This window comes from Ciconia boyciana, chromosome 11 (genome assembly GCF_034638445.1).
Source record: "Ciconia boyciana chromosome 11, ASM3463844v1, whole genome shotgun sequence".
Classification (NCBI taxonomy): Eukaryota; Metazoa; Chordata; class Aves; order Ciconiiformes; family Ciconiidae; genus Ciconia; species Ciconia boyciana.
The window spans coordinates 12663424-12951781 of NC_132944.1; the positions used below are offsets into that span (position 1 = coordinate 12663424).

General features: G+C 40.5%; 1 protein-coding gene across 1 annotated transcript; it reads left to right on the forward strand.

Moving 5' to 3' along the window:
- Window positions 1–84390: 84390 nt before the first annotated feature.
- PDZRN3 (PDZ domain containing ring finger 3) lies at window positions 84391–231369 on the forward strand. Its single transcript, XM_072875762.1, has 10 exons — window positions 84391–85355; window positions 91594–91680; window positions 92835–92942; window positions 214234–214487; window positions 216977–217064; window positions 224739–224837; window positions 225730–225792; window positions 226675–226776; window positions 227857–227973; window positions 228927–231369. The coding sequence occupies exons 1-10, from the start codon at window positions 84639–84641 to the stop codon at window positions 230475–230477; spliced, it is 3186 nt and encodes a 1061-aa protein (XP_072731863.1). The 5' UTR covers window positions 84391–84638; the 3' UTR covers window positions 230478–231369.
- The last annotated feature ends 56989 nt before the right edge of the window (window positions 231370–288358 follow it).

The window sequence follows — 288358 nt, forward strand, 5'->3', positions numbered from 1 at the left end:
ATTGTAACAAATGTACCAAAATAAATCATTATTTCATAAATAAGGTGAAAGTGCTAAATAAACATTATTAACTTGCAATTTACAACTATTTTTAAAAGCCCTTATAAAAAGAGCACATATTTAATGAACATCAGGATTGCATTACTAAATCTCAGTAACACCAGAACAAAATATGCCTAAAGAATGAACAGGAACATCAATGAAAATATGTATCCATATGCTTTCAACCCAAAAATATGAACTACAGAACTCAACGACCATATTCAAAACACTGTGAAACACAGGTCTTTTGAAGATTTTTCTATCACTAACTGGCAGGTTGAACAGCTGCTAATTTTAGCAGCATTTGTTCTACTTTGTTTACAATTCTGTTGCTTTTAATGCGATTCCATGCATTCAGCAATAGAGCAGCAGTGAATATTAGCTATACACTGCACTGCTCTATCAGGCATTTAGCAGTACAAAGGCTTGGCTTTATGCTGTATTTGAGCTTTCCATAGTCTGGCTTCCACACAGAGCCTAGCACAGGTTTAGCATTATTTTAATCTACCCTAACTGGGTCTTTCTTAATTCTGGTTCAGAGCAAGGTTGCCACAAAGCCAGCAAGGTACAATCACTTATTTTGTTTCCAACAACGCACTCCCACAAGCGAGAGGAAATACTGCTCTGAAAATCTCTATATACTGCATATACTGTATGGGGGCACCTGAACCTGCCCCTTACATGCCAGTGAAGTGGTATTATATCCCTGAAGTCTAGTGAAAAGTGAGGATAGTAGTTATTTGCACTCTGATATAGTGGAAGCCATTAAAAAAATGACAATTGCTACACTTAGCAGAAAATGCAGCAAAATGCCTTGGTAAATTTAGCTACTGCAAGTGGTAAGAGTGCAGATTTTACTGCTGTTCCCTACCTGCAACTCTGCAAACACGTTGCAAATAGCAATACATTAAGCCTGGCAACATGCCTTTGAAGTGCTGGCCCTGCTGTAGAGGGTCAGGAGCTTGCTAGGGACACCATGGAGATGCTTCCTGCTGGGAAGGAAACACTGATCAATTTTGGGTTGCTGCTGTGAGTCAGCAACTTCTGTCAAAATCAGCCCAGGATCAATATCCCTGGACATAAACCTCACGCTCGTTCAGCTCTTTAGAAGCAAAGAATGACGACATATATATGGGGCAAAATTTTCTCTGCCTAATACTATGGATGATCACAAGATCATCCACTTCAGTAAGGCAAAACATTACCTTTATAAACTATATAACTATATATAACTCTATAAATAGTACCATTAACTTTAAAACTGTAGCATAACGCAAAAGCCATTTTATGTCCTTAAGTGCATTAAAAACAACAGTAAATAACTCTTGCAGAGGGGTTCGAAACATGTACTCTAGGATTAGAGCACTGAAAGGACTAATTCTAAGAGTGGAGAGCATCACTACTTAAAATATCAGTCTTTGGAGTTAACAGCCCACAAGCCAAATCATGCCCTTGGCCAAGCAAGTTAACTGCAGTGGGAGCACTCTACATGCTTTTTATGGCAAAAAGTTAGCTCCAAAGAAAGACAAATTCAAGTCGTTGTCACTGATGTTGAGCCAAAAAAGCTTTCTGACTTTAGCATTCTTCTCTGTAAGGTCAGTGGTGACCGCAGTACCTTTATTATTGTTCATAGTTCATTTTATTTGAATAATACATGAATACAATCCAAGAAGCTAATTAAAGACATAAACCTTCTCTTGTATTGGATTAAGGGTTGTCATTTTTTTCTTTCCTGTAGGAGTATAATTTTTTACAGCTTGAAGTGAAGTTACATATTTTCACAAGACAATGCAGAATGAAAGAGGGAAACAAAGAAATACATGCTTTACCAAAAGCCAATAAAAAGGAGACAGATTAGCTTTCAATCACACTGAAACAGGTCAAAGTAGTAAATCTAACTTTGCAGAGCTATAAAGGAAAGATCCATCTTTGTCTCTGTGGTTTAAATAAAAGTTTTACAAGAAACTCAATAATATGAAAGAGAAAGGAGGATTTATAAAAATCTTTTTGCAGAAGTAAATAATTGAAACAAGCCACAGACCTCAGAAATTATTGTACATGAAAAAACCCTGCTAAATTTAGCACAGTATGCAGAACGTCACAGAATGCCAACACTTCAGAAAGCCAGCTTACATAAAGATGAAGCCATTTCGGAAGCTTCACTGTTACAAAAATTAGCCAAAATTTTACCGACTTCAGCACCTTCATGCCTATGCACACATCCAAAGCAAGGGTAATATGGTGTAGCATGTTTCCTAAACATAAGACTGAGCCCAATGCCTCCCTACAAATTCTCTCTCCCTTGCCTGCTTTGGAGCATTACTGACTGCAGCACGCGCTGTTGTAACCCATTTAATTAAACCCCACTCTCCCTCCTTCACAACAGGCCCACAACAGAACGGATTTGCTGAGAAAGATCAAGCCACGCTCGGAAGTGAAAACCTTTTCTAGGAGAAGCCCCCAGCACGCATCCTGAAGAACAAAGTTTCTAAGAAAATAACTGTGGCATAGATTATAAAGCAAATTTCCGTCAGCTGTAACTCAGGTGGTCATTTTCTTCTGCAACAGCGGTGCAGAGAGGTTCATCTCTGGCCCTGCTACAGAAGCAATTTCCATAAAAGCCTTTCAAAAAGGTATTCTCACCTTAAACCCAAACTGTTCAACATTCAGAAACTCAATGCAAGACAAAAAAAAAAAAAAATCTCTATCAGGAGCTCACTTAGCCCGCTCGCTCGTGCACTCGGGAGTTAAATGAGTTCACAGAAGGAATTATCCTCCCTGGACAGCCTGGTGGAGGCTTTGAAGTTGGGAAAGCAACCAGTTTCTTAGCACCAGCTGGACTTCTTTTAGCTAGCAAATTTACTGTTAATTCAGTAGTTCAAGACATCAGCAAGAGCTTCCTATTTCTTGCTTTCCCTCTGGCACATCACGATTTTTTTTCCACTTTCGTGCTAAAGGTCTGGAGTTTGTTACTGTGCCCACACCAGGCATGTGGGGAGGCTTACTAGGCGAGAGTCAGAGGTTTTATGGAGCCTTCTGGACTGGTTTTAAGGGATCAAATGGTCTCCTTTAATCCCAAATTTTTACCTACATTTTATCATTGCCAGTTCTATCTCTGCACACCCCTAATTTTCTAGCAGGATGAAGAGTACATGCATTCCTCAGCTGCGAGTGACTAGCAAATCGCTCCAGCTTCTGCTGTTGCAGCTTTATTCTCCCACCTTGATTAACTGACTCTTATTTCCTCAAAGCTGCTTAGTGCGGTATCTGATTCCCCAGAATCCTAAATTGCTGCTCAGAAATGAATGCAGATTATTTGGCCTGTCTACTTATCAGCTTTGGAATGCTAATCTAAGGTGATGACTACCTCACATTTTTGTTTTGTCTTAGCCAAGACTGTAATTTCAAATATTACCTGATTATATTCCTCCCCTGATGAGTTCAAAATAAACAAAAGGGAGTAACTAAGATGCAGGCTTTAATTGCAAGAGTGGGGGGGAAAAAAAAGGCTCTGCAGAAATTTCATGCAGCAAAATCAGCAACAAATGTCATTGTCATGAAATAAGTTGTCATGTTGTAGAGTGGGTGCAAATGAGAACGAGTATGTTCCACAACAAGAAAGTGCTTGCACACTGGCTGTGAGATCTGGAACTTGTTATGAAGAATTGAAACACACACACACAAAACCAGCAATCATGACTGAAACACTGGCTACTCACAGAAGAGCAAACAGGTAAAGGGGGTAGGGAAATGTCAGTTTAAAGAGGGCAAAGACTGAAGCCCTTTGGGTCTAAATCACCAGGGAAAAATACTAAGATTGGATATTGTTAAAGCCCGCTTTAGAACCCCAATTTCATTTTAAAATGCACATTCATTTCCAAACTGATGTTTAGTGATAGGTTTAATTTTATCCAGGACTTCTGTTACTATGGAAGACTAATCTCCCAGTTAGAGAAAATAATATTTTAATAATAATACTTGTTTACTTTAAGCTTGATAGCAAACTTATTTCAAATACTGTTACTGAATCAAAAGTGGGTGATGGATGCTATTTTAGACGCTAGAAAGATATTCTAGATCAAGAGATACACAGACTAACTGGAGTGCAATGAGGTTAACTGGAGATTTGCAAAGCATGACATGAAGGAAGTTTAAAAACATTAAGGGTTGTGTACCCTAAAGAGAAGACGACTCATGGGGGGGGACCTCAAAGTCTTCATATATGTAGAGCAGAATATAATCTTTTTTCCATACCTGTCACAGATAAGACAAGTTACTCAGTTTTCTTGACTAATTACAAGAAGAAAGATTCAGGGTAAACTTCAAGAAAACCTTTCTAATGGCAGGGATGAGGAGGCAGAATTGATTAGCTGAGTGTCTCTCTACCGTTGGAGATCTTTCAGAACACACTGAATAAATATCTGTCAGGATTAATATATAGTTGATCCTGCCTTGAGGCTGATGGATGAGTTACATGACCTCTCTAACATCCTTCCAGATTATCTTACCATGATTCTGTTACGCAGCTGCTCACAAAATCAGGAACTGGATTTCAAAACTAAAAACGCTGTTTCCAAGATTCTTTAGGAACTCACGACTGGTACAAGATAAATATCCTTTTCAGGTACCACAGAGCTATTGGTTTCCCTGCTGTTGCAATCACCATATTTAAGCAGCTGGGAACATACACAGAATTGGGGGTAATTTCCATTATTCTGTTTGGAAGCCAGTTCTGAAGGGCAGTAGATTAACTGCATTGCAATTGTGCTAAGGACCATTTCAGCAAAGATACACCTGTTAAAAGCACCCTTGAAATGCAGACATCTTTAAATCTTTTAAGTTGTCCACTTGAAAGACTTAATTTTTGCAGAGGTGATATAGGTTTAACTAACATAGCTTGATACCCAACCTGGGAGATATTGGGGAAACAAATAAAGAGTTTAAATACCATTTTGGAGAATTTAAATGCACCTCCAAGTCATTTACTGGCAAGGCTCCCAAATCACTCTTGCTTAATATAGAGTCATAGAATATCTCGACTTGGAAGGGACCCATAAGGACCAATTAACTTACTGGCTGAGTAAGTTAATTCTCACCTTTAATGCAGCCAGAAGTCTCCCATGAACCAGATTACTGAAAAATGGAATCTTCGGCCTTTCTGAGATCTAGTTTATAGCAATAAGAAGATTTAAGATCTTTTAAATAAAGTCATTTGCCCAAGAAAAGTATTTTAGAAAATGCTGGCAATGACTTTAAAGAATCTATCCTCCTAATGACTCATCCTGTGTATACACTGACCACCTGTGCTTCCAAACATCTGCAATCTGAACTCTCTTAATAAATCTTTCAGACACTGGGAAGAGATGGGTTTTAGAGTTTCCTAAATCAATGGCCTCTGTGACTCTTAATATATTCCATTTTGGACACCCTCAAGATGATCGAGTTTTGTTTGTTAACTGGGGCTAAAATCAACTTACATTATGATAGACCATGAGAGCACTTCAGGTACAGCCAAATCAAAGCAGTCCTCCGGCTCCAGGGGTGTATACAGCACCACATGAGATTTCCATATCTTGTGTAGCATGCAGTTACCTCTCCATTATCTCTGCCCTCAAGCAAAAAGATAACAGAGCTGAAACTGTCTACAAGCTTTCAAAGCTCATGATTGAAGACCAGAAGATGAAAAGCTGCCTGCACCATGCCCCGCACACTCCTGCTACAGGTTAGGATTAGGTCCCATCTCTGAGCCCATGAACTGAGTTCCTTTTACTTGGCATCGCTCAGTTTCCATGTGAACCTATTTACAACACAATCTGTTTTGATCACACAGGTCATTCATCTAGATCCCATGCAAATTAAATTAAAGCCTCAGCTTTCAGCAAAGCAATCCTTGTTTGTGTTGCAAGACATGTATTTTGATCTCATCGTAGCCCAAGCCTTAAATTCTAATGCCACTTTGCCACGAGTGGTACCTGGTGTTGCTCACCTGTTTACAGCTAACTCCTGAAGTACACTCTTCAGCATCAGAGAAGACAACTGTTTGACTTTTTTGTCCTGGTCGCTACTCCCCAAATCATGTGAAAAACAGAGAGAGGAGAAGATCCCCTGTGCCTTGCAACTTTTTAGGCATACCTCTGGAAAAAGAGGTCGAGAGACGCACACAGAGCACCAGGTCAGGCAGCTGCAGCAAGAGCAGCAGCGAAGGACTGCAGCACAACAGAGATGGGCAAACAAGCAGAGCATTTCCATCACCTCTGCAAAAGACTCTTCTAGAAACCAAGGAAACTTCTGAATTTGAAAGCACATTTCCAGAGGAAAACAAACCTAAAGACTTTTCCCTTCCCTGACACAGTAAGGAACAAAAAGCAGATTTGTCAAAAAACAAAACAAAACAACAACAGAACACCCACCACCCAACAACCACCAAACAACAAAAACCCACACACCAAAAAAATACCCAACCAAAACAAAATCAAAACCACACACAAAAACACAACAAACAGGAGGAAACTTTGTTTATTGGGGATACTCACATTAGGACTCCACACCTATATCTTTTACTCTCCCCATGTCAACAGTCTGTGTTGGTGAGGAATAACTGCCACAAATTATTAAAAAAAACCAACCTGGCTTTTCACAATTATTTGGGCTTTGCAATAATGAATTTTTTTTCTCACCCAGTAAAACAAGGTGTCAGCAGCTTGTACGAGAATCAGCTGAAGTGACAATGGCAAAAGTTCATGCTAAAAGGCTCAGTTCTTACCTCGTTATGAGAAACTGCACAATGAAAAGCATTGGCCAGTGTTGTACAGTAACAGTGATAGCAGTAGATAAAAATCCTCTCCCAAATCCTAGTTTTACACCCTATTTTACCCTGCATTCCTCAACAGAAGGGAACGGTCACGTAAGCTGCTTTCCAGAGCAGCTTGTTGACTAACAGCTGGTTGAGGATGAGGTAATGCTGGGTAGCAGCTTTACAATTTCACCTCGCTGCTGCAGGTTTCATCTTAGTTACAAATCCCTTTCAGAAAGGGAATGAAGGAGGTTTTTACCTCTGCTAGTTCATTTAACTCGCTAAGCTACTGTGCTTTGTATTTTCCATCCTTTCCCTCCAAAAAGGAAAAAAAAAAAGTCATGAAAAGTCAATACATTAAACCATTCAACTACTTCAGAAGCATAATACAAACTCACACATCCAAAGTTTTGTTCTAGTTAGGATTTTCAGAGTAACACAGCACTGTATTATGCAGCTCATGGACTGAAACGGTGCTTTTGAAGCTGCTCTAGCTTATCAGTTAAATATGCATTGATTTTTTAATTTATTTTTTAAAGAGATGTATTATTAATTAGGCAACAGAACAGAGCAGCTTCCCTGGAATTATTCCAGTCTATGACTGAAAAACATATGCAGGATGCCATCCAGAATAAAACCCCTTAGTAACTCAAGGGGAGGATTTCACACAGCAAGCTCAATGGCTAGCCCGCATGAAAAGTATATTAGGACACAACCTCTTCTCTTTCCAGTTTATGCTGGGCACAGCAGAGTAATTCAGTGAATGGATTAGGGATAGGTGACACTCTACTTAATCCCTAAAAGTTAACAGAAGCACGAGGACCGCTTGCAAGATTGCCCAAGCAAATTCTATCCCCTTCTCTTCTCATATCCAAAACACAGATTTCCCTTGACAGGCTCATGTCCTGCAGTGAAGATGCCAGAAGAACTAGCAAATCCCATCCATCATCACCATGCTAGTTCAACAGCAGAGTGATGTTCCTACTTGAAATATCAAATCCATGATCCAATTTGAGATGCTGGACAGACAAAGAACAACTTACATAAATTTAATGACTTGATTATAAATTTGCTCACACTTACCTTGTAGGTCCAGCTCTGATCCTGCTGTCCAAGTGCCTACGTGCACTGCAGAGCTGGAAATCAGGAGCACTCAGCTCAGTAGAGGCAGGGAGTATTTAACGGTGCTTTCTTATTCATAGAGCCAAAGACAGTCCCCTTCATAGAGCCACAAAGACAGTGGCTTGTGCTTGCTGACATTGCAACAGAGATGGATGCAGAGGTAACCCAGTCCAGACCTGTAAACGAATGATAGGGAGGGCAATTAGTATAGCAGCCAACAACGAAGTACTTCACCCTTCTTTAGAGTGTTATATTACATCGGTGTTTACATTTAAACACCTCTGTAAAATTGAATATTCACTTACTTTTTGCACAAGTATAAATGAGAATGCAAGTTTAATGAAGCATGAGCCATAGATTGCTTGATAGAGCACAAAGCAGAAGCCTGTTAAAAAATTGCCTCTTGCCTGTTTGCACAAGCCAGCTGGCAGGCCAGATTCAGCTAAGAAGTTGTGACAGTGCAACCCAAACACACACCTACAACCCCACCTCAGGGTATCTCTGTACGGCTGTTGCTCATGATACTATAACAACTAGTTATTAATAGCATTTATTTTGAAAGGTGCCCTCTGTATGCGACCTCATGCTCATACACAAATCAAGTAAGCACAGCTTGAGCAGTTACTGTGCACCAGCTGCCTACATGCACAGTCTTAGACTACTGCAAACACAAGGAAACACAACTTAGCCTCACCGGCAATGAAAGACCATCAGCTCATGTGGACTATAGGCACACTGTCAGAGACCACAAGCCCACTGCAGTTAAACTGTGCTAAGTCCGAGTGTCAACTGTTCCCATTGACAATCTTACTTCCTCCCATCCCCAAAAAGAAGAATTAAAAATCCCCTGAAACTTCTCACATTCAGCAAAGGACCTTGCCAGCAGAACCATAGTACGAGGCATCTGCTTCCCTGCGGTTCACAGCCTGCAGAGAAAACCAGGGTGCCCACCTACCCACCGTGCCTCCTAGCTACTGGGCAAACAACTGCAAGTTTTCAGCATCACCAAACCTAGTCCCACCTGAAGTGCTGAGAAAACAGCGGCAGGGCACATGGACTTGTTCAGCACCTTATTGCAGAAAGGCAGTGCAGCAGAACAGCGTCTGCCCTCAAACCTGTCTGATGTGACCTTGTACAACTTCCCTTTCATATTAATGCATTTAAAAAAAATAAATCACATTCTTTATATTGACCTTCTGTATAACATAGGGCAGATTGGACTTCCCATAATTAATCTTGGAATTAGAGCTGAGCTTTCAGAAAAGTATCTGATCTTCATTTGGACATTGTAAGCCACGGAAAATCCACCAAAGCCTGCAATCAGCTGTTCCCTTGCTTCGTTCTCTGCAGATTTGTTTGACATTTTTTGACATTCAGCCTCTGGGCCTTGTACTAGTGAGACTGAAAAACCTGCTATTACCAAAACTTGATCATTTTTGTGGGTACAGTTTAATTCTCCTGAACTTCAGGAGCTCTGCCCCGTTACACAATCTGTGAAGAGATGTCAGTCCAAGCCCCTCCAAAGACCAAGTGAGTCCACATAAAGTCTCAGGTGCCTGAACTTAGGATGATACTGGTCAAATTATCCCTTAGGCTTCTCTTTATAGAGGTGAGCTCTTAAAACCTATCTATTGGTATTCTACAGAACTAGGGATTTTACCACCCAGTTTACGTACCACCACATCAGATGCCTGTGATGCAGAGCAGGGTGTGCTCCAGATAAACGTTTCCATGTGCAGACCTCAAACTTGTGTTTCCATCTGACCATCCCACACACAATCCAGATGCACAGATGTGCTCCACAAATGCATTCGGCTATCATGTCTCTTTTTGACAGGTGTTGGAAGTAATTCAGTAAAGTTGCATTAATGCAACTTTAAAGCAAAAGGACTCCAGGCTAAATTAAAAAAAAAAAAAATCCAGAGGGAAGTATACACAAGCTGACATGGCTCTTATGTAGGGCCGGTCATTTTTGCCTTCCTCCTCTTCCTTTTTACTTTTCTGTTCCAGAGGGACTCAGGCATTAGGCTGAGTGTTGAACTGTCAGTTCAGATTTTCAGCCTTAAGAGATGAATTTCCCTTATGACTCGAGTCATGCCCGTACTAACCTTTTGCAATTGTGTATGTGTAGTTAATCATATGCAGCTACACTGAACCTGATTGTTAAAAGGCTGAGTAAATATAACTACACCCTCGTTATCTTGTTTAAAGGTAGAAAGATTAATTTGAATTCTAACTGGAAATACTGATTCAATGAATAAGCCTGAAATGTAGCGGGTTTCAATTACACTAAGAAATTGGTCTTTTGAATTTCCAAATTATGCAAGGCAAAGCAAGTTCAATTTAATCTATACATGGGGATATATTTGCCATCTTCATAACGCTGGATGTCAGTGGGCAACAGCTAAGAGGCAAGTGAAAAAAATGTAATGTTGGCTGTTGGTGCCCTCCAGGGGCCAGGCCGAGTATAGCTTTCAGGCAAAACACCTAACTTCTGAGCATTCAAGCAAATACAATAAATATTGCATATTATTACCCTGCTTTAAAAGAGCGCAAGTGCCATTATTCATGCTACCCTCAGAGGACAGTTTCTCTTCGCAGCCCCACAGACACCAGGATGCTTGATCAAACAGGAGCAATGCAAGGGAGGTATGTATTTATATTTGACTATTTCCACTTTCCCTGCCTAGATTCCTAAGAAAACAAGGTTTATATTCGATCACGTTGTGCACCTGTCTGTCCTCTTCCATTAGCGTAGAAGCCTTTGCCTGGGTTCCAGTAAACCTGGGGGACAAGTAGAGGTGGCAAATATACTACATGCTGATAGCATTCCTGAAAGTAGGCATCGAGAAACGAAAGCAACTAAACTTGATGCCCCACATGCTGGGAGGCTGAAGCACCAACTCAGTCCTTACACCCGCTACAGACTGAACCATAGGGTAAAAAAATCCAAAGAAAACTCAACCTTGTAACTTCTGTCCACAGCATAAGTTACTACTTATGTCGCTTTTTGTCTGCAGCTTGCTCCAGCTTTACATCAAACTACTGATATTCTCCAGTAGGCTTTACACCCTCTGGAAGAAGACAGAAAGCATCCTTTTGCCCTCACAGATTGCAGATTAGTTCCTTGGTGTAGGAACTATTAATTCCTATTTTCCCTTGCCATTCCATACCACAGCTGCCGCAAAGCTAGATGTCAGAGGCGGCAAGGAAGAAGCAGGACCATCAGAGTACGGGTGGGAACAGTCCACATTAGCCTAGAAGATAAACTGTGCGTCCTATGCGTAACACCTCCAGCAGAGAGCTCTCTGATCCAGGATTTTTGTGGATTAGTGGAACTCTTCACTGCCTCCCAGTGCACACGACTCCATAACTGCAAACAGCGTGGCTGAGAGGTGGATTATCAGGGCATAGTTATGTTAGAATTTCTGCTACTTAACATTCACATACATTATGAACATATGCTGCCAAAATAGGGTTTGCATTATTGTCCAGTCTCACCTACAAGAGTAGTTACACTTTATAGATACTTTTCTGCAAAATTAGAACTCAAAGGTTTTGGTATATAAAGGTGTCCACATCATAGTAAAAACACATCTCCCTCCTTACCCTCACAGCATAAATTATCCAATAAAAGTCTTAGTTGTGGAATGCTCCTCTTTCATTGAAGTGGGTATGGCAGAACTACTTTGTTTCAGGGGGTGAATTTTCAGTACCTGCTAATAGTTTTCAGCCCACTATGCTTAAATATTTAAATGAAAAGATTAAATTTTCTTACAGGCATAAGTAGGCAGGACTGCACTGGATTCTGTGAATGCCTAGCAGGGCACGACATGCTCAGCTCTGAGCCCTGTGCTTTCTTCTCCATAAAGTCCAGCATCAAGCTCCAGGCCCAGATGCTGCTGATCTAATACACCAACACAATATTTGGAGATCATGAGACTTCAAGAACTAAAGCTGCTGAGGGATGCTCTACAATGCCAGGTGCACAAGTCAGCTTCCGACTAGAACTGCTGAAAGAGTTACCTTCTCCCTCCCCCTTTCCCTGCACAAAGCTCTCTGGTCATGTCAAGAATAGAGACTTTAAAGACAAGGAGAATCCAAAACGTCTTTGACATAATTAATATCAGATAATTGTTCCGAGTCTTCTTTCATCTGCCAATTACAAGTGGAAATTGAGTCTGGGGAGCTACTGCAGATCATCTTTATGCAATTACGATTTATGATGAACTACCCAGCTCCAGCAGCACTCCCCAAGCTACAGCACAACGATTCTAAATGGAAGTCCTGTAGCAGCAATGACATAACGTCAATTCCCAGTATTTAACATGCCTACAAGCTAGAACATACACTCCTGATTTGCTGCTGTATTTGACCACATAGCTCATGGATGAAAAATTACTTCAGAAATCAGAATGGCAGGTAATTAGCAACACATGCTGTCTTCCATTACTTTGTTTTGTTCTCTTTAAATCATTTCCCATCCATGCTCTTTATCACTGTTTTCAAGGTTTATTTGTAGGCAGCTTCAAACTTGAAAAGCAGCTTGGCTTCCGGCAACACTACTACGCTGTTTTTGCAACCTGACATGTTTGGGGTTCAGACTGAGCATAGTTCAGGCCGAGCGTAGTTCAGACCAAATAGCTAATAATCTGACAATGAGCAGTCAAAAATCTAACTAGCTTCACTGAGCTACGTACCAGTTCACCCTCAGCAGAAATACAGCTCCATCTTCTTACCTCCCAGACATATCGTAAGACATCAGCCTCTTATTAAGAGACGAACATCAGTTAATACACATGCCAAGACACCAAAGCACCCGAGCTGTGGCCCATGGGGGACCTCAGACCTAGAGCTGCACGTGCTGCTCTCTGCGAAGGTAACAAAGAGAAGAACTATACTCTGAGCCTGCCTCATCTGAGCCATTGTGCTGGTTTGGGCTGGGATAGAGTTAATTTTCTTCACAGTAGCTAGTATGGGGCTATGTTTTGGATTTGTGCTGAAAACAGTGTTGATAACACAGGAATGTTTTAATTGTTGCTCAGTAATGTTTACGCTAGCCAAGGACTTCTCAGCTCCCCATGCTCTGCCAGGTGCACAAGAAGCTGGGAGGGGGCACAGCCAAGATGGCTGATCCAAACTGGCCAAAGGGCTATTCCACACCATATGGCGTCATGCTCAGCATATACAGCTGGGGAAGAAGAAGGAAGGGGGGGACGTTCGGAGTGATGGCGTTTGTCTTCCCAAGTAACTGTTACACATGATGGAGCCCTGCTTTCCTGGAGATGGCTGAACACCTGCATGCCCACGGGAAGGAGTGAGGGAATTCCTTGCTTTGCTTGCATGGCTTTTGCTTTACCCATTAAACTGTCTTTATCTCAGCCCACGAGTTTTCTTGCTTTTACTCTTCCGATTCTCTCCCTCATCCCACTGTGGGGGAGCAAGCGAGCGGCTAGGTGGGGCTTAGTTGCCAGCTGGGGTTAAACCACAACAGCCATTTTCATTTAGTCCAGACTGATTAACATGGGGATTCTGGAAGAACAATCTCCGTTATATTTCACGCTCTTCACTTGCTGAAGCATGAAAGAAAACTGAGCATGTTTATTTTGATCACCTGCAGACCAGCACAAGAGGCAGCTCAGCGGGTTTGCCAGCACTGGACACTGTTGAGAAACGCACCCTCTCTCCAGCACCTGCAGGTGGCACGGTCTTCTTGCATATTTCTAATCTATGCTCTATAATCACATTGCAGGGAAAAAGAACTTTCTCAGTGAAAAGAGGTTTCGAAGACTATGTACTGATTTACGATTTATTTTGTTCAAAACCATCAATTTAAACAATTGCTTTATTTTCCAGAGTCTGTGCTGGATTAGATTTAGAAAACATTGACAAGAAAAGATTAATGCTGGAGAACACAAAATGAGTTAAAGGAGATTGACAGTGAAATACACACCCAGCACTGTGCTCAGAACTGCAGAATATGAAGACTCATGAAAAGCACGACTCCTATTGATCGCAACAGTAGCAAACATCTTCAAATAATGAAGCAGTTCCCATCTTTGGAATTAAAGTTCAGCTAGGATTTTTAGCTAGATAGCATTTCACTGCAAAGTTTTTGCAGAGTGACTAAACTTTTAACTCATAATGAGGTATTTTACCTCCACTGCCAGGTTGTCAAGCAGTGCAGGTGTAGAGTCACTCATGTGCCACCCCTCCAGGTGGAAGAAGTTGAAAATTAGTATTTCAGGTGGCTTAAATTGTGTGTGTTCAACTTTAAATACCTTTTAAAATGAGGTGTCCACCTTCAAGAAATCAGAACTTGTATCATGTCTTTCTGCAGGCACCGGTCACTTCAGAAAGTTCGGTCCAACATGCAGCAAGGTCTCCAACATCAGCGTGCTGACAGCATTACGGACTTCCTCACACTAAGCCATTCAACTTGCCCTTAACTTCATACACATTGACATGACGTTTAGCAGCCCTCCATTTTGTGTCTTTAGCCTGACTGTGTTGTACATGCATAAATACAGAACAAAAGAGAACGGAGAACTTTTCTCAGTAACAATCCTGAAAAGCTACAGCTCAGCTATGAGGGATTTCCACTGGCAGTTAAGTTCACCAGCAGCTTTTTCAAGGCACAGTACAACTCCTGGAACATCCATGTCCAGTGGCAGATTTTTGCGGCAAGTTACACAGGTTTGCTTGAGGGAATTACCAGAGAACATGTTCCAGTGCACTTCTTGAGGCAGAGACTGCTCCATAGGCTTCCCCACAAATATATTACACAGCTCCTGGGGAGATGTCTCCCACATGAATCCTTAGGGGCTCATGACAAACATGATCTCCAGGAAAAGAGTGACAGTGACCCAACCAGGAAAAAAAAAAAAAGCAGCATCTTTTTTGAGGTCAGGTCTTCAGACTGTAGAGCTGCAGGGACACGTCAGCCAGTACAGCTAACAGGGATGGGCAACGGGACAGGGCAGAGGTAGGACCACCGACCTCAGTCCCAGCACCCTCGTAATGATGTGCCTTGGACTCCTCAGTGCTCACAGCATCCCCTTTCCCAGCCCTATAGCCACTATCAGATATAGGATCTCACGGTCTTTACGTTGAAGCTACCAGGACATTGATTCCAGCAGGAAAATATGCATCGATATATTTACACTTGGTTCAGCTGCCAAACTGCCTCAAAATGGGAAAGAAATTTTGAGGCCTAACCACTAAAATTAATGGCTTTGTAGCAAACCTGCAATACCTTGGCCAGAGAACTGAGTGATTCATGACATGTGACAACATTTCAGTAATCATAACTGCTTTTGAAAATAAAACTATAGCTAATCAGGGTGGTCTTGTTTCCCTTAAATACATTAAAAAGTCATTACCTCAAGAACTCATCACATCAACACAGCACTTCTTAAAGGGCCAGCATTAGACAACACTGAAGGGCTTTCGAGATGCTGATACTCTGTCCTTCAGTGGTTTCCTTAATGGCCCAATTCTTTCATTCAACAGCTAGAAACATTAAGCTTCTAGTTGCTCTGTTCAAAGCTTCTTGCTGCCCTTCACTGGCACACAGTCTTGCTGAGCTTGGGAAGGAAATCAGACTACTCATATGTATCAGCACATTTTCTCCCCTGGGCCTAAATTTAAAGCAGACAACATGTTTCAGAAATATTAATTTACATGAGATATTTTAAGTGTAGCATAGGAGTTTCCCAGAGTTTTCCTTCTCATGCTTCTAGCTTCATTAATCAACTCAGCCCTGTCAAAATATATTATAGGAAGATGTCTGTAGCCACTGTGGTCTAAGGCATAACCATACCTCAGAGATGAATATTTACAAGCCAATGTCTCCTCTTTAACAAGGACACAAGAAACCAAACTGCCTGGCAGTTGCACAAGGCTGCAGTTAACTCCTCCCTCACCGGGAGGATTCTTGCACTAAAAAGGGAGCAAAACAGGAGAAGAGCAGCACACAAGCTGGGAAAAGTCAGCACTGTGAAGTGCAAGGAAAACAGCAGACCTAGAAAAGAGCACATTTCAGGTGGGAGAAGTCTGGAGGAAAAGCCATGGCTTGCACAGGAGCTACGAGGGAGCCAGTCTAGCTCAAGTGCTCTGGAGTTGCCTGATACAGGTCAGCAATGAAGGAAGAGAAAAGCTCCTCTCCACCTTTACCAAGCTTTCTCTAACTTCTTACTACATTACATGTCATGCTTTTGAGAGACTGCCATCAAACAGCAAAACCCCGCTGTGGTAGCACTGTTCACATCCCTCCCTACTGCTCGAGACAAGAAGACGGTTCCCACACTGAAGAGCTGTATGACAAAAGTTTGCTGTCACAGAGCCACAGGGAGGAAATAACAGAATAACAGAAATAACAGCAACAATGCCGAGAAGCTCTTAAGATCAGCAATATTTGAGCCAGAATAACACAGTTGTCGCTGTCAGAACAGAGCACCCATAGCAGCATGTCACAGCAAGCTGTAAACACAAGCCAGAAATCCTCTCCCAAACTTCACGCTCCTCCAGAGCCCTGAGACCCACGACGTGTCACCCATGCCCAGCTGCTCTCATCTGGGATGCCATCAACACTGGGCACTGCCCTCTGCAAGCCTCCCTCCAGCCCTCCTCCTCTGCTTGCTCATGCCTGTGGCACACCTGAGCTCTAATCATCTTGACAATCTTAGTCTCACTGATTAGGCTGAAAATAGGCATGACTGTCTTCTCATTAGCTGTATGCAGAGCGTAGCTAACAGGCAAAAGTCTTGCGGCATTTCAGTTCGAAAAGGCGTCTTGGTACCTTATTTCCTTCTTGTTTACACCTCCCATGTTTACGCTGACGTTGGCCACCAGAAATTGCAGCACAGTGTTTTCCTGTTTATAACATCCTCTGTTTCTGCTACAGCAGCAGCAGGATCCCAGCTCAACGCTCAATCTTTAAGTGACAGAATAGCTTGTGTGGTCACGCTAAGGCACATAAAAATTGCTAAATGCAGCCAAAGGCTTCTTCAGATCTGGACAGAAGTATCTTTCCAATTTCAATACACTTGGCATGCTCTAATCTTTGCATGCCACAGCCCTCGCTTCTCAGCCAAGAGTAGAGAAGTGGAAGCAGTTTTTGCACTGCTTCTTCGCAACAATCAAATCTGAGAAATACCAGCTGTATTGGGTTTGCACAGCAAGGTTTTGGTAGCTGGGGGGCTACAGGGATGGCTTCTGTGAGAAGCTGCTAGAAGCTTCCCCCATGTCCGATGGGGCCAGCGCCAGCCGGCTCCAAGACGCTGGCCAAGGCCAAGCCCATCAGCAACGGTGGTCGCGCCTCTGGGATAACAACTTTAAGAAGGGGGGAAAACCTGCGCAACTGCAACCAGAGAGGGGAGTGAGAATATGTGGGAGGAACAGCTCTGCAGACACCAAGGCCAGTGAAGAAGGAGGGGAGGAGGTGCTCCAGGTGCCGGAGCAGAGATTCCCCTACAGCCCGTGGTGAGGCAGGCTGTTCCCTCAGCCCATGGAGGTCCACGGTGGAGCAGACATCCACTGCAGCCCATGGAGGTCCACGGTGGAGCAGACATCCACTGCAGCCCGTGGAGGACCCCACGCCAGAGCAGTTGGATGCCTGAAGGAGGCTGTGACCCCGTGGGAAGCCTGTGCTGGAGCAGGCTCCCGGCAGGACCTGTGGCCCCGTGGAGAGAGGAGCCCAGGCTGGAGCAGGTTTGCTGGCAGGGCTTGTGACCCCGCGGAAGGGACCCATGCTGGAGCAGTCTGTTCCTGAAGGACTGCACCCCGTGGAAGGGACCCACGCTGGAGCAGTTCATGAAGAACTGCAGCCCGTGGGAAGGACTGGCGCTGGAGCAGCTCGTGGAGGACTGTCTCCATGGGAGGGACCCCGCGCTGGAGCAGGGGAGGAGTGCGAGGAGTCCTGCCCTGAGGAGGAAGGAGCGGCAGAGACAAGGAGTGATGAACTGACCGCAACCCCCATTCCTCATCCCCTGTGCTGCTGGGGGGAGGAGGTGGAGAAATGGGAGTGAAGTTGAGCCTGGGAAGAAGGGAGGGGTGGGGGGAAGGTGTTTGAAGATTTGTTTTTATTTGCCATGACCCTACTCTGATTTGATTGGTAATAAATTAAGGTAATTTCCCCAAGTCCAGCCTGTTCTGCCTGTGACAGTAATTGGCGAGTGATCTCTCCCTGTCCTTATCTCGACCCATGAGCATTTTGTTATATTTTCTCTCCCCTGTCCAGCTGAGGAGGGCAGCGATAGAGCGGCTTTGGTGGGCACCTGGCCTCCAGCCAGGGTCAACCCACCACAGTCCCAATACACCAGCAAACCAAAGAATAAGTTTTCCTCCACTGATGGATACACCCTCTCTAGATTTTCAGATGTAGTTGTTCAGATTTCTCCCAAATAAGACATACACAGTGTTAGTAAGAGCTCTGCATGTCATTCCAAGAAAACCACTTGAGCGTGTTGGATAAAGAGCTTGCATCAGCCTAGTAACATTTTCACCAACCTTTATCATCTCCGGATTTACAAGTGAAAATGATAACCTATATGCTCTTAAGCTTTAGAAAAAAAACTAAGGCTGCGGTCCACACTTCTGTCATTCTCTCGCACTCTTCTACAGAAGATACTCCAGTTAAATACTTGCACTTCCATAACCCTTTTGGTCCTAAACCCAGGCACTGCCTCCAAGAAATGAATCATTCCTTGCTGAATTCTGCTCCCTCCCAACAGGCTACAGTTCAAGTTCACACATAAATTCACCTTACCCAGTGACACCAGTTATTGTAACAGACAATACACTCCAATACTGCTCCTTGCAAACACAATTCCAGACCTGTGAACCGAGACCTGACCCGTTCCCTTAATCAATTGCAATAACATTGATCAAAACTCTCCTCAAGGAGCAAGAGCCCCCGGGGCCCTCCGGCTCCAGACCCACCACCCAGAGAGATTATTGCTCCCTCCCTCGGCAGGGTCTTCTGCAGCCGTGCAGAAAATGCATGGCAAGGGTACGCAGGGAGAGAAGGGGACACAGCAAGAGATGAGAGAAGCCTGCAGATTTGGTGTCAAGTATTTGTGTTGCATGGGGCCAGGGGGGCTGGGGGGAGAAGGGCTGTTTGGGGTATTGCACACCCCAGCATGCCTAATCCTCCATGAGGGGGATTAGAGGGGTCATGGGACTGAGATAGGCTGGGACAGGGTGAGAAAGCGCTTTGGTCCGAAACAAACTATTCAGTACTTCCCTGTTGCATGATCTATAGCCATACAATTTGATTTTCCAGAAAAATCACAGCAAGTTACAGCTCCTCCCTTTGCTCTCCAGTTATCTAGGGTCCACATCTGTGGCAGGAGATCTTTCAGGAGCGGACGTGAGACCTTCCTGTCCGTACCGCTCGTGGTCTCCAAGCGAGCCAGCTGTGAGCAGCCCTGAGCGCTGCAGTGGAGCAGAGGAGCCACATTTAGTAGTGCTAAGATAGTGCTAAAACTATATTAAATAACTCCCCCCTTCTTCTGGACCAGTCCTTTCTATTTACATCACCATCCACCTGGGTACCATGAAGTACTACTACAAAGCTGATAATTATGTTTTTACAGAGATTAGATGTTAAATGTTTTCTGATTGCATTTAGGGCTCAAACACTCCAGTTCAGCATAGAAAGAAAATTATTCCTATTTTCCTCAGAGAGAAACAGTAGTTTCCATTGAATAGAAAAGGTATTTCCCCCCAAAAAATTGCATTGGCTGAAGACCAGGAACGGCCAGGTTTCAGGCCTGAACCAATAAGAGATTCTCAACTCTAAACTCAGAAATTTCCCCTTTAAATACCTCTGAAAGAAAGGAAAGAGCTCCTATTAGTATTACTCCTAGAGCTGAAAGACCTTCACATATCAAATCCTGGCATTATTCAGTTACTCTGTGCTGAAAGAGCAATTTCAGAGTACTTGTGGAGGTGGGTATTTAAACATTAATGAGTAAGCTTCTCTCTTGCTCCCAGATCTGCGAGTATATATTCTGCACGACTAGAATCAAAGCTAGGCTTACAGAAGAATTAATACTTGAAGCCCTTTGAGGACTTTTTCTTTTTCCTCTTAAAACAAAGACACTGCTCATTCTCACACCAGCATCTACATACCATCCCAAGGCAGCCTGCTCCCACAGTACCCACAGCACGCAAAAGCCTTGTACTCACCCAGCCACAAGGACAAGAATGAGACCAGCATCCAGAAAAAAAAAAAAATCCTGCCATATCAGAGACAGAAAGAAGTATCAAACTTTCACAGTGCTCTCCACCAGGACGCAGAACCCTCAGAGCTCAGTCTTGTTGCCACCCAGCCCCAGGAAGCCCCGGGTGGGGGCCAGGCCAGCTCCTCATCATCCCCTGCAGCTGCGGGAGCCCCAGTGCCTGCTGGTGATCCGTTCATCTGTGCCCCCATCGCACCTGCGCTCCTGGGGCACGGCCCCCACGCCAGACGGACCGATGATGCACCACCCATCGCGTCTCCCTTGGGGGAGTATCTATGGAACCCCCGTGTCCCCCAGGAGCTTGGCACACAGATACGGTGGGCATGTAGCACCGGCGTTTCGGCTCTTCTAAGGCATCGTGACAGATCAGAACTTTCTATTCTCTGACAAATGTTAACATTTGAAGTTTTTTCCCCAACTCAGAATCAATTGCTGAAATACTGTATTCTTAACGTGTTAAAGTGTTTAGGATTTTAAGCACTCTAACTTTTTTCTTTGTACCAGGAAGAATATGTAGTACTTGAGTGACACAACAACAAAAAGGTTTAAAAAGTCCATCACTTGCAAAGACTTGCCTACACAGATTTGCAAAGTACAAGTGTTCACTTAGATTGGTAAACACACTAAAACTTGGTAAGTGCCACTCACGTAATTTAAACAGTGCAACAAAATGCTCAGCTGTAACTCAATGTGCACTGAGCATAGCTCAACGCACGCCACTACTTCTGAAGCAAAAAACTCCAAATACCCATTCTGTCTCATGCTACAGCAGTTTCCCATTCTTGCTGCTCCCACCCAGTACTCCCATTTTCAGTTGCTGCAGGAGAAATCATTTGCAAGGCAGGCTGTGATGCTGATCAGTTATTTCTAAGAATCAGTCTGGAATCTTGGCATTCTCCATCTCCTCTCAGGACAGAAGACATCTCATGAACGTTATTTATTCCCTCTTAAACAATTTTCTTTAAATCCTTCCAGGTTTCCTTCAGTAAATGGGAGACTGTAATGCACGTGGAAAAAATAAGATAAGAATCTGCAAGAATCAAACTTTTTTTAGTGCTGCTAGTTTAGAACAAAAATGTATAAAGCATACAATGTAATTCATATCAGATGGAATTTGTGCTGACTTTTAAAAAAAGACCACTAAAGTGGCACTGAGTCCTTCCCTTACATTTCCTGATCTGCTTTTCAGTCACCTATAGACAATAGTTCGTTTGTGAGAAACACAAGTACAGTAATACTATATACAGTATTATTAAAATTATGTAATTTGCAGACAATATCAGCATGAGCGGGGTCAGTTCTCATCTGAAAAGTAGTACTGAATGAAGTCTTTAAGAAGACACGCTTTTTTCGAGGACAAAATAATTAAGCAGCAGGAACTGTTTCTGTTTGTCTGGGAATCTCTTCCTTTGGAAATACTGTGACCACTGCAAACTGGTTTTACACTGGTGCCCACTTCCTGACCTAAATCTAAGTGAAGGTCCCAGGTGGTACTCGAAATGCTCTTCCCTTCCTCAACTTATGAAAACAAAAGGAACAGAGACGTTGAAAGCAGCCCACTGAAACCATCCAACCACGTTTGCTAATGGACCACTTTCTAGCTTTCAGCAAGGGAATGCTATTACATTCCTTAATCCACCTGCAAATCGATGATGATTTTAACTTGCTTTCAGCAACAAGAGATGTGTGTGTGGACTGTGCTATCTGACGAGCCAGCCACCCATACGTGATTGATCAGCATCCTACCTCGGATGTGTCAGAACCACAGTAATATGACAAATTCTCTCCGTCATGCTTCAGCTTTTGCTGGTTGTTAACACGAAACAGGTGTAAAGCAAAGGAATAAAAAATACCAGCCGTCATGGCAGATATTGGAGACGAGGACTGTGAACAAAGGGCTAACAGAAAGGATCCCTAGAGACCGGCCTTCAGCAGAAAAGACTGTCTGAAATGCCCTCCCCTGTCTTCAGGCAGACAGTCAATCACAGGATAATTCCCTCCAATTGTTTCACATTAAACTCTTAGTTATACTTAGAGCTGTGTTTCATTAGTCTTTAACGAGTTACAAGAAAACTGCCCAGGATAAACTTTGGTACCCACCTGGTATCAGAGTAGGATATGTACTTTTCAAAGTGCTAGGTTACTGCCTTCATTTTTAGGCTCCTGATTAGCTTTTGAAAACTTGATCTGCAGAGAGACCAACCAAAACCAGAGCTTTGTTTTAGGGTATGTACCACCGATCCAGTTCATACCATCTACGCAGACCAGTAAGACAGAGAAAGTATTGTCTCCACTTGAGCTGGCAATCAAAACTCAAGAATTTTAACTGACTGTCTCACTACCGCAACCAGAAAATGTTGCTGAGGTACCTTTTGCTGACAGTCAGCTCTGGAATTTCCAATGCCCTCTGAATTAGTAGAATCTGAGAATTATAACCGCCTCTCCCATAAATCTTGCTCAGTGAATTAAAGTCCACCAAGGCTGATAGGAGCCCTTCCTTCACTGAGTTTGGGAACAAATACTCTGTGAGTTCTCTGAAACCTACTGAAGTCTATCATACACTTGATCCTGCCTTTAGTTTTCCTTTTTCATGCCTGATCCATGACCTGTGCTCTGTTCTGAACACGAGAGCTTATCTGCAGCCACATCTTTCCCAATTTGGGTCTCTGGCCTTTGTGTAAAATGTTTTCAAATACAGTCCACATGTTTTTTAATATGCTGAACTTGAATTTCATTTTATGGAACCCAAGCAACTGTGTTTGGTAATTTCTTTTCCCTTACATCTATCCATCCAATTTTTTTTTTTAATACCAGCCATGTACTTACTGTACTTTAATTTTGTGATGTGGCCTCGCTTCAAGTTTTGACATTTTGCTGAAAAGTTTCAACAGCAATTAGCCAAAACACGATGATGTTTTGGTTTTCAGTTTAATCCATACCAGAGCATAGACCAAAGCAGTTTCCTTCCAGTGAACACAGACTTTCTAATTACACTCACTAATCACAGGAGCAGTAAGAGCTTTTTCGGTGGAGGAGTGCCTCTCTGAGTTCATGCTCTAGCCTAATGAACATGATTTGATGCTCCTTCATGCTAAGTGACAGTTTCCACATCAGCAGCTGGGCGCGAGGCAGGGCTCTGCGAGAAGCCTTGGCTCCGGTTTACAGTCCTCACCAACTCCTCCTCCACTGCTTTTAGACTCCTCTGTTTCCTCTAGAATCAGCTTTGATGATCTCCCAACACTTTCTGATTTAACCTTTTGCTACTTTTAAAAAATATGCTGACTGTAACCAATTGAATTAACTTACCCAGAGTTAGGCAGCACTGTTTCCAGCGGTTATGGCACAAGACTGGGAGACCAGAAACTGAGACCAGTGCTGTAGGGCTCCATCTCAAATCTCATAGCTGAAGAAAAAGTAGGATATTTAACCCTACCCTTAACCGGTTTTGAGTTAACTCTGGGTCCTGAGCCATTCCAGCCCTCCTAGTGCGGCGAGAGAGTGTACCTCTCTTCGTTCGCTCCTCGTGCCCCTCCAAACTGGAATGTCGATGTTGTCCCTAGGGGACAGTTGCTCTTAGTGGACTAAGGGAATCCAGATCTGTATCACTAAGCACTTTTACATCCCAAGTATGTCATACGTTCAAAGTTTCCCACAGCAAAATTGATCTGTGTTGTTGCTCCAGAAACAACTGCATTAATGCACAGGTGATAAGGGGGTTCATACCTGCATCTCGAGGTGTGCTGGAACATCTGCTATTTAAAACATCAACCAGGACCCATAGCAGTATTTTGTATAAAGAGATATATATGGACAAACAATTTTGACTACATATTTGGAGAAAAAATAATTTGAATACAGAAAAAAAATCCCAAAGTTTCCATAGAGAAAAAGAAATATTATGAAGCCTATTGGATTATTTATCCCATAACATTATTAGAATTTTCACAAACATTATCACCACAGCAGCAAGTAATCACTTGGCATTATTTAGCTCAACATAAAATTGTATCAAATGTTATCAGTAAAAGTAAAACAATACAACTTAGCTGCTTTAACATCTGGAATAAATATTTCCAGAGTATGACATTTTTCTTGTCTATCTTGTAAGCTAATAGACCATTAAATACTAAATATTAGAGAGCAGGGAAATGTATCTCACACATATACACACCGATAGCACCCATGAAGAAGGATGCTTGTTTCACGCTGACTGCGACGCTGATTGCAATGTGAGTACATGGCACAAGCTAGCACCCTAAAAATAGCCGTAGTGACTATCGTAACACCATTTTGTCTCCTAAGTCACTTAAGAGCTTATTAAAATTTTACCCCAGTTCCAAACTTGTATGAATCATACAAATGTTCTGAGCTAAAACCAAATTGTACATCTCAAATCTCTTTTACAACTTCCTGTCAAAAACCATCTTTCCCAACAAGTAGGAAATGAAGGAGAGATAAATGTTTAAAACAGCATAAAATGCACTGCAGGGAAGCACGCAAAAGCATTGCCATTACCAAGCAGATAGCTCGGGCTTGCTCTCTAACTCAATACCATTATCACAAAAGGCCTCTAAGTTTAAAAATCCGTGCAGCTGCAATCTGACTCCTAAACACAGGAAATACTGTTTCTGTAACGCTGTTCGTATTCTCCCATTTTGTGAATACTGCATCTGTACTGGACATGCACAAATACTCTAGTCGCAACTGCAGCTATCCACACAAACCCTAGAGCAGGCCAGATTTCCAGGAGCGGGGACACCAGCCCAGCCGAGCCCCTGCAGGGTCCGTTCATTGTGTTTCTCACGTGGGGGGAAGACCAGCAGGAGACGGCAGCCCGCAGTGCCAGCATTGTGTCACCCAGGGATGGCGGAGCTTGCAAATACCCTGACGAGACAGTTTTCCAGATGCTCTGTGCTATCAGCCAGCAGCAGGAGTGATGCCCGGGCCAAATACGTAATACAAGGCAATGTGAACCATGACAACAGCAAGATAAGGCGATGAGAGAGAGTAAGCTCACTTGTTTAGCTGACAGTGATAGAAATCAAGAGCAATTCCATACAATTACAGAACTTCTCTCCCCTCTACATTTACACACAAAGGGTAACTAACTACCTTTAAAAATAAGCAGGCCTGATATGGCTTGCATCCCCCAGGTTGCAGCAAGTTTACCCATGCCAACATTGTCCAGAAAGCATCCCTAAGAGATATGAGTCTGTAAATGATGGATAATGAGGTGGGCTAACGTTTGTCTCTTTCAAAAAGATTGAAAGTAGGAAAAGGATGAATCTGGAATTCTGGCTCTGTAACGTAATCACCCATCTGAAAATGAGGATGCAGACAGATACAGATATATATATACACACACATATACACTTTTTAACCAGTTATGAAGTGTAAGGGCTAGCTCAGCTCTCACTGAAGCCAAGAATTATCCTAAGGTGACTACAACAGGATGTATGGACCACATGTTGCAGCAGCAAAGCTCCTCGAGGGCATGGCAGGGACTGGAAAGTTCTGCTAGAGAAACTTTCACCCGTGAAATGCAATTCCTGATGCCCTTTATATCCAAGAGAGCATGTTTTGCTGGCTTGGATTAGCTGGCAGGGAAGAGCTGAATTAAAAGCAAAGAATGCAGGATAAATACTTGTTACCAGAAAAGCACTAGCTGATTGCATCCCGGTTCCAGGATTTTATTCACCAGTCTCACCATCTGGCTGCTCAAACTATTCCAGCATCTCTGGGTATCATTGTCATAATACTGTGTAACCATTAAAAAACTTAAGAACGCAAGGCACAAGGTAAGTGCTGCCTGCATATGAGGAGACCGACTTTAAGTGGATGTGATACAGGAATTACAAGTCATAAGCATGTCTTTTAACCATAATACAGACCAAGTGGCTCCCTTCATGTACTTAATGTTGCTATAGAGTCAGCAGCTGCTTAATAGTTAAATTCTTCAGATTATTTCATAAATCCCAATTTTTATGCTTTTACAGTATGCCTCACAAAACTGAATTACCAAAAAAACAGCAGAATAAGGGAAACGGCCCTGAAAATATAAAAAAAATAAAATCCATGACTTGAAATCCTGTTCCTTACTCACCTAAAATATTTTTAATTGACTTTCCATACTTGCCATAAAATTAAATCTCCCGCAATTTATACACAGCTGTTAATAAAAAATAAGCATCGGTTGTATTTGTGCTACTAGACAGCATTTGTTGCGGATCATTCGGAACTTGGCCACCTCTAAGAAAATGAAAGGTCTAGGCATAGTCTCACTGATGTCCACACAAGATTTATTCCAGACTTTAAGATGAGTATGTCAGGATGTTTCACAGATGCAACTGTCGACTGTAGTGGCACTTTACCGTATATGTCTATGTAGATGAAGCACATGACAGCAGATTTAAAGAACTTATTCAGAAAATTCCACAGGGTTTATCAAAATTCAAATACTACCTTTTTTTTATTTTTACTTTTGGGGGAGCAAAGATTTGGGATGAAATCTGAAGGTTTCTGGCTTCTTTTCCCTTTTCTGAAAAGCAAGAACATTTTGTAAAAGACAAATAATAGCTAAAAACTTTCTTTAATGGAAAAAAAATCTTTTTCTTCAACAGGCATGCCAATAGAGAAGTTTTGTTCAAGATGAATAGGTACATTTTAGATTCCACTCCAACGGTTTTGGATTTTGATGTATCCTGACTACCTCAGTTATTTGCTACTGTAAGCACAGCAAATTATCTGCTATCATCTAGCTGAAGCTATTAGACTGCAGTTAATAATTTACTGCTCAACTCATCTTTATTCTGAACATGCAAATTATTAATTGATTACAGGTTTTCTGTAGTGCCCTGTGCAAATGACAGCTCTTGTCATTCATTACTGCCTCCTTTTGCACCTGCCTGTCAATCAGCTCTTCTTGGTGATGCCAAAATAACATTTCAGTCTTGTGCTGTTTGTGGAGTGATGGAGCTCAAATGAAAGCACAAGTGGAGGAGCCCACACAACAGCTACGTAGCCTTTCAGGCGTGTGATGCTGGCATTTGGGATGCATGATGTTCACTGGGGTTTTGGTACTTTTGGAAGACACTTTGAAAAGCGCTTAACACAACACACTGCTCCTGTGCAGGACGAATACTGTAAGCAAGAAGTCAGAAACTAGAACAAATCTCAAGCACTTTGCACTCTCATATTTGCAGGTACATAAAGTAAAAAGGATGGTTGGATCTATGGAGATACAGCATTAAATATGATGCTTTTCACGTACACTAGGCACAGAGCCACGTCCTTCTTTTTGAGACCTGACTCTTGCTGACTCAAGGGTACCTTGGGAGGCTCACACACGCAATGCAGGGCCACGCTTTACAAAGTACAGCTATCGTGTCAGCTTGTTACGTGAATCTGGAGTACTTTATTCACAAGATCCCGTACACCAAGTATTTCCATGTCTGTGCACAGAAGGCAATGGGTGCCATTTGGCTGCCCGGACTGTCAGATCTCTACGGCAAGTATTTTCTGTTGTAACCCCTACCCTGTGTAGCAAATAAAGCTAAGATCTTTATAAAAGATATTTTATAAAGGTCTTTATAAAAAAGGACCAGCGAAATGTCTCAATAGATTCATTTTAAAAGGTCACTTAAAATAAATCTGTTTGTATACAAAAAACATATTGCTGATAGAGAAAAAAAGAAGAAGAAAAAGAAAATATCGATAAAATACAGTGCCACTGAAATAAAATACAGTGCCCTGAAGATTTGGAAAGAAATGGAGCAGTAGCAGGTGCCTCCTCTGGCAAGGTAGATAATGACATACAAGTCCAGATGAGCTTCAAGAGTAGATCTAAAGCAGCTTTACCCGTTTTTCCACCAGGCACTGAGAACGGGTTACTAATAGTTTCCTGCTATCTGCTAAAACAACAATTGCTTAGGTCATGGTAAAAAGCCAGGATATCTGGCTGTATTTATTCTATTACAAGCGATGTTTTTAATCTTGTAAGAAATCATGTGATAGCTTTATCTCTAGCTTTAAAAAGACCTACCTCCAGGTTGCTGTGCTTGGAGTGACTGTGTTAGAGGAGGTGAAGCAGGAAAAGCCTGGCTAATTTCAGAGTTCTGCCGACACGATAGTACCAACACATCCCAGCTCGGGCTCAGCAGGAAAGATCATTTATACTAGTACTTACTGCAACATGATGAAGACACAGGAAACACACAGCATTTGCATTCTGTTCTAAAATCACAAATCGACCCCCCCAAAAGAATGACCAGAAATGAGAAAACGTGTTTGTTTTTTTGTTTTAAGATAATGAATTTGTTTTTTTCTGGTTTTTTTCCACGACACATTTGCATTACGTCTTAAGTATTCTTCCTTCCACCCTGAAGATTAGAAAAGTAAAATTTTCCCTTGCTGAGTCTCATACAATATCTTCATCCCAGAAAAAGATACTTTAGGAAAACACAGCAAGGCTCAGATACTCAAAAGGTATTAGAATGACTAATTGCCCTTGATTTCAATGTGCATGAAAGGCTGAAATATTTTTGAGACCTGAAGGCCAAATATGAGACTCGCTAAATGTACCCATTTGCAAAAACATCTGTAAGTTACCCTTCTTCCCAGCTATCGGTGGTACTTGCTTCAGCTCTCGAACCTCAGTTTAAGGTAGCAATGTATCATCATTTTTTTTCGGAGTGCTCTTCACTTCTGACAAGCAGAAGAGAGGTTGTTCTTTATGCTGACTGCCTCCTGATCTTCTCCTCCTGCAGCTCTGAATCTTTTCCATCCCACCTCCCTGATTTTAGCAAGGAAAGGAGATGGGGAGAAAGAGATGCTCACATCTGTGTAGAGTCACATCTGTAGCCAGCCCTCCTGTATTTAATCCTCTGATTTGGCTGTAGGGAAGAAGCAGGTCTTGATTGCACAGAGCTTTGAAGTTTAATGGTGATTGGAACATGTGCTGAAAGACAGTGTCACTACCACATTTATATCAAAAGTTGATTATCTATTGAAAGGAAGTCTGTTTATATGTTTACTTCCACTTCTGTTAATATACGGGGAAAGGAGAGGGAAATTAGCATATGAAAATGCCAGATGTGACTAATAGCTATCAAAGTAAGATACGGCTGGGCTCAGATCAAAGGGGTCTGCTAATTTGGAATAAGTCTGATATTGTCTTTTCTGTCTTAGAGTTACTTTAGGCCCTCATGGTAAAAAGATTTATTGGGAACCAGAAAAACACATCTGAGTTTCTTATTTTACAGATTTTACATTCATATGATGATATTGTTTCTTTTGCACAGTTGCAGGATAGCACCAAAAGAACAACATAAATTCTCTCTGGTACCTTTCAGTCCATGTTCAAAGACGTGAAGTATTTGGCATAGAAGATTTATGCGCCAAGGTGATACTCTAACAAATTATGTCAAGACATCTGAAAGTCATCATTTCTGTGCACATGCATGCATTTTAAAAGAAAATCTACAAGAGGATCAAAAACAAGATTAAACCACATCTGTTTGGGTTTAAACTACATTGTCTGCAGAGTTCAAAGTTGTTTCCTTTCGTCTAAAAAAACTTACCCAGCTGTTTTTTATCTTAAATTCCTACCACTATCAAAGAAGTGTTTTCATTGGCCAACCAATGTTATTTCTAGAAGTTGAGCTAGTTAGGAATGGAGCTAAGTAAGAAAATATGCTTTATTCATCAAAGGTCTACCCTCTGTGACTTGACTTGGCACACTGAGAAAATTAATAGAGAGGTTTCATCAGGTTCTAATGGGAGCAGTGTATCTACTGTATGTCATCATGCCATAAATTAGGTCCTCAATCTTTTTACGCAAGTAATTGACTACAACTGACGCCGATAAGGAAAACATGAGACAGAATGAATTGGAAGAGGCACAAATTATATAATAAATAAATAAATACGGCACAAATTCAATATGTGGGAAAGAGAAATGTTTTGAAAACTGTCATCAATCAGTAAACATTCTGCACAAATGCAGGTGTTGTGCAGTAGTGTTGTAATAGCAGGACTTGTTCAGCTACCACTGACAAATGTACACACACATGTACATGTGTATGTATATGTATACATGCACACACACAATAACATTAGACCATGAACTCCTGTTGTTCAACGTTAAGCAAAAAGAATAATAGGTGGAACCACAAGACTGCCTCCATCATGACAGTTTGGTGTTAAAATATGAAAGAAATATGAAGTTAAACTAAAAGCATATGACGTGACAGCTGCACACCGAGCAATGAATGTCACTTTTCTATACACCCTCTGCCTTTCTGAATGGCTTCAAGTAGCACATGAAGGTCTGTTTCACACACCAGAGCCCCAGTTTCACTCCAGTGGGAACTGGCTGAAGCCTCTCATGAACTAAGCTACATCCTAACTCCTAGAGGCAAAGTTCCCTACATCCTAAGGCCAGTTTGGATTCACAAACCAAGCAGCAAAACACTTAGCTTAGCCAAGCTGTTCTCAGAGCTGCCCTCTCTCCCTCTCAACACACACAGCATGGGAAGGGAACTGGCATCGATGGCCCTTTCGACCAGGAGCCCAGGGCAGGAGAAGCTGCAAAAGCTTGGGCCGTTCAAGCAGGCAGAAGGGTATGGAGGTGGAGATGTGAGGGTCCCACTCTGGAGTTTGGTACCTAACCCCCCCTAGAAGTTTTCTTCACTTTGAAGATCTGGCCCTATTCTTTCTGAAGTCAGGAATATAACTTGCTTTTATTATGCAGCAAACAGGAAAATTGAGCAGTTGTGGACTCTACAGCTGGTCTACTAATGTCACAATCTTTTCAATATGTTCATTATTCAGTTGTCACAGATTCATACATTTGATAGCTCTCAATCTGCAGATCATTCATATCACGGCCTAACAGCTGGCATTTCATGCCATAACACTGTAACTATGAACCCGTAATGTATAGAACATATGGGGCTAACTTTGCTTACCAACCGAGTACATATTGCGTGCTCCACAGTCAAATGTAATTTTACACATTTCCAATTTACATTTAACATTGTGTGGGATAAACCAATAAATCACTTGGCCTGGAAAAAGGAACAATACCAGCTAATTTATGTAACTAATCAGAAGCACATCATTTTTGTTGTGTTTGTTTTCACTGGAATCTTGAACTTGAAAATATTTTGGGTGGTCTTTGTTCTAAATTTGTTCCCCTCCTCTTTCCAAAATCTAGTGTTTCAGAGTAACCTCTATTTGTCTTATCAGTTCCACACAAATGGAAAAAAACAGTGATTCAATCTGTAGACATATGTTTAGAGACCACTCATAGAAGGCTGGCTCTCTGCATACAGCTCAGGAGGAAAAACTGTAACTGGATTCTCCAAAGGGAGAAAGTTCAAGAATGGAAATAAATCAAGATGAAGAACAATAAGAAAATATGCTGTCAATTTATTCAAACACCTTCTGGCATACAGCAAGAAAAATAGCCCCAGTGCCCCCATCATTACTTAATGCAATTCTCTTTTTCCAGGTCACGGTAATACATGTTCCAACCACCATCTGAAAATTAAATACAAAGCTGGCCAGAAACACAATCCATACAGCTCCAAGGGGCTGTGTTCAACAGTGCCCAAGTGCCTTAGAAATTTAAGTCAAATTTTCAAAGTCCCAAAGCAACATTTAGGCCCAATTTCAGTGTTCAAGTCTCATGCCTTTAAATATCCTTTTGCATTTGGCTTAGGCCAGCAAGTGCATTCAGCTGTAGTTACACAAACTTCTTCATTTTTTGTAGGAGAACCATGCCTCTCCATAGCAGATCATCCGATGAGCAATGGCAACTAGGCCTAGGAACGGCAACGCAGCAAAAACCAATCATTTCAAAAATACGCTGCCATTGCCTGTCACTGATGCTCCAGAGCCCCCCAGAGGAGGTGACCTGAGGACAGAGAGCGAGCAGCAAATATCCCAGCTCTACCCGCTGCACGTAACAACTCCCTTCAGTGCTATTTCAGGGTATTTCTTTCCCCTTCCCAGACTAATACACCCTTCATAATTTCAAAGATTGATAGATGCAGACTGGGGGTTTTGAGGTTTTTGGATGAATAACAGCAGTAAGGGCCATCCAAGTGATTTGAATTTCAAATTCGTGGAGGAGCTGGAGGGCAGCCCTTGGCGGATGGCTGGTCATAACTGCCTGTGCAGCAAATATTACAGTGTATTCACTTTCTAACTGCATCTTACTCAGTGGCGGACAAGTCTTATTTAGCAAAACAGATTACAGCGATCTGCACCTTCACTGCAGTCCTTGAAAATTTCTGTGTGAAAAGAACAAATGTTTTGCTTGGAAAAAAATTGTGTGTAGATATTGTGTAAATATGGAGTAAGTATTTATAAGGATTGTATCTGAGTCACATAAACATGCTCAGAGACATATAACTTCCTAGGAGCTTTTCACAGCACTGATGCCATGAGAGAGAGACACACACACTACGCCAGCGATGCTCTCTCACTGACCAGTTCCCTCGTGATATGACTGAACCTCGATAGCCAAAAGCAATAGACCTCTCCAGTTGCGGACAGACAGTCTTCCTGAGATTGTTGCTAGTGGGTAGAGATCAGAGTACTCCCCTGTGCTTGGGCAATTCATGTCAGAGATATCATCAAATAGTCAGCTTAGGATAAACATTTAGTCCCCTCAGTCCCACAGTCCTCCTAACACTCCCACAAAGTCATTAAGTGCCTATTTTCAAGCATCAGAATACCAGAAAATATGAACATTTAAACCCCAACAAGATTATAGTGTTGACATCACATTGGCTTTGCTAATATTGCTTCATATTATGTAAACTTTGAAGGCTATAGTTATGGGAAGGCATTGCAGCCTTCCTTTCCAAAGTGGTGAAAAATGTAGCCGAGCCCTTTTTAAACTACAAGGATGAACCATCTGTTGTCTTTTACAACGCACACCCCAGAGCCAGCTTCATGCTCACTTACAGAGCACTTCAGGGAGGAGGTGCAGTACGTAATGGCTCTGCTTCGCTAATTGAGCTCTGCACTGCCTTCCTCAATGGCAACGGCTGGCCTTACACAAGCAGCTTTAATAACACAGTGCTCTGGAGGGAAAAACAGACTCAGACAAAATCCTTTCATTTAATCACTCCAAAACAGAGTAAATATTTCAAAAGAACATAATGATATAAAAGCAAACATGAGAGGCAAAATCCTGATGTTCTGAAAACAATTTTAGAGATGTTTTCTGTCCAAAGAAACCCTTTTAAATATTGTCAGACCTCCAGAATGTTCTTATTAGTCCTACTACCACAGGACCTGTGAGCTCTGGTCAAGTGCTTTGACCTACTGTACAAAGACACGAAGACACAGCCCACCCTGAGGCAGTTTGCAATTAAAACAAGACGAGAGACAAACTGGGGATACAGGCAAGCCAGCGGGGCATTCAAGGCAACCACGATCGTCCAGCCAAGCTGTGCCTCAGTGTAGTCTTTAGATTTTTGATGCGTATCAAACAACCATAGGGAGTTTTACAGAAGTTTTGAAGGAAAATACACACTTTGTGAATGTGCAAGAGCAGTTCCTCCCGTAAGCATGAAGAAAAATGCAAGTGTGAATCTAGTCAGCATGGGACGGAGATGGGCATCGTGGGCCATCCGCATTTGGGAGTCAGCCTTTCGGTAATCACAGTGAAATGACCAACTGGACAGGCTACGGCAGGCCTCGGTAGCACCTTGTAAGCAAAGCAAAGATGTTTATAGGTGATATGACAGAGAAAGGGATGTCAGTGAATGGATGTCAATAGAAGGACAAGACAGAGAGTGGTGCAGGTACCAGAGTGTCAGGAAAATTTAAACAAAATGTGATATTATGAAAATAAGCTGCTGAGAGTGCTGTTTCATTTCAGGTTTGTAAATTAATAAATAGCTTATTTTGTCTCAAAAGGGAGGGTCCTGCTGTCACTTCTCTTCTTCTCTTCCTCCCCATGTCCAGCCACCGTGGACCAACCATTGCTAGTCATCTAAAACAGTAGAAAAGATGGAACCAATTCATTGTGCAATCAGACCAGGTCTGAAGCTGACACAGAGCGGGAAGGTTAGGGGAGGAATTGAAGAGAGGTCTGAATGGAAGAGGACTCTTCTCAGGAAGAAAGGCAGCATCACCCTTTGAGTTATAGCAAGGAGAAGTCTGGAAAGATAGCAGTGCAACACAAAGATAACCACTCCACCCTCTTCCCTATTTCACACACTGTTCTCATCTCGCTTGTAGTCTTAAGGACTAATTAATGCTGCACTAGCTCTGCTCATCCCAGAAGCCTGATGTTAACAGAAGATATCAAATGAATTGCTGTTCTTCAAATGGAAAAGAGATGTTTTAGTGGGTTGAATTTTCATTGTGTGGGTGTAAAGAAAATATGCTTATTTTCTTTTTTATATACCAGGAAACATATGGAAGCTGGATTATATTTGTCCCAGCCTGCCAGTATTTTAAATTTATAGAACCCAAATCCTTTGGGGAATGTCATAAATTTACATACACTCTCAAGTGCTAATACTTGCATAGGGATCTTTAGATCAGTGGATCCGTGTGCAAAAGCACATATGTACAACCACCTCTTTAGAAGCCTCGCACGTATGGAAGCCAATGCAGGGTAACGCTTCTCATGTCAGCGTTACTCAGGCCAGCATGAAATCAGAAACTCCTTACTTCACACCATCACGGTTCCTCAGAGGACGTGTCCTTCAAGGATCTATCAGCACTAACAGTACAAAGTTCTTCAGTTTATCAACATACATCACCTAGGATGCAACAAGAATGCTTTCCAGGCTGTATTATCTATTAAGGCCCAAACATTTATCAGTTGGTCTTTTTATCTGATGGTAAAATTTAGCCCTAAGAAATATCAGCCACTGCCCAGTCTGCCCGAGAACAACAGAGCAGTTTATCTCAATAGTGCATGTAAATTGATGAAAATTTCCCACTTTAGTTTACATTTTCATTATAACTGTTTTGCTTTATTCAGTGACTTCCCGATGCAAGCCAAACTGATTTATATGTGGAACTAGATTCTGTGTATCAGCAATATCCCCTGATAGGGTTCTTCAACAGAAACTTTTGCAAGGTATGCCTATTCCTATCACATAAAGGCTTAAAACTAATATTTTTCCTCACAAGTTAACACCAAAAGTCTGCGCACGCTGACGTGCTGCAGGACACAAGACTTAAGAAAGGGAATGGCTGATCTGGGGAACTTCAGGAGCACCGAAGCCCATGAGAGCAGGCGGAGCAGCTCGCCGGGGCGCGGGTGCTGGCAGGATCCCCGCGTGTCCCTGCGTGCCATCCGTGGGGTCTGGCACGGCCGCAGGACTTGAACCCGTCCGCGCCCTGCGCGGCTGCAGCAGGAGGTGGCACTGTTGGATCCGCCATCGCCTTCAGCCTCCACAAACAGCAGCTGCCAGCAGAAATGCAGCCTTAATAATGACAAATTACACATCCGCTGCTCAATTAGTCATCATTCATGTTGTGAGCCCGTCCTCCGTCAGGTGGCTACAGTCAAAATCCCTCGTACTAAACTAGCCGTTTTGTTAACATTAAAAAAAAAAACAAAACCAACCTCTCGCACAGTAGTGGGGAGATGGGGACCCACAGGCTCATGTCACGCACATGTCCTGGGCAGAGTCACTGACATCGGGTCCTCTGCTTCTCTGGGCTCAGGTTTTTCAGAACAAAGCGGATGAACTGCAGGACAGCAACCCCAGACCGTGCCCGACAGGACCACTTCAGCCTGTGGTCGCATCACAGCAAACGCGAGAGGCAGTAGTGTTGTCCGAGGTGTCAGACAGCAACTGATCCTGCAAATGCTGAGCACCAAGCAAAAGGCGGATGGGCTCCAAGTTATGAAGAAGTTTAGTCACAGTAAAAGCACTGCAGCCTCTCAAAGGCCTAGAGGCTCAGACTCAGCTCAAGAAAGTCTTTACTGCACCACGAGGCACAGACAGACACATATGTCCTCTGCCCATACCCCAATTTAGCCAGACGGAGGCCAGCTCTAGCCTGGGAAGCCTTGACCACACTGAAAGGTGCCTCAGCCCAGGTAATTAGCCCTGCATAGGGGGAAGATGCATTATTGTGGCCACAACTATCTAGCTACCCCAACTGCTTCATGATGTGCATGAAGCCAATGTAGGGATCTGTCTAGCCAGATGCCTTTGCCTGGGGTGAAGGGTGCGACGTCTTAGGCTGCCAGACTCAGGAACGCCTTTTGAAAATGAGATGCACGTTCTTAAGTCAATTAAGCCTTATAACTGCAAATGGAGCCATGTCTAGGTATTCTTGAAAACCTCAGCCATAGTATGAGCCCAGAGACCTCACCATCTGGCATAATCAGTCCCAAAATCAACACTGGATTCAGGGTTTGCACAGAAGCACTAGCATTTTCTCTTCTACTGTAGGACACCACGTCCAGGTGGTGAACTTCTGCTTCATGTCACATCTGGAAAACCAAATCACTGAGGACCAGCTTGTAAGCGCTCGCTCACCCACTCGTATTTACCCCAGTGGAAATACCGGAGGAAGTATCTGCTACTCAGTGAGAGTAAGAGGCAAACAATCTGGCTCAGAAAGGAAACATAACACCAGCTGATTCAGAGCTTTTTAGCATATGAATGTGTAAATTTGCTGTGACAGGTGGGATGTTTCAACGACTTTCAATAGAAAGCCAACTGCTACTCAGTTATCATTAGAAATTTCTCACTGAAATGCCAATGACTGGTGCCCCATGCTGGGTAACGGAGCTCCAAATTAGTTTTTAAAAAGAGAGAGTGAGAGCAACTAAAAACAATATCCCTGCTGGGTGATTTCCTGATCGGAGCACAACTAGCAAAATATTTGTTCATGCAAACGTTTCCTGCCATGAGCAGCTTAACAATATCAATGTGTTTCATGCAGGAAAATAAACAACAAATAATGAAAAGCACATGAGGCAAATAGAAATATTTGGAATCATCCTAATTACAGAAATCTTTACTTTATGGAAAGAGCCAAGGAGTCCAGCAGCCCAGCACTGACCTCAGTCTGTAACAGAGCCAGGGCAGGAAGAGTCTTAGGAAGAGATTTCCAAGACAGCTTAGCTCTTTGTCAGATATTCGAGGGTATTCAGTATGCAGCAAGTCTTTCAGCGGCAGCTGCTGGATGCTGAGCCTCGGTAGCAGAGCTCGGGTGAGCTCTTCCCATGGACGCTGATCCACGCTCCCTCCCCACCCGAACTGCACACCCACATCAGCTCCCCTGCTGCCTCAGCAGGGATGAGGCAACCGGGCAGGAGGGGAGCTCAGGCTGCCGGCCACCATGCAGTCGGGTCTCTCCTGGCTTTAGCAAGCTGGCTCTGCAAACCGGAGCGCAGCTACCAAAGCCCACGTGTAGACGTAACTTCAGCATTTCTCGGCTGATGCAAGGTAGCTTGCACACAGAGCCGTCCTGCCCCCAGTGTAACCCTCTGTCTGCAGGGCACTCTACTGCATGATTTGCAAGGAAGAGTGGCAAAGGATAATTTCACTAGATGGGTCTCCTGGAAATATTAAGAAGACAGGGGATGCATTTTAGGGACTTGCTAAGACTTTTTGGTGGCTCCTGTCCAACAGCCAGCACACAGGAAAGAACCTGTATATTTTTACTCTCCTGGAATAATATAGAGAAAAGTTCCCATCTGTCTCCTCCAGCTCTGTTCCTCTTCCAAGAAGAATAACAACAGATCACCACCTGATTTTGCCCAGCCACAAAAAGAGACAAAATGGTCCAGCAGTCCTTTCAGCAGCAGTTCAGGCCAGGATTTAAATCCTCAGCGGGTCACATACATACCTCCTGCAACATCCCTCTCCACCTCAGTCCCCTCACCGTTACCTACTTCAATCAGTGTTTCAGTTGTGCTTCAATTTGTTTTTACTAAAATAAACACAGAGGTGCTCAGAAACGACAATAACAAAATGACCCAACTGCAGGCAGATACATACTAATGTCTAGGAGACTTGCAACACCACAAGCTAGAAGAGGGCTTTTTTTCCTTCTTCACCAGGCAGAACCTATATTCCAGGGACAGATGGGATTTTTCTTAAAACTAGAAAAACACTGTTTGCTATGACCCAACAGAGTCATGCTCACTAAAGCAACTGCCATGCTCTAAATATACTAAATGCTACACCAAGTGAAACCAAACAAATGAATTCAAAAAGATTAACAACTCTAAAGCTAAAAGACATGCAGCCTTTTATGTTTTTCTCTCCAGGATATCTGGGACATTTGTTGTGAACACAAGTATACTGCACATGATTACAATTTATTGAATTAAACCCAGAATAGTTTCTGTTGTATAAAGTAGCACTTTCTTCCCTTATCTAATGCAGATGAAATTTTGAACTTCAATGCCCATCTGCAATACCGTGTTCCATTACAAATATATTGAGCAAATTAAACTTAGTTCATCTGGAATGGTATTTTTTCTAGTTTGGTTTTTGAGGTTAAGAGCAGGGCTTCAGGCAGCTGCTGCAATCAGTCTGTAAGTTAAATGTTGGTTTCATGGTGGCTGATGACCTAACAGAAACAGCAAATGTTGAACACTAGGGGAAAATAGCAGAATCCTGTTTAATCATCTTACATTTCCTCTTTTTTTTTTTTTTGTCTAAAAAAGTTACTTTTCTAAAAAGGGATTAAAAACTTCAGCCATTTTGCTGCAAGAGCCTTTGGTTCCAACCTACAAAAAGACACAGTGGGGGGATTAATTTTGCTTAACAATCAACTTGAAAAGTTTCCTTTAAGCAAGACACACTGCGTTGAGCTTTAAAGTTCAGATGTTAGCTCCAGTTTGAATCTAACAAGAGTTTCAAGGAGCACATTCGCACCTAGGCTTTGCCGTAGAAGAGGATTTACGGCAGTGGATCTTTAGCCACAAATCCCTGTGCGTACCACGGCCCATAAGCAAAATCACAACGAATGTACACAGGCTACCAACATGCACCAAAGCTGCTATTGATGTTTATATGACTCCCGATGCCGTACTTGCAGGCTAATGGCTCAGCACATGACAGCACATTAATTTGCAGGGGAGCACGTGCTAGCGTGGACAGGGCTGCGGAGCCCAAGGGCATTCAACAGCCAGCACAGAGGATGCTGCTGCATATCTGCTCCAGAGGTGTGCTCATCTGAAACCTATCAGGGTTTGGATACAGCCTGCGCTCACATCAACACATTGAACATTAGACGTTAGCATTTCAGAGAGGCCTTGCAAGGTCTGTTCTTCTTCTTGCTTGGTCCTGCTCACCCAAAGACCTCCAAAATGTATCAGCTATCAAAAACATGACTTCAAAGCAGAAGAAAAAACAGAAAGCAAACATCTAAAAGCCCAAATGGAGGCAGACAACTACACCCAGTGCTCCAGGAAGTTTCACTTTACAATACGCGAAGTCTGTGGAGGTGATGACATTAACACTCACAGCAGAATTTCACTCCCAGTACTGCTAAGAAGCAGCTGAGAAGCTCACAGCTCTGCTCCAAGGTGCCTCTTGAAGTCTCCTGTATTTCTTTGCACTTCCCTGACAACAGCTCTCTGTGGCTCTCTCACAACACTGCGTATTGTGAAATCAGAGTTATTAGCTACATTAGCCAAGGCAGGGTGCAAAATAACCCTGAGCCCTCTTTCTTACATCTTGGAAAACTACTTGACTCAGCTTTATTTCCTTACCACGAGTATAGAAAAAATAGGCACTGAAAGAGTTTACAAACCCTTTTCATGTGGAGAGGAGGAACGTGAGTTCCCTTTAATCTTTCATAGCTTGTGTGTGTTAACGGCATGCTTAAAGAGTGCCAGCTGATTTGAATTTTGCAAGGGATATGCAGGGACCACCAAAGTCAAAGAAGGCCTGTCCTTATGATGAGAGAGTGGCTGCAGGAGCCAGGGCAGAGGTGACTGTGGGGAATGTAGATCTAGAAAGAGACATTGTGCTGAGATCATCACACGAGCGGGATGGTCTCTTCTGCAGACTGAAGTCCCCATGCTCAAGTTGGGTCTACCCTAGACCAGGGAAAGGCAGACTTCCCTGTTCACCTCTGCTCATTCCACATCTCCAACTTGCCAGGAAGGAGAACGGCTTTCTCACTTAAGCACAGGCATCCTTCCAGGGAGTGTAGTCTTCACTGCAATGATGGGGATCAACTTTAGTTTATGATGGGTGGCTTACTGTGAAGGTAAATGATGAATTATTATGTAAGACAGAAGACAGATTAATGATGGGAAAAAAACACAGGTGAAGGGAACAACCAACAGATTATGTCCCACGAGCACTAGGGCTGCTGCTATTACAGGGTGACTAGATCTAGATTTTAGTCACTGGTTTACCACCTCCCTGAGTTGAAGTACCCATATGACTGAAACATTTTCTAAGTGCTTTCCAGAGTTTAACATTATTCTAAACATCTACAAGCCTCCTTGCAAGGACAGGTTTGAAACAAATATTTGCACAATGAGCAGTACTTGAAATATAGTGCGGCACATACTGTTGTGCCATAAAACACACGCCTTGGGTGTGTTGTGGAGCATGATGCAAAGAGCCTTCTGCCTTCAACTACCTGAATACAGGGCTCCAATCTTTCAGCTGTGACTTGCCACAGACAAACTGACTGTGTTCAGGAGGATTTTATTGAGCAGTATTGATGTGAATTTCATCACGTTATAGTTCTCCACGTTTGGGTTGAAAAATTGGCAATACCTCCAAGAAAAGTATTAAAGAAGGCTAGGGAAGCAAGCAATGTCTCCTGTGAAATCTGCCAAGTAATGTGAGATGGAGATGGTGAGAAGTTTTCCAGCAGGACATTCTTCAAGGAGGAAATTTGGTTTCCTTGAATCCAAAATGTTTGCAGAAATGTGTCAGTTTCAGTGACACCATGTTTTGAAAAAAGCTGGAACAGGGCTTAGGTTGAGATTGAACATGAGATTGACTTCCTTCGAGTGGAACTTTTCTGTTTTGAAATGTGTTTTTTCAATCCTTTTAATCTTATGTTACACAATATAAACAGGAAAATCAATTTCAGACCAAAATTATATTAAACCAAAAAGTTTCTGTTGTCTTAAAATAATTCTTCCCCCCCGCAAAAGCTCATGCCACAAGAATCCAAAACTGTGTTACATCCTCATTTTGGAATAGAAAGTGATTTGAAATCACAGTAAACTCCAGTGAAATGGAACCCTCTCTTCCAGCACAGCTTTGTGTCTCTCCGTTAAATTCAAAACACAAATGTACGGTGGAGAACAGGCCAGCTGTTCTGAAATACTTTAAAAACTGTAGATTTATAGATATGATATCTATATGAGAATGCTAGAGGGTTAATTATAGAAGATACTCTAAAACTACAGCTAACAGCAGTGTTAGCCTAGAGGTCTGAAAGGATCTTGAGACATTTCTGCTCCTGTTCTGCTCCTCATGCTCTGTTGGTTCTGACCCCGGAGAACTGGTGAGCACCAGCCGTGCTTGCAAACAAATGGATGTGTCCTTGCAATTACCCAGTGACTCCCAGATTTCAAAGCCAGAAGGGATCATATAGACTCAACACGTGTGTAACACAGTACCAGCCTTCATTCTTTTAACACTTGTGTCCCATTACCCAGGTTGCCAAGTCTCATGAATTTTTGGCAAGTGGTAGATTTTGGCCAGGGCGAGAGCTGCTCTCCCAATCACACGAGAACCTCCAACTTTCTCAGAAATTTTAGCCAGGCTAAGGGAAACTTCAGCCAACCTTTCTGACAAGCTGTTTATCCTAGTGTCTGCTTCCCAGGATCGAAGCAATTGCAACGTCCCTAAAAGCAGGCAATGCGCTCTTCACTCCCATCAGTAACCCAACACCAGTCTGACAAGGAAGGAGGGGGAATGGAGATGGAGAAAGATCAGCAGATAAATAAGATCAGATTTCAAGCACAGGGAGTAGCTCCTCTGGACTCCCCTCCACCCCCAACTCCCTGTTTCCTTCTTCTCTCCATCCTGGCTGGTTTGAAAAAGTAAGAAGGGAGCTGAGCTGCATGCAGCTGTATGTTCCTGTGCTGACCTGGGGAGAGAGACTCTAGCCCAAGAGCATCCCAGAATGAGCAGAGCTGATGCTACAGGGACAGGGTGGATGGTGATGAAGTCTACAGTGGAAATGCAGAACTGATGGAAACGGAGAAAGCAGAGAGAACACACGTGATTTTAAGGAGTCATCGTCAAACAGGCCAATTTGGGGATAAAAAGTACCCACCTAAACAGACCAAATAATTTTTCTTGCTACATCTGAGGGAATAGACAGCACTGCCTCATACTCACACTGGAAAGGACAGGAACATGGGCAAGAAGATTTTTTTAAAGTCATCCAGAAAAGAGACCCCCAAACTTTCTCTTTAAATTTGCATAATTGAGGGTGGAAGAGAGAGGTGTGATCCCTCTCCCAGTTTCAATCTAGTCACGTTAAAACTATTGCATTCTGACACAGGTTTACCAAACAGCCTACATCAAAATCAGTTTGCACAGGAGGAATCAGAGACACCAGAGTGGCTGCTGAATGTAAACTGGGTTATCCACACACAGTCCCTTTGTGAAATGAGACGGTCAAACAGACAAGAGAGATGCCTCCTCATGCAGAAATACCACCCAGTCTGCAGCTCCTGTTGAGCAGCTCTACCTGAAAAGCTGAGCCTGAGCAAAGCCCCAGGCTGGGAACATGATCCAAACAGAAATGCTTTAATGAACCAGTTCCTAATAGCAAGACAACACGTCTTCCCTGGATTCAGCTCAGCTCCCCTGCTAAACGAGAACCTGGGAGACGATGGGTTAGACGGCTGAATACAAACTGGAAGACCTTTTCTAAGGTGTTTCAGGGCCGATGAAGCATTCTGCAGATACCTGAAAAACAACATATGTTTTCCTAATCTGAACTACCAGTAGTAAAAGAGATGGATGAAAAATCATGAGGGCAAGCTGTACAAAGCAGCCAAGAAACTGAAGGGCCTTTAGATTTGGAGGGTGAGCAAGACTATATGAAATAAAAGCAGCAACTGAGCTGAAATGGCTATCATAGCTAATCACATCCGTTCTTCTTCCCTAATAATTTACAGCTGAATAGAAGACTCCATGGAAGTACTGGATAAGCAAGTATTTTGTGCAGTGCCCACTTTTAACAACTGCCTGGGAGTGATTATTTATGTGTGAGTGCCAAAGAATTTGACATGACGGATTAGAAACTAAAACCAAATTCTGCTCTCAAGGAAATCATATTGGATTTCAATGGAGCAACTGTGCATTTACATTATTTTTTCACAGGCACCGACCTTTGACATTTGGTCCTTTTAGAAGAGCTCAAGGTAGGAAAATGGGGTGGGGGAATCAACTGAAATCTTAAATGATCAACAAATGAAAGAGTGGAAAAGCTCCACATTCTGCTATCCAAGCTGTTTTATGTCTGTTGGAAGAAACTTCCCCCACCAAGCCCAGCTTCTACTTATTTGGAGATCCTGATGTTCATCCAAGACCCTGTTTAGCTATCAAGAAATAAGCTTCAAAGAAAATTAGCCCTTTTTAAGTGGTTTTTTTTTTCCTCCCAGTAGCTTTCATGGCATTTTCACTTCCTTCAGCTTTTCGGATTTCAAACTTAAGCAAGCGTGAAATCTTTGCTCTGTTGGAGCCAAGGCAAAATTCCCACTTATTTGGATCATCCCATAATTTCATGCTATATATTTTGCCCAAGCTTTACTGCAATCAAAGCTTCTTTGTTCCTCCAGTTAACAGTAGACTGTTTCCAGATTCTGGCATTCTTAATATGAAGATAAAGAGCTACAAAATTGGAGTAATACTGGAAAGGAAGGTACTGCTTGAGCAGAGGAGTCCTCCTCTCTTTGAGTGGAGGACTAAGAGAAGGAAAAGTGATATAGGTGCAAGAGCCAAACATTTACAGCCCTACAACGCAGGTGCACAGTGCCCATACTGCAGTGGGGGCAGTTTGCTCAGAAAGATCCCAACAGCAAGGAACTGCCATCAGCTCACTCTGCTGATGCAGGCATGTATGAGCCGACACCCTAGATTATGATAAAAGCTGAAAGAGCTAAAAAGCAGCATAAAATATTTTTTAAAATATAAAACAATAATTAACAGAAAACATTCCCCATTTGGTGACCCACCCAATGAAATGGTGAAATAAGCAAAATGGCAGGTGGGGAAAGCTGGACAAGGAGAAACACAGCATTTTGCTCAGACTGCAGGAGTGTGACAAGGTGAGGGTATCTCACAAACTCTTCAGTTCCTCATACTGATTTGCCTTCACAGGGAGCTAAGAAATCTTCCAGCAGACAAGAGATGCAGGCCAGGCACCAAAAGAAGCCCGTTAATTTGCTTATTCCACAAAGGGCTTTGGGATCACGGCTAAATTTGAAGGGTTTCTTCTTGGAAACATGGGAGAGCCTGCATGGCCTTTTCGGTTACTCGGGGAATGTCTAGTCTCTCTGCTTCTGCATACAGAACCACAATCCTGCCTGCTGTATAATTAAAATTAGTCCCTTTGTTCTGAGAAATGGAAAAGCTTAAATTAAAGACTCCAAGAAAGTATCAAAACATTTATATAGAGTATAACATCAACAATGTTTTCTCATCTACAAATAATATACTAGTTAAAGATAAACCTCAGATATGACTCTGCATGTACTCTCTGTGTTTGCTACATCATTAAGCTAAAAACTCAACCGTTAGCTAACAGCATAATGAAAAAAGAAAACAGGCTGTGCAGACTGGTTGCTAGTTAAAGATAAGTCTGCACCTCTTATCCTGACTCCAATAAAGATTCCTTTAATTCAGGAAGATTTAGACTACCAAGATGTTTAGGGTGATAAATAGGATTTCTTCCTTCGTTTTCCGTCTTAGTATTTGCAGAGTATTTTAGCAGGAACTGTAGCCCTAACTCCACCTGCCATTTTCTAGCATGAACCCAAACTCTGTATGCATACACACACAACAGAGAAACACTGATCACATGGAAAACTTTAACATTGCTCTTTCTTTCTAAATTTTTAAGCATTTAGTTGTGAGGTTGGAATACACTCTTAATGGGGCTGTTTGGATGGGATTAATGATAGTGAGCACTCAGGGAGCCTAGAAAAAAGATACTTACTATTTAATATTAGCATTCCAGTTGATCTTTAAGTTAAGTCTACCTATGAAGACATTCCCATCAGGTTTCTATAACTCCTAATATAGCACTACCTTTTTCAACAACTCTCAGTTCTAGAGATCAAAAATCCTCATTGTTTTCACTCGAGTGATGCGGGACCTCAGGACCATGCTGCAGCAATACAGTGCTTTCTTATCGTCACATTCAGGGGAGAGTAGCCTCTCTGAGGTCCTTGTATTTCCTCCCCCTTACTCCCAATGCATTCAGACAACAAAGGGAAGATTTCAGCAACAGCAGCAGGAAGGGCATGCCAAATGGGCACTGCCCAACCTGAACACTGCGTGGAGTGAGCAGCAGTCAGAACTAAGGAGCAGAAGATCGCCAGGGCTGTAAAGTAGCAGGTTTTGAGGGGCAATTTCCTAGTATTTAAGGAGTAAAATGCGCCAAGGGATGGGAAGGTGAAGAGGGTAAATGGAAGGAGGAGTATGGCTCCATTTCATTTAGGTGCCCAAGAGAGACTAGTCTCCACTCCTGTATAGTCAGGGGAAAGTTGAGCATCTTCAGAAAGCAGATCAGGGCAGGAGATCTGAATCACCGTCTAGAGAAAACTCCCTTCTAGCTGTTTTTTGGGGTACCTAAATTAGACAGTGTGTATTACCCACTCCTAAAACAGCAGATGCACCCTTGAACAAGGGAAAATTCGACAAAGCTTGTGATTGAGAGCCACAGCCTAATTCCCAGTTTGCTCATGGGGTAGCAGAGACCCCATACAATGAGCTCGTAGCAAAGCAATGGGTAAGTCCTGTGAGAACATAGCATCACCTGAATTATGTTGGTCATGTCTAGACACAACTGCTTACATTCCACATCATCAAATAATTCTTAATAAGAAGTTGACTAAGTAACGGACCCAGATCTGGCACCTGAATTCACATAAAATAATCACTGACTCCAGAACTCACCTCTTGATTTCAGTTAGAACAAGGCTCAGTCCAACAGGACAAGGCTGGCAGGGTCCGGTCCGATATGGTTTCAATTACTTATTTAAAGTCAAGCATATTCTCATGACCAAAGTACATTTTAATAAATATATTCCCTTAAATGCCCAGTAAGGCTCATGGTAATCTACTTAAGCATTATTTTCTGGAAGGTTTAAGATTCCTGTAAGCTGAATTACATGTGGAAAGTTACATTAATGTGTCTTCACATAAACTGAAAGTTTATTGTTTTATTATTATAGAAAAACCATAAAAAGATTTGTCTGAAGCTATTGGCTATTGTGCTACACATCTGGTGGAATGTTAGTTATTACAATAACTCCTTCAGCGCCCTCAAATGAAGCCTTAGGCTAAAAATGAAAATAAGTAATACGATAATACCGTAAAAAGATGTTATGGAATCATACAGAAATACTGAGCCAAATCCAGCTGTCAAGGGAAAAAATCCTGGCTGAGTTTTCAAAATAGCATTAAGTTAGGCAGGAAAAAGGTGAAAAACCTCATGACCAAGCCACATCCTCAGCCAAATCCGGGGTGCTGTTGTAGCATGCTGGCAAGACGAGCAGTGCTAGAGCCAACTGCAGGAGGATCCTTGGCTAGTCCGAGGTTGACACTGTTGTTTCTATTCCCAAAGCTAATTAAAGGCTTCCCAGAAATATTGGCTAAGTTTAATTTTGTGCTGGTCACAGATCAGACCTGGGGACAGTGGGAGCAAGAAGCAGAGACAGTAAAGAGCCAGCAGGAATCGAAGGAGGGCAAGAGCACCTCCAAACAAGCAGCAAACAAAACATACAGTTGTCCAGTTTTTAAAAGATTTTTCCATTGATGATAAAAGTCGAAATCGATGGGCAAGAGCACCTGAGAAGTGGGAAGTGTCAGGAGGTTGTGAGTAAAGAGGCTGCGTGGAGGCAATGGGCTTTTGAGGAGAACAGAAGCAGTGCTGAGGCTGCTCAGCAATATAGGCAACATTCAGACCAAATTCTGGAGTGGGAGGTGGGTACAGAGGGCTTCAGGGAAGGGATCACAAAATCTGGCTGACAGTGCGGTTTTCCTGGGGAAGGTGAAAGGGGTAAGACAGGCTGCGACAGGTCAGTGAGATTTGAAGTAGGTGGACGGGCTGGGGATGTAGATAAAGAAAGGCATTGGGGAGGAATGGATGGGTGCTAAAGGCTGGGAAGAAGACCATGAAGAGTCAGAGGTGTTTCAGCAAGGCTGGAGCGTGAGCACGGGGAGGACGTGCCTATCCAGTTTGCTCTTTCTTTCCATCCTCCCGTTCTCTCCCCCCACCATCCCCCTGATGTAGCAACAGCTCTTCCCACTGCCCAGGAACCGCTGCTGTCCTGGGGCCCTGCAACCGTCTCCCAGCAGCGGGAAGGGCTGTGTAGCAGGACAGCAGAGGCAGTGACACAGATTTAAGTCTGCAACAGCTGATCCTCATCTCCTCAAGCAAAGGCAAAGTATGCAGTCTGTCATCCCTCTGTCTGCTGCCTTAATCTCTTGTAACCTCTGTTGGAGGCAACATCCATTTTCTGGTGGAAAAGAAATGTAGACAAGACCATACCAGTTGCCTAAAAAAAGGTGGCATAACTGGAAGCAGTCTTGAACGCTTTTACTTCTGCAAGTGGACCAGACTGGTTCCAGCAACCAATGTCTATATTTATATTTATTGCTCTCCTGATCCAGAGCATATTTACCACGAGAGCTAATGGAGCAATATTTCTTCTCCTATCAGCACTGGCTGCTGCAGAGTCTGGGTCCTGCGGCAGAGCGGTGTCGTGCTGCTACTCAGCTTTCCTCACCCTCATCTGAAGCAACATTGCTGTTACATCCAACCCTGAGTTTGCCTCCTCTGAGAAACTACTCTGTGTGCAATATATTTGGGGTTATGGCAGAGAATGAACCAAAAATAGTTCACAGAGACAAAATTCTTCATATATATTAATCTTGTTGCTATATCTAAATCTTGAAGCTCTTTTGTATTACCTACCTGAATATTCATCTTCTCCAGACATTTGATTTTTCATGCCGGTGGCACATTGCATCTGTATCTAATAATGTTACTGATAATTGTTGTTATGAAAGAGACTTTTTTTTTCTGGATCAACCACAGTAATATTGTTGGCTTATCAAAATGACACATACTAATTTAATTAATAATGATATTAGGTAGAGGAAATAAAATTTATAGTCTTATTCTGGAAACTGTTGAATAAACAGCTAATCAGTTAAAAAGCACACTTTAGAAATGTGCTCTGTCTAGCCTAGACTTATCTCTCAAAAAAAATCAGGAAAAGTGGTTAGGGATAAATAAGCTAACCAGAAACATCTGCCTTTAATATTCCATTTTGACGTCAGTGAATCTTTATTGGCCTCCGAAAATAGTCTAAGGTTTTGTGAAACAAGCAGCAAACAAAACATACAGTTGTCCAGTTTTTAAAAGATTTTTCCATTGATGATAAAAGTAGAAATCATCACTATTTCACTTTAAAAATGTGGTTTTACTGCACTCATAGCAAAAAGGACAATGCATGACCTCAAGGCTTATCCTGTTTCACATAATCTGAATGCTGCTTGCAACTTTCATTAAACCTACTCACAGCCTTTACAGCATAAATATTATTTTTGCTTTGGCTGTTTAGCTGCATCCAGCAGAGCACCGGCAGCCTCTAGCCCCTCTACAGACAGGCGACTCTCTAGCTCACCTACAAGCCAGAATCCCTCCCTAACTTGGAGATATGGCCTTGTAAAGCTTTTTTTTTGTGAAGAAAGAAGCAAAAGCCAGCAATGCTGCTGCTGTGAAATTTGTACGGAGCAATCACATTAGGCAGTCCTGCAGCCTTGGCAGCATTTTTGCTCAACTGACTTGGTCTTCGGAACAAATTGCACAGGGCAAAACCTGATCCAAAGCCTTCCTACCACTCAAGTCCAGCAAAGCTTCACACCAATTGAAGACGACTCCCACATCATACAGCTGGGACTCCAAGCTGGCTCCAGAATAGTCTGGCACAAACTGCCAGTATGTACTTGAGACAGAAAAGCCACAGGCAGGCCAAAGACTCTGTGGTTATACAGATCCAGCCAGTCCAACTCCCTGTGCAAGCTGCATACCACTCCTGTGACTAATGGTCTGGAGCTGGGGCAGAAGAGGAGGGCTACACGGTTAGTATTTCCTTCAGGCTTTCTCTAACACCTCTGCAAAAGAAAGCCTTTGTACATCAGTTAGGTAGGATAAACTTCACACAGCAGTGAGATTTGCCCTATTTCAGGGAAACTTAAAGCACCTAAGACAGACAGAAAGAAGCCACTCTGATTATGCTTTTCACTTCTGTATAAACATTTCCTTTTGAAAACCTCGTCGTATCATTTCAAGCACATTTTAAATGGATTCAGAAAAATTCCCCCTCCCCTACACACAAAGCAGAAAGCAGAATACATTTTTGCAAGCCACGACACAAAGTTTAATGACATTCCAAGCCTGATGCACATCTAGGAGTGATGATGTGGCAACAACAGCCCAGCAACAACTGAAAGTGATGTGAAGAAATGTAACTGCTCTCTAAACAAAACCCCTTTGATCCATTTCCCCTTGGACAGAAGCGTGATGGTGTTGTTCTCCTTGGGAATTATGAAATCACTTTCTAAAACTCAGGTTTTTTGTAAACACAGAAAGTGTATCTCCAAAATCATGCAAAGGAAACCTTGCTTGAAAATACATGGATTTTCATAACTCTTTCATTCTGTAAATACTAATAACTGTGGTAAGTCAATCAAGCCTTTTTTTCATGAGACTGTAACAACCCAAATCTTCTGTGATAAATATTTCTCATCATTCAATTTCATGAATGTAAATGATAAAGAAACAGGTTAAGATAATGGGATTTGAAGGGACCCTTTCCCGCAGCCAGCGCAGTTGGCTGATAGCAGTCTTAGCTGTAGTTCAGTCTGCTGGAACAAAGAGGACTCCGCTGTTGACAGATACTCGCATTGAGCTGACAATCAGTTTTGAACTCATACGCATGACCAAACTGTGAAGTGGCCCTCATATCAATATTTAAATAGACACTTCTACATCACCCCACAGTTTCTCTCTTCTTTTACCCACATACTAACCCTTCTCTGTCAAATCTCTTTACTACTGTAGTTATTTCTTTACTTTCTCAATCAATCATGCTGTCGAGCACTCAGGGATCAGAGCTATGCCTTCACCATGGACTTCTAATTTGGATGCTCAGCTTGAGAGATGCCAGCCACCTGCATCTGCTGTAGCATCAACTCACACTGTGCCTCAGTTTCTTTTCCTTAACAACAATATTTGCTGGAAGCAAATATTTGACACCAACAATTGTGCCTTTCATTTTCAAAGACAAAAGACAAAGATATTCCCTCAAGTTCTTTTCTCCCTTATATTAAAGTTTCTCAGATTTGAAATCACCCTTTCTTAGGGCTTGTGGCATGTGCTGAGCAGGGGTTCAGTGGGATTCCAGCAGACCCCCCAGAGCAGAGCTCTCCTTGAAATCAAATTTTATGTCCCTGTTTACAGCTGCCACTCTAACATGGCTTGGATGTCAGACACAGATATTTAGAATCACTTCTGGCCCAGAAGAGAAGAGACCCAAGAGGTTTTCTGACAAGTCTTCAACATTTCAATTGTGTCTGTGTTTGTCTGGGAGCAAAGCTCCCTCCCCAACCCACTGAACATATTTGTGATGTCTTGTCCTCAGGAAGACAATGGTGGGTGTGAGAGGCTTTGTTTGCCAGGTGGTTCCCATATTCAGAACCAAACCGCAATGTCAGATGGAGCAGCAGGGATTGGCAACAGGAAAGGCAAGACGTGCACTAAAACTAACCCTGCTAACCTCACACCGGCCCATGAGGACACAGAGTTATCAGCACATTGCCCTGTGAGTTCTGCACAGCCTTCAGTCCACGTGCTCAGACTTAACTGAGAAATGGATAAAAGCTAAAAATACCGGGTTTTGCAAAGAGCCTGGGATTTCTGCCCAGCAGACCTTGTGTATGGATGAAGATAAAATCTGTAACCAGTTGTGTCAGCCCTGAACTGACCATCCTCACCAAGTACAGTGAGCAGAAACTACAAAAACAGTTGCTGTGATACTTATAAGGTCCTTTGTTCCAGAATGCTGGGTTGCCCACGCTCCTCGATGTCGTGGTTTAACCACAGCTGGCAACTAAGCCCCATGCAGCCGCTCGCTCACTCCCTCCCTCCTGGTGGGATGGGGGAGGGAATCGGAAGAGTAAAAGTGAGAAAACTCACGGGCTGAGATAAAGACAGTTTAACGGGTAAAGCAAAAGCCACGCACACAAGCAAAGCAAAACAAGGAATCCATTCCCTCCTTCCCATGGGCAGGCAGGTGTTCAGCCATCTCCAGGAAAGCAGGGCTCCATCACGCGTAACGGTTCCTTGGGCAGACAAACGCCATCACTCTGAACGTCCCCCCCTTCCTCCTTCTCCCCCCAGCTTTACATGCTGAGCATGACGCCATATGGTGTGGGATATCCCTGTGGTCAGCTGGGGTCAGCTGTCCCAGCCGTGTCCCCTCCCAACTCCTTGTGCACCCCCAGCCTCCTCGCTGGTGGGGTGGGGTGAGGAGCAGAAAAGGCCTTGACTGTGTGTAAGCACTGCTCAGCAATAACAAAAACATCCCTGTGTTATCAACACTGTTTCCAGCACAAATCCAAAACATAGCCCCGTGCTACCTACTGTGAAGAAAATTAACTCTATCCCAGCCCAAACCAGCACACTCAAGCAGCTTAGAGCCTCGCTCTAACTTCTCCTCAGCTCTCCCATTTGCTTTTTGAGCAGTGCCAGCCCTGGCCATCCATTTATACTAAGTCCTTGAGCAACAAATTACATGAATGACCTTTCTTTCTTACAGTCTAATTTATCTGTTATTTACTGCACCTTTTCTAACAACTTCTCTATGAAAACCACACCATAAATATAGCCTAGATCTGCCAGCAAGCCTCCTGCTACTTTAATAACCCATCAGTACTTATTATATATAGCATAACACATAATGAAATCCAATGGCACATTAAAAATAATTGGCAACCACGCATACCCTTATCTTTCACCTTCTTATACTGGAAACCTTCCCATTTCACACATCTTATACTTCCCGAGACCAATGCTTCCCTTCCCCTAACTGGAGTTTTATTGCTTTGTCCAGAAAGAAATAGATAATTCCCTTAACAAATCAGTTACGTGTTTGTTTAAAGCCTACAAGGTCTATGAATCTCCTTTATCTCACTTCGTCTTTTATCTCCCTCAGTCTTTCCTAATGAAAAACATAATAATCATTGCCTTTCAGATGACCTAGTATGTGAAGTCAGGAACACATTACTTATTTTATGAACCTGAAGATTAAAGGGCCACCGTAGCTTAGGTTACATTCTCCAGTTGGGAATGCGTACCCTTCTCCAATTCATTAAGAGTTAATTCCATATTTCAACTCTTCTTATTGATGAAAAACATTTATAAAAATTCCACATACAAACAGTTGAGTCAGACAATATAAATCCTCTGCTTTGGAGTTTCTTCTTTCCTGTGGAATATTCCATATCTTTTCTACCATCCAGACATTACCTGGGTTATAGTCTTCTTGATTTTTTTAATTTAAATTCTTTCAAAGGAAATGGTGATCCTTTTGAACTGACAGTCTGTTTAGGTTTTGATCATTGCTGAGTATCCTGTGCAAGAGTTCAAATAGCTTAGTTCTCACGAAAGTCAAGGGGAGCAACAGCATGAATCAGGGCACCAATGTGCAGATTGCACCACAAAGAACAGAATTTACCCCTCAAAGTTTCTTTAGATTTTTCAGATAAGCAGAGGCTGTAAGACAGTGATAGGGTGTGATTAAAGAAACTTTAAAATGTATATGAAAAAGCAGAAGTGCCCAAGAATAATTTCTGAGAATTAAGATGATTCCCCAAAGTGCTGCGCAAAGGTCTGTGATGATAAAAGGATCAAAGGACAAATGGCTAAAGTGGTGAGAAGTGTAATTTTAGCTACACTACACTAATGTGCGCTTTTATCCTTGAAAAAAGAGCATCTGCAATTATCAACACTGTGGGACAGGTATATAGGAATACACATTCCGAGCACTACTATTACTGATAGCAAATCATTTTATGGAGACTGGGTTTAATTAGCTGATTCTGTAACTGGTCAAAATTTCACTAATTCAAAGAAGCTTCTCCTGTTTAAAACAGTAAAGACTCTGATCAGCTACTCTATTTATCAAATTGTCTTTAAATCATAAGTGCATATATATATATTCCTACAAACAGACACTCTAATTAAAAACAAGTTGGCATGCTGTTTTTTCCTCTGCAGGCCTCTACATTCATTTCAAAAGAAGCTGGATATGATTTTGTCTTCATTTTAAACATGTCTAAAAAACACGAAACAATTTACTTGGTGTAACTGCCTGTAGCTATAGAAGAAAAGGACGCTTTTAGATGCACACACCTATTACCAGATCCAAAGGTGATGTGATATCAGCTTCTTTCAGGTTCCGAAGACAGACATCATTACAGTCTGGCAGAACCATCCCCTGAATAGCTGAGGAGAAAGCTCATAGGGGGGCAAGTAGTTAGGGAAGAGAAGAGGAGAAGAAAGGAAGGAGGGAAGAAATCTGTATTTTTAGATCTCAGCAGTTGGTTTTTTTTCAGGTTGCATTCCCTGCATGGATTTGCTGCATTCTTTTTATGCAAGTATTTCTGCAGTCTGTAAACTCAGACCAGGAAATTTATAAATTAAGTTCTTGGTGTTCTAACTTCTAGTTAGGCTCTGCCTGCCTCTTCATCCTATGAACCTGAGCATAGCTCCTGGCATTTTTCTGTCCTGACACTGACAAACTTGTATCTAGAGATCTCAATTACAGCTCTCATCTTGATGGATTTTCTGTCTTCTAGCCCCAGTCATGGAACTGCTGTGATTGTGCCAGGACTCTTACCACTTTTGGGAAAGTATACTCCTAGCCCTCCTGGTGGTGGGAAAAAGCTTGAAAACATTAAAAAAAAAAAGACTGAAAACTAGAAGGCAAACATACACATGAGGGCTTTAGGAATTCATTGTACATTACATTACTGCAGCAGTAGTAATATCTTTCTCTATCTTCATAGTCCTCTACACACTATAGTTATGCCACTACCTAAAATGTTATCCTATCATCTCTGTACCCAAGGGTCTAGAAGAAGAAAGAAGGTGCTGCACAAACACAGAACAAGCATGATATGAGACAAAAAGAATTTCAGTCTAGGAATTAACTCTTTTCTTCCACCCTTTGTTTATTTTTTTTAGATTGGGATTTTTTTAGATTATGCACTGCTTTTCGCATATGAATGTAGGTACCTGAGGCCTCTTTTCGCTCAGTATGTTTAGAAGCTCTTCTAACAAAAATATCAATACATATGAAAATTATTGGAGAAAATATTGAGGCAAATGTTTATACTTCACAAGCGCTGGGAATAATTGGTGAAATATGCTTATTCTGCATGAGTGGCCAAGTACTTAATTCTGATGCAAAGCTGCTGAGAACTTGTAAACTGGTGTGGATTTTGTGTTAGCAGTGAAAGATACCTTCATACCACAGTACTGAATAACAGAAGCTGAGACTCTGTGTCTGTTTTCTACTGTGGTTAAATAATGTCCATTTTATACTATCATGTAGTCTCAAAGAGAGAAGAAATAGCAATAAGAACTCCAATCCAAAAGATTTTAGGCAGGACACTCATGGTTAGAATTTTGGTATGTGCTGTTCCAGGAATAAATAAGCATATTTTAGTAATGTTAAATCCTTAATTATAATATCTAGGAATTTAAAACCATGAAGCTTAAAAGCTGGGCTTTGAAAACTTAGAGAAACTGAATCTTCTAAAACGTTGTCTGGCACCACAGGTAACCCTTTCATTCTTTCTCTTTTTTATTTTTTCTTGAACTAGGTAGTACCTTCCATCATTAAACTAAAGAATTTCTGACTGAATCATCTAAAGCATAACATTGATGAGACACAGTTAACCTGTACTCGTCTGCTGCAGAGCGGAGGAATAAAAGCTTTCTGGTATGTAAGTTCAAAGAAATGGACCTTTTACCAGATTTGAACAGTTGTCTTGGGAATGCAGATTTATGAAAATTGATACCCTGTCTTTGTCTACTGGAACAATGTGCCTTTCTTCTCCACATTTGCCCCCTGTCTATTCTACTGAGTCAGAACTTCTTCAGAAAACTTTTTTTAATTAATAGAGGATACCCTTGCAGCCACAAGGTTATAAGATGTCTCTGACAAACCTCTCTTTGGATACAGTCAAAGAGGAAGATACTTAGACTTCACATTCAATTTAAAGTAGAGGTCAGAGTTCAAAAGTGTAGTTTGCCCTTGTCATGTTCTATTTGGAATTCAAATAGTCAGAAAAACAAAAGGCAAAATGACACATCCCCATCACTGGTATTCTCCAGTCTGTTCCAAAACAGGCGCAAGGGTAAAAGAAAGGACATTTCTAATGGTATTTATTGAGATACACTATATATAAGCTCTGCATTGCAAAATGCACAAAATAATCTGACTAAAAGAGTGTAGGAATATACAGCTACTGACTATGACTGACTTCAAAGTGACTACACTCACTGGGGATAGACTTAAATAAGTTTATTCTTATTCTTCCTTAAACTGCCTTTATAGAAACAAAATAACTTCAAATCAGAATTTAGGGAAGATGATAGATTTTTAAATGCCCTTATACTAACTGTTGCTGTATATGAAATTTTCTTGCCATTGCCATTTAGTCTGTTTGATTATTCTCTGGGAGGAAATAATAACAACTTCACTGATTTCTGCCATTTTCCTGAAATAAAACAGTGAAAATGAGAAAAGAAGCAGATCATATACATTACCAAAAAAGTGAAATGTTTTAGGATGATAGATTTTTTCCAAATCATACAAGTTTCACTTAAAATAATAGCTTTTGGGAAGCACTCCAAAAACCTCCTTATAATGTACTGGCTGCATCCCACCTTTGTCTCTGAATAAAGTCAGAAAAAAAGATGAGTTACAGAATGCATCAGCAGCAGCTACAGAAGCCAAAAAAGCAGCTGAGAAAATACAAAATAGACAAACCTCACTCCTTTTTAAGTATTCTTACCATATGGAAGCTTCTGTTTACACAAGTGCAAGACTCCTTTGATGATAATATTTTTCTATGAAAATATAAGGACTACATGAAATCTGTAAGGACTTACCATTCATTCATTTGTTCTTCACATAGTCATGTACCTTTAGATCTATTTTTTATTATACTCTTACTCAGAGCTCCTGTAGGTAAATTTTTTTTTCTAACTATGCCAACTTCTGCTAAGCATTTTCCTAAATTCTGCAATTCTAGCCATAGAAGCTCCTTGTAACCTCTCCTGTCTCACAGTTTGAAGTCTAAAGTTTTAAACATGTTCCAGCCTGTGTTTTAGTTCATTCCCACATCTGTCTCAAGCCTACACATTGCACCCACCACCTCGCCACTTGATTGCCTTGCAAAGCACTAACCATATATCTGCAGATCTCATGCAGTCTCCAGTTCTGTCTCTTCTCTGTATACAGTATGCTCTGATATTATTGTTGGTTGATGACTTGATTGATTAGGTTTGTTTGAGTAAGACTATGCAACCATAAGGGTTGTCCATGTAAATAGTGAGAAGGATGGTATGGAGAGGTAACACTTTTCACTAAGCTGATACCTTTGAAACAGATAACGATGAGGAAGACAAGGCCAGGTTATTTGTTTCAAAGGCTGATACTTTTGAAAACAGATAACAATGAGGAAGACAAGGCCAGGTTATTTGTTTCTATTTCTTCTGTCTCAGTTGTGTCTATGCTAGAATCAGGGAATGAGCTTGAAGAATACATAGACCCAACCTAGCTAATCCCAGTGGTCACCTAGCAGGCAAGTGGCAAAGTTGGGAATATATCCAAGTCCTGGGTCCCAGGCTTATTTTTTTAGGGTCACTAGTCCCTTCTCTAAGCACAATATTTGCCTAGTCGGCACGTTTTGAACAGCAAGAGATTCTTTTCACTATGGATTGCTGCACAGCATACCAGCTGTGGATGGACATGGCCATGCACCAAGCATCCTTCAATGCAAAAAGAACCAGAAAAATGGTCATATTTTTTCTCCATTTATCTTCATTAGATGTTTAATTATAACTGGCCTTCAGGGGGGCTTCCCTGGTTCCAGCAGAAGGTTTGACTGCAGACAAGTATAGGCAAACTTACGTTAGTGTTGATACACAGCTAGGCCATGTAATATGACGACACAACAGAGCGGACTTTGATGTGTATCAGCTCTCTGAGCCTACCCACAGATCCACAGCATGTCTGTACTGAAATTCTCACCATCCTGCCTTCGACGCTGCTGCGACCCATGGAAATTATATTAACTGTTAGGTACTTTACCTATGAAATCATATCTTTGGTGTCTATAAAGAGATACCCTAAGGTATGAATTAAATAGAAGACATGCTAGTAGTCTTATCAGATTATTGTAAATATTCCTTCATACCTAATAATCTTCCTATCTTTCCTAGACTCATTTAAAACAACTTTAAAATGCAAATATTATTCTCAATACACAGAACTTTCCAGGACTTCTTTGTGTTTCAGTGCTTAGAAAATAAAAAAATGTAAAAAGCTTTGGCCCTGCAAAACTAATTGTGACCTCTGCCTGATAACATACTCCAGTTCTTAAACTGCATTTAATTTCAGACATTTATAGGCCTTGTCATCTTCATTTCCCAGTGCTGTATTACCGAGCTCCTCTTCAAAAAAACCCAAACAATCATAACATATATAGTGAGATATGCTGCTGGCTTATGCTGAAAAAAAATTCTACTGACAAAAAGTCAGCCTCTCTCTAGACCAATCTGTGAGATGACTAATGATATATTGGACAAATACAAGATTTTTAACATAAAGAACCCTGAAAAGTGCTTGCTGCTTCTCTATTGTAATCAGATTCCAGGCGGTGATACTGCTCAGAGGCATGTTGTACTGTTAGTGTCAGGAAGATGGATGAAAACCTGAAGTTCATCACAACAGTCAGACAGGACCAGAGAAAAATGTCGCTTTCCTGACATCAAAGAATCAATAAGCAGCACTTATGTTTTAAGTTCAGAGCGATAAAAGTAGATAGACAGCATTTTAATGTTTGTTTCCCTTTTTATAGCATATTTCTAATGTGGGGTTGGTTGTTGGGGTTTTTTTGTGCCAGACAAAGCAAGTCGGAGATATTTTCTCACAGCATAAGCTAATGTTCTCAATCTGTTTTTCCTTTCTAGGGTCTGCGTAGACAAATTCCACAGCAACATCTGATGATAAGATCAGACAGTAGTAGCAGAGTCATGTTTAAATCATATTTACAATATGTCCCCTCTGGGCCAACCGAAGAGCAATCTTTCTTAGAACAATACATATTGGCAATTTTTTTGCTCCATTTGGAGATAATTTTAGCTCTTCAGTGTCATGCAAATACGCAGGGCTTTACTCAGATAAAACTGCTATCAATGCACTGGGAGCTCTGCCAGGAAAAGAGCAAACAAGTCTCCTAAGAGGAGTTCAGCTTGAGAAAGGCTTCAGGATTTACTCTCCTGGGCGTAAAGCGGTGCATTTTATCTGGGTTTAAAAGACAATGAAAATGTGTTTTTAAAAGGAAAAAAGAAAAGGCACCAAAATAATTAGTTTCTGAAGTCTAAATTTACTTTAGACCCACCAAAATTTACATACATTTACATGTAAAATGAAGCATTATTCAGCTCTGCTGTCTGGCAGCCCCACATGGAGCCCGGACCCTCAGCCGCCCCCTCCCCATGGCCCAGGGGCCTTCCTCCCTCTCCTTCCCCCAGGTGGGGAAGCCAACAGGCTGGCCCAGACGGACTCTGCTTCTTCTAGGTGGTGTGGCCTGGGGGGAAAGGACAACTGCCCAAATCTCTACCCTCTCCTTAAAAAAGGTTTTGGTTCATAGGAGGAGGAATCTACATACGCTTCTTAACCCTTGACCAACAAAATGAAGTACGTCTGGACACCAAACACCAAGCTCTTTGCTGCAAGACAGAGCAGAATTAGAGGTATTAATGGTATTGCAAATCAGTAACTGGATATGGGTCTAGACAATGAGACCATCTGCCACTACATCAAGTAGGCTTAATGTATTCATGTTATAAATGCTCCTGCTTTCTGGTACGCACTGCACGACCAAAGTTAGGAAAATCTTCTGCCTCGGAAAGACACTATATCATTGCCAACTGGCGGGTTTCCTTTCCTGCAAAGCAAGTGACACTTTGCACTGTTGGAGGAAGGATATTGGACAAGATGGTCCATAAAGCAAAGAAAGAAATTGGTGCAGCAAAAAGTTCGAAAGGAAGGAGGGGGAAACGTTTGCTATGGAAATAATGAGAAGAATTGGTAACCTGGTCTTGAAACATTTCAGACTGCAAATGCACACACGCCGTGCACCGAATTGGAGAAGGTTCTTCACTGACCCTGTTAAAGTGTTCTTAAGCTTCCCTCTGAGATCGAACAGTTGCCCAGCTCTGCCCAGGACCCACTAGACACAGTGATCTCTGCATACAAGCACCACAACAACTTCTTAAATACACCACAGCTTGAGGGGTCTTGACAGAGGAAAGTGATGTAAATATGAGATTATATTATCCAGTATTGTTATTATAATTTTATGGTCCTGTCTGTATACAGTGTCTTAAAACTTTGTAAGCTCTTTTCTGGTTTGGCTTTTACTGCCTTTAAGCATCTTGGTAAATGTATAATCCCTCTTCTTTAGCTTCTTTTTCTATCTCTTTACTTGAAGACCTGGGATGCAATGAATCAAAGAAGGGATATTTATACCCATACTGTGAGAATGTTTACAATGTACAGAAAATTCTGTCTGTGGTTTGGTCTTTGTATATTTTCAGAATAAATGACAGTTTTCCAAACGTACTATATTACTGTTGAGTCCACAGAGTCTGTATTTATGTAACTAAAATGCTTTTATTTAGACTTTTGCAACATGCCAGAATTAAAAATATTTTAATGAATGAATCAAAGTAGTACAGCAAAGAAATCTGTAACGTATTACCATTTCAAAATAAAGATTTCTGTGAAAAGCCTCTCAGATACAAAGAATCTGTTTGTGTTACAAAAAGTAATTTTGTTATTTTTATGCCCATTGTTTTAATAACAGAACTTTGATCTTGAAAATATTTTAGCGTGAAACATGAATATGGTAATAGCCAAAGTTTCCATTTAGCTGCTGCTTCATGTTCCAAGAATATTGGGTTCCATTACATGTAGTATTTAATAATTTACATATGGGCTCCAGGCGACCTCCTCGAGGTCTTGGTGCAGACGCTGTTTAAGTTTTCCAAAATTTTACTCAGGTATGTGCATTTTCAAATGCAAGAATATCAATAGCATCACTAAGGGCCTGACTTAATTTTTCCAATGCCATGATCTGGTTTGAAGAACCTGAATGTTATGGGAGAATGTTCCAATCAATCATGCAGACATTAAGCACTCCATGACTTCCCCACATTTTACTTGCAGAGTTCCTTAACAGAGCTAGGAAGACATTACATTACTCAAGCATCTTGTATTAAATTCAGTCCTCTATAAAGTTTTGGAAACAAAGGAAGCAGCTACTAATACTCCATTTCCTTAATCCCCTTCAAAGGAATTTGCCTTTCTGAAATACTTCAGAAATTATAGCTAAAATCTGTTTTATTCTAACACATTTGCCTCCTCAGGCTTACTTACAAGTGTGGGTATGTATGAATGAGTGAGGCAACATCCCACCCTCCCACTCACAAATGTCATTGGGGAAAAAAAATGGAGGATTCTGTAAATTTGTCTGGCACTTCCAGATGTCAAGCAGCTCCGTCTGACCACATATGGATCAACTCTACCATGCACCTGTAATGACTGCAGTGCCTCTGGGACTGCCAAGCTGTGATGTATGCATGGGTAAACGGATACTGATGGATTTATCGAGCATGTGCAAATCGTCTCCGTAGCACACACATAATTCTAACATTTACAGAAGCATCAGTTCTGGTATATGTTCACTACCGAAATGAACCAGAGATGTTTCTGGGATTCTGCATCCGCTCCTGGGGTGCGAGCTAGTCAGGTCAGGGAGATGGTGGATCAAGTTTTGAGAAGAGATTCATCACAGAGAAGTTAAAGACCGGCTGCTGGCAGCACTGAGGGTATTCTGAGCATCCTGGTGGCAACCAAATTTGCTTTAAAAGCAGTTGTATAAACACAGCTACATCAGGACCAGATAGCATCCGCCTGAGAGGGAGACTGATGTCAGGTAGAATGGTACCCTGGGCTGATATTTATTCTTCATTAAGCAATGTTTCTGATAAGCTGAAGCCTTCATCCCATCCCAAATCAAGTTATGTGTGCATTCTTTGAGCTTGCACACCTTTCCAGGATCCTTGAGGTGAATGAATAAATCTTACAAATGGTTATATGCCTCTAATGACACCTCTTGAAGGGAAGCTGAACATAATAAATTCTAGTTAATCTTGATGGATGGGTTGGAAGTAAGGCATGCAAGAGATAGCTAGCAAAAGCACTAGTATTAGACATTTCCATTATCATTAAACATGCCACCCTGCCCTTGAAAGCTAATTAACGTCAACACCTCAGAAAAAATACTGGAAAATCTCCAGCATCAGATGTGACCTTGCGGTATAACGGTCGATGGCAACTGCAGAAGTCAGTGAGTCCTCTGAGCATGTTCTTTAATCTTTGGTTATGAGATGAGCACCATTAACATTTCGGAGGACTCCAAAATTAGGAAGCTACTTTCTTCTCTCCCACTCCCCATCAGTAAAGAGGACATACACTTGGATTTAACATGTGTCTGAAAACAATGATATATTTATTTCCCAATTATAAGTAATGTGCAGTCTGCCACTACAAGAGGTCCATACGTGCAGCACACTCTGGCCAAGTCAGCAGACCTGACAATTGGGACCCCAAACGCAGGAAGCACAATGACAGAACCTGCCCATCCATCCTTTGAATTCAGTGATTCTAACAAGGAGATACTGCACTCGGAGCCATGCTGGCTTAGCATGGCCCAAAGTAAACAATGTGATTATAATCCGGTTACTGATACTGGAGAAGTCTGAATCATCTCCTTTCAGATGTTATGTCCAAGTAAGCTTAATCATACTGACAACGTAGGAAAGTTTGTATTGCTACTGAAGTGAAATAGTCTTCTGCAGAGCACAGGACATTTGCATCTACTACATATCTGGAATATTTCAGTGCAGCTACTTTCACATTTAAAATACCATGTCTGGGGCACACGCTGCAATGCAGCCTTGCACTCCTCCTCCTCCTCCTCCTCCCCGCCGCGGAAGCGGGGGCATTGCCGCATCTCCTGCACGCTGCTGAAACCCTCGGGGCTCCTCGCACAACCGGGGCTTCGGCTGCAGTGGTCCAGCTGAGGATCTGGCGTGGGGATGCAGGTATAAGTGCTGGCGAGCCGTGGCCTGGCCGGGCTGCGGCAGCGCTCCCCGTTCAGGGAGGAAAACCATCTGGATTTCACAGTTCACAACTGGGGCAGGCATTCCAGGGCAGCCAGGCTCCCACTGACTTTCACTTTGTTTTCTTTAAAACAGACTGCGTTGCTGTCAGCTTTCCTACGACTTTCTCCCGCTTTAATTTACATCCCATGCAAACTCCGCAAACATTTTCCACTGGAATAAGCCAGGGACAGAGTTCTTCCCCTGCAGCATTTGGGGAAAACTGATGAAGTTATGCAAAGAGGTTTGGATTATTTCTAGCCTGAACTTTTTTGTTTTCTGATTTAAAGAAAATAATTTATTTTAATTTTCAGGTTTCATATAGGCTAAAACTATTGTTACCAAGCAACAAAGAAGGATAAAATTGTAAGCTTTTTTAAACTACTGCTATGTTTTTCAGATCTCAGTTAGGCTTATGGTATTAGACATAGCTCAAGAGGAAATTACCAGAACATCTATAATCATTGGCTCATTGGTATATTAAATACCAGGATGCAAACTGTCCTGACTATATAGTTTAGCACACATCTGTGTCCACATACATTTGATTTTCTGATGTGAGGAAAGTTCTCTAAGAATTTAGTAAGTTACTTCTGCAGATCAATTCCATTAGTGTCTTACTGTTTTTAAAAGGAACGTCCTTAAATAACCCTGTAATTCTAGCTTTTCTCTAGCATTAGTAGCTTGGGAAAAGGGTGACAGCTTTCTGTGACTTGAGTGGTCACAGCAGTATGGCATACATATTTGTCTCAGATTAACGAAGAAGAAAAAAAGCCACAAGAATATTTTAATGCAGTAAAGTGTCACATAGCCAACATAAAATGTAATAAACTTCCACACATCATTTGATGTTCTTTGCAACTGTATGATCTATCTCAGTATTTACCTATTGCATGGGTTTTTGAAAGGGAAAATTTCTGAGCGTAATGACTTTGTCCACTTTAATACAACCAGGTTCCACTTAACAGAAAATTGATTTTTACTCAACCATTTAACTGACTCCGTTTAAGATAAACTGCATGGTGAGATGGATCTGTGCACTATCATGGCCAGTCTTTATCCTAGTACCAGTGCTTCTCGTGAGCAATATGCTTTAAAAGCACGCTGCTTGTGTATATTTCCTCAGTGGATATAGCCTTGCTATGACTTTATCTAAAGGTAGATTGTGAGACTAAAGAAAATAATACAATTAATTGTTTCTAAATATCCAGAACACAATCACATGCAGACCTCATCCTTACTGAGTCCTTGCAAGTGAATTTGACCCTTGTGGCTGTTCCCCTTCTGACACAGCAGCGGGTATAAATTGTTTTCTTGGGTACCCTGAAGGGAAACCAGAATGTCACCATTCTTTTCTGTGCCACTGCTGTCTAGTGTCATGATTTCAGTGAAGTAGCCAGAGACTTCCACCAGCAGATGAGGAACAGAATTCCTCCAGGGAACCCTGAGATGGGCAGGACACTGACTTTTCAATTTCTGGGCTGTTTGACAGTTTCTGGGTTTTTTTCTGCTTACAAATGGAGTTAAATAACAAAATGTCAGTGTTTTCAGAGAAAAAAAAAATCATGAAAATATGTTTTGGTTTCAGATGTTGTGTTTCAGTTTTTATTTTTTAAAAATCCTGAATTTTCTAAACTTTCAAAAGAATTTCTCATAAGAACAAGCAATCTTGTCCTCAAATTTCTTTTTAAAATATCTAAATATTTTATTTGGAAAATTACATTACTGAAACATTCTTTTTTTGTCCCTGAAATGAAAGTGTATCAACTTCATTTTGGCTGAAACACCATTTCAAATAGGTGAGAGGGATGTCTTCTTGAAATAAATAATTTTTTCAAGTCAGGTTCGCATTAAGGTTTAACCCATAAGCATGAACTTGTGTTATCCCAGACACCTTCAGAGTAATTCTGAGTCAAAAAAAAGTTTCAAATTACTGAAAAAGACTTGAAAGGATAAAAAAATGTTATTCCAAGACAGATTTTTAAGCATCGGACAGGGAATTCAAAAAATGACTGGAAAATCAAATTGATCTTTTATGCTATCTCTAATCATCATGGTCACTAAACACCAGCTCAGAAACTTGCCACCAGACTCAGCTGAAGGCACTGTTGTTTGAAAGATCAGGCACACGTCCCACCACAATTTTCTGTCTTTCTTATGAGTAAATAAAGCAACTTCCACAATATATTTAAAGATAAATACGCAGATCTTCTCTCCACCCAATTTGAAACTCTTTCAATTACGCTCTGGAGAATTTTACAACAAATCAGATTTAAACATTATGAAAATGTGGCAAGTAGGACTCCAGGGATTCCTCTAAAACTCTGCAATGAATAAGATATGTAATGCGAGGTTTTGTAATTCCAAAGTGAAGGTTTATGAGTTCAAATGGCAATGTTTCCAAGAATAGAAGGGAGGGAAGTTCTGTAGGATGTAATAATGTTTAGTAGACTACATGATACAGCGAAAAAATACACAAATTTGGAGCACATAATTCATTCTTTGTGTCACTGAAGAACCCCTTAAGAATCCCACAAAATCTTTAAAAAAATGGCTTGAGCGCCAGAAAACTAAATCAGTTGGTCTAATAATAGATGGAAAATTACTTTGCCGTAAAAGATTTTGCCACTCCAAACAAATAACTTATTTGGACAATGATACAACATTCAACTCAATTATAAATAACTCCCTACCACACCGCAAACAGTTCAGGAAGGAATACATGTGTATTTACACACAGCTTGTATCTGACCACTGGACAAGATAACCAGAATACATGTGGTTTCTAAGTTTCACAGATCACAGGATATCTCCATGAGTGCACTTAGAAGTAGCAATTAGATGGACTGTTACCTTTGATAAATTACAATGCATTTGTTTCCTTTGGTGAAAGAAGGAGCTGAACTGCATTACAAACACCTAAGCACAGTTGGTGCATTCATTAGCAATCACAAGCAGGTCCGGCTGAAAATTATTTCTTGAAAGAGTTTTAACTAAAAGTTTCTACTGAATTAATTAAGAGGTGTCTATTATGGCTTGCTATCCAGTTCTATCAACAAAATGGTTTCTGAGTCCAAATCAAACTATTCTGCACTTGTCACATAAAATTCTTATTTGCTAGTATTAAGAACAAGACTTATTGTGTGAAGTCCTGCCCTGCTTAGGCCGTATGCTAAAAGCCCTAGGATTTCACAAGTAGAATGGTTCCTTGGGTCTTTGGTGGCAAGCATTACACAGGACTAATCACTTGCAGACTTCTGCACTGATTCTGAAATAACATAATTTGTGCACTGTGAACTGTTCTAACTTACTTTTCTTTATCCTCCTACCTGCCTCCCACTTTTCAATCCACGTAAAATACATCAGCTAAGGGCAACCCCCATCAAACTAACGCTATTATTTCCTGGGAACTGTATTTTTTTCCATTAAAAAAATTAGTCATACAGGTTTTTTCCTTAGGGCAAGTCTAGCCAGTTAATTATTAAGTAACTAAATTGCTTAACTAGTTAGAGGAACCCTGACCCATCACCAGTCATCATTTGCTTTCCAATGTATTCATGGTTAACAAGCAGCGAGAAGATACGGCCACCTGCTACCTGCGAGGGCAAGTAGCCCTGCACAGCTCATTTCCAAAGTGATGGTAGAGGATGGGGCTGTGCTGCAGTTCACCTAGCCCCGGTCCTACCGCCTGCTGCTAACAAGACAGCAGGATCTGCAATGTTCTGCAGCCTGCTCTCCACCACCCTGAAGGTATTTCCAGATGGGAGTCTGACTGGGAGTAGCAGGAACTCCTCTACCGCTTTTGGAGAAGTCCTAGCACTGAAACCTTTCCGGTGTTGTGGCAGCAGCATAAATGATCGTAAAGCTGTACTGCTGTAGGCAAGAAAAACAGAGCTATATGGAGATGCAGGTCCTTCACACGGACGGTTCGGACTTCTGCGGATTTTGTAAGATGCCTGCTGAGGTTGGGATAGAAGCCTATTCTGGGCAAGGAAGGCCTTGTTGTTTACACAAGGATGCCAAACAGCTCCCTAAGGAAGGATCTAAACGTAAACTCATTTATGTGAAATGTGAAAACTAACTGTGAACTCACATAGTTGCCATCACCCTGTGGCAGTACAGAACAGTTTGTCTCCTTATTTAGGGATCCCAATGTTGTCTGCAACCTGGATCTTTCTCAGCTGTATGTTCACAATGAATAAATTAAAAAGTCAATACATGCAAACAGCAAACTAAACTGGACTAAATCAACCTTGAACAAGAAATGCACAGTGACTGCTGCAGAATATATTGTGCTTCGTAAAGGCCAGGGACATTCAAATATTGTCAGTAGCACAAAAAGGTGCTGCTTTCCTTGGCTTGTGCACAGCAGGAGAGAAACGAACTTTGACGTCTCATTTCAGCTCATCACAGAACAAAGACAACAAAGGTGCTCCATATGCCGGCACGGGTTATCCATGCAACAACTACTTAGTCTAGTGAGGACAAGGGCGTCCCTCTCTATGAACCCTAAGTTTGGTTTATATAAAGTCTGATGTTTTCTTTCATAAGACTACTGTTTCCAGAGACTAGTTTATTCTTGTTAGGATTAAGTAGATAGCAAGAATGACATGCTGCAGTGTATGTTGACAGCCAATTAAAGTAAAACGGATCATGGCCTGATACTGATAATAGAGATTCTACAGAATATTGTTCAGATTCCCAGACAATAAATCTTATAAGTAATGTCTGGGATATTGTTCCAGTCCAATAGTATCTCTCAAACATTTATACAATGGTATATTTATACAGCTAGCTTTATTTGGAGCAACGGTGTCTCTAGATTGATTCAAGGAACTCAAAAGTTGAGCCTTGAAGCCTGTCTTATTATGGTTCCTCTCTAATTAATCACTACTGAAAACAAATAAGCAAATCACCAAAAAAAAAAAAAAAGACTGCAAAAACAGAGTATAAATTGGTACTAGTAATTTTTAAAGTCAACAGTAATTCTTCATAAAGATTTTGTATGAGTCTGCAGATACTACTTACAGCCAAGGATCCACCCCAACCTCTCATTTTAAGAAGCACTGCATTACAGGTACGACAGTTTGTAATTTTTCAGTCTCCATCTATTAACTCTGTTTTCTTCTGCCTTTCTCTTATGTGTTCTTGCTTTACAAGCATATACTTTTTATAGTATGAACTTTTCTTATAACTTCTATACATATATTCTTACTAATACAGAAACATTTCTATGTATTACTGTTACCCAGAATGACCACCCAAGTCCTGTTCTAGAGATACAGTATGCAACTACGGTATAAGAGATTAAATTAACCTCCATGTTCGCTCATGTGCTACTGTTGCTGAAAATAGTAAAGGCAGTTTTTAGTGCTAGTTCCTGAAACTGGGTGTTTCTGAGCACAGGTTGCAGAAGGTACCAAGAAAAGTGCTGTCTACACTGCCATTTCTGCCTTTAATGTTTTTTGCCTACATTTTCTCAATAAGGTTAGGATGGTGATAAATGGCTAAAGTACAAGACTAGACATGACCAATTTTGGGATTAACTAAACTGTTCCACTCAACTGCCATATGATTCTAGAAAAGGCATTTTAATCACCTTGTGCAAAAATCTGCTTTCTAGTTAAAAGCTGGGCATTGAACTTGAAATCTGTGAGGGCTGAGCCCCAAAATCTGCTGCTCATTTTAAAAACAGAGAATAATAATTACGCTTTTCTATATTTTTCATTATTTTTAATTTCTTAGAAGAAAATATAAAATATTTTCATATGAAATATGAAACTAATAGTTATATCTTAAAATTTCAGACATGCCTCTGTTATAAGTTTGAATAGGCCTGTCAGCTGTAGAAGGACCTGCTGCGGCTGAAAAGAAATGCCTGTGATGTCTTTTGATGTGTTCCGAGCCATTGATGTCTTTTCCAATACAATATTTTTTCATCCTAAAAATGACTTAAGGAAACTCTTGCAATTCAAGGTTATAGAAAAAAATGCTGACTTATTTGCCTTGCTTTTTATCCAAGCACAACTGCAATACCATATGCTGCATACGCTGAAGCTGACTCATCTTCTAAGCAGACATCTATGTTGTTGAATGAACCAAGCACCTGTTTGTTTGCCTTTTGCAAGGGCAGTTCACAAATTGTGTAACTCTGCTAGTGAAGAGGGTCTTATTTTCAGGACAGATAAAGTGAACATATTGGTGGCTGGAAGCAAAGTTAAATAACATAGCAAATCGAGCACTCTACCTGAACCAATGGCACGACAAACCCACAGGCAACAACAAAGAGTCTGCCAAGGAGCTTGATTTTATCAGTGGGTTCCCAGGTAAAAGAAACACTCCAAATGGTCATGAAAGCATTTCTACAATCCATGTCTTAGAGTACAACAAAATTCTTACTAATACGTAATTTGGATTTACAAAATGTCCTATATTTTGGATGTTTTGACTGATAAAGAGGTAGCAGGGGTTTCTCCTCAGAAGCAGCTAGCAGACACTTGGATAGGCAATAACATCAGTGTATTTATGCCTATATGACTCAGCCCTAATGTAAGCTGAACTTCATATAATACTCCTCAGAATACCGATAAACATAACTTGTTACAGTCAAAAGCAAAAGCAGAGGAAGTACAGTGGAAGAGGGTCAAGAGCAGCAGTAGCTTTCCACTAACACCAGTAAGAGTAGCAAGAGTTTTCATTTGCTCCATCTTGGTCAGAGTCAATAACATTTCCTTTGTTTATGTCTTCATCATTTAAAAAACTTGTGAATCCTAAAATGTGCCTTCTGTATAGCAGAGCAAGAACATGTTACTGTATTTATATGCATTTCCATCTAAAACCTGCAATGAGTACCAATGATCAGATTTCCCTCTCCCGCCCCAGAATTGTTGAAATTGAGCTAGAAAATAGACAGTTCACTAGTTATCTGAAGAGAAACCTGCCACCACCCTGCTAATTTTGGTGGTAGATTATTGCTTGAGCACTGTTGTCCGACATTGAGCACTGATGTATCCAGGCCTTTGGAAATCACGAATGAATTTCAATTGGGTACTCATAGAGCAACTTCTGCTGCACAGTGTGATGTCATACTAATGTGTATTTGCCTAGAAATCCAACACAGAGCTTAGTCTCAGTCTAATGTAGAATTTACTAGCGGCATAAAATGCTCCTAATAGAGAATATATTGAATACATGAGATATTGTGATGCCTTTAACTCTCATAGTTCAAATGTTTTATGAAAAGCGGCCATTCAGCAGATACCAGAGTGCTGAATGCTCTGTCCATAGACAACTTTATCTAGTTTCACATCTGTGTAGTCCAAATCTAAGCAACATTTTTGAGTAAAGTAGAAGTATTCTAGCAGGAAGAGCTTCTTATATCTGATAAGAGACAGTTCCTTTCAGTGTTGCATTAAGACCGTATTGAGATCTACCTGGAACATTTTTATGATATCCACTAGCTCTATAAAAATGGTACAAGTTGATTTCTACCAATTATATTCACAGAGAAATGGATTTGAAGAACCTGCAATACTTTCCAGAAATGTTTGTCCTCAAAAGACAAGCTTTGCAAATTGCACCACGGGTTTTGCCTGCCTTGCTAAAGCAACTGTGCATTACAGAGATTTTATCAGTTTAATTAGAGGCCTGATTCTGCATAATGATTCTTGTGCTTCCTAAAGTCATAGGTTTCAAATAAGCAGGTGGTGAGCTTTGTGACGGCAATGTTACAATTCAGGATTGGACCCATAATGAAACAATTAGCATTTAAACAAACAGCACAAAACTTGTGCGTATTAGGTCTTGTCAGTCTTTCTTTGGGTCACGTTGTTTAGAAACAGCGTACAGGGAAGAAAAGAGAAAAGAACCGTTGGTGAAGTAAATGCAAACTGCTTCATTAGGCAGGTAAGATTTGCGTGACTGTACATCCACATAACCTAAATTCCTCATGCCGTAGACAGCTGGCATAGATATCTCTTCTTTAGCACACAGGTATACTGAAAAGTAATTCAGGTAATCTGTTCAAACGTTATGTAGAATATTAAGAGGCTGATCCAAAGCCTATCAATGACAGTGGAAAACCAAAGTGTCATATGCTATGTATTCTGAGTAGCCTGAATTGTAATACTAGAAGTACCTTATTTCCTTTGGAGAAGCCACAGACAACCCCAAAAGACCATAAGAAACCAAATCCTTAAGAAGCACTCTGGAGCAGCAATTTTTGGTGAAGAAGAACACTGAACACTTATTTTCCTCCAAAAATCAGAGCAGTCACTTTATTCATATGTGGAAACACAACCTCCCCACTATGTTTAATGTCACAAAAATGCTAACTGCTCATGGGGGAAATATTAGATCAATGCTAAAAAACAGCTGGGAAAGACCAGGGGAAACATTGCACAAGATCTGCAAGCACTTTGTGGAATATTTAGTTGGCACTTTTCTGGAGTGTTTGTGATCATTTTGTGATATTTCTGAAGGCATGCTGGGAAAATGTTATGGGAAAATAACGGTCAAGTAGTAGAGCCATATGAAAAAAATCAACAACAAATAATAATGAAAGAAGCTAATTTATCCCCCAGATAAATCAATGCTAAAGCAGAATTACACTGGTGTGTAAGAGTATTTTTTGCTAGGAAAGTGCAAGGCTAAGTTGTATGTTATTTCTATAATCAGTTCCCTTCATTGCTACTCCCACCAAGCTGCTAGCTTCCAGCAGCAGATGAGAGAGGCATCAATGTGTCCACACATTTCAAGAAACCTGCCAGTCTCCTACCTTTCTCCCTCTCTGCCTATCATTAACTTCATTTAGCTTTTGTGAATTTTCAAGAACACATGCACTATTTTAATGAAAACAGCTTGCATTCTGTTGTGCAGAATTGAGCAGCACTTAAGTAATTTATATTCACTAAAGTTGTAGTTCTTTCCTCCGATCTTATCACTTGTGATATATTTCTTCTTCATGGTTATTTCAAGTAGGATTATACCCCTCTCTCCCCTTGTCCTGCCCCATGTGGGACAGCCTTTCCAACTGAAGGGGAGAAGCAGCTTCCCCTACACAGCACCTGCCTCCACTCCTCTCCACTATTTTAAAGTTTTCTCCACAGGTTCACCGCTTTCAAATGTATGTAGACCATATCTTGCAGCCTCCCCTGCTCTACTTTTTTCCAGGTCACTTTGGTGTTGCCCTCCTGTGCAGAAACCTCAGTGTTTGAGAACAGACATAATCTTTGTCCTTGTGACAGACTACTCCAGAGACCAAGAACTTCTGCAAAATGCCACCAACAGCGTGCAGACACAGTTTGAGCATTAACATTTACCAGTCAAGGCCCCAGAAGGGTGTATATTCCAGTAAGAAGCCAACCCCTTGAGCAATATAAAAGGCCTGCCAAGGACAGCCAAGTAAAACCAGATGCCGTGGGTTGGGAAGATACAGAATGGTAGTCACACTGGTAGACAGTGTGAGATGAGAAAATAAGAGGAGGACAAGGAAATGAGTGAGGAAATGAAAGATGACACAAAAGAAGAGCAACGGGAAGAGAACTGACATGGGCAGTATGAAAAAAAGCATACAACAGGCAGGCTGTATAGGAAAGTACAGGAAGGCAGGCACCAGTGCAAAAAAGAGAAAAAAGGGTTTTATCCATATATGCCCAAATTACTGCTAGCTGTAACACTGTTGCCTACATCACAGGTAACTTAGCAGTTGGGATCTGTTAGACAAGAATGAATGATCTCCAAATGTTTGGAAAAATATGAAAGTATGAATCATCGTATTTGACTATATTAAAAAAATAAACCTATGACCTTACTATTATTACCTACAGTTTTACCCTTACTTTTGCCATTGGCCAGAATGGTGCCGTCCTATTTCAGTCTGTTTGTCTTCAATAAATTCCTGATAATTGCATATGTGCTAACTTTACACAGTAGAGGTCAATACTGTACTTTTATATGATAACTGAGGCCAATACTAAGGGAATGGCAAATGTACAACTTAAACAAATTTCAGCAACTTGAAAGAGCTTGCATGCCTTCTGAAATAATTCCTTACATCAGTTCAGTACACTAACCTTTGCCTTTAGAATCGCTATAGTCAGATAAATCATTTAACTGTACCATCAAGGCTGTTATCTTTGGCTTTTTCCATTACTTTCTATCTTGTTATTCAATGACTTAAATCAGTCACTAGAGCCTACTTCATCAAGCTTCAATAATCCATAAAAAAACTATTTATACCATGATTTTTTCATTATTTTTCACCTGTCAGCCCAGTTTTCTTCACAAACTTTACTGAATTTCTTTTTATATTGGGGAGGGGAAATCAATTTCACAGTTGCTAATGAAAAAAGTATTGGAAGGCATAAAGCTATTGCAGAATAAAAACCACATCTTTAGGCAATACCTGACTTCAGAACCAAATAAATCAGTCTCCAGAGACAGGGCTAAAGGGACAGGCTTTGGAGCTTGAGTTACTTGGGGTTGTAGCAGTACATACCTGCTCTGACTGCATATAGCCAGAAACACAGTGCAGGGCAACCAGTGCCTTATATAAACACGTCTCTCAGAGCCTGGTCTTCCCACAGTGTCTCTTAGCTACAGTTCTGATGATCAAACAGACTGGGTAGGAAAAGCACCTTCCATGCCCAATATACATCTGTTTAAGCAGCAAATGTCAATAAGGTCCCTGAAGCAAATTTTTGAATATGCAGGATGCTGGGTGCAGTCACAGTCATAGCTTGCAAATGGTAAGAAGGTTTTGCATTGGCCTTAAGTACCATAGGTGAAGTCTCCCTGACGTTATGGCACAAGGTCCTTTTACAAAGAGCAGTTATTTTAACTGGAGTATGGAAAAATATTGTTGTAGTTTTTATAAATGCTGCCTAATGGAAAATGAATTAGCAGACCATGAAGAGTAGGTATGGGAGCAATCTCATAATGTCCTCATTGTTATAAAGCAATGTACAAACATACAGTGTAAGCCATTATATTGAAAACAATCATCTCCCTACAATAGCCTGCAGCAGCAAACAGCTACAGAAAGGGGTTTGTTACCAATCATATAACACTCTGTACTAGTTACTAGTTAGATCTTCTCCTGATGTTTAGCAGGATTCTCTGCTTTGCAGTTTGGGAGAAAGCCTTGATCCTAAATAAAGTGCTAAGCTTTCAGCCTCCTAGTTTGGCTACACGGTGAAAAACATGAGCTGCAGTGAAGGAGAAGGGAGAAAAGAAGCAATACCTGTGAAACTGCTATTTAGACTATTTTAAAAATGTTATTCCCGTTGCAATGTCGATGGAAATTTTCAGAGAGAGATATAAAACTGGAGCAATTCAGATCAATTGTGGAGACAGCCATGTCAACACATTTTTTTGAAAAACTAGGGATATGAAATCAAAAGAATTCCTGCCTGCCTCCAAACTCTTTCCCTGGAGGAAGGCTTGGTCCAAAGGAGCCACACAGTGGACCTGGGAGACTGGCATGTTTAGATCATGGACTTCAGCTCTGTTTCTGATACATGGCTGTCCAGGCTATTGAAAGCTGTTAGTTATCTTACCCTACTTCAGGCCCTGCAAGTGTCTCTACTCCTTTATGTATACACTACGTTTGGGAACAAACTGTGTAGGACATTAACTACTAAAATTATGAAAAACAAGTGAGAAAGACTGACCTTAAACAGTGGAGTTTATGTCCTTGTGGGTTTCCCTGAAACTGCTTAACCCAGATATAAATACAGATGTCTGAGGACACAAACACATCACAGCTCCTACACGGGACCAGGTTTGTTCTCCATAGCAGTCTCCTCACCTCCTAGAGCATGTCAACCGCTCCCTCTGGAGCCTCCATTTGTTTCCTTCTATTTTCTGTATGATACTCACAGCACTTCCTAGGACAGAAATCTCCATCCCCCTCATTATTAAAGCTGCCAATCCTACTCACAGACGTATGCCCTGGAGAGGGAAAATTAGCCATATGCTGAATGTGGAGCACAGTCCTCATTTCAGACTTGACTTACTTGGGTATCCATGCCGGTCCTCTGCTCCAAACCATCCTCTCTTCTCTGAAAGCAGAAGTTTCAGCCTCATGAGTGAGGCCTCCTAGAAATCCAAACAAATAAGAAACCGTCTCCTTCATGCTCTTGGTGACTTGTCCTTTATATTATTAGACCTGACTGAAAAAATTCACAGCATTTTTATCGTGATGTCTTTGAAAATTGTGCTTGTTTGTTTTTAATTAAAATATAACATGAGCTATATTATTATCGTTCAATTATTAATTTTTCAGATAGCACATTTCCCTTTTGCTTTTATGTGGCATCCTGATTAACAAAACTTTTTATTTTTCAACACAAGTTATTTCAGAAATAAAAAATGTAAGTATCTATTTCAATGCAATTTTAAGAAAAAAATTGTACAGGAAACATGTAGAAATTGTAAAAAATTGTGGACAATATTTCCTCATAATGATCTGTTTCTAACTTTTTTACAGTGACAAGTTTGACATTTCAAGGAGTCTTCAGAAAATTCTGTTTTTATTTTTTCAGTCAGATCTAGTATTTATATGAAAAATTGTTTTGCCAAGAGGGTCATGTTCTGTCACTGACAAATGAAGCAGAGAGTGCCAAAATAAAAAGATACCACTTTTCTTCATTTTGGAACCTTTGTCAAAGTTCAGAAAATATCTTAGAAACACAAACTATACTTTTAAACTAAATATCTAAAATGTTAATGTAATTTCAGGGCATACTTAATATTGCAAAACCACAAGGAAAAAAAACCAAAAGGAGCTGGAAGCTGCCTAGATCAATACATTTAGAAAACAAAAATAAGGCTAAACCTGAAAGTTATGAGAGCTACACAAAATGTTTCTCAATAGAGCAAGATAGCTATGAATATCAATATTTAACAATGTAATTTGAATAGATCTGGCACAGCAGTAGGACTACACTCAAGTTCTGTGGTGTTCTGAGCACAAATACAGATTTTAAAAGCTCCTGACACTCCACGTCACTGCACAACTAGAAAGTTACATAAACCAGCCATAGTGGAGAGGCCTTGGGGGTCTCTGTACCTACCCAGCCATGACTCCTGAAGAATTTTAGAGCTCCCAAAGGACTCTGCTCATGCAAAGAGGAAGAGTCTTCTTACCTACGTCAAGTGTGGTTTTTTTATAAAGCAAAATAAAACAAAAACCTCCTCGTGTTTAAAACAGTACCTCTTAACAGCAAAACTGGGTTTGTTTAATAGCCAGGATGTACCTTCTTTCTTTATCTAAACTGAGTAATTGGTCTCCAGAGTACACACAACTCCCGTCACTTGCACCATTTTGAATTAAGAGTAAATGTTGACTCATGTTAATGACAAAAAGCAATGGCTCAAGCCAGTGTAAGCTTCTTAGCACATGACTTATTAATCCACTGACTGCCTAATTCAATGTGGACTAAATTCTTAAGATTTTTTGATCGTTAATAGCAATCAATACAGTGATGCAGCTAAACACATGTAGGTATTGCGCATTTGATTATAAGTGATATAAATTTTATATTTTGGCTCTAAATTAGAAATTTTAGGTCTGACTTCCTTTTCTGAAGTACTACAGTTAGTGTCTTCCCATTCCCACTAGCCAAATTTAGATCAATCTCAGGCCTATGTTATGTGAAACATATGAAACAACACAACACACGCCTCACATTCCTGAAGGTTATTTTTTCTTTAAAACAACTTAGGTTTCAGATTCCTGGAAAGTGAAGATTCACAGCTCCAGGGAAGTTCTTGCTTCCGCTACAATTCTTGCAATATGGAATCATCTCCACATGAAAAATCACCTGGGGATACTTCACATTTTCAAAATCTTAATTTGCATCAAGAGGTTTCCACACTGGCTTAACAGTTCCCTGATTCCAACACTTCCCTGGCAAGAACGTCACTGATTTAAGATTCTCTGAAATATAAACATCATGTTTTTGGATGGGATCTCTAGCTGTATGCACGCTTCTATTGTTCTGATGTGGGAAGTTTCCTACAGGCATCTTTAGTTTCTAACATCACACGTATAACCTGTCATCTTTCAAGCTCACTGTTTCTCCAAAATGTCACTGTGATGTTATTGCACACCTCTGTATAGGCTGGGATAAGCAGTCACAACACACCAAGCAGAACACTGATGTAGAATCCTCCCATATGAAATCTTTTAACACTTTGTCCTGGTTTCAGCTGGGATAGAGTTAATTTTCTTTACAGTAGCTGGTATAGTGCTGTGTTTTGGATTTAGGGTGAGAATAACATTGATAACACACTGATGTTCTAGTTGTTGCTTACACCAGTCAAGGACTTTTCAGCTTCCCATGCTCTGCCAGCTGCACAAGAAGCTGGGAGGGGGCACAGCCAAACTGGCCAAAGGGCTGTTCCATACCATAGGGCGTCATGCTCAGTATAGAAACTGGGGGGAGTTAGCCAGGAGGCAGCACATTGGTTGGTAAGCAGTTGCATCACTTGTTTTTTTCTTGGGTTTTGTTCCTCTCTCTCTCTTGTTGTTTTCCTTTTCATTACAATTTATTATTATTATTTTATTTCAATTATTAAACAGTTCTTATCTCAACCCACAAGTTTTCTTACTTTTGCTCTTCCGATTCTCTCCCCCATCCCACGGGGGGGAGGGTGAGCGAGCGGCTGGCTGGTGCTCAGTCGCCAACTGGGGCTCAACTGCAACCCACTTGAAGCATATAACTTTTCTGAGCTCTTGTTCAGCTCCCAAACAGAGATGAATGAAGAGCACAAATACTAAAGAGCGGTTCTCAACCTTTCCCATCAAAGTCCAGACCACAGCAAGATGTTTTTGACCTGCATACCCAGTTTGATGCTTATCCTAGCCTGATCATACAAAGATTATTTTAAAGGATTAAACTTACTATTACAGCATTTAAAATCACATACATTAATCATTATTAATTTTCTAAAACTGCACACAACTTTTCTCAAGTGGCACATTCCACACACTCACCATATTTGCTTCTTTTCACCAGGCAAATTTTGTCACGTCCCTACTTTAACTTCCCAAAGGCCTGTTACACCTCTCTACCCAGGGCTGCAGTTTATCCCGACACCCTTCCCAACAAGAAATAAGGAAGTAACTCTTTGAAATCTGTGCTTACTAAGTACTGGAACCTCCTTTTTAAAAACTTGTGTTTTAAAACAATATAAATTCCACAGAAAATACAAGAGCTCCGAAATGGGCTTGCTTAAGCCACCACCATTTTCCAAAAGATCTTGACTATCAAAAAAAAAAAAAAAAGTTAAAAGCTCAATTAGGATCAAATTAAAGGTCATCAAGCCCAGAATCCTGTCTCTAAGAGCAATCAGCTGGAGATACTCATCTTGCACAGATAAGGGTTTGTTTGCAGTGATTCGCTCCTAGCAATCAGTAATTTAAAAACTTCTAGAGACAGAGGTCAGTAGCAACACCTGGACTTATCATCCACAGATGCTATATGCCCTCCCTGAACCCACATATAGCTGTGGTCTCTACAACATCCTGCCATAACACTCATCAGGCAAAACAGCATTCTCCCAACCTTTTTTCCTCTTCTATCTTGGGGGTCTCCCGACCTAGTATTTAAGAATTTTTTACTTAACAGACTGGGCTTTCCGTAAGGCTTCTGGTTTTGAACTAAGACATATGTTTTAAAAGGGAATTTTTCCTTAGTGTATAAACCTGTAAACAGTGCTGGAAATACATAAGCAGGGCAACTGCCTACCTAAGAAATAGTGGATGATCCCAAAAGCCTGCTTGTCAAATACACCTTGTGCAAGTATTAAGAACTGTTTATTTTGGAAATGGTACAAAAGCATCCTAGATAAAGCAATGTTGCTGATGTGGAAAAAATGGGACATTCCACATTATTCACAGTTGTTCTGCCAGTATGAAAACTGAATTAATGTCCATTCCTGTTCTTGAAAACAGGAATATTGTTTCACATTTTAAGAGGAAAGGGTTGGACTTAAAGACTTTTGGAAATGCTTATATGTGAACACACAGTCACGGATAAATACAGCTTCACCTCTTTTTCATGGGGCCAGGCTGTCAGTTAAGGGCAATCCAAAGGCTCTCAGATTCGTCCGCTAAATACAGTCCCAAACACACCTACCCATGCAAAATGCCGCATGTATGAGTACTATCTGACAGGTCTGCAACATCCATGTGCATGGAAAATGGGGAAAAGACACTCAGCAATTTGTGTTCACTGAACACTCCCTATTCTCCGAGACGTAGACTGACCTCCACTATTACTGAATTCATCATACAAACTCCTACAGAATATGCTTCTAAATTATGGCTTGCATTTTATGTCCCACCCATTACCACTGAGTTAATTACAGTCTGGATTTAAACATTATCATTAGTTACAACATGTAAGATGTGTGAAAGGGAATTAGGCATATATAATGTCAGTTCTCTCTCTCTAAATTGTTTAAATAAGGGAGGAAAAGACAAAGAAATTATATAGCACAGAATGTGGTGTCTACATCATAATTTGATACCTACTGCACGTTTCTGTATTGCTGAGGCAATTCAAAGATGCAGCATTTATGGCCATAGGACTGGATACTGGGTGCTTTCTGGGATGTAGCCTCCACTAAAATTTGGAATCCTGCTGTGGTTTCAGGCAAGCAGTAGTCACTTCTGGGCCTCAGTCTTGTACTCAAATCACAGACTTACTCATAAAAAGCAACTGCTCACCAAAACTGGCTCCAATATCAAGTGAAGAATGGCTGAGGAAAAGCAGAATTCAATTTCTAGCACTCAGCTAAAGACTTACTGAATTACAATGGGCACTTCTATTATCCCACATTTCATTAAGCCCAGTCTTAAAACACAGCTAACCACACAGAGAAGTGTTCATAATAAAATGTATAATAAATAACTTCAAGACTCTCAGATATTGTAGTGGTGCATTAATGTAACTATTCAGACAAAGAGCACTCAACATGGCTGACTGATCAAATTTCCTCAAAAGCCCCAGAAAAAAGAGCATTACTTTATATTTATCTCTATGCATATTAACATAGGAATGTGTTCTTATAGCCAAAATTCTTCTGGACCTTACCTCTGAATTATTCATAAATAAAACATGAACTTTACTACGACTTTAGTTACGTGAAGAGATGAGGAGAAGGAAGCCAGTTATTAAATAGGCTCAAATGATGCCAGTCTTTCGAGTATGTGTCTGAAAACAGCTAGATTGCTGAGGCAGTGAAGTAGCTCTTAATCAACTACACAAAAATATGTATGGAACGTCAAGAAAGGATGCTCATGTGCTATCTTTTACTTCTTGCTTAAATGTTTCTTCTGAAAGAGAGGGATTTGATTCAGATTTTTGATGCAGCTTGTTCTGTTGCTAATATACAACTTACTTCTAAGCATCCATTTTAATATCGTTTCAACCTTCTACTTGTACATGTAAAACCTTGAAATCCTAGCTCAAGAATTTGCCAAGCCAGAATCTAACCTCTTGCAAAATACTTAATATAAATGTCATATAAAACATTATCATTACGAACCGTCTCTACTGTGGTTGATACGGACTATGCTCTACCACTACAAGACTGACATTTTATTTGGTCCACATTCACCAGCTCTTCTGTGTATCTTCTATTAATGCAAACTTATATTTCTACCAGCAGTAAAAATAAAGGATTGAGGCAAGTTTACTTGAATTTTAATGATAGGAGCTATGCAGATAGATAAAGATGTAAAACATACATAGTACATGAAAGGTCATAAAATGTCACAGAATACATAATCTTTCAAATTTATAACTCTGTACAGTGCTTCAGTGCTTGGCAATGAACAGAATGTTGAGAAGATCTTGACATTTTAGATACATTTTAAATATACTGCACATATTCTAAATACACTAAACATTTTAAATATGCCCAGGACCACTGTGAGTTTCAGTTTCCAAAAGGTTCCAACTCATGAACTAAGTGCATGAGGAAGACCGTGTTACATTGGACATGTCCTATTAACCTTAGGGGTTTTGTTAGAATCAAATAAGGCAGAAGAATGACACAGATGATTGCCACAGAGAGGGATTCGACTCTTTTTCTGCGTTACCTAACGGTTTCTACTTTTTTAAAGGCAAACTGATGTAAGAAAACTCAGGTTTCTTGCAAAGATCTCATAATCAAGTGTAAAATGATGCTAACCTTTATGAACAAAAGGCAGATGAAGACAAATAAGTACTTCCAATCAAATTGCATTTGATTTTCTGTGAGACTAGAAACTTCACAGCAGCAGAAAAAAACCCAGACTGAATGAAACCTGCTGCAAAAACCTTAGTTTTGCAGACCTTTAAGAGCTGGCATTGTGTCTGTGCTACATCCCAAAGTACAAACTGACATGCCCTCACCCTTCTTATGACAGGATAGCAAAGTTAAATGACAGAGCCCTAATGGTTCAGTAATGGTCCCATCCCAGTACACTACCTCTGATGTTCAGAGAACTGACTAAATAAAAAATGACCTTCCATAGCTGTGGCAATGTAATTTCAGCCCTGGTGGCAATGCACTGGAAACCAAACCTCTTTTCAGTTTCAAACCTCAGCCTTTGAAAATAACATTAAAGGCTCACGTTGAGAGACTGCTTTTTAAACATTTTTTTCAAGGGAGAACTGAAATGTAAGTGTCTCCAGACGGGAAAGCTCCATTTGTGCCTTCTCCTGTGGATAACGGCCGCAGGGAGAGGGGAACTTCAACTCCCTGTCAGCACTCCAAACTGTCATCTAAATGCAAGACTGCAGTGGCCTTCAAAAGTTTTAATTTATAAATAAGGTATCTATTCCTCCCTAAATGTCACATTAAAGTATATCACAGAATTCAGCACACCATCTGCCTAGCCATGACCCCAAATGAAAATGTTATTCAAGTTCTTGCCCATATTTTCCATCCAAATATTTGTATAGTTTCAAATAGCCTAAGGAACCTGGTGCTGACGTCTTTCTCATTGGAATCAATAAAAGCTCTGCCTCTGGCTTCAACGGGAACGGCCTCAAGCATCCTGTAGCAACATCTTTGAAATACTAAACCAAAACTGCTACAGCTATCGTTGAAGGAAGTAATGTATTTCTATTTCTATTTACAACCACCCTGAATGCACAAGGCACTTTATAAACTCATGTAAAGAAGGTCATAAGGCGGTGGTCACACAGGGCACTAATTTTAGAGCAGATCTCTTACAACAGCCTATTCAGTAATAGTTGCATTGATGGATTTCCCCATCAGACGAGGTCTGATACAGCAGCTACCGAAATGAACAGCGATGCTCAAGTCGCTCACTTGTACTATGTGCATCCCCAGACCATGTAATCTGAAGTTTTATTTAAGATAAAATGCCCATGGAAAAGAATAGATGCTGTGACTAGTAATGGCTATCCGAGCTTTTGTGACAAACTGCAAAATAATGGTGTCCTTCTGTGAAGTGTACCGAGATTACAGACGAAGCATGGAGAATCAGCAGAGCACGTGGCTGGTGGTCCAGGTCGTTGGAGGGAGGAAAGAGATGCAGCATTGCAGCAAGGGAAATGGTAAGAGAGACTGGTGAGAAGAGGAATCCTGAGGAGGCAGAGATAAGAAAGAGGAGGAAGAAGAAAAAGGCAGTGAAGCACAAGAAGAAAGTATGGGAATCACTACTATAGATCAAATAGAATAATCAGAAAGTCAGTAATATACATTGTATTAATTAAACTCTGTCACCATGGCCCTGGCCTGCACATGACCTTCAGATGGAGTTAACAGAAAAACTACATGCACAGTCCTGTATTACATCATTTCTTTATTTTTTTTAAAAGGAACAAATCTGTAAAAAATTCCTTAGCTAGGTATATAACCGTAAATATGTCTGCATCACATATCTAGGGTTATATACCTAGCTAACCAATTTTTTCAAGCCAATTTCAAGCCAAAAGCAACCTTAAGCTTTATTGAACATTAATAATTAGAATGAAATGAGCGCTACAGATGGAATTCATATTGGAAAAGTGAAAATCCTTAATACTAAAAACTACTTGCCTGAGACGGAATTGAGAACATAGTTCTGTAACCACTAGTCTGGTACCTTCTAAAGGTCACTAACAGACAAATAATCATCCCAGACGTTCAGAAAATCATTTTACCATGATATAATAGGCATATACTAAAGGTCATTTGAAACTGAAGTTTCCAGTTGGGCTTCTACTTTGCCATAAAGCAAAACACATTAAAAAAACAAGTGAGCTGGTATGTGCCTGTAGTGCCTGTGAGAATTCTGCTCCACCATCCGCAAGGAACAAAGCTGTTCTCTTTTATTGCTTTTTTCAGTACTTGAGTATCTGCCTTGTAAGAGAAATTGTTTTTGCCTAATGCTATGTCTGGTACTTCAGGTGCGGTCTAGCTAGCTTTTTATAGCATATTCTGGAGTGCTTTTAAATCATCTCCAGGCAGAAACAGATATCAAAAGTGGTAACCTTTTCTGATCTCCCTCACTTACAACCAAGTGGCATTGATGGGACATTAACAGGCTATGCAAACCCAGAAAAAACGTATCCCTTTGCCATAAGGATACGAGCAGCACTGGCAGACTGTTCTGTTTGCACTTCTTCTCACTGGCGGTGTACGGATGTCTCCCCAAAGAACGGAACAGCCAGTCCAATTTCCAAGCAGCTCGCCGAGGACCTGACCCTGGAGGGCAGCTCCATGCAGCGCCCTCGCCAAAAGCCCCGGACGTCGGCGCGTCCCCAGCCAACACGCCCCGACGCTCTGCTCTGAGCAAGCCGTCCCGTTTGTTACCAACTGTACGTTAACGTGACGATAGTTTACACTCCTCCTTCCTCGCCTTCTCTCACCAGAGCCTCTTCGCATCCCTCCGCGTCCCTGCCCGCCTCCTCTCCCCCTGCCCGCACCCACCTCCCGCCCGCCCCCGGCCCCTCACCTCCCCGCTCCCCTCCTCTCCCACTGCTTCCCCACGACCGTCCCCGTTCCCCTCCTACCCCTCCTCTCCCTCCTGCTCGCCCAAGCCCCCCCCCTGTCCCCCCCACCCCCGGCCGGAGAGCTCTCCCCTCCGCAGCGATCCCCTCAGGCACACCTCGCCCGCCGCCCGGCGCCCCGCGCCCCATCCCCGGGCTCCCGGTTACCTGCCACCGCTCGGGGGGACCGGCCGGAGCCCGCCCCGCCCCCGACCTCCTCTCCCCGCCACAAAGGCACCCTTGTCCCTCGCCGCGCCGCGGACCCGCGGGGGGACCCCCGGGGCGGCCCGGGTGGGCGGGGCGGGGCGGGGCGGGGCGGGCAGCGCGCGGCGGCGCTCTGCGCAGGCGGCGGCGGGGAGAGCGGCCCGCGGCGGCGGCGCGCGAGGAGGGCTGGGGCCGGCGGGGCCGGGGCCGGCGGCGGGGCCGGGCGGGACGGGACGGGACGGGACTCCCCGTGCGCGGCGGGGACGGAGCGGCCGCGGGGGCTCCCCGGCACCGCCGCGGGCTGAGCTTGGTGCCGGAGCTCCTCCTCGGGCGGCGGGGGTAGCTGGCTGGTAGTTAGTGTCTCGTGCCTCCCCCGTCCCGTCTCCGCGCCTCGGTCGCTTTGGCTGGGCTTTTTTTTTTTTTTCTTTTTTTTCCCTTTTCGCTTGTTTTTGGCAAAGCGGCAGGAGGATGGGGTTCGAGCTGGATCGCTTCAGCGGGGACGTGGATCCCGACTTCAAATGCAATCTGTGCAACAAAGTTTTGGAGGACCCGCTGACCACCCCCTGCGGCCACGTCTTCTGCGCCGGCTGCGTGCTGCCCTGGGTGGTGCAGCAGGGCAGCTGCCCCGTGAACTGCCAGCGCATCTCCACCAAGGAGCTCAACCACGTCCTGCCCCTGAAGAGCCTCATCCTCAAGCTGGACATCAAGTGCGACAACCACGCGCGGGGCTGCGAGGCGGTGGTGCCGCTGCAGCACCTGGGCGAGCACGCCGAGACCTGCGACTTCTCCCCGGCCAAGTGCCGCAACCGCGGCTGCCGCCAGGTGCTCAACTTGCGCGACGTGGAGGCGCACATGCGGGAGCGCTGCGAGGCGCGGCCCGCCGGCCTCTGCGAGCAGGGCTGCGGCTTGATGCTCACCCACGGCGAGCGGCGCGCCGGCGGACACGGCTGCCTGCGCGCCCTGCGCGCCCACGGCGCCGCGCTGCAGGCGCGGGCGGCGGCGCTGGAGAAGGCGCTGAAGAAGGAGGCGCTGCGCGCCGGCAAGCGGGAGCAGTCGCTGCTGTCGCGACTGGCGGCGGCGCAGCTGGAGCTGCAGGTGACGGCGCTGCGATACCAGAAGCGCTTCACGCAGTACAGCGCCCGCCTCGACGCCCTGGCCCGCGCCCGCGCCGCCTCCCCCGGCAAGGTAAGGGCGGGCGCGGCGGCGGCGGGCCCGCGCGGGAGAGGGCGCCCCACTCGCGGGGAGAGGGAGCCGGGGGCTCCCGGCCCCCGCGCTCCCCAGCGCGCCTCGGCAGCGGTGTCGGGCGGCGGGAAGGGCTCGGAGGGGCGGCGCGGCCGCTCGGGAGGCGGGAGACACGTCCCCGCGTGTGTCTCGGCGGGTTTCTGCGGAAGGAAGGGGGGGGGGGGGGGCACGGCGCCCTCAGCCCTGCGTGGGGGCTCCCCGCCCGGCCGTCCGCGCTGCGGTGTGCCTGCCGGGGGGGCGGCCGCTCTCTGTGGGCGGGAGTTGTCCTGAGGAGCCCGTCCGGCCCCCAAGCCCTTTGAAATACCTGAGCTTTGGCTTTTAATAGCCGTAATGCACCGGTTTCCGTATATATGTATGTTTTCTAACGTGACCATCGCTGGTATCTGGACCCCATATGGCAGGCAACTCGCGCGTCAAAATACCAGGGGCACGGTATTACTGATTCTTCTTGGTTCTCTCCCCGAAGAAACCTCTAAACAGCAAAATTGGAATTTCCAGAGCTGGAAATGGCATTAAACCGGCAGAAATCAACTCCCAGGAGTAACACAGAGCAGGGTGAATTGGAAGAGGCTGTTGTGACCCAATGCTTTCCAGACCCTTAGCTCACCTAGCGTCCCAGTATATGGCTTCCTCCAAAATGCAGTCTTTAGGATTCACTGTTGCGCAACTCGGACTCCCTGCCAGCTATTTCATGATCTGAAGCCATCATCTTTGTAATGTCCATGTCCACATACCAGACTTCTGCTGTATACTTGCATTTTTTTCCAGAGTCACACAGGGTTCTTTAAAAGCTCAATTTAGGAGCAGAAAAATTAACTTGACTTCAGCCCCTCAGATTTAGACCATTTATAAAATGACCGGAATCAAAAGCCAGAGCTACAACAATCCCTAAGTTTTAGTTGGAATGAGGCTCCCCAGTGAGGGAAGCCCTAGAAGCCAATTATCTTTTAAATGAAGACATTCAGAGTCCTCCCCGTGACCTGGAATGTGCTACCACAGACACAGCGGTATTAAACTGTTCAAAACTGTCAAACATCTGTATTCACACCTTTGGTAATGTTGAGGCTCTGAAAGCTGTGTAAAGGAAACCAAACTTCATGTTAGAGTCTTCTTTTTTCTTTTTTTTTTTCTTTCCTTTTTTGTTTTTAGAAATCCAGGGCAAAACAACCCATCATGTTTTGCTAACTCAAAACAGAAAGAATATTTTAATACTAAATGTACTGTTTTAACTTCTGGCAACAGTGCGTGTGGTGCTGGTTAAAATCTTAGTAAAACTATTAAAATAAAATGGGGGTTCCCATTCGTGTCAAGATTCAGGCCAGTTCTCTTCTGTCTCCTCCTTTTCCTACAGCAGCCCCCTGTCCTTTGCAATGGCATGCTGCAGAGCTTTCTGCTCCCACAGCTTAGCACACAGCTGCCTCTGCTCCCTCTTGCATCGCTGCGGATAGGAAAGCCCTCCATGCAGTCCTGCGGTTGGAAATCATCTCACTGAACCTCTACCTCCTCGACCCTGATCTGATCCAAACGGCACACCTTTATTCTCATACTACTCTCATTAACATACTTGATAATGTTAGTTTTGCATTATTCAGCTCTGTAAAACATAGTGAGCTGCTATTAGCATGAAAGGTGCTGCTTCAAGTAGTTGTAAATGTGCATGGTACATAGTTTCCAGCAATACTTTTTATCAAATTTATGGATACAGCTGGCTGAGACAACTGTGCTCGTTTTCAGCCGTATTACAAAAGGCTGTTATAGAGTTTTCTGAAGCAGCGCCTAATCTGAAGAAAGCTGGAAGGTGTCATGTCACCACAGACTTGTGGTCTAGCAGTCAATCAATTGCATGTCTTTCACAGTATTTTGGGCAGCTTTCCAATACTAACAGCTTTAGTCTGCCCAGCTCCCAAAGAAGTACAATCAGGAAACTTGCATCTTTGTGCACTAGAGAGTTTTTTAAAAGACCCATGGTAATCACCTAGTGCAGGGGATGCTTTACCAATTTTGGGCTGTGGCATGCTTCCAAATTTTTACTCTGGGGTTATTTTCTCAGAGATGCTAGCATGGACTGTGCAGTCCGCAATGCAGATTGTAACACTCAGCAGAGCATACGTACTTGCCTAAGGATTGGGTCCCTGAACACATGGATTACATGTATGGTAACGGGGAATAATTGATTTCAATTTCAGAAGCAATTGCATATTCAAAGCATGCAGCACCTTTGCTATCATTATTTAATTGCGATCATTATTCATGTAAGAGGTAATTGTTCAGTCTATGTTAAAACACAAGTAGGCCTAGCACTAACAAACTGGGTTCATAGGTTAGATGTGGCGATTGCAGAACTTACTGTAGGATGTTCTGCTCCTCAGTAGATGAAGAAAAAGGATCTTCTGACTTCCCTGCCTGATGGTTGCTTGTTGCTACAGATGTAGAACCAATCTAGAATGAATCAGATGACATATCCTCTAGTCAAAACAGAAGAAATGCCCACATAGGGTTCTGTTTAAATGCTTAGTTAAAGGGGAAGTACGACGTTGAGGGACATTAGCCCATCCCTGAAAGACCCAAATTCGTGGGCTTTTGGCTGGGGCAAACTTTTTCAGCAGCTTCGGAGACCCAGGTCTGGATTTGCCTTAGCATAGACTTCCTTTGTGATGCTGGATGAATCACAAAGCTTTCCTGTGCTTCGATCTCCCATTTCTGAAGTGAGTTTTATAACACTGCCATAACTATATTGAGAGAAAACATGGATAAAATACATATTTTATACACACTCTCATCTGTAAATATCTCACGATTTTGTAAGTCCCTTAAACAGATAGATGTGCCTTAAGTGACTCCAGTTGTGTTTTCCATGTGTATTCTTTGCCACTGAGGGAGCATTTTAATTTTACTGTGTATTTACTGGATGTCTGATCTGTGCTTATTCCAAAAGACAAATCTGAAGGTTTATTCAGAAAGTGACTATTTATTCCTTGGTGGGAAGAGGTGAGGCTTATTGTGGACGAGCTTGAGGAGGGAGTGGTAGGGAAGGTGGTGTGTCTCACTCAAAATTAGTATTTCCTTTGATCAGACATGTCAATCCTGAAACATCAAAGTCTAAATAATCAAGAAAAACCTTATACTATTCAAACAACGCTTAATCCTTGCTGAAACATACCACTGTTCACACCTATTGATAAGCTGATGTGGTTGTTCCTTTATGTACACAGCCATCAAAGTCCTTTGGGAAGAAATGAGTAAGGGAGAATCTGAAGCAGTTCATGGTGCTGGCTGCAGCCCGCGGTGGAAGCCCTTCTGCTGTCATGACAACCAAAGGCAGGGACGGACTTTCAGTAGATGTATCAGACGTACAGAAACCAGTTTATGATCTGGTATTTAGGACCTCTGGTTTAATACCTCTGTGGAGGTGGTAACACAAGTTTTAATGCCATAAAAGTCAGATGCAGACCTTTAAAACAAGATGATATTGTTTTCTCAGACTGTCCCCAAGCAGGATCCGCCGGGCTGGTCCTGGCAGCCCTTTCGCCAGTAAACTAGGAGCTGAAGTGCTTCCTGTAACGAAGACAGACCTTCTTAGCCACAGCACTACCAAAGAAATTAGAGTCTTCCAATATCTAAAGGGAAAGGCAGTCTATTAGCTCCACATTACTCAGCTGGGAAGTACGGTAATTTCAAGAATTACGTTTAAGAGTTCTGTTCAGCTGTGGGAATACAACATGCCAGTAACCATCACGTCTGCTGCCGAACCAGATGACGGGGCAGGGCTGGATGCTGGCCGCCGCATTTCCACAGTTACCTCACTGTTTAACGATTGTTTCGCTGGAATGCGAGACATGTTAGAGGGGAAAAGAAAGGCAGAGCCCTGGAAAAATCATTTGCATCGTGGCTTCCTTATGAAGCTAAGAAGGTTGTTAAAGAAATTTTTTAGACTTGAGACGTGAATCTGCAAAAGTAACCAAGTGCCAAAGCAACGCGCTGCTGCCTCCCTGGTGCCGGGGCAGTTCCGCACGGATGGTGAGATTAGTGCAATGCAGTGACGTGTGGGCTGTACTCTGTAACACAGCTCTGCTGCCACAGAGAAGATGGAGACAGCGTACTAATCCATCAGAACTGCCTGCAAAGTTTCTTTAAACCCCCCCGGACATTTTTCAGGAATACCTATGAAAAACTTAATTAGCTTTTTTTTCCCCCACAACTTTTGACTCATTCAAACCCATCTGCTTTAATACTTGTTCTGCTAGGTATAAAAGCATCAAATCATAGCCACCTAAGGCGGCTTTAATGAAAACATTCAACTTCAATTACTGAAAGTGTCTTGAGAGCAATGTCGTAATTGTTTCTTGATTGTTCTAATTGATTTGCCATCTTAAAAAGGCATAATAGGGAAAGTAAACAGTGGCGCTAGCATGTCCTTGTCTTTCAAATCCTGAATCGGTCCCTGAAAGTGGTCCCACAGGACTGGAAATTTGTTCCTTGAAATCCTGTCTGAGGTCTGGGTCTGAAGACTTGCAGGGAAATAGCCTTTACTTCATTTTTCCAGCCTCTTCTGGCTACCTGATTCTCACTGATGCCGAGTGTAGGCAAATTCAAATAAAATCAGTCAGAGCTTATTCACGTTTCTCTGTATCAGGTCCAAGTCTATTTATTATTCGACCTGCAGGAAAGATAATGATCGCGAACTGACAAGAAAATTGTAACCCAAATTTTCAGGTGCAAGCATGCGGTCAGTGGAGCTCTGCCAGTTTACACTGGCAGGGAATGGGGATTTGTTATCATCCCCAAATCTGTAGAAGTAATTCAGTAATCCAGGATTACTTTGACATTTTTTATGAGTTTAATAGACATTAATATTTGATTGACAACTTCAGATTGACATGTTAGAAGAAAAATGCACAAACTAAAAACATCTGCATTGAATTACAATGTAATTGTTGTAATTTTTGTCATTAATTGATTATGAAAACCAGACTTGTAAGATAACTTCCTCAAACTTTTTTGTGTTCGTAACTTTTTCACCCTTCGGATAAAACAAAGAAAAACATCTTGGAGGTAGCAAGGTTCATATATATCTGTAGATGCACAACATACCGATCCTATTCTGATTTCTAAAAACCAAAAAATCGTTATTCAAATAGCTTTTTGTAGTGTTCTGCTGTTGTCTGTTGTATAGTTTTGTAGTGTTGTGCTGTAAATTACAGCCACTTGATTGAGATTGAAGTTAGTAAGTTGTGAGGATGTAGTTGTCTTTAACAGTACATCTTACTTTTGTCTTAATGAAAGTTAATAGACCTAAGTAGCATCACTGTGTCATAAAAGACATTTTGTATGAGTTTGTATCTGTAGTGAGGAACAAGCTGGGGTAAGAGGACAGGATAACAGATCAAGTTTACACAGTCCCCCAAATACTACAGGTCCATCCAGTCTATCTTTGTTGTACATTTTTTGTCCAGTCAGAGAGCTGTTCACTGCAGAATTTCATATTTTAGGGAATTAACATAATGATTTCCAATGATGGAAGATTTCTGTTTTGCTAGTGTTAAAATTCCAAAGAAAAAAATGATTCATGGCAGGCCCTGTGAATAGCAATTGGCATCCTAGGCCTTTTGCAGAATTTGTAGCAGTTTTGTTTAATGCTGTTTTCTAAAACTCACCAGAGAATTTCTGTTGTATAACACTTCATGTTTGATACTATTTAAAACAATGTCATGTAGCTAGCACTAGACAGAAGCAACATAAAATTGCAGTCCTAAGATTCAGTCACCCTCAAGCATTGGAAAAGTCAAGAATTTGACTACTGGAAACATGGAGTATTTTACATAACACATCACATATGATTAGGTCAAGTAGTTGCAGGAACCAGTATTACATATAAATATCTTCTGTTGCTGTTAAGTGTCTCACTGTAGATCTCAATAAAAAATACACATAAATCTTACAGGGTGGGTTTCGCAGAGAAGCGCTGCTGGGGAACGGTGGGGTGGCTGGAGTGTGGAGGCTGGGAGCTGCTGACTTTGCTCCTGCAAAGTTGTTCTAAACAACAACTATAAACAAAGTTCTTCTCTAAATTACATGGGAGAAAAAAATAAGAAATCAACCCAACAAACCTGGATAGAAGTATTACCTACCCTACTTACCAATGCAGACAAATGTTTTGAATATGTTTATCTGTTCTTTGTAGGGTGAAGAAACTAAAGCACTGACTCTCGTCCTTCATCGTGACTCTGGCTCTCTTGGATTTAATATTATTGGTGGCCGACCGTGCGTGGTATGTTAATTGTTAAAATATGTTTGCCCTTTCCAGTTGGGAAAAGCATGTAGGTCAACACTTGGAGGAAGAATGCTGCTGACAAGCATTTGGTTCTCTTGGGATTCTTTCAGAGCAAATCTTATATTCAGATTTGTGTTGGATGTCTGTTAACCACACTGTCTTTTCTCTCACAACGTGTTTATTCTTGCACATCATCACAGCTAGCAACACTAATACTGGTGCAGTGTCACTCCCAAAATGGTGAAACCCATGGTATCTCTTTCTCAGACCATACTGCTTTGAAGATGTGGTATGAGTTCAGGGCCCACAGCTTTAGGCCCTTTACAGTTCATTAAGAAAATGTTATTTACTCTCCTTTCCACCAGAGAGTAAGCAGCCCTCTGTGCAGGTGAAGGGACGTAACTTAAACAACCTACTTTTGAATTCTATGATTTCAGCAGATGTTTCCTGCACCGTACACTCACTAATGTATTTTTTCTGGATGCTTGTTGGCTGGAGCTGCTGCATATGACTTTAATTAGATCAAGGAGTGGATTATACCTTGTCCTAGTAATTTAGAAAGTATTCAGAACTACTTCTTGGCTGCTCAGAAATCTGACATTAATCATGATTTATTCCTAGTAAATTCACTTGAAAGTTATTCTTTCTTTACAGTTAGAGTTTTTCAATTTTCTGAGACATTGTTCTGCACCGGTAGAAGCTTGTGACACAATACACAGGAATATGAAAATACCTTGTTAGATATAAGTTGTTTTTTATGGTTTTATTTTTAAGCCTCCAGAGGAAGAGCTGTGCAACTAAAAATAAAAATGCACTGTTGTCTTATGTTTGATATGCAAGCAAGCTGCTGTTTAGCTGGATTTTACATTAAGAATAATTGTAACGACAATTACTACTGAGCTGGCGTAAGTCAGAGAAAAATAATTATCATGCAACTAATGCACCTAATGGAAGCCCATTCCTGGTTGTTTCATCTTTCAAAACGGGAGTATCGGGTGTTCTCATTAGCACAAAGTAATTCCATATTAAGGCATCAATAAGAATATTTCTTTCAAATTACATGCACTGTTGTGACATGGGCAAGTTTTAGCTGAGGGCAAATTAGAGTTAGTTCAAGGTACAATAATATATTTTTCTTTTCATCCTTAAAGGACAATCAAGATGGTTCATCTAGCGAAGGAATTTTTGTATCAAAAATAGTTGATACAGGGCCTGCTGCTAAGGAAGGAGGGCTACAGATTCATGACAGGATTATTGAGGTATGTGAATACACTATCCAGTCTCTTCTGATAGCGTGAGTTCCATCTCAGGTCTTCAAATGGCATGATGTTTAGTGTGGGTTTAGGAGAAACGTACCGTGGTAAACACTGTCTAGAAGATGTGTCTGTTAAAATATGCTTGACTTGATTCAGTGCTGACCTTCATGGCTCTAGGTATAGTTCTTACCTAAATATAGAAACCAGATTATGGATGGTATGTGCAAGTCCTGACTTTCTGAGGAGCTAGCATCTATCTGGTATGCCATAGATATTTCTTTTTAAAGCTATTGGAAACTTGTAAGTTATTTAGTTAAAACCATATGTGAAATATCTGTGGTGCAAACCATGATTTTATTTTTCTTGGTTTCTAAAACCAAGTTTTGAACAGTTAGAAAAAATTATGCTCTGCAATTTCTGTATGGTTTATTATAAACCTGTCTAAGTAACTCCCTTAATGTTGTTTGTAAGTTCTTATATTACTCCGATTGCAGTCTGAATTTCTTCTCATTTTGCCAAAGTCTTGACCTCAATAAAAATTCCTTCCTGTGAAAGAGATGGTTGCTTGAAACGTTTCTCACAATTTGCAGTGAGCAAATTTCTTTTTTTTTTTGGGGGGGGAGAGGAAAAGGTCAGTTTTCATGAAACAAAATGCAGCTGATTGTGAGTCAGTTCCCATTGTTTAGCATTTTACACAGTTAAGAAAAAGTATTCTTCACTGTCTTATTTTTGTAGGCTGGAGAAGCTTTGAGAGTCTATTGTTCAGAAAGATAAGTGCGGTGTTTGTTGCCAAGGATATCATGGAACAGCCAGTTTCTCCAAGTAATGGAATTCCATTGCTCTTATGTTTTGCAAATGAGCAATAAACAGCTGTTAAGGATTTTCTGTTGGCAGGGGACAATGTGTATTTGCTATTTTCTGTACTGTTATGGTAAATTGTATTCACAATTTAGTAAGGATATAAAATATTAATTAAGTTTCTTCATATGGGAAAGAATGGAGCCACAGTAGCAGAACTATAAAAAGATAAGAAGCTGAGCTGTGAAATGATCCAGAGTTGCTTAAACTATATTTATATGATGTAATATAATTGCGAAAAGGTCTGGACAATTTTGTGAGAACTATGCAATTTTGTTTGAACTGAAAATTTTCCCATAAGCATGTATTTCCCCAAAGCATATTTGAAAAGCTGACATCCGTTTCTGAAGTAGTACATAGTCTCATAAACCAAACAACTGTATGAAAACCAAAACTTTGGAAAATCAAATACCCTAAAGTTAGGAAATGTCCTAGTCTCTCTATGCAGGCCCGGTTCAGTCTCCTTGAGTGTAAGCGTGTAACTCAGTCTGTAATTGCAGTCATACGGCATTTGGCTGTAGAAGTCCCCTCGCTCAGGGCACAGGGGACAAGGCAGCTAACCTCCAGGGGCTCTGCAGCATCTGCTCTCCGTTGCAAGGGACCTCCCTCCTTACTGCCTTTTTTTTCCCCACTTTTTTTTTACTCCCTCCTTACTGCTCCATCTCTCCGTAAGTTTAGCATTTGGCAATGTTAGCACAGGCCAGGCTAAGCAACTAAATACCATTATGCTGGACAAATACTAAGAACCTGAGAAGAACGCAGAGGAAGACAGGCTGGGTGAGCTTTCCTGCTGTACTTCTTGGCTGTGTCTCCTCCCTGAGTGGAGTTGTGCCTACATGAGCAGTGTTTGTGCAGGGTCTTTTCCACAGTTCAAATTACATTTTCACATAAGAGAAAACCCCAGAATAAAGACACTAGAGCAATTTGTTGTATTTATAACACACCAAGGGCAGCAGGAACCCGTGGGTTGACATGTGTTGACAACTCTTGTGTTGACCACAAACTCATTTTTATATTCACTCTTCTCACCTCTAAATATATACAAAATGCTGATGAAAATTTAGAACATTGTTTCCCGATAGTTGACTTTGGGTGCCTCCACATCAGCATCTGAGTATGGATGAGGAGTGTCCTCTTGAAGCCAGTCTCTGAATGGTGCCCAGCTAATGTGGTTTGATTCCCATTGTGGAGTAGTCTCCAAGTGGGCTAACGGGATTTTTTTTTTAGATAAAATTAATTAATTTAATGCACCCCAGCCACTACAGGCATCCAGTTCACAGAAGTAGACTTGACTGCTCTAATACAGACCCCTCAAAATACACGTAGTGTGGACACCAGCTCCTGAAAGCAACTGTTTCATTCTGTATTCTGTGCAATTTATATTTAGTGCACTATATCTAACCCTAGTCTGGGTTAAGGAAAAAAGGGGATACCTCCTGCACCGAGGCATCTAAGTGAGCTTTATCATACTAATATCCAATTATCTTAGATAATTGAAATATCCTGTAAATTATCTAGATGAAAATTAGGTAATGTCCAATGGTAGCGTCCTTCTTGAGGGAAATATTTTTATAACCTTTACACTGCCAAAGTTTCAATTTGGCAGTTTGGCTGAAAAATCATTTACAGATTTAGCTGTAACTGGCAGGACACAGCTGGAGGACTCAGATGAAACTTGGCGTAGAGAGTAGAGCATCCTAGCAGGTCACACGTGCTTTCAAAAGCATGAAAGATGGTAAAGAAAGATGGTAACTTAACTATCTAGAACTGAATTTAGCTATCTAGAGCTGCTTTGACTTGTTCATTCAATATTAAGGTTTTATGTATCACCAGCATGATTTTAAATATACTCTTTCACAAAGAACTCTTATTCTAATGTAAGCTGCTGAGCATAATGTATCCAAAATTAATTCCAGCATCCATCACAGAGAATTTACAATGAAGTAAAACATAAATTATTTGATTTTCTTTTGGAAAATGTTCCTTTGCTGTGGATCTTCTGGTGGATGCGTTCTGGAGCACATATAAAATAAGCGTGTCATTTCTCATTTTCAGAACTGTCACAACATTTCTAATTACTGAGCAGGGATTAGGCAGTGTAAAATATAGACAAGTACTGTTTGTAGCTGATAGCCCATGCATTGTTATGTTGATATTTGCTTGCAAATTCTACCCTGACAAACTGATACTGAGATAAACTGAATTATGTCAGAGATAATTTTTAAACATATTTTCCTTATGTAATTTGGATTTCCTGTTCTACATCTTTTAGGTTAAATGCAAATAATTTAATCAGGTTTAAGAATTGTCTTGAGTTTTCTGTAAAAGCAATATTTTGGCCCTTTGTATATCATTGACATAAGTGCTGCCACTGTAAAGTACATGTTGGTACTGCTAAATGACACACATCAAGATGAATGTTTCATGGTCTGTGCTACTCAGTCTTTAAAGCAGCATGTAACAGAAATACAGAGAAATATCCTTTTTCCCTTGTATTTTGTTTTACAGAATCTGTTAAATAATAATGATACTTAGTGCTTACACAGGCCTATGAAGATCATGTTATGGCTATTAACTGCTTAATAATTCCCCCTCACTGTTTAATAATATTATCCTTATTTTGCAAATGAGTAATTTGAGGTATACAGGGAAATAACTTCTAGAAGTTCTTGTCAAGTTAGGGTTAAAGACTTGGATTTTGGTCTATTTGTAACTGCTCTATGTAAACCAATGCTTCTTACCTATATCTGTTTTCAGATCTTTCACAATTACTTTAGAAGTGAGGAAGTAATGATACTATGAGCTTTTCTCCAAAAAACTCCATGTTTTTCATGCAGTTCTGTACTTATACATTCAAGGCAAGTAGCTGATTTAATGCAGTACTAGTGATTTACTGAATTATCATTAAGATGTTCCATAGCAAATTGCCATGTTAAAAACATCCTGAAGCTATTGATATTTATGCAAAGGAATTACTGTTCTCATAGATTTCATTTTTGTCAGGGTAACAAAATGGTCCTAATTTCCTCTCTTAACAGAAGTTGGTTCAAGTCCCAGCCATGAATGCCTCCTCTACGCAGCTGCTTGGCATTTCTTAAGACAGAATTAGATTTTCAGAGTTTTTATTTTTAAGCACATCAGCTCTGAAAGATTATAAATTAAATATGGCATTCTCTTCTCACTAATTAGTAAACGTATTTGTTTAGCTTCGTGACTGCTTAGAAGGATGCTTTTGAAACGCTGACTGCTTGCCACCTTAAAAAGTTTTAAGCACAATTAGGGTACTGTTGAGGTAGTATAAACTGTCACAGCTCCACTGAAACCTTGAGGATTTATGCCACCTGGGACTTGCCCAGTGTTTCATGCTGCTCACAGGAAGGATCATTAGTTTAGGAGTTGAGAACACATCTTAGTGCATTTGATTGATTTTCCCCAAAGCACACTCATTTGCTACAAATTATAGGCTGCTTTTCTATTACGTGGATTTCTTCACAGATTACATGTAAGAACAATGAAACTTCCTCGCAAATCTTCTTCTACTGTATACATACAAGGAAAATTTACAATTTGCTGTGGGTTCCCTGTTCGCCCTGTAGTATGTGTGCTGTTTGGGCAGAGCCACTTTCTGCTCGCATGAGGTGGCTAGGTGGCTTTCCGCAAAATTAATTTGGTAGCTGTGTTAACAACATAGCCTCTGAAAAGTCAAATCAGCACAGAGAAAGTACATCGCCCATGCAGGAACGAAGAGGAAGGATGCGCTGGCCGGCGGATGGCATACCTTTCCCTGTCAGTGACACATACATACTAAGAAAGATCCGCTGCTGAGGCAAGGGCAGCTTTACAATTGAGTGAATGAATAAATGAAGAAACATTTTATGTGGCCTGCTGGTGCGTGATGGGGTCTAGTTTTTCCACAAGACTGAGTCTCCGGGCTGAAAGGGTTCAGTGTGCTGCCAATCTGGTTTTCTTGTCAGAATGCAGTTGTCCCTGCCCTGTGCGCCCTGTTCCACTTATCACCGCTCACAGACAGCTCACAGAAGACTTCCACAAATAATCAGTGAATAAAATTATTAACTGAACATGGCCTTCAATTTCTCATTTGCTGGTGAGCACTTTTTAAAATTATGCCAGCTTTAGTAGGATAAACCTAAGCCTCTAGCTACTGGCAGGAAACCTACTGCAAGCACTAGCTGAACTCTGACAACCGTATAGGTTAAACAGAATTTTTTCATTGTCATGAATGGAAGAGTTCAGCTCTGCAAACAAGATTTACTGTGCGGCTACATGCACTTAGGAATTAATTTTCTAGGAAGAAAACATTTTCAGACAGTGACTTAAAATTGGCTGTTCAAGTTCCTGCCAGGACACGCAAGCACATTAGAGTATTTGTGGAGAGCGAACACAACGGGGCAGTGAGTGCAGCTATAGCAGAGTCAGCTTTTTTTAGAGTTTATGCTCCTAGAAAACTTTCCAAGCCCTTTGTCCCTATCTGTTAATGGTATCTTACAAAGCAGCATCATGCCTGTGCTAAAACATAGATCCCACAGCTCGGTCAAAAGGGAATAATAATAACCTTAAGAAGAAAATGTAAATGGAAACAGGCGGCTTTGGTTATCACTGCATTTTTTCCTCTCATAAATGTATTTGCCTGATTTCATACCAGCGCTACAGTCTAAGCTGCGGCAGGGAGGTGGGGAAGCACGGGGATGAGCCAGACAGCAAAAAGAGAACAAACCAAAGAGGTACAACAGGATTTTTACACTAAATACTGTACTATTGTCCTTCCCGTGAACCAAAAATAAAAATAAATTGGATGGGATGAAAATATAAGTGTCGCAAACAAAGCAAGCAATGTTGTTTCTAGTATTATGGATTTACAGTCTCTGCCTCTTGACTGATAAGTAGGCTGCAGAGCTCAAGTTATAAGCACGTTTCATGCTGCAACTTTTGAAAAGGTCCAGCATCAGTTCCTCTCAAATTTCCGCGCCATCTTATTCTTTCCACTTTTTAATAGAAGCCCACAGCATGTTGACCCTAAGCATAACATGGGCATTTTGAATCTGTGGAAGCTTAGAATATTGCTCTCAAGGGCATGCTGAATGAAAAAGAGGTAATTAAATTATCCAAAAAACCCTCTCTCAACTCAGGAATAGATCCCTTATGTGTAACACTTCCTAAATTAATGGGATTACGGTGTCTGTGTCCCTTCTCCCCCTGCACACAGCCCTCTACCCTGCACTTCCCTCTGCTCTTGCTTTCCTTGCTAACACTGTGTGCTTGAGAACAACCCGGTATCAGTCTTTAGCTAATGTAAAAATCTGTCCTGTAAAACCTTTAGTGCTCTTGAGAGGGGGGCATGACAACTGTGCACAAATCAGAGAAAATAATTGCCACTACTGGAATTAGGAGGAATACTGTTTTCCTTTGTAGGTGCTGCAGTTGTATTTGTGAAAGAGCTTTCCCTATAGCAGCACAAATCTTTAGCTCAACCCAGAAGACAAGTGCTGCTGGGGTATCCAAGTCACACCGGGGGCACACGGGGACCCCTCGTGCAGCTCTGCCCTGCTCACACTGAATTTGGGGGGGGCAACAGTTTAACTGTAGAATTTTGTCCGTGTTCCTCACATATGTGCAGAGTGGCTGCAGCCATTCCCATTTTACACAGACTACTTGTAAGTTAATTGGACCTAGGGGATAAACCTAGAGCCTGTTGCTGGAATCAGTCATGTTTGGAGGGTCTTCCAGTGGTGGGTCTTCTCCGAGCCCCAGGAGATGGCCCCTGCACCTACCTGCCAGCGGTTCCCAGAGCTGCTCAGCTTCCCACAATACCTGTTTCATCTGCGACTTTGCTGCTGCACTTTGGCACTTCCTCACTTCATCAGCATTTTGTCCTGACAGCCCCGTTCCCCTTTTCCCTCTGGAAATAACCTACAATCCCAATTCCTCTCGCATGCTACTCTCTACAGACAGCTGTACCCCATGGAGACCCTTTGACATCCCTACTACGGGGAAATCAGTGCGGAGGATGAAAGCTCTGCAGTTGGGGCGGGCTGGGATGTAGCATCCACAATCCCTGCAGAGGAATTAAATAATGTTGTTGATGTTTGTGTTGGAATTACCCAGTTAAAAGGGAAATTGCTCTTGAGAAAAAGGAGACGTGATTATGAGGAATACACTTTTCAGGACAGATTCTCTCGCATCAAACTTTTCAAGACTACAGGGCTGGAAAACATGGGGGAAAAATTCTACTGATAGAATAGCATTTTATAATGCTTTAAAAAGCAGTGAAAGTCACAGATTATATAGCATATGCCCTGCCTCAAAAAGTTTTTTCTCTTTGGCACGGTTATTAACTTGTTTGGTACCACAAGGAACAGGGCTTGGAAAGGAAATGCAAACTGCTTTGATAATTTCCAGGCCTGTCAAATCTCACATTAAGCAAGGGACTCGCTCAGTTGACTTGTGTAGTGCCTGATCACATAGCTCATGAAATACCTCATCCATTCTCCCTCAGCTGTGTTTACCATTTTCTGGTAAACCAGTCCATGCTAATTATCCTGATAAAACAGCTATCGGTCAGTGCCTAGCCTGCCCTTTGCCAGGCTGTTCAGTGCAGAAGCAAAGAGAGGTTGTTCCCTCCTTCGAACGGGGTGGTGGGACGGTTGTCCTGCAGTAGAGGACAAGCCTGGTGTGTCACCTCGTGGGCTACAGCAGCAGTCATGATGCTGCAGGTCAGCCCACGGCTGTGACACATGCCTTGAGGAGAAAACACAAACCACCTGAGAAATCTAGATTTTGGTGTTATGAATTATTACTCTTTCAAAGTAGTGAAAAATAGCTGTTTCATATTTTCTGTAGCTAAGCAGAGAGAAACGTGTCAGACTCCAACAGACAAATACTTTTTTAAAAAGGTGTGTACAGAACATATAACAATGGGACAATTTAATCTTCTTTTCACATGTGGTACAATTCCTTGCATTTTAAATCCTCTCCTGTTCAGTTTTCCACATTTGAAGCCAAACCATTATGATTAACTGTTAGATTTTATTTTTAGATTTTTGAACACGCTGAGTCTTTTTAGAGAAAACACACAATGTCCTATCAACTATTTTCACACATTTTGTTTGTATCATAATAATTGGGCAATCAGACACAATCATCCTTAATTTAGTACATACGCAGTACATTACCATGTCAATTGTACTAAAAGATATGCATAAAGTAAGTGCAAATTAACTGACAAAAAAAAGCAAGCTCAGACCATTGCTATTCAAAATGCACGAGTAAAATTTGCATAACTTTTCATTTGGAATTAAAAATGGAATTTGTCCAGCAAATGTGACAAGTACTGAATGTGTGCGGGTGACCAAATCTTCCTGGGGATCCTGAATCCTGATCGTGCAGCTCAAACCTGGTTTATTCTGGTAGTGGGATTTTTCTTCAGAACAAGAGCATTGGCATGCAGACCTGCTTGCCACGAGTGCCTTACTTCTGCTTTCTTCACAACAGTATGTTTCCTTTTTTCCACACACAAAATACAGAAACTGAACTGAAATCCTGGAATCTGTTCTAATAAGAAATATAATGCAGAATCACTTCTGATTCATGGTATTTGTAGCTTTTAAGTCAAATAAAGTCTTACTGCTTGACAGTAAAATACATTCCAATATGGGGGTTTGTTTTGTTTCTTTTTTCAAAATCGCTAAATGTTAGTTTTTGGTAAGACACGGAACATTACAAACAGGAAAACGTGGAAAATGAGGATAGTTGATTAGAAGTTGATCAAATTTACTATATCAAATTGTATAGCAGTAATGGCATTAGATTCGTATTTTCTCTCATACATAAGGCTTTTTCCTTTGCCTCATTAGTTTATTCTTTACACGATGAAAAATTGGAAGCCGTTCACAATTAACTGCAGTTCTGTGCTGTAAACACTAAGAGGTGACAACTTATCAGCATTGTGAAATTAATTCCAACATTGTTGACTGCTTCTGTACCTTATGCATGATTTTTTGATAAAGTTTAAAACGATATAACTTCACTATTTTATGTTCCACTACAAAGTGCAACTACAGGACTTGTAAAGTTTTTAGACTCTCATAAACACAAATGGTACTGGGCTGACAATAATAGTAGTTGAGAATTTTTTGCTTCAGCACTGGGGCTTTTAAATGACTGTAGTATTTAAGTTGTTGCTTTTAAGACTTCATTATGCATTTTAGTATCCAAAGTAAGTTAGTATTATGTTAGTTTTCTTATAATCATGTAGCATTTCTAAAAAGTTTCTATCTGTAAAGGGAATTTACCTTGGAAAGTAAATTTGGGGTTTAAAGACTGGGTGGGGGAGTAATACTTCAAAAAAGGAAAGCTGAGAATTTCTAATGACTGGAAGGAGGAGTGGTACAAACCAGCTATGTGGGTAGATCACTAGGTGGTAGAGACGCACATCCTATCCCTGGGTACGTGACTGGAGGCATTCCTTTTGTGAAGGGCTAGGTGATTATTGTGCTCTGGGCCATGCAATTCCCAAATAGCACGAGCATCTTATCTGCAACTTAAATTATGCATTAAAGGTCTAATGTGCCTCAGTTGCATGAGGCAGGTGGAAAAAAGTCAGAATCTGGAAAACAGTATCTTTTGATTGTGCAAGCCCCTTTTTAATAGTCTACTGAAGTCTGGTATTTAAATAATCTTTAAAAAATATCATTAATTTATATAGCATCTATTTTAGGACTTGACCTATGGATCTCAGGAGAAGTATACTCTACAGCAGGCTCTTCTTAACATACCCTTTCACACTGTCACACTTAGCATCCATAACCCCAGTATAGTATCCACAGCTTACTTATATGGGCCATTTACCATCAGTAAAGAATTCATCCTCTGTTTAAACTGGGATTAGATGACATATGAAGAGTCATGACTGTTCTCTTTTTAGCATAGTGAATTTTATCTGGAAGTACTTGCCTTTATTCTTTATTTTTTGCCACCATCCAAATAACTTTGAAGTGCACAAAAGCGTGCAACACTGAAAGCAAGTAAAAGCTTTGGTGATCAAGCTTGTTCCAGGAACCAATTTAATTTATGCACAGATTTACAAAGACATGAGCCACAGGTGCTCAGTCCTGTAAAATATCAGAAGGACATTGGTAATTTTGAAATCCCATCTTTAAGTTTAATGAATAGAATAAAAACATTAAATGTTTCACAGGATCACCAAATGGCTGAGGTTGGAGAGGACCTGTGGAGATCATCTACTCCAACGCACTTGCTCACAGCAGGGTCAACTAAAGCCTGTAGCCCAGGGCCACGTTTCTTCCTTGGGTGAATAAAAGCACATACACATTGTGCACGTGAATAGTCCTTTTGGGCCATGGGGTTCAGCAGGAATTTGAGCTGAAAAGTAGTACATATTATATATATATATATTTATTTATTTATATATATATATATGATTGATTGGATGAATATGAGAAAGAAACCAGCAACAGGAAGGGAGAGTGAAAATGTTTCCTGAATCATGGGGGGGGTAGAAAAAAGAACTTTTTAGTGCTATTTTTTCTTCTTCTCCTCTCTCAGTTCTACAGGCTTCCCAGCTCAGGCAGATTTAGTTTATTTCTTAAAAGGTCTTACTTATAAAGCAGACCTTTTTCTGGCTCTGGCCAGCTCTAATAAAAATTAGCAGTAACTTTAGCAGCTGCCATACCACATGACTGCTTGGAATTGCATAACTTCTTTTTCTTCCTAAAGAAACACACAAAGAGATCATCTGATCTCCACCCTTGCAATGTTCTCTGAAGTGTATTTCTCTAACTTGATTTCCAAACAAAAATCTTTTTCTTCTTTAACAATCCTCTCTTTTTAAGACCAAAATCTGACCATAAATAGCAACGGATTCTAGGTAGAGCTTTCGTGAGTTAAGTGAATAGGGTGATTATTTTTATTTTTGCTACTTCAAATTCTACTACTGTTTATCAATAAGAAGCCATGTCATGGACAAAAGATAATATTTAAGATAAAGAAATATTTTGTTGCTGAAATGGTGGGATTTTTAGGGCTTACAATATTTCTGAGAGTATGCTTTTGGATGGACATACATTGTGGTTTGACAAGGAGAAGGTCGTGGTGAGAAAGGAAAGACTCCTCTGGCCATACCACATGTAAACTGGGCATAGACTGTTAGCTCAGAGCAGGTCCCATTGAATTCACTGGAAATCCCAGAATATCTAACCTGATCTGCAAATACAGAGCGGTTGGAAGTTTAAATTATCCTTCCTGTGTGGCATGTGGAGATGCACCATTGTTTTCTGGCTAATTGTTTTTCCCTCTAGCAAAAAAGGAAATTGTTTTCTTCCCTAAATGCTGAGTCTGTGCAGTAGCATAATACTGCTGATACAAAGTACTACTTAGTGTAAAAGGCAAAGGTGGGATTGATCTGTAAGCAGATGGCATGTTGTTCTACATAAAGATGCAGTCTAACCTGTTGAATTAAATATGGCTAAGGGCATGGCTTAAACCAGAGCCACCAGGAACCCTGCACAAAACAGCCTGGCTGCTGGGCAGAGCAGCTGCTGGGCAGACACACCAGTGCAGTTATCTTACATTTTTACAATTACTGCTTTTACCACAGTTCTCACACAAACTTCTAAGCACTTATTCTTTTAAAGAAATATTTGATGAACTTATGTAGGTGTGTAAATCTGTACTATGTATGGAAGTTTATAATCATTTGCTGAAACCTAAGAACAAACAACCTCCTTTCTGTACAGTGCTTTTTTTCTGATGCAAATTTCTTGCAAAGAAAAAAATAATCTTTGTTTAATGAGGAGACCCCACTGACTGCATATTTATTTGTTTCTCCCTTGTAGTTCATTCAGAATCAAGACTAATATTCGTATATTGTAAGTCGTAAAGAAATCTCACGTCTACAGTTAGGAAGGATTCTTAAATCGTTCAGTGTTTTTGGAAAGAACTGTGTATCAAACTCTTTAAAGCTTAGTTCATTCCAAATCCAAACAAACAAAAGCCAGGTAATGATCGTGTCATAGAACATGAAAAGTTGCTAAAAATATTGAGGATGTTCACAGACAAGAAAGCCCTGGCAGCTGCACTTCTCAGGGGCACCCTCACTGGCTTGCACCAAGTTAGATTCCCTTCTTTACTTGAGTTGAGGCAGTTGTCGTAATCACAGGCTTGCAATAAAATTTGAATTTATGTAATTTTCACTTTTGCATTTTCCCATTTTCTCTGCTAGTAATACTTTCCTTTTCCTGCTAGTTTGTCAAGAACCCCTAGCTCTCATTTCAGAGTAAAAGTTTTGGCACCTTTCGTGCTGTAGACTGAAGAAAAGCTGGCTTCTCACAGCCTGCCTTTAGCAGTGGTAAGCGTCAAACAGTTTGGAACATAAAGCAGTGAACTGTCTTCAGATGCAGTTACAGTTCATAAGTGTCCTGCTAGCAACTCTTGTTTTAATTTAAAAGTTCACACAGCCAGCTCTCTGATTCCTTCCTGTATTTGAAGGAGCCAGTACATACCGATGCTTTTTTTTAAAAAAATATAACCTTTCATTGTTTTCCCTTCATTTTGGCCTCCCTCTTTCCTCTTAAAAGCTTTGTAGGCAAAGTTTTCTCTGCAGCAGGGGAATTGCTGCCTGTTTCTATTACAAACCTTTCTCTAGCAACTAGAACCTTTTCCTTCAGTTTTAGCCAGTTTTACCCCCTGCTGCTAATTAAAATGTTCTCTCTCTTTCTCTCCTTCTCTGTAAGTTTAGCAAAAAGCAAGTTTGTTTGCCCTCGTTGTGGATTTCTCATTGCAGAAGGCATTTGCAGACTTGCAGAGCAGCTGACTTTAGACACAAGTAATAAACACAGGAATGAGCAAGGGTGTCAAAGAGAGCAATAGATAATATATTAGCCTCTTGCCAGGTCTAGCAAATCTCCAAGCTTTATAGACTATTAAAGGCTACTTTCACTGGGCTGACACCGTGCATTTCAGTTTTCCCAGCTTGCCTTCCCCAGACACTCTGCTGTGGTTCTTTGTTAGACACCCAAACTCATTAGATTAACAAGAAACATTTTAGTCATGTATCTCAGGCAGAAATAGGGAGGAGTTAGGGGGTTGAGGAGATGCTGTGAAGTTTCTTTTGGGATGAAATGAATTTCATGCATAAACTGAGGAATCGGGGAAAGTAGCATGCCAGAGTCCTCCAGATTTGAGAGATGCACTGTTAGTCTCCTGCTTACTTTATGCTTGCTTTTGAATACCATGTTATAATTTGAATAGATTTATAGGACAAAAGAACCAAAACCCCACAGTCAGAACTAAGATGATACACTTGTCACTAACTCTGTCCCTTTTATCCTGAATGATAACTTACCCTAAAAATAATTTGCTTTCCATTGGTTTATTCCATAGCCTGAGGTTCTGTTCAGTATGAACAAGGATTGCAGAGTCTGGCCCTTGCAACCTGTTTGCGTCTGATTGCAACCATTTAATTCCCCTCCTTTAGAAAACCTTTGAAAAAAACCTAAGCCCAAAAGCTTTTAACTGCTTAGAAAGTGTTTTCCTGCAGTTTCAGGAAGAAATGCAATTATCATGGCTGCTTAATTAAAGTGAGTTGTCAATGAAGCGATAAACCATGGTAGAATTTACTTATCCTTGTAGAAGAATGCAAATTAAGGCTATAAATGGAGGTCTTGGGAAAGGTCTTGACCGCTTTTTGCCACCAGACTAATAATCACACTAAGTCATTCATATTCTCAGGCAATCAGATGATGTCCATCATCTTTTGCAAGGAAAAAAGGACTATGGAAATAAGTATATAAGCCAAACATGCTAAAAGAATAAATGTCTTTGTTTATATCTATCCTTGGTGTGTTAATCAATGAGTTGTTAACTGCAAACCACAACATTTCAAACCATGCAAGCCCTTTCTCAAAGGACATTGTCTTTGAGTAAGCAAGTAGCCAAGGGTAGTAAGACAGTATTTTAAAAGCTGCTAAAAATGGAAAGGCACAATCCTGACCTGAAGTAATGAGCATAGCGTCCAATTAATTTGATATCTGCTAGGGCAGAAATCTTATCTAGCTCAAGTCAGTGGTGAAGATTTCCCTAAGTGAGTTTATGAGAACTGATAGCCACATTTGTAAAATCTTTTCTAATCTAATGATAAACAGTAAATTTAGAACTATTTATTGTAACTATTACTGTAAGTTCCGTGCAAGCCTATAGTATGATCTGTAGGTGAGCAAGGAATCCCTAGGTATAAAGCTGCCCCTAATGAAAGCAGTTTTACCATAAGCTATTACAGGGCAGAAAAAGCCTGAACATGTAAAACATGTATGGTAATGCTTAAGTATGGAATTTGTTTTACTAAAGCCAAAGGGATTATTCATCTGCTTAAAGTTAAGTATATGCATTAGAATAAGAAAAAACAGGGGTCTTGGGTACTACTCATGAGTGTCAGAGTCGATAAGCATATGAAAATAATCCACAAACAGCGTATCCACTGACCTATGAAAGACACGAATTCATTTTACATTTCCTTTGAGTATGTAAAACCTTAAGTAGTCATTGAAGAGTCCAAACTGTGGTGTTTGACACCTGAGAATAATTTCATGGAAAACAATGACAGATTTTTAGTTCAGTCTCCCACTTCATAACAACCCAGTTGTTATAAACTGATAGACTTTTACTTTCTTCAATTTGTAATGTCCAGATTACTAGCTGCTTTTATTCTCCTCACAAACTAAATTTTTGACACGAGATAGTGAACCACCATATATTATGTTCTTGTTATGGATTACTAAATATTTTCTTTTTAAGAAAATGAAATGCAACATTAGCTTTCTGTTTGGAAGTGGGAAAATGTTGGGTTTTTTCCCCTTTTCAGAATATTCCCATTATTTTTGTTACAGTGCACTCATTGTCTATTCCTTATTTTAAATTTCAGTGTCTACCATTAATTGCAGAGTAGATGTACAGGCTTGGAACCTGGAATAATGACTTTGCAACTGAAACACAGTGATTTCTACCACTCCCTGTGATTTAGAGACACATCATACTTTGCATTATTGTCAAATGTCCAAGTTATTTAAAATTACTTTTCTTCTCCGAATGTAAATTTTTTTTTCTGTCATGATCTCACCAAATTTATTCTATAAAAGTTTATAGTTGAGCTCCACAGTTAAAAATTTCCTTTTGGTTGGATGTACAAATTCAACAAATTCTAGATCAAGGTCAGTTCTAAAGCTAGAGTTTATTATTGTTGTTGTTCTCTCCCAGCCATTACTTTGTCTATCATTTAAATAGCCCTTGGATTAAAGTATACTATTATATCAAAACATGTAGCATTTTAGGCATTAAGAGCACTAAGTGTATCTCTGAATCACAGATGGGCCTGATTTTTGTTTTGCTTTATCCCTTACTATGTCAGACAGAGGATTTCCTACTGTTGTTTGTGAAAAGAAAGCTGGGGCTGGAGTTTGAAAGGAAAGCATAAAACTGATTGCTTGATGGTTTAATGTTACAGACCACCTACTCTGAGAAGGCTGAGAGTTTGAGGCGAATTGAAAGTCTAAAGAAGGAAAAAGCTATAGACCAGCAACAAACAGATAGGTAAAACTTAGTGGAAAAGTAGAGGAACAATAAAATATTATTTCGTTTTGTTAGCAGTTTGGTACTTGGAATAACTTTACATGTAAGAAAATATAAAGCAAAAGAAGGAGCCACTTAAGGGAAAGATATTAGACAGACATTTAAGGACTTCCTAGACAGACCTAATATAATTTTATACACTTAAACACCTTGTTACAAAAGCTATGTGTACTCAGATGTTGTTTTACATAATCCCTTTATTGTACAGTTAAAAGGAGAAAATTATAAGTAGACGTATAAGGGAGGGAAAGAAAATAAAGCATGCGTATCTCCAGAAGAGGCTTTTTTAGAAAGGGAAGCACAAGGCAAGATTTTTTTTAGTTCTTTTGGGACCTCAACAAGCAATTTATCTAGAAGGTATTTTGGATAAAATCTGGAAGTCAGCAACAAAGAATAGATGGATCTTTCACTGCACTGCATACAATTTAAAAGATTTATTTCTAGTTCTCCCTGTAAGACTTGAAAACACACCTTCAATTTCAGTCTAGAAGTCGGGTGTCCACTAACAATAATAATAGTTATTTATAGGAAGTTCTATAATAGTATTAAACAAGTATGGAGAAATTAACAGAAATTGAACAAATTAATGCAAAGGGGTAAGAATTGGGATTTTTAAACTGAAGACATCAATGCAAACATGTAAGGAGATACGCTAATACACATAAAGACAAGTACTGAAAATAAGTCAGTGGTCAAGTACCTGATATAAGTGAACATTTTCGCGGGTACTACTGTTAGAGACAAATTAGTGAAAGGCAGCTGATGTGCTTTGAGAGGAATGAAGTTGAATTTAAAATTCACTTTTGGCTGAAATATTTACCGAACTTTATTTACAATCACCCTTAAATAAATTGGTTTACTTTGGGGCATTGTGCAGTACATTATATACATATCTGATTAATTCCTCTGTACAATCATCCTTTGAGTTAACTTTTTTGTTGTCTGTGGGGATTTTGAAAAGTAACAGAGGAATTTTATCAAAATAGGAGAATCTGATTGCAAAACTACAGATTGTTACGGACTACTGAATTCAAAGCAAAGCATTACCACAACTAGTTTAGGGCATTAGTTTAGTGCAAGTGAAAAACTTCAAAAGGTAAAGAAATGAAAAAGCTGTCAACTGAAGTTTAAGTTTACTCAGAATATTTCCGAGAGACAACGGCTACACATCACTGCTATTTGTCTGGCTGTTCAGCTTGCATGATGATAACATTGTGTAGGAATTACATAGAGGGGGCTAAAACCTTCTATTCCCAAACACATTTATCTTGGTCTCAGTCACTTGGGAATCCAACAGCACAAGTGCACAAGGCCAAGTAGGTACATCCTCATTTGTGTAAAAGCCAGTTCCTATGTGCTGCAAGTCAGCAAGAAGTGAAAGTCTTCTTGCTTTGGGAACCCGGAGAGGGATGTAATTTCTGGTTGTGATCTCTTCTTTTGGGGTAAGTCTGAATCGATCTATTGTTTCATGGGAGAACAGCTGCAGGGGATGCGAGAGAAGTTAGGAGGAGAAAGGAAAAGCTGATTCTTCTTCAAGATGGAACCGAAAGTTTTCTTGGTAAACAGATGTTCCTGTAGTGGCGGTTTTCTACCGATATAATCGGTTATTAGCCTGTAAAGGCTGATAGGTTCAATGAAGCAAAGTGATGCCTGATACATTTCAACAGGTGCCAGGGCAAGCTTTCTCACTTCACACACTTAAACCAAAGTAAGATTTCAGTTATAAATTTGAAATGGCCATTTTCCCCTATCAGTAAAAGAAGAATTTCACATTAGCAGCTGCCGCGAAGGCTGACACTAACTTTCCTTTCCAGGTGGGGAGTGTTATTGTTTCGAAGGCCCCTTTTAGAGACTTCTTTCACAGAGCCCTGGGATGTGGAAAGATACTGGAAGCTATTTTGAATCCTTGCAACAGGTGGTTAGAGTCAAACTGCAGTACATAAAAGTTGTAGTCTTTCCAAGATTTTCATTTTAGCTGCATGAATTATTTCTTATTTAGCTAGACAGGAGCTTCAGTAAGTTGCGCTCATAATTTTTATATGCTTTTTATAATAAGCAGTCAGGGCAAGTGTTACTTCTGTTCTTTCCACTTCAAAATGCATGTGAGAAAACAAACATCTAATCTAATAGGCAGTAGGAGCACAACAACCAGATGTCCTGTTTATGGTTTAAAGTATTTTTGTTCAAGCCCATAGACAAAGGTTCTTTCCACTTTAAAGATGTTCAACTTGCACTACGCAGTTAAAGGATTCCTAACAGTAGAGCTGGATGAACCATCATGTCATACAGCTAGGTACAGACTCTGTTATCAAGGTCTTACATGAACTTTCTTATATTCACACTGAATCAGTATCAATTTCTTTCATGGCCTGATGTGATACTGTATGATTTTCTAAGGTCTGCTCCCACGTCTGTTGTCTTTATTGTTCCTCTGGATGGGGCCAGATTTGGGCTCCAAGACCCAGTAAGACCACAACTATTGCCTAAAAACTGAACTAAGGATGCGTCTCGGCTCTGCAGTATCAGAATGATCTGAAGCATCTCCATTCCTATTTCTTAAGTATAACAAATAGGCATCAGAAATTGTCACATGTGAAGGTTTCATGGCTCTCTCTTGCAGTGTCCACTGTCAGTTCTGAAGCCCATACAGCCCAAGTCTGAAATCCTTATCAAAAAAGAGTTGTACTTATATAAGTAATAGTTCACATAGCAATGCCTTCACAGAATATTTTCAGCTCCTACAAATCTTCCCTGCTGCAGTCAGCATGGAGTCATACAGACACTATTTTTTCCAGTGGTAGGACATAGAAGGCCTAAGGAAAATGATAAAATACTGGTAATAACAAGAACCTACTAAAATTAATTTTGTGTTACTACTACCAGTACTAAATGGAGAAATTAGCTGAGTGGCATGGATGGAACAGAACAGACTTTAGCAACAGAAGGTAAATAACGCAGCGTTTTACATAAGCATCAAATATTTGACAGTTTTGCAACTGGCTAGTTATTTCCAACAACTGTTGCATTAGGATAAAGAGCATTTGCTCTTTCCATTTCTGGCTTTCTCACATCCTCAGAACAGCTCATGCCTGGAGGATGTGCTAAGAAACTGTGGCTTTGTATTAATTCCACTTGGGCATCTTGAGTTATTTACTTATTCAGCTATCACAGCAGAGCCCAAAGGTTTATTTAAGCAGCTCACCAGAAACAAAATGAGGCTGCCCATTAAGGTAGGGAAGCCCACTGAAGCCAGTATGAATATTTCACACATCGTAATCAGACAGGACGAATATTTTTTGTGGTCGCACTGGAGAGGGTAGACACCTTCTGCCCTACTTAACGTCTAACCCACAGCATAGAAGTTACATGAGATCCGAGGTATTATTACTCCAGTAGTGCCTGGGGACCCTCACAGAAATTGAATCCCCATTGACAATAGTGCCTGTCTCAAAAAATGTGCAGTATAAATACTGAAAAATGTACAGAAGGACAGAGTCAAGAGGGCTTGTATCATCATTGTCATCAGGGAACCGAGGCACAGAAGCTTAATTTACCCGACTTCATGGCTAAGCCAGGTGTCGAACCCCAGGCTTTTAGTCCATCGAGTTACTTAACCACACAGGCAGCCTGCTTGCCTGGAGGGCTGAATAACCCAGACAATTACAGTCCTCGGCTCCAGGCTGCTTTAGTGCTGCTCCTCTCTCTCATACGTACGGATGGAAGTTTGTGGTAGCTTCACAGTTCCTTTGTCTAGACTAAGATTTAGATAGATAATACTAAAAGTTTAATATGTGACACATTTTAAAGAGGGGTTGACAAGGCACTGCATATATTAATACATGCTGAACTAGCCAGGGGAAAGATTAGGGAAGCATCACTTTTAATGTGACCAATTTAGCCTATTTTAATGTATTACCATGCCTACACTAGATTTTTTTGGTCATGCTAGAACAGACTAGCTAACCAGTTCTAACAGAGTTGAAGTCAGTGGAGTTATGGCAGAAGCATAAAGTGATAGAAAAATGATCAGATAGAAAATTAGGCAAAATATTACTTCATTAATAACAAAATACTGTGGGATTTTACTAATCCTTAAAACATAAATCAGTTACCTTGAGACTAAGAAAATCATGAGGAGTCTGAGACAAAATAGGACTTTTCAGAACAGTCCTGAAAACAAATACTTAAATTGTTAAAATGCTTCTTAAGCCATAGCTGCACCTGCAGTTATATACTGTATAAACAAGCTATACGTACACTTCCATGATGAATAGGAAGCATCCATAATAGTGATAACAGCTGCTTAAAATTCCAATTTTGGAATTTTGTATTCAGCTACAGCTTGCTATATTTGACTATTTCTAACAGCAATTAATAATACTCCTTCCAAAAAAAGAGCAAAATGTGAATCAGTTTACAGATAGAGAAAGCATTTATTCTTTGTATACCTAAGACTCCCAGAGGGAGATTTGGGTGTTCAAGGAATGCAGGGTGGGGTGAACTGTGGCTTCCCTTCAGCCCATGATATTAGATTAGCCCCGAATTACTGTTTCTGCTGCCATTTTTAGTGATTTGGTATCAGCAGCTACGGACTCTTCTGAGATAAGACAAGGGCATGTGAGCTCTGAAGGGTTCTCATTCTGGTGCAGGACTATATCAGTCTGGCAGCTGTTGCTTTGATTGAAAAGGTATGCTGACAGTTCAGGGCAAGCTTCAACAAATGGCACCAGCTTCTGAAAAATGTACTTCTAACAGAACTGCCCCCAAAAGACTGTTTATTTAAGGATTTCAGTGTTGTTATGCCTGACATTTGTGTTGAAACCCGAGTTTTTACAATGTGAAATGAAATAACATTAAAATGTTTTCAGAAAATATATTTGGGGATGTATAATAAACACTAAACCATTACCCAGTAAGGATCTGTTGATATACGTAATCTATAGCACTGACACATTATTGCTGGTTTTAACCAAAGGTACTACAGTTACTGAGTATGTGTTACTTATACGGGAGAAGGTGGCTTGCAGAGGAGTGGTAAGATGATAGCTAAAACGCAGATGACTGAGACCTGAAGCTCATAACTCGCTCCCACATTCTGGGACGCTAATGCTGGTTCTGGAAAGCAGAAACCAGCTGAGAAGTTGAGACCCAGACCAGACACTCCTAACAAGTCTAGGAGCCATTAAATCAAAGTGTAACTCCGAGACCATCTCAGTGCTGTACATGTAATAGTGATTTTCAAACTCAGAAGCAACCATTATTTCAGATAAATTTTCCCATGGGCCATATTCTCCATTACCTTGTCCCTTGTGTGGTCATTTTATTTAATGTGGAAAGCATGTAAAACACTATTGTTCTCACTGATAGTGTTCCACACTCACTGTAATTTAAGTATGACTCTACAGGGTAGGAGGGAAAGAGACCCAGTGTAGCTAGAAATCTTGTGCAGAGAAAAGATTCTCATTGATTTCCTACCTTCTGCCCCTGGATACTCTGCTAACTTCACATTCTTGTCTCGCCACTAAAATCCCATGATTTACACTCATGCTGTTTTGCAACACAGGAAAAACATTGTTAAACAGTGTTTTGACTTGTGTCGCTAACTAGAAAACCTGGAGCTGACTCAGTGCTCCAGTCTGCCTACTCATAATAGCACTGCTGGAGCTAGACATCGTATCTTTAAAGATCTGTATATACAGCAAGTTTAAACTATAAGGACTTACTACCATGCCTTCATGATAGCAGGAAGTGCCATCCAAATCAGGGGCAGATAGCCACATCTTTCATCTACTTGATTTTGACTTTTTAAAAGTGATACATCTGCCATTTTTGCTTTCTGTCATGCTGGTTACAGGTAGCAACCTCCAGGCAGGTTTACCTGTTGCATGGCCTGCTGCTGGGAGAGCCTTGGGGCTGGCTCTGCCGCAACCTTCCAAAATCCCCAGGGGCAAACCCTACACTCTCAATCCTTACAGGTCCCCTCGCCTGCCCTGCAGGCAGGTCCCAGCCTGCAGCTATGCCATCTGCCTCTGCCATACCACCGTGGGCAGAGAGGGTGACCCAGGCTTCTTCATTACAGGGTGACAAAACCCATCGCCATCAACGGATGCAGAGGCCGTCTGCCGCAGGCAGGCTTTGCAGGCTGAGTTCAGGCTGGTTTCAGGGGGAGAAGGGATGGCTGCTGCAGGGTCGCAGAAGTAACCTGGGCGTGAGAGCATTCCCTGAAGCAGTCTTACCAAGCAGAGGGTTGGGATCTAGGCAGCTAAAGGTGTCTTTCTCCAAGCCACAAAGGCAATCAGAAATGGGGATGGAAACTAAACTAGTTCTGGAAATCCCCAGATACTTTCCTTTCTGATAAAAAAAGATATTTTCTGTTTTAAGTAATTTAATTACTATGGTAGTATCATTATATTCAGAACTTTCCAATTCATTTCACCTAAAACTATTAGGTAGTCATTGAATAGGCAGTTGAGGTAACAAATTCAGATTAAAGCTTTGGTTTTTATTTCCCCAGCATGCTGAGATCATCACTTCCAGGATGATTTTGGCTCAAGATACTTCCACATGGTACTTGGTGAATGCAGAGGGTGCATATGTGGGAAGTTACCACGGCTTTGCTGAGATACAGCTATTTGTTAAGTAACTTATGGTAACATAACTGGTTTTAATTATATCTCCAGATCCTAACTTCCAGTGAGGAGTTTTACAGTCTGGTGGTACTAGCCCCACCTTCAGTCCCTCAAGCATAGGCTTAGCAAAGACTGTGCCACTTGGGCTCCTGGGGCGTGAAAAGGGAAAAAGGGTAACTGTTCACAAGCTTGAAATAACGTGTTTCAACTTAGGGAGCTGACTTATGCCAGGTATAACTTTGTAGAGAACATGAATTATGAATACAAGGTTAAGATACATGGAAAAGATATGTTTGTGCTTTATGTTAGGAAGTATTAATTTACATATATACGATTGCAGGAGATTTACTGTAAAACTGATGCAATTATGTGGCTGAAATAACCTGTTAGTAATTAGGATTTTGAGTAGGGTAAGTATAGAAGAACACGAAAGTGGGACTTGATTAATACCAGAAAATCCCCAGAGCGTACCACATGTCCTTATATGCAGTGATTCACGCTGGAATCCACAGTGCCTGAAGGAAACTGCCTGTAGGTACTGCCACTGCAAGGGACAGGCACAGACTATCCTGTTTGCTCATCACAGGATCATTCCTTCGTTCCCTTCACACACGCTGTTCCCAAAGTCACTGGGGTAAGCTCAAAATCTCACAGCATAGATTTGAGTCTTACAAGTGTGACTAAAGATTTCTGTTTTCTAGGACAGTGTTTGAAATGGATGGAACAATCAGTTAAACATTTAGTTGCAGCCAAGTATAAGTGAATATGAATTAAGAGTTAGTGTGCCAGAATTAAATATTGTTTTATATTAAATCTACTGATGAATATTTGTATTCCATCTTCAAAGCAGTTTTTTCTGAAAAAAAAATGACATCACAAACTTAGTAGTCCCTGTTGTTGAAGCATGGCAAAAAGTCATGAGGTTGACTCAAGATCAGAAATGTTCTAAGAAGAATGGAGAATTTTTCTTTGAACTTACATTTCACGGTTTCAGGCCTTTCTCCTAGGGCTAAAAAATTTGTTATGAAAGCTGATGTTCCCACTTAAGACCATGATTCCTAGATGTGAGGCTTTAAAAGAAAAACATGAACCAGAAGGGGGCTGGTGAGTGTGCAAGCCTGAGCAAGTCTCATGGGGTAAGATCCAGAGTCTGCTTCGGTGAGTGGGAGATGGAGAGTTCATGCACCCGAGGCCTCCAGAGCCATTCACAAAGTCTACTCTGAGGGACCAGCTGAGCACCAGCTCCCACTGGTGCCTCCATGGAAGCAGCATGTAACGTTAGAGACTCCTGGACATGCATGGAGTTTACACATTAGGCAGCTCAGGGCCTGGATCAGTGCCCAGATAGATCTTGTCTTTGTACACAAAGCCTGCCTGATGGGCTCAGATGTTGGGGAGTTCGATAGGCAGAAACTGGCATTTTTCCATCAATGGTTTCATTGTCATCAGTAGTATAGATTTACCAAAAATATGGTGAAGAAACTTAAGATGTTTCTTTATCCAGAAAATGGAAGACAGGAGAGGGTCACCCATCCATGTGATGGCTCAGGTGAAGCTCCTGCTGACTACAGAGTGAGTGGTAGCTCCTTCCCTTGGAAACACGGGACTTTCACTGAAATACAAACGACAAGTCCAAAAGAAGATGAGGAAGGACTAATTCTGGTGCCTAACTACTAGGTGCATAGTCCATGAAAGAAGAGTTTTGTTTTCTGAATCTGCCCTTCATGTTTCTGTACCCCAGTTCCCTGACCTGAGTAACATCAGGCAGATCGCAGTTTGCCTGTGAGACTTGCATGTGTTTGGGGACTACTAGTACATCCACATTTGCATTCTTTACCCATAACATTGATCATGTTGGGACCCTAATCTTGGTGAGGTGTCTCAGATGTTTTAATAAATATAGTGAGCTTTCTTCCCCGCCCTAAGCATATAAATTGTTGTTGAGCCATCACTGCTTTGCTGCTGAGCGTCAATATGAACTGCTAAGCACAAAATATTGCCCACAGCTTGAAGACCTACAGAATATTCTTATGAAACTATCATTTTCAGAGATACAGTGGATAAAAACAAAGCTATATTGCTGGGGTTTTTTTTTTAAATATAATCAATTTTCAGTGCAAACATTCAAAGATATAATGAAAAGCTGCTGTAACAACAATTCTCTCCGCGTAACTGCTGTTACAGGGTTGAATATGCCATTTGTAAGGTTTAAATTGCTTTTGCAGTCAAGTGTTGTAATCCATTAGTGATAAGAAAAGGTATTTGTCTATCAGTTGTGGTTAACTACATTCCTTGTATTAGAAACAATTTAGTCTCTTACGTGAACCCAGTGCAGGAAATTGTTTAGAGAGAGTCTGGCTGCAGAGCTGGAAAAATAGAGCAGTTAGTGCTCCCTTCCCCCAGCAGCAATGTGATGTATAACTGAACACTGACAGCTAACAACTTAACCTTTGAGAGCATTGCACAGCACTACATACTTTTACTCAAGGGATTTCAATGGCTTCGCTCAATAGCTCCTTCTAAGTAAAGTTGTGTAAAAAAAGTCATGCTTTTCTTCCTGGGATTTTTCTCTTTAAACAGTGATGCTCCTTCTTTTGTCTGTTAAATCATGTTAATTGATTTTTTTTTTTTTAGATAATATCATTACTCTTACAACAAATAGATCCTACATCTCTGGACAAATGGAAGAAAACTAAGATTTGGTTCTTGTAAATGGGAATTGCAATTTCTCTGTAGAACTAAGCTATCAGATTTGCTACCAACCACATTGCTTTCCTTGGGTTTTGGAACAGTGCTTGCTAAATATTACCAGCTTTGCATGTTTGGCTAAACATTAGTAGTGAATCAGTACATTTCCTAGGGTTTCTTTTTCCTCTGTAAAGATGCTGACAAATGTTGCAACAGACCTTTAACATATGATCTTACACAGTAAAGCATGATGCATATTACATATCACAGACTCATCGAAATCAGAGATGGGAAAGACATACCAGATGGTAACATCAACCCCCATACTGGCACTGAACTGGTATACTAATAATCTTGGCCACTACCTGCTATCTGCCTTATTAACATCCCATAGCAGAATGCAGAATTATAAATTATTTTAGGATCCGTAATACACTGCACATGTACAAAGCAAAATTTTTTCTAAATATTTTAAAGTAATAATCCAAAAGCACTGCAACCATTAAGTCTTTCTGATTGTAATGCAGTCATCTCCTTATATGTTTATTATTACAATCAAGTTTCATTTTGTGAAGGAGTTGGTCTCAAAGGAAAGCAGGGTCAGCAGCCTCTTAGAGGCTGGTCTCAACCCATCCTGAAACGCCAAAGCAGCCTTCCTGTGGGATTTAAGAGCTGCGGCTGTTCCAGCAAATTCAAGATGTGTCTATAAAGCTTAGCACTAGACAAAAGCTGCAGTCAATGGATTGGACACCACCTGATATTGTACATAGGATCCCTGTGTTCTACTCTTTAAAATAATCCTTGCCAAGTATGAATTTTTTAGGTTTCCAGAGGCTCGCTGTTTGCTGGCAGTCTTTACTTTGTCCTGTAAAACACCTGAATTCCATTTTTGGCAGAGGAGTTGGAATATGAATATTGCAGAACAATCAGCTTTCCCACCTAATGTATTTGGCAGGAGGAGCTCTGAACTACAGGGAAGGCTGGCTAAACCCCCAGGGAAGGACAGTTTACAGTCTTAGGAAGGCAACCAGTGAAAGAGGAGACTCAAACTGCATTACATAGGGTTTACTTGTTTGTCAGGAGCGCTGCAGAACTGAAGCTACTGATTTCTGAAAAAAAGAGTATAGAGTCTGTGCCAGGACCATGCCTTCCTTACAAAGGCTAGGCATCTAGCCACACAGTGACAGCATATTCTTCACAGCAAATAATCGGATTAATACCAAATTCTTTCTTGTGGAAAGTGTTTGGAAATCGTACATCATCATTAACATGAATATTTCCTGCTATCCTGCTTGCAGTCTTCTTGCAGGGTGCTTGCAGCAGAGCCTGCAAGAAGGACCTAGGCATTTAGTGATGGTGGTGCTTGCAGCTGAGTGGGGGGGCACTAATGCCACAGCATCTGAGTGGGTCAGATTTCTCTTATGGTTTTAATCTGTGTTCATCTGACAGTGATTCTGACTTGTTTTCATTGAGCACAACCATATGTTCAGTTTTCAACAACACATGAAAAAGTAAGGGCACTGTTCACAAGCTGAAATGCCTCAACAGAGAGGGAAAGGATAATGCTGCATCTGCACCACCATTCGTTATTTATCTTCAAAGACTGGGATAGATTTACTGCATCTGTCAATCATCTCCAAGCACTTACTCCATTTTTTCCCCTCTTTGTAAATCACATCCATCAAATCTACTGCTGTCAAGCAGATAGTAAAAGATATCTCCCCCTTAAAGGGCCTCTCCAGCTGAAAGCAAAACAAGCACCTGATAATCCACTGGAAGCCCTGCGGGATATAAATATACCCGCAGTATATCAGGCCAGAATCGCCAGAGGGAATCTAAAGGTTGGAACACCAGGGTGCTCTGTCCAGCCAAGTCCGGTTCACATGAGCATCCCTTCTTGTATGTCTCAAGTTCTCCTCAAATGGGAGCAGTTTATCCAGTCTCTTAAAACTTAACACCCCACCCCCCAACATTTACTTTGCCTTCTTGCTTCAGGTAATGCAGTAAAATACTTATCCAGCATCTGCTCCATGTGCAGCTGAGGTTTCTGCTCTGGTTTCAGGCAGTGTCTGCCTCCACAGCCATAAAAGAAGGCAACACTGGAATAAACATAGCTTTATCCTTGCATAGAAGGTCCGAAATCTGTGGGACAGTCCTCACTGCCTGCTAAGCCTGATGCAAGTTCACAAGTATTTGACAATTTACATTCTACTTCTGATGACATTTTTTCTTGCATCCTGTTTCACACAGAAAGGGTGGCTGGACTTAGATACTTGGTGCTCACCTGACAGATAAATATCCTCCAAGCTGTAAATAGGAAGGCAGTTCAGGTTTTGGCCATAAAGTTGTATGAAATAGTAACTATAGGAGGGCAGACTTCAGGCTCCATGTTGTAAACACTGTCAGATGCAGAAAATAGTTTCTGGATTTTATACAAGGTATTAGACTATCAAGATGTGATTACAAGGCATACGTTTTTCTGGAAGCCTATTTATATGCAGCTGAACACTGCTTTTGATTCATGAAGCTCCTTTTTTATATGAAATGCAGTTTGGCAAGTTTTAGCACTTAGTTAACTAATTCCCACCAGAAATACTGAAAGCATGGTTTCCATTTATAGCAAAATGGATTAAGTTGATTTAGAAATACAGTATGTTGACAGTACTATTTAAAAGCATATGGACAATTTGCTCCTTTCTTCTTCATGACAAAAATGAGTGGTAACCATCAAATGCTGTGCATCAGAATGCTAGCCTCTCCTTTTTGTAAAGATCACTGTAATCTTTTCCAGTTGTAAAATTGAATCCAAAGTAGCCTGATTTATTGTTCTTTGCTATCCTCAAAAGGCACTGAGGCATCTACACAGCCCTTTCTAGGCAAAGTTAGTGTAAATCACTGCATGAAGTTTTATGGAACATGACTTTGATTGGTACAATAGTTCATAACACTAGATATTATTTAATTGCGCGTATTTGGCAATGATTTTCTATTAATTGCAAAAGTTTATGCTAGTATAACTCCAAGCTTCAAGAGATCTATGACAATATAAAACTAATGCAAAAGGAGAATAATTATGTTTTGTTTGTTATTAGCATGTGTCTTGTTGGAGCCTCTATAATTAAATATTCCATTTGTGCTTTATGGAAAGAAGTGTCTCTTGGAGACTTCTGCAGTAGAATAGAAACAATCCCAGCACAAAAGATGCATGTCTATACTTAAATATATGTGTACAAACACAGTGTGCCCTTACAGAGTGAAATAAAAGTATTAGTAATGAATGTAGAAGATAGACTTTGTCTTTAAATCCACATATAAGGCATGACTCAGTAAAATAGACAGCACAGTATTTCATGACTACCTAGGCCACATTTTCTGCTGCTCCTACTGATGTCAAGCAGTTTGACTCTGATTATCCCCACTGACTTTTATTAGGCTGGAAATAGATATATCTACTGAAGTCACAATAGAGGATTTGTTAACGATCCTAGGCAATAGCCTAGCCTATGAAAAGTCCTAATCACCCAGCAAGTGTAAAGATTCCTACTAGATGAAGGAATTGATCTTTTCCTTGAAATACTGGAAGAATAACTGAATGGCATCACCCAGCAAAGTAATGAGCCGTAAGGTAAAAACACATCACTCTTTCTCTGGCAAAGAAGATAATCAGTTATTCTTCGATTCTCCTCTGAGAATATTACAGCGACTCTTTGTAGTTCTAATACCAGAATTGTACCGTTGTCTCTGCCAGTGTCACCTGCTAATCCTGCAGGTCAGAGGTCTGTGAGCGAAGTGCAATACACCCCATGCACAGCTCCAACACAGAGAGAGTAACATTACAGGGAAAGCTGCCACTTTGGGCACAGTGGGCAGCAGGCATTTGTTGTGTTCATCCTCTTGGGCTGCCATCTTCCAAAGGATGCAGGCTGTAAAAAAGCTCAGGATTTTCATATAGGCACTGAAAAGAAGGTATCGGAGCAAGAAATGACGCTGTGTATCTTTCCCCTGAGACATTTAGATTTGTCTCAAATATCTGCACAATTTTGTATTCACAGAGCCCAAGAAAAATATATATACTGCGGGGTACAGGAGAGTAAAAGGAAGATGTGGGAAGATCCATGAGCAGATCCATGTAGCAAGTCCTGCCCTCAAGTGTAGGGAGGTCTTTCAAGTCCTGTGTGAACAGTAATAATTCTTATTTACAGTAAGTGCATTGAAGTGGAAAAATGCAAACCCTCTGACTTTCAACAAGCAGGGACTGAAATAATTTTCAGCTGAAGTCAGTGAAACTTTTTGTGCCTACTCGATCTGATATTCAACTCAACCTGCAGTCACTCTCTTTATCCATTTGCTGACTGCAGTATATTATAGTGAATGAATAACACCATGATATTTTCTTACAAATATGCTGGACTAATACCATGAATACTTTTGTTAATGATCCAGAACATTCACAGTCTGTTTTAATTATTTCTTCTCCTTTTTACATCTCAATTATTATCAAAATAAGCAGAAGTTACCAAAGTGTTAGGAATAAAGTTGAAGCATGAAAAAGCAGTATAATATTACAAAAAATTGTAAACAACAGCAGCAGTCTTTTCTGAGCAACTCTTTGCTCTCAGCAAGACCATCCAAAAAAAATTTGGTTCACAACAGTGTACTGATTCATGAAAATCACACTTGCATCTGAAATCTGTATTTGGCTAAGGTACCTACATCTTGAGAGTCACCAGGCAGGTGGTACCATGCTGTCAGACTTAACACACAGAAGGATTACAGAGCATTTCAGGAAAGTGATGTTTTAAGTGGAACAGTCCAATGTGGTTTTTGTTGATCCTCAGGTGTAGAGGATTTTAGAACTGTACTGACCAAAACCACAAACTTTTTATAGCTGCACCTCTGGTGGCGAGACCTAAGAATAAGTATTTGGGGGCAGAAGGAATATAACACAATAAAACATCCAAGTCTCTCTGTTACTATTGTTACACGCTGCAAATTATGGTAATATTTAATGAATATCAAAGTCTGGAAACACTGAATAGTTAAGCCAATAAAGAAAATACATCAGAAAACAAAATTAATCCAGACAGGTGTATGCCAAAATTATTCAAACCCTCCCTTGCTAACAAATATCAAATGAAGATAATTTACATTCCGCTTAAGCAAAGCCATCAGATGTTTCACTTCTAAGAAGTGGCCAGTTGGATAAATATCCCCAATACAAAAACACTGTGCATCCCAAATGCTCCATGGAAATACCACCTGCACAGCAATAAGCTTTCTAATGTTTACACTCCCTGCTCCTCATGGAAGACCATGACACAAGGCAAGTTTAGGTCTGTATTATTAAAGATTAGTCTGATTACTCTCAAGCTCCAGAGTCCCTCAAATACTTGAATGACTGTCTCTAGATAAGCCAGCTATTGACCGCCAGATATATTACATTAACTTTTAATATATATACACATACTAAAAATACATGTGTGTATATACATCTTGAACACAATTTTCAGAACAACGTTTTTATGATTTAGTATGCATCTATTTTGGGAAAGTACATCTGCAGACTTGAAATATCTTACCCTTCGGAGTTTTAAAAGATACATATAATCATGCCACATTTGAGAAAAAGTCCTTCCTATGCTGGGATCTTATTGCACTCAACTTTGTTATGGATACATCAGTGTCTCCAGGGCTAAGTGCACCAAAATAATGGTAATCCAATTGTGCTGAAATATTTAAGGGAGTTTGTTGCTGTAAGAACATTCCATTTGACTCAATCAAGACACACAGCCAGAATGTTTTCAGAAATAAAAGTTATGGCTTTTATCCAACTTCTGTGAAACTAAATTGCCAGGCTGTCATCTGTTTAAGTTGGGCTTGGATTGGACTCCACATTGCACTACCTGGTTCATGTAACAATTGTTTGTTAGTGTTAAATAAAAGGAGTTACCAATTGTAATAGCAATTACACAAGGTATATGGCTACATATAATACTAAGTTGGTTTACTCTGCCAGGTAGATATCAGAGAATGCCATATTTCAGTTTTACCTTTCATTAACTGCCCAACATACTGTGCTTTCAACCTAGCTCTTACCACCCATACCGTATTCCATCCTCCTCTTGGCTAAACATACTCCCCTATATGTATTATTTATTATTAATTCTGAAACATTTGAAACATGTAAACACAATTTGTATAATTTTATGCAAGTCATTTCAGGTTTTCAAAACTTTGAGATTTGGAGAAATTCTGATTACTTTAACTTTTCTAATATATGAAGCTCTCAGTCATATAATGCAAATCAGGACTTTGTCTCATTTTCAGTTACTCATGTGCATAGCTAATATATAGCCTAAATTTGAGAAAACAGCTATGAAGTTTCTAAACAGTATTGATGATGGTGATCACTGCAGCTGTCTCTCTTGGGACTTTGAGCATAGAAACCTTTCTCAGATGCTTTTTACAAGTCCACTTAGTTACTTGTGCCAATAAAGAATCATCTTGGGGGCACAGGTCTGGCCCTTGCAGCATACATACTTTAAGACTAGTTGCAGCATTCTTGCTGTATCAGAACGATGACCTTCAAAACTTATGTTTGAGGAAGGGGTTTGCTAAATCTCACAGGTAAACACACCAGTTTTAGCATGTGAGATGGTATTTATACTACTGTCGATATTTATTGATCATAGTAGCTTGTTAAAGTCCTGATACTTCACACCTTTTCTACCAGGGCATCATTTCACATGTTTGAGTAGTTCCCAAGAGCTTTTAGAAGAACCCAGTTCTGCTGCTTAGTTTATGCAGCCGCTGATTTTAATGGGACCACCGACATAAAATTAAGCATGGGAATCAGCATAACCTTGGGCTGTCATAAACCATATTTTGGCCTTGATAAAGACACTATTAGGTGTTGAAGTTGACTAATGTGCTAGGTGTTTGCACAAAACTAATCTGAAGGATGCAGACCCTGATTTGTGGTTTTGATGTCTCCCTGTAAATGTTCTTGCTTCCAATATCCATAAGGCTATAGAAGACTAACCCCTGTGACTTGCACAAGGTCAGAGAAGAGTTAGAAGAATGGAAACATGTTTTTATACAAAAGCCCTAAGCCCATGGCTTAAAAGGGTAGACCACACTCACATTGATATAGCAATGATATACAAGTGTACATTTTCAGCCTTTAACGATTAATCTCCTGATTTTTGGTTATTTCATTTTACAGAGGGTTTTTTTGTTTCCTTTTGGTTTTGGCCCAATGGCAAACTAAGAATAAAAAATGTACAGAAAACACACATTTACCCATTGCAATTGTTAAATCTTTCCGAAATGCCTGCCAGGTGCATATCTCGTGGGACCAGTTCTCTTCTGATAAAAAGAGACAGAGTTGCTTTGATTTCAGTGGAAGTCCATGGCTGATTTACACTAGGTGAAGATGTAGCCTACAATTCCATCCTGATGAGATCAGCATATTTTCTTTGTTAACAACTGATATTTCTAATGAGTAATCTGTATCAGTGGAAAAATGAATGGGGCAACTAGGATTTGATTAATGACTTCATAATAGGGATTAAAAGGGGAAAAGGGACCCTATTAGCAGAATTTTATAAAGTTATAATTGCAAACAGCAAGGGAAAATCTACATTAAAAACGCAAGTGAATAAAAAAATGCTAATCCTTTTGTCCTATGGCAATTAAGTGTTTTCTAAGTAGTGATACAAGGCACTTAAGGTGATTTGAACACTTCTACCATAGTTAATATTTGAGAACTATGTCCTGAAACTTTTCAGATGAAGTCCTGCTTTCAGTATTCACCTCTGCTAATTGAAATCGAGGAGAAATTGTGACCACATGGTCAATCTTACTCCTGAAGTCAGAGTGAAGAAACATGCTGACAGAAATCAGCTCAGAAATATTCAGTGAAATATTTCCAGATTTCCTAACCCAAGTCTGATGATCCACTTGAAGAAAAGATAATGCAAATTTTATAAACACAAACCAGCTGCTTTCTTTAAATCAGCATGATGTTTTCTTTCAGAAATGGGCCAGAAAGCTGAGCATACTAAAGAATGAATTTGCATTGTTAGTTTTGAAACAACTGTCATTTATCTGTGGTGAACTTACTTAAAAATCATTGCAGCTTAAGGCTTAAATTAAAGTCTTTTGAAATTACACTTTTAAAGCTCCATTAAATGGTACTGTGTGCTGTCCTGAATAGTGCATGTGTAGTTGTGTATGCTCTAACAAAAACCACTAATGCTGCCTTGACATGTCAATTATTTTCCTTTCAGTATCCAAACCATACAAAATAAGGCTGTTAGAAAATTTAACCATTATTATTAAGCATAACATGCTTTGTCAGCTTCCTCTTCTCATTTCTGGGGTACAGATTGCATAAGTGCATAATGCAAAAATGGACTTTTTCCACTGCTGGTGTGTCCCATCTTCTGCATCAGTTTGTTTTCCGAATTTTTTACTTAGATAGCCAGCTTCACAGCCCTGAAGATGCCTTCTAGTCCATCCTCCCGCTCACCAGTAGCAGGGAACTTCAAAGTACTATGCTGCTCTGCACAAGTAGAACTCCATCCAGCTTGCCATTCAAGTCTTGGCTTTTCCACTGCTGGCACTGGGTGACATTTTCTGATGCAAAATACTGTTTGTAATCAAAATCTGTATCTTATTTGACTTAAGGCAAATAGTCAAGTTGGCAATTGTTGTGCACTATTTTAGTCAGATTTGTAGGCATGCTCTAGTTCCTTGCATTTCCCTTCTGCTAGACACCATACATGTACTCTAGCCAAACCTCTTTCTGTGTTTGTATTGGTCCATGATAGGAGAAATGGAGTTATTCTAACCTTCTTTCAAAAGATTTAAAACCAAGATACATAGACTTGTTCAGGGTGATACAAGCAATCTATGGTAGACTTGGAAAGTAAGCCCAGATCTCTCAAATCCTATCCCATCACGGCAAGCTTATGAACATAGAGTATTCGCAATGTAGCTTGTTCTGAAAATAGAGTTTTCATTTGTATTTTGTGCATTCCTGTGATTTATAAGAGCTGTTGGCTGTCGTAACTGTTGTCATAAACAGTTGGCTCGGTCGGTATGAAAGTCCATTGACTACCCTCATGCAGAGGTCATGAGGAGCATGAATGAGACCAAAAATTTTACTCTGGGTTTGAGTGAACAAAGTGAAGTTCACTTGAAACCATCTGACTTTCACCAGATTGTTTGTTAGAACGATATTAAACAGCAAAATGCACAGTCTTAAAGAATACATGCTGAATCAGGGTTGCTCAAAAGAGTTTTAAGAACTGGAGAAATTTGTTTCACCATTAGATGGTTGAAATGTAGCTCCTTTTTCATACCAGTGGAAGAGCTTAACCCATCCTGTCTTTCCACCCTTTCCAGAAAATAGTTGAACAATTGATACTGTTTTATAGCAAAAATAAAATAAAAATGAGTAATTCTTAAAGCGTTTATTACTGCCTTTCTCCTCACCTCTAAGAGCTGTTGTAGTGAGTTATTTATGAGATGTTATTTTATGTTTCCTGACCTAAATGGCTACATAGTCTTAGTGTTACTACACTGTAATTTGTTACATGGTCACCGACTATATTTTAGTGGTATGAAAAGTGCCATCGGAATGTAGTAAAGCACAGCTGGCACTGGTTGAATGTAAGGAGTGAAAATAGAAGCAGTACTGGTATTTTTAATTATAAAGAAATTAATTTTCAGGCACTTAATAGGTGTAGCAAGCCTTGTTTTTCTCCTTGTGCAAACATCTGTCAATGCTTACTTAGTTTAATAACTCATTGAGGATTCTGAAAATATAGGTGATGTCGTTTCCAATTGTTTATCATTCAATTTTCAAAATTACCTTATCGAACAATATATAAGCTAAAATCTACCACAGTGTTTTAGAGGCAAACCCAGTGTGAGGCAACGTTTTACTATGGAAAACAATCAACACCTTGAATTGTTGGCCAAGACACAGGATGAATGATCCAAAATAGGTAGGGACATCAGTACAAAATTAATAAAAATATTGAGATTGACCACCAAGTTATGTTTATACATGCCAAATTTTTTCTCATCACATTATATTCAAACCAAAGAGTTTTCATAGGTGATCATTTTAAATATTGGGAAGTAGAGATTTACTACAACTGTACCCATTGCTATAGAGCAGAAAATATCCCTTAAGCACTAATATCACTAGTAAAAATGAAAAACTGATTTCAACAAGTCTTTGCTTTCATAGAACAGTATACAGCACTGGAAAGTATATACCTCATTAACAAACCACAGTCTGTTCTAATTTAGACACATGTAAATAGCACTGGAGTTGTTCCAGATTCATATCAGTGTAATTGATAGCAGAATTTGGATAGTATACATACACACATATATACACAAAAAGCTTTCCCCACACTACTGTATACAAGATTTTTAGAATAAGAAAAGCTCCTTTAAAAAAAAGGCAACTTGTATTTTGGAGTACAGATTTTTGTCAGAACAATCTTTTGCTTATTTGATCCTGAAATGTATTAACTTCTGTCATTCCAAATAATTGATTCTCCCTTGATTATCAGAGGTCAGATTTAGGTTTCTGGACTGTTTTTCTTGCAGTATTTTGTACCTTGTCTTGAAAAGTACTGTACGAGAAGACCAGCAGTGAGCAATTACAGTTTACTGTATTTCTGGCTGGATCATGGCGTAGGCTGGATATTTGGCTGATGTCTTTTACTCTCCATGCAACTATATTAATGTCTTTCATATGTTAAAAACCCTTTTCATCAGAACATCTCAGCCATTTGTAAAGGTGGCTGAGTGCTGTTGGCCATGTTTTTACAGATGGAGATCTATAGGTGCAGAGGGGTGATGCAAGGGGCAGAAGGCAGCACTAGAAACCAGTTTACTGGGTCTTATTTCTGCACTCCAACCACTGGATTCTACCATCTCCATATAGATTTAAAGGATTAGCTGTAAACTAAGTCAGTTTTACAGAATACATTCAAGTTGCACTGGCTATTTTTGCTATGTTCAGAAATGAGTAGCAACATCTAACAATGTAACGGCAGGGAAACCACAATAAAGCTCCTTGTGCATTCAGAATGGGGTTGTGCTGGTTGGATGCTCTGGGGAGTATTTGGCAATGCTGTCAGTAATTTTATCATCCACAAAGTGGTTCATCTGTAAACCAGTGGCAAAGGCCACATAATGGATCCCCTTGTTCAAGCAGAAGAGAGGAAGAGGATGATTTTAGCAGTTTCAAAGGGGCAGTTGGTAGACTGAAACCTCATGGAAATGCCTTAAGCAAATTATCACTCATTCTTCCACAGTAATCTCTGGCAACTTGAACAGCCCCTTGGGACTGTGGGCAGCTAGGCACAAATTAGAGCAAACCTGAATTGCTCCAAGTTTTTGTCAGGAGCTCAAATGGTTTTCTCAACCAAAGAATGTAAAAGGGCTGGTTTAACCTCCACCTCCAGGAGAAATCTTCAGCTTAACAGGCTGAAGAAGCAATGTCTACCAGAAAGACTTCGATAAGGACTCAACTGTAGGCCTTGAACCGTATCAAAGAAGTAAGCCTTTTCATCCACAATGAAATACAACCTTTCCCAATTCAGTTTTATGCCTCTTGCTTCCTTAGCAAAGGGGCTCTCTAGGATGCAAGCAACCTAACAGGCAAAGTGCCAAAACCCAGAAAGATCTAACCAGTAACAGACAGCAATTCTTGAACTAATACAACTAAAATGCCATTTTGATAGCAACTAAAATGCCATTTTGATAGCAACTAAAATGCCATTTTGATAGCAATGTAAAATACCCCATTAAAAATAAAAACACTACCGATAAAGCAGGGCAGTGATGGCAACACATCCTACCAATAGTTTGGTGATCACCAAGCAGAGCCAAGGCAGTGAGCCAGTCAAGCCAAGAAGTCCAAACAACTCAGGAACAGGTCTGGAGCCCCGTGCACCTCCATAACAGCTCAGGAAAGGACTGAAGGGCCAGGGCTGAGCTTAAGTGGACTTCTGGGCCTGTGGGTGGGGTGGGCAGAGACCCCAGGTGAGGCTGGTCAGGACCATCAAGGCCTCTGAGAGCCCTAGGCAGTCCCTCTTTTTCCCAGGGCAGGACAAAGATCTCCCTCTGTTGTTTAGGCAGGATGACTTTATGGTCCCAGAGCCATATTCTGCTCTCACGTGTATCGCAGTCTAAATCTGGAGTGAATTTGTTGTGGTTGTAAGACCCTTGAAGTGCCATATCTCTTCTCTGCTGTCAAGAAACAGCACGGCTTTATTTCCCTTGTTCTCCCTCTTTTTTATGCACTCCTTGAAGGTGCCAGTCTTTCTGCAAGTGGTCTGTGCCATCGATGGTATTCACGACCTGTGCAGAGTCCGTGTCACCAGGAGACTGGCAGTTCCCCCTTCAAGAAGCGAAGGACGGGAATAGCAGGGTTGCTGCAGGTCACTGCACCACCATGAAAGTTCACGCACCACCTGCTATAGCCCTGACAGGTTACACGTAATAAAATAATGTTACTTCAAAAACATGTGAGGTCTAGCTCAGCTACTCAGGCTCACCAGCAGGCAGCTCTGCCCCATTCCAGTGACAGTACGTGGCAACAGGAGGTCTGGTGTGACTGGTTATAACAGTTGCACAAGTTTTGCTTTTTACGTTGACTCCTCCTGCTGTTGTATCTTACCTCAGAACGACAGAGGCTTCATTTGTCGCTTGAGTAAGGTGGGGGACAGTCTGGCGTTGACCCATGACAGTAAGAGGCTCCGTCTTTATGCTGATTCGTATGTGCTTCATGCATTTTTCCCCTTCCCCCTTTGCCTGTCTGAAAGGACTACCAGCCCTGCTTTCTTCTTAAAAGGGTGATAAATAGGAGCTTTGTAGGCTTGTCCCGATTCCCTGTACAAATTTACAGGACAAGTAAGTTGCTGACTTGTCCTTAGTAGAGTAATTTGCTACCGTATAACCAGACAAAAATACATGCTTTCTCAACTAAGACTAACAAATATACCCAGAAGAGAAAATACGCATAAATGCTGAGGAGGGGGTGGTTTTGGTTTTCCTTCTCTTATTGTAAGCTCATTGGTAAAGCTCTGAAAACCAGTGCTGGCCACGCTGGCTGTGTAGCAGTTTGTAGTCCCGTACATATGTTCACTTACACTTTTCCTATTTTTGCTTATCATTCTGATCATAATAAGCCCTCTCCCTCTCCCCGTTCGCCCATTTCTTAAAGCTCTTCTCCAGCCAGGGCCAGATTTTGCTTGTCCTGCTTACATGAATGGCCCACTGATCTCCCGTCAGGCGAGGGCAGGCTGCAGAATGGGGTCCCTGTCATTAGCCCGCCCCAGAAGGCAGCTGCTGGGGCGGCCGGGTCCCTGCTTCTCCCCTTCTTTCCCTTCCCCCTGCCAGAGGCAGCCCTGTCTCCTGAGGTGCTGGGCTGCTGTAACAGGATCTCCCCGCTGCTCCCTGCTCTGGACTTTGTTTTTCTTGGCACACCGCTGGCTGAGACACTTTAAAACAGAAAGCAAGTCAAAGCACTTTTGGCTTACTTCCTCGCCTCTTCTCCCCCCTTTCCTTTCTTGAAACAGTTTATGAATAAAATAGCAATATTCTCTCTTAAAAGCGTTCGGCTACAATGTTAAAATTTGGATTGCGAGGACTCTTTTCAGTGTTCAGAAGTGGCAGATGTTTGCAACAGGCACAGCGGGAAAAACCCATCCCGGATTCCTACAGCGGGAAGTTAAGGTGCAGGCTCGATTTTTGGTAGAAATATGAATCCCCGTAGATCACTTGCTGCATATTTTAATGACATTTAAACATAACCAGATACAATTAATACTTGAGAAGTGGGGAGCTATTCTGAGCAGCAGGATCTGAAAGCGCTGTGTTCAACTGAAGACTTATTCACCATTCACTTAGAAATGGGCTGAAAACAGTCTGTAGGAAATGAACTAAAATAACATTTTGCCCAAATGGAATATTTTAATTCATGCTAATATGAAATGCTAAGAAAATATATGTATCTGTAAAGGATTCTTGTAAGCATAAAACAAACGGTACTTCCCATGCTTCTTTCTCAGCACGGCTGATACTTCTAGTAAATGTGCAGGAATTTTAATCTCTCGTGACTGTGTAGCACAGTGCTTCAGTCTATATGGGGGATGGAAAATTTACATGCACCTGGAAGCAAACATAAATCACAGTCAGCCCAAGCACTTTGCAGACTCCACAGCCTCCTCCAGCCAGCCATCTACACATTGCAACTCATTCCAGACATTTTCAAGACCAGAATATCTGCTGCATGTTTTTTACACAGCGGCACTGCACCGTTTACACTCACACAACAACTTCCAGGGAGTTACGCTGTTAGACTGTGTAAGCTGGCATAGTCATGGTTTGACCCAGTCTTCCATGATTTTACCCTACTTGAGGATCTGGTCCATGAAATAGGAAAGTGAGAGCAGCTGGGACTCAACAGAAAATCTGTCACATCTATAGAACAATAAAGAAACAGCATGTGATCCGAATACACTCAAGTTTGCAATTCTTCAGCATAGAAGCTCTGACATCAAGGGCTGTGGGACTGACACTGGCTGGGAATTCACCCCAGCATTTCCCTAAGCTCACACTAGCCATGTGAAGACAGTAACCCATTTCTTCTTCTTTTACCTTCCCTCTATGGCAAAAGGAGATCAACTGCAAGAGATACCATCTCAGAACAAGCCAGCACTGCGGTATCTTTGCAAAGGCATAAGGCAGGACATTCAAGGCTGTTTCTCCGCAGGAACTACAGCCTGAGAGCTCTGCTCATACGTACCTGGAGGCATGTGTGTGCAGTCAGGAGAACGCTGCATCCTTTGAGAGAACCAGGTGACTCTCGCCATAGAACTCTCATTTCTAGTACATAAATATCTTGCACAAAATATAAGTGTAGGTCTGAAACTTAGTATCATGTAAGAGTTTAGGGAGAAAGTAAAGCCACATTTTGTAAGTTCTTCTAGCAGAATAATAAAGAAAAAATCCATGTCTCTCTGTGTTATTGCAATGCCAGAGGTTTGTTTGGCAGGCTTTGCATTTAATCTTACCTACATTACTGCAGAAAATTAAAGACATCTGAGAAATCAGAAGGAATTCCAGATATACTGTATAAAATGTTGATACAATACTGCAGTTGTACAAATACCTACAGATAAATCTTATGCTTTGATGACTTCAGTAAGTATGTAGTATGATAGAGATATGTCGTATGATAGAGATACTAACCTGATACCACGTTACCCAAAAGAAACAAACAAAGAAGTAAAATGCAGTAGGAGGTACTAAAATGCTTAGTACTTTTGTATACCATCTCCCATATTGCAGCAGCACCCGCAGCGTGACTAAGTGCTACATATTTGACGTGTTTTGAATGACCATATATATTGTGGTTCAGAGCACAGTGCTGTTTCACAGCATGAAGGTATTGGGATGTGCCAGTGAGAACTCATGGTATATTTTATAACATTCTTACTACAGAGATACTCAAGCGTGAAAATTTTTTTGTCAGTGATGCTGAGAGATCTGCTGGCTCATGTTCTTTCCCTGTTTTTGCCTGGTTGTTCAGAAATCTTACAGGGAGGTAGAAAAGGGGAAGGAAAAAGGGAGGAATTAGATATGATTGTTGGTAGGATCATTGATCAGAGATCAATTCCAAAATACTGATATTTGCAGATATTGAGATTTCTTTTGCTAGAGACTGTTCAAAAGCGCCCTACTAGGATGGTTTAAGTAAGGCTAGTTCTAACAGTCCCTACTCATTGTGCCTACTCTTAAATAACAAAATACACCAGACAAAACTTGAAATTTATGGGAACACTGTCTTTAACAACAGTGAATTCTAAATATTACGTGCTGCATTTCACGTAACATGTAATTGTTGTTTAGCATAATATATTAAGTATTTAGGTAGTAAGAATACTTCCCTGGCTAGTTCTTTTGAAGAGATTCTTTTGCTGGAAAAGTATGCAATAGCTGATGATCCTAATTTCCATGTAAAGCAGATACATAGAAATTTAATAGCCAAGGGCCTAGATAGATTTTTCATCATCATTTAGATTTTCTTTTAGGTCACCTGCACAGATTTTACACAGCCCTGACGATTAAGGTAGCTATTGGTATAGTTGTGTTAGTCTAGTACACTAAACTAGTTTACTGAAACACAGTCAAAAATCATGTAAGCGCAGCAACCAGCAGCTGGCCTCTCAGCTGACGGTCGCAAAAGAGGAACAAAAGATTGTCCACAGAAACTGAATCAGTTTGGGGAAAAGTAATGGGTACTTCTTCTTTAGTGGGTCAGAGAACCAGTCCCAAGTGGTGAGGATCGGCTGCAGGGCACAGCTCGTGCTGGCTCGCTTCTGTTGACAGTTAATTTCAGTCATTGAGGTGATAAATTGGATTATCAGGAGGCAGAATCAGGAGTAGTCCAGGTGACAGAGCAGCTTGAGCACATAGTGAACCCAGCCCCTGCTCCGCAGCAGAGCACAGGCAGCAGCAGGGGACTGGTGAGGGACAGAGGTGACACACCGACATCTCGCCCCAGAGCAGGAGTGATGCTGGAGCAAGAGATGTAAAATGGGCAGCTGCTGCTGCCACTGCATCTCATTAGGACAATGCAGTTAGGAACAATCAAAATGTTGGAAGATGCTATATTTGGTAAGAAAACGCTGTATTTTAAACTCCTATTCTAAAAACCCATAAAACCTGGTGTGGGAGGTATTGCAAAATAGCCTCTCTATCATTTGTACAGTTTGAACTCAATATAGTGTTAATAAATGTAAACATTTGCCTTTTATTAGTAAGAAAATAATTTTAATGGTTTGTGCCTCTGCTTAATTGAATAAAATTGTTTTACATCTCTGGTATGTGTGCTTAGTGGATGGTACTTATTAAAGAAGTAAGTGTATGCCAGTGGATGGTAGTTATTAAAAAATCAGTGCAAGCCAAAAGCTGTCAGACAAGCTTACTGTTGAATAACGGGTGGCATAAACATTTGTGTTTAGCAGACAGAAGAGAATTAAGGCAAAAGCAATAATGTTAGACTAACATACAATATATGTTTCTTCTATAAAATTGGTCTTCAAGAACACAATATTGACTGTTGTTTAAGCACACATTTTCTCCAGCCTTTTCTGAGTGTCCAAGCTAGGACTGCCTAGGAGCAGCGCTCTCATACGTAATACTGTGCAATTCCTGTCATAAACAAGGGTAATGTGCCATGTGTGATGTGTACCCATACATGCCCTGGCGCGCACGGGTGTGCTAGAAAGCATTTTAACTGCTTACATAAACTGAGAGAGGACTTCACTCAGTGAAATCTTACCAGTGGCTGCAAACTACACAGTAAAGGTAATAGCTCAAAATGAAGCCCTGACAAAGAGAAACATTTTGAGGAACCCATTATTCCAGTATACTCCGGTGACTGTGCTGTCTTCTTTTTCTGCTCCTCTGAAATTCTCGGCAGCATCTCTTACCACTATTGCTAGCGTAGTGCAGTGAGGTACACCGTCCTCTGTAGCTGAAAGGAGGGAACCCACTCACTCCCAGATGTGAAGATACAGTACCTCTGGCTCAGAATATTATCAAATACCATGATGACAACTCATTTTATTGCTCCAATTGCTGTAGGAACACACAGATGTGAAACAGGAATCTGACTGCTCTGTATAATCTTGGCTACTTAACAAAGACGTGGGAGAGCTCGTAGGAGAATGGGGCACAGGAGAATACAATTGTGCACAAAAAACTGGAGGAGGGTCACACCCTGCACTGTCCTTTTGCCAATTTAGAAGACAATTACAGAGAAGAGGCTTTGCTCAAGCCACACACATTGAAAAAAGTGGAATTAGAGGGAAGTGATTAAGAGAAGGGTTAAGATGGGGAAGATGTAAATCCAGTCTCATGGGCTTTATTTAGAAATATCTGGCAAGCAAGACTTCCATAACAAGTCAAAAAGCACATTTGCATTTTGAAGTCATGACAAAATACATGTTATGCTCTGTAAGGTTACACTTCGCAGTTACAATTGTTTTTAATTAAGTTTGTACATTACATGTATACATACAGATGCACAAATGGATGGCCTAAGTTAACTGTTTGTTGCCTGCTTTCCAGGAAGGCCAAAAAGAACTGACATTACAACACTGGATATTTCACCACCAGAACTCCAATAACCACATGTTGGCCTCTCCTTTCATTTTGTCTCAGGACAATCTTACATCATGCACTACACTGTATACGAGACAAGGAAAGTCATTTAAGAACAACAGAAACTGTCCTTCATCTTAGGGCGATCACAGAGGCGATCAAAATTGCAGATCCTATTAGCATGTATTCAGACCCCTGTATAGAATGAGATCAATGAAAGTTAATGAAAGATTTTAGATAGCTAAAAGTAGAAGTAGGATGAGAAGTAACAAGTGCTTAACTTGTACCAAAGTAAGCATATATCTTGTGAATCCAAAAGATAGCTATTTTTTCAGGGCCAGGCAGTGTAAAGTTGCGAGATGTAGAAGATGAATAAAATTATTAGAGGCTCCAGTGATAGTTTTATATATTCACTTATCTTTCAGATATTTCCGAATTTGGCTTGCCTGTTTCCTTTCTCCACGTAGGCTGAGTGCAGGCTGATTGTCCTCTAATACCTCCCTCCTCCTTAGAGCCTCTGAAGAACAAGGAACAACTCCATATGTGATCTGTTCTTGGGGAGCATTTTCTGTTGAGGAATTCATTTCTGCATGCAAAGCTACGAGGCTTAACCAGCCCCAGTAGCATAAATATTTTCAGTTGGAGATAATCCTGAGCAGCAGTTGCATTATCGGAGCAGGGAGAGCCCACCTGCCTCCAGGTACCAGATGTTCTGAGTGGGCACAAGTTCCACTGAGCAATGGACCATCACGGGCTCGTTTTTGGGGGAGAAGTAGTGAACAGTAAAGGTGTATTGCGGCATGTCATAATTTACTTGCCTGTAGCTTCGTAGCAGCCATCATTGACATTTAGGATTGACTTTCTCACCTTTTTTTTAACACCGATAAAGCAGCCGCAGGAACAGAAACAAACATTTTTTGAGGAGAATGTTGCACCGTGGTTTGGTAGGTGCCTTTACCAGAGTGAACTATTCAGAAAGACCAGGATATGTTTTTATTAAGCCTAGCAATGTGGACTCCTGGACTTTAGTCATATAAAAGGAAAACAGTAGTTATTTAAAGAGCTGCTGAGAAGAGCCCCACTTTCTCGAGTAGGAAATTAAGCTAAATACTTCAAAATGGAAAACCTAAAATACAGTCAAACTGAAAAATTGTCCTCAGGTTAAAGTGAGCTACTTTGGCTTAGGTTTCTGAGCATTAATTCCTGCCAGCAATACTTAGAAAAAATATAAACTTAATTAGGACAGAAGGACTGGTGTGGGCATTGGCCTTATTTTTATAAATCCTTCAATGTTGCTCCATTTAACCCTGCCAATGAATCTTTTTCTTTGATCTTAAACTAACAGGATTAAAACCAACTTGTTAAAATTGAATCCTGAGGTCACAGTGAAGATTTGTTAAGGCAGAACTTTGTTAAAGCTGCTATGTTGTCTTTTGGAAAAACAAAAGCAGCTATTTATGGAGTTTATAATTCCAAAAAGCTTTTATTTCAGAGTTCCTTAATTATGATGGTACATATTAATTCTATTTTTACGGTTACATATTTTTTAGTTATAACAAAAAGCTATTTGTCATCCGTCATCCATTCAGGCTGGGGCTAGAAAGGGTTATGTTCTGTGAATGGGCTGTCCCCAGCGTGTTACAGCATCTTAGTGTTCAGGAGGACTGACAGCCCCTCCGGCATCTTTTCTGGAGCTCCTATACTGTTCTTAATGGAAATAAGTGAGAGTTTGAAAATAAATCTTCACAATCGTGATACTTCCTTGCATTTCATGCTTACTCGAAAGGTAAACATAAATTGCTTAACTGAGTTAATCCAGAAACAAATGGCAATATAACATATTTCTCTGCATGTGGAAATCCTACAGAAGAGGCACCTGAGATGATCTAGCAGGTGGGCTCAACTTTCTGTCCTTTGCTGCGTTCCAGTGCAGTCTATAATATTACTGGGAATCTCATATAATTATTGGGAATCTCACCCTGATTTTGTAATAAGGAGTAAGTTGCAAAGCACTGTATCATTTGATTCCAACATCTTTACAGAAATTTTATGTTTGAAGTGTTGGCGGCAATTTTGAGGTTACTCACATTAATAACAAACTCTATAACAACATTTACTGCTACACAGAATTTAATAGGTAAATTAAACATAGTAGTGGTTTCATTATTGAGCAGCAGCCTTACGTAACAATTTTATTTTTATTAGCAGAGGTGTTATATTGTAAAAAATGCCTATATTATGAACTACAAAAATACACTATAAACCTTAGCAAAGAGGCCAGTCAACCACGTGTAACTGCTGCATTCCAGAGTCAACATACTAACTTAGTCTCATGTCTAACATTTAGTATATAGCTTATGAGAGTAAGTCATGAGAGACATAAAGAGTATGTATTTATGTAGAAAATGTGAACATTATTCCTTTACAAGTAGTCATGGAATATATGTGCATGTAAGTAATGGTAAATGAGTAAAGCACAGCCATAAGATTAATTCATAGAGATTAATTCATGCAGATGAAATACTGTAGCAGTTCAGCACTGTGTTAGTAAAATGCTGAAGAATGTCATTTATGGGAAAGCCTTGAGAAGCTGTCATCATCTCATCAGTTTGCTGGAAAAAAATATGGTCAGATAAAAAAATGATGGGTTAGGTTTTTAGTTAATGTAAATCATTGCTTTTTGTGTTCAACAGAAAAAGAACACTAACACCAAAGGGTCTGTCCTATTCTTTCATTTTTATTTCATCTTCTTTTTGTTATAACTAAATTAAAAGAGATCTGTCATTTCTCACATTACTTAGTTGAATTTGTTTGAAAGCTGCTTGACTATTTACTTTCTTATTCCAATTAAAGATCTGTGGAGTTATGGGTACTGTTTATTTGCCTAGTCAATTGGCTAGATTTCTGATCTGCTTTATTATTATATACTAAATTCCTCTGAAGTCATATAATATTTACTTGTAGCCTTGCCTGGGTGCAAAAGAAAATATAAATTCACATCTTTGACTTATTGAAGACTAATCATATACCATAAACAATTCTGAACAGGCAAGATGTGGATCAGATTGCCTTCCCACATGATTTTGTGAGAACTAGTTAGAGATTTAAGTACAAAAAGTAGTAGTATTTTACCTTCTAATTGCATTAATGTGTTCTGCATACCTTCAGAACTCTTCATTACTGGTTATTTATATCATTAGTAAGTATATTAGTGGAATACCAAGTGATAAAAGCAGTTGACTGGTAGTGAGAAAATTTCCTTAGAAGTAAAAAAATATGCTATTTGTAATCAGGACAAGTTATAAATACTTCAAGTTGCACTTCGAAGAAGAAAAAAGATGCTAGTGTAGAAAATGAGGAGTGCATTTCATCAAGAAATATTTACATTGTGAAAGACATTTTCTACTAAGATGGAAAAGAATGCTGTCATCTTTTCACACTTTCAGAAGAATGGCCAATGTGTTGGTAAGAAGTTGGCTTAGTTCTCTGGACCATTTACAAATAACTATGAATAAGCAAGTTGTAAAATTTCCAAGCTCACATCAAAACGCCAGTAACAGTGCAGGGCACAGATTCCAAGGGAGTTTCCAGTGCCCCATGTCACAGAGCCAACCATTCATTGCAATGCAGAAAAGCACAGTGGCATTCAGAGGTTGCACTCTCATGTCTTGGAAAGGGCGTTGGGATTAAAACATCAGTGTACATACGTGTTCTGTTAAAACCCTAAGAAAGCGTATGCCCAAAATAACAAAAAGTACAGTAACCCTGAAGAGCTACCCTGAGCAGTTAGTTACCTGCAGTTTAGATCAGTGGTAGTGCTTTACCACTACATCTTAAAACGCTCTTGCAAAGCAGTAAGATGAAAGCATAAACTACAAGAAAAAATCATAGTAAGCAAGTTCTGTGAGGAGGATAATTGCAGGTTGTATCACTTCAAAATACATGTTTTTCTGATGTTCTGCATCAGATCTCACTGAAGACCCCCACAGTAGAAGATAGGCTGTGTAAGGACTAAGAAACCACAAATGGAAGGTGTGGAGACCATTATTGTGAAGTTCATTAAGCACATAATCACACATCTTGATTTGTGCTACTTACTCTGTACACTGTCCCACTGACTGAAGTAATAAGGAAGCAGAGAGAGGATTTCAAAGAATGGAAAGTTCAACAACCTGTTTTTCCTGTAGTTACTTTTAACTTCAAGTTTAGTAGCAAAAAGTGTTTGGATTACCTAGAGAATTGAAATATGAGAATAAGGTATCTTGGTTCTTGGTCATCATAAGAAATGGTGACACAAAGAACATGCTTACCTGCAAGGAAAAAAAGATTATCCAAAATTACATGTTTAAAGCAGAAAAACCCCAATTCATGTGGAGTGCAGATACAGAAGAGGAGACACAGTACAGAAAACCTTGGGGTACTTTTCAGACAATAAGGAATATCATCACGGCCATGGCCAAATTCCGTTTTAGATAAAAAAATAGACCTAAAATGATGCAAAGCTGAGCTCTGTAGCCCCTAATGAAGTTCCTTGCTGCCTAAGGAAATCCAGATCCCCAAGTTAGGCACCCATCTACCTTTTCAATACAGTAAGAAGAGATAAGCACCTAAACATTCAGAAGAGCTGAACCCTGATTGACACACTGCCTTCCAGCTCCTCGTGATTTCACCCTTTAATACACGAGCATGACTTCCGCTGCTGAGGTTAGAATTGTAAATATCACAGTTAACATTGAGTTTTTTAAAGTTTGAAGTGGAAAGTGTTGTTTCATGTTGAATATTAGCTTCTTCCTGAAAAGGCAATAATAAAAGTGTCAGATATTCCCCTATAATCTGTGTAGGCATGCCAGCTTTCCTTAGGGAACATAAAAGCTTGACTGAGGAGAAGAAAAGCTTTGAATATCAGACTACCCTTTTCCCCCCAGCTTTGTAGCATTACCCCAACTATAATAGAGATATAATCTATATTGTCCTAATGCTTTGTATAATTTGTGTTAAATAGTCACTTGAAGCTTGTCTGGAAACCATAAAACTCTAACGCCCATGTCCTTCATATATCAGTTTCTATTTCAAATGTATTTTCGGGTGCTCTTGCAGGCTTTTAAAATTACGCTGGCAGTTTCCCCTGAATTTCAGGGGGAAAAAAAATTCAGGCAGTTTTAATCTTCCCAGTATACTTCATGAAAGCAGTCACTGGGCCGTTTGAGGGATTAACCAACAGGAGCTTTAAACTACCCACTCGTGTAAGCAAGTGTCCCAGCCAGCTTCCAGCGAAGCATGAACGAGCGCAGCCGTTAATGGCAGCTGGCATTAAAGAGCACTCCTGCATCACATGCTGCTTTGGGCTTCAGGGGAAGGCCTTTGACATCAGAAAGAGCTGAAGTCTGACCTTGGCCCTTGCCACCTTGATTATCAGCGAGAGCAATTTGTTAAGGGTTATTGTGTGTGCAGCTCTGCATCAGTTGGGCAGTTAGGAATTTCTAAAGCAAACAGCAAGAAGCTACATAGTGTGCTACATACAAAGGGCTTTCACATTTAAATTCATGTATCGCCCGTTACACATGCAAATTGCATTAAAAGATTGCTAAATTGTACATTGAAAGGCTCAACAGGCAGGGCAGCTGTATATTCTTTCCTTTATTCCTACGATTACATACTGTCCCCCAAACCTCCCTTCATGCACGCAACTGACGGCGCTGGCTGGGACGAGCATCTCTGCAGTACTTTTGTGGTACCCTTATTGTTCAGCAGGTGTTTCACGTGGCTGACTTACTGACACGGTCTGAACTTCGCTTCAAGGACAGAATTGCTAATTTTGCCACTGTTGTCCCTTTTTGTGTCTTTTTCACAAATGTTAATTAATCTTCCCAATGGCAAAGTGAGATGATATTAAGAGGTAGGAACCTGAAGTACAGGGAAAAAAGTCATCCCATGGTGGGTGACAGGCCAGATTTGACAGGTCGTAAGCCTGATCTCTCAGGGTATTTAGAGTTACATCATCCCTTTGAATGCTTAGAGCAGAGACACTACTGTAGTGTGAGGTTGTGGGGTGGCAGCACTCCCGCAGATCAGCCAGATGAGGTGCCTCACGCTGGGCATTAACACATGGGGGAATGCTCAGCTTGTGGCCACTTGCAAAAAGCTCATTTTGAGTTATCTGAAGCACACCAGCACAGCAATGCTCAACTGTTTTAAAAAACTGACCATATTTCCCCCAAAAACTCTCCCATCATCATCCCCTGTCTTTCTGGTTTCTCATGCAGCATGTGTCCCTCCGGTTCCTTTCCCCTGCTGCTGGACCCCGTAGTTGACATCTCAGGTCCCAGCCAGTCCCAGGCTCGTGAGGGCACAGCTTGCCACTGCACATTGCAAACCCCGGGCTACGCCGTTGCCCTGTGGTTTTGGCCAGGCTGCTGCTTTCTTCTTCATCCTGTCACTTGTCTGCTGTCTCTAGGGCAGGAGAGGGAAGCTGGGAGCTCCTGGCTGCGGCAGCGCCGGTGCAGGGCACGCCAGCACCGCCGCGGGCTCTGGTGACCTTACCTGCCGAAGCAATGTGCCACCACAGCCTGCATGTGAAGCGAGAGGTCTGATGTCCTCATACCTACCGTGTGCAAAACAGCATATTTTCCCCTATATTCATTCTCAGAAACAGATGAGCAATTTTTTTGCTTGAAAATTTTTCCACAGAACTAAATGTGAAGCAGATATCCAGCACGGAGAATTTAAACCTCCTGGATAAAACTGCTGAAGTGTAGCTAACTGAAAAATGGTCTGAAAAGGTGCCAAAGATGACTAATTAGAGGTATTTTTACCAATCTCAACTAAAATATGTAATGTACAAAAAGGTGCTGTGAAATACTATTGTTTTGGAAACCTCCCTAGTTATTCCATATTATACGTAGAAAGGATGGAGCTTCTACTTAGCAGTGCATGTTCTGCAGCCAGGCATCAGCCAAAGCATAGGGAAGTTGATAAATGTTTCAAAGGGCTGTATTTCAATGATCCAGAAAGTGGTAGGGATGAAGTAAGATGGATATCAAACCCATTAATTACAGCAGTCAGCTGAGACTGGAGGGCAACCAGTAGCAGGATATATCCAGGCAAAAATGCGAATTCGGACATGACACAGAACAGGAAACCAACAGACTCTGATGCTGAAGCCAAGTGGAAACACAGGCAGAAGGAGGCAGAGAATCAGGCCCCACCACAGGGGCCACAGACTTCAGCGGGAGGGTAAGCAGCCGTCCGCTGCAGCTAGGTCTGGAACCTGCTCCCTGGGTGCCTCCGTAGGGCTTCTGCCCTGGGGGGCAGAGATCTGACTCATACAAAATTGAGATTCCCACAGGTAATTTGAGTAGCTGATAAAAATACACAGATCTGCAATAATTTTTTTGTTGTTTAATTCTGATTGTTTTTTAATTTGATACTGACAATTTTCATTTATGAACTGATGGAGTGAGGATTTTCGTTTAACAGGACAGGTTTCTTTAAATAATCTACTTACGACAGAAATGCATACTTCGGCATGAAAAAATAGTTCTGTTCCCCAGCGTCTCTGGAACACTACAGACTTGAAAGCAAAAGTTTTTGTTGTATAAGCAAAAAAAAGTGCATGTCAAAGCTGAATTTTCTTTATTGTTTTCCTTTAAAATATCAGCTAAACTTTCCAAGGGAATACATTTTTAAAATCCACATTGGTTGATTAGAAACAAATCAAACCAGATGCACTAACAGCCTTCATATGAAAATTCCCAAGCTAGACTAGATCATACTTTGGAACTGAAATTCTGTAGCGGCTTGAAACCTGGATATTGAGAAAATATGTTCTGTACTCTTGTCTCTAAGCATTACCCCTGAATAAACTCACAGATTTCATTGAGTTGGTTGCCCATCATAGGGTGCATTCTGTAATGTGTGGGCTACCGAATGAACTCTGGATGTGTTTTCAGCTTTAAGACTGGTAGCTCTATCAGATGTCACCCTTCCCTAGTTAAGATACTTACTGACAAACCACTCTCCAATTCTTGGAGAAAGGCATTCTGGATTTGCAGAGCTATTTGTGCAATACATTTGTTTATATATGTAAGGTTACTTACACAAAAGTACCTGCAAGGTCAGGACCTACATTTTCTCAAAGTAGCAAATATAAGCTGCATGTTAATACTGAAACCACTTTCATGACTTAATGTTATAGCGTATGATAGTATAGCTTCAGAAGAGGAATGCCATTTCAAGGGGGAATCTATAATGAATGAGATATATAATGAACAGAAATCACTGCAACAGCTGTAAATTTAGTATATGGTATCATTTGCTGTACTATCCTAGTCTCACTCTGTGCCAAAACCGAATTTTTCATAAACAGAGGCATTGAAATGGTTTGTTAGATACTTTATTTATTAATGCTGAACTGCGAGGCAATGCATTGACTCAGTTTGCGAGATCCCACCTAATTTATACACGTTTAAATGTGTGTAGGAGAACACTATCTTTGAGCAAGTAAATATGGTAGACAGGTCCTTAACTATACTGATTTATACCCGCGGAGAAATAATTTCTTTTTCTGACAAATAGCACCTCTAGAGACTGAATAGAAGCTGAAGTATTTAGCATTTTAAAATTTCAGAAAACATCTTGAAGAAACCACAGAGTTAAAAGGAAAAATCTTAGTTATTCAGCGTGCCTTTGCCCAACTCAGCCCCCATTGGAGTCCAGGAAAAGGCTTCTATGAATATCACTTTAGAGCCGTACAGCACTTGGCAAAAACTTTCAAAAGGGGTCTCCCCCAATATAAAAAATGAATTATTCAGCATTAAACAACATCACATTTTCTGATGTGTTGACTTTTAAAATAGTGTCCCCTTTCTATAAATTTCATTTGATTACAAACTCTTTTTTTAATTTTGTATTTCCTATTACAAATGCAGCTAACATAGATCTTCTACTTATAAATCGGAGTTAATTAAATTGGAGTATGCCAGTGAAAGCAATCTCTTTTTAAATACAGACTCTTTGGGTCCTGAAAATCCCTCTTACTAGGAATAACTGCTGTTACTTCAAAGCAACTAGTGAAAACCGAGTGCTCTTTCATTTTTTAATAAAGAGATTTTCTGGTCCAAGGGGGCACACCTGATATTGTTTGCATCCAAAGCAAGTGGTCTGTAATAAGTGGCCCAATGAAAGTTTAAGCCTGCTTTCAAGGGTCATTGGCTTTTCTGACTGTTACTTGATCTGTTTAGAACTGGCTAATTTGTTAATCAGAGCAAAGCTTCAAACTTACTGTGATCACCTCCTTAATGCTGTTTTCACACACTAATAATTAAAGGAAAAATTCTGTACAAAACTGTCATATGCTTTTCTAAAAAGACAAAATACATCAACATCTGGTGTAGAATTAAATCATGCTTCAGATGTGAGAAGTTTGTTCTGTTCATACAGGGATTTAAAACTTACTTTCTCTAATATTTTGCATCAAGGATTTTCCTTTTCCTCTTACATACGACCTATCAGTTTGAGTTGATTTTCATCTCTCACTGGTTTATGTCTACATGTTTTAGTGGGATTAATCCCTATTCATATGGTAAATAATGCAAAACAGACTTACCATCCTGTCTATATCCTAGAGCCGGTCAGTTTGGTTGCAGAAAGCATAGATCTCAAAATGATAGAGAATTTAAGGGTTTCTCTGCATGGAAAAGTCACCATGATATAATTTGAATCTGTTTTTTAAAAAAAAAAACATAGTTAATTGGTGCCAAACTCCCAACTTTCAAATTAAGCTTTCTCATTTAGTTCAGTTGAATCCTTTCCTAATAGCTTTACATTAAATAAAAATATTCCAATCTCCAATGAAAAGAGTGTCCACACAGGATTTTACTCTAGTTTTGCTAGAAGAGTTTAAGTTGAGCCAGGTCAATTTTCTCATATAAACTGCTTTCCCTATAACAATACGGACTCTGTGTGTAGGGAAAACAGAGTGAAAACAGCAGAATGTAAAATGCATGTCAGCTGGAAAATAAGTGACCTGCTTGGAAGAATATTTATGTGTTTTCTCCTGGCTTGGCTTGGGGAAGAAAACAGCTTGACAAAACATCAGCTGTGAGCAGGATGTTTCTACCATTGAAAATCCACATGGTCGTACTTGAGAGGCTTCTGGAAAAATGAAATGCCATAGTTTAGAATCTGGAGAGTTTACTGGAAAGGCATTTACCCTAACATCCGCCAGGCCGGGGCGTGTTTTGCCTGTTTGAACTGGTCACTTAGGAGTTATCATAATAATGTCTGCTTTTAGCTCTTTGGTGTGTATTTAGTTAGCTAGAGAAATGCACAGTGAAATCTTTCATTATAACCTTCATAGTTATACCCATTTGCTAATTTTTTTAGACCCAGTAGAATATTTTCTCTGAGTATTTGAAAAGGAAGATGTATTCACATCGGAGCTTGCTAAAGCACAAAGTCCTCCTCTTCCTGACTCTGTGTGTATATAAGCCACTGAAAAAAATGCAGTGAATTTCAAAATCATTGTAGTCTTTCCAGTCTGGAAGTCAGATAAATGACTGTAGGCCAGTCTCATTGCATGAAATAAAATATTTCTCTGGAACACCACAGTTAGTCTTTAACTGATTTACTATAGTTAAACAGTAACAGTGAGAGTGTTCATAGTACCAAGCCTGGTGGCAAAACCACCCATACAAACAAGCCATTCATGAGAGCAGGAGAGGCTGTGAATAGTCTGAGCGTTTTCTCAGCGTTGCAATGTGGGGCAAGGCTATCGAGGAAATCTCAATCCAGCTCTGCAGTCCAGCTGGACTAAATTCTAAAATGAAAGGTCTCGATACCAAGTAGGACCATTCGTGTTTTTTGAGCATTGCAGGGAAAAAGATCGGTCTCTGCATGAATGTCTGTGGTGCGGTGAAGTCACCTCAATGTCCTGGCAGCCTCTCTAGACAGCAGATGAAAAACATGAGAATACCCAGCAGTGGGGATAGTCAGCATTGCTGAACTGGGGAGTTAGGTGGTCTGCTATTAACGGGAGCTTCTCCTTCTTTGCTAGTTAGAGGAGGGAGCTGACAAAAAAAGATAATGAGGATTATTAAATCTGTTCAAGGTGGATGAGCTAATCTTCTTCCATCCCATCCATTTCATTTCCATCACACTGGCCATGATGAGCTAAAAAAAAAAAAAAGAAAAAAAAAGGCAAGCTACTGAATGCTTTGCTTAGCTACCACTTAGCAAAAACAATCTTCATGTCAGATGATCTATGAACTATTTATTAGATGGCTTCCGTTTACATGGCTTGGGGAATAGCATCTCATCCACTTAAGAAGCCCTTCCACCTTTCTCCATCTTTAAGCTGAGTATCTGGTAATCTGGTTTTGTTACTCTACCCTACTATTTTATAGGCAATGCTGCTAAACAGAATTTTACAGACTTCCAGAGAATATTTTGCATGTACATTTTCTAGCTCTTGAACCACTTATTATAATAAGAATTTATTTGAACATTTTGGGTGTCTCACGCAGTGTTTGTATTCTGTGTCATTTAAGTATCAGGCTGCCTGATTACTTAGGGAAATACTAATATCTGTTGAACACAATGGCCTTTCAAAATGTCTGCAATTTTGCAAGATTATTTGTGTCAACAGAAAAGAGGAAATTGAATGTGGCAATAGCTGAGAGGGTGCGGGGAGCAGCAGCGGCGGGGAGCTGTGTGCAGAGCAGCTCGATGGCTGTCCTCAGGCAAGGCCAGCTGATGGAACCGGGCAGGAGGGGACTACGGCATTATTTAACCACAGCACTGTAAAGGTATAGTTAAAAAAAATCACTACTGTGTATATCAGGACAGAAGAAGATGGTTCGGAGACAATTTGCGGAGCAGATGTTGTACTAAGTACGGCTCCACTTATTTATCATGTTATTGGATATTGCGACTGCCATAGCATGCAGCGTATGTTCCACAGGGTGACTGACTAGTATGTAAAAGGAGTAGGAGTCTGTGAGCAGTGCCGAGGTGTCCCCAGAGTGCTGTATATTCCAGATGTCATTCATCCCCTCTAGAGGCAAATACAAATGAAGGAACCTGCGTTGGTTACCTGGGCCAGGCAAAGAAACCCGAGGCGTCCAGCCAAAGGGCTGGCACCAGGAAGGGCTGATTCTTAGCGGTGGGCTCCTGCCCCTCCACAGCATGCTCTGGCCACCGAACGTCAGGTTTTGCAGAGAGCTTGTCCTTCAGCCAAACGGGTCCCCTGCGCAGGTGCCATCAGCTCTGGAGGAGGTCCCGCACTCCTCCTGCTGCTGTCCCCATAGGACAGCAGTAACGACGGAGGCTGAAATTTCTGTTCACCTACATCATGCATCTCGCTGTAAAGAAATACTCCTCTTTACAACAGTGATGATAGCACAAGGTAAATAACCTCCCTGGGCAGAAGGGAGAAAGCAATAGATATTTAATAAATAATGCAGTGCTATGCGTATAGAAAAGTCTCAGCTAGAACCCACTTGCTTTTAGGTTCTCATAAATACTCTCCAATGCTTTCCTTTTGGAGAGGCATTTTCCACAGCTGAAATCTGCTCAAAACAGGTGGTCAGGGTTGTTTTGGTGTTTGTTTGGGGGAGCTTTATAGCAGAATTACAGCTGCCATGTTCTAGTTTTCAACACATTCAGAAAATAGAAACAAGTAGTCTTCTTTGCTACAGACAGACACAATAAGCCAAGTTTTAAGGCTGCTTCAGTGTTTGTGGAGTTCTCACCAAGGGAAATTTTTTTTGTATGAGCAGTACGATTTTTCTGATTGCTTTTTGTGCTCAGATCGCAGCTTTGAAAGCTGTTGACACACATGCACGACAGACTTTGCCTTTTATTTTTTTTCTGCTCAATTGAAAGCAGCTTTTCTTTCCTTAGATTTATGATATCTTGTTTTCCTGAGTATTAAAATGCTTTGAGAAAAGACAGAAAAATATATTAATTTTCCACGGGCAATATATTTTAGTAGAAAATTGGTGAATGCTTATGTTAAACCTAAAAAATGCAAGCTGTTAGGACATGGAAATACAATATTAGCAAGCATGCCTTAAGAAGGATAGTTAGGCAAGAGAGACATGGGAACAGCCCCCAAACCTGAGCAAATTATCTGTAAAAGATTAGCCTTATGTATAAGCATATGCAGCAGGATGCATGCAAGATTCATTTATCATGACCTTTAATGAATCTATGTTATCATTTGGAACCAAGTCCAAACTGGATCTTCTGTCAGCTGCGTCTCCTGCAGCCACATCACCGGCACTTTCAGGAGGTGGCACACCGCAGCAGAAAGTTCAGGTCTTCATTCAGTTCAGGGCTTATTTGCAACGATGAAATGATTATTCCTAAAATTAGGAAATTCTTCTCAATTCAGGGCATGATTCTGGAGCCTGTTATCACAAACATAAGTTATACCAGCGCAGCAAAAATAGATATGCACATTTTGTGCAGTTTCTTGAGGAAAGGCCTGAGGATTTCTATACAATTTGCATTTTGCCCTTTGGCTTTCACATAATTAGGGACATCTCTAGATTTGTTTTTCAAATTGAGACCATTAGGGGAGCGACAGTGAATTCCTGTATGAGCCTACAGGGCTATGTTTGCCAAGGTGCAAGGCTTTTCCCAGCAAGGAAACAAAGACTTCATTTTAGTTAGCTTTATAATGAGCCATTTAGAAAAGATGGGAGAATGTGTTAACAAAGAATAAATATAACAGAAACAGAGATATTTAAATTTTATATCTGATAGAATTATCTTCTGGGGTTTTAAGGTTTTAAAACTTCAGATGTTCTTGGAGGGGAAGTCAAGTATTCATTTTAGGGACAAAAAAGTCAAGATGACTAGCATTGCACATATTTAATTTAGCTCCACCAATGTTTATAGGACTGAACACACAGTGTTTTACTGCAATAAGATGAGTATTTATTAACAATTCAAAATGATCTGTTCCAAAATGTACAGTGCACTCACAGTGATGTTTTACCACAGAAGTCCAGGTGTTTCCTGTCTAAGTTTGGAAAGGCTGCTAGCTTATGGTAGGTTTACTGAGCAATGCTTTTATAAGTTTAATGTGCAGCAAACTAACATTTTACTCTTTCTCATCCCTCAAAATGCAAATGGTTCAAATTTTTAAATGCTGGTATTGCCTGATCTGATGTGGAGAATGGACTTGAGAAAATCTATTTAATATGCACAAGGAACTGCCATTGTTCTTTATTCCAACATCTCTGCTGTAGTTCTCTGAAGTGTTTCACTAACATGGAATGGGAAAGTGAAGAACTCGGTAGAAATCGGTATTTTCTACATTGTGCCTCCACATGACATTTATGTTGATGGTAATTCCACAGGTGATTGCTGGTAGTGTTCTCACAAAGTTTGGTGCTTTGTTCTTTTTTGAACAGTCCAGCTGGGCGCATTGGACTGTTCAGTAGGTTGCATCTCAGCAAAGGGTTTCAAGACTATTAAGGCAACCTGCCTGAGCTGTAAAGTAGACCCCTTCCACACACCCAGAAAGAATTTTAGTTGTGATTGTACTTGCAGGAGATTGCAGTGACACACTTCGCCTTACCCAGAGAACTGTGAAATTGCAAAAGACCAATTCCTGATAGAAGAGATGAACAGAATAGGTCATGCCGGTACACTGCAGTCCTGCTACCGGCCCACCCCTGGGCCCCCTCTGCCCACCCACGCAGCTTTCCTTCCAGGAGAAACAGGGAAATAGGCACTCAGATAACACCCGTGCTGTCCTGCGGTTCAGCAGCGGGAGCAGCTATACTCCAGGAGCAGAAAAGCTCCCATGGCCAACCATTATCATAGAGCCATCATTAAATGGGCTAGAAACATCAGTGTTCTCAGTGATTGTAGTCTTCATAAAATTTTACTTACATCTGAAACCTGTCATTATAGAGCTTGAACTCCAGAGTATGTTGCGCCAACATTTCCGCATTACTAGCGTATGTGTCCAAGCCACTGAATACATACCCAGTGATAGGCAAGCTGACCTACTTTTCCATGACACGTTCCCCGGATGGAAAGCTTTACATTAGGATTGTAAGTGCTTGCCGTGTTTAGAAAGTATGCTCCTCTATCTGTTTTCACAGAGAGGAAATTACATTTCTGTTTGTTTACTGGAGATAGGCTACTAAATCTCTCAACCTGCAGATTTTCTGAGGAACTCAGAGCTGTGCTGCTGTCAACAGTTGTACTTTTGGTGATCACCACATCACAACAGGGAGAAGATTTCAAGACCATTCAGTTGCTTACAAAGTCCATTTCTTTTGAAAATCTAAGCTTGATGGTAGCTGTTTGCCTTCTCAAATAGCAAAATTGTTGTCACTTTCTCAAAAGGTCCAGATATAAGTGCTTCTCCGTGAAAAGTAACATGAAAATCACTTCCAAAGAGACACGACCAGCCAAGGGAAACCAATTAGTGCCAATTAAGCTGGCTCCCAGCTAAGCTAACTCAGTTCTGCAAGTCTTCATGAATGCTTTGGTGGAAGTCAGGAGACGCTTCCTTCTTCCACAGCTATGTCTTGTGACGGCGACTCTGGCTGTTCCAGCCAGTCCCTCGTAAGCCCTATGCCGAGCACAGCAGAGTCCTGTTTTCTCCCATCTGCTTCAAGAAACAACAAGCTACACGGTGCCCGTGAAGGTAAAGCTGAATTGTAAAAAACACTGTGTGAGTAGGAGGGAACAGAAATTTTGGACAAAGTTCTAAGCCAGGAAGTGAAGATATTATTAGAAAGCTCAATGTCTAAAAAAACCCAAGCCCGTCGCTCGGGAGCCATCTAGTGCTCGCCTGGTCTCCGCACGGCGAGAGTGACTGGCCGGGTGTCACCGCTTCAGCTCAGACCTGGCTAGAAACTACACAACTAAACCCAAAACTAAATAAAGGGACCCATCACGTGTCAAGTCAACTATCACAAGAGTTGGTGTCCGGTCCTGGAAGCCTATATGCATGTAAATGTTTTGGTTCTTCTGATTATTTGCATGTCAGTGCTCACAGAATTTGACCTTTATTTTGAATGGTAATTACTACATTGGCTATAGATATTAATCAAGAGAAGAGGGTGAAGAAATAGAATATGCGTTCTGCATTGGTTTGTGCAATGTTTAAATAGGTGGGGCCGGAGGTCGGGGTAGGGCACAGCTAATCCTATGAACTCCTTCCACACTTACTGCCATTCATTGTGTGCAAGGGATGTTCAGATTGGAAGATGTGCTCTGAGGATGGGAAGCAACATGTCTGAAGTTTGAACGTGCTGGAGTTTTCCTAACTTCCACCAGCCCTCACCTCTCACTACTTCTTTTTTGGTCTCACCTTATAAGCTTTAATCGGTTACTCTTTCTTCACTTGGGAATAGTGGATATCAGGAGCAGAATTATGTAAAGCATACTCCTCCTTTTGTCAATAACTTTATATTCAGTTTTTGTCCTAAAGAAGTCCCAGTAGGGTGTGACTTGTATTTATGTACTGTTACTGAAACAAGAAAAAGTCTTTCTAAATGTCTTTTAGCTGAAAGTTTAGGAAAAAGGAACAGAGCTTACGCAGGCTATCTTCAGAGATTCTTTTCAAAAAAATATATGCATTAAAAGGTGTTTGATACAGCTGCCGATTTTCACTCACAACACAATCATCTACCTTTGAGTTACAGACTTGAAGGTGATTATTACACTTTCTTTTCCAAAGTGACCATAAAATGCTGTTTAACATCTTCATACTGTTCCAGCCCAGCCCAGCCCCTCCAGAACTGTGGCTATAGTCCAGTCCCTGCTGTCCCGCCCACTGCTGCTGCACGAATTCCCCTTCGTGCTAACGCATCCTTAGATCCAGCTTGTATAATGTAGGGAAAGGTCCAGTGTGTCATTTTACACAAAGAACTGCAACTAGAAATCAGCTGGCCCTGGCGTGTGTGCGCTACAGATGCTCTTCCGAGCTCCAGACCAGGGCTGGAACTGCAGCACCTCTCTGTCTTACCCCTTTGTTGAACATGGCTCAGACTGAAACAGAGAAGGAAATCTTTGTGAAAGAAATACTGTTTTCAAAATGTGGTCTCTGATTCTGGATGCCAATAATGTCACTGTGAGCACACTACGTAGAACTAGGTGTGTTCTGCCATGTAGCCTGGGCTGATGACGTTAAAGAAAAAAAAGTTGGTCTGTGGCCAGAAAAGCCAATCAAACCATTTTTCTATAAATTAAAGCCCTTTTTCCTAAAGGGTTTTCCTAAATCCTCTGTTTCCCTCTCCCACATGAGCCTCAGCCTTCCCTTGTGTCCCTGCGACCCATCCACCGAGCAATACTCAGGCGCGCCGTGGCTTGCCCAGAGCAGCACATGTGCTCCTCAGCCACCTGGCTCCTGCCCTCCCCTGCCGCCCGCCAGCTTTCACGACAGCTGGGGTATCTTCTAGGCTTCCCACCATCTGTCAAGGTTGGCAGAAATTAGCCAAGAAGCTCAAAAGTTACTGGGAGGAGACTGGAGAGAGCACTTTAAGACAAGCTGCATTTCCCCGCGAAGTCCGGCTAAAAGGGACCTGGAAACATTTGTTGGACACTGAGAGGGCTGCTGCTCCTCCTCCTCCTCCTCCCTGTGGGGAGCAGAGCGTTTCCAGGAGAAGGGGAGTATTTTATGTACTAGTGCTTATAAGGCAACATGTCCCACCTAATGCAAAGGTATGCTCCAGCACGCGGCGTGTCCCTTGGCTTTTGCGCCAAGTGCTTTCCCATGCTCTGCTAGAGGCAGGGCTGCCGTGCCTGTTCGGGAGCAGCAAGAAGGTGCCAGGCGAGGCCTCCAAGCAACAGCCGTGGCTGCGAGCCCTTGCAAACTCGCCACGTGCACAGAGTTGGCCAGAATCAAAAGAAACCAGCCCAGAAGGCAGGGAGACAGTGGCGCATCCGTCGGGGTCTTGTCAAGTCAACACAGCGCTGACCATCCTGGGCTTGGATCGGCATCCCGCTGTGGAGGTGCCACGCGGCGGGGCTGAGCTGTGGCTGCTCGGTTGTTTCCCCGGCTGAGACATAATTCCATCAGGTCTCGGGCGAGTGGTCGGAACTCTAGTTCAGGGCTGCTTCCAGGCAGCTCTGGTGAATAAAACCCCTCATTATTTCAGAGACTTACTAATTGTTTTTTTGATTCGGAACACTGGAAATGAGAACACCTATTTTTCTATTTTCGCTGACTCTGGCGCTTTTTGGCGTAGGCACCCTGGGGAAGCAGTGATTTAGTCATCCAACCACGTAACAACGTGGGGCTTAATGAGTAACACATTTGTACTTTCCATTCTCAGTCTGAGAAAGGGCCTATAAATAAAGCATATTTGCCCTCAGATCAAGAAAACCTTTTTCTTAAATAATGTCATTAAATTTTAAATTAGATGTACAGGCAATTACTGGTGAAAATGTTAAATACTGGATAACCCATGAATATGACCTAATTTAATATAATATTATAAATGCTTGAATTCAATTAAATAAAAACTTTTGTATAACATTTAAACTGTTTGCTTAGTTCTCCCCAGAGCTCACAGTAGGTTACTGTGAGCCAAACAGCATTACAGCATTTGTTTAAAATGCCAAAAGGCTTAGGATAGATCCCATACACTTCTAGCTGAATCCCTAGTCACTGAACAGCAATTTCTGGGCAGAAGCTGCTGTATTAAATAATTGCTAGCTAATAAATATATTTTAGACACATTATAAACCTGGATGTTAAACCTGTTAGAGTAAATTAAATGTTTATTGCAGAAAAATACACAATTTGCTGTTTTGACCTAGGTGCGTTGTCATAGAAACTGAAATCTTTCTTGTGCAATAAAAAATCTGCTTGTCATCTGATTTGAGTCAGTTATTTGCACAGGTGGTTTTCTTAGCAGACAAGTACTTAGTAAAAACAAATCTATTCTTTCTCAATAGTTCCATTATGTGTTCCCACAACAATGTGTTTCATTTCACTAGCTTTGTAATTAATGATCCATTATCAACTAATTAAATCACATTTAGATTTTATATGAGTTCATCTGTTACACAACGCTTGCTCCACAATCCGCCTTCCTGGGTGTGTTAACCTAGTAAGAGTTTTAATTAACGGTGAGAATGAAGTATTGTAGGCTGCATGGTACTTCAGACAGGCTAAAGTAGTAACAAATGTGGACATGTAAATATATCCAACTATTTAATACCAATTTCCTTAAATGAAATAAAGCAGCGGTAGGAGTAACCGAAATCAGATTTCCAATCTGTACGTAAAACTATTGTAAAATATTAAGTTCATATGGTTGCAGACAATGGAAACTGAAATGTGAACTATGCTAACAGTTCCAAAATGTCATCCAAAAGAAAATTCAACTTAATAGACAACATCTTTGCTGTTAGGCCTGCTCCAGACCTCACGGAGATGGGTGAAAAGCCGTTCATTAACTGATTTTGGATCCAATCCTTGATTTGCAATCCTTTGGGCAGAGGCTGTCTCCATCTGTGACAGCCCAGCAGACAGGACGGCTGGTTTGTAAGCCCAGGTTGTCTTTTTTACGGTATCACAGAAAGCAGTAAGTCGAGGTGAGATGGAAACAGATAAGACAAAAGAAAGCACTTTCGATTGCATGATATTTTCTACAGGAACGTTAAGATAGACTCAGATGACATGATGCTAGAGTTTTAAAAACAATCCCTATATGATTTCACTGACATCTTATAAACTATTTGTACTTGAGAGTAATGATATCGGTAATCAAACGGGACCAGGTGGACAATGTTTTTTTCATTTCTCTCTTCAACTGATTCATGGATAGCAATGTCACTTACAGGCAGATTTATCCAGACTGGCAGATTATTCGTGAGACTCGGGCAACATCCCCACTGCGGTGCCCACCCCTCGCGTGCGCTCCCCGGCTTTATGCCTCATCTTGCTCCAGCCTCCCACGTGGCAGCCGTAGCTCGTGTGCCAAGCCTGACATCCACTGACCAGAATGCCCGTGGGCGCGCGGTACCGTGACGGGGGAAAGGTGGGGTCAGCAGGGAGCTGGACGCAGCGCGGCCCTGCTGCAAGGGGCGCTCGGTGGCTGCAGCGAGTCTGTCCATCCCTGGTCCAGAAGCGTGTCCCGTGTGCGACCGCGATCCCCCCATGGGGTGGCCCGGACACAGTCCTGGGCACCGACGAGTCAGCGGCCCGTGCTGCGCAAAGCCCTGACTCAAAGTGCCACGCAGCTGAAGGAGGTGAAGCCCTAAAGAAAGAAATACTGTATCCTACCTGGAGGGATGGGGAAGGGTTAAATGTGAAATTTCCCATTGGCAGCCATTGGCTCTTGAGCTGCTTTTCTAGGCAGTTTTGAGCATCTGCTACAAATGAGAAGCTGTGCAGGATTTAAGATTTCAAGAAAATATTCTAGGTAAATAACAGGCCCTTACACATTCCTTTGCAAATGTGGCAAATAGTGTAAACAGCTTTTTGAGACCGATTATACAAGTTATATGTTTAGTCTACAAACTGGGTACCGTTAACTAAAGCTTCTTTGTTTCTACTTGGAATGGCTTTATCAGAGATTTAAGAATCAGGTTTTATACGTGCAATGGAATGTTAAATCACGTGCAGCCCGAGTGCCTTGGAAATGCAACGCTTCACAGCACTTTAAGGAATCACATTAGTTAACAATTTTATTTTATATGATCACTATTTGTACCAAATTTTGCACACTCACTGAGAACAGCAGTATATATATATATTCAGTATTGTGTTTTAAAATAAATGGGTTTTATTAATGCAAAAATGGACTTTACTCACATAGTAGAATATTTACTGTAGATATTTCACTAGATGGCACTACAGTACTGTAAACATTGGAAGAACTTGTAGTTCATTTCCTGCGTCTAAGAGTTTATCTGTAATCCAGTTTACTTTTATAATACGTATTAGGTGTGATGGTGATGGGTATTACCATAAAGCAAACAATGTTGAGATCTCAGCTCATACACATTGGTTTGCTCTGTCCCGCGCATGGACCCAAACACGTACATGTTGCACTGAGAAGGTCAAAAGCTGGAACACAATGGAGAGACTCAAGGGGAGTTGTAACTAGAGCAAGTATTTCCGTTCACAAAAGAAAAGAGGGGAAGAAACTTCTCTGAAGAGTGAAAAGAGCAGGAAAATAACAGGTTTCAAATTTTTGAAAGGAATCAGGAAAAGACGGAGCTGTGGCCAAAAATGGAACAACAGCTTTAACACATTAAAAATGCCAATAAACTTGGAAAAGCTACGTTTATAGAACAGAAATTCTACAAAAAGCTTAGAAAAGAGGAAAGACTTTCCAGATTGAATTTGAGGGTAGATAAGAGGTACTCCAGGGATATTATATTTCCTTATCTTGGAGAAAGAAAGTATTCTGTCCATAATCTTACGATTTCCCTGAAGATTAGTGGATAGCAAACTAGGGCCAGCTCTTCATCTGCTGTTGACTTTCATGGCTCCTTTTACTTAAGTGAAGTCACTCTGACTTAAAACAGATGAAGATCAGACCTCTGTACATTTGAAGCATTTATCAAGCAAGCAGATAACATCTTTTTTTTTTTCTCCTGAAGAATATTATTGAATTATGTGCAAAGTTTAGCGCATAATTTAATAATTATGTATTTTTATATTTCCCCCCCTGTATTTTCCTATATTTCCCCCTATATTTCCCCCCCTGTATTTTCTCTATATTGTGTTAACAATGTGTTTTTTATTGAAGCACTCAGATGTTCCAGTTGATACTTGCATTTTTCTTTAATTGATCTCATCCAGGCTAATGCATTGTATTTAAAGTAGTAATTTGGTAATCCTAAGGTTGCATACACATGAAGCTAAATGTATAAACTGTGTGCTCTGACAGATGAGATTTGGCAGATTTAGCTGCAGTGGCTTAAGACATGACCACCTCCAGCTGTTCACCTAATACCTCTCTGCCTTCCAGCATCACCGTCCTCTAGGAAGGGTGACAGAATGGGACATGTGTCAACACTTCAAGTGCCCCAGCTCACAGCCTGGTGTTTCAGCCTAAAGCACTGATAAGGGGAGCGTGAAATACAAGAGTGAGCTAGGCGCATGTACGGACATAGTCCCTGCTACAACGGCAGCAGTCGGCATCAGCACAAAGCAGACAGCTCAGACAGCTGGGGGTAGGAACAACTGCTGCAGCTAAATCTGTCAGAGATTGATAACGAGAGCCAAAGGCATCAGCAGACCTGCAAAAGTGCATGCTTCACTCCAGCCCAATCAACAAAACACTTGAGCGCCTTCTCAATCTCATTGACTTCACAAGTCTTAATGCCTAAACCAAAGCCTATAAAAACTCGCCAACTAACTTTTAATCAATGGATTAGGAGTTAAAATAAGGGTATTCCATTTCATTATTAAAATTATTTTCAATTCTGTGGCATCTGACATTCTTGCAGTATGTCACGTTCCTTGGTACAGTATTACTACTTTACATTAGTTAAGCGTAGAAACCTTTTTGTGAAGGCTCTCCTTGTGCAGTGACAGCAAAGAGTCAGTAGGGTGGGCTGTGGATGAGTCTGAAGCATAACCTTGTTCTTTTTAGAAAAAAATTACCTATCCAGTATTTCCAAGCCTGATAATCATGTTTTTCCTGTTGATTCAGTGAAAAAGAGTGTTAATCTTTTCCCTGAGATGCAAGTTTCATTGTATGAGACATGCTTTTAGCACTGGAACTGGTATTATCGACGAGTATAAGTCTCTGAGTAAAAAAAAAACTTATCAAAATTGTAACTGCTGAATACATGTGCTTGATTTATGTCACATGGCTGTCACACAAATCTTGATTTTAGCTCTGGAGAGGCAAGTGAAACTGCAAGTTTTCCCAAATTCCACAAATCTGAGCCTGAGAATATCATGTTTGTCTGCCTCCAGTCACAATTCCCAGCAGGTCCTGAAACATGTGACACGTTGGAGCCATCATCTCAGGAGAAAATGGAACATGAATTCTGTAGTGTTAAAATCGTTCTTTTTAATCTGGCCCTCCTTTGACTTCTGGTGCAAAGCGATTGAAAGCCGCTGCCTGGCTGGCAGAGAGCACGTGTGATATTAGTTCATCTCCAGTGAAGTTTCCAATTAGTTCATGTCCAATTCAGACTGCTGAGACATGCATCCAGCCCTCCCCAGACAACTTGTCTTTTTACAACCAGAAGCATTGACAAGTGGAGGAAGAGTGATTTAGCCATTTGGCCAGGATTTAAAGACTTTGTTTTGCAAAGAGAATGCCTGGCTTGCAGAAGTGCCAGATAAATGGGTCCTGGTCCCACACACATTGACTGGGCTCGCGGTTCTAGCGCTGCAGGTTCCTCATTACGGCAAAAATTAGAGGTGATGAAATTTTTATGTTTGTGTCAAGCCTAAGGTGGGTACTGACGCATTTTGGACAAAAGGCCAATGTAACTTTTCTCAGGAGAAGGAAGCGATCTTTGCAAATGTGACTGAAGTAGCTCAGCGGCTTGGGCAGTCTTGGGAGCTGGTTTAGTGAGCAAGAGAGACATAGAAGTGCATTAGTGGCTTGGTGCCATGGTTTATTCCAGGTGGGAGCTTCCACAGCACTTTTCATTCAGCCTAATTGGGTTCCTCTGGAAGTCAAAAGGAGCTTGATCATTGCTGTCACCAGGAGCGGGGTTAGTTAAACAGAAAGTGCTTTTGTACCAGTATCACCTTCATACATATAGGTATGACATATACAATTACTTTAAATTGACAAAGAGCTCGTTTAATTGAGGTATTTGAATAATAAGCCTCATTTACTTGGAAATGTTGACAGGGCTGTAACCCCGTGCAGTGTGGCACATGCTTCATGGCATGTGAGGCTTGAGTGCCTGTTTCCCCTTCATACGTACAGTGTTATTTTAAAAAAAATTATGGAAATAGCAAAAATGGCTGGGACAGTTGTGCTTCTTTACAAATACTGTAATAGAATTTGTTATTAAAGTTCATTACTGTGCACCCATAAATATTTACATATTTTTATGAGCATATTCACTGGCCGTGACAGATTCAAAAGCAGTCTGATGCTTGAAGGTGTCAGTAAATAGCAACAGTTATGTGGTTTCTGTGTTTTAATAACAGTGTGTTTATTTAAATGTTCTCTCGGTAGTCAGCTGCATACTTCTAAATGATCATTCTGGAGGTTGTCTCTCCAGACAGAGATACAAAAATATATTTGACCCACTTATAATATATTGGATTTTTCTTTATAATCTCATTTAAAAGTGTGCAGTGAACACAAAACCATAATTTACCTGGTGTTTTAGTTTCATTAAACATCAAAAGGGTACTTGATGGAGTAGAATAATCCTATTCTGCATCCTTCATTGAACATCTTTCAGAATAAGTTTATTCATTTAATTAGAAGGTTTCTCTAAGAGAAGATTGCACTGGTTTTCCTAGTCAGACTGAATTTGCATTTGTTATCCAAAGCACCCTCTATTTCACTGTACTTATGATAAGTGTGTTAGAACACATGCTGCAAAATACCTCCACAAATTGGTACTTATTTTCAAAATTGCGTTAGTACTAATTCAGAAGTGAAGGAACAGAGAAGCTCCATTACACTTTAAAGTGGAATTTTCCCTTCAAATCTGTGGATTAGTCATGGCAAACAATGAAATGTTTAACTCAACATTAAATGGGATTATTAAATATCTTTTCAAAGTGGAAAATCACATGCATTATTCTATTCCCAGTACAAAAGGACAGTGAATTAGTTTCTCTCTTCATTCAGTATAAAACAATGAATAATACCATGGGCATACTTCAGCCTCAGAGGACTCTGCTGAATCACATACACTGAAAACTATCTGGATCATTTTAATATGAAGGTGACATTCTCTGTGATTAAAATATGGTATTGTTTTAATGATGGTGAGGCTTGTAAAAGTTGGGATGTTGCAAACTTGGATATAGTAAACTGGGATATTGTAGCTAAGGCAAGTTCTAACTCCCCATCTCCGTCCTATATGCAGACAAACAGTTTTGGAAAGATGCTTAGTCCTTTGCAGCTCAGCAGCCATAACACACAGTTGGAAGAGTAAAGCTGTGTCATTTCCATTTTTCTCTTTTATGTATCTGGCTTTTGGGAGTGTGACCTTTCTCACATCTAGATCGATACGTCTGTAACCATTAATTCTAGGAAAACCAGGACCTGTTTGTAACCCTAGAGATCAGGATATAACACACGGTCAAGTCTCTCCCTGCCGATGAATAGATAGGTGGCTAACTAGGCAGTTCTCTTCTTAATCAATGACATTGGCTTCCCTGGGAAAGGGATGTACTCAGGCTATAGAATTGCAGAGATGGATAGCTCTTCAGCATCCAAAACAGCAAGAAGGGAATGGAGCTGGAATACCTAGCTCAAAAAATAATGCATTTCCTTAAAGCAATTTTTTTTCTTTAGTATTGGGTTAGGTGTAAGCTTATTTCAAGCTTATATCAAATAAATTGCAGGTATTTTCTAGAACTAGGTATCTTCTCTCATGTGAGTAATAGTCATAATAAACATCAATAGGTAGCCAAAACATTGCTGAGCTCCAAATTTATGGTACTCGGGATTCTTACCCCCAGGTAAGCATGAAAAGCTTTCAGCCAACTGTGCAAAATTCTTGTTAAGGAAAAAAATATCAGATGGAAATTATGCCAGCCTAACAGAAATTGTCTTTCTATGGGCACCTGAAAGGATCTTTGGAAGTAGGGTTGTTAGTTAATGAGATCATTTGCATAGTCTTTGTAAGCGGCAGGCGATCCCGGGAGGACGGAAGAAGTACCAGTCTTTCACCTTTTGGCCCATTTCGCATTGAGCAATGACAAGGTTCCCTGAAATGTATTCTTCGGAGACTGCTTTAGAGAAAACAAAGCGAAGGGCACTTACTAGATTTTCGTACTACATCTCATTTGCTAAGGGCTGCCTCTCAGGAAAACCTTTCCTTTGCCCACGGCTGGAGTCTTGCAGTCCACACAGGACAATACTTTCTTTGATTGCAAAAAGTCTGTTTACTTGGCTTCAGAATGGTTTCAAAACTCTGGGCTTTTTGTACTGAACAATTCCTGGGTAGGCAAGTATGAAGAAGTCTTCGCTGTGGCGCACCGAGTCTGTTGTGAGTGGGTTAAAAGATTGATCACGGGTTGAAGGAGCAGAGCGCTTAGAATGAGTTAGGGACTTTGCTGGGCCGTAGGGGCGAACAGTAAGAGAGAACAAAGATGCCCAGTTGTGTTCAGGTGCTTGCTTCTTTTGTTACTGTAATTACTACTTAGAGGCAGGTTAGTATTTAAAATAATCTGATACTTTTGTTACGCAAATCCATATCAACCCCACAGAACGACTATGTAACTTGAGGGGATAACTTACGCATTAGTGAGACACAGGACAGTGGCCCAGTCACAGCATGTTTTGAGGAGCTCTTAACAGTCAGTACCATAAAACTGTACTTCTCCCTAACCAGATTTTTCTGCCTACCAGAACGTACAGGGGAGGGACGTAACTGCTTCCACAGAAAGGAACTAGACGGAGAAAAAGAATCTAGTCTGTATACAAAATATTTTGAACACAGGAGATGCATTTCAAAAAGGTATATTTTCATGGGATGAAATAAAGTTTAATCAATTGATTTTGTTCTGAATATTTCAGGGCAGGAAATACATCTTTATTTCCTTTAGCAGTTGCTTCCAGTCGTCTCTTGTCCTGCCACTATTCAGTGTCCTGGCTATTCTATGATCCTGTGATCTCCATTTCATGTTTGTTAGAAGATTTCTCTCACTTTGCTTTGTGCCATCCCTGCATAAGGCTATGGCAAAGAAAACAAGAGCAGGTAGAAAGTCATGCCAAAAACTCGGTCCTTGAGCTAAGAACAAGTTTTGGACTGAGTCAGCATATGTCATGGTTCAGCAAGCTGGTGTTTTTCTGGGGTGGCTGCCATCATGTGCTTCAGCAGCTAAGCATTCACTTTTAAGGTAGTGTGGGTGTAAACCCGTCTCCACTAAGTCAGTGGCAAAATTCCCATCAGCTTCAAGGAGACGAGGGCGTCTTCTCAAGTCTCTGGGCTCAGTATGATATTTCTTCTGTCTGGCACGCTATGCCAATGCTTTGCTTTTCCCATGTTTCCTGTGGATTATTTGATATGACAACTATTGGTCTACATTAAACCTTTTTTTCTTTTTTTTTTTTAATTTCACTTTTTTGGTGCTTCCATCCAGCCCTTCACTAAAAAAATAAAACATTTACCATGAAGACAAAGTAAGTCTGTAGTCCCTTTGGATTTGCAGTAAATCTTCAACATATAAATTGAAGGGCAGGTGCTTGAAGCTGTATCTAAAAGATGCCAAAGTGAAATAAGCTTTCAGAGAAATGAGAAATGGCACAATTCCTTGCAATGGCACGTTAACTCTGAAGCATAGCGGTAGTTCAAAGGGCATTAACACTCTCAGTGTCGCTATTATTCTTTCACTGCTGTGCAGGTAAAAGTGAGACAAGCTGCACACATTGCTGTGAGTGGTCATGAATGAAGACTGAATGGCTAATGGATCTGCTGAAGTACTGACAGAAAAAACTTTTATTTGAAGTTTCTTCTGTATGTTGTTTCCTAAATTTTTTTCATCTCTATTTCTTAACCAAATCTGCTTTGTTCTTACAACTTGGTTTTGTTTGTCCCTGCATGCTTGAGGTAAGATGCTGGTGACACATGAAGAGTAAATGTAGAAGTACAAGCTGATTTAATTAACGATTCCTTATGTTCTTTTTCTGCATTCAGTGTTTTATCCTCCTCTGTTCATCATCCACTTGATAAAAAGTACCTAAATACTTGTCATAGGTAACGTATCAAATCACAGCTGAGTAGATACTGAGCTAAGATATTCAACTTTATAGCCTTGTTGTGTGGTGTGGGATTTCACCCCTATAGGGTGGGGACTGGGTTAAGTTTGGCTATTAGATGTACTAGGCCTGAAGTAGCTGTGTTGAACCTGCCCCAGAATTATCGACATACAGCTACCGAGAGAAACAAATCTAAGTTTGTTTTAAATGGATTAGTCAAACTTCACTAAATGCTGGTGTCAACATTCTCATTTGGAATTAAAGCACTCTTAATTCAGTTTCATTCACTTAGAAAATTGATTAAGTGTATGGACAGAGCATTGCAAGCAATAATATTACCACGGCTTAATGAGTTACCATTCATCAGCTGACCGTCAATAACTTCTTGTCTATAAGCTCCTGTTCCACCACAGTTGCAGGGTTTGCCTTGTAATTGTGAGGGGTTGACAGCCTACACATGGCCAGAGCAAGCAGCTAAGCTGACGGGCAGTAATCTTTTCATCTCGATTGTCTTGAAATCATACCCCATCCTTCTGAAGTTTAGACAAGCCCTAAATTTGTTGAGTGCATGGTGTGGGCTTCTGTGCAACCAGCCCTTATTCACGTTCAGGACCACCACCAGGAACCACTACGTTTCAGGCAGACAGCATCCCTTATGAGAGAAGGAAAAAAACCTATTTCTATGCCAATTTACGGCTGAGGCCTACACAAGCTATGTCACGGGACAGGGAGCAGGGAAGAGGGCCCATTGGCATATCATTTCTTAGCAGTAGTACTCCACGGAAAGCCAGCGTGCTCTTGTGCCATTTTGGGACAGTATATACTGTCCCAAGGTAGTTGGTATAGAGGTACACCCATATAGGTAGCAGTCTAGCTTTGCCAACAAGGTTACTGTAGACTGATTTACCCTACTGAGCATCACAGTAACTGAGCTTAGGCTGTGCTTTGTGTTGCAGTCAGCAGCCTGCTGCCCTGGGTGCAAGGGAGCTGGCGTAAACACACCGAGCAACTGCTCACTTCATGAGTGCGGAGCAGCCGTACCTTAAGCAATGCTAAATTCAATGCAAGCGACCAAGGTAGATACAATTGCAATTTCAGTTTTTCCGTAATTATTTCCAATAAGTGTTCCCATAATTCAAAAACTCTACAAAGTTGGCTATACAATGAAACAACTGTTCTTGAATTATACACTTTAAATTAATTATGAGCCCCAGTGAAGGAAGTAAGATGAAAAGCAAGCGCACTGCAGGGCTTTCCAAATTATTGTAAAGTTTGGAAAATTGGGCCCATTGTGTCTATTACCCACTTTACAACAGCCATAACTAGATTGTTTTGTTTGTTACACTGCTGGATACTCTCATGGATCTTAATGCCTTGCCAATTGTTTTATTTATTGGTAATTTTGTTGAATGCCACAGTAAAATGAAATAATTGGACTTTGTTTATAGTGCCAAAATATGCTTTCCTGAATGACTATTTTCAGCAGCCAGTGCAGTTAAGTGAACCCATGGTCCATATACCACAGAGAGATTTAAAACTGGTATTGGTTATTTGCTTCCTGCATTATCTTCAGATTTAAATCAGGTAAAGCACAACTGTTTTTCAAATTTTGAAGCAGCTTTTCACCACTTTCTATCATACTTATATTGAGATAGACTCCTTCTATGGAGTTTTCTCCTCCTCGTGGTCATCCAAACGCACTCAAATACCCACCTATTCTTGGCACAGGCTTGCTAATACAAGCACAGGCGAGGTCTTTGGGGAAGGCAGTGTGGGGTTTGGAAATACATGTTGGAACTACACTAGACTGCACAATTAAAAGATGCTCAGTCAATCTCCGTAGGGATTGACCTCTCTCTTCAGTTCACATGGTAATGTCCAGCTTCAGATGTCTTGAAGGGGTCTGATTTTCAGAGATTGCTAGTATCTAATGTCCACGAGCAAGTCCCTCTGAAGTCACTGAACTAAAATGGTGTATTTGAGCACAAGCACTCTGACTCCTTTTGTTGCTCTTTCCCAGACTTTTTGGAAACATCAGAAATAAACCAATTCAGGAAACGTGTATTCTGAAGAAAAAAGGGTATTCTTGGATCAGCAAGAAGCAGGCATACAAAATCATATTCACACATGCAAAAGGCACTCAATACAGAGAAAGACCTAAAACCCAAGAATGATACGGTTTGGAGTAGCTGGCGTGGCAGAGCCTTAGGAGATGTGAAAGGTGCATGAGGAAAGCAGGGGGATTATAAGCAGAGAAGTAACACTGTAGGTTGTGGTAAAAGCAAGGACACTGGTGTTTTAGTTAGATAAAAATGACAGAATTAGTTGCTGCTTATGAAAGCCACCACAGGCTTTTTTTTAAAATTCATTCAGCTCTCCTTTTATCAAGTAAAAACCTGTTTCTAGTTAGGCTGTAAGAAATTTATTATTTTAAATGAAAACATTCCAGTAACCACATCTTTCCCACCCTTCTCTCTTCCCCCGAACTCACCAAATATCAAAACACAACCAAAGGGGGAAAAATTAATCTTAAAAAAAAAAAGTCTGCTAACCTGTTCACTTATATGTTGCTTTAAAATAGCCATTGTGGGGTCTTTGCCATTATCTGTGGCAGGCGTATACTTGTGGAAAAATTTAAAGGTCCCATCTGGCTCCCCAATACATTTATTCTAATTGTGAAAAAGCAGGGATATTCTTGCCTCTCATTAGTATAAGCTTACTTGCCTTAGTTTCTTTCTCATAACAACATAGGTCAAAGAGGAGACACCTTAATGAGAATCTTGGTAACATAAATAGGAAATATGGTTCATTTTCTTATCTTCATTTGCAACTTAAAACTTCATGCCCAAAATGAAAACACTAATTTTCTTTAATTCATTTTTTTGCTTTGTCTTTCTCTTGGGCCTTTATCTATTAAGCAGGGCAATTATAGGATGTATTTTCATCATAAGTATTAATATTTCCATTTATGAATTAATTTACCAGCATAGGACCAAGGAACTAATGGACAATATAATTTTAATTCCTTGGTTTTATCTCTGGAAACAGTTGTTTTCACTTCTTCAACCCCCAAATTAAATGGAAAGGAAGAATTACATAGAGTCAAAGCTATTTAAAGTTGAGATGATCAAAAAGAAAGGAGCAGGGCACTTCAGCTTTCTGTCAACAGATACTTTATATGCATCGCCTTCATATAGTCATACGGAGGCCAAAGATAACAATTCGCCGTATTTTCCCTATGTGCTGTGAAAGCAGAAAAGGTGACAGTGTTCCAAGCTTGTCATTTTATTTCTTACATACAGAAAAGCACACACATTTAGGAGGTGCTCATTCACTGTGCTATACAATTGCTAAGCTACGAATACAGGAGAAATAGGAATAAAATCAAATAATTCCTCTTCTGTTTTACTTATGATGCAGTTCAGCATGCATTTCTTGGCTAGTGAAAACTGGCACTGGAAGCAGTGATCTCTTGTATCAGCTGAGAACTGGGTAAGGGCGTTCAAGTTGAAGCTGGACGACTTGGCCAAGGTTAGCTGGGTTAGGTGCGTTGCTCCTAACCCCAGATGGCATGTCTTTTGGAGCTTGGCTGCTCAATATTAACTGAAGTTTAAATGAAGTGCTGCCCTGTCTCAAGTTGATCCACTAATTCTCAGTCCAAGTGTAGCATTGTTTTTAATTGTACATTTTCACAAGCAGCAGCTTGAGTTAGTGGAGCTCACAAGCTGCTTGCACAATTCTTTTCTTCAGCTCGGGTGTTATTTCCATAGGAGGGCTGCTCTCCTTCAAACTAAGCAAACATGAGAGGAGTTCTTTAATGAAAACTAACTCCTGTGAGAACATGCCAGAATATGTTGCCTATTGTGCAAAACAGTTTAATGCAACTGTTTTCTTATTCTTCTTATGCTCTTGTTGATCCTGGGATATGAAACAGTTAAATTCATATATATCAAGTTGTTGAGTATTTATTACCCAACGTAGAATATCTGTATTTTTTTGAGAAAAAATGCTGAAGGTGGGAGAATTTAATCCACTAGCATCTGGGGAATCTGAAGTTTCTCAAACAAGATTGCACACATGTTCCTCCATTGTGTTGCATTTCTGTTTAATTGATTGAGAATACTTTAAACACAGCATGTTAGTTCCAGAAAGCTTATCTGAGGAAGATCAGGCGTGCTATTTCAGCCACTTTCTAAAGCAAGCAACTCAAGTGAAAGGTTAGCAAATGGTCAAAACCAGCTCTGCAGCTGTGAACGCCCTAGCTTCAGAAAATCAAATCGGGATCCAAAAGTTACAATTAGAGCTGATCTCTTCACAACAGATATGTTTACAGATACCTCTATTTTAGTTTGTAGAATGCAAAGTACCTAACTATGTAAAACTGTCTTTTTCTCATTATATACATTGGCTTGGGAATAACTACAAAACTGAGTACGTCTATGTGCACTACATTTCTTTCAGTTTGTCAGGATCAAACTAACTCATGTTTTTAAACATATATTTTCTGCATGCCTCATATACGTGATGTGTGCTATGAAAAGTCAAACCTGAAGGTGGCCTATGGTTTGATACAGGAGAGTGTAAAATTTTGCATAAAAAGTATTCATTTTTCTTCCTCTCTGATGAAAAAATTGTCTTTGAATGCTCTCATTTGGATATTTAAAATAAATGTCTTCCCAATCAAACTGGCAATTTAATTGAGTTGAAATTAAATGCTAAATACAACAGCTATAGATTTTTAATATACTCCTTCAAATCACTGTCCTGTAGCATAAAAGTAAGTTACTATCACTTTTGGGAATGGGATCATCCCATGAAATCAAGTGGCAAAACCTTAACAAAGTCACTTTTTCTCTGGCATTTAATTGAAGAGCTAAGTACACAATCATTACATGCATTTTCATAAAGCTACTCGAGGGATGATATGTGAAAATAATTTATGTCTGCTTTATGCAAGGTCATTAGTGCTCATACAGAACACCAATAATGACACTAAACCATCTCATATACTTATCACGTTTGCATAACATAGTATTTTTGATGGAAAAAAGAATTTAATGGCAAAGGCTGTGGCTTTTGAAAAAGAGTATTTAAAGGTTGCTGATGTTTTGATGGAGTTATATTTTGTGGGATGTTTAGTTTGTATGTGAATTGCATAAAAATAGACTCATCTAAGTGAAATTTCTGTACAATTTTAAGCAAATTTTAGCTTTCCAAAAAAACAGCTGTAGCCATTAAGTGAAACACCTGTGTGCTGTAAGAGTTAGTTTTGCTGCATGAGGATGACTTTTGTGTGTGTCTGTGTGTGTGCGTGTGTTCTTTGCTTTTGGACTGCTACATTCTTTATGGATGATTAGAGCATGCCGCTGAAACACAGACTTTATCATACATACCTTTACAAACACAGAATAAGAACCAGACTTTGCCCAGAAAGATTACAGTCTAGGTAGATAAACAGGATGAAATCTTAAAGCAAAAGCAGAATAATCTCATCCTAACACGTGATGAAGAAGCAGAACTGCTACAGGACTTGGTACAAAAGCATTAATTTGGTCAAATAGAAATGGTTAATTTATTTAGTTCAATTTAAAAATCCCCAGGAGCTTTAAATTCTCTTTTTGCACATAGCTATCACTGCCCCAGGCAATTCAGCAGCTTCCTTCTACCTAAGCCAAGTTGCAAAAGCAAAACGTTCCTTGCTTGAGTCACCTAACCTCAGCAGTTCAGTCTGTTAGGTAGGGTCATTCCATCCTTATCCCTACTGATAGCATGGGTGCCTTAAAAAAAGTAGTTGAATCAGTTTATTTTTTAAATAATGCAGCTAATACTTTCATAATAATCTAGTCTTTAGGGTACTCAGTAAGAAACCTGCGTGCAGTACTCTCCTCAAACCCACGCTATTCACAAACTAGATTAATGCCATAGGAAAAGGGTATGAAAACGCATTTTCTATCTGTCCTGCTGAACTTGTGACTCTCACTGGATCAGATTCTTCCACCAGAATCTGGGTGCTCTTGGATATCTCTCATGGTTACACTCATCATCATTTGTATTTATTTTTTTAATAAAAAAGGTAGCGTGATGCCTTGTGTTACACTGAAGCTCTTCTGGGAGCAAGCACTGCCTGTGTGTAGAGCATCTTCTTCAGTCAAATCCCCCGCAGACCGCTGTGCTCACTCGGACCCATGCACATGGTGGAACATCCTTCTCCCACATCATCCTGTGTCTGCACGTCAGAAATGCCAATTACAGTGTTTGTGATAGGCATTCCCTGGAACCATCCTACCCATATTGTACTGGCCATAAAAAGACATAGTCTACTAGTTAGATCCATACAATGTAGGTAGTAGTAACACTGTTAATACACAAGGCTCTGTATCTTCTTATCCATTATCTCAGCCTTTTTTTCACAAGCATGCACATCCTTCACTACCTGGCAGCTGTATCCGCTCACCCGCTCTTCCTCAAGACTATCCATATTCACTGATTAAGATAAAATTTTGTGGACAAAAGCGGCAAAGCAGCATCTTACATGCTGTTTATTGTTTTAAATTCATTTAAGAAAATGGGAGCAGTGAGTCACATGTAATTATTCCCAGATAGATCATTAATTACTCCATAAAGTTTCTACATAATGCTGCCTTTTGCTTTTTTGCCATAATGATGGGTTATTTCTCATTTATCTCAGTTTGCTTGTCAGTTTTTCCAGTTCCCTTTCATCCCCTATCTGTGATATGCATGTAAATATTACAGATTGAGATTGATAAAGGTTTAAAAAAAAAGGCTATTACTTTATTGGATTACAGAAGAGTTTATGAGAAAGTCATTTGATTATTGTGTTAGAATGGTATCATTTGCACCAATACAAGTATGGCTGGTTTGGTACCTAAATGGTAACTGCATTTTTCATAGGTTTGTAATTCAGCTTTAGAAATTTGAGAATGCCAAACAAAGATACCAATACAAAAATTACATTTGAAACTAAAATTGCTTTTAAAAAAAAGTTCACCTGCTTATACTAGGCTTCATTTAATCACAACTTTAGATGAAGCCCTCAGAACTTTAAATATGCATTAAAGAGGGAGGTTGCGGGTGCATATGAGCTATATGTTCTTTAAGAACAATCAGTATATAGGCTCTAGCAAATTAATGAGAAGGATGTGCCCACTTAAAGGGACATCTGGTTTGATGCCTCTTTCTCCTTTGTCTCTTTTGAGACCGAGCCTTAAGAGTTCAGAAAGAAGGAAACATGAGAGGCTGGAACAGAGACGGCACGCCGCAGTACCCCGTTCTCAGAGGTTACATTTGATTACAGGCATCCCCTAGCTGTACTGCCTTTGGAACTCAAACATAACCAGGATATCTGCGCTAACATCTTCCAAACACCAGACTGACACGAGTAGGTGTGTTCGTTTCATACAAAATAAAAATGGCATCAGGTAGCCGGACAGCTGACAATTTGATGGCTCTTTGCAACCAGCGCATAGCATCTTACTGCCAGCACTCCGATATGCCCAGATGATTGAAGGGTCTGACTAGGCACAGCTCCCCAGCAACACCTACAGAAAATCTGAAACAGAACAGTGCTAACTTGCTCAGTAGCAGCTGGTGAACTCTGGGAATAAATTTATCCTCCTCCATAAACACTTGGACATTTATGAGTGCAGGCTGTATTCATTCTCTGATACACCCAATGCTGTTGTGAGGTTATTACTAAGTTATTATTATCCTGCCAACTAAAACACATCTAGCTGAAATGTTTTAGATTAGCTTTACTGTTCCACATTATACTCTTTATTTCTCCGTAAATAAACAAAAATAGAAGAACTACCATAGGGAAGCGTAGCGAGCTGAACGCAAACATCTTTACTATGTTTGAGTCCTAACTGTTCCCAGTATCCCGAAGGCTGTGTACTTCACCCTGTGGCAGTTGATCGTTATAGCCGTACCACGAGGGATACGTTGCTGTTTTAGTAATCATTTCAAAGTGTTTCTTCCACGGAGACAGGAAGGATCATCTGCTGTCGTGTGAACTGATAACACGACAATCATGCTTGTTGCAGTATTGCCCCTACATCTGCTGTCAATTACTCTGCAGTTAGCTTAGTGCAAAGCTTGGTGGGATGTACGTCAGTAGCAAGTCTTAAAGCTGTCTGCAAAAGCTAAACAAAGTTTAACAAAGTTAAACGTTTGAAAAGATGCCCAGTCATTGTCACGATAACCAAGTTCAGCTGTCTGTCCAAGCTTCAGGCATCTTGGGACTGAACTAAAAGTCCGAGTAGACACGACTCAGTGGTACAGCACCTTCCAGTCAGAGAGATTAAATAATGCACACAATTACAGGCTTTGGGACTAGGCTCAACTATTAGTTTTTTACTCTTGGTTGTAGCACCTTTGCAATCTTCATTTAAAAGTAGCTGTCTGCTTCTCACTGGTTGCTTTCAGTGCCTGAATTATTGAGTAGATGCCATGGTATTGTGGGATTTATAACATCTTGCAAATATTTTGGCCAAAATGAAGATTCAGATATAAAGGCCGTTATTCCTGCAGCACGGGTGCATGGCATAAATGGTTTATTTATATAGCCCATATAAATGGAATACAGGATCAACCTTAGATAATGAACCTAGAAATACTTGTTTGCATCACCGATGTTCAACACCTGAGGACCATAGACAGTGAAGTGGGAATTAGTTTGGACCACCAACCGAATCCTAAATTTATATTCTAGCCTGGGGAGTTAATGCAAATACACCTCACTAGGCTATGAAAGATTAAGGCATATTTCACATTTTCCAGTCAAGATAATATTATTTTGAAAAATAATGAAAACAGAATCTGTCTCACCAGGGTTTGCTGAAGTAAGATGCCAGCTCTGGGAAGCGGTCTGCTTAGGCTGCGGCACTGCTGATGTTAGCCCTGCCCTACACAAATTACATTTATATCAGTCACAGAGATAATCTCTGATGCAGTACAGTGTGGTCATAAAATAAACAAAGTGGAAGCATCTGAATTTCTAGACTCTTTGATACTTTCTTCAGGTTCTCATGGGACACGTGTGCTCCCCAGACTCTGATGTGAGGGTGTTTGAAGTCTACGGAAATCCTTCTGTTGACTTCATACAGCTTTGGACTCGCCTTCTAAGGCTGTGGGTGTAGAAACGTGCTTCATCTCTCTGGATCAATGTCACCAGCGTTCCTTGCCTTTTAAGGACAAGCTCTGTTTTTAGAGAAACACGGTACAATAGGAAACAGCCAGAAACAGAACAAGCTTCCTCCCCCATTACTTCAATACAACTTGGAAACCTGTTGCTTTGGAGCAATAGGCTGATACTTTGGGTTTTAGCATCTTGGCTATGTTTTAAGGATACTGATTGCTGTAGGATTTTAATGACATTCCCCAGATCCTGATCCAGGCCCACCCAGCCCCTTCCCACAGGACAGTGACGCTCAGTCAGCTGGAACAAATTTCAGCAACCACTGACCTGGGATATATCAAACCAGTAGCCTTGAGATAAAACATCTTTTCCAGTTCCCAGCCCACAATCAATCCATGGTTTTAATACTGTTATATATAACATGTGAGACTTCACAGCTGATTAGCAGAACTCGCTTGTCAGAGGAGCAGAACTTCCCAAAATCATATTTGTAGAAGTTTAATAACAGTCCTCTTGTGCACTAAATGATATGTGGTACACACGTTCCTCTGTATGGGAAAAGTGGTTTATGTATTTCGTGTTAATGACTGCAATACAGTTAGTAACAATTTATACCGAATTTCACTTTAAATGTTCTAAATGTGCTATCTTTTTTAAACATACTTTGGAAATGTTCTAGGGTCCAAACATTTTATTGTAATAATATATCTGTCAGTTTACAAAATGAGGGTTTTGGGCTAATTCAGTACACACAAAAGTTAATGTAAATATTTAAATTGATTTCAATGAGGCAAATACTTCACTTTGAGGTCTGCTGTATTAGCATCCAAGTTTTATGACATAAAATATATATTTTAGATTAAATCTATTTAAAACATTTACGTTAAAATATTTTAACGTTAACGGTTAAAATCCTAATTCTAGGGAGCTAGAGGTAACTGGCACATTATACTTTATTAATTACAGTACCTTGATTTGCATTACTGGGGTTTTGTATAATGGTGCCATTATTCCAGATCTGGTCTTATGTGCACACCAGCTTGCCGTTGGGTGTGCTACAGCTTGCCTCTGGAGCAGCCAAGGTGTGTGCAATGACGAGGCTGTTGGTGGGACAGCATTCCCTGGGAACACCAGGTACTTCCTTGAGGATTCAAGTTAATACTTCTGCCTTCTTCAGCTTTCCGTTCTACCTGTTCTTCATATTATTTTTCTTCATACCAAAGATGTTTTTTATGGGATGGGATAAGGAGGACAGAAAATAACCTTACAGTGACCAGTAGCAGTAACGTTCGAAGTGGATGCTTTCACTTTGAAAAGGAATTACTCGTTTCCTTTGTGGCAAAGCATTAACAGCTCACATAAAGCAGCCCCCTCCTGATGGCGAGGACTCTCATTGCATATATTTGCATGGAGTTGAGCATGTACGTGTGCAAGGTTTGATGGAAGTAAACAAGCAAGAACTATAATCAAGTGGCGTACAAGTATAAATCAATTAATCAGTTCATAACTGTTATTTTAACCTCACGGTCTTTGGTTTAATAATGCTAAACTTTGAATTCAAGCCTTACACGTACATCTTCATTTATCCTCCTGGAGCAGTAGGCATGTGTGCTGTAACTTTAGAAGATTAAGAACCATCTTGTTTATCTTACAGCTCATTTCACAGCTTGCTGCCTTTATACCTGAAGATTCGTCTTTGGGGTTTTTTTGCCCTTTCCTTTCACTTCAGGAAAAATTTCTTTAAATAAAAAAAAAAAATAAAGGGCCTCGAATGGTTATACCCCATGCTGATTGCTTTTGCTTAATGGCCTGCTTTCTGAGCTTCAAAAAACCACAACTTTGAACATAATAATGGCATTTGCTATGTGCTTGGGACTGGAAGAAAATTATAGGCCTGAGCCATTTTAATGTAGCCATCTTTTCTTTTGATTCATTTCTGAAAAAGAAGCAAGGAACTATATTTACCACTGTCAATAACATTTGATTTATTATTTATTATATGTCATGGTATGTGGTGACTTAAATTTACATTCCAGTTTTAACAGGAGGAGAGTTGTGATATAAATTATTTTTCATTGTTATAATAATGGTTGATGTGTTGGAAAACCTCCCTGTATTGTATAACACTTTATATATAAATAGCTGAATACTATTTGATAAATATTTGTTAAATCTTTTTATTTCTATTTTTGTTTTTACTTCATTTGTCATTCAGGATTGGGTTCCCTGCTTGTTTCTCTTTCAATGCCTAGAAGAGGTGGTAGAAAGAAAAGGCTACTTTATTTTTGGAACCTACATGTGAAGGTAGAGGCTATTTACCCTTTACCACTGGAGATTAAAGTTTTGGTTTTGGAACCTTCTGGCCCACATTCTCCAATACCCAGCAAGCTGAGTTTGGCATAAGTCCAAAGATGGAAGAGCAAATAGGGATTACAGCTACCTGGAAAGTCCTCTTGGATCTCAGAGTGGTCTTGCTGACAGCGTAAAACAGGGCAGTACCCACGAGCCACTTTCACACCACCTGAATGTGCCCTCGGACTCATCTTTCTGTCTAGATTAGCTCAAAATAATTTTCCATTTTAGCACTTCATAAATAAGTAGATAGCTGTAGTGATCCACAGACCAAATGTGTCTACGTAATAGCTAGCCTGTGTAATTTTTAAAGGAATGCAGTGATTTCATTTAGCAGTAACAGTAGTGATGCTTTCAAAATAGGTGTCATACACAGAATGGTTTGCCCAGTTTGGATGATTGTGGGAAGGTCAGGCTTTGAACAGAGATGGTAGGAAAACAGTTGAAAAAAATTTACAGGGTTTTCAAAATCATTTTTACACTTAACTTTCATAAAATGTTGAATGTTTTGGTCCTGAAAGAGGAAAAGGAGAGGACCTCCTGCATGTCTGAAGGAGCAGGTAGAAGTAGAAACTCACTGAACTTCAGGCAAAGGATGAGAGTGTGGAGCCCGTGAGGAGAACTGGGATTTGGGCTGGCTGTAAAGGAAGCGCTTCTTCTGTTTTAGAGGAGGAGGCAGGAGGTGACCTGTTACTCATCTCTAGCCCTCAGGCTGCTGGCTCTACCACTAAATTAGACCTTTTAAAATAAATGAGTGCAATGTTAGATTGCAATGTTAGAGGGTTTTTTTGGTTGGGCTTTTTACATTTTTCCGTCTTGAAACTCCTTCAAACCTCAGTATTTACAACCTACTAATAATGCCACAATATATGTATTTTTATTAGACTTTCTGTTGAACACTAGTCTAATACCTTTGCTTTCTTTATTTATGATGAGATTGTTTCCAGCTACCGTTAATTTATTTTACACAGCCCATGATGTAATCGTTAAGCAGTTGTAATGAAGATTGAAGGTTTAATAATGCCAAGTGTTACAAATTTCTATTTAATCATTCCTAAATCGATTAGTTACTTTCACCCAAATGCCGTGCCATTGAAACAGAGAGAGCTAAAGATACAAACCGCTGTGGCCAGTGTTTGATAAATGTTATTTTGGTGCAGTGGTAATTGAGTTATTGAATTTACTCATCTTCCAAATGATGTTTGCATTGTCTCAGCCATATGTGTTTAGGGCCAGGGGAAGGTCATTAGGAGCTTCAGACCGGGGGCATGTTTGGGTTAAAGTGATTTTGAACAGCCAGTGTTGAGGTTAGTCAATTAAAAGAAACAGCACAGAGAGATGCTACAGAAGGGCATGTTCTAGGCTGGTCAGTAGGGAGGTCCCAAAGGCCTGTTTAAAATAGTCTAAAGATTCTGTAAGTAAATGTCTGCTCCTAGCCCCAGGCTCTTTAGCCACTGACAAATTGCTGTGTAAGATGTCCTTTGCTTAAAACAGGTTTCAGCTATGAACAAATTTCACATTTTTATGGCTACATATAGGACAAGCCTATAAAGGCCAAGGTAAAACACTGAATTCTAATACCTTTTGTATATATAAACACGGCCTTAAATGAACATCCTTCAGGGAGGCTCAGGGCTGCAGGTGCGACACAGAAAATGCACCCAGGCTGCTCAGGCCACAGTGCATTCTGCAGAGCTGTGTTTGGTGGCAGGGGACGTCCTGGGCTGCTTCGGTGGCTCACCCGTAGCGCGTGTGACCCGTCACCGCTGAGCCCTGCATAGACATCAGCTCTATGTTCAGGGGATGATTAGTTTGATATGATTAAGATGTTTCAGAGACGCAGTGCAATGGATAATGTATTTATATCTACATCCTGGACAGAGAGCTTGGGAGTGCTTTGTTCTCCCAAAGGGTGCGTCATTGCTATTTAAGACTGCGTGCTGATGACCGCACCTCTGTGGTGGGAAAGAAGTGGGTGGGAAGATTCCCCTCATAATTGGACAGCACCTCTCCTGAGTGACTGAGTACCAGCAAAGATTTTTAGGGGAGCTGGTATCCTCTACTCTGAACGGAGTCACTGCGAAGAGTAAAATCTCTCTTGAAGTGAAAAATGGGCCCACTTTATTTTTAATACTTGGCTAGTTGCTGTACGTGGAGACCATTTTTTAGTTCCAAAACACTGGAGAGAGGCTCATGTTCTCTAATATTTCTGTTGTGCAATTCTTTAAAAACCTGTTGTTTCATAAATACACTGTTTTGTATTTGATTTCTGTCCTCTAAACACTATTTAAATCAGAAGTAATAATTTCTAATCTTGTAAAATGCCCAAAGCTTAAATCAATAAACATTTGATGAATACATAACCCGAGGACATTCTGTTTGGCTGATAAATGATAATTGTGGGAGTGCCTGGCAGCTTTTGTGGTTATACCTTTGCTTTTATACAATTAAATAGCTGACTCCTTCAAACACTGGACACACTCTTAATGCTAATTGCACAAGGAGTCAGAGAGCTTACTGGGGACAAGTGAAACAAAGACCTTTCTCTCGGTGCCTGTCAGTGATCCGCTGGAAAGCCAGGGTGGCCGGGCTCTGCGTGCTGGTTCCCTGGGGCCCTCAGGACACTGCGCCCAGGTCCTGTGCAGCTTTTTGCGTCGCCACTCATGTTGTCTCTAAAGCATCCCCTCTGCTCGCTTGCCCTGCCGCTCTGCCAAGGGCACTGCCCCCCAGCCATCCTCTGCCACCCCACCACGTCCACTGCCAGCGCCCGGCTGCAGTTCAGCTCTGCCCTGGGCCACAGAGTCGCCAGCTGAGCCGAGGCCGGGAGAGCGTTCCCACGGCAAAGCAGCACTCCTGTCTCAGGGGGACACATAAAACACGCCAGGACACATCTGCACCCAGTGGTACCCTAGCGACAGTGGAATCCTCCACAGTCATTCATGGCCAGTTTACGTCATTTTATGAGACCTGAGCCCAGTAACAGGACTACTATATGATCACTGTAATAACAGAGCGTAGGATTGCCTCCTGGAAGCATGCATTACCTGTGAACATACCTCAGTCATGCATTAATACCAAAAACCCATCCCCCATCCCTCCACTGTCCATCCCCTCCAGCCTTCCCTATACTTTTCCTCATATCCAGCAAAGCCACCCCAAAGTATACGCGTACATGTAGTTTCTTCCTCCTCCATCTACCCTGTTCTAGAAGCCGCACCGCCAGTAAATCAAACCTGGTTTGTGTATTGCACAATCTCAAGAGGAACGGTGTCATTACGTACAGAATGGTATTCTGTCCTGTAGTTGGTAGCTGCTGAGTCATTTTCAACCTCTGCAGTTGCTCTACCATATGCCAAATTTGTAAAATCTTGTTCACATTTTTTTCTCCTCCCTTCACCAGAGAACAGCTCTTTAGGGGAGAAACATGGAGCTGACAATTACACTGCTTCCTGCTGTGAATAAACTGTAGGACATCCCTAGCCATCAGGCTTTACAGGGAGACTTAAGAAGTATCTTTAGCCTTTCTTCCCTGTGTTGATGAAGTTACAAAGTGAGGCACAAGCAGTTTGACTATAAGATTAGAAATCAGCCAGGAAAAATGATTCTGTTTTAATGTACTGTGGTTCCTTTATGTTGACTCCTGCATCACTCAGGCAGAAACGATGGAAAAAAAGTGGGAGAAAACGAAACACTAATTATTTTTATCTTTAACGATCACTGGCAAAATAAGCAGAGCATTTAGAGATTCTGGCATATATGAGATTGTGTGTATTTATTTTCTGTATTATTCTAGCCACAATGTCACCACATCTCACATGACAAGGAGCAATTAAAGGAAAATGTGTCCAGGCTATGCCCCTGCCAAACTGAATCATGACCCTTCTTTTGGCAGCCTCATGCATGAATCCCTCCTCTTGGGGAACACCAGGCAGTAGCTGATTTGCCAACTGACATGATACATACTTTTTTTTGTGCACGTATGTCATGTTAGTGACATTACGCACTCATTGAAAACAGAGCTTATATCTCAGCATAATGCGCTATTTTTAATGTTGCTTAGATATTCAGAGATTAACAGTAAGGTCCAAGAAGAGAGGCAGTGTCTCTTCATAGGGTGTTTGCTTTGTTCCGAGTCAAAATCACGGCCATTTGATTTTAAAATACACTGTACAATACATACAGATATAAGTGTATTAAATTACCTAGTTTGCATATAAACAGCTGCAGATATAGTAGCTGAGGGCACCTGGGGAGTTGTATGATACAGACATAGGATTTTCTGTACAATTTATTCAATTAAAGTGTGAAATGTGTCTAAAAGTTATTTGAAGGGCTTTTGTTCTCCTGCACAATTTCTGCCTCCCACTCCCTTCTTTCTTTTGTGCCGGGGTCCCAGAACACAGCTCAGAAAGGGTATAATGAAGGAAGAAGTATCTAGGAAGGACACGCAGCTACACAGCAAAGCAAGCTTAGCAACATCACTTCCAGTATTTCTGGTTCCTAGAGGAGATTTGAATAACTGTCCTGTATATTTAACATAAAGCTATTCATTAGAATTCAACTTGTTTATATTTCCTCCATAACATATTTTCTTTGTTTCAAATAAAGACATCTCACTAGCTAAAGGAACGTTGCAATGACTTATGGACCAAACCACAATAAACATGGTGAGAAACATTATACAGAATCACATCCAATCTATGTAAATGTGTATTTAATTCATCTAGATGTGGCTACAGCTCAGCTAGTTCCAGCTGCCTGATCAGCTTGGCAATAGTGTTCATACAGCACCTGAACTGGGATTTTGTTGCCTCAACATGGAAATTTACTGGCATTTTAGGCACCGTGGAGTATCTGGACTGGCCTCCAGATACTGCTTCAGAGGGCTGCAAGTCCTCCTAAGTCCCGCATCCTATCTGCCAGGTGTGTGGGTGTCTTAAGGCATTTTAGATGGCACTGGATATCTACGTTTCGGCAAATGAACCCTGCCCTTACAGACTAACAGTGAATTTGCTGATTTTTACTTACTGAAGAAAACAGAGAACATGCTATTTACTTGTGAAAGTCACTCACAAGGCACTGAAATGAAGGCAAGGGAACAAAACCTCCAGATTCCCATCTTGAAAACATAGCTCAGTTGACTCTGTAAGTCCTTTATTTCTGCAGACCAACTATACGAGCCTTTGCTTCCCCACCAGCAATTGCAAAAATTAAGACAAATACTATCTGCACAGCAGCCAGTTTCCATTAGAGAGTCCGTAGCATCTCCGCTTCAGACTGCATAAATCTGAAGTCTAAAAAACTCAGTAAGGCACACTGTTTCTCTACAGAAAGTGCATCCAAAGATGCCCTAAGTCCCTGTACAGAGTGAGAGGTCTTGCACTTGCACTAAATGGGTAGGTTTTCCTCACATATTACCACCCAGTTCGAATACTATGCTAAGAGAAACTTCATGTTTCTTGGCAACGGAAAGCGGCTTTTGTTCATCCAAGTTTGCCAACACAGACTACGTATTCACAAATCATCCAGAACTGTCTCTTCATACCGAGTCTGCTGAAAAAGGAAAAGAACAAAACCTCTGGCAAAGTTAGAGTCGCTGCTCCAGGAGCAGTAGCCCGTGCTGTCATCAGAAAGCCCATCACACAAATAACGCTGCTAAGAACTTGTAAGAACTAAGATTTTGGGGATCCCATCCTCAGTCCCTCATTTGGAATATGTCTGTTATATCAGCTGAAGAACATGAGTTTGAACATTTGCCTTATTTAAAGACCATCTCAGATCACCATTCTGTTCTGCCTTTACAGAACGGTACCTTCTGAAACTGGATCTGAGTCACTTGTACAGTATTCTTTTATGTATCCTATTTCTCTCCTTGCTAAAGAATAACTGCAGCACAGAATTACACAAGTATGCAAAAGTATCATTCGTATTTGGAAAATTTTGCAATTGTTCCAGCGTAACCTTTTGTCCAGCTAATACAATGGCTGGGTCTGTGTCTTTGTGTGGTTATAGCACGAGACAGCATTAATTTTACCAGCATCCTAATACCCAAAGTGGAGATAGACACAATTGATAAACATGAGGAGGTTAAACATGGGCCAGGTACTATATTCATGAAACCCAGCCTCCTTACAATTTCGAGAAAATAGAGAAATCAGGAAAAAAGGCTACAATTTCAGACACGACTGCTTTGCCAGAATCGTATTTTTCATTTCTATTGGTCTGTAACTGCTTGGTGCTATATGCTCTTTATACAGCTAGAGAGCTAAAGAGTTGTTTTGTACTCCCTAGCAGGCTTCTAGTGGTTTCAAGAGGCAGGAATACCTACCCGCTGTGCGGTCATTCCTCCAGCTGCTGCTTATATGAGGAAAGATTTCCCATGCCTGCTTTTTTGCTTTGATGTTGTGTATTTTCCATGTCTCAACAACTATTTCTATAAATGCTCGTAGCCTTTCTGCAGCGTAAGTGCCACAACAGCAACATGATTCCTGATCATTTAACAAGGTTAGGAGCAGCAATGTAAGCACTCAGATTGTCAGCAGACCAGGGGAGGGGTACTGGGTTATTTCAGAGTTGTGACACTTGATGGAAGGGGTGGAAATGTTTTTTCTTTTCAGTAGATCGTTTCTGCAGTTGTTGATGGTATAGATCAGGACTTTCCAGGATAAACTTCTCAAAGTTGAACTGTTTTTCAGAGCCAACATGTAATTCAAAGAAATTTAGTACAAGCAGCTGTTCAATTTATCATCTTGGAGTGCCAACATTTTTAATAAACTTAACAAATAGGCACCTCATGGCAAGCAGGGTGACATTACTTATTTTTGTAATTAGACTTCAGACAATGTTATATTGTGTAGTTAAGGGAAAGGAACTTTGCCTCAAATTTCAAAGTGGTGAATCCCAGTTTAATTCTGCTAATGGCAGTTAACACAGATGGCTAAAAAGAGTAATTATCTTCTTTAGCTTTCTGCCACCTGCCACAAATGAACCGTTTTCTTTAATTGCTCAGAATTACTCTTAATCACACAAAACAGATACTTAAAGCCTAGTCACATATTGCAACTCAAGAGCAAGATTTTAACCCTAAGCATGCGACTTAAGAAATTACCACCCTGACCAAGAGCACAATGCTGGCTGTGTGCTGCGACAGTTGAAAAGATTAATCCTGTCTCTTCCAGGTAGGAGCAAAGTTTGCAGGCTAATCATACAAGTCCTGTAGTCCGATCCAAGTAATCACCAGAGCAACCAAGAGGCTATATCTGCAGTAGCAGGAGAAAAATTCACACAGTTTCTTCCTGCTGATACACTTTTTCTAACAAATGGTCATTTTTAAAAGCCACAAAATCAAATAGACTTTTCTTAAAAATTACTTACTGGAGAACTTAAAGATGTAACATTAACTATACCTGATTGATGAGTCAAAGTTTTTTTAGATTCCTGGAGATATCTTAAGAGAGATAATAATCCCATTTCTATTGGGGCATTATTTTGAATTAAATCGACGTTAGGCATTTAAAAATCCCAACATGACACCCTTTGGAAGTTTCTGGCTACATTGTATTTTATAACAGCAATTCCTGCCCCCCACCATTCAGGTAATGTGTTCGTTGGAAGAACAGAAACTCTTCCCTTTCTTCTTTACTACTGTTCTTGATGTCTGAACTAAGAACCGACAAGCTCAGCTTCTGCAGAAGAACTCGGAAGCCATCTCTTTAATTCGGCCTACCGAATCACCACATTAAATTGGAAAAGCACTAATGCAAATCCTGAGTTTTAGATAGATCTCTGTGCTTAAGAGAAAGGAAAAAGCACCAAATTTATCGTTCTGTGAATTACGAAGTGAGTAACTCGCCGTCACCGTTTCTCCCAAATTTGTTAGAGAAAGTTCCCAACAGAATTTATACACAAGGTGATAAGAGGAAAATGAGGGTGGACACCTCTTAATAAGAACTCTTTAAATGAAAACCAAAACCAAGCAAACAGTTTCACTTCTCAGTATAAAATCATCTACAGTGGAAGTGATCTGTATGTATTACACCTTTTTGAGAACACGTGTTGTTTTTAAGAAATTATTCCATTGTTTTGAAATTAGATGAACTCACGAATAGTGCCATTTAGCATCTTTTTGCTCTTACAGCTTTGTATTTTTAAATGTGTGAGTGGCAGAGGGAAAGGAAATCATTTAGAAGCACAGACCTGGAAAACAGCCTTAAGAAGCTTGTATGTGTTCACCAATCTAAGGATAAACCAAAACCTAAAATATGACATTAGCACTGACTGAGAAACTCCACAGAAAAATATTTCTGAACTTGATCTTTATGGAAATTCATTACCTATGGCACTAATGTTGTAATGTTTATGCTGTGCTCCAACTTAGTGAGAGTTTCTATTTTATAAATTCCTTTAACTAGTCTGACTCCCACTTCTAAGAGACCCTCAGCTGTACAAACTGTCTGTCAGTAGGTGTGAGAAAGAAAGGGTCTGACTGCATCATTGCCCCTGTGTATTTATAACCACAGCAGGGAAAGTGAGCCTAATAATAGTATTTACCTTTGTTACTTGGTAAATAACAAACTATTATTGGACAATTATAGTAAAGGTCAAGATCCACTTTCTTTTTTTTTTTGCCTTTAAGAAACATGCTTACTCTGTGTCTAGCTTCAGTTAAAACGTGCTTTTCATGAAGTAGTGTAGTGCAGCAAACATTTAGAATGTATCAGAGCTTATGACGCTGGCTTAATTTAACGGTAAAAGATAAGAATTTTTCAGTGGCCCTTGCTCAGGTATCCTTATTATTATCCGGCTCCAGCTTTCATATGGCTTTGTTACAATAATAATAATAAGAGTTCATAAAATGTAGCTATTTTCATATAAATACTGCCCAAGTGACAACAGCTTTTTATAATCGGCTCCGGCAGTGGCCAGCAAACACTCTCTTGTTGTTGCTGGGAGTGTTGTTGCTGGGAGTGCACACTGCTGCAGGAAATGAAAACAACTTCAGAAGGAGAAAAGATTAAATACAATCAATCCATCACTGTACGATAAGTAACAGGCTTTTGGAGTTTTAATGGACTAAATAGTGTAATGTGTTTGGTTTGGTAACCACAGAGTTTAATCAAGCATTTTTAGATTTTTAAACAGGAAATGGCCTTTTCTCCAAAGGATATACACATTTGCAGTGCATAAATCAGATCCTGAGTCCCACGGATCCTGATCTCATGGTCTTTGCCATGCAATTAACTCTTTTTCTGAAGAAACCTCCGGTCATTCTGGTAGTGTAACGTGATTTGATGAGTTGTAGCTGTTGTTTTTCCGTCATTTTGTTCCGTTCAAGCTCTTGCCTCAATGCTGCTCCTCTAAACCATTTTCAGGCTGTGGATTAGCCACATACCCCATCCCGGGGCGAGCTCCAGGTAAGGGGGTGCTACCTGAGCAGCCCAGCGACGGCATGGCCTTTCACCACCCAGACCTCCTGCGCCGTGTTGCCTGGCAGACAGAACACCGTCTCAGCCAGCACTGCAAACAACACTGTACAGTCTCATCTCCTCTCACCTTTCATTTCTAACCCTTTCCCAAAGTACCACCGTGTTTGGTTTAAGCCCGGCCCGCACGGTTCTGCGCCCCGCTGCCCTGCACGGGTACCCTAGCCACGGCTGCTGGTGAGGGGAATGGGAAGGCTCACGTCTGGAGTACTGAGCACAGTATGGGGTTTATTTAACACTGTACAAATGTCAGATTTTAGACAGGATAGCATGTAGCTATGACAGCTGTCTTTTAAGTTATGCAAAAGAACAAGCTGAGGACAAATACAACTGCGCAGTGGCTTGTTAAAGGAATCTACTGAATACAGCAACGTTTATTCCTTCAGAAAACCCATAGTATCATTTTGCAATAAAATCAGGTAAAACTGTAGGTGCATGTATTTTCTGACATGCTTGCTAGATATCATGATGTAAATACATATTACCAACATAAAATATGCACACACACTCACACGCATATATCTCTCTTCTGATATTACTGATAACTTATCCGTTGCCAAAATGAGACGGAAAATTTACAAAACATGTCTGGTTAATATACCCACTCACGGACTACTTTTGAAAAATCTAATTCATAAATTATACATTAAGTTAGCAACTATACATGCATGCATCGACAGGATATTATTATGACAAAGGCAGCTATCTTTTCAAAATGTAGGGGACACATTAAAACACTATTGAGTGACAACCAGAATTGGGAGCCTTTCAGCAGAGCTTAATCAGAGACTCTTCTGGAAGCTAAAAAGAGGAGTGCTGGGAATCCCATTCTCTCCAAAGATTCAGATGCCTCTGAATGTAATCTGTGTACAAATCCCCTAGCTTACAAGCAGAGGATCCCACAGACTATTGGCCCTGCTACCTCCTGCACAAGAAATATTTTCAGTATTAAAGCTTGAATTTAGGAAAGTCTTATTATACAAAGATTCCCCCCCCCCCTTTTCTAATTCAAAACAAAACTAAATTAATGTTACAGTAAGGAAGAAAATATGAGTGCAGAGATAGAATATGTTTGAAACACTTTCAACTAAACACTGAAAGTAAATGAAAAATGTTTGAAACATAAATGTTCCTATGTAAGTTATGGGAAAGGTTTTCTGAAGCATGCATTAATTAAGGAAGACATACTAGATACAGGGAAGGGTTCATGGCTATACCGGTGATACTGTGTGGAAAATACTAAAAAAGGTGGAGTTGTCTTCCTCTCCTTTAAAGTAGATTTCAAGTAGAGGGTGTTCTACTTTAACACTCTCAGATGAAGAATCGCTGTAGAACTGCACATGAACAAGATACCACTCTACTAAAATGCTTGACAGAAATGCAAAATAAGCCAACAAACTACTGGAGAAAAACAATCTAGCTCTGAATACAGCATTGCTGTGATTCCAGATTCTTGTTTCCTAATGATATACCAATGTATCTAGATAGCTTCATGTAGACAGTGTTCACAATAAAAATTATGAACTGCTTGAATAGATTTAATATAAATGATAGCAGGGAAACAGATACACGTTAATATCCCCCAAAAATCTTGAGAATGTTATGATTTTTTAAAAAAAACAGGAAACGCATTAGCAAACTGCACCCATGGGTGGAAGTGTTTCAGCTAATAAAACTATTTCAGATTGTAACCTTCTTTTATAGCTATTTTTTTTTCATTGGCATTTGTTTTCTATTCATTTGCTTCTTTAGTACTGTCTTCTGTGGTATCATGCCACCATGACCAAAGTGACAGACTTTTGTCTCTGCTGGATTAATCAGTGTGTTCTTTGATCCATAACATATGCTCCTAGTAGACATTTAGCGTCAACATATTCAAGATTTGTGGTCTGGCAGTTCGGTGCCTGATGTTAACCTAGCTGATAGACAGTTTAGAGTATTTAATTTATTTTTTTTTAATTGAGCCTGCCTTTCATCCATAATAGAGCTTAAACAATGGAATAAAATATATGATGTTAAATATTTGGGTTGATATCTTTGCTTGGAGATCAATTTTTTTTCTGGGTGAGAAAGCACAGAGAGGCTGCCCAGACAAATATCGGATCTCCATAGACACAGCGTGTACATTTTTATGCACATCTTAGGCACTGGGTTTGTGTATTCATGGTCAGGGAAGCCTGTCCTCACGAAAGAGGACATGAGCTCCACACCACCACTTCTGAGGTCCCAGGGGCCTGTCCAGGACCTTGCTATGCTGGCACTGTTCCAGGGCATGGCCGGGCACTGTGGCTGATGGAAAAGCCCCAGGGGCAGTTTGTTACCAAAAACTGGCCTGCTGTCCTTAGGCTGGAGAGGGCTTTGTGGTGAGAACCCAAAGTCAGTCTGCCGGGCTGGTCCTGGCGGCCGGGGGGATGCAGGAGCGCTGCGGTAGCCCACAGCAGCAGGAGGAGCCGGGCTCCTTCCCAGCGAGCACCCACTCCTCGCCCTGCCTGTTCCCAGGGGACAAGGACCTACGCGGGGCCGTGAAAGCGGGTGGTTGGTACCAAGTTTTATTTCCTCTGGGTGCTGTGTGAAATTGTTAAAAAGTTATATCAAAGGAAACTGGTAAAGGGCAGGGTAAAGAACAGGAGTAGGGTGGTAACCCAAGATATTTTTATTTTAGTATATCAGTTAAATAGAGGATATGAATTAATGAGATTGAAACTATTTAATTATTTTTTCATTGAGAGGTATAGCACGTGATTTATGGCTCAGCTACTCCTGTACTGATGATACTGCTATAAAGTGGTGCGTAATATATTGCTTTCTACAATGTCGTGCACAGACAGAAATGGCAAGTGTAAAATGGGATTAACTGCCCTCAAAATAGGGCAGTTGAAATTACTTATACAAGGCCAGTGTCAAAACTCCCTTTGACTTCAGAAGGTGCTGAATTATCTCCTCATCCCCATCTTCTGTGGCACGCAGGCATATCCCTGTCCATGGCAGACCTGTACGAGGCCCCAGAATAAGACATGTAGTACAGGGGAGAGAGGATCTGTTTTTTTTAAAAAGCACTGTCCTGCCATGAAGAATTAAACAGAAAATGAATGGAGAAACCAAATGTCAGCTGCTCCCTTAGACTACAAGGTTCAGGAAACTCTGCTTAGTGGGAGTGGGAAAAGACTGGCAGGCTGAAATGTAAGAGAATAATTGTATTATAAGAAGATTATAGGAGATTATTTTTCTTGCGGGCCCCAGATTTCTGCAAAAACAATCCTGAATTACATCCTACAAGGCAAAATTAATTCTCCCATTCCTCTGAACGACGGGGTTTTATTAACTGCATATTCATTTGGTGTGCACAAAATTAAAAACGGGCTTATATTACAAAACTTTACATGCATCTTCCTTTTGTTTGACAACATGGAGCTCAATGTGATTAACAATGTGGCAGCTCATAGCAAGAAGAAAAATAATTGTTTTTTCAATATACAACCCCCATAATAATTCAGAAATCAATATGCATCCTCAGAGAATTTCCCCCAGCAGAGGTTTGTAGGAAGCAGGGTGGCCTGCCTTCATTTCCTTATGAATGTGAGGCTGTTGCAGCCCTGGCTAGCCTGGCTTTTTTTTTTTATGTTTAACTATAACCACTGGGACTGGAATCATAGCTTCTAGTGGCCTAGTATGAATATTAATAAGACACTGGGCCATGGAGTTCCTTGCTGATTTTGACAGTTTAAAGGATCAGTTAGTTAATTAGAAGATGACATGGCACATCGCATCCCTTGGCTCCATCCTGCCTTCTGTCTCCTCTTTTCATTTTCTTTTTTGACATGTTAGATTACATCATTACTTGTAGTTTCACTTGTTAGCCACACCATGAAATTAGAATATTTTAAACTGTAATTATTGTGATTTCTCTCCTCTGCTGAGAACATGAAACTCAAAGAAAGCATACAGAAACTTGAATTTCAAAGACTCAGGAATACATGCTTGGTAGTTTATAACCTTCTAACTGCAGCCAATAAACAGAAAAAGATTTTAAGTAGCACAGAAAATTGTGTCGATCATCAGACTGGCAACTAATCTAGTATTTTAAGTAGGCACCCCCATCATCTGTGCTTTATTTGTGAGTTATTTAATGCTTTCATAGGTGTATTTCTCAGAAATCTAGAGTCTCTTCCCCCAGCCATGAATTGATTGTGCCTCTAGACATGTACATGCAATCCAGTACATTCATTGCATTGTACTATCCTAAAAAAAAGTATGCATTTCCTATCATCATCATAGTCAGAACAGACAAAAGTAACATGAACAGAAAGCCTGGTACTATGCAGCAGCATTCTCATTTGGGGGAACAACAAAGGATAACAAAGAGGGACAGGGGATAAGAAATTTCATTGAAACGTTAACTTATTTCTCAACTACACCTGATACCCCAAAATAGACAAGTCACAACGCAAAACATAAAAATAACAAAATAACCTGAAAAGCTACAGCCATACCATAAATCATAAAACCTTTCAAGTTTTGCATCCCAGTGTCATACTGCAGTTAGCCATAAGGACAAAAATTCTGGACATGTAATAAGACTTTGGAAGAACCACAACCACTTATTTTGTCTATTACTAGATAATCTCATTAATTAATATTTGTCTTCTAACTTACATTCTGTCCGTAAAATTCTTATCGAGGACATTGGTCTATTTCTGCAGAGAAATGCAGAGAAACACACGTGCGTCTTACTTTCTCAGTAGGCTTGCCAGTCTGCAAACAGAAGAGTCTGCAGGAAAATCAGGATTCAGTTTATGCCTTGTGGAAAGCCTGCAGCTCTGGGGCTTCATTGGAAATTACAAGATTAGTGGGTAAACGTGTGTTCCAATAGAAACGATCATTTCTGGATTATTATTGGTATTCATCACCGTGTCTGATTGCCTGTGTACTTTCACATTTCTTTTATCAAGTGTTTATATTTGTGTCTTCATTTCAATACTACTTAATCAATACTGATTATCAGAGTATGTATTTTGAGGGAAGAAATTGCAGAGGAAGTATATCTACATAATAGCTCTATGCAGTTAGCCAATACAATAACCTATGTAGGTAATTTATTTTTTTCATTAAGGTAAGCATGTAACATCCCATTGATTCACAGGGCTTCACAGAAATACAGTGCTAATAACAGGTGGAAATCCATTGCCATTGAAGATAAAGCTAGGTGATGTTACCTGTAGAGGGACCAAAGCTGGGAGTTGTGTGCGCTCCGACAGCAGACTTTACTCATTGAACTAGAATTCCTTGTTGAAGGTGAACCAAGTGAGGCTTGAACAGTGTCCTTCTTGTATCAGAGAAGGGATTAACACATTAGAGTGTCTTTTATGAAATCAATGTTATTGCAATAGTATTGATTTCATAATGAAACAAGAAATGAACCAGCATCGCTGCAATTTCATAGGCTGGTGAGATTATACTGTAAAGAGGATAAATGGAAACCAGATACGACGCTATATTGTTGGTGTATTTCATACACTAAACAATAGAAAACCATGCACTAGAGCCCTCGGTAGGACCTTAGCCATCTTCTGTATTCCTCCATAGTTTCAAAATTATGCCTTGGTTGGCACTGGGAAAGCACAGGTGAAGTTTGCAGCATAGGCACAGCCTGTCTCTGGGATTGCAAACCAGTCGGAGTCCCCATGTGCCTCTGTTACTCTTTTCTCTTACCCCATACGCCTAATCTATTTTGACTGTACTTTTGCTGAAGCAGGGACGATGGCTGCTCCACGTGTGCCATACCCAGCAGAGTCCTGTGGTCACTGCTGGCTCCTCTGTGTACCCACACTGGAATTAATCACAGCCCAGTTCTGGAGCTAATGCCAATCTCCTTCAGTGGAAATGCATCTTTCCCAATTTGGAAGACAGAAATGAGCACTTACTTACATTTCTGTTGTTCCTAAAAGCCTTAAATCCCATTTCATTCAAGGTCTGGTCATCTTCTGGGTCTTTTCTGCATAGGAGCTCTAGCTGTGAATTAGCAATCAGATTCCTCATTGCCCACCTGAACCTAGAAATGAACACAAAGGCAAAACATATAAGCAACTGTTTTCATTTTGACTGCCATTTACCATTAATACTTAATATTCCCACATATCCTTTTCATCAGATGGTTAATATAAAACCTAATGAACCGTAGATGGCATTGCTGTTTTGCTCTGTTTCAAATTAAGTGTGGAGCAGTAAAAACTGAGAAAGGAAAGTTAATATCTTTTCAAATAGAAATGGCTTAAAATTCATAATATGAATACAGTAGCTAAAATACAAAAGTAAGTGAAGACTGTGATCCTTAGCAGGTCTTGGCAGTTTCTGGCCATATATTATTAAGCATTATTCAGCTGACCCTAAGGGGAGTTCATCTGGAGACATTAAGGTCAAAGAGTAGAAGCATTTGGACACAGTCAAATGGATTTTACACCTTTGTATCTTTCTGACATTACTGTTTTGCTTCACCAGACTCCCTAATATCAGATATATCCTACTGGGTACCTTTCTAAATCACTTCAATTTTCATTGTCCCTGGGCTACAGTTATATGATCAGGATCCAAAGCTATCACAGACTATGATATACTATTTTACTTGCTCGTTTGTATTAGAATCAGCTTTATTAGCTTTTGGGCACGTGTCTATCAGTTTTAAAGATTAAGTATTATGTCAATAGTTGTTATGCAGCATTCAAGTACACTGAATCATTTTGCTTGCTGCGAGATTATTAAAAGCGTGTTATCGCTTTTACAGAAAACATTTTTATTTTAAAATTAACCATCACTTATAGCAGTCTGTGCTTACCAATGCTATCCCCCTAAAGTGATATTTCACAGCAAAATCAAAATGGGGATAGATGCTCTGTAAGTAATTTTAGATTTGAGAGCTCGTGAACCTTATAAACACAAGTGTATAACTACCATTTGACTCCACACTCCTATGCTTTCATTATCCACTTTCTTCCTTTAAATATTCTTAATTTTCTGTTTTTTATTCTTGTAACTGCTAACAGTAATCACAGCACTTTTACCATGTAAAAACTGACAATTTGTGCAGGCTTAAATTTGTCATTCTTCTTAAATAGAAACTAGTTAAATAACCTGTAAAAAATTACAGAGATTAGCTTGGCTGTTCCAGTATCAAAACCAGGAAATCAAAGATGCGTTTTTGCGAGGAAGCTGAGGTTTCAGCTAACATGAAAGAAGCTTTTAGAGCACAAATCCATCCTGTAATCAGACTTTCTCAATTCCTTCCCAGTCTTCCATACTTTTGGTTCTGTGGTTTGTAGTGGCTGACTACATTGTGTCACAAATGGGAAAATGGATAGGGACAGTGCGTCGGGGATTTGAGCTGAAGAACTTTCTTTAAAGTGTGATCTGCCTCCAAGTCCCTCGCTTGGGCATTGCTAGGCTTGAAGTATCACAGCTGGCAGATGGTGATTTCAGAGCTGGTTTATGATTAGGTGAAAGAGCTCTCCTTTTTTGATTAGTTCATTCTCTCCTCAGTAGCTAAAACCCTGTTTCACCCGCTTCCATCACGGTGTCATCACTGTAAACCTAGCGCGTACATCCTCTGGTTCAGAGATCGCCTTTTGTCTTAATCTTTGACCAAGACCTCTTGGCACTGCTGTCATAGACACCCAAATAGGCGGCCCACAGTAGGAGGAGTTTCGTACTCCATAGGTCAGCTCTTAGCATCCTAATTCTCCCCATCAGAAGGTCTCAGTGGCATATTAAACAGTTATTTACCCTATTCTGACCTCATCATTTCTGCTTCATGACTGAATTAACACAATAGCGTTCTCCTATCTACTGGCCTTGCAGTGCTTACAGTGATGTTGCTCTAATGTGCCTATAATATTACTGTCTTTCTCAAGTGGCATAAATTAAAGAGATATCAGACTCCTTAAAGAGCTTAGAGGACAGTGCAGTTCCTTCAGTGGTTTAACAATAAGTATCATTTCATTTAAGTTACTTCTGAGAATTGGAACTCTTTCAGAGATGCTAAGTGGAGCAAATAAGGATCTCAAGACTTCAGCATTAACTGATGGGAATAAAGCCAACGTTTTACATTTGCTTTCACATCCTCTCTTGTGGTATGTTTTAGTTTAAATATTTTGGCTCCAGTCTTGATGCTTCCAATGCATAGGCAGATTGCTATGCCCATATGCAAAAAAAATGCAGAACTGAGCTCTTTTTGCTGTTATGTTTAGAGTATGTATTTAATTGTGCCTGCATAATGCCATAGAAAATCCTGGTTTGCTTTCACATATTCGACAAAGGACTTCTCAGAAGGGTATTTTTAAAGTAGATTCACATTCATTAAATGTATTATTAAGAATCCAACACTTCACAGCTGTTGGTGGATTGTAGTATTGAAAATTTGCAAATAAACACCGAGAAACAGAACTCAGTCTGAACACATTCTCAACAACGCACTCAAGCTTTAATAGAGGTAACCCAATGGCTATAATTAAAAAGCATCCTAACACACTTTGAAAAATTCCAGACACTTACTTTAAAGTACAGTTGTGTAGCACAGTGTTCTTTCACACCACTCTATGTAATCATCCGTACAGTTTCCTGACTTCTGTTTATATAACACACGAATGTGAGAATTATTTATAAAGTCACAGCTGTTCTCTTTCCTAGCCTTTGTTTCTCACAAGTCTTAAATATTTGTAAAAACAAGAAAAGTAATTAAAGTATTGATACATTAAGCAAACATTTCCCCAATCACACAGCTTAAATAGGAATCATTTGTTTAAACAGAACTTGCTAAGTACACGTACAAAAATATACTGTTAAATAGTCACTACATACTAGGAAAGCCAACTTGCATTTAAAGGAACAAAATAAACAATGCCAAACCGTTACTAATATTGCAGTCAGCCACTCAAACATTAGGAACTCCCAGAACCGAGTGCAATGGTTTGGTGTTTGCCCAGATCTGTGAAGTAGCTATGTGCCATCTGCTCCTTGCACAAAGGACATGAGTTTATTCTCGCTGGTGGGAACTGCTGTCTAAGAGCCAACACTTGGCAGCCTAAGTCCTTACCCTTGAAAAGCTGGCAGAGCGCGCTTTTTAGCCTTTGAGTTCCCTAATAATGTTCCCCTCCAGGGTGCAGGTCCCTCATGAGTGCTTTATTTCCCTCTTTATTCTGATTCACCATCCCGTGCAGACAGGCAGGACACCTCAAATGCATTGGTCTCCAGTGGATTCCCCTTACCTGCCAACACCTGACGGGCTTAATTGTAAAATAAATCAAATATTTAAGGAGCGAAATTTATACTAGGCTTGTAGTTACACGCTGAGAGATTGTAGTTTGCAACTTAGACAAATAAAAACAGCAAAACCAGCATGTGGTCTGTGACAGGATTCCCTCCTCGCCGTCACCCACCGTCTGTCCAGGACGTCCAGGGGACGAGAGCAGCACCCTGCCCTTCGTGGTGGTCCATGCAGTCTGGCTGCTTTCCACCTTCTGCTCCTTGGGAATTAGCGTTTGGACACAAAAGCAAATGTCTGATAGTCGGAGCCAGGTATCTTGGTAAAAGGGATTTTGCAGACTTGGTCACATGTAATCAGTCAGGGAGCAAGTAATCTAGATAAATGCTAATGAAAGCTCTTGCTGGCACCCTGTGTATTCAAAGGCTATTTACTATTGTTTCTAGTCAGCTGGCTCGCTAACTTCCCATTCAGTCTGGATTGCTCAGGTTCAGCTGGGACCACTATAAAATTCACATTACACGTAATACAAGCCATCCACTATGCGTACGTTTTGTTAAGCTCATTATGTGTGGCACACTGGCTAGACCACACATGCCACATTGTTAACGCAGATGACCCATCCCGTAACGAGCTGCCTTGTCTGGACAAACCAAAGGAAGCCGGTTTACCTCCACCATGTGCAGCACACGTTGATGAGGGTTCCTGTAACGCACTGGGCTTGCCTGTGTACGTATGTTATAAAGCACGTGTAATCACGCAATTAACATCTACCCCATCCCAGTGGCTCTTTCTGGCTGCCTGGGTCCAGCAGCGAGGAGCACTGAGACCTCTTTGTTCTTGTTATGAGTCCTCGAACCTCACAACGAGCAATTAGGAAACGGAACTGCAGCGCTGGGGCCTCGCCAGACCTGGCATCACCCACCGACCTCGCTTGTAGAAGAAGTCTCGTAAGAATTAAACCAAAAACTTGTAGCAACTTTTTACTTAGAACGTGCAAACTGCAGCAGCTTAAGAGCTGACCAAATTTAGCAGATTTCACAGGGACAACACAAACCATCCCTATGCCAAACTTCAAATTCTGCTTTCAAATTATGTTGATACCTAAACCTTCTCAAAGAAAGTGTATTTAGAATTTCTTAACATGGGCAAACAACCTATTTTTTTTTCTGTAATCTTAACTCTTGGAAATGACTGAAACACTTCGCTGAAATGTACCATTAAAAGCAAAAATCAGCTTTGGACAATGCCCAGAACACAAGTTTGCAGCCCAAATGTTTAAAGTTTGGCAAAGTACCGTAAAAACTAGTCTATATTAACCTGAGGCAGCACTACCATTTCTGCCTATGAGATGAACAGAGAAATACAAATTAGACTTCAATAATGGAAAACATCTCCGTTGAGGTAAGCACTGGCCTGACTGTCCGGCTAGCTTATTTACCAGAGCAACGGTGCAACAAAGCCAACTGCACCGTTAAGCCACACTGTTTGCTGCTGAGCAACGTGCTTAGGCTTTGTTAGCTGAAGAATCTGAAACATCACATTTACAGGATCGCTCCGCTTTTATGTCAAAACAAGTAGTCTTCTGCCGGGCTTACTCTCCTGGCCTGATTTACGGATTATCTTTTTGAATCAGATGAAATGTTATCTCATGTAGTCTATCATGTTATTATAGGAAAATAATAAATAGGTGCATTTCTGTTGCAACTGGAAATGAAATATCCTGCGTGTTTCCGTTTTATTTCTCATCAGATCCAGCTGCATGCTATTTCTAAAAAAATTCCTGACTGAACCCGGGCACCTGAACTGAACTACAACATTTAAATAGCAAGTAGTATTTAGAAGAACCTTAATTGCATGGGGGGAAAAAAAAATCATAGGCAACATTTTTGAAAGTTATACCTTAAGTTGCTTAATCAAATTACATAACCAAAAATTATCTAATCAAAGCCATAAACTTTGTTACAATTTCACCAGGGTCTTTTTTTTTTTTTTACTTAATTCACTTATCATCATCTTCTCTGCTTTTAGGGCATACTAGTTCTCTCATGCAAGAACTTTCCAGTTGTTCAAGATCCACAGCCACTGGCTGTCAACCAACTTTGGAAAAGCCCGTAGTACGTGGTTGGCATATCTAACCAGGGATAGCCTGAATCGTTCTTCAGCTTAGAGGGCCAGCAGTAAGATCCAGGCTACCTCTGTCTTGCTCTAACCTTGCAAGTTCTGCCACCATCGCAGCGGTAATCTCGTCAGGGAAACATCACAGTCACAGCACAGGGATGGAGTCCCTGTCTGCTTTCAGATGTTTGGCAGGGATTTGAAGACGTCTCCTTTCTTTCTTTTCCTCTAGGTAGGTAGATTTTGCTACCAAAACAGTCTCAGAGTTAAGGGACCCCTTCTTGTCACAGTCTCTATTTACTAAAGTTTAGTACTAAAACATATGGGCAGCATGAACCACATTTCAGCAGCTGAGCATTTTAATGCAAATTGTGAGTCAGTACAATTGTAGCAATAGCTGGGTATCCTACAAGATACCTATGTACAGAGTTTGGACATAAAAGCTGCAGATGAGCCTTGCACAACGTTTCCGTCGCCATCCACAGAAACTTGCTAAGCCAACAGTCAGAAACCAGTTGGAGAACCACAGCACGAGATGCAGGCCCTCTGCCGTGCAACGCCTGTATCGGAATTACACTCTTGGTCTCATTCCTAGCTACTGTCATCTTCTCTTCTTTATAGCAGAATGAATCAAATTAAGGATTATAAAAACGCACACTTTCTGAATGCTTAAACAATTAGAAACAGTATGATCAATCCAAACTCATAACACAAGGTAGTGTTTCCTACAGACTGGAAAATATCCATAAAGCTTATAACTTATGAGTACTTTTCTAGTTCATTGGGCAGTTCACTAGTGTTTTACCCTTTACATCTATGGCACAGGTTCAGTGTGGATCTAGGCACTCAAATACTGAATAGTCATAAATGCTATACTTATTGTATATCTTTCTATAATCTGGTAAAGTTTATATTTTTAATATAACAATATGTGAACCTGTCGTTCACACTCTTGAAATACAATGAGAGTCAGTAGCATAGATGGCCATTTTTCACTTGGTATAAATATTAATCTAAAGCTAATCTATGAATATTAATCCAAAGCACTCTTTTTTTTTTTCTAAACCCACATACATTCACATATATCTCTCTTGCTTTGTAGCCAAGTCCTAAGGCTGCACATAGGCTTTCAGGGATAGAGATGGCCTTTCTCTGTTGTGTTTGTTAAATGCCTAGTTCAGTCGTCTCCTGCTATAAAACAGGCTTTCAGGTGCCACCACAGTATGAGAGAAAAATAAGTGCTACTAAGCATATTCAACTTTGCCGCAGCCACTGCTGAGTTGTGTACCGTTACATTCATTTCATTGTGACTTACATTTAAACTGTACTTCTAGCCTGCTTAAATACGCTACGAATTATCCTGAGGGACCACAGTAAAACGTAGTCATGTTTATTTGTAATTGCTACAAAATGGTTTACAAAATTGTTAGTGTCTTTTATTATGCCTGCTACTGAAGCACTTGCCTGTTAATTAGAGAAATTTCAGCTGTCATAGCTGGCAATTATAGCTTCTGTATCAGTGGCTGTTATGAATAGTCAATGAGAGCTGATTAATATGCATGAGTAGCAGTATATAGCGTGTGCATTGGCGCACGGTGCCGCAGCCGGAGCGGCGCGGCGGAGGGAGCGCTGCGAGCTGCCAGGGAAGGAGGGCGAGCCCGAAGGAGGAGAGCACCGTTGCTCTGCAGCCCCCTGTGCGATACCACTGTGAACTGTGCGGTCTGGCCAGCCCACCTAGGGGTTTCCAGGATATCTGCATGCATGCTTGTTATCAGAGATTCCTGTGGCTGCTCTGCTGAATAAGGAAGATTATCTCTGCCACTTACTTAAACATGGGATGCAGTTTGTGCACTCTACAGAAGCAAGAAGAGCAGTACAAGTTACTGTATGAAGTTTGTCAGGTAAAGGATTAGATTTCATTTCTAAAAGCAAATGTTTTCTTTTAGACTTGTGACCGCTGTTAATGACAGGGAAGATGGAATACCAAAAACTGCTTATACCAGTGGAAATGAAAGGGGGTTTGCCTTATGTGATACGTGTGTGATAATGATTATGTTTTTATGATGTACCTTCCCATTCACATTTGCAGAACATCAAATATTTAAATGTATGCTATTATACATCAAACTTCTTAGAAAACTTTACGTCACAAAATAGGACTGTAGCACGTATTAGGCAAAATTTCTTGACAAGGGTCATAGCTTGGTCACACACTCTTTGAACAAATTAGGAAAGACATGCAAGGAAGGGTTTGTATCTGTTTACAAGTACCTACAGACATTTCTTTCTGTGCAATGCATTCATTCAGTGCTCAGTCCGGTCTTTAAGTGCCTGTTCTGGCCAATATAAGTTTATGTCTGGTTGTTGTAGTTTTTGCACCTCTGCCTGTAGAAATACCAGAGAATTGACAGCAGATCAAAACTACTACTCTACAGATCTTTTTATGTCACATTATTCATAGTAAGCATGTGATGTTTTCTAAAAAAGTGATAACACCCATCTGTTACAAAAATGTTGTTTCCTATGTTTCTGTTTTTCCTTCTGTCTGTATTATCTCCCTCTCTGAAATTTCTTACTCTGTCACATCTGAAGTATGATTTGGACCAAAACAGCGTGATGGAACCAGTTGCAAAGTGATGGCCAGGTGTTCAGGGATGTACTCCTACTGACCTCTTTTGAAATAATCACAGGCAGTAAGCTTACGGTTAACCTCTGAAAACATGAAGTGGGTTGTCTGTACAAACACTCCAGATAAACAGAAACCACCCAGATCCTTCAAGCTGTACTTTAGCACCTTGCCGTTCCTAAGGCGGTTTAGAATAAGTGACAATTACCCCCGGTCGCGGGAGCATCGGGCCAGTTGACGTTTGCCAGCGCTGTCGTGTTGTGCGCTCGCCGGCAGAGGGAATTGCTCAGCGGTGCACGGGAGTGAAAGAAATCCTGTGTCTGTGCTGCGTTACCACCTGCATCTGATCTCAGATACTGATGTCACGGACAACAAAGTGAATAAAACATGCGGCTTGTATGTTATGCTAGTAGGGAAGTGATTAAATTTTAAACACATAGTTTTGATCTAATTCTCGCTCACTCACCCAAAGGACACTGACGCTTCGTGGAAGAAAAAAACTTGTGACAGCAAATAGGAAGACATGTTTACTGTCATTTCTATTTATACTAACTCACTTCCACTTGCTAAGCTGCTATGCATGTGATGGGGGGAAGAATTTGAGAGAAAGGTAATCAGATTTCTCGGACATTATTCTGTACTGAGAGCTAGTTTCAGATGCTGCCTGCAACAGCAGGTGCCAGGTATTGCAAGACCTGGTGCCAGGTATTGTTTGTGCAAATACTCCGTTCAGGTCTAGCAGTGGCTGTGGTAATAGTTACTTATCCCCCAAGGTCACCAAGTTTTCATGCAGCCTGGGTTTGAGGACTATCAGTGAATCACGTTCACAAGTGCAACAACCAGAACAAACTGAGACAGCAACAAATGACAAATATTTTGATTGTTTAGGAAGCTTGCAGGTTTTTTGTTGTGAAATGAAGGTGGCAGAGAACCTTTGCAAGTTACTGACATCTCCTAACAGATGCAGGACAACGTTCTTTAAATACGTGTCCTTAAGATCAGTCACAGGAACAGTCCCACTGATAGCTGAGATGACTAAAGTATCCAGTGCTGGCTGCAGGTACAGATCTCTGGCAGTAGTTTGGATTTAGAAATCAACCTGTGAAGTGCTGCAACCTTGTTTCAGCAATGTGTGGAGCGCAGTGCACAGCTCCCATGATTAACTTCAAGCATGGGAGTCCTTTGGGGAAACATGGTCGGAATACCCTCAGCTTCCACAGAAGTGAGAGGTGCATGTAATCCTATAAAACTGGGATTTCTAACACAGTAAAACCTGAATTATTTAAGACTATAATCCCTGATTATTCTAGAATATAAATTATCATGCAAAATTATTTTAACAGGGTACTACTTCGATTTCTGTGCTTCACAAGATAGGTGGGCGGGAATTCTATAGCTTAGGGAGTACGTCCAGATAATTAAATGTCACTATAACTATAAAAATGCAACCTCATGTAATCTACACATAAAAACAATCACTTAAAATTTAACGGTGAGGGAAATGAAGAATCATTTTAATTTAAAATAATAGCATATAAAAGACAAAAGTTTCAAAATATGCTAGCAGTAACAAATACCTCTTACAGTGGTTTTATTTTGTATCATCCATGTAACTCTAATATCATGTCGTAAGATGACATTGCCATTTCTGAGAAAACTAAAAGAAGCTTTTTTAAAAGTCCGGTTTAGACAAAATTTGCATAACTTGGTTTTAGGAAATATTGAGAATTGTTACAAATAAATCCCCTTAGCCTTATTTTTTAAAAGTTCATGACTTTGAGATGTAGGCATTCAGAAAACACTTGCAGGAATTAATAGTAGTACATAACTGCACTTTCTCTATTAGGCCAAAAGCTTTAGTGTGGCTGGGAAATTAATGCTTCAATAAATTACAATTTTAGAAGGTCCAGTACGTCTGGCTCTGTAAGTCCTCGTAACAGAGAGCACAAAGAGGATCAAATATACCAGGGCTCAGGCTTTATCCCTTCCTCATCCATAGGTAATTCAAAGAGATCCTCTTCATTAAGGGCTTTGGCACATTGCCTACAATTTCTTTTTGGGCCACTGTGAGCTTAATGATGCAGAACAATGGTCTTCCCTCTTGTTGAACACATACCTTATTGTACCTTTAATCACATAATAAAAACCAAATTAAGACACCTCATCATTAGAGTCTATTGTAGCTGTGCATATCAATGCTTTGTATTACAAATACAAAGGGGACTGTGGCAGCTTGAAATCTTGATGCAGAACAGCGTCACCAGCAATAAGCGTGCTTGTGGCAGCAACATGATGCATATAATATCTTAGATGTATCCTGAGGTTTACTTCCCAGTTGCATGCAGCATATGAAATGAAGTAATTACATGCTATTAGGTTTTGGGTTTCTAGTTAAATGGAAATTTTCTTAAGAAGATTTTAAAGGTTGTGAAAATGGAGGGAGAAGGGGGAAGAAAGAAAACCAGAAAATCGGGAGGGTGTTTTAGACCAGTTTTCCAGTTTGCTTTTCTCAATGTCATCAGCTCCTATACAAACAATAACAGAAATAAGGGCTTTTCCCCTTGTAGGAAGATTCCTGGGGGACCAAAAAGTAATCTCCATTGAAGGAAACTTACAGAAGAATGAGTCATCTGAGGGAAAGCTTTTGAGTTTGTAAAATGGAAAAAAAGATTAGCACCTCAATTGAAGAAACTTTCTGAGTACTTATTTCACTCTCAGCGCACTTGGGAGGTAAGCACGCAGTGAAATCATATCCTAATATTTCCAAGGATAAGAACATGGAGTTTTAAATCACAGATGACTCTAAACTGGATGGGCAATGCTTAAAGCTGTTCCCTAGGATTCAAGATGATGGAGTTCATCCAGTTCTCATGGTGGGAAGGTATCATAAAAACAACCCATCAAAACTGGCACTTCCAGCTGAGAAACCACGTGATAAGTGAGTATGGAGACTAACCCCTTCCTCCCGGCTGTCCCTCCAGAAAAAGGATAGAAATGCTGGCACGAAACAAGCTCACGTTGCCGCTGCCCTTGCTTCACATGATCCGAGGTCAGAAGATTTCTGCCTCCGTGATTGTTGAGCTGGCACCTTTCACAAATACTAAAGTTCATATATAAATAAACAGTTGATGGAATGACCTTTTAGTGTTTTAGTAACTTGAAAGCCCCATTTCACATGCTCTTGGCCTGGCACGTCTCTGAGACAAGTAAAAATGACAGTGTTGGTAAAAACAATAGTGGGCAAGCTGGATTTGTCTTTTAAACTAGACTAAGATACGATGTGGCCAAGGTTATATAAGCACCAAGGTCAGCATACAAATTGCTGTGCTAATGAGAAGACTGTAGTGATGAGGAACTAACCGACACTATATTTCATTGGCAACTTCCAACCGCATCACTTACAGGGAGACTATTCCTTCAGCAGAACTCGCACACAAACCAGTTGCACTGAGCTGATCACCTCTACGGTTCTCTTCGCCATTAGAATTCCATTCACATGTTTAGACTTGCAAAAATTAGACTAAAGTAATCAGTCATTAAGAAAGCCTGATTCAAGGAAACAGTCTAACTCGACTTAAGCCTACTGAGCAATGATGTTATCCTAAATCAGGCCAGAATGAAGCTTGCCAAAATAAACATGAAGGTCAAAAAAAATTTCTAATCAAAACTGTAAGATCTAGGAAACAAAAATAATTGCCTCTGTATGTATGCTTTTCACACCCTCAAATTTAATTGGGCAGCCAGAGAATTAGTTGGTCTATATTTCAGTAGTTTACCGTTTTAAGACTGAACTGGTTGTGCCAATCATAGTAAACTGGTCTACTTGAAATACACTGTATGGCTTCACATAATTTGTATGTACACTGTCTGTGCTGCAGCTGAAATTAAGAATAGCATTTAAGTTATATTCTGTCACTTCACTACCATTAAACTTGACCTCAATAACAGTTGTGAACCTATCACACCTACTTCAAAGTAGGCATGTGTTTGCTTAAACAACATGTTAATTCCAAGGGCTTTGTTCTAGACAGGGTTTTCTACTGCTGAATTAGTGCAGCTGTAGAAAAACTCTGCTTGACAGACTGGAGACTCATAATCTTCAGAAAACTGCCCTTTAATGATTGTGGCGCCTGTCTGTGGCTCAGGAGTCCCCTTTCTTAATTAGACATTTACCAGAAACTGGCAATTGAAATTTTCCTCTTCACTTGACGATGAATAATGCAATGCCTCTGTTAGGATTTCTCTGGAAGATACTCTTTATTGCATGTTAGAGGAATATTTTGGTCATTAAAGGAACATAAACAAGATGTGATATGAAATAAACAAAATGCCTAATGGTCACCTGTGATATAAACTGATACTTTGACCTACTGTGCACCTGAAATATCTTACTGCTTCATAATCTTCCTAAAATCTACGGTGCTTTTCTTCTTTACATTGAGCAGATAAAATGCTTAACCATAGCATAGCTTTATTTGGAATTTTTTTTAAGTGATAAATGATTGAAAAGATGAGTTTTGTAATGCTTTACACTTATACATCTGTTTAACGCTATAAAGCAGGTGGCAAGAAGTCACAAGGGAGAAGGCACTAGGGACAATCACTCTGTGCTTTACTGTCACGTCAGACATGGGCTGGGAAAAAGGAAACATATGGAGTAATGAAAAAGTGGCGATTTAATAAATGTGTTTTGTTGTGTTCATTAATAATGAAACAAAAGGTCAGGCTTCACTTTCACTGGGACAGGACAACTCTGTGTTTATACGTACATTGGGATTGTTCCTTTCAGAGACTCAGTGGGTAAATGTAAGCAGATCCACCTAGTCCTCCTGAACCCGGTAGCCAGTTAAGGATTTGACAGGAGGGTGACAGAATAAATAATATAAATTATACATAAATTTTAACCAAGACTACAATATTCAGTACTTTAAAAAGTGACTGTTGAAGGAAGCCTTCCTATTAATGCAGTATATCTTTAGGCAAAAAGCCAGAGGCCACCATCTAAAAGAAAAATGGTAAGCATTATGGCAGTGTTTTCTTACTTGTGTCAATCCAGTGATAATTCCGGACGTGGACATGTTGTAGGTGATTGGACACATTGTCCACTGGCACAGGAACTGGACATTCTTCATTCCATTTCTAATTGCTGAAACTTCTGGCTTTACACTGAGACACCACCTTAGCTATGTTCAGTAGCACTCCATTTTTCAGACACTACCATCAGTCTCCTTGGGAACACTTGAGAAATAAAATGCTTCACAGAAAGAGTAATTGTACAATCAGACTAAAACCCTATTTGGTTTATGCATTTTCATGGATCATGTGCATTTACACTGAGTGAATTAGCTCCTACAGCATCATTTTAGAGAAAGTGAACATTAATATGTTGCAAGATCACAGCTGATAAGAAAGCCTTTTTAAATTTGGCAGAGTTGCTCGCAGAGTGCAACAGAAGCTCTTGTACCTGACCTGACAGTATCTGTGTAACTGCCATCAATTTTAGCCAAAAAAGGAAAATGAAGGTCTTTTTATCAACAGCACACTATGAGAATTCTAGGCCATGGTCAAGCAGCAGGGACTGGAAGGATAGAGTCAGGTGGTGGTGGGACTTCTACCTACATGACACCTTCTGAGGTTTGTGTTCTTCAGCTGAGAACACTGCTCTACTTCTGGGAGCAGATGGCCCAAGGTTACAAAGCCTACTCTGCGGATACCAGGTAGCTACTGAAGGAGCAGGCCCTCTTATTAATGAACCCACTTGGATCTGTCACTGCTGCTGGGTTCCCAGATAGCAGCACTGGGAGTTTTTTCCATCTTTTCTTGGCAGCAACTTCAATAACCCTCTTCAGCACAGATATCTTCAGAGCTATCCACAATTGCTCTTTCCCTGTCTTACATCACTGAGACATTTGTGGAAGGGAGGGAGTGGGACGATAGACTCAAAAACTACAGACGATGAGCAACCATGCAGAAATGGGAATGTCGTGAATTGGAGTGGTCTTAAACACGGTGTCTTGGAGATCAGTGTTCAGGTTTCAGTTGTGGTGTGCTCTCGTTTCAGTTGTGGCGTGCTCTCATGTGGCCTCAGGTAGATCACTAACTTGTTTTGTATTTCGTCTTCTCATCTGTACAATACTCCTTTTGTCTTTTTGCTTGGAGCAGGCTCTCCAGAGGAGGCACTGTCTTTTGTTCTGTGTTTGCATAGTCTGATATGCTACTAAAATAATATTAGTATTATTTGAAGGCCTGGTCTATACACCAACTTGTAGTACTCCGATTTTAATTGAGGTATGGTGTTAAATATTGCTAGACTGTCAACTATTTGAACTGTAGGTGCTGGAAGGGCATAGCAGGGGAAAGCTCCCTTGAAATATCTCTTACTCTTACACCATGCTCAAAGTACCCTCGGCATGCCGCTGTTGGAGAAAGGTGACTGGTCTACAGGGACTTTTGGCCTGATTCAGTACAAGAATTGGTTTCTTATGTTACTCCCATTTAGCTTAAATCCATGTAACTTTACACCCTCAACTAAACAGATTAATCATTTTATGCTATTTACTATCATTGTGTATTATTTTAAACATAAATATAGGAATACACAGCTTTTAGAAAAGTCCTCATTTGTAAAAGAGCTGTAATTTGCTGTACTAGACAAATACATAGACATAGCTTTTGCCTCTTGGGAAGAGCACATTTGAGAAGGGCAAGAGCATTTCGATGCTCTTGCCCAAGCAGCCCAAGGTGCCCCTCTGGAGGCATAGTGCTGTACGTGGGCAAATGTAAAGAATGAGAGAAAGTGGGTAATTGCACTTGCTGAATTCTGGTCATTAGTAATTCATGATTATTTATGGCTGTCATTTGTACCTCATAAGTATAATTGATTGGCTCCCTCTGGGTCATGCTACTGAAATGGCAGAAAGAGTCATTAAAAAGGGAGGGCCTGTAAACTTCTGTCTCAGTTTTATATGGACCAGGCTTTATATAAGCCATGAACAAAAGATACACAAAAGATCACCTTTTTAATGCTGGCAAAATACAAAAAAGTGTTTCTGCCCTGATATAAAGTCATTTAACATGATGAATGCATATTTGAGAAAAAAGGGCTCCAAGTAAACTTTGCTTATAGAGAAAGTACAAGAATCCCAGAAGCCCCAGCATTACTCTAAATCTGTATTCATTGAAACAACTGATAAAATTCCCCTGTGATTATGTTTTGAGTCATGATACATAGGAGCGGAGCCTGAGAATCCCACCAAAAGCAGGCACATTTTAGTATGCTATATACAGTACTGGTTTGTTAATAGGTACATGTGCTAATTACTAGCAGAAAAAAAAATTCCTTTATTTCAAGGTTCTTTCTCCTAAGATTTTCCCTTTGGAAGTTAACGGTTTAGAGAACAAATGTATTCTGTACTCTTAAGTAAAGAATTTTTCTTTGGTCTTAACTATTTTGTCATGGATGGCTCACAAGGCAGATGGGAAATGCACACACATGGAAACAGTCTATTACTAAACAATATAATTCTGTTTTTTTGAAAAAGAGAGAGACTGTCCATATGAGGGAAATAAAAGAGGGATTAGATGGAACTGCAAGAAGAATTAACCTATATTTTGAACCTTCTTTCTCCAATTCCTGAGGAAAAGGGGGTTTAGAAAATGGGCTTTTTGCTGCTCTAGTTTCTATAAAAATCTTTAAAGTTCTGCTGCTTTTTTCTTAATATGCAGACTTCTTAAGAACTTGCTAAAGAAGTGAATCAGACCATAAAGAGCGTTTTAAATGGAGCACAGACATCTCTAGTCTAACAGAACTAGCATTTTTATAGTGCACTTCCCAAGGATTTGCATGCATTTCTACAAAGAAAAGCTGCTTACTCATTCTTAAGCAAAAAAGTTTTTTCTCTGTGACATTTGTGAAACATAGAAGAACCAACAAGCTGTACAATGCATACAAATGTTTACCATTCATGACATTAAACCCATATAAATCAGTCTAACTTGATGGATGGAAAAATAATTTTCTTTTACAGAAACCTTTCTAGTTTCTGTTGCATACCACCAACACCCAAAAAACAATGTTACACACTATTTAAGCAAAAATAAAGTACTAAATAATTATAACTACACACAGTAAACTCTTACGCCTAGGGATTTTCTGGCTTTCTCAACCTTTCAGTTTACTACTACTGCCAATGTCCAGAGTTACTTCATCTGTCCTATTGCAAGTGAAGTTTGCACATGCTTGAATGCAGAACTCCTCGCCTACATTCACTGAGTGTCCTGCCTCATTCTCTTCTGCAAACCTCCTTCTAGCACGGTGCTGTCCTGTTGCCCTTGCATCCCCTCTCCAGGGCTGCACGGCTCCCAGGGGCTGGTGTGCGTGCAAGTGGGAAACTGGGAATCAGTTTGAGGAACATCTGTCTTGTGTAAATAACCCAGGTGTGTCAATTCTGCTGTGACAGGAGAAGAGAAAGAACAAATACTGCGTTTTTCATAGGCATTGTATCAGAGGGAAAAGAAAATAAGAATTGGTGGTAACCCGGAGGAAATTTTGTCTATATAAACAAGTGGTACGTTTTGATATACCTGAAAGCTCCCCATTTATGTCAGCCATCAACAAAGTGGCAATTAATTAGTCTTCTCTAAGACCCACCCAGAAAAATAAAACATGTAAATAGCTTACCTGGCAAAATAAATAAACAGCAGCTACTGATAAAGTGACATTTATGTAATAGCACAACTGTGTACTATCTTATCAAAATATCTTCCTCATACCTTAGACAAAAATAAGAACATGTTTTCTAGTAACAGAGTACAATTCTGTCATCTCAGTCATGGCTGCAACCCCTGTTGACTTGCAGAGGAGGTCCAGCCTTGTCGTCGCAGCGTGAAGGCTGGAGGGCTCCCAGCCTCCAGACCTCAGGAAGACTTGGCCTGAAATTAGCATCTGAACAGTGGCAGTTGGCTCAGGAATTGCTGAAGGATTCCAAACCTCTCAGTAGAATAATTGTTAAAGTAGAAGCACATGTATATGGTATGAAACAATGTGAGAAAATCTGTCTTCTCAAAAGGTATTTCACTGTGACATATATCCAGAATTAATAGAGGAGGAAGGAGATTTCAACAGGAGGGATGCCAAATGCCTCGCACAGTTCTGACAGAGAGAGAAGCCATTGTATATCTAATACCTTACACACTTGCAGCACCGTAAAATTATATGGAAAGCCATGTCTTAGCTAGGTAGCGCAAATTCTTCACAAGCCTAAAAAGACATGAGCTTCTTTCCTGTTTTTCTTCCTTTCCTTCTTGTTGATTCACCCATCACGGATTCGTTCTTTCTCCCTCTCCAGTGGCCATGTGTACTGCAGCATCCTATACTCTGTGATACATATGCATCCAACATTAGATGATGCAGGTTCCTAATACGTTGCAGCTGACAAGCTACTTAATAAGTAGTTACCAAAGCAAGACAGATTTGAAAACAGACTCAAGAATGCCCTTGGGTCTTACCAAGATTACACCCAGCAAAATCCTACTGCCTATTTTTACTCTTTCATCTCCAAGGTAGCTCTCAAACTTTTCCAGCCTTTTTCACAGCTCTTAGAAGTTTGATCTTAAACTGTAGTCACATTGTATTTGTTCCTTTCACATCTCCTAACTGTCGTAGGCTGTTCTTCAGCAGTTTCACCTGATGTTTAGGGTTCAACAGTGAAGTTCATCTGCTGCTTCCATTTTCAGCCAGATACAGCATATATTACCATCTTTTTTTTTTCTTTTTATTAATTCCTGTTTATTTTTCTCATCATTTGCCTCTTGGAAATAGGAATTAATGAAATTCCCATGACTGAAATGAGAGTTTAAGACATCATTTCCATTTATTTGTTTGGTGGGACCCTCCATTTGGATTTGTGTCATGGCCTCCCCTGTTATACCTTGTTGCATCATCTCTTTTTCTCAATTACAAATATACATCATGTTTTACCTTAATTGACCATGACAGCATTTTCCTTTCCATTATCAGAGTTTGGCCATGCCAGTTGAATGCTGATGGCACACTCGGCTTCATAACATCTTGCTTTGCTATTGTACTCATCTCTGTTTCAGTCAGAGCCTGAACTGAGACATTGCAAAGGCAAAATTCCCAGTGCCTTTAGTGAGCATCAAATCAAGCTCAAGTGACTATTGTATTTTCATTCCAAGTATTAAAAGAAAACTTCTCGGAGACACTGACCTCCCAGACAGGATTATGCCATGTTTAGCTGTAGATTTCTTGCTGCCTTTGCAATGTAGAATTTAGGTAGCGTGCTCTTTGTACTTTTGGGCAAAGGAATATAACATACAGTATATACTATAAATTACTATACTATAAATACTATTCTATTTCATCATCATTACATAATCTATATTTTTTTAAAAAAATCAAGCATCCCTTCCTTATTTACTGTATGGTCTTAATTCAGAGTATTTATCTCTGTGTCTCAAGCAGTTGCTAAGCCTACTATCTGGCTCCACCACAAATTTCATCAAGGTCCATTCAGTTCAGTTTAACTGCAGCTTTCTCCATATTCAATATATTTTCAATGCAAAGAAGGTCCAAAAGCTAAGCATTTCAACATTTCAGACAAGTTAATTTATCCATCTTTTTTGCCATGAAAGATCCCATTGTCTCTGTCACATGGCATGTAATGTTCTTAAGAAATTATGCATATTTGTAGTTTTTTGCAGTCTTCTCAAGCATTCATATGCATGGATTTTCTTTTCTTCTGTGTTATTTCAGATGTAACTATTTATAAGAAAGAATTTTGCTGAGCACAGTTCAGCAGCATTAGGAATAAAGTCTATGATTATAGAGCCACTATTTTTTTAACAAAGTGAAACTGTACAGATATATTTATTGGCTTTTAAGCACTGGGAATAATTGTTTGTCAATTGTGACAAATTTTCCAGATAGAAACTAAACATCGTAATCAATATCATCTATTTGATGAAGTTTCGGAAGGACTCAAGATTAGCCACAAGTACTAACTCTACATGGATACCAGAAATCAGGGCATTGAGGTCATCCCAGTATATTTTTCTTCTGCATCATTTTTGTGCTACTTCTGCATCATTTTTGTGCTGCTACTTTTTCTAGACAAAAAACCAATTAGCACTGTTATACATAAGCAGACTTGAGAATTACTAGTTTTCATTATCCAAATATTGCAGCATTCCCATCCTCATGTCCCTTCAACGGAAAATGATATTATTGATGTGCTGGGATGGGAAATAGTAAAGAAAAAGTAAATACAAACTATTCACTGCTCGGTATTTACCACAATGTGGCAGTTACCACAGGTTTTTAAGGGCCCAGGTTCAGACAGTGTAATTTCCCTGCTGTAAATCACTTTAAAGCATATTTTTGTATCATTGCATGTTCTTCCATCATTCCACATTCAGAATCTAATGGTTAACAGTGATAGCTCTGTGCAACCCATTAACTCTTATTTTGTTAGTGCAGTTCTGAACACATCTAATAGGTCGGCAGTCCACCATGTTGGCCAAGCTTGCCGATCCAAACAGAAACTTGCAGAGCTAAAAGGATTCCACCCAGTTTGAGTTCCGGAATCAGTCTCTTGTAAGAAATCCACAGACCGACCCTGAAACCATTCATCATGTGAACGGCTCCTGTCTGGAGAATTGTTTGCCTAACATGATGTGGGTGCTGCCACATTTCATAGAATTACTAACTTCTAAAGACAAAATCCCCAACCATATTTTAGCAGTGCATTAAGAAACCCATAATAATAATAATGGTACAGTGAGTTATGCTTTCATTTTACTATAATCCTTGCTATCTTATCAAACCCATGATATAAAATTGTATATACATCAAATATAAATCCCCCTTCAGAGTTATTTATTTACCATGCTCTGCAGAATCCTAGTATTCTGAAACGTCTGAGTGGAGATTGTCGAATACAAATACCCAGTGAAATGCTCAATTCTGACTGGGATCCAGCAATACAAGATGAAATGTTCTAGCAGAGCAGCCCTGATGCCATTACATACAGACAGCACTTTTAATGTCCCTGCCCCCAGGTTTTCTCCAGCCCCTCTGTTGGGGCTACCCTTGTACCAAACAAAGCAGAACAAGGTGAGCACATGCTCCTCACCAGTCTGATTCACTGGCCGGTATCTACAGTTAAGCCACTGATGAATGGGCATTTGTGAAAACCCACATGTAGCAGTTCTGCTGTGGCTGCTGCCAGAGAGGGAGCTCAGCAGTGGCAGCCTCACAGCCTGCAGCAGCAGGCAAGCCTAAGAAATGCTGAGCCCCAACCAAAAGCCAAACACCAGAAAGTCACGAGCCTTTTCTCCAGAAGGTCCCCTTTGCAGGAGGACAGGTTTTAGATGAAAATTTAGCTGGCTCTTCTCCCAAATTCTAAGATCTGGTCTCACGTCCTTCTGCCTTGCTATGCAGCACTTTTTTCCTGCATTATCAGCTTGTAGAAAACATAGTCAGGATACTACTGAGAAGTAATTCTTGTAGTAACAATTTATGGTACAGTCCAACTACCGCCTGTTCCCTGCCTGATATCAACCTGACGCTGAAGTTATGATTATTGGTATAAAAAGTATATATGAAAGCACAAAGAGGATGCCAGTGCACAGATTTGCAGAAATAAAATGTCCTAAGGAACCCACACTAAAATATAGGCCTGTACTAAACTGTAATACAAGTTCATTACAATATTGGGGAATAAACTGGAAAGCTACCCTTTGCATGATTTTACCAGTTTTTAGCACAAAGATGTAGAAAGCAGCTCACATGAAAAGCTTCCTGCTCAAGAGCACATTTCTGAAAAACACTACACTTGCTGCAATTTAGATTCTTTTATTTTGATTGCTTGTTGGATTTAGTTGTACCAAAAAAAAGATTAGGATGCACACAGTAAAATATGCAACATTTAATTTGCAGCAAATAACACAACTGGAACCATAATCAGCATTTCCTTTTTCCAGAGAAAACATTACACTGAACTTAATTTTACAGCTGTACAAATTGTTTTAAAGTAATCTGCTCAATTGGACGAGTTAATGATATTTAATTTGACCAGGCCAAACTTTATATGCTATGCATTACTGTGAGCAATTGTGGTCAATACCAGTGTTTGTGTAATGTAAATCTAATGCTAACGCCTTCCATTCTTAGCTGGCTTAACATAAAACCTGGTGTCATCGCCTAAGATGAACCAAAGATGACAGCGTAATAAGTGTTATGTGCACAAGGTAATTCAGCAGGAATTTAGCCTTTTCAATCAATTCTGCACTCGATTTAACCCTCTTTGTTATTACCCAGCTTTTTGCTGTGGGCAACACGTTAAGTATGAGCTAAATTCAGTTACTGTGCTGAGTAATGTTACTCATTCAGTTGCCCCACTTACTTTAACGGGACTAAACATGGCATAGCACAGCGTGAACTAAGTGCTATCTGATACAAGTAGAGATATCAGAATCTGGACATATATTTTAGAGTTTTCAATCATATTCAATAAGCTAATGTGGCAGAGTCACCACATTAGTATACATTTCAGACATGTACAAAAATGATTAAATGACAGAGTAGTAGCCACCACTAATACCTGAGGCTAGACACTATTGCATTTACAACCAGTCAAGGCAATTCATTATTTTTATGCCTTGGAAAAAACATCCTACTCTTTCATGCACTTCCATGCAGAAGGCAACAGTTTCCACTGTGCAACTCATACCTCTGATTAAAGATACAGTAATGCAGTTGAGAATAGCTGTCTGATTGGAAAGAGTGCAATGTAAGACATCATTCATAAAGAAAAGATATAAACAAAGTATGCTGCTTGATGAGAAGGACTGCTATGATTGGGGTCCTCACTGTCAGTGCTAGTAGCATCTTCAAATCTCAAATTGCAGTTTACCTCTACATGTCAGCCAGCACTTGCCCCAGTCCAAAGAACATGACAACAATTATATGATAGCATGATGCTTTAGGATTGTAATTTCATTATACAGCTTTCACTAACACATTGGTCTGGGCAGCTTCTCTTTAATTGTTTCTTTTCATCGGTATTAAAATGCCAACAGTTTGCATGTTAAATTGGAGTTACCAGTGGTTCGCACTATGTCTATAACATAGTTCTTTGCATATGAGCCCACAGACCTTTTGGATTTGCAGATGTCTCAATAAACAGGTTGAAAGAATTTCAAAAGAAATCTCCATGTTGGGCTGGAAACAGCAGGAAGTGGGCACACATTCAGTCTTTTCACCACAGTTGCCTTTTTTCAGTTCATTCCACACTGTTCATTGAGTTTAGCTCCTTTAAAATTACAATCCGTGCAGACACACAGAGAAACATTAAAATTTCTCACGAACCAAAACTCCAAATGAGAATTATGGTTCTACAGCTTTATAAAAATTCTGACAAATATGACCTCATCTCTTTCACAGCCCCTGGGTAGACTTAGATACTTATGGAAGAATTCATTAGAAACCATGTGAGGAAGGAAGCTAAGCATGAGTGAAACGCAAAGCCAGAGTGGGCTGGAAGTGCTCAAGACCTCTCTCTGGATCAGGAAGGACACCTCTGCTTGCCAAAGATTTGAAACCGTAAACCTTGTACTAAAATTGAATGCCTCATCGTGGTTTTGCTGCTGTGAACAGGAGCTTCGCTACTGAGATAGGAGGGATCTGTGTTCAAATTCTCTTCAGACCCCCACCTTCCATGGTGTTCTGTTTTGTACAAGTATTCACTCAACCAGCAGATGATGGTGGTGAGATCTGGGGATGGGAAATGGCCAAGCTACACAGACAAAAAGTGATTTTGGAAAAACAGCCATGATTGCTTTTTCTATGATTGTTATTATTTCTATTGCCTATCCCAGTATAGGGATCCCATCCCTAAAATGCAGGTTTTTTATTGCAGTGAATGGGTACCATCATGATGTTTCATCTGAAAAATTGTTTATCGGACACAGATATATAATTTTGTAATTTCAGCTCTTGTCCCAGTAGTTCTGTTTAGAAATAGGGTTAAAAGATTTAAAAAAAAAAAAAAAACCTAGAAAAATTACAGGATAATCAATAACTTGTTTTGTTTGAACGATACCTGAGGGATTTCTAATCTGCAAGAAACAAATGGGATGCTGGTTTGTACTTTAGCTCAAAGAGTGAGCCCAGTAAAATCTAACTATCTAAATAAAAAGCAGAGAACAGGATTTGTAAAGTTACTGTAGTGAAAGGGGGGAATGAGAGATGCATAACATTGCATAAATAGTTCCTGGTACTTGCTGTATGTACCTTTAGATGGAAGCTGAGACTTTAAAATTAACAGCCAAACCCAACAAAGATATCCTCCACTTTCTGACTGTTTCTCTCATTGCTTTGCTTGCTTTCTTCCCGCAGGTCAATGGGAAGGATTTATCTAAAGCAACACATGAGCAGGCTGTGGAAGCATTCAAAACGGCCAAGGAGCCCATTGTGGTGCAGGTCCTGAGAAGAACTCCACGCACCAAGGTCTTCACTCCTCCTCACGAGTCTCAGCTGGTAGATGTGGGCACACAGACAGATATCACTTTTGAACACATCATGGCTCTAAGCAAGATGGGCTCCCCGACTCCACCCGTCTCGGTGCTAGACCCGTACCTCCTGCCTGAAGAGTAAGTAACAGTTTGTGAAGCCCTTGAAAATCCTTGCATTCCTTAATCTGGCACGTTAGAAGTAGTTCACAAACTCACCTTTACTTGCTGGTGAACCTGCACTCCCAGAAGTAGCTAGGATTCATACACCATTGAGCCATAACTCAAAACTTTTCCATTTTTTGTACACACTAGCAAGCCATTACTCACATGAGTAATGCCACTGAGTCACAACATGGCCTCATAAAGCTCATTTTTTGCTGGCATTTGATGGATAAAGTTATTGCTTCTTGTAATTCCTCTCACTGCCTCTTTGGGTTGCTTATGTTTTAACTTTATTTTTTATGGCTGCCATAAATTGTGTAATGCTAAGAGCTGCTACATTCTGTTCCAGTGTATTAATTACTTTATTATAACCCTGCAGCGATGTTACTCAAATAAATTATTTTCTAGGACTAAAATTACTTACCAGTGCTGTCATGGATGTTTTAGAATCAAATTTTAATTATTGTTAATGGTAGTTTGATGCTTTTGTACTTACAAATAAAAATGACAATTATCTCCTGGCACACACACACCACGCCCTCACACGCTGTTCGAGAGGAAAACAGCTCCCCAAGGAACCCATGCAAATTGCCTGTCATCTTGCCACGCATCTCCACAAGGGAAAAAGTAATAGAAAGGGTTCTGAACGTCTCAGTTGCTGTGTATGAGAGACTGTGATCTGGTCAATCCACAGCAATACGTGGTTTTGAGATGGTCCTGTACATGGTGAGAGGCAGTGCTAATGTGCACGTGTCCTGGCTGTGCAGTACAGCTCTGGAAGGGGAACCCCACAGAGAGCCTGAGCTGCAGACATCGGCACACAAACACCCCAGCACGCCACTCCAAACATCCCTGTCAGTGCTCCTAGGAAATAGAGTTTGACTACAAACAGGCACCAATCCTGTACTGCTCCTAAGTGACTTTCACGGCACGTTAACATTCACACATTCAGCCAGGAACTGGGCTTCTGTGTGCAATGTCTGCTCCTCTCATGACTCTCAGTGCTGATTACTTGAAAGATGGTTCCATCAGATATTACTGCATGGCCACCTATTCCCAGCCCATTGAAAAGTGAAGCACAGCTGCATGTTTTAGTGGAAACATTTGGCAAAAGGCTAGCGTTAAGCTTGTTTGCAGTGAACAAGCAGCAGTGCTTAGAGCACTGTGGAGAGGACACATTCTTGGAGCACCTACACTGCATACCCACAAACACATTTGCAAGAGGGGTTTCAATACCTGCGACTTTCCAACTACAAAACCAAATACACGAGGAAAACGGCAAAGACTAATTCATAATGAACCATTTACATTGCAACATGCCTGCATAATACCAGCTCAGTCCTATCAAGTAACTTCATATTGCCCCTTAATCGTTAGACATAGATTCCAACTGCTAGCATCATCGGTGGCCTTACTTGGAGCTGTAGATGTTGGTCTTAACCACATAGCCTGCCTCACGGATATCCCTACGTACAAGGGCAGCCAGTTAGCTATTCAAGTATGCTGTCACCCAGCACGTGCAAGCAGTCATTTTTTTCCTAATGCTTCCTGTAACTTCTCCAAATCCCATTCAGAGTAATCTAGCCGGCATATAACAGCTTGGGTGTCTTAGCCAATTAGCAGGTGCTGTTACGTAAATAGCCTCACACTTACAAAGAAACATGTATCTAGTTAACAGAGAATTAAAGGGAGTTTACTTTCATTGCAGAAATAAAATTCCAGCATAGAAAAAAGCGATCACAAGAGCATTACACTGCCTACAACTTCCAAAGTATAGACAGTGAAACTGTCAGAGAGCTCAAGTTGTGAAAAGCAGCATGCCAATAGCGAATGGCAATATGAAGAGTGGTGCATATTGAAATAGTATTTAAATCATTATGCACAGCCTATTGCATTCAAATCAATCAATAGAATGCTGTTGATCCAAATATTTGGGTGGCAAATTATTTTTATAATACTTAGCAATTTGATACAATTTTGTGTCTTTAAGGCAAAGTAAGAATACCAAACAAGTAGGCAAGGGTGATTTTACTTGCATGTCTGCAAATAATCTGAGCTTATAAGTAAACAATCTAGTATTCCCTCTCACCTTGAACCCTTGCAAATATCTGCCCACTTAGCTGTCACCTGGTACCCCTTTCCCTACTTTGCCGCTATTCTGTCTGTGTATTTTGTCCCCAAGTCAGCTTTACATTTGGAGAAAAATCATTAATAAATGCTAAGACTCTTTACAAGTCTCATTCCTCATCAGGTGCCAAATGTTTTAGACTCCTCTTATAATACATGTAATTTTGTTTAATACATTTATTAGTGTAAACAATATAGTGTATATAATTAACCACATGCAACTTCTTGGTTTGGTTGTTAGTCCGTCATGTTCACGATGACTTGCTATAAGCTTGGAATAGATTAATATGCTAACTAGAGTACTGAGTGCTGTCCTAAAATACACCTTTTTTGTCCAGCCATCCATCAGTGCATGAATACTATGACCCAAATGACTACATGGGAGGAATTCATCAAGAAATGGACCGAGATGAGTTGGAACTAGAGGTACTTAGTCTTTAGTAACTATTTCATTTGCTGAAAGTTTAACATGTGCATATCATGGTCTTCATATTGTATATAAAGTGAAAGGACATTTCAAAGCAGTTATTTGTAATAACATTGCTCATTAGTTACTTTGCAAACCTTACTGATACCTTTAGCAGTGTATTTAACTATGTGCCATGGACTGATGAGCCAGATATTCAGCTAACAAATTAACATAAATAATGAAGTCACTGATTCCATTAATTAAATTCTGTATAACAATGCTGATTTAGACTTTCTGAAAATCTGAAAGACTTTGCAGGTCTACTGAGTGGCAGGACCAGTTCCACATAGTCACAGTAAAAATGCATGAGTTTCCCTTAAATATTCGCCAGCTGAGAAACAGATGTTCTTGATCATATAATTCTAGAAGTATTTTAAGTTTACAAGACAAGACCAGAATAGATATGCCACTATGCTAAGCTGTTCCTCCCTTTTTCATTCCTGAAAAGTTACATATGTATACATATAAAATTACAGATAACAAAAGTTGAACCAGTCATGAAGATATGCAAGTCCTTTTTCCTGCCAAATCTTCAAAAATCACTTTTGGTTTTAGTGCTTGTATATCCTATCAGAAGTTCATCTTCAGTTTTCTCATTCTTAATTTTAATAACCTGCTCCCAACCATTCAGAGTACAGCATATAAATTGTGGGCCTTAGTTCTGCAAGATACTTAAGCAGTACTGACCCACTGAAGTGTTTTTAATCATTTGTAATAAATAGCAGTAAGGTATCTCAATACTTCTAAATACTGCCAGCAATGTCTGACCCAGCTAATCCATTCAAGATTATCAGTCGGTGAATAGTTTACTCTTAGCTTGCTTGCACTTCTGATTTCTTAGATCCTGGTCCTGCTAACGCTTATTTGTCAAAGCAAGCGATGCTGACCTGTCTGTAGCTCTGTTTAAATCAGTGGTAGATTTATCAACAGCTTCAATGGGAGCAGAGTTCAGTCGTTCTATGAGCACAAAGTTGTTCCCTTCTATAAAAGTGTTTGCAGGATCAAGGACTAAAACCCCATAAAAAGTTTGCAAGCTGTTCTCAAATTCTGCAGATCTGGTAGTAATTCATCTCTGTATACAAAGGCAAATCAAAGTCAGGATAAAATCAAAGTGCCAGTAAAACAAATGCTGTTTAGCAGACTTCAAGGCCTTACTTTTCAAACAAGTGCCTTTTTTTTTCTTAAATAAAAACAAATACAGTATAGATTTCAGTCTTAAGGAAAAATGTAGAACAAATTAGTATTTTCTGCCAGTGTCTTTTCAAAATCTATCTTCTAGGAAATCTAATATTGTGGATAAATTATATTGCTTCCATTAGAAGGTCAACCAGTTGAGCTGAAAACAGTTTAAACACATACACTTCAGTAGCCAGATGTTAATATGCCTTAAATCACGACATTAATAATTTTGACATTGATATAGTACTTGATGGCAAAAGGTGATCAGCTCAGTAACACAAGGAGATGAACATTAGAAAAGTCTCTGTAGCCTAACAGTATTTCTTAAAAACCACTAAAGATTCTTGTTCAAATCGTGGAGACTATGATCAATGGTAAGGTCAAAGTGCTAACAGGGACTCAACTGGCTAGTTGCTTTTTTGTTTGCCTTTTGACAGATATGTTTTAAAAGACCACAAAGGCACTGTTTCATTGACTGCAGCAGGAATGTCTAAAGAAAGCAAGCCATCAAGTCAGCCTTGTGGGCTTCTATGTCCATAAAATGTGCTTTGAATTTAAATCAGAACCTCCTCATCTAAACTTTTATGGTCTATAACTGACCGGTTAGTGATTCCTAACAAGTAAACAAGACAAAAAGAGTGAAATACCCAAGTTCACAACAAGCTTCTAATGTAAATATCCATAGGAAGGAATTTATGCTGGCAGTATTGCCAAGATGACAAAATTGTGTTCTCGGTTTTCTCTCTCATCATTTATCTTAAAATTGATGACTCAGAGGTAACTGCCATATATTTCCTACTACAAAAATAAATAAATACCATTTCTTTTCTTTTGAAGTTTACATGCCACAAGGAAAGAGGGACTAAATCCTGAACTACTATTTTATTATAAATTAAAAGCACATTCATTCTTCACAGAGGCCCAGCCAGAAGTCATTTCAGGTTCATAAAGGAAGAATAATGTCACTCCAGGATTCCCCAGCAGCGTCATGAGTTAATATGTTTATTCAAACAAGTCTGTCCAGCTGTCAGACACGCAGCCCAAGTGAGGGCTTTCTCAGTGTGTTAATTTTCTCAGATGACAAAGGAGAACATTCTACATCAAAAAGGGGGCTTGTTCTCTCACATTTGACTTTGTCTTTCCTCTTTCCTATATGCAACTTGTATGTAGGTCCTGTTTTCTGAGTAGAGAACTGAACTGAGCTGAATGGCTAGTTGAGACTAAGTACAGCTTGGAGATGAAAAACTACATGAAATGGTTGCTAACTGCTAAGAAATCTCCCTTCTGATACTCTCACTCAGTCTTGGACAGAAGTGAAGTCTTCACTTCAAAAGACTGAAGAAGGACAACAGATTCATTCAAATAGCTTTTTGCCCTCCCAGCGCACAGCTTGCACAGTGTTCCCAGCATGAAACCACAACATCTGATCAGCAAAAAATGAACACATTGAGCACCAAAATCGGTGCTTCAAAATCTGAAGTTAATACTTCACGGCTTTTAGGAAACCATAAATAAAAGCTGAGTACCAGGGTTTCGAGCTCTCCCCTTTATGTACTTTGCTACTTTGGTTGAAAGTTTTCTTCCATTTCTCCAATAATCTATTTGCCAGGGAGGGGAGGAGGCAAGAGGTAATTATTGGAACATGGGAATCAGTAGGCTCCATCAATTTTTATTCCATCCTGGTTGTAAAGCATCTGAAAGGACCTTTTGTGCAAATATATTTCTTCTCTGTGGAAAAGTCCCGCTCTGCAGGGAGTTGCACTGATCAGGAGCTTCTCAAGGCATTAGTGTGTCTCTGAATACAAAAGACTTCAGCCCTAGCAGTCCTGCTCCAGCGGTGGTTGAATAGGTAAAGGTTTAAAAAGCAGTACCTTCCTTCAGCCTCACAACTCTACTTTCTGAGACAAGTATTTGTATATTCTTTGTCTGGAACAAATCCAAAAGTGGTAAAACATTTCAACTTGCTGAAAGGTTGTCCTCCCTTAGCTCTCTGGAGGACTTCAACCTGGCCTTAACACCTCTTACTGCATGAGAAAGGTCTTAATCGTGGACCACTGGCAATCTGCTTGGCAAAGAGCCTGGGCGTCCTTCAAGTTACCTTACTTAGGCATCCTAAACCCTTTTTCATCAGGGTGAGAAGCACTTTTCTTCAGCCTTCCCCGGCACCACTGATGACTTAAGCTAGTCCAGTCTCTGTGGTCCATCAGAGAATTACCATCATAGAGCTGGGCTGGCACAGAAACCTCTGGGTAGATTTTTCCTTCTTCTCTAGGGCAAAGAATTTTGGAAAGAAAACCTGTTTTATAAAATTTTCTTCTCTGAAAAGTGGAGGGATGGGGGTTTTGCTTTTTACCTATGTTGAAAACCACATTTATGTGAAAAGACAAATGTAAAGATCACTTTGTTTAGCTTCAAGACAGCAAGAACAAGATTTTTTCTCCTGCTATACCAGGGTCAGTTGCCAAAAGGTAGTGAGAAGGCCTCATGCGGTATAAAAGGAAATAGTTCTTTATATTTATTTCCCTGCCATTCTTTTCTGGATAAAACCTATCAATGGAATAGCAAAAAAGTGGGCCCTGCTGGTCAGTTATGTCAGAAATCAGCACAGAAAAAAAAATCACCACTTTTTACAGAGACAGACAAAAGGACAGAGTACTTCTCATGCAAGCTTTGGATAACGCTTTCTGAATGTTTGAACTTTTTTTACCCATTGTCCTCTCATTTCAGATTTCTACTGCTCATTTCTGTCTTGTTAGAGAAAGGACTTTGATTTTTATAAATTTGCAGGCAAGCCATAATTTAAATCAGCAGTACAATAATTCAATAATCTGTTGCAAATGAAGGATCTTCTGAGCTTATAGAGGTTAATTTACATCACTTACTCCTAATTCATTATTATGAGCGGTTGCAGGTATAATGTCATAGTGCATGTTCATTTCTTCTTGTCTTGCTACAAATGCCATATGGATTTCGGTAACTAGCTCTTTGAGCCCTCCTTGGCTTTACATTTGATACGGAGCCAATAATCTTTCAGACAGTTGTCTTGTGCAGACTCTGTTTTGAAATAGCATACAAAAACTTCTCTTGAACATCTCTCAAAATGTCACTTTTACCTGATCTAAAGAAGCAGATTTTAATTATCTGTGTATGTAAAAGTTATATCACATATGAAATTTTTACATGTATCATATTAACGCAGCCCCGACATAACTGCACTCTGTGGGTGCCACCATTGTCTGCTAACTAATTTCTGCAGATCTAGACCAGGTGTTGAATACTTCAGTGTCTCCCTTCTGCAATGTAGGCAGCTGATGTATTTCATATTATTTTATACAGAGTTCATGACAATAGTATCTGAGCCCCAGCTGAGCACTAAATAGTCTTTCATCTCAAGACTGTATAGTACACCAGACTAATCTGAAAGAGCACAAGTCTAGCTGGATCTCTGGAAGCAGTCCAGCTGCTGCTGTGCACACAGCGGCTGCTGTCCGCAGCGGGAGCGCAGAACACTGCAGGCTTGCAGGATCAGGCCTTTGGGCTGTCCAGAAGCGCAACGCTGAAGACAGAGGAGTAAGAAATAACAAGTCCTGTACTTTTCAGACATGTGAACTTACACCTTCAAAGTTCTCTAGGCCCATATTAATTCCTAGAGTTTAATTAATTCCTGGTACAATTACACAAGCTACTGTAATACCTGCACTTGCAGGTACTAGTTTTCTATTTTCCCCTTTCATGTATCTGTGCATTATACAGACTCAACTCTGAATACGGAAAATAACCTTTGCTTTGAAGACTCCGGTGTTGATTCTTCAACTCCAACTGGAATTGCACACTTTTATCTCTCAAATATTTCAAACCTTTATGGTTATATTAAAACTTCACTGACTCAAAGACCCACAGAAAGCAGCTGTTCCTATCTTTAAGTACACAAAATTATCATATTTGGGTAGCATCAAACCCACTTATTCTATTCCCACTAAGGACTAGAGGGATTGTACCCAAGGGTAAGTCTGTCAACTAATTCCTCATAAAAATTCAAGTTCTAAACACCTGCTCTAAAAATTTTTTGTTTGCTTTAGCCTTTTGCTGCTTTATTTGTGAGTGTGTTTTTAAACAATATATATCTCTTTTCCTTTTAAAATATATATTATTTAATTTACCAGATGATTTATTACCTTCCAGTATATCACAGGTGATGTCTTATAAGGATGGTGCACTTTAAATATAAACCCATACTTATTTTTAAATTATAATAATACCTTTTATTAGTTGTACGCTGTTGGAAAAACACCGATTGTTACTCAAAACATGTAGCAGGTAAGAATGAAACTAATAGCTTGCTCCCTCCTCTCCTTCCGCTCCAAAAGGTGCTGGCAAGTGTTTATGCTTACATAGAATCTATTTAAATAATGAGCAAGTCACCGTGGTTTTTTTGTTTTGGGGTTTTTTTTTTAGGTTTTGTGGCATTTTTTTAACTTTATATATATATTTTCACCACCAGTATGACAAAGAGTAGAATGAGCTACAGCACTAGTTTCTTGCCACTATTTCACTGCCGTGTTTTCAAATCAGTAAACTGTATAAAAACTTTACTGAAAACATGAAATCTTTTTGTTAGAGTATGCAGGAAATACGGGGATCATTCTAGGCCTGAATTAGGCCCAATGCACAAATTCCCACCTCGTCCCCAGTTTGCACCATGATTAAATGCGGCATATTGACTGCAGTGGCGTTCCCAAGGATCAAATGAGATCAGAATCAAATCCACTTTGTCTCATCTTTTCTCCTGAAGAATTTCCATCTCCTCTCTAGAAAGCTCCAAAAGCTTTAGAAATCTGAAAAAAACCCTGACTATTAAAGCATTGTGTTCAAACCTTTAAGTAACAAAAGAGGGAGAAAAAGAGCAGCAGTTCACCATGGATACTATTGATTGAAGCCATTTAAATACCATCTGAAATGTCACTGACATTTACAGCTACGTTTCTTTAAAAAAAAAAAAAAGAAATTACACATGTTGACAAGTAAATAACATGAGATTGCTGATCTTGGCAGCTGTCATCTAGACATGCCAATAAATTATTCATATCAGCTTGTTTTATTGTCTTGCCCCTTACAAATGGCACAGCGCAGGTCAAAACAGAGAGACATTCAGAAATAATGAGTCATGTTATCAGGACTTTTCCACTGGAACGGACGGGTCCAAGCACAAGCGCGCAGTTCAGGGTCTGCCCTTGGGCTGGGACAGCCCTCGGATCCCGCACAGGCTGTACCCTCTTTCTCAGCCTGCGTCCCTTTGCCCCCTCTGCCTGGTCCCACTCTTTGCCTTCGCAGCAATGGGGCTCGAGCCCCACAGCCGCCTCCTCTGTCCTGCCTGGTGTTAGCTGCAGAGGAGCGGGACCTTTCAAAGCCTCGCTCGCTGCCAAGCGCTCTTCTAAGGGAAGTAAAATCCACAACTACAGTTGCTATTACACCTCTGCCCGTGAGGAAACATCCTTTCTCCCTGTGGCAGCATCCTCAGGACTGACATAGCAGTCGCAATAAGCTGATTAACGGTTAAGCGCATTAGGCTCCCCAGGGTCCTTAGGCTGCCGGGATGTCCCTCAGAAGCAAGAATGCAGAGCTGAAAGATGCTACATGGATGGTCACGCTGACCGCGCATCAGCCAGGAGCATCCCACAGCTTGTAGGTATCTCCACGGATTTTACAACCCTTTAGACCAACCAGTGTCACAGAGCAGCAGCAAATGTAGGAAAAAAATAACCCACATTAAATCCCCATGGCAAAAAAGCAGAGAGGAAGAACATATATTTTTAAGATGGCTTAAATGTCTCCAAGACTAACAAGACCACCAAAGAGCACTAGAATGATAAACCATGACCTGCTGAAACCAAACCCTTGCAAGATATTGAAGTGCTTATTATATTTCTATTACCAGTACTGAATGCTTTGCTGACAATATATTGATCTTCAGTCACGCTTTTGAGAAATTTATTACATCATTTCAGGAAAATTACACAAGTTAAAGTAATAGAGTATTATATTTTTATCTGAAAAGCCAGAAAATTTCCCTGCTTATAAGGAAATATATATCAGCCATAGCAAATATTGAAATCATACTTTATAAGTATTTTAGCATTTGAAGTCTTACCACTACATGAAATATAGGTAATTTTTCTTCTCTAAGATCAATAAAAGGTCTGTTTTCAAAATGACTTCATATTGATTGAAGGGTCAAAAATGCCCCAGGTATTGATTGTCTGCATATAATCACGTTTTGCTCAGTAAGTTAACCTCGTCTACAAGTGAAATGAAAAGGGATCCACTATATCACTTAAGCAAAATATTTTCATTGTGTTTGAAAAATTGCTTTCATCAGTCACCAGTGTCTCACTGACAATGCATTTTCTTCTTCTTTTCTTTTTTTTTTTTTTTTTTTTTTTTTTAAACCTCAGGAAGTAGATTTACATAGAGTGAACAGCCAGGACAAGCTTGGCCTGACTGTATGTTACAGAACGGATGATGAAGATGACATGGGTATTTATGTGAGTGAGGTAAGATCGAGCTGATTTCTATAAGATACCATTTGTCTTTTAAACTGCAGTGTTGGGCATTTAAGACATTTGTCTTCTGTTTGTACCATGTTTGACAAACACCCAGAATGTAGTAATTGGAAGAAATCTAATTATTTTTTGTTTTCGCTAGACTGTGTGAAATCCTGCATCCATTGAAGTCAAACTTCCTTATATTAACATTTAGTGTTAATTTTTCCCCTAACAGTCTCAGCGTTCAATTTCCAATGACGTTTTCAAAGTATTTTTAACACACTCTCCCTTTAATTTTTGTTTTCAATTATTCCAGAAAAAATATAAATTTAAAAAAAAAACAACCAAAAGCAACACATTTTTATTTGAAAAGATTTGGGGCCCATTTGTCTCTTTTTGCCCCCTTTCATGAAATAAGTAGCGTTTTATACATAATCATTTTATCATGTAGATCCATTTCAAATTAGTAGCAGCAGTTTGGAGAAAGAAACTCATAACTAAATCTAAAATCTTCCATTAAAATGCATCACTTAGGACATAATCTTTCCTGTTCTGTATGCAAAAACTGGTTCTAATCAGAGCACTGTGTTATAAAGCAAGATATTAAATTATGAGATAACTCGATATGCAAACATCATAAACCTACATTCTCTGAAGACACATCTCAGGAAGAAATGTTTTGTTTTTGACTTGATGATTTTACTTTGCATTTCACTTTCTCTGACATAAGCAAGGAAAAGTCATGTAATCACTAAGTGAGATGTAACAACCACAGATATAGCAGCAATGACAGACACACTGACTTACAGTATCAGTCATACTACCAATACTGGGTTTAAAATGGGAAGTAAATACTGTGCTCTCAAACCTTCAAAGCACTCACAGTTCTCTTATTTTGTAGATTGATCCCAACAGTATTGCTGCAAAAGATGGTCGACTCCGAGAAGGGGATCGTATTATTCAGGTATGTGTGTAAATGGTTAAAAGTCTGCTAACACACTGTAATCTGCTGCAGTGTCTTTATTTCAGTAAAATTTTTACAAATAATTCCCTTCAGACTGGTATTCATATGCTTCCTTTTAACTTTCTGAGGATATTTCCCTTTCCTCTGCTGTACCTCGCTTAGATTTTGATAGTCCTGGCCAGGTAAAGCCCTACATTGGCCCTACTCTGTAGGCTAAGCATTTTGTCAGTAGATGTCATCTGTTTCCAGCACATACCCTGATACACTTCCACTTTTAAGTCTTCCTTCTACTACGGAAACCCTCTATTTTGGCCCAAGTAATTATTCCTCTTTGCAGAATCTCTCCGGGGAGCCCTGTTTATTCACAGGGATGTTAGTACTTGTTCAGCAGGCTGAACACCCAGTGCTGTGTGCCAAAATGAGTCGTCGTCCAAGTGCAACAATCCTACGCCATAGGGGCTTTGTCAGAAGTGGCCTATCTTCTGCACAGACACTAACATGAGTAGAGGTCCACATCCCATTCAGTCTTTGGGAGCAGCATCCACAGCCTCACCTGCCCCACACGAGGACATTCCTGTTCCTTTCCACCCACCAGACCTGATGTTACGATTCTGCTCCTGCCCAACTCTCCTCCTCCAGTTTCTGTCCTCGTAACAAGGCTCCACACATCACATGCAGAGGTATGGAACAGCTTCACGTGTCTGTACCAGTACACTTGCCCAACACTTATGTGAACAACACAGCTGGAGATGTGAACAGGGACTGTGCCTGGCCTGTGCTGCACTGGGATCTATCCAGCCATGCAGTTCTGTAGAGCTCATCTCAGCAGCATTTAAGTATCCCTATGAAAGGATTTCATTTCTGTTGCTCTTTTCTTTAAAGATCAATGGCATAGAGGTACAGAACCGAGAAGAAGCTGTGGCACTTCTCACCAGTGAAGAGAGCAAGAATATCTCCTTACTTGTTGCAAGACCAGAAATTCAGGTACTGTAGCAACAACAAAAAACCCTCTCTTGAGTCTTAATTAAGAATTGCTCTTTTGTGGAAAGCAGTTAGCATCTTTTGAAGAATTTTAACCTACCTAAATCTACCAAATCTACCTAAAACCATATTATACAGTTTGACTGGACATATATGTGGTCTAAAATAATGAAATTCAGCAGTCACAGTACTTATATATATTTTATATTGAAGTTCAATTTATAAGACATTCAGGGATTTATATATGCTGCAATGCTAATACAAACATCAGTGCACGGTATTATGAATGGTTTCAAGCCGTAGCTTTGAAGAACATACTGAACTCTAATTCCTATAGCTATTGATTATTCATCCATTAAAACACCTATTATTTAGCCTGTTATACACCATCTCTTAATGTAGTTAAATACTGTCAAGAAGCATCCTCAGCTCTAATAAAAGGTTGAACCAGATCCCTTTGTAGAGCAGGGATTAGCACAACAAAGATGTTGAACAAACAGCCATGAGCACTATTGTTTGATCTGTCTCTGCTCCTCCTGCTGCGAGAGCAACCCTTGCCAATGCACCTGCAGACACAGGGTCAGGCTCATGACTATTCTGTTAGCCTAGAGGCTTCTCATCTTTCCCTTGGGGATAATTGAGGCTGGGAGTAAAAAAGTCTTGCAGACCCCTAGCAAGCATTTTTCCCTCTGGCCCTTGATGCTGCCTCGCAAGTGGTGTGTTCAAGCTTTGGGCTCTGGAGTGTTTTTATACATCCTTATCAAGTCACGTACAAACCAAAACAGCCCCAACTCTTAGAAGTATTTCCATGGATGAAAAGGCTGGTTTTCTTCCATATATAAAGGGCTGTTGAAGATAAAACCGTGCTGCTGGAGATGGAGGTGGCTGGGGGGGAGGTAGGATGGTCAATACCCGCACTTAGCACAAGGAGATGTGTGCTTCTTTCCAGGACACAGCAGCACTGTCACAGGAAGGAATCCCCCAAGATTTCCCAATCACTTTTCACAAAGAAGGAACATAATTTATGTCAGTCTTCATTCTTTTGACAACATTTGGTTTGATTTTCCCTCCCTTTTCACATAGCTGGATGAAGGATGGATGGATGATGACAGAAATGATTTTCTGGATGACTTGCACATGGACATGTTAGAGGAACAGCACCACCAGGCAATGCAATTTACTGCCAGCATGCTTCAGCAGGTACTGCCGTTCTGTTGTGCAATGGTGTCAAAACTTCACATGGCACTCAATATTCCAATATTGAGCTTCACTGAATACACTTAGTGTCTCGAATGACGATCAAGGCAAAAGGACTTTCTGTAAAATCAAGATATTACATGACTATCCACAAACTTCCATCTGGGGGGCCAAAGCATTTTCAGATGTTACCTTTTTTATTTTGCCCCTTACAACAACATGATCACAGTTCTTAGAAATCTACCATTCTGGCTGTGGTTACTGAGAGAAGTACAAGCTAGGTGTTTGATAGATATAGCAGGCAGAGAGCTAACTTATAAAATTTCCTATTTGATATGCATACACATACTGAAAACAGCCTACGTCCTGAAACCTTAAAATCCAAATGGAGGACTCTGGCAAATGACTGAAATAAGGTCTATATATGGGGAGAAAGGCAAAGAAAAAGTTTTTACATAGCAAAGTTTATGCAGGGCCACAGATTTGGGCCTGTATTCCCTGTCATTCTGCCATGATTAATGCAATCATACAAGTTCATGAATAGATTTTCAATTTTTGTCTAGATTTTTTTCTGGAGTTGTCTACAGCTCTGCATCCTCTGCGGGAGCCACATTTTCTGAAGGGACATATTCTCACTTTGGCACCACAGTAGAACTGGATACTTTTGTGCACCTAAGTGGGAGAAGAAACAATTTGAAAATGTGACTTCTACCATTGTTGCTATATAACTGAAAGCAGACCTCAAGTTCTTCTGAAAAGGTCATCCACAGCATGCTGTATTTTCAGTCACCATTTCTATGAGTTCTTAATAATATTCTTTCCATACAAGTAAAAGACAAAAGATGTAGAAAGTGTAACAGGTGACACATTAAGAAAACTATTAAAAGATAAACACCCTGAAATATTTTATGTCCTTGCACTAATTTCTCTTTCTGTCTTTTCATTTTTGCTGTTAGAAGAAGCATGAAGAGGATGGAGGTACCACAGATACAGCCACTATTTTATCTAACCAGCACGAGAAGGACAGCGGCGTGGGGCGCACAGACGACAGCACTCGCAACGATGAGAGCTCCGAGCAGGAAAACAACGCGGATGATCACACCACCTCCTCCAACACTTTAGGGAGCCAGAAGAAGCTGACATACAGTCATGACACCCTAGGAAGTGGCGATATGCAGTTCAGCAATGAATCATTTATCTCAGCCGACTGCACAGATGTTGACTTCCTCGGCATCCCCGTAGACGAATGCGAGCGATTCCGGGAACTGCTGGAACTGAAGTGCCAGGTGAAGTCTGCCAACCCTTACAGTCTGTATTATCATAACAGCACGCTGGATATGAGCAAAAGTGACCAAGAAAGTGTTGACAGAGAGCTGGAGATGCTGAATGAGGAGCTGCGCAATATCGAGCTAGAGTGCCTGAATATTGTGAGAGCTCATAAAATGCAGCAGCTGAAAGATCAGTACCGGGAGCCCTGGATGCTACATAACAGCGGGTTCCGCAACTATAACACAAGCATTGATGTTCGCAGGCACGAGCTCTCAGACATTACGGAGCTCCCCGAGAAATCTGACAAGGATAGCTCGAGTGCATATAACACAGGCGAAAGCTGCCGAAGCACACCACTCACGCTGGAGATCTCCCCTGACAATTCGCTGCGCAGAACTGCAGAAGGCATTAACTGTCAAGGTAATGAGGGGGCAGTGGCATATAATGTCTCCCAAAAGAATTTATTTGCTAGCTCAGAAAGTCATGAATCCAGCACTGGTAAATGCCATGCCTCTGCTAAAGATCCCGACCTTGGCAAGCAGCTGGAAAGCAAGGAGAGAAAAGCCAGTGATGGAAGCAAAAGCCCTACTCATGGTCAAAAACCTTCTGGCTCCTACGTTTCCCCGTACCATCACTCTCCATATAAGCACGCTCATATTCCTGCCCATGCACAGCACTATCAGAGCTACATGCAGCTGATCCAACAGAAATCAGCGGTGGAGTATGCACAGAGCCAAATGAGTCTGGTGAGTATGTGCAAAGACTTTAATTCAAGCCAGAGCGAACCGAGGATGGAGTGGAAAGTCAAGGTTAGAAGCGATGGGACCCGGTACATTACAAAGAGACCAGTCAGGGACAGGCTGCTGAGAGAACGTGCCATAAAGATTAAGGAGGAGCGCAGTGGTATGACTACCGATGATGATGCCATAAGTGAAATGAAGATGGGCCGGTACTGGAGCAAGGAGGAGCGGAAGCAGCATTTAGTGAAAGCGAAGGAGCAGAGGAGGAGGCGTGAGTTTATGATGCAGAGTAGGTTAGATTGCTTAAAGGAGCAGCAAGGGGCAGAAGAAAAGAAAGAGATGAATATCATTGAACTGAGCCACAAAAAAATGATGAAGAAGAGAAATAAAAAAATATTTGACAATTGGATGACAATCCAAGAACTGCTAACCCATGGAACAAAGTCACCAGACGGCACACGGGTGTACAATTCCTTCCTGTCAGTGACTACTGTATAATCACCATTGCTAAATTATGTACATAAAACACTACCATTGGGGTAGAAATCAATGCCTCGTTCAATGTGGCAAGATTTTTGTATATAAGATACAGTCATCGAGTTTATAGTTCAAATACTGAACTCTACAACTGTGGGTGCCAGGATCTCCATTATAAAGTGGAGAGGAAGCTTGCCCATCTCTTTCGAAGGCAATATTAGCACTGCTTTTTGGAATACTGATTGTACTTTTTTACTTGTTACCTTTTACATGAAGTGTTTAAATATCAGAAATGTATTAACCATACTTACACAGGTAATTTGCTTAAACTATATTCATACTAAAAGCTACCCATGCTTTTCTTTACCTAAAAAAAAAAAAAGGCAAAAAACCCACAAGAGCAACTGCACATATGTATTTTTTGTGAAACCATATTTTGTGATGTTATTTTGCTGTTGTTCACTTCTACACAGAGTGCTGTTTATCAATATTTAGCTCAAGGTTTAAACTCAGAATTAGAGTCATTCTCTTGTAATATTTAACATTTATCAAACAGCAGTTTTTAGAGTTATGCTCAACATTTAAACATTTTTCTTTTTAAGGTTTCTGAAGAAAGTATATAGGTTTCATCTGAAAAGCCTGAAGAGAAGTACACTATACTGCAGCTTTAAAGGATTTTAAAGCATGTTTGCAAATGTTGCAACCTTTGAAAAAATGTGCATGTACAGCTAAATTGTTTATATAAGACAGTTTGTGGAATTTGAAAAGCCCATGGTAGTAACTGTTTGCTTTATAGATTTGAATGTATTGAATTATAAAAGCAGTTTCATGAAATCATCATTAGCTACAAATGTTAACAAGTAAAATGAGGTAAAATAAATTATTGTTTTATATTTCAAACTATTTTAAATTCTTTTGACTCCCTTCTGGTTTCACCACATAGAGTATTCTTTCCTCAAGCGTAGCTCCTGTGCTGCAGAAATACCTGGACAGCCTATCGGAGTCAAATCTAACAGAATAATCTGCATCCTGACTTTGGGGGGGGGATTTGGATTGAGGTTTTCTTAAGGGAAGGAGAGATGGAGGGAAGAGGCAAGAGAGAATTACAATGAATATAAAGCGGAGAATCAAGCAATGCATATCTTCAACTCACAAGGCATTTAAGATGACCTGTAAGTGAGAAATAAATAGGACTTCTGGTTTGCTTTGTTTTGTGGTTTCCTAGTGGTATATAAAACCCACCTACAAACTTCAGTGTGGGTTTGCATTAAAAACAGACAATACATAAATTAAAGCATATAGAAATTAAAGCAAATAAATATATAAATTAAAAGAGATGGTGAAAAAGAGAAAAACTAAATGTGAAAGAGGTATAACACTCCTTTTCTTGTTTTCTATTTCTGATTAAGAATTCAGATATAAATTGGAATATTCTGCTGGATTAAGTAACATAGACTCATTATGAATAGCTCCCAGATTCTCCATCCCCTCTCCCTTTTCCCTTGCCCCACAGAAGACTTGCTCCCAAACCCTTCTAAGATTTTGTTCTGGACTCTTCTGTCATAACTATACAGAGCAAAAATCATAATCTTAATGACAGAAGTGAAAAGTTGGAAGGGGAGAGATTAACAGCTTCTCAGTGCCTATTTTGTCTATTATCAAGAAGCAAACAACAGATTTGTTTGAGGTTTTTTCCACTCCCTTTGTGGACTAGCACTGAATTAGCATTGAATGTAGGTCTGCCATATTCCACAGTAAACTCTTTTACATACCCGAAAATGCATCTTCAGCCCATGTAAATTATCACTGCCCCTTGAAATCTGGCACTCATGTCAATAAGCCTCTGTAAATTTATCTTCAAATGATATTTGCCTTTGGGATAAAGTACTAGTCCTACTGTAGTCTATGAAAGATTTTCTGTTGACTTTGTTAGAGCCAGGATTTCACCTGACATACTGCCAGCCATTATCATCACAAGTGGTACAGTAGGAAAAATAGATGATTTTCACAACACACTGCCTTCAACACAAGATGCTTGCTATCTCTGTCTCAAATCTGCTTTACTCTGAGTTCATGTTCTGTTCATCCCAATTGCAAGTGAGAGAGCCATAGCAAAATACTGCCTCTCCTAAAGTTCAGAAATTCAGATGCACAGGCAGAGCTATGATTAGCGTGGAATCACAATCCTTAAACCAGGCATGAAAAGACAGTTAAGCCATCTTAGTCTACCTGGAAGTACTAGAGTAAGATTTGAAATGGTCTAATGAGGAAGAATTATCATCAAGGTGTTCCTCTTAAAAACAGGCTTCTTTGGAATAACTTCACAGGTAATGGCTCCTTTAGGCATCAGTTATATAAATGCTGAGCATTGTATGCATGTGTATAACAGCAGAAACATATTTGGGAATTCAAGTGTGATGTGTAGAAATTACACCAAAGCATCAACAGTATAAAATTTACATTCTTTAAGATGTTGAAATAAAAGTATTGGCCAACAATTTTTCTCACACCTTTGAGTTTTTCCTCACTAAACATTTGTTGTTATTTTGGTCAGTTAAAAATCACCTGTCTCCTTCAGTATTATGATTTATTAACTAGCATCAGTTCACAGAATCCATCAGTTATCCTGGAAATCCAGGCAAAAGCTTTGCAAACTGCAGATTTTTCTTTTCCTTTCTCAGTTATCTTATCACACACTCTTTTTCATTGCCTTATCGAAGTACTTAATGCGGTGTTGAAAAGGGAGATTTTGGGTCTTTTTATTGCTTGCAAGGAAACATGGAAATTACCATAACGTTAGTCCAAACCTGACCTCATTACAGTAAAATGAATCAGACCAGAAAGCAGCATTTGATGCTTAAGAGGAAATATTTCATCCAACAGCTTTTCTAAAAACTGCATTATAGTACATACCCCAGTGCGTAAAAGCTAACAACTGAAATTGTTGTTCTAGTTGCCTACAGGACATCTCATGCAAGAAATCTCCATGCAACAGTGGAGATTGCATCTCCTGTCTTACTACAAGCTTTACCTGAAACCCAGTGCTCTCCACCAACTGGTGCACACCCCTGCAGAGCAACAGAGCCATCCTCACAGCCTGGGCGCAGGGTCCTGTTCCACAGCAACATGCTGGCTCAATGTGGTGGGTTGACCCTGGCTGGACACTCAACTTCAACCCCAGTTACTCAGGCTCCTGCAGGGATCAGCACTGGGAGATGTGCTCCTTCCATTGGGGAGGCTCATTCCAACTGTTTTTTGAAGTTCATTTAAACGTGGAAGGAGCTAAAGGGAGCGTTGCTTACCTGAAAGTATAAATCATCATTTCCATCCTCCTGCTTTTCCCTTCCTCCTCAGCCACTTTACTGAGTGTAATCTCAGGCTTGGGTGATAACTGAGCCCAGAATAGTGCGTACACAGGGAGAGATCCTAAATACACAAAGGGGGATGTTGTGGTTTAACCCCAGCCGGCAACTAAGCCCCACGCAGCCGCTCGCTCACTCCCCCCCCAGTGGGATAGGGGAGAGAATCGGAAGAGTAAAAGTGAGAAAACTCACGGGCTGAGATAAAGACAGTTTAACGGGTAAAGCAAAAGCCACGCACACAAGCAAAGCAAAACAAGGAATCCATTCACTCCTTCCCATGGGAGGCAGGTGTTCAGCCATCTCCAGGAAAGCAGGGCTCCATCACGCGTAACGGTTCCTTGGGAAGACAAACGCCATCACTCTGAACGTCCCCCCCTTCCTCCTTCTCCCCCCAGCTTTACATGCTGAGCATGACGCCATATGGTGTGGGATATCCCTGTGGTCAGTTGGGGTCAGCTGTCCTGGCCGTGTCCCCTCCCAGCTGCTTGTGCACCCCCAGCCTCCTCGCTGGTGGGATGGGGTGAGGAGCAGAAAAGGCCTTGACTGTGTGTAAGCACTGCTCAGCAATAACAAAAACATCCCTGTGTTATCAACACTGTTTCCAGCACAAATCCAAAACACAGCCCCATACTAGCTACTGTGAAGAAAATTAACTGTATCCCAGCCAAAACCAGCACAGGGGAACAAGCAATTGCCAAGCAGCCTGAGAGGTTTTACCACAGCCTCTTACAGAGCCTGTGTGCGCAGCTCCCCAGAGGCTCTCACGCAGCCGTTATTCATACCAACTGCCCCACACCCCGTCCCCACTTTTGCCATGGGAGCAGTACGACACCGTTATGGACCAACACCTCAGTCCCCATCCTACATCGCCCCTGCAGTCCCCATCCTACACGCCCCTGCAGCAAACCAGAGGTGTCAACAGGACACCCTGGAGACAGGCTGGTGCAGAATTTGGCCTGATTCTTTGCAATAAAAAGAGGCTGTGTCAAACTGTGGTCAGTTTCCCTAAATTGCAGAACGTCTCCTAGACGTAAGATCTATAAAAATGTAAAATACTTATTTGCGAATAGGGTTTAAATCAGCGTGGCATCACCCAGTTTAGATGTGCACTGAAATGGGAAAGCCCTGAACCAAACCTAACAGCATTTTTTGTAAATTAAAAGAAGAGAACTTGCACATTAGGGATGGCAAATAAAATGAGGTAAGACTACGTATTGCCTAGGGACTACTGGTTGGAGAACTAATTAGGATTATAAACTGAAAGTATGTAAATTAACCAAATATAATTATCTGCTAGTGGCCTTTGGAAATAGGTTACAGGATACTTGTTAGCAAAATTGCTCAAATGCCTGGAAGCCATATAAAACAAGCCATAAGCAATTTAAACTCCTCTTTTTGTTTTATTTTCAATTGGTTTTAAAGCAGTAGTTGTATTAAGGATTTATTGGAACATAAACTAATTAGAGACAAAACTCAAAAAACAAAAGTAAGACAGAAACCGCCACAGCAGATGCTGTACCTCCATCCCAATGCCCCTGGTTTTATTAAATGTAAATTCTTTAACATGACAAAATAGCAAAGATTCTGCTTGGGGTTTCATCCCAGCAGCTTCATTTCTCCAACAGAAAGCTGCTGTGAGATTCCAGACAGAGTTAATCTGAAAGGGTGGTGGCTTTCTTACACAAGTACAGCTTCTCAGCTATACAGGGTTTATGAAGATGTATTCACTATTCAAATGCAAACATGGAGAACTAATGCCCCTTTTTTCTAAGTCATGACACAAAATAGTACTACATTCAGGGGCTTCTGTGGGGAAACCTGCTCACTTCCAGTTCACATCATCAGAAACACAAGATTGGCCACTGGAGAGACCGATGGTAGTTGAGACAGTGGTATATATTATACACGAAAAAAATAAAGGGGGTCACATATAAAGGTTAGCTGGGGTGATTTCATGCTCAAGCATGAGCATTTAGTACACAGGCCTGACACAAAGCCCACTTATGTGATCTGAAAGACTCCAAGCAATCTCAGAAGATTCGAAAATGGAGTATTAATGTACATAGTTAATTATCCTAAACTGTACTAGTGAAGGATATGAAGAGAAGGGCCATCACAGCTTTGCGTATCAGAGCAGAACTTGATTTTCTGATGCTAACCATACTTCCCACACGCCTTCTAATGGTCACTGCTTAAAAAAATATTAATCATCCTGCAGCCCTGCTAACATACTGCCACCCCAAGCTATATCCCTCCAGAAGCTCCAGGAGACCTCCATCAGAGCTCATACTGCAAAATAAATTATGCAACTATTTGTTGCAGGACTGATCATGAACCCTCTAATGGCCAGGTTCACAATTTGTCCTGCAGTGCTCAGAGGGCTTCTTGTGTCAACTCCTCCTCTCAGTTGGGTCCTAAACTTTTTTGCTGGAATCCTAAAATGCCCAAAACACTAGAAACATCCTCATTTCTATAGCATAAAAAGATGGAATTGCCTACTCTGAAAACTAGGTAGAAAACACAAAACCAAAATTAATTTAAAAGCTACATGTCTATTCTACTGGATTCAATCTGACAGTTTTGAATATTTGGAATTAAAGCTTCATCCAAGTTCTGTTACCTAAATTAGTACATCAACGTCATGGATATAAAAGCATAATTGCAATGCTCTTTACTGATCAAGTCCAAAATGGAAAAAAAGTTCTACCAGTTTCCTATGAAAACCTGTGTCATCTTCTGAGACACAGAATGTTTCTTAGAGGATGTTTAACCAAAGCAATTATTAATGAAAATAATGACCTGGTAACAATGCTCCAATTAGCTTTTTAATTTACAAAAATATAACGCCAATATTATAAAAATCAGTGTAGCTCCACTGGAGTCAAAGCCCAAATAAAAATCTAGGCTGATATTCTTACTTCTTCCTTCTATGCAAAAACAAAGTAATTTTTAAAAGATAACTAAATTTCTCCAATACCTTCTTCAAGCACCTCTACGCATACATGAAAAATCAAGTTAAAGCAAGCCCAAACAGCCCATACACCTATTTCTCCAAGCAGATGATGCTGGCCTTAGGTCATGCGCTTCTCACACCCTAATCTCATCTCTCCCCTTTCTGGGAAAAATGAGTCAGCTAAGTCAGAAAGGGACCAGTAAGAATAATCCCCACAGTCTTTCAGTTGGGTCTGGGCCCAGCTATGACTAGGAATCAATTACATATGCAGGAAATTACATACATAATGCACACACACAAAAAAAACCAAGTCTGGCTCTGCTTCTGTTTTGATTTTGTGTTTAGTTCTTAAGGACCAAAAAAGGACCTAGTCCATCTCACATATGATACAAGCACATAATATTTCATGTTAAATTATAAATCTACTGCGTTGGGACTAGAAAAATCCCCTGAGGACTGGAAATGTCTTCATTTCCATGGCATAAAAAGATTAAATGGCTTGCTCTGAAACCCAGGTAGGAGATTCTATTATAAAATAACAACCCTAAAGAATGGCACTTGCCCAGAACCAAGGGGTCGAAATCAAAATGCTGACAAATCCTAAACTGCAGACGTGCAAAAGGGCATGATAGCTTGGGTGGCTGGGTCACGGATCGCTCAGGCCAGGAGAGAACACTTGGTCTGTCCTTTCAGATAAGTTTGCCAGGGAGGAACTTTAAAGGTAATTTCTTTGACAATGCATCCTTTTTATGTTAAGCAACTGCAGGACCATGCAACAGGGAGCCCCATTAACTAGAATAAGAACTTCTCTGTAAAAGTGAACTTTTGGTGACCTTCTCTCAAAGAAAATACTTTATCATATTGGAGTGCGGGCCTCCCAGGTGTCATGGCAAGGCTCGGACCGGGCGGGATTCCATTGTCCCTATTAGGAGAGCTAGCTTTGATTTTCGATAATCCATCCTTCGGCTTAGCTGGGCTTTGTTAGCTTAGAATGCCATAAACAAAGACTCCCCAAAAGGCAAATCCAGCTATAATTGTTTAATAAAAGTAAATCAAAAGGCTGCAAATTGAAGGCACCCAAAGTTTGTCAAATTTCTGCTTAGCTCTAGTTAAATGTAAGCATCCAACATTTACTAGTCCTTAGGGCTCAAGGTAGCAGCCAAAATAAAAGCAGTAAGGTCACATCCAAATAATTTCCACAGGAAACACGACTCAGCTACACCATAAGGTCCAGCAAGCACAGATGCCAAATGTAACAAAAAACAAAGCCAATTTTACAAAGCTATTCCAGGAAACACTTCTCTGCTCTGCTGCATTTGAACTCTCATTCAAAGAAACTCCACAGGCTTCTCTCCACAAACTGAACTCAAGGCAGAGGCAAGCATTACGTGATTGTTTGGTAATGAGCTGATCAGCCTTCTTCAGTATTCCCATTCCAAAGCCATCAAAAACTATCTCTAGTAAGGAAAGACTAACCCTTGCTATATATACAACCACACAGCTTTCTCCTGTGCCAGTGTTTTTCAACGAGGCTAAAAGTTTTTGCTTCATTTATTCTTTCCAGAAGTCTTTGTAGGCATGTCTCTCTGCATCTCTGTTACAGAATAATTGAGGCTGGAAGAGACCTCTGGAGATCATCTAGCCCCATCCACCGCTCAAACATGACATTATCAAGGACTGCTAAACACAATATAAACAAACAAATAAGGTGCCACAGAACGCAGCTTTAAGGCAAAGCCCAAAGGCACAATGAAGCAGACACTGAAAGGGGCGTTAATACTTTCCACACAGGCTCTGCCTTTCCTCTCCACAAGCATTTTCTGACAGACACTACAGCATGCCCTTCATGTCCTACTCTTGGCAAGGCTTTTTCATTAAGCACCCTAAGTACCAGCTTTCCTACTGCAATGGCAGCGTCTCAGGTTTTTGAAAGGCGACGTAAGTGGCCCTTGGGGTGTGGGACAGGGCAGTGCCTGTATTAAGAGAGTCCTTTAGGTCCTGGGGCCCTGGTAAGCTGCACAGTGGCACAGTCCCTGTCCCCATCGGTGACACAGGGTCAGCTGGTCAGCACAGCTGATTCATGAGGTCAAGGAATGGGAATAAGGCTCTAGCACCACGCTGCAAAACTGTGGTACCACAGCCCTAAATGTGGTCAGGCATGAGAAGAGAAGCAGTTGCGCAAGGCTCGCACTTGACACACAAGACTTGGCAGATGCTTTTGTATTTATCCCCTTAAAATATCTGCACGGGAAGCAGCACACACACACCACACGCCCAGAGGACAGAGAAGGTTACACGCTTTCAGGCGCGCGCACAACAGTATTGTTCCTTTGAATTATTCAAGCTGGGGAAAAAGTCGCATTATTAAGAAAAAGTAATAACCACCACATAACACATCTGCGTGTATTTGTGAGTCACACGTGCCAACTCTTCTCCTTCCTGAGTCCCAGTACATTTTCTAAGTCCTTTGCCTAAGCATAAAGAGCACCAGTCCCCCAGTAGAAGCTTCACCTGACTTTATGGGAGAAGGAGCAGACCTTGCTGAAGAAAAGTAGCTGCAGTCATCAACATTAATAGCTTATATATCAAACACACACACACAAATTAGAAACAAAACCAAAGCTAGAAAACCCTTTCACCATGTTTTACAGTAATGTAGCATCTGTCGTTTTCAAAACGAAGTCAGAATAAATGTGGCAATTTCAGTTGCCTGCATGTGGCTGTTGATGAGTGCAGAGAAATATTTCCAGATTAAATGGATGAACATCCATGTGGCTAAAGTAGTACAAATAGGACCAGGCACAGCTGGTACTTTGTCTCCTAACATGGAGATTAGTGCCATCAGCAGGGGCACACGAGCCCAAAATACAGTAATTCTGCTAAATAACAAGTGCCTGCCAAAGGGCTTGTATATTCCCAGCACAGCTTTAAACCTCAAGTCATCACCAACATCTGAGGCAACAAGGTTGCCTTAAAAATGCAGTTCAGATTTTCGTCCTCTCCACTGTAGGAGGAGGAGACTTGCTTCCAACTCAGGTTACCCATGTGCCAACCCACAAACAGTAGCAATGGACCCCAAAGTACCTCATAATATTCTTTTTACTTTAACTATGCCACCAATCCCTCAAACATCTCTCGCCCCTCTCTCACTTTCCTGTTTGATCAGTTCAGGTAACAACAATCTTTTGTTAAAAACAAACAGGAACACGACTTACGTTTACAAGGTCAGTGACCAAGCATATTCCTCATCTGAAAAATTACTAAAAATTTTTTTAAATCCATTCGGACCAAATTAAGACTCTTCACTCCAGCAATGCTCACAAATGCAGCGACCACTTTCATATGTAAGGTAAGTTAATACTCTTTGAAGACTGATACACCAGGTAGACCTTATGTGCTTGTGGTCCTCAGATACATAAATGGTCGTGGCAAGCCAAAGGGAATGACCTGTTCCCAGGCAGAGGTAACCCTATTCTTCTCCTCCGCAGAGGTAGAAGAACTGCTCCAAAGCAATTTATGCCCAATGAAGCTACACCATGCGGTAGGGCTAAAAGGGATTAGAAATGAGCACCTAGAGTGAGAACATTGCTGTGTGAGGACATTCAAGTCTGTCCCTAGCAGGGGAGCACTACTGAAGAAAATAACATGTACAAAAGGCAGCAACTGCAAGCCTTTCACAGGGTCTGCATTTTAGCTTGTGATTCTTCCTTGTCTTGGGCCAATCTGAAGTTTGTCCTCTCTCAGGAGTGGCAGTCTTGTGGGAGGTCTCACTGCAGAAGGGCAAATCTTCAGGACTGTCAGCTCATGGTCAGATGTCAAGAGGAATTCAGCCAGGACAGGAGGTGACCAGCTAAAAAAACACTGGCACTGAATAAAGCATCTGTAGTCTTCTCATTCAGCCAGCTATTGCAGTGCTCTAGTCGCTGTCTGTTTGCTCCTCCCTTGCACAACCAAACTTCTTCACACACACAGCCAAAGTAAGCTTGTTTAAACATTGACACAAAGGCCCTTACTCATATAGACCACCAGGCATATGGAAACACTACAGTGGGTTAGTCACAAGGCCACAACAGGTTCCACCATTTCACTGACTGCTTAGGAATTAAGAGAGGAGCAAGGAGAAGGGAACTGCTGACACATCAGACCCCCACGCATATCACCACACGTGCCAGGACACACAGTGAAGTGTTTCGTCTCTCCTCTGAGTTGTTTCTAGCATCTTTCAAAGCAAATGTTGTCCTCTGTGTGGCACTGAAATACAAATTCTGAAGCAACACCATTGGTGAGAACAGGAAAAGAAGAACTGGATGCCAAAGTGCAGCAGCAGAAGAGCCTCTCTCCAGCAGCTGCGTATCACACCAGTCCTGAGGACCCTTCAGAATGAGTGAATCTGTTACAGCTCTGGTCTTGCTCAGTGTAAAGTTCTCATCTTAATGAGATGAAAAACAGGCTGAGGTTAAGATAGGGGATAGAAGAAGATGACAAAACTCAGCCAACTTCAGCTTCACTGAAGCTGGGAAGGGTACCTGAATGAAAAGTGTGCACATGTGCATGCACGCACATGCAGGAGAACGGCCACAAACAGAACATCCTTCTTGCCTCAGAGGGTGGCTGCAGCCATTAGAGCAATCTAGGAACAGTTATTGTTTCACACACACAAAAACCCTGACACAGGGGGACTTGCTTTACTTGTTCAGGCAAAGCCCAGACACCACAGGGGACAGAACCCGGCTGAGCAAGGATTTAAACCAGATCTGTATCCCAAGCAAGTCCACTCCCCATAGGCCTATTGTACACTCTCTCTCCACCCAAATAACATTTAACTTTTTGTATAAAAGGAGCCTAACTGCACAGAGTACTGACTGCAGTGTATGCCTGGGGTGCCTCATTCAGAACCTGAGTGTCAAATCTCAGCCTTCCCGGGCTATTCACAGGTAGGTCTCACCATCTCCTTTCAGCTAGGAAGTCCTTCCCGAATCTTCAAACATTCAGAGTGAAAGCTAAAGACAGCTGTACCTCCCTGCCCTGCCTGAAGTTAAAGGTTTGAAGAACAAGTGTTTTGCGACAAAAAAAAAAAAATTGCTGAAAAATGCTGTTCACATCAGTACTCATGATACAAATACATATAAATACACTTCCACAGATTTGAACTAAGAGTGTCCATTCTCACCCACCACTGACACAGGAACCTAACAAGTTTCAGAGGGCAGTTATTAGAAAAGGTGAAGCATTCAGCCTCTACCCCTCACATCTTCCTGAGGTCACAGCCATTATTTACTACATCACAATTTTTGTTTGCTTACAGTACACATTTGACGAAGTCCAAGGAAAGGCAGCAGCAGAAGAGTTCAGTAATGAGATGATAAAAAACAGCATGAGGGTTGTTGGGCTACCAAGACAGTGAGATGAAAATTGTTTGTTTTTTTTAAAAAAAAGAGCGAGAAAGGTTTTGACAAAAAACTGAATAATGTGGAACAATTAATGCACCCAGATGATAACCATTACTTAGGAATTGTAATGCAAGTCTGAATGAACAGAAGACTGAGAAGGAGACAGACCTGCCAGCTCTGGAAGTTCCCAAACTATTAATTGCCAGAACTTGTAAGGGCTAATCCAGGCAACAGCACTGGTTTGTATATGCTTTTCAGAAGCATCTGCTAAATGGCATGATTAGAGAGAAAAGACTGGGTGATATGGACTTTGGGTTTGACCCAGGATCGAGTCACCGCACCATGATGACATATGCAAATAGGACAAATACAAAAAGGACCCCATAGTCAGAGAGAGTCTTAAGGTATCAGTTCAAATGACCAAGCAGCAAGTGCACTGCTAGAAAGGGAGACGGGAAATGCATTCATTCAGGTTCCTCTTTGTGAAGTAGAGTTACTACAAGCATTTAGCAGCTTACAAAGAATAACACCTTACTTGAAATACAAATCAAACTTGTTCTGAAGCTGCTAAATGTGCTGCTTCTTTGGAGAGGAATACAATTAGATTTGTATAAAGACTTTTTTTAAAGGATGTTTTCTTTTCTTTGATAGTCACATGAAATATTAGAGAGTACAATAAATCCTAAAATGCTCTGACACAGAATCAGGTTATTTAAGGATAAGGCTGGATTATTTGCAGAAAGCTGGAAAAACCCAGCAAAAATAAGTCTCTGCTGCCAGCTGACTGACTAGTTCTGAAGGGGGATAGATGAAAGAGCATTGGTACTCTTTGTAAATTTATATTCTGAAATACAGTGGGTAAATGTAAATTTAAACTGATACAGAGTATGAAATGGCTAGGAGTCCTTAGAAGTTAGTTCAAAACTCACTGAAGGTAGTGGATGTTTGATCAGGCCCATATAAGTAAGGATTTTTCCCACTATGGTAGAAGATTAGGACATATCCTATCAAAGCCTAGCAAAACCACGACAATTAGCATAGTTAAAATCAGATCAGAATTTGATCTAGAATTTCTTGCTAGTAATTTCAAGCCATAGCTGAAGGAAGCCAGGCATCTTCTGCCAGAAGATGAATGATTTATACCCATGAAGTCACCTTCTCAGATCATTCCTATCCTGACAAGTCTCAACTGAGGCTTTATTTTCTCATTGGCCATCTTTAATTGGTAAACTAGCTCTATTAGTTCATTGTCTTTCTACCCACTCACTTGTAAACAGGCCAAAGTATTGACAGCAAGGAGTCCTCCCAATGAAAAAGCTCAGTAGGGCCCCACTGGAGGAATTTCCCAAGCAGAGCTGAATACAGAAAGATGGAAAGCTTCTCTGCAAAGATTTTCCATTGGAGAATGTCCTCCTAAATAAGTGACCCAGGGGATCATTACTATCCCAGCCCAGAACTGGGGTGGGCACCACAATGGCCAATTGCAAGCACAGCTTCAAGTCATCTCTTCTTTAAGCCCTAATCAAGTTGCTTCTTTTGTTCAGTAGATGAACAGACTTTCTTTGCTTACTAGTGCTTGTCCATAACAAGCTAAACATCATCCTGCACTTGCAATAGCAAACAGGACTTCAGCTTAAGTTGAAGAGGAGATATTTTATGGGGGGTGGGGGCACAGGATAAAGAAGGAAGATTAAGAATACTGTCTACCAAGATTAGAGTTGCTGTTATGTGAATAGTGAGAAAACGACCAATACTGCCTAATAGTTGAATCTCAGTCTGTGAGGCCTTTTTGCTTTTATGGCTGTCTGCTTTGTGCCAGTGTGAGCTACAAACCATAACTTTAATAGCTTCAACCAAAGAGTTATGATAATATCAGGTGCTGTGTATGATGAGCAAGTAACAGCAAAAATGTAATGAAAAGTATATATTTATGTCCTTGCTATTAAAGCCAAAGCTATAAACATTGACAGCCCTAAGAGTAGCAGTTTCTATTGTCATTGATTAATGCCTTGTTTTGAAGAACAAGAAGAAGGTTAAAACAAGAAAGAAACAAAGAGATTTTTTTGCTTCTCTCAATCTGAAAAATTACATTGGCTATTTTAGGTGGAAGCTGCATTGCTGGAACATTTTCATATACAGCAAAATGCCTAGCAGTGGAAATGCAGTCAGAGAGTTCTTTCAGGGCCTTTGAATCATACTACAATGCACATATTAAAACACTAATTAACCAACAACCATGCTCACTAACGTGTACACTTCAAATTTGTTTTTTATGTCCTTTCATTAGCATAATTCTCAGCTGACAGTGCAGCCATACCCACCACGTATTCACTGCAAAATAGGGTTTCTTTTAACTCTTAGGTAACTACTGCCTCAAAGACTTTAAGGAGAGAAAGTCAACCCAGCCAAATCAATGCAAAAACTTTGCAATTAATGGAATTCATCATGGTAATTACTGATGCAAAAATATATTCTGCCTATGATGGCATCAGGGATGCAGATGATGGCTTAAAACATAGTCAGAAGAACCTTTCATGTCTGCCACAACCTAGAAGATAATGGCTCTGCCCCTGGCTCCATCCACTGTAATACCATGTTTTCTCTCTCTTCCTACCTAGCAACACATTCAGAGGATTATGTTTTTTCAGTCCAAGCCTTGTCCCCACATCTGGTTCTGAATGGAAAAAATAAGGTCACACACTCTTAACATTTCTGTAATGCTACCACCCTTTTCCAACCTGATAAGAGAGAAGTTTCATTTCTGCTGTTTCTGCTCTGATGAAAAGTCCATACAAATGTATGCTGAGAGAGCACAAAAGATTTGCACAATTCATCCCTCCAGCACTGCTCCCCCTCTCCCGAACTCCTCTTTTAACCTCCTCTCCTTGGCACCATACAAACACAACACCTGATAACCACCTAGGAAATCCGAAATTGTGTCCTCTTGAGATTTCCAGCACAAAAGAGCCTAGAGGTTCTCTTTTTAATCATTTTAGATTAGAAAAGAAATACAGAAAGGAAAGAAAAGACCTAACTAAAGCTATATAAGATGGCAAGTCTGAGACTCACTCAGCAAAAGGTAAGTTACACCATTTCCTGGGGACAGACACTGTGCTCTTAAAATACAGTACATGGCATTGCCTTGGTGTTACACGCAGCATATTATACTGGCAGTTCATCAATTCTCCTGCCAACCCACTGACCCTTCTCCCATTAAAAAGGCATCAGCTCTTCCCTCTATTGACATTTGCCATTCCTCTTTCTCAAGCCTCCGAGCCCATCACTTTGGGTTAGACTAAGCCCCCATGGCATAACTCGCTGCTTTTTTCCAGGCAGCCGCTCTGGGCATTAGCCTGACTCACTGCAATTCCACAAGTTCTCTCAATGTTTGTTCTAACGAGCTCGGGTAAAAATGAGTTTTCCTACATAGGCAAGGGTTGACAAGATGACATTTTTGGTGAAAAGCCTAAAATTTTTCCTCAGCTGAAAGAAAACCTATTTCTCCTGAACATCAGAAATGCTCATTGTGCAACACTTACATATTGTTATTTACGTGCACCATTCTTACACTGGGAGCAAAGATGCCCAGTCCTATGGACCTTTGCCATGGCTTTGTGCTACTCCTTAAGGGAACTGGCGTTATATTTTCTTCTTTCTTTTCTTTTTTTAATAACCTGGATTGTTATTATTATTGCTGCTGTTGTTGCTAAAGAGCTCTAGGGGGAGATGTGGAAATAGTCTGTTCCCTTGTGTAATGCCTGAAATCAAACCAGAATACATCAGACTGACACTGCCTGCCTGTTATTGCCTTAAAGCTAGTTATTAAAAACAAACAAAAACAACGGAAGGGCAATTTAATCTACTGGTGAAAGACATACAGGATTCAGGACTCCTTTACAGCAACTCAGGCCAGCCAAGATCACCATGTACATTTATATCCCAACCTCTTTGGGATATAAGAAATGTGGAGAGTCCTCAGCTGAAGAGAATCCCACCTGCTTATGCAGTTCTGTACGTATACTGTTTGTGCTGGAGAATGGTATATCACTGAATTTTGTCTTTGCAAAGGTTAAACAATTCTGGAATTCCTTCAGTGAAAGTTTTCTGTAAACGCCACTGCCTTGTTCCAATATCAGCACTGAGCAGCAGCGCATGTCCAAAGTCTTGCAAATTGCTTTTCTGGTGGAAAAGATGACCAACAGGCAGTGGGATTTCTCTGTGGCTTCAGGGTAACAAACGTGAGTGTTACACTCAAGCCTGTGAAATACGTTTTTGTCCAATGCCTCATAGTTTTGCAGGTAGTAGGAGCATTAGCAGACACACAGGTCTGGGTCCTTACAATTGGTTACTTCCATTCAAAACTCCTTTATTTTGAGTCAACACTGTATATATAGCAACTGTGTTGCTGTACCACCTACCAGTCATGGGCTAAAATGTCTGTTCTCTATGTGTATAATACGCCAGAGCACAAAGACATCAGTGACGCACAGAGGCAGCCTCTCAAAAAGGCATGTGACTGAGTGACATACAGTAACTATTTGACATGTTTCTCCACAATTTGGTGTTATGCTCCTTTCAGAAGAGCTGAGCAGGTCCAACGGATACTTCTGGAAGGAGGGGAAGGTTTTGTCTTCCTTTGCGAGCAACTGAGGGTGCTTACCAGCCAACAGATGGACGGACTGCAGAGAGTTCCCTCTCATGAGAAATTCGCTATCTTGGGTTGTAGTCCCATAGGTATCTGACAACTTTAAGCCTTCCAGTCTTCACAGGAGAGCTCACTATAATAGGTCACACGTGCCTACCTCAAAAACTCTGGCCATCTCAGAATCTCTAGGACTTTTTTGATCATTTTAGAGGAACTACATGGATAAACACAACCCCCTCACTGGCCACTGGCGTGCCATGCTCCATGTCCTGTCTGAGAGGGAGGAGAGAGCAGATTGGGGCAGAGGAGGGAGTGGGTTCAGAGGAGGAGGAGAAGAGGATTTAAAGGCTGGAAATTAAGCAGTTTCCTTCCTTATACAAAGAAATCAAGCATGCGGTAATTTTTAAATACTTTGAACACTCTAACAAATCCCTGAGCATGTGATACGGTTAGCCTGGCAATAAATGAAGTGAACAAGAAAGAGGGTATATAAAAACAATCAAGTGAAGTACTAAGGATAATAGCAGGCAAACACAAATCTCTGCAAACTTTAAAGAGACTGCTAACTCTTGAAGCACATATAAAGGATAAAAAGCTAATCAGCCATTTAATGGGCAATTCTATAAATTAAGGGACTATAGAAAGCTGGTGTCTGGAGATAAATGGATTTTCTTTAAGTATTTGCAAATTTAGGAAAGATGGAGCTGGCCTTTGTTTTCTTGAAAATAAAACATTTGGAGAGATATTACTCTGCTACCAGCAATGAAATTTAGAGGGAAAACACAAGCAAATAAAACCTGACATATACATGATATGTTAGCTGCAGCATAGAGGGCTGGTCTCACTGACCCAGGAGGCTCCATCTAGTCTTTTGTTCTTGCAGCAGTTAAAATAGAAACAAGAAATCAACACCTACACATCATATGAATATCTTCAGGGGTTTTGATCATAAGCCAAACAGAAAAATATTCAGCAAAAAAAAAAATCCAACTTTGTTTGATCCTTGCCACAAAGATGAGCCCAAACAAAGCCCAGGATGCTGCCACCACATACAGGATCTGGCAGTAGCACAAGGTCACATTTCAGAGAGATCCAATCCAGCATAGTGAGTGGGTAACACCATTAAACATATAAAATATTTTAAAAGGAACTGTCCTTCCCTCCTAAGCAACTGAGCAGAGCAAGTTAACATCAGGCACTTTGCTTTGTGATGGTGATTTTGATCCATCACTAGGAATATGAAAGCCAGAAACGTGCATGATGCAACTACGGGCTGAGAGCAGGCAGTGGGACGCAGCTCCGATTGCCACCGTCAGTCAGCTTGGAGTCCTCATAAACATCTACATGGTCACTTGGTGCTCAAGCACTCATATGTTGAACATTTACTACTCAGAGTAATGACACTGCCAAACACCCGACACATGTGAATCATAAAACACAAAAAGCAACGGAGCAGACCAGTACATAGCTCTAAATGCAGCCTCAGGGTTGGCAGAGGATGATACGCAGTGCTCCCCATCCCGTGCTACGAGGCACACTGATGAAAGGTGGGAATGGGAGAAGGGATCCCTTTACATTTCCAACTTTCTAATTCCACCATAATACTGTCTTTTACATTATAAGGAAAGAACAGCAGGGACAGTCAAAGTTTTTCCAACAAATTTTTTTCCAGTGAAAAATTGTGCGCTTGACCGAACACATTATGGGTTTTAGAGTGTATATACTATTTGATTCACATTTTACTCATAAAAAACTAGAAGTGGCACAGTTCTGTGTGCAACAAGAGATTAATCCAAGGGTGTTCACACTGCCACCTGCACACCTCTCTTGATTAGCCAACAAGGATGTCATTATCCTGCTTAAATTAAGCAAACAGCACCAGCAGGAAAAATACATTTGTACTGTCAAAATAGTTACAACCATAAGACTGAAGGTTCTGCTTTTATCTCCTCCTTCTGGTCACTCTATTCTTTTTTTATTTTCTTCATTGGTATTGACAGAAAGCAACAACATAAGTTAATGCTAAGTTTTACATTTAATTCCTGATCACTTATTCACCTTCATGATTATTATTCAAATTTTACGTTAAATAGGTTTTCAAATTTGGGAAAGTTTTGAGCTACATCCTAGGAGACAAATACACAGGAAATATAAGATGCTCAGAAGACTTTTAAAAGATTTTCCATGGCCCATGATCCATCTTGCTTGTTAAAGGACAGAGAGGAAACATTCAGCTGAGAAAAAGGAAAAGGGTTTGGACTTTTCAAGCAGTTTCTTTCAGACTTTTAATAAGGTTTGACTGCTAAAACAGTATCTCGATGGGCTTGTCACATCTATGCTACTACATGCTATAAATCTGTTTTTATTTATATTTCATGTATATTATAAATCTTTCAGACTAATAGTGTGCACTCTTGCACCACCACTGCAGAATCCCCACTCTATACTACTCCTAACTGCATTCTTAATAACAGCAATACTAATCCCAGTCATGTCAGCTTTCTCATGTTACCACCAATGCTAGTTTTGGCAGACACTGTTTTAATTTGAGATGTCTTCTCTTCTTCTTTTGGAGGTCTGAGTGATAGTATTAAAATGGAGAAATGCATAGCTTGCTACATTCACTCTTCCTCTGTATATTTGCGATTGTAACTTGTGGTGAAGAACATTTAAAAAATAAATCTTAAGTATAGTGATTCCTCTGATAACAGCTAAAGGACAGTCACTAAGACATGTTACTGTTTAAGTGATAGCTGAAGAATGTATACAAAACAACTTCAGGAAACATACATGTAAGTTCTTTGACCAGAATAGTTATAGAATAATAAATTCTGAGCTTTGAAATATGCTTTCAAAAGCCTGTCAAGTAAAACTCTCCTGTAGCATCACAACAGCATCTGAACCAGTTTTATATAATGTATTGTAATCATCTGAGGATACATATCTGCAGAAGATGATGTACAAATCCAAAATCCGATGTTGCAATTATTTGTGTGCTATTTAGAAAGTGGCAAGCTCACCACCCACAACATGCAGGTTTTCAACACAACCCCTCCCTTAAGAAGCAAATGTCACTCACACTGTCTGCTCGCTGCCCTCGCAGGCTTCTCAGAGCACCTGGAAAAACCGGACAGAACACTGATGCAGCTATTTTGATCAAAAAGAACTCCACAATTTGTCCGCCTAAAAAAAAAAAAATATATATGAATCATTTCTCTTCAGACCTGACAAACACTGGTGTTTGCATGAAGGTGCTAGAAGTTCTATATTTTTATTAGTGTTTATCTAAAGAATTTATTTCTTCCCCCCCCCCCCCCGGCTTGGGAAGAGTGGTGTCTAGCTAATGAGAAGTCCGAAGAGCTGCATTAATCTCTGTGAATCACTATCTCAGCTGCAACTACTGTTCAATATTCCTAACTGCCAGCACCAAAAATATAGGTTTTCTGCACAATAAATGCTTTTTATAATACCAGTAAGGCCACTCTAGGGAGAACTGTTATCATGAAATAATTATGCCCTTTTGGGATATGAACACATGGCTGTGCTTTATGGATTAGAGCAACACCCCACGTGAATTACAGCAGAACAATGTCTCCTGTTGTGCTTTTCTCTTAAAGGCAGGAGGTTTCCTGTCCTCCCCCTCCTGTATTTTTAGAAGGCGGTTCAGGCACCTTAGCTAAAAATGCGTTCAAAAGAATTGTAAGAGAACAAACAGCTGTGACTTTCCTACTCTACAGCCATCTGTGTTCATGTATTTGTAATGAATCATTTTGGCTATTCATTCACACAAAAGTTGTATTTGATTTGGTATTTGTAGATTACCTCGTTATCAGACAACCCCTTCAACTGCTGAGAGGGCAGCGAACACCACAAGAGCTTTACTACAGCAGGTCTGAACTGCATGTCACAGGTGAAGAGAAGCACCAGGACCGTCTTCTGTGGGCAGAGGGACAGGCCTTTCACAGCTGCACCATCCTTAAGGTCCCACAGTTTGGTTTCACAGAGGCAAGTAATTCAAACTCCCACGAGACTATCAAAATAGACTCAAAGACATTGTCAGCTGTACGTGAGGAAAGTACAAGTCCAAATCCTCATCACTTGCACATGTCTTTACCCTGTTAATCATCTCTAGTAGTTCACATACATATACACACACAATAATATAGATCTTGTTGTCTGTGCATATACAAATTAGCGCACCATTTATTGTTCATAATAAAGCAAGGCCAGGTATCATAGCACTTAAAGACCCATAGAAGGACTTATCTAAAATATTAGAAAAGGTATCCAGTATTTACAGATACTAAAACAGACTTAGACAGAGCTGCAAGGATACTGTACATCTTCAAAGGCATGGTGAAGAGGTCTGGGCGAGACAGGGTCAGATTTAGGGACAGGAGCCAGTTCTAACCTGAGATTGACAGTCAGCAGTGCTGACACCTCACCGCTTGTCCGTGGGGAAGAGCAGCAAGACCATGGCTAACACTGAAGTAAAGAAATTAAAGCCTTTCTCTCAGGGCCTGCTCTCTTAACACATACACAGGGAGCTTCAGCTGGGTGGGAGGAAGCCGCCCCACTTCCAGAGCGTGCCATGAGAAAAGGCCACCACTGCAAGGAGCTGCCCGCCAGCTGCTCCACTGGGGCTGCACTGGTCTCCTGTTGGGAGGTCCCGAGGAGGAGAGCTGAGCTGTGGCGGTGCTGGGTACACCGACAAACCCCCATGCAGCTCATCCCAGCCAGCTGAGGTCACCTACGCCAGCCTCCACACTTCAGTGCCAATAACACCATAAAAGACGTGACTCTTACAAGGTTATTTTTTTCCCAATCAAAATGAGAAAAGGTTGCAACGTCTGTAAGATTTTGGATGCTCTCCCAAAAAAACAGTCATCACCTGGTTTGGAAAATGGCCTAAACTGCAATACTAGGGACCTATTTACACGTAAAGAGACAAATAAATTCAGGACAGGGCCCACGCCCATTGAGAGAAGCAGGCTGAGGGATGAATTCACCCCGGTAATTCACACTTCAGTCCATATGCCAGATGGAGGCTTTTGTGTCACAAATGCTCATTTTGGATCATTTTACACAGGAGTAGGGACCTAAAGGAGTGGGAGGCACAGAATGGAGACTGAAAAAGAGCAATAAACCAAAAAGAGGAGAAGACTGAAACACAGTAGGAGACCCAAGACAGACTGAAGGCTGAAAACACATGCAAAACCAAAAGAGCAGGAGGGAGACCAAAAATGAGTGGTTGGCTGAAAAGGGGTGGGAGGCAAAGAGAAGAGTTGAGGCTGAGAAGGGCTGGGAGGCCAAAAAGGGGGCAGGAAGCCAGGAAAAAGGGGGCAGAAGTTAAAGAGGCCAACAGGGGGGTGGGAGGCCAAAAATATGGGAGGCAGAAGCAGGGTGGGAGCTGAGACCAAAACAGGGTAGCAGACCACAAGGGGGGAAGTTGAGGCCAAAAAATAAGGTGGGAGACCTAGGGGAGAGTTGAAGCAGAAAGAGGGGTGGGAGGCTGAAAAAGAGGGAAAGTTGAGGACAAAATAGGGGTGGGAGACCCAAGGGAGAGTTCAGGCCAAAAGAGGGGTAGGAGGCTGAGAGGGGAGTGGGAGGCCCAGGGGAGAGTTGAGGCCGAGAGAAGAGTCAGTGGCCGAGAGAGGGGTGGGAGGATGACAGGGGAGTGGGAGGCCCATAAGAGACTTGAGGCTGAGAAAGGGGTGGGAGGCCCAGGAAAAAGTTGAGACTGAAAGAAGGGTGGGAGACTGAGAGAGGGGTGGAAAGCTAAGGGAAGGGTTGAGGCCGACAGGGGCATGGGAGACCAAGATTTGTGGTCAAGAGAGGGGTGGGAGGCTCAGCGGTGAGTTGAGGCTGACAAGGCGGTTGGGATGCCATGGAGAGAACTGAGGATGAGAGAGGGGTATGAGACCAAGAGAAGGGTGGGAGGCCCAGGGGTGAGTGGAGGGCAAAAGAGAGGAGGGAGGCTCACGGAACTGTTCCAGCTGACAGGGGAGCGGGAGGCCACAGAGGGAACTGATGATGAGAAAGAGGTATGAGGCCAAGAGAGGGGTGGGAAGCTGACAGGGGAGTGGGACGCTGGGAAAGACTTGTGGCCGACGGGGGAGGTTAGAGGCCCGGGAAGGAGTTGAGGCCAACAGAGGGGTGGAAGAACAAGAGACAGGTGGGACGCCGAGAGCGGGGTGGGACGCCCACTGGAGAGTTGAGGCGGAGAAAGGAGCGGGAGGCCGACAGAGAGGTGGGAGGCCAGGAAAAATGTGGAGGCCAAAAGGGGGTGGGAGGCCGGGAAAACAATGGAGGCCAGAAGGGGGTGGGAGGCCAGGAAAACAGTGGAGGCCAAAAGGGGGTGGGAGGGCAAAAACAAAGGGTAATCATTCCTGCTTTAATCAAGCCAGCTTTTGTAGGCTATTACTTACAAATTTTAAATTCATGACCAAACCTCCATTTTAATCATGATTTCTGCTAAGAAAGGAGGAAGAAATTGACAAACGCATCAATGTGATATAACAAAACTTATCTTTGCTAGTGTAATAACAGCCATGGGTTTATGAACCATTGGATAAAACAACCAACAGAAAAATTAGATCATTTGGCTGTGGCTACTGGAATGTAGTAGATGGCTCTTCAGCTAGGATAAATGAGCACATACTGCAGTGATTAATGTGAAAAGCCGGGTGGTGTATAAACTCTTTAACAGAAGAGAGCAATATGGCACACAAACCAAACTAAACCAACCGTAAATAATTTAGGGACCCTTGAAAAGATTTACGAAGATTTATTTCTCATATAAATCCTCTTTGCTGTAATATCAGAAAAAGGACGAGCATTTCTTTGGCTTATTTATACAGAACAGAATGGAAATATCACTTCAGAAAGAGGAATGTTCTGCTTCTGTCCCCCCTCCAAGACATAATATAGCAACATCTTGGCTAAAGGTCTCCTGAAAAGTTTGACAGTAAAATCATGTTCATCAGAGCTACATAATTATATAGCAAATATTTATTTACAGGGTTGAAATTAATACAATAGTAGAGGATGAAAAACACAAAACTGGGTCTCACTCATAGCTTCTGAGGGCATTATTCTCCAGAGAGTGTCAGCATTTAAAACTGTGCCTACCTTGCAGGTTAGAGCGGGCTCATGGGAATCCCTGAGCAGTACAGGGATTCTCACAGTCAAAAGAACACAGTCTATCACATACTCACAAGAGATTAATACAGAGCCTTTTGCATTCCAGCAAGCCCAGTTTCGTGAACAGTCTTTGGTCAAGCAAGGAATTGTTATTTCTTCATTGTTCAGACTGCATGCCAGGGCAGAACTTGCAGTGGGATGCCTTTCACTAACATGACAATACCTGCTGTTTGCTGTTCCAGTCTAGTAACCAAATAGCACAGCTAAATGGGGAAGTACTGGGCCAAACCTTCCTGTCAATACCCCAGTGATTAAATCAAAGGCTGTGGAAATTTGTCTAGCAGTTAAATACAATTGGATTTATCTTTCCAGCCCTATGGACCACTGCCAAGCACCACGTATTCCTTAATTTGAGCTCAAATTGTAAACTCTTTGGAATCCTGACATACACAAATCAATCCATAAGATCAAGAGCAGCAAGCACGTCATTGTTTTCCCTGGGTGCCCTGAGGTTGCTCTGTAAAAGTCAGGCCAAGTTTAAAATGAATCATCACAAACCAGAATGACTGGAGCTGAACCTTATGCCACCACATCTCCTGCAACACGGAGAGTCTACAGCTCTGGCGTAAGCGGGGTAATCAGGATGCTGCACATCACAAGACACAAAGCATAGACCTCTCCCAGTTCAGGTTGCACACTGAAGGCACTTCCTCTGCACTGGGCTATACAAAAGCACTGGGGGCTGTAGCCAAAGACACATTCTTTAGCTGCTGCACGTCACAGGGGACTATAGTTAAAAACCATAAAGCAGCATTAAGACCACAGTTGGCCAGTATCATAAGAGTTTGGAAGACAGATTTTTTTTTTATATGATGATTTTAGACATTTGCATCTATTCATCCACATTGGGCATGCTCTGTATGAGTTCATGAGAAACAGATAACGCCTTCAGCCTGAATGCAGTGCTGTCCTAATGCTTGCATATATTTGCAAGAGTTCCCAGCTGTCTCTGAAAGCAGGACATGCCTAAGTCTCATTTGCAGTTTGAAGGCTTGGTTCACGAGCAGAAGAACAAAGCCTCAGGATTTTACCCTTTTTATTGCTGCAAATGCCAAGTAAAGTTTAAAATTAATAGCAACCAGCATAAAGTGGAGTAAGAAATAAAAGAAACATTTACTGCCTTAGATACAGGCTTGTGCCCCTGACATTTCCATATCAGGGCAGTATTCTCTGTGCTTTAGCAGCAGGCAAGCATAAAATACGCTCTTACTGCAAACACCATGAATTTTTCTGTCCTTTTAAACTTAGCTGTGGAAGGCTGCATACTATAAAAATAGAGAAAGAGAATGGAAGACTTTCATTCTACATAAGGCAATTACCAGGGCTGTCAGCAAGAGCTAGATTTACTACATGGAAAGGGTAAAGAGAAAGGAACGTGCCAAACAGTTCAGAAAAAATTGAAAGAGACAGGGTTGCAAGATATTTTGCCAACCCCAAATTTGGTAGAGGCCATATAGCTGTAGAGCAACCTCCAGAACCCCAAAGACCCCTTATCGAGCATTGGAACAGGCTGCCCAGGGAAGTGGTTGAGTCGCCATCCCTGGAGGTATTTAAAAGACATTTGGATGAGGTGCTTAGGGACATGGTATAGTGGTGGTCTTGGTAGTGTTAGGTTAACAGTTGGACTCGACGATCTTAAAGGTCTTTTCCAACCTATCTGATTCTGTGATTCTGTGATCCCACAGGTCTTAATCTGTACAGGTGATCCCATCCAAACCAGAACAGCTACCTGTGGGGTGTGCAGCTCTTCAGAAGCTGCTTCTCTAACGGAAAACATGAGACCACAAAACCAGATTCCTGCGCAGTTCTGACGTTATCCCAAATAGTCATCTGCAAAACTGGAAGCTATGATGGGAAATTTTGCCAAGAGACACCTGACTTCTCAGTAAATTGTATTAACCCTACAGACTTCTGGGAGATGAACCACAAGTTTCGTCCAGTGCTGCTGCCACCGCTGGAAGCATTACCAGATGATCCAGGCAAAGCAGATCATGAGCAGCATCTTCTTATTCAGTGTTATTGCCCAGGGAGACCATTGCTCAAACTCAGCCAGAGCATCCTTGGAAATAGACTGCCACTTCACAGCTTGAAAATCTTAAAAAAATTCATTGACTGCAATTGGTCAGTAACACTAACTTACGAGCTAGGCTCTTTCTCTCTATATATATATTACCCTGCATCATAGGTCTCAGTTTTGACCATAGTGCTACTATAAGAAATAACTAAACATCACCTCACCCAAATCTTACTGTACTTGAAATTCAGGTACTACTAATAATAATATGAAATAATGGTCACGGTTGGAAAGATTCCTTATGCTTGTAAGACACTCTTGGCTGGAGAAAGCATCTTCCATGGAGCTCCTTTGCTGGCTTAAACTGAGATAGCCATACTGGAGAACAGCTGAGGTTCTGCCCAACAAATCTCTATGCAATTAATAGTCCTTGACAATGTAAGACTCTCAAAGATTGACTGCTGCCATTTTCTTCAAAATGGCAAGAGATTAAAAAAAAATTTTTTTTGTAAAAAACACTGGAAAAATACTACAGTTTTGACATGAAAAGACACCAAATCAGCATTACAACTTGGAGAATGTGATGCAAACTAAAGAATAAGTACAGAAACCTTTGGCAAACTCCCAAAGAAAGCAAATGTATTGGAAGTCTCAGCCAAACAAACTTCTCACTGGAGTAAAAAAGGGAATAGCAAAGGATTTATTGCATGTAGCATGTGTTGGTGGTTTTTGCTTTTTTTCCCCAAAGGATCCTCACTCAGCCACAATGGGGAGATACTGTGGCGATGAAAGCTGTAAGAAGTTTTAATACTGAATTGTTAGTTATTGCTATGATTGCTGGTGTCCATAATTTTGGATTCTCAGCTGACTCCGAAATGACTGGCCCCTACAGACAAATTGTCATCCTTAGCACAAAACATACTTGGTGCCTGCATAGCCAGTAAGAAAAGCAACCTTCTGAAGTGCAGTCCGAGAAGAGAGTTAAGCTGAAATCGCTTTTAAATTGCTAAGCCATTGTTACGAAAGATTGCGCATAAATATTAACACCACTACTAAGCACTTGTATTTCATATTCCTGCTTGAAGCAAGTTTTTATTGCTGAGTTGTAACTGCCTGAAATTAACACCTTTTCCTGAAAACGCTGACAGACTGTTCATTGTAATAGTGCTACAAGGCACGGAACACAGCTATAACACTAATACCAGTCTATTTAAACCGGAAAGCAAAGCAAAACAGAGCTCTGGGTGTTAACATTAGCCAGCCAGCCCTAGAGCAGCCCATCCCCCTTACAGCCCTGCAAACCTCCCTAGGGGGATCAGCTCCACTGCCGAAGGAGCGCAAAGAGCCCTCCAGTTGCCAGTGCTTGAAAAATCCCTGCCAGGGCTTGGCATTGCTACTTGGTGCCTGATCTGAAACACGGATGCTGCTGCTGGGGGAAGGAGGGTCAGTAGAAGGCCTGGATTCAACTGGATGCCACAGATGAATCAATCTGCCATGGACAATCTCACTTTGACCGCTTTTGTTTTTCCAGGAAAGATGTCACATGAAGTGACATGATCATCCTGACCTGGCACTGACTGATTATTTTGTAGGTGTTCATTTCTTTCCCCTTGATTTCATTCCACAAAAGCAGCCGACATGAGGCATCTCCCATCCCAAAACAAATGGAAGAATGAAGGGGGCTAAGAAGGGGAAGAGATGGTATTGGAAGCCGAAGCAATTTTACTCTCCTAATATCTCTCACTTTCCCTTTCTACACAAGCACACTTGCAAGGAAATATTTACTATTTCTAATTTCAAAATTTTATAACATTTCTTTTTAAAAAATTTGAAAAATTGAAAAAATTGAAACTCCACACACACTGCTTTGTATATATAAAACAATCTACTTTTCTGTGATTTTTTTTTTCCACAAGACATTTCAAGCAGACAACTTTGTTGAAGTTACAGACAGCTTTTACTTCCTCTGCAGCAAAATGTCCCCAAAGCAATCTGAACCTTTCATATTGATCCCAAGTGAAACCCTCCTGCTGGTACACTCTGTTGCCAACCCCAAATTAAGTTAAGACCTGTGCACAAGAACCCTGGCCATACTTTTGACAAACTATGTTTATGTCTCACTTTAGCCTTTTTGGATGTGGCCCAAGCTGCAGCCCCAGGAGCATAACCCTTCTGCTCCATCCTTGACATCTCCCAGGCAGAGCTCCAACAGCTCTCACCTCACTGATCAGCAGGAAAGCAGCTCACTTTTTCTTCCCATTTGCAGCAACAAAGCAGCTCATAAAGCAGTTGGCTGCCTGATTCCTTGCCATGAACAACAACTCACACAATGCCACAGAAAACTGTGACACTGTGCACTGCTGCAGTGGTTTCCCCCATTGTAATATTGCTGGTCCAGGGTTTCATTCTGGCATGGGTTAGTCATGTCATTTTGGAGCTTGGAAGAGTCAGAACATGGCATGAAGCCCAGCCTTTCCACAATTTCTGGCCTTCTTTTCTTCAGCAGGTAAACTAGTCAAAAGGCCTGATAACATATTTGCTCCATTGCTTCCAGAGTCAATTAAAATAACTTGCAAAAATTACCTTGAAAACTTCAATGTACACCAAAACTGCAATATTTTGTCTGCTCTGATGACTGAAGAGAACCTACCATCTCCTCAGCAATGCTGTTCTGTAACATGCTACCCAGCCATACATTTCCAAGTAACCTGCCTCTCATATAGCACAATGCTTCTCTTTTCAAAGGTTGGATAGAGGCACCAAGAGTCCAGCAGTGAGGTTTTCAAAAGGCACTTAGCTTTTGCCTAACTCCAACCCCTTTTGATTTCAGCAGGAGCAGAGTTAAGTCAGTGCTGTGAGCTACTTTGATAATCGAGGCCTCAATTAACTCAGCAAGTAGTGGCAAACTCAGAAGGGTCTTGACCCCCATTAAGCTGTGCAGCTTCTTTTAGTCACAAAGCAATAGTAGGCAGAAGAGCTCTTTTATTCTGCATGGGTCATTCTGTATCAGATTTTGGAAAATGCTTGAATTACCCCTCCTCAATTGCAATAGTCTAATTGCATCCCAAAATATTGGGTCTTTATGGAACAAACAATCCCCTGTACACACTTATTTGTTTTACAAAGAATAGATTTTCTCATCAACAATCTTAAAGTTGAATTTCTGGTTTTAACAGTCCTTTGTAAAATACCTGGGGGAAAAAAAAAAAAGAGCACATTGCTGAGCTGAAGTAGAGATTTTCAGCCATACACTTCAAGATTTTAGTTTTAGGATTCATCAGATCTTTCCAGCTTCTGAAAGAAGAGAAGGGAGGAAGAGCTTAAAATTGCAATGAAATACATAATCCATCCTTTGCCTAAACCCTCCAAGTCACAGCACGCTCACCACCTGCTTTACTTTTACACATGCAGCCTGGGCTCAGCAGGGAACAGTCTGTTGCAGTGAGGATTTCAATACAATTGCAAGGGCAAATGCTACAACTCAATTTTTAAGTGAAGAGGCAGAATTATACACAAAATCTACTGAGAGTCAGTCTTGCAACCATTAACAGTGTGTTGCATGTACATGCACCTGTGCATTTGCACACATAGCAAGTCAGGGACTTGCCTTGTGACACTGGTTATAAGGGAGGGGAACAAGCCTACTAGACACTGACACTTCAACATATTTCTGCAACCAAAGTTAGAGAAGATTAAAAAGAAAAAATATATATTAATCAGAGGACACCCAGCAGAGAATTCAGAATAGCATTTATCACAAGGCTCAGATATATGGGTAAACCATGCATTTATGCAGGTCAGTGATTTTCTTTGTGGATTTAGGAAATCTAAACAAAACACACCCTGCCCCCTGCCCCAAGTGAAGAAAGTCTTTCTTTGCCCACTCATCTCCTACACTGCCTTGCTGTTAAAGGTACACAACACTGCCGTGCTGCCCAACGCTGTGATAATATCCTGATGAAAAACTGTGTAATCACAAAAATAACAAAAGTAATCCACGAGGATCTGCAAAAGCCATTATTTACACAGGAAAGGCTCGGCAAATGCTGACCTTCCCTTATGTTCTTTCCTAGCTCAATGGCAGATAATCCACACTGTAGTTATTAACAAAGACAGTCCTATGAGCCTGATATGGTCAAATGATTTAGCACCTCCAGGTAAAACTTTTATACTGCATCTTAATTTACTACCCACTAGCGACCCTTCTTTTTTATCAGTCAGAACAGGATAGATTAGATCTTCCACGTAGATTTTATGTGTTGTCATCTAGGAGATCTACGATCTTAGTTGCACCTACTGCATTCCATGAGGCAAAGCTATGTAATAGTTGTCCTCTTGCAATGCATGAAACTGTAGAGTATTATACTTCTGAAGAGCATCAAGTACCAGATAAGGCATCAACCAGAATACAGTTCAGGTTCGTAGAAATTCAAAAGGCAACCAAGAGGCACATTACAATAGCAAGACTCAGACAGACCTCACTACCCTGAGAAGAGCTGGTCAGGAATTTCCCACTGAAACATCAACTCCCATTGTGTGCCATGCGGGACAAGCAGATAGTAAAAGGACAGTCGGCTTCCCAATAGCTTATAGCTTATGTCTGAGTGGCAGCACAAATGCAGGTGGGTCTGAGATAAGGAAACTGCAATGCAGGATTGCCTAGAACTAGAAAAAGGAATTATTTTTTTGCCATGTGACAGTTTCTGCAGCTTAGGTGGGAATGAACGGGGGGTGTTTTTTTATTTGGTTTTTCTGTTTGGGTTTTGGTTTGGGGTTTTTTGTTTGTTTGTTTTTAATAATAAAAACCTCATAACACCAAAATCTATTAACTACTAGTTTGAGGCAAAGACTTGAACCTCTCTGTCTCCTATGTCAGATAACTGCCTTAACTGTGAAACATACCCCTTTTTTACCAGTCAATCGTGCTGAAGCTGTTTCTGTACATGCAGATAATCAGCTTGGCCACTGCGGAATTGTCCAGCAGAGCTCCCGTATTCTTGTTTGGGTTTACCTACACAGACATATACACGCATGAGCTATATAGCACGCACAGAGCATTTCAGACCCACTGCACAGGACCTGTGGACATCTGCAGGAATACTGGCAGGGTTTATAGATATTCACAAATGCCAGTCCATGTTAAATATATATATATATTCCAATTCCAGCCAGAGAAGACTTCTAGGCAGAAAAAGAAGATGCATTTGAGGAAGCCTTGATATATTAGCTTTAGTCATGGTGCTCATTTGGAACAAACCACCTTATTAAAAATGGTCTTTGTATTTCAAGCTGGCATGATTCAAAACAAACACCCTTCAGTAAGGAAAAACCCAGTCGTTTAGAGTTTAAATATCATTTATATAAAAACTAATCATAGTACTCAGCGCTTCAACTCAAACAGGAACGGTAGTTGCCGAGTACCACGCATGTTTTGGTTCACAACAGCACTGGAAACAAAATGTTGCAGAAACATTCTACTTGCAGGAACAAACCCCCCAGATTTGTATATAAAAACCTCTATTACCAGCAATAAAAATGGTTGGGTTAAAAATCATATAGTGTATCTCCTTAAGTAGATATTTTTAAAAAAATAAATACAGGCTAATACAGACAATGATCCATCTGCATATATGGTGACCATAACAACAACTTTAATAAACAGTAAAGCACAACCATGTTAACCTTTATTTCCAAAGATAACTTGCACATGCAAGTGCATTATCTCCTCTGTGGCCTTATGTTTGTGAAAATTTCCAAAGCTCAGTATTTTGATCAGCTAGCTGGCATACCTTCCCCACAAAGGTTAATGAAAGCATTAGAGCATGCTTTTTTTTTTTTTTTTTTTTTGCATTACAGTGCCAACACTTTCCTTATCAGGGATGAAAAACATGACAACAGACAGTTGTAATGGGATGGACAGGTGTGTGATTACAGATAATATCCTCATTGTTTACTAAGCCACATCTGAGCTTCCTACAAATGAAGAGGTAAAGAAAACAGCTAAGCAGGCTGTAATTCAGGAAGACAGAACTTTGCTTAATGAGAAATCTTGATTCCACATTTAATCAAAATAAGCTAGATCATGAGCAGCAGGGCAGTCTAGTGTGGAATATGTGCTATTAATCATACATCAAATAAACTCTGGGAACTTTCTACTAAAAAATCACTATTCACCAGCAAGTTTATCAGAAATTTGATCAAATAAAGAGCAAGTATGTAGCTTAAAAATGTGTTACATGAAACATTAAGGTTAAGTAGACTACCTGAAGCATTAACTATTATATATGCACATAAAATATGATACATTAAGAGCACATCTTTCAAGAACATAGATACGATACAAAGTGAAATTTTGCATCTGCAAAGTAAGGGTAAGAGAAGTATCTCATAGGCTATGAAACAAACCTCTTTTCTCAAAACCAGGTGAAATTGAGACTACTTTAAGAGTCACCCCACTTATTATCCAATTATTTAAAATCAGAAGCATAACATTTTTATTTTATTTGGAAGACCAGTACCATTCTGAACAGGACCTCATCATAATCTGATTTTAGATCCTCTTGTTTTGATGGATATGCTTCTTGAAATTATTGTCAGCACCCCAAATGCTGGAGGGGAGTAACGATTTTTATTTGGTTTCAGTCAGCAGTGAGATTTGTGTATATCATTCCCCTCACTAGACAGAAATAAATTAACCTATTGCAGTACTTGGGAGTCTACAAAATTAACTTCTGTAAAACTGCTGATTCCCCACGTAAACATTGGGTATGTCTATCCCAAAGAAAAGTGTGCTATGGAAATATCCCAAGTTGGCTAACTCCGCACCTAGAAGCAGTGCAATCGCATCAGAAAGTGCTGAAGCTGGAGGGGAGCACAGAAAATGCAGTCGTGCTGCTGTCAACCCTGCACCACTCTGAGTCCACTCTTTGGTTTCTTGCATCGTCACTGCCAGTCCCTGCAGCCTTCTCCAACCCACGGTACTGACGTGGTTCTGACAGCACCCATCTCTCCATTGGTATCTCGCACATCAGAGCTACAGTCACAGCCACGAGAATTGTTCTTAATTCAAATATTGCTGTTGCATGGATGTTTTGGTTTATAGTGTTTTTAAGGTAAACTTGGATTGATCATTAATTCTTGTTTAAAAGCAAGTCTCTTCATACCTCATATCATTTTAAATCATCAACTTGTGGCCTCACAGACCGTAGGAGTGCTGCGGGAACTGAGTCTGTGAGGAGGGAGAGGAGGTCTAACTCTAGAAGCATGAATCTCTCTGAAAAACAGAGGCACTGAAAGACCCACATTTCCAAAATCCCACCTTATTAAACTGCTTCCTCTGCCTTAATCCCTGCAACTGATCAAAACCTCCTTTATCCTCAGTTTTCATACAAGCTCTGGCTCTGCCAAGGAACCTTCTTGGTTCTTTCTGTGTAACTGAGGAGTTAGGTTGGTAATTTAGACTGGAGCACATGCACCATACTCTCTGTACAATTCCTCAAGTAAGGCTAACTGGAATTCTGATTGATGGAAAACACATATGTATATGTAGATGCAGACATAAATGCTAAAGGTACTGCTCAAACCAGTCTCTTGATATAACTGATGGATCATTTTCAATAATGGTTCTGAGTAAAAAAAAAAAAAAAAAAATCTATCATAAGTACGTAAGTACAACCCTTGGCAAATATCCACCCCATTTTGCTATTTTCCACAATATTATCCTACTATAACACTGTACCTCACCATGAGCAACACGTAGCAAATTATCCCTTCATAGTATCCCCTGTTATTCTAATCTATCTTTATTCTATTACATAGCCACTTTCTTATTAAAACCTAATTCTAAAGAGAACTTAGTGATTGAATGAGATAAGCACCTTTTTAACACGGAAATCCTTATAGCAGTTCTGTATCCGTGCAATCGTAGTAACATAGAAAATGCCAGTGGACACATACCATCCTGTGCCACCTACTTGCTGAACCAGAAGGGCTGTGTCTAAAGTGTGAGAAACAGCTTAATATATCTTTATTGATTTTTTTGGCCTCCTCACTGAGACTCTTAACTCAGATGCCAGAGGTTATGCTGCTTTTCCTCCATGAGTATCTATTAAGGACCAAACTAAAGTCATTGGCTTATTGTATAAATATCATGGCAATGGTGCATTTCAGGTATTATTCACCAGGATCAGGTCTCAAGTGAGTGAAAAAGCTCTAAATTCCTTTGCCAATTGCCAGAGATATCAAGGACCCTTTTCACACATTGATTTTTTTGGTGTTATTTACTTTACAATAGTAGGAATATCCCTTTGCATGTTCCAGATATAAGAAAGCTAAAGAAGTAATCTACAGGAGCGTAAGATAGGATATTGAACTAGATTCCCTGAAGCAGAAGTCACTGGCATAGAGGTAATATTTCAGAAGGATGGAATTGATTTCTGACCCAGTACTTCAGCATCCTGCATTCATGAGAGCTCATATTGGATGAAAACAAGTCAATACAAGAGGCATATGAGATTTAAAAGGCTATGAAGTACAGTAGGATAACAATGGATAATTTACACATGATGCTTAATAAGCAACTGCAGAAAAGCTAGCTTTTTCTTTTGCCTACACCCAGTGTAATTTTTCTTGTTCTGTACAGTTACAAAGTAAACTTTATAGGGTGATCTTGTTAAACCTAAGCCAGGCCAGTAGCTCATACTCATGCAAACCCTTCTGGTTTTAATGTGACAGTAGGCTACCCAGCAGGACAGTGTATTTCTTCTTGCAAGTGCATCTCATTAGCCAGTAACAGTAGCAACAAAGTGGTACACAAGTGAAAATTTGTAAAGCTTGCTTTTGCCCATTCACGCAGCGTGGGTTAGTCTGACAGCTTCTTCCTCTGGGAGGGGCTGTAGGTCCTTCATTTGAAACATACCCATTTAAAGAACAGACAACCTCCCCCTTGCTCAACTGGAAAAGTTGTTGGGATGCTCTGTGACAAACTGATGTTTTCTTGAACTGAACAACGCATTTTAATATTGAAGAATACACGCTGAAGAGGAACATTACTACAAGACCATTTTATTACTTTCTGTGGTACTCAAGCCTGCTTCTGGTTCTCCCTCAGTAAATCTTGATCAACGGCAATCTTTTCAATCCTCTCTCAGTCTCTCAGGACTTATATCCAAGGAAAAGCAGAATTTGGCCTTGCTCCAATCTGTCAAAATAATCAAAATGGCTTTTCTCTCATAAAAATCTAAGTGATAGGTCTGTTCTGAATAACTTCAGTTAATATTCAGCACTAACAGATTACTTGAAATCAAACACTCAACCTCACATAAAAACCCTTCATTTTACCTCTTTAAGTAAGTCTATATACAAACAATGCCAAGTATTGTCAGGTTAAAATATGAGACAAATTAACCCTCATTAAGAAAATGCACCTGCAACACAGCCTACCAACTGTGAAAAAGCAACTGTTCACTAGATTTGCATTCGTATTGTCTTCACCCCTCATTAAACAGCCCTACTGAATTTTGCTGATCAGTCACTGGCTGCTGTATGTTCAGCAAGAGGCATCTCTTTAGAATCACAACAATTTTACAAAATCAAATTATTTACTCAAAAAAAGTTAGCAGGCCTTTAAAAAAAAAAATCATCACTCCCCCAAAAAAGAAGACTTTACGTAAGAAGTCTGGTTAGCTACAATGAATATTTTAAGTTACAAGAATAACTTTTTAGATTTTTATTAGGATTTATTTTTGAGTCAAGAGAATCAAAAATACATAAAATACTAGATGAAAGTATGATTACAACTTGACAAAGGGCTGTAAAAGTAAACAAGTCACAAACTCCAAGACCTAATCCTGACAGAACTGTTTTCAAGCGGCTTTCACAGAGACTGATACAAAAGTTTTTGTTGAATTAAACATTGCCCTGGATAGCATTCACTTTCATCAGTTTCTAAGGGCATAAAGGTACAAATAAAGTAATTTTAAAAAGGTGAAATAGCCTAGGCTTTGCTTCTCATTTAAATTGTGCAAAAAGCAGCATAACTAAAATTATATTAGACCATTTAAACACTTCCAACTATATAATCTAAATGATATCACGTTACCTGTAACACATTCAAACAAAACTAACTTGAAGATATGCTATATTTGGTTTTACTACATTTTGTATACATGGGGACCACTATGTTTTAATTAATGGTTCAAGAAATATAGAATCAGGACCAGACCTAGTAATGAAGAAACATGGATATCAGACAACATAGCGATGGGTACTAGGAGAAATTAGCTTAAAAAGCTCTACCAGCTTGTGTTGCACCATTCCTTTACAGTGGCTTTTTCGGAGGTGGGAGGACAACAACAAAAAAACCCCACCGTAATTATCTCACAAAGGAGCCTCATCCCATTACATAAAGCTCTGGTCATACAGACCTACATAGTATATGTGTAACGAAGCACAGGAGCAGTTCCACAGACTTCAGTGAGGGCAGAAATAAAAAAGCATTTAACTTGGCTGTTCTTTGCTTCTGCATCATGTATTGCTGGTGTACTTTAGTTTTCAACTTATATTTAATTCAGAACTTTTAAAACCCCGTTTTTTGTGCATTCCTTCCCGCCCCCAGCATGCTTTTCAACATTTGCTTATAGTTAAAAAGTTAAGTTCATCTGCTAGAGGAACTTGCAAATAAGACACCTGCATTACTCTAAGTTTGCAAACTCTTTCAGCACAAAAAATGTGATTATTTGGTGAACAAATGGTCACCAACATTTGAAACACCACCAACAAAAACTTGCAGCCAAGTCTGAAGTTCTGAAGCCATACAGAGAACCCACTTCAGAACAGGTGAAAGAGAGATGAGAGGAAGTAAATGGAGGCTTAGCTATGATGACCACTCCTCCAGCAACCCAGTATAAGTTAAGGAACTGGCACAGGTCAAAGTTCTGCAGATGGACAGTCATGCATACCTGGCCCACAGCGCTTCCATTTTATCTTTGCCAAATACACAGCCAAAAATCAGTGTCCTTCAGCCAAATTCATGCAGAGAGCACTGTCCAGTTGTACTAATTCTTCACGAGAGACTCATGGCTTAAATCAGAGCCATCCCACCTAGCATGTCAACCAAATCAGAGTCCCTCAGCTTTTGTTTTCCTGATCTTCTGTATAACTGGCATTAGGCTACTAGCTGGAGTGATTCTGGCACAGACTGTTATAGAGGCATGGCTCATAAGCATCACTGTCACGTTCTCCGTTGGCTGCCTATCACAGAGGTCTGCTGCAATGCTCAGCTTCACATAACCTGAGTGGTGAAGCCACTTCTGGACCTAAGCCTTCCCCTAATGTTGTCTAAACTCTAATCTTGTGATTGACTGAGGGACCTTCCAAAAGTTTGATTTTGAAAGAACAGGTTATCGGTTTTACATAAGAATGACTGCAGTGGGTCAGGAAAGAATCCATTGAGACCAATATCCTCTCCATCCGCTGCCATTAAAAGACATTGAGGAAAATTTAAAATGTACAAAGTGTGTAGTGATATTTCTGTTTGCCACTATCAGTGGCAAGTTTGCCACCTGTTTGCTCAGGTACACCACTCACCTCTTTATACCTCACAGCCTACTGTGGATTTTTGTTCTGTGCTTACCACACATCATTTGAAACATGAAGTTGGCTTTCATGTTTGAGCCATGAATCTACATTCATCTGCAAGCACACATACCTACATGCATCTTTGACAAACACAGACCCTCCTTTACTGACTACTACAGGAAAGATAATGCCTCACAGACCTCATTTGATTTCTTTGTACGCATTTTCCCCCTGCAACTCATAGCATAATTAAACTGAAAGATTTAATACTCATGGATCATTGTCTGGAAGCTGGGGCTGTGTGTGTAGAGATCATTGCTCTTTGATTTTCAACCTACTCAAACCCTGCTCACCCTAAGCTCATCCATCAACTGAATGGTTAAATTATATATTATCCAAGACAGACAAAGGAAAATTCATATGTAACTCTCCATCAAGAAGTGCTGTATCTTCTCTAGTCTTTAGATATATTATTCATGTACATCTCATACAGCAGAGTCACAAAGATAATGTACCAGGCATGAAAAATATAGCAGTGCTTATATGGTATCTCTGTGCTGGAATCAAATGTGAACTGCTTTTATTTAAACACAAGATATTATACATTGACATTTTATACCCCTATAGCTATATTGAGGTATTACATTCACATAGCCAAAAACCAATAGGCATGCTGTTGCCATGTGTTAGTCCAGTCCAAAGATCTTCCAGCTGATCTACAGCATATTATTTGGAAAAACTTCAGTCTTGATCCAAAACCTTCAAGCAACCACATCACCCGATTGTTTCAGTGTTTAATTATCTGCATTAGCATAAGCATCTTTCCCCACATGATCGACCATTTTAGAAGCATACCAGTATAGACTGAAGAGAAGCCACCACATTTTTTCCCAACAGTAATGGGCTCTTTTGGATGAGATGCAAATGTATTTTCATGTTTCTAGAAGGCTATAATTCTTGCCATAGATGTTTGCAGCTCTGTACTTTGCATTGCCAAGACACTGCCCTTCTTAAACCAGCAATCATTATATAATTTGCTCTGCACTTTTCTTGTGGAACAGATATTTGCAAAATCAGGTGCCACCATGAATCTTAACAGTTTGCACTTCAAACACGAGGTGAACTACCTTAGTGCTCCCTCTTACAACAGAAATACAGACTAGACCATACCTATGAAAGAGAAGAATATGACTCATACTTGCTTTAGTTCAGCCAATTTGCTGTGCCACTCACCTTTATCAGTCCTCCTTAGACAAGGTCACATACTAATTCTACAAATACATTGATGTTACTCATGTTACTTCCAGGCCTACCCGAGTCCCTTTGATCACTGTGCCTTCAGAGGTGGCATCAGACTATGTCTATCTAGCTGAGCTGTATGAATCTAAAGATTATAATAGTGAAAATAACGTACCTAAGAATGGAGTAATCTCTATTTCCTTGGCAGTCTTGAATTTGAGGCTGGATGTTTTTCTACAGTGGTATGTCAGAGCCCAAACAGAAGTTATTGGCTTAATGCAGAGATTGATGGGCAAGGGTCCATTGGCTGTGTTGCACAGGAAGACAGACTAAGTGATCAACAGTTCTTCCTGGTCTTCATAAAAACTCCGATTGAGGTATACCATTAAGACCTCACCGTTATACCCCATGAAGCAGAGAGGCTGTGGATAGTGCAGGCAATCTCCTCTACAAACACTGCAGTTAAAAGCTGATTTTTACTTTTTCCATATCAATCAGTGAAGAAAAACTAACAGCAGAATTCACACATATGTGGTTGCGTCTGCCAAAATGAAGGTCCTGTAAAGGGTGCCAAAGAGCAAAAGGGTAAGAAGCAAGACATTCAAAGACAGCAACAAAGACATAAACAGGTAAACACTCACAGACCTCTGAACTGACACAAAAAGGGGTCTATACAAGTTCTTTAAAAAAAAAAATTCAATTGAACTATCAAGAAAATTAAATTACAGGTCAGCCAAGTACCTCAGTACAAGAGAAATCCACAGCTAATGGAGGATAAGTACTGTGATGTTATGTCTCAAAGAACATTGATCGTTCAAAGAAGTCTGACTTCTATCCAAGATCCTGAGGAGCTGTGTAAGCAGTAAAACACACACTACAGCTAAGTACCTGCTGATGGGCAGGCAGACACATCTCACTCTGCACATTCTCTTTACAAAATGCTGTACTGGTGATCTCATCTTAATAACTCTACTCTGTTTGGCAGCACCTTTGGCAAGCAGCCCAGCAAAAAGTGGGAAAGAACTGGGGAAAAATGTTAACATAACAGAAAAACAGAGATATAAAACCGTTCACCTCATCCTCCCAACTGCCATGGTGACCTCCTGCATGTGCACAGTTTGAATGTTTCCATTCCCCTACTAGAAAACCCTGACAGAGCAAAGCTGTTCTTTTGCAGAAGCCTAAGTGTCTGGTGTAGTTTCTGTTTATTCCGGAACTAATGTCCATTTTTGCTAGTTGCTCTCCTTCTACAGGACTCCATGTGAACCTCTGTGCAATTCCACCTTTCTGGAACATCTTTGGATGCCACAAATTGAATAATTGTATTGTGTGACCCACAGTCCCCCAGAATTTGATTCACAGGACAAATCAATTCTGTAAGGAACACAAATCTTCCATTCTCCTGTTGAGATCACAGATCAGCAGTTCACCCTGCATTTTCAGCAGTGCCAGAAATGGAACAGTATGCATGTACCTAGTATGAAACCCCAGTTCTGGAGCTGTTTAGAGAAGCTAGCTTTTCTAGCCTCTCATGTACTGCAACAACCCTAACTCCTGATAAATATCACCCTTTAGTTTAGCCCACTAAGCCTAATACACACACCTAGAAGGGTTCTCACTGTAACCTCAATCCAAATAATGCAGAGCATACTTCAGCACTCTTCAATCAATGAATGGTCCTTTGAGGGAAAAGATGACACATGTCTATCAGTGCCAATTTAAGCAGGCAAAAATCTTTGCTTGCTCTTCTGTTTTTCTCCATTTCCTTTTAATTAAAGTTGCCATAGACTACATTGTTTCCTTATTTTTATTGAGACCGTGTGGGTCATTCTCTTATTCATTATTCTTATTTCTTAATCTTTTTTTAATATATCATGTCTGTTTTCATAAAGAGAAAATGCAAATCTATTCTTTTATGCAGCTCTTAGTCTGTTTTGCCCCATCATGGCCTTTCTAAACTAATCTACTGTTTGTGTTGGCTAAAAAGAGTTTAAAAATCCTGTACGTACATTACAAAATACAGTACTATGAAATGAATGGTAGAACATACCATTTTACCACTGCTGAGAACTAACCCTACTCAAGATTATACTGACAGTCTGGGAAGCTGAGCAAACACTGCAGTTTGAAAATTAATAGCTTTTACATATCAAACCCATGCATGTGTGATCATCTGGAGAAAAACTTACCATGAAATGATTTGTTTCCCCACACAAATTATTCCTTGCTGACATCCAAGAAAGATTCACAGGTTGGGATTTTTGTTTGTTTTTCTTAATTTAAGTTCTGGTTTCTTTTCTCTGAAGTGCTCTATCAGGCAAGAATCCTCCCCTAGAACCACAACCTAAATAGTCATCTCCCTGGTGCTGTAACCCACAAGGCCTCATCACAGCCTTGCAATGAGCATCTGCTAGGGATGAGCTAATAACGCCAGAATTATGAGTATGTTGCACCTACAGCCAGATCAGGTTTTAGATACCACTTATTCATGAAGTTAAGGCCATCAGTAGAACCAGAATGGGAATTTTTGTGATACCTCATTTTGGCTCTTCTCAGGAAGACACCCACAATATTCTGTACATGAAGTTCTTAGCATCTTCCGACTTCCCCCCTTTGAATTTCACACTTCCAAAATTCTTTTTTGATGGAGGAAATAGCTTCAAATGTCATTGTAGTTGTACAGAGTGTAACTAATGGGGCAAATGATGAAAAACTGGCTTGTCGAGTGATCTGTGTGAATGAATGTGTAGCCTCAGAACAGATGGTGGGTAGAAATCTAGAAAAGAGACAAAAAGCATAAGTGTTTATTCTTTATAACTTGAAAAAAGTAAAACTAGGAAAGCGAGAGCTGGATAATGTAGTTCATGCTATCATTCCCAATGAAAACAGCCAAACAACAATTTAATAATCTTCTACAATTCATCTTTCTGTATACAACCAAAGAAGCTCTGCTGAGCTTGATGTGAAGGTACAAAGTTAGATGTTTGTGCCTTTTGGACCTTTGTGCCTTTTGAGGGACTGCCAACAAGAAAATCATCCATGGCAATCCTGCTATAGCGATCAGATCCAAAATAGTAGAGATTTGATGCAGTTGAGAGAGATTTCCTGAACTTTACTGATTAGCTTTTTCCAGAGAGCACAATAGTATTCATTTCAAAAAAGTCAATGATGAAATAGAGCTTGTAGATTATAAGAGCTCTGAAGTGACTGTAATCAGATGATTATGTAAGAAATATAACATTGAAGGTGCTTAATTACATTGGCTCCATTCCTACAGCCTACTCTGCCAAAAGGGGATTAAATCACCTGAAAGGTACAAAAACACTATTACGACACAGAACCACCACTCCATGACTGAAACCCAGACCTTTTTCTATCTTACCTCATCATCAGTGACATTCCTACAGACAGCTACAATGTGACTCTACTGAGGCAAAGTTTCTTCAACACCAGTGTGTATTCTGATGTGGCTGAACTTGTTAAATAGCAACTGAGTTATCAATAGCGCCACAGTAATTAGCTACAGATCATATTTTTCCCAATACCTTACTGCTTAGAGTACCCCTGAAGTTCAATAGGAGTTGGGGATTTGATTATCTCAAGCACTTTTGAGAATATCAGTCTTCATTCTGCCTGTATTCTTAATATGATCATAGAAGGGAAGAGGTCTCCACTGACAATGCTGTCCAGATTTCAAGTGTTCTACAGTATTTAATGAAAAGTTTTGAATTGACATTCTTAAAAAAATAGTCTTCAAAATCATTTCAGTAGCTTGGGAGTTTAAACTCTTTTTTCAGAAGTTATTTGGCAGTTAAAAGCCTAAATCCAAGAGTCAGTATAACTTAAGCACCATTGAATATTTCAGTTGTCGGGATGTTACCATAGGTTGGTAACATCCAAGGTTGGATTTGGAATACAATGAACTTTGATTGCATAGTTGAAGACTGAAGATATATAGCAAGTTAATCGTCACTCAATACATTACTGAAATTAACAATAATATACTAAGAGACATGGATTTAGATAATGTGATCAGAAAGGAAATTGTGCAAGCCAACAGACACTATCTTGAAATAAAATTTCAGTGTTCACATGAGCTTGTGTGTTGCTTCTATGCTAGTTGTCCTAGCTCTCCATATAGAGATTGCTTATAGCAATAGATGCTTTTAGCAAATTCCAAGCTACAATTTGCAGGAGTAATTGCAGGACAGCAAATTGATAACAAAGAACAAATTAAGTAAAACATGCTAATAAGGAATCTCTTGCAGAGTAAAGCTTTCCCCAGCATTAAATAATAGCAGCAAGAACTTATCTCAGACGCCTATAGGATGCCTTTATGTGTAATTATACATGCATCAGCACCGCGGGTAACAGAAAGCAGACCCTCAAATCCTGTAAGTGCCACACAAAATGTTGATGAAGCTCTACCAGTCTTCATAAACCTGCCACATATGACAGTCTGTCTCCTCCTAAACTCCACATATTTCCTCCTTTGTTGTTCTTTTGTTTGGTTGGTTTTACCCACCACTAGTATTATGCCTCCCCATCATGCCTGACCAATCCTTAAACTCTTAGCTTCCAGGAACCACATTTCTAACACCAGATTCAACCATTTCAGTTAGTGTTTGATTAAGGATTTGTCCCTAACCACAGAGTTGAACACCATGTTTTGTTCTCGACTTTTTATCTGATCTTAGGGAAGATTAACAGAATTATCATAAGAATGTGAAGCAGTAGAAGATCAGCAAATGCAGCCAGTGACAGCGACAGGAAAATGGACAAGTATAGCCTGCTGCACACAGACATACGCTCACATCTGTACACTTAGGGGTTGGCAGAGCAAAGCTATGTGGTGAGGAATACTCTGGCCTTTGCTGTGGTGGATTCTTTTGTTCCTTCTTGCCCAAACCATTACACTGCTTCTCTGTAATCTTTGAGGATTATAATTCACACAGATATCCAAATATGTTTTCTCCCAGTTATTACTCTTTGCATTACTTTAGTGCACAGGAGCTCTGTTCTGACCCAGGGTTTCCACTGAGCACAACCCTGCATATGAAAGGCAGAACAGAACCACTGTGTACACCCCACAAAAGCACACCATTTAAAGTGCAAGTTAGGAGTCAACAGATGCTCAGGGGATACAACCTGGTGCAGAAACCCATAGCCCAGTAACACACTAAATCTGACCTCAGGTTTCTGAACTTATTATCTGTACAGTAAGTGGCAAGTGTGCTTGCAGCACAAACAGGCATAGCTGAACTAGGCAGCTAGCTCCCAGGCTGACAGACCTAGCAGAGGTACAGGCTTCGGCTGATCAAGTGTCCAGGGTGCTGAAAAGCCTTGTGCAGGGAAAGGAGAGAAACGTTATCAGCAGCTCCGTAGAATGTTAAGCAAAATAGATCCAACAAGAAAATATTTTAAATTATGAATGAAAATTCAGATTATATCATTTATGGTTTTGTGTCATACTACTTTTTACTCTTCTTCTATACCCTTCCTGACCTATGATTTTACAGGTAAAAGCTCTAGAAGAATCAAATACAAATGCTCTTTAGAAGCAGGAATAACACCATCAACATGCAAAAAAAATTGCAGGTAGAAATCTATGTAATAACCATTAAACTAAAACTGGGGAAGCCTCTAAATGGACAAAAGTTTTGTTTCAGATTATTAAGGGTTCTTCTTAGTAACATCACTACTGCTTTCTTTACAGACTCAGATAAGAATTTTCCAGTTAAATGGCTTCTGTTTTTTGGCCAGAGAAGCACAGTTTAGCTGAGACATTTCTACTGAAAGCCTAATGATTTCAATGGTACAAGTCTTCTCAGAAATGGGATAAAACTTCTGACGCAAGAGTCATGCTAATGTGTGAGAAATATTTTCACTGGTCCAGGGAGACTAACTTCAGATGTAGAATACTTCAGTTGTTAACCACCAGCCAAATGACTATTCTCTTATGTCCCACTCAAACACTTCAGGGTTTCTCCCTCCTCAGCCCTGTTTTCAAAAAAACACATATTAAATATTAATTGGAGCAGGGACTTGAATCAGGGTCTTTCACTTAGTATGCAAGTGCTATAATTGCTAGGCAAGTGCCTATTAAGACCTGTCTTCTAGATATCACTCTTCCATTCCATTCTAACACTAGAAGCCCAAATTCATGCCATAGCAATGTGGTTTTTAAAATCTCAAAGTTTACAGATGTAAAATAATATTTTCCTATTCACTGCAATCTTTAAAGGAGAAGAGAAAGCACTAAGTTCTCTTTGCTTCCTAATAGACAGCTCCACAGATAGCTGGGAATTTCACATTCCAGCTTCCTTATAACAAGACCAAACACTGGGCTCATCAGCACCTCCTAAGGCACATACATTGCCAAACAGCAGCAGACGCTCCAGAACCTCAGGCACTGCCATCGTCAGTTTGCCAGGTACGACTGCCCAGAACAGCATGTGAAATTCTCCACAGGTTTCTAAGCCATTAGAATAACTCAAATGGGTATTCTGTGGTATGCTTTATATTATTATAGCTCCAACTGGATGCAGAATATTATTTGTTCTGGTAATTCACAACCCAGGTGTAGCAATTATATAATTTAAAAAAGGGGAGGGGGGAAGGAAATCAACTATTCACACACCAGTTCACTCTAGCTTGCAGCAAGCAGGTGGGGTTTTTTGTTTTGTTTTTAATATACAAGATGTTTCCACAAATCTGCAACCTCTTCAGACAATTCTTAAAAGCAAACAGGTTATTAGCTTATTCATCTAATTATACTCAAACAGTGTCAGTGCTCAAGGTGGAGCTGAAATTTTTAGGACAGCAACTATGCCTGATTCAGATTACAGAGTGCCATACAGACTACAGGGCTACATAATCCCTGTCATCTGTCTGTCCGTCCATCCCCCCCCCCAAAAAAACGGGCCTATAGCAAGTTAACAACATGAAAGTATCCAAATATACATAAAGACAAATATTAACACTAGTCAAAGAACACCAGCAATTATTCAATGTCCCCAGATAGTTCCCCAGTTAGGTAGCTCTTAACAGAAATAAGCGTACTCAATTTTGAAATTCTGATACTTTTTTTGCAAGTTCATACTTGTGCACAAGCTACAACTCATTCCTGTTTGGCAAAATATTTAAACATTAAGCAGACCTTGATGTTGCTTGTTATCCAAATTGTCTTAACACATAGTTAACATTCTAGAATCTCATTCACAGCACTGTCCCGATTCTGCTAAATTTTTCAAAGTCCAAATTAATTCTTTAAGTCACCCCTACTTTATCTTACTGCCATTGAGGAAGAGATACAGTATACTGTACCATATACAATCCTGTCCAAATGCCAAGTAATTCCATTCATTGAATACTTTTTAAACCAATGAGAAAATGCTAGCATCCAGCACAATCTCCCTATAGATGAATCCAAATTACAGTATTTATGAACCTTTGAAAAAAACAGTTTGAACTTCATTAGAAAAGGACCATTGCAATTTTGGCTTCAAATTCCTGCCCTTCTGAAAGTCTCCATTCCTCCCTTCCAAAACACAGCATTTAGTCAGCAATTTAATTAATGCCAGATAAGGCTGATAAAACAAAAGAATGTATTGCCTACCTAATACTGTAACCAAGAAAATCACCCTACCATTAACAAAAGGAAAAAGATCCTTTGGGCAATTCATCCACCCTGTAGCACTATAATATGAAGCAATAGCACAGTAATATAGCTAAGCATGATCTCAGGCCAAACAGAAGAAACTTTCAGAAATTTTTAAAGGAAGAATGGCATTTAATTTTCAATTTTGATAGCATGAACAGTCAGGTCTCAAACACTATAAATGCTTTTGAAGCAGCATCTTTCTGCAGACATGACATCATGAGATTGGCATTCTTTGTCTCTGGGGAGCTCAGGCAGACCATCCTAATGCATCAGGTCTTTATTTACTCCTGCCAGCAGTGCATTTGGGAACGTCAAGATGCCACCTGCCCATCTGCCTAGTGGAAGGCTCACGTACTGCCAAAGCAGTTGCTATGGGGCAGAACTGGTTTCCACTACGGGAGCATGGGGAAAGAGAAGGTCAGGGCAATGGGTGAAATGCTTCCTGCCAAATCTGTGACAGTTAATTTGCAATTTTCTGTATCAAGAGTTTGAAGAGTGGTTAAGAGGCGCCTCAGTTTTTGCAGGTGGCATTGGAGAAGCACTCACCCTACTTCTCTTGCTCTTCAATAGCTTCTTCAGAAGCCCTAGTTGCTCTCATTTTGCCATTTTTAAGGAAAGTCTGTCAAGTACAAAGCAGTCACAAGAGAGGTGTGTGGATTTCATAACTTGGAGGGGAAAAAAAATTCCCAGGGCAAGATTTAAGGAACTCCAAACTCAGTTTTTCTAGAGAGTTCGGCTTCTCACAGAGGCACCAAATAATGTAGCTAGTGTTGAGAACATCAACGTTGCAGTGGGACATGGTGGCTGCTGGACATTAAAAAAAGTGAACCTATGTTCTTTTGTATCCAAAGACATAGGTTTCTTCATTATTTTGCATGCAGGGAAATAAGTGTCATCCATTGTTTACTTTGAAAAACAAACACTTTTGGACTTTGCAACGGGTGAAACTCCACAGCATTTTCTTTAGACTTAAGTTATTGCTCTTTAAAAGGAAATTCAATACAAGCACAGATACCTAATTACTTGTGAATCAGTCCTATGTAAATATTAGACCATAAATTAGACTGTTTGAAAGCAATTCCTCTGCTTCCTAAGGTCTACTGCAAAATAAATTATAATAAAATAGCATTGTGCCACAGCATAACAGCCTTCATATTTTACCAGAGCTGAGATAATGAAAGATTCAGATGCTTTAAATTCTCCTTGAGATTCAAAATCTTGGGAAATCCATATATAGACTCACATACAAACTCCTTTACGTACTGATAACAGCCCTGCTGCCTTCAGAGCACTATTGTACTGAGTTAAGTTTAGCACTCAAAGGCTCCTAGCAGAGGACAGACCCTTTCTCCCCAACTACTGTTATTTTCAGGTAGGTCCAAAATTTAGAAGCCAGAAGAACTCTGACAAGTTCTAAACTGGTCAGAATAGATCCAGGCCCTTATTATTTCAGATGTGTCACTTAAGTGCTGAAGCATCAGTGGCAGATGGAACAAGCTGCATCAAGAGAGTAGCAACTGAACTGCCAGTCTCCAGAGGGATATTTAGCTACAGACAGGCACATACGTAGCAGGAGCCTTCAAGTACCATTTGCACCACAGCATGACTCTTCGTCTTGTAATGGATCTTAACAGAACTGACACTTGGCATCATACTGTTCTCCAAAGACCTAGGTGTTCTCTCACACAAAGCGCTATAAATCTCCAGTAAGGAAAAGAACATATTTAATAATTAATCTCCACCGGGATTTTAACATTGGCCACTAGCAAACTCTGCAAAGTGTTAAAGATTGATCCACAAAACCGCCTTGTTGACAGGTGGATTTGCCCTAGTGATAGCTCAAGCAAAGATGCCTGCGTAACTCGGCATAAGATTCTTTAACAAAGAAACTTACTTCAGGCTTGGATGAGTTCTGCAGTGGTAACAGTCAAAAATATGCAGTTGTGTCTTTACCTCCCCACCACTACCAATGAAACTGAAACAACTTGTGTTACTCCTTTTTAAGCACATATACACAACTTCTCTTTCTTTCTTACTTGTAATCATTACTTCATAGATACATCTATCACATGGAGCTAAACCAAATGATGACCTAGCTCTGATCTTGCTGAATGTTTTCTATACAGCCTGCTGCAGAGTGATATGACATTCTAACTAAAGCTCCTTCAGGGATAGCTTCTATGGTGCTCATGGCATCCAGTTGGTAGAAAGGTACAAGTCTAGTTACTACTGAACTTGTATGTCCAGTATTCATACCGCATACTTATGCTGATAGCCTGAGTTTCCCTATAAGAACTGAGTAAGACCAGACATTGAATCATCAGTGTCATAAGTTACAGATCGTCACAAATCAATGTGTAGGATTATTTCCCTCCCCCATCATCCATGCAGAACAGTACTCATCAGAAATGCATCTCTTATCTACACTAGAAAATAATCCTGTTCAAAGTTTAAGTAAAGATTCCTATGATGTCTTCCAAGATCTCTCCATGAATGAACATAAGCTGTGATCATCTTTATTTAATTCTACCTGAAACTGCATTCTTAAGTTATACTGATACTGAATTTGATTGAACAGTGTCCTGTTAAAAGAACTAAAAGTTGAGAAGGTAGTTAAAAACACCCCTTTATAGCTCCTCATCAAACCATTGCCACTTATTTTTATCACAGTTAATGATGTCTGATATCAGGAGGTATATTTTATAATGTGCTGTCACTAAGATTAGAAGCATGGCAGCAATTTTATATTCTTGTTTAGGCTATAGGGAAAAACAATATGCAAAGAAATCGTTAAAAATGGAAGTCTGCATAATACCCAACTTCAGACAAAAGCCTATCATTAAAAAAAATCCAAGAAAATTACTAACTTTGTCCATCTCAATAAAAATACCATTTCTAAATTAATTTAAATGTGTTCTGTACAACAGCCTGGGTGCCTCAATCCAATCATCTTGTTTGGGGATTACGGACATAACAGTTAAAGTCAGGCACAGCAGCATCTGTGTGCCTGCATTCTTAATAAAACCATTGTCTTAGAGGAGAGAGCAGCTTTAAGGCATTTCAGTACTTCATCTATGCATTCTTAAGAAAAAAAAAGCAGGCTGATGCATGTGGGAATTTCTTCCACCAGGCTACTTTCAGAAAACTACTTTTATTTAGCTGGATTGCCAATCAAGATTCCTGGGCAATGATCACTTTCACTGTGTTACCAAATGTCAGTCACATCCTGTCACATCACATTGATAGTAAAATTCAAAGTGATTACTATACCTAGATATGAAGGGAATACAGGGCATAACTTCTCAGATTCTGCTGTGACAAGGTATGTCATATGCTAACAACTGAACACATGTTTACTAATAATCTGCCTTGCTTAAACAGCAGCACCATCAGTATTGGCCTTACAGCGACAACATTGTGGCATACAGAAGGTTCATGATTATACTGAAATTTTATTTTATGACAATTTCACTAATTTCCAGCAAAATTACTCTCATTAATGAAGGTAAGAACATGCAGGTATTTGTAGAATCTGGACAGCAGACTAAACTCATGGGATAGGAGCCGATTTTTTTTAATTAAGTATATGAACAGGGCAATGAAACCTCAATTAAGATCTCTAGAGGTTACAACCATCCAAGTAATAAAGCCACAATGGTGATGTAGCTTGCCATGCACAGTTGGCACATTAGATCCCTGCACACTAGTTCATAATTTTGATTTACAAGAACACACATGCTCACTACTGGGAAGGGTCTTGAGCTGCCCTTACTCGATGAATGCTAGTCTGTGCACCCTACAGTCTGTGGCAATACTCTAATCACATTTCAAGTGAATTATCACACATTATCATTTTGGTCCATCTTCCCCACCTTCTCCCACACTCCATTCTCCATTTACTAGAAGTTAACAAAGCTCTGACTCCGGAGCTGGCCTCTACTGTTCAAGCCTGAAATATGACCAGGCAAAGTTTGTGATAAATTCTAGACAAACATAATCCATTTGCACTAAAGTTACAAACCTCATGCTCAAGCTGTAATCTCTCTGGTTTATGAATTTGAGTGAACTATGGTCAAGTATCGAAGAAACCCAGATTAAAGCGGTCCTGAAATTCCCGTGCTAGGTAAGACTTCAAGTGTTTTGGGTAGAAGGCACAGAACTAAATCAGAAGCCATGCACCTATTTGATCCAGCAATTTTCACCAAATTTTAGTTCATATAAAACCTTAAACCCAAAAATGAAAGTCTAGGACTATCTCACTGAAACCAGGGGGGAAATACCTTTCCACATCTGAAGACCCACTTTCACAAAGCCCCATTAACCATATTAGGGTAGAAAATAACAGACTCTTGCTGGGCAAATTGCTGCTGACAGTTGGAGCTTTTCCAATTAAAATGTCTTATAAGCAATAGGGACATCTCAAATGAGAAGGATATTGGAAATCCTGCTCTGAAACAGCTGCTATTTCTCATGTTATCACCCACTTGGGAACTCATGTCCTTGCACAAAACAGATTTTGCACGAGTAAGCCATGTAGCTGGGTCTGGAGCACTCAGAACTGCCGAAAGTGGCACACAATCTAGTCTCAGATGTGCCCCATTTGGCTTCCCCCTAAAAGAACCCGTGCCAGCCAAGGCTTTGGCATGAAGCTGCCCACAGCCTGACATCAAATACCCTGTAATGATTTACAATGAAACTGTAAAGGGATAAGTTCCTCTATTCCATCCCCGCTTTTGTGCACAAAGGGATTTGGATAACAGGACAAATCATAGTGGCCTTCGGGAAGCAGACAGGATTTTATCCTTCCTGAGGAAGTAATCACTATGAATACTGGCATGTTCTTACTTCCATCATCCTGTAACCAGCTTTCAAACTAAAGTATGAAGTTTCCTGTGGCTGCTTGCATCTTTTTATATTTTGTCCTTCCTGCGACTCAGGTAATTTTTTTCCCCTTCTTTCCTGGGTTAGTGGCCTAGGAAGCTGTATATTTAGCTTTTCTTACTATAGAGGCACAACAGAATGGAATTCTCAATCCCATTTCCCTCTCACCCACAGCTTAAACACAATTAACTTTTCATTTGATTCATTCTTCCTGTCTGCCCTCATAATGCTCCCCCAGGAAATGAGAGCCAATAAGTCCTACACAAGAGTAGAAGAGCAGGGTACCGACCAAATATTGTATAATGCTATATTATAGGCCTATGGGAAAAAAGTTAAAGACCACAGATATCCTTTGGGAAAATGTTTAATATATTAGCTCTTGCAGCAGAGCAATACAATATAAACAAACCCCTCCTCCTTGGAAACTGTGAATATATCACACATTTGGGAAAAAAACAGCAAAATTCGATGCTGTTTTTATTGGTCATTGGCTACAAATATATCTAACAACATACACAAAGAACACACTTAAAGAATATTAACTTCAACAAACATGATCTCTACTGTGGCCTATATATCACCTTCCTGAATTGGGAAGCACCTTTGTATAGTTCAGGTGCTGTCATAAGTTTTATAACAGTAACAACAATTAATAAGCATTTCTACATAGTTCCTAATACTCAGTAAGCACAAGGACAGGCTCAAAGACAGACCCAGGCTTCTGAACACTCCCAGAGTAGGAGCCTTGGAATTCTGAACAGTTGTATCCAGAGACTCATTTCAGACAGTCTCTCTCCCTGCCTAAATCTCCCCAAAGGGATGTACAACATTAATATTCTGCAAGGTATTAATTTGGAAGGTCAAAGACTAAATGCTCCAATAGCCACACATTTTATGCAGAAGAAAAGTGGAAGTTTATTGAATAGCTTACTCATTAGCATACATTTTCAAAGGAACAAACCCAGTCTCTAAGGTAATATTAAGCAAGCCTCATGGCTAGGTTTTCTTTTACTTGTGTTATTAACTCCACTGGAGTAGATGCCAAATTTAAGCACCTGCAACATGTTTACAGAAATGTTAGCATTTGCATTCAAGTGCAAATAGGATGTTTGTTTGAAAATTAAGTGCAATTTTTCTGCAACAGGCTCCAATAAAAGCCCAACTAAGCTAATCCAAATCTCTCAACCATCTTCAATGGGGCATAGGCACATTAGTACCCAGTCTCCTTGGATCTCCCACTACCATCAGCAGGAAGATAGGTGTTCAGAATTGCTCTGGAAAAGCCTGTGCTTGCTTTGCTCTAAATTGATGGATCACATGAGAGGAAGTCCCTAAGCATGCAGACTATGGCCAGCATGTTTGATGACATGAGAGAAATTAACCCAAACCACAAAACAGGGATAACATGATTTGCAGTCTCTCGCTTCCTGCACAGTCCCAGAGCATCCCAGGTATCACTGCTCACTGGGCCGGTAGCTATGTCTGACACACAGGTCCCAACCAGGGAAAAGACAACTACACAATCAAAAGTTGGCAGCACAGCAGAGACCTGTAAGGCTGGGATCTACAGCTACATGCATCTGCTTCTAGCCTTGGGGAGAGCATACAACACATGAGCAGTTCACAGTGTTTACATTTCACCTTAAGTTTCAAAATTCAAGGCAGAAACATTGATCTGGAAGCTGAACTCTGAAGCTGTGTGTTCAGTGTAAGCGAAGAGCAAATACAGTTGGAAAATGGCTACATAGACACAGTTGAACCATAGGCTTTATTTTTAATTGACACTAATATTTTAAATTCATATGTAACATGCAGCTTGCTGTTGTTCTTACTTAACTAGGACACTGGCCCTTATTGGGTCTTGCCATAAAAATTAAGTTATGTGTACAGCTTCCCCTCACCCGCTCATGCCCATACTTGTTTTCACCAATATGTCTTAGAACACTTTATTTGAATAGGTATTCTAGAGGAGGAAGAAGGATGGCATGGCCTATCAGGCTACTGCCAAAGCTGTCACTCCTGCCTAAATCATAAGACAGGGCTGTATCCTGTAGGCAATGTTGTCAGCTCCAATAAAGAGGTCAGCCCCCTGAATGGGGTACTCATAGGACTAACAGCAGCAATAGCCAGGTCAGCTCAAAGGAATGTCCTCCTTGCCTCCTTGGTATTTGTTTTGGGACCTTTTTTTTTTTTTTAAACAAAACTACCCACACACAAACTCTTTATAATCATACATATGTTCTTTTTCTGGTTCTTAAAAAAGCATACATCTGCAACTGGGCCACCCACAAGTTGAAACAAGAGTCATTTGTCTAGCAGAGTTTCTTGGTGGAATAGGCAACAAGAAAGACACAGCCTCTGTGCTAAAAATAGGTGTGTATATTCACTATGTTTAAAGTTTTAACTTTAAGCTTTAACTATGAGCTCCTCTCTGAATAGAGCTATTGTACCTATGATTTATCAGGCAACGTATTGCTATTTACTTTTCTAATTACAAGCACCTTTTCCAACAACGCTCAAATGATTGTTTCTCAAAAATAACCTCACATGAAAGAAGTAATAAACACAAAATGACGTTTCATTAAGGCCACTAAAGAATTTTTATTAGCAGTTCCATCAGATTTAAGTAGCATCTTTAGTATATGCATGTGCGTATGTATAATCTGTGTCATATTTGTCAGCTTTTGATGGATGTTTTCACTCTCAGTGTTATTACTCTTATATAGTAATACTGGCAACAGGGACCTATAGTTTATTAAACCTTATGTTGCATCTGCCACAATGCCCTGAGGCTGGAGTATAGCCATCTATTCCAAACACTATTCCTTGCAATTACACTTGATTGTTAACTGTATATTTTCAGTATCACTTACATTTGACTGTTGCTGTCCTGAGGTTTTCTTCCAATGGGCCGTGCTTGAGCTCCCAGACAGTTAATGGGATTATATAGATCATTAGAACTGAAACACAAAGTAAAAGTTATATTAATATAGCTAATAGTGGATTAAAATATCAGCGATAACAGACAACAGTATGGCTTTGAAACCTTTTGGTCACATGTTTTAGAGGCAGCAGGTTATGAAGGTTCCTGCAGGTTACTGAAGTTATGGTGTGCCAATACCACCCCAGTATGGCTGTGCCAAGCTAGCAGTCTAGCTGCCTTCTGTGCCATCCAACTCCTCAGTGCATTCAGGCTGCCCACACTACACTGTCCCTCCCACAGCCAGCAGCATCCGCCTTCACCTTACAAATTATCAAGTACCAGAGAAAAGCCTAATGCGATAAAGCCTGAGGTTTTCAGTAACACACGACAATCACACATGGCAAATGCACATTTGTGGAAACACACACACTTGACAAACACTAAGTGAAAAAGGAGGGAAGGGATCATATCTGCCATTCACCTCTGAAGTGACATACCTCCAAGAGCATACCAGTGAAGAAAGAATACATTGACTCTCTCAGCTGCTGCATCACTGTAAGCATACATACCATAAAGCCAACTTCTTCCAAGAGAGAACTTACTTGAAGCGTCCTTGGGACTCAAGAACAAGGAGCACAAAACTAGCCTGCCAACTATCAGCACAAGGCACAGCTTTAAAGCTACACGCTGAGCAGTCTTTCAAGAAATAAGGAAAGGCAAGAGCACCCACTGCTCCACAGAACAATTAACTTCAAATTGCAGAGTAAAGAAAACAACCAAGAAGGGAAGTCAACCCCCCCCCCAGTGTTTGAATGGAGGTTGTGGAGCTACTTTGCAGCCGCAGACAGAATGCGCTCACTCATCACTAAATCCGGCTGCTTAGCCTGAAAGGGTGAGAATAAGAACACAGCTTTGTATGAAAACCAGTATTCTGAAGTACTGCGTACAAGTTTCTTTTATTTGCAGCTAAATTCCTGCAAGCCAAATGGTAGGAACAGGAAAGAGTGGAACTAAATGACAATATTTGCTTTCATCAAGTCAGAAAGCTCTTCGACATAAGCTAGGTAAGCTTACACCTCAGGTACAGCAAAGAATCAGCATAAGCCAGAGACATGGAAACAAGCATCTGCCACTATCAAATTATTTTGTCAAGTTATGCTTAAGGGTTGATTGATGCACTTTTAACATCAAATAACATTAAGCTTGGAAACCCTGAGATACAGTCATCATTCATCATTTAAACTTAAATTTTCAAATCAACCAGTGTGAGATTAATTAACATGGAAGCTGTCAAGATGTTTTTGTGTAATTATTGTTCTGCAGCAATTAGGAAGTAAGTTTACATTATTTGCTAAAAGATAGACAATTGCCAAGCCTTTTACCAATAATAAATCAAGTTGTCTCTTTAATAAATTGTTAATCTTGAATAGATACACTTGCATAGACATATTTATTCACATTTTTCTAAATATGCTTGCCTTATTGAACACAATGAGTCTGTGTATATTGAACACAAAGTTTGAGTTATTTCATATTCAGAAAAACAAAAAATGTACTTTGTAGTAGTATCAAAAGGATCATGGTGGCCTCCTAAAAATAAATAGAATAATTAAATAAAGTCATACCAACAGACAAGCAAATATGGTCTAAAAAATATCAAGAGACTGAAAGCATAAATCACGATTACAACCCATATAATCTTTGACCTACACACAAGCTACAGGGTTCAAAGGTGGCATTGCATTATGTATTTATTGCTTGCCTAAGCAATCACTCACTAGTCTTCATTTTAAGAGGTAGGTATGATGGGAGTCTCATACAGGGAAGAATACATCATAAAATCTTCCATATAAAAGGATGGTACAGCTAATTTATCTTGTGTTGCCTTCTCAATTTATGGCATGGCAGCCTTCTACAAAATGAAGATTCACAATGCAATGCAAGAACATAACAAAGTGCAACCATTCCCAGAGCAGCCTTTGCATTCACCATAGTCCTTAGAAGATCTGCTCATGATATTGACAAATGAAAAGAGGCATACTATACCATGAGGACAGTAGAGACATGAGCAACAAAGCACAAAGCTATTCCAGTACCAGTACAACACCATAAAGTGACACATCTACAGTGATTAACACAAGACTGAAGCAACCAATCTGCCCCTTTGCACATCAGGATCAGGTTGCCTAGCACTCCCTAGCACCTGCTGGTATGTCAGAGCAAATACACCCCAAATCACATCCAAGCTTTTAACCACAAGCACTCTGCTATCTTGTTCCCTTTCTCCTGTGCATTTCTGAGAGTACCCTGCTTTCAGTGAACAGAGACTCCAGCAAGGTTGAAGTTTCCTATATATTGATAGGGAATCCATGAGTAGTATAGTGATTTTGACAGCCCTGTGCTGGTTTTGCCCGTTTGTTCTACAGCTCTGAAGTTCTCAAAGGTCTGTGCTGACCCTCTCTGGGACATGCTGGAGAACTTACACCTTTGGAAGGCACAAAAAGAGCAATGTGAGATCAAGAGTAGATCTTCACAGCACCCATACAGATCTAGAAATACAGGAACTCTATTAGATCAAATAAATTCCAACAGGGAATCCTATTCTTGATTCATTTAAAGTAAATCCCTAATCAAACAGTCATGTTTGCTAAACGAAACTTGTCATGATGTTCCCCAAACAGAATTGTTTGCATTCCTTGAAATCAACAGCAGTGTGACTTGGCTTTTGCGAACTCATTTGAAGAGCTGGCATCTTGGCTGCTGACATACCCACCCAACCAGCCAGGAGTATGGTTTCTCTCTTAACAAGCTTGTGAAATGCAAAGGCCAACTTCCCTTTTCTCTGTTCATCACAAGAGACTTCTTACAAGCTGCTTCACATAGGAAGAACAAGACTACTTTTTTGACTATATCCCATGGAATACAGGGTTGGTTTCATTGCCTAAAGCCAAGGAGTTGTGTCTTACTAGGAAAAACTGGATCCTAACCACCCCTTTTCCAATATTCAGCTCTTTCCAGTAACATATAGAAAACTATGTACTAGACACCTTAATGCAAAATGATCACAAGGAATGTAAAAAATATTGCAACTTATGCATGAATGTGCATTCAGTTTCTTCTGTATTCAACTCCAACAGAGGAAGCAATTTCTGTAAAAATGAGTTCTGCTGCATGGTTCCTGGCATAGTTATCTAACATACCCTCAGGCGGTTATTTGTAGTATTTACATTTTTTACCAACTTATCAAGAGAAAAATCCAATTGTTCCTAATGACAGTCACACTGTGTGTCTCCCATTCTCATACATAGGGAAGCGTTTATTATCCATTTGTAGTAATTAAGGCACTGATGTTATATGGATCCATAAAGCTAATTTCATTAAGCAAACAAAGGCTTTTTTTCCTCCAAACTTACAACTGAAAAAATATTTAAATAAAAGCTCAATTATAATGTGTAGCATAGTTTGAAGAACAAACCAATATCGGCAAATCTAAAGTATTCTTAGAATTGGGAAGAAATAAAGCCACAGTCTGTAAATTAATTATTTTTCCAGCATTAGCTAGAAAGAAGCAAAATAATTAGCTAGCCGAAAACAGAGAGATAGCGTTTGACAATATCTGTCTTTCTGTATTTGAGCTTTTCTTGTAAAACAGTTAAGCAAGCTGCTTTTTACAAGTTCAAGGCCATGTATTACCAGAGGAGGGGAATCTTCCACACCCTTTCAGAGACTTCACATCATTTCACAGAATCACAGAATCGTATAGGTTGGAAAAGACCTTTAAGATCATCGAGTCCAACCGTAAACCTAACACTACACCAAGACCACCACTATACCATGTCCCTAAGCACCTCATCCAAACATCTTTTATTTCTCTTAAAAGTCCTTTTTGGTTTCTGATAGATTAAATACAATATTGGACAAGTGACCAGGACCTGCTGCCAAATGCCACTGCTTTTACCAGAGACTTACTGAACAGTAATTCTATTCAATGAACATAAGGTTAGCAACTGAATGACTCAACCAAGTTTCCGTGGTTTAACCCCAGCCAGTAA

Excerpts from the sequence above, each read along its gene's own strand:
- PDZRN3 (XM_072875762.1), top strand. The coding sequence starts at position 84,639 with ATGGGGTTCGAGCTGGATCGCTTCAGCGGGGACGTGGATCCCGACTTC. Across the intron at positions 91,681-92,834 it reads TTGGTGGCCGACCGTGCGTG|GACAATCAAGATGGTTCATC; the intron begins GTATGTTAATTG and ends TCATCCTTAAAG. Across the intron at positions 224,838-225,729 it reads TGGGTATTTATGTGAGTGAG|ATTGATCCCAACAGTATTGC; the intron begins GTAAGATCGAGC and ends CTTATTTTGTAG.